At 41.8% G+C, this 248385-nt stretch overlaps 7 protein-coding genes and 2 pseudogenes across 25 annotated transcripts in view; 6 read left to right on the forward strand and 3 right to left on the reverse strand.

Annotated features, from left to right (window-relative positions):
• The first annotated feature begins 31168 nt into the window (after positions 1-31168).
• Positions 31169-75559, forward strand: LOC110494094 (sodium- and chloride-dependent GABA transporter 2). 3 transcript variants are annotated; one of them, XM_036950134.2, is made up of 15 exons: positions 31169-31352; positions 56762-56970; positions 63161-63295; positions 64399-64539; positions 64910-65000; positions 65142-65274; positions 65387-65521; positions 65895-65998; positions 67563-67687; positions 67880-67992; positions 68165-68302; positions 68637-68739; positions 70471-70571; positions 73689-73859; positions 74523-75559. In XM_036950134.2, exons 1-15 carry the CDS (start codon positions 31273-31275, stop codon positions 74682-74684), a joined length of 1941 nt encoding a protein of 646 aa, XP_036806029.2. In that variant the 5' UTR covers positions 31169-31272; the 3' UTR covers positions 74685-75559. The 3 variants fall into 3 exon arrangements, with proteins under 3 accessions (XP_036806029.2, XP_090061582.1, XP_090061583.1); XM_090205456.1 differs by lacking the exon at positions 63161-63295; XM_090205457.1 differs by lacking the exon at positions 31169-31352 and having other exon boundaries at positions 63226-63295.
• A 20084-nt stretch (positions 75560-95643) lies between these two features.
• LOC110494095 (sodium- and chloride-dependent GABA transporter 2) lies at positions 95644-123412 on the forward strand. 13 transcript variants are annotated; one of them, XM_090205461.1, is made up of 16 exons: positions 95687-95893; positions 100068-100180; positions 108470-108678; positions 113073-113207; positions 114414-114554; positions 114920-115010; positions 115151-115283; positions 115396-115530; positions 115894-115997; positions 116152-116276; positions 116476-116588; positions 116764-116901; positions 117236-117338; positions 119423-119523; positions 121624-121794; positions 122459-123412. In XM_090205461.1, exons 3-16 carry the CDS (start codon positions 108474-108476, stop codon positions 122618-122620), a joined length of 1857 nt encoding a protein of 618 aa, XP_090061587.1. In that variant the 5' UTR covers positions 95687-95893; positions 100068-100180; positions 108470-108473; the 3' UTR covers positions 122621-123412. The 13 variants fall into 13 exon arrangements, with proteins under 13 accessions (XP_036806030.2, XP_036806034.2, XP_090061590.1 ...); XM_090205458.1 differs by having other exon boundaries at positions 95701-95893; positions 108522-108678; XM_090205465.1 differs by having other exon boundaries at positions 95714-95893; positions 108522-108678; positions 113138-113207.
• A 4921-nt stretch (positions 123413-128333) lies between these two features.
• On the reverse strand, positions 128334-152141 carry LOC110494097 (peptidyl-prolyl cis-trans isomerase FKBP5). Its single transcript, XM_021568816.3, has 11 exons — positions 151707-152141; positions 139238-139370; positions 138069-138213; positions 137660-137802; positions 137264-137378; positions 135959-136115; positions 132065-132155; positions 131731-131814; positions 131072-131257; positions 130482-130721; positions 128334-129750 (listed from the first exon to the last, which is right to left on the reverse strand). The coding sequence occupies exons 2-11, from the start codon at positions 139340-139342 to the stop codon at positions 129637-129639; spliced, it is 1380 nt and encodes a 459-aa protein (XP_021424491.1). The 5' UTR covers positions 139343-139370; positions 151707-152141; the 3' UTR covers positions 128334-129636.
• A 22943-nt stretch (positions 152142-175084) lies between these two features.
• Positions 175085-183278, forward strand: LOC110494100 (serine/arginine-rich splicing factor 3). 2 transcript variants are annotated; one of them, XM_021568821.3, is made up of 7 exons: positions 175085-175198; positions 175643-175696; positions 175924-176134; positions 176267-176413; positions 178096-178134; positions 180640-180726; positions 182806-183278. In XM_021568821.3, exons 2-7 carry the CDS (start codon positions 175690-175692, stop codon positions 182831-182833), a joined length of 519 nt encoding a protein of 172 aa, XP_021424496.1. In that variant the 5' UTR covers positions 175085-175198; positions 175643-175689; the 3' UTR covers positions 182834-183278. The 2 variants fall into 2 exon arrangements, 1 of the variants encoding a protein (XP_021424496.1); XR_016487922.1 differs by having other exon boundaries at positions 175145-175198; positions 176944-178134.
• A 384-nt stretch (positions 183279-183662) lies between these two features.
• LOC110494098 (uncharacterized) lies at positions 183663-196579 on the forward strand. Of its 3 annotated transcripts, none has more exons than XM_090205468.1 (9): positions 183663-184077; positions 184786-188443; positions 191870-192020; positions 192210-192344; positions 192480-192561; positions 192731-192845; positions 192984-193088; positions 193277-193353; positions 193493-196579. In XM_090205468.1, exons 2-9 carry the CDS (start codon positions 184838-184840, stop codon positions 193584-193586), a joined length of 4365 nt encoding a protein of 1454 aa, XP_090061594.1. In that variant the 5' UTR covers positions 183663-184077; positions 184786-184837; the 3' UTR covers positions 193587-196579. The 3 variants fall into 3 exon arrangements, with proteins under 3 accessions (XP_090061594.1, XP_090061595.1, XP_021424492.3); XM_090205469.1 differs by having other exon boundaries at positions 183768-184077; positions 184830-188443; XM_021568817.3 differs by having other exon boundaries at positions 184050-184292.
• LOC110494099 (ectonucleoside triphosphate diphosphohydrolase 8) lies at positions 193660-205011 on the reverse strand. Of its 2 annotated transcripts, none has more exons than XM_021568819.3 (10): positions 204867-205011; positions 203827-203983; positions 202482-202599; positions 201778-201928; positions 200993-201152; positions 196634-196864; positions 195823-196089; positions 195101-195211; positions 194713-194844; positions 193660-194337 (listed from the first exon to the last, which is right to left on the reverse strand). In XM_021568819.3, the coding sequence occupies exons 1-10, from the start codon at positions 204872-204874 to the stop codon at positions 194128-194130; spliced, it is 1545 nt and encodes a 514-aa protein (XP_021424494.2). In that variant the 5' UTR covers positions 204875-205011; the 3' UTR covers positions 193660-194127. The 2 variants fall into 2 exon arrangements, with proteins under 2 accessions (XP_021424494.2, XP_021424495.2); XM_021568820.3 differs by having other exon boundaries at positions 204741-204974.
• Positions 205012-224298: 19287 nt separating this feature from the next.
• On the forward strand, positions 224299-227891 carry LOC110493213 (pseudouridylate synthase TRUB2, mitochondrial-like; annotated as a pseudogene).
• Positions 227892-228334: 443 nt separating this feature from the next.
• Positions 228335-229826, forward strand: LOC110493214 (haloacid dehalogenase-like hydrolase domain-containing protein 3; annotated as a pseudogene).
• Positions 229827-240909: 11083 nt separating this feature from the next.
• LOC110494101 (protransforming growth factor alpha-like) overlaps positions 240910-248385 on the reverse strand; it is a 17665-nt gene continuing 10189 nt past the window's right edge. Inside the window, exons 5-6 of the mRNA XM_021568822.3 lie at positions 248155-248264; positions 240910-246730 (exon numbers count right to left, since the gene is read on the reverse strand). Of these exons, the coding sequence (XP_021424497.3) occupies positions 246723-246730; positions 248155-248264 (118 nt within the window). The 3' untranslated portion in view covers positions 240910-246722. The remainder of the gene's footprint in view (positions 246731-248154; positions 248265-248385) is intronic.

Genomic DNA, 248385 nt, shown 5'->3' on the forward strand with positions numbered 1-248385 from the left:
GTGATAATAGTGTTTCAAGATTTTGATGTATTTTTGTTGTTCTCATGATCATTTTACACAATTCTCCAGCTGCACATGACGTATTACAGTAGTATTTGACATTGAGGTCCAGTGATTGTGTCACTCCACATGTCAGGCTATCACCCTTAGTGCTTCAGCAAGTTGTAATACTAGTTCTAACAGAGATGTTAGACTCTGCTTCTCCACTGAGTTTAAAGACTAGGGGCTCTATTCAATCTGTAAATCTGAAGCGTTACAGATTCTGCGATAGAAATGTGAAGGTAATTTCCGATTGGACCAACATATACAGTGTTTACGGTGAATGCAGACTCCACTAAAGCAGGAACATTGCCTTTTAAATCTCAATCACTCTGCAAAGATGAATTTATGCAACACAGATTGAATTGAGCCCTGGGTCATTCAGGTTTTCTGGACAAAGAATTAGAATTAGAATTAATGAATTCACACAACATATCTCTCAGAATCTCCATTGAGAATGCCTTTTAGTCCTGGGTTAGGCTTAATCTGTGTCTGGGAAACTGGCCCATTATTTCCTGAAATTTCAAAGAGTAGCCAATCCAGGGAGAGACTGACAAAGTATAATGCCAAAGTCATCTTAACATAAACAAGCATTTGAAAGGGTCCCTTGTTGCCCTGTTATGTTATTGCATTACAGTAAATAAAGAAGAACAGAACAAAACTGATATCCATCAGATAATTCCTGGGCTTCAATACCTCTTTTGCCAATTGGCCTGGACCCTTTGCTGCCGACACGGAGCCCCGCCGATCCATCACTACTGATCTGCCGATGTAACCGTCCGGGGGGGTTTAAATAGGCTCTCCCATTGCGACGTCCCCTTGAGGCACATCTGCTAGCCTGCAGCTAGCCCTGGCCTGCTTGCTGTCTGAATCGCCGTGCCACCAGCTCGCCTATCTACTCATTGGACCCTATGATCACTTGACTACACATGCCTCTTCATAACGTCAATATGCCTTGTCAATTGCTGTTTTGGTGATTATTTTTTGTCTTATTTCACTGTAGAGCCTCCAGCCCTGCTCAATATGCCTTAGCTAACCTTTATGTTCCACCCCCCACACATGCAGTGACCTCACCTGGCTTAAATGGTGCCTCTAGAGACAAAACCTCACTCATCGTCACTCAATGCCTAGGTTTAACTCCAACGTATTCACATCCTACCATAACTTTGTCTGTACATTATGCCTTGAATCTACTCTTACAAACCCAGAAACCTGCTCCTTTTACTCTCTGTTCCGAAAGCACTAGACAGCCAGTTCTTTCAGCCTTTAGCTGCACTCTTATCCTACTCCTCCTTTGTTCCTCTGGTGATGTAGAGGTTAACTCAGGCCCTGCAGCCCCCAGCATCACTCCAATTCCCCAGGTGCTCTCATTTGTTGACTTCTGTACCCGTAAAAGCATTGGTTTCATGCATGTTAACATTAGAAGCCTCCTCCCTAAGATTGTTTTATTCACTGCTTTAGCACACTCCGCCAACCCGGATGTCCTAGCCGTGTCTGAATCCTGGCTTAGGAAGGCCACCAAAAATCCAGAAATGTCCATCTCTAACTATAAAAATTTCTGACAAGATTGAACTGCCAAAGGGGGCGGAGTTGAAATCTACTGCAGAGATAGCTTGCAGTGTTCTGTCATACTATCCAGATAATTCAAGCTTCTAATTTAAACATCCACCTTTCCAGAAACAAGTCACTCACTGTTGCCGCTTGCTATAAACCCCCTTCAGCCCCCAGCTATGCCCAGGAGACCATATGTGAATTGATCGCCCCACATCTATCTTCAGAGTTCGCACTGTTAGGTGACCTAAACTGGGACATGCTTAATGCAACCGCTGTGTCTGATTTCAAAAAAACTTTACGGAATAAGCAAACCATGCAATAATCTGAGATGGCGCTCAGAAGAAATAGTCACAATAGCCGCCATTTTGGCGTCAACATAAACAAGAAATTACACGATAAATATTCCCTTACCTTTGATGATCTTCATCAGAAAGCACTTCAGGAGTCCCAGGTCCATAATAAATGTTTGTTTTCGATAATGTCCGTTATTTATGTCCAAATATTTATGTCCAAATACCTCCGTTTGTTAGCGCGTTTGGTATACATATCCAAAACGCTCATTCTGGTCAGCGTTACGTCAGACAAAAACTTCAAAAAGTTACATTACAGGTCGAAGAAACATTTCAAACTATGTACAGAATCAATCATTAGGATGTTTTTTAAATATAGCTTCAATAAAGTTCCAACCAGAGTATTCCTTTGTGTCTTGATGAGCAATGGAACGCAAGTGGATACCATGAGGAATGCGCGTGATCAGAAAATGACTGACTGCCAGTCACCTGATAGATTCTGCTCTCATTCAGTCCCACAACACAGTAGAAGTGTCATTCAAATTTCTATAGATGGTTGACATCTAGTGGAATCCCTAGGAAGTGCAACATCATTAATATCTCAAAGGAATTTCATTGGGAACTGTGGTGAATACATACGAAGCTCAGATTTCTCACTTCCTGTTTTGATTTCTGTTATACTCACAGACATCATTCAAACAGTTTTAGAAAAGTTGGAGTGTTTTCTATGCATATATTAGCAAATGAGACTGAGGAGTAGGCCGTTTACTTTGGACAACTTATTCATCCAAGCTACTCAATACTGCCCCCCAGACCGTTTTGGTCTAGAGTGTCTCACCCTTTGAAGAGGGGGATGACCGAGGCAGCTTTCCAATCTTTGGGGATCTCAGACGATACGAAAGAGAGGTTGAATAGACTAGTAATAGGGGTTGCAACCATTTCGGCAGATTATTTTAGAGATGGTTGTGGACAGGTGTCTTTTATACTGATAACAAGTTCAAACAGGTTCCATTAATACAGGTAACGAGTGGAGGACAGAGGAGCCTCTTAAAGAAGAAGTCTGTGGTCTGTGAGAGCCAGAAATCTTGCTTGTTTGTAGGTGACCAAATAATTATTTTCCACCATAATTTGCAAATAAATTCATTAAAAATCCTACAATGTGATTTTCTGGATTTTTTTTTCTCATTTTGTCTGTCATAGTTGAAGTGTACCTATGATGAAAATTACAGGCCTCTCTCATCTTTTTAAGTGGGAGAACTTGCACAATTGGTGGCTGACTAAATACTTTTTTGCCCCACTGTACATGTATCTTATACCGTTTTAAAGGTAGTCTTGTTGTTAATCCGACCACAGTGTTCGATTTCAAATAGGCTTTACAGTGAAAGCACCAAAAACGATTATGTTAGGTGACCACCAAACCACAATAAAAACAGTCATTTTCCCAGCCAAAGAGGGAGTCACAAAAAGCACAAATAGAGATAAAATGAATCACTAACCTTTGATGATCTTCATCAGATGACACTCATAGGACTTCATGTTACACAATGTATGTTTAGTTTGATAAAGTTTATATTTATCAAAATATGAGTTTACATTGGCGCGTTACATTCACTAGTTCCAAAAACATTCAGTGATTTTGCATAGCCACATCATTCAACATAAATACTCATCATAAATGTAGATAATAATACAAGTTATACACATGGAATTATAGATATACCTCTCCTTACTCTGTTGAAGAGCACGCACTTAGTTTTACTAGCATTTAAAAGTGGTTGGAGGCCACAGAAAGAGTGTTGTATGGCGTTGAAGCTCGTTTGGAGGTTTGTTAGCACAGTGTCCAAAGAAGGGCCAGATGTATACAGAATGGTGTCGTCTGCGTAGAGGTGGATCAGAGAATCACCAGCAACAAGAGCAACATCATTGATATATACAGAGAAAAGAGTCGGCCATAGAATTGAACCCTGTGGCACTACAATAGAGACTGCCAGAGGTCCGGACAACAGGCCCCCCCGATTTGACACACTGAACTCTATCTGTAAAGTAGTTGGTGTACCTGGCGAGGCAGTCATTTGAGAAGCCAAGGCTATTGAGTCTGCCGAAAAGAATGTGGTGATTGACAAAGTCGAAAACCTTGGCCAGGTTGATGCACAGTACTGTCTTTTTTGAATGTGGGTAATGATATCGTTTAGGACCTTGAGCATGACTGAGGTGCACCCATGACCAGCTCGGAAACCATATTGCATAGTGGAGAAGGTACGGTGAGATTTGAAATGGTGATATGTTTATTACTGCCCACACCTTCCCGCACGACTAGCATCACTACTCTGGACGGTTCTGACTTAGAATATGCGGACAACAACAAATACCTAGGTGTCTGGTTAGACTGTAGACTCTCCTTCCAGACTCACATTAAGCATCTCCAATCCAAAGTTAAATCGGCTTCCTATTTCACAACAAAGCCTCCTTCACTCATGCCGCCAAACATACCCTCGTAAAACTGACTATCCTACCGATCCTTGACTTCGGCAATATCATTTACAAAATAGCCAACACTCTACTCAGCAAACTGGATGTAGTCTATCACAGTGCCATCCGTTTTATCACCGAAGACCCAAAGACAGTACTACACACCATTGCGATCAGCATGCTCTCGTTGGCTGTCCCTCAGCAGATATCAGTCGCCAAACCCACTGGCTCCAGGTCATCTATATGTATTTGCTAGGTAAAGCCACGCATTATCTCAGATCACTGGTCACCATAGCCTAAACCCACCCGTAGCCAGCACTCCAGAAGGTAAATTGCACTGGTCAACCCCAAAGCCAAAACTTCCTTTGGCTGCCTTTCCTTCCAGTTATCTGCTGCCACTGACTGGAACGAATTGCAAAAATCTCTGAAACTAGAGTCTTATATCTCCCTCTCTAACTTTAAGCATCAGCTGTCAGAGCAGCTTACCGATAACTGTACCTGTACACAGCCATTCTGTAAATAGCACACCCGACTACCTCATCCTCATATTATTACTTACCCTCTTGCTCTTTTGCACCCCAGTATCTCTACTTGCAAATTATCATCTGCACATCTATTACTCCAGTATTAATGCTAAATTGTAATTATTTTCGCCTCCGTGGCCTATTTATTGCCTACCTTCCTACTCTTCTACATTTGCAAACCTTGTACATTGATTTTTCTATTGTGTTATTGACTGTACGTTTGTTTATGTGTAACTCTGTGTTGTTGTTTTTGTCGTACGGCTTTGCTTTATCTTGGCCAGGTTGCAGTTGTAAATGAGAACTTGTTCTCAACTGGCCTACCTGGTTAAACAAAGGTAAAATAAAATAAATGAATAAATGAATGAATGCTCCTTGCTATTCAAATACGAGGAAGCTTGACAAGTTTGTCGTTGTGTGTAAGGTGAGACAGATTGCCTATATGCCTATATGTGCCAGTTATCGGGTCGTACAACATGCCTACAGTATGTGGTACTATGAGATCTCTCAGTGTGACTGTGATGAGTGACAAGTTGTACTTTGTAATACTGCCTTCTGCATTCATATGTTAAATGATAATGACATTTGGACCCTATTTAAATTTGACATTTCAGGCCAGAAGAGAAGAGAACTGAGAGCTTAGTGCCTGAGTATAACAACAATTTTTTTCTGCTTGAAGATATACATATATATTACCTCCACCAGAGTACTTATGAGTTGTGCAGTAAAAAATAGTAAGTTACAAGTTACAACAGGAGAAATACGACTTGTAGTGAATATGTAAGACAACGAAGCCTACAACAGCAACACACTATCTCATCAACTGAAATGGTGTCTGACGTCACTTTTATTTCCATAGATAGGCTGTGATAGGAGAAAACTGAGGAAGATCAACAATATTGCCTAGATAAATAAAGGTTCAACAAAATACAATCAACAACATTGTAGTTACTCCACAAAACTAACCAAATTACAGAGTGAAAATAACGCAGTCTGTACTGAACAAAAATATTCCAAAAAAATAAGGTACTAATATAAAACTGCAAAAAAATCTGGCAAAGAAATTAACTATATATCATGAATACAAAGCGATACGTTTGGGGCAAATCCAACGCAACACATCACTGAGTACCACTCTTCATATTTTCAAGCTTAGTGGTGGCTGCATCGTGTTATGTGTATGCTTGTCATCAACAAGGATTAAGGAGTTTTTTAGGATAAAAAAAATGGAAAGAGCTAAGCACAGACAAAGTCCTAGAAGAAAACCGGGTTCAGTCTGCTTTCCATCAGACACTGGGAGACAAATCCACCTTTCAGCAGGACAATAACCTAAAATGCAAGGCCAAATACAGTGCCTTCAGAAAAAAATCATACCCCTTGACTTATTCCACATTTTGTTGTATTACAGTCTGAATTCAAGATGGAGTAAAAAAAAAAAAATCATCATCTCACCCATCTACACACAAAACCACATAACGAGAAAGTGATAAAAAAAAATATTGGGAAGTGTTTGAAAATATATTGAAAATGAAATACACATATCTCATTTACATGAGTGGTCACACCCATGTTAGAGTCAATACATGTTAGAATCACCTTTGGCAGCGATTACAGCTGTGAGTCTTTCTTGGTAACTCTAAGAGCTTTGCACACCTGGATTGTACAATATTTTACCATCATTATTTTTTTAATTATTCAAGCTGATTTAAGCTGTTTGTGCCCAGTGGGTGCCTTGGCATAATTCCAATACTTCCAAAGTGTACAGCAAATGAGGGCATTATTATGAAAATAAACGGTGAATGATGTTTTTCTTTTCTGTTTTAATACGCGCTCATGTACACATAGTTTCAGGAGGGGTCTGATTTATAACGCAAACCATGCGTATGTACACTGCATTTGGAAAGTATTCAGAGCCTTTCCCATGTTCCACATTTTGTTAAGCTACAGCTTTATTCTAAAATTGATTAAATGTTAAAAAATCTTCATCAATCTACACACAATACCCCATAATGATGAAGCAAACACAGGTATTTAGACATTTTTGCAAATGTATTAAACATTAAAGGGGGGACTGTACACCAAATGTTGTCTGTTCGTTGTATGTACTCAGGAAAACTCATAGCTGCAAAATCCAAACATGAGAAAGTAGCATTGTAATCCAAAGAAATGTTATGATTTAAATTGGTATTACAGACATAAACTCAAAGTTTCTGACTGGAGCCTTTGTCAAGAATGTGCTGGTTGAGGGTGACATATAGGGCCAGACAATTAGCCATAATTGTCACACCCTGACCTTAGAGTGCCTTTTTATTTCTCTATTTGGTTAGGTCAGGGTGTGATTTATGTGGGCATTCTAGTTTTCTATTTCTATGTTTCCCAATCAGAGCCAGCTGTCTATCGTTGTCTCTGATTGGGACTCATACTTAGGCCGCCTGTTTTCCAGCCTAGTTTGTGGGATCTTGCTTTTGCACAGTTACTAGGTTGCCTGCAGAATAATACATTTGTTTATTCTTTTGTTGGTGTTCATCTTAATAAAGAAAGATGTACGCTTACCACGCTGCGCCTTGGTCTCCTTCTAACAACGAGCTTAACAGAAGTTCCCACCACAAACGGACCAAGCAGCGTGTCCAGGAGGAGAGGACATGACGGAAACCCGAGAGGCAGCCCCCAATTTTTTTGGGGGGGGGGGGCAGATGACGTGGGCGTTGGTGCTGAGGGGTGAGTCCGAGACAGAGGAGGAGATCTTGGACCGTTTGAGCGAGGAGTGGTTGGCAGTGGAAAGGGACGAAAGAGTTTGGAGGGGTTGGAGGCTAGAGCAAAACAGTCGCTTTGAGGAGCGTGTGACCCTTCTGACACCATGCTTTGCGGTTACACGTACTGTGTCTCCGGTACGCATCCACAGCCCAGTGCGTCCTGTGCTACTGCCCCACAGTTGCCAGGCTAGGGTGAGCATCCAGTCAGGACGCGTTGTGCCAAATCTACGCTTCAGACCTCCAGTGCGCCTCCTCGGCCCAGGATATCCTGCACCGGCTCTGCACACTGTGTCCCTGATGCGCCTTCACAGCCCAGTACATCCTGTGCCAGCGCCCCACAGTTGCCAGGCTAGAGTGAGCATCCAGCCAGGACGGGTTGTGCCAGCTCTGCGCTCCAGACCTCCGGTGCGGCTCCACGGCTCCGGACTGGGGACCGTCGCTTCGTGCCATGGATCATCACTGGAGGCTTCGGGCCATGGATCATCACTAGAGGCTTCGGGCCATGGATCATCACTGGAGGCTTCATGCCATGGATCATCACTGGAGGCTTCGTGCCATGGATAATCACTGTAGGCTTCGGGCCATGGATCACCACTGGAGGCTTCGTGCCCTGGAACATCACTGATGGCTTCGTGCCATGGATCATCACTAGAGGCTTCGGGCCATGGATCACCACTGGAGGCCGGGCGCGTAGAGCTGGCACAACGCGTCCTGGCTGGATGCTCACCCTAGCCCGGCAACTGCGGGGCGCTGGCACAGGACGCACTGGGCTGTGAAGGCGCACCGGAGACACAGAGCCGGCGCAGGATATCCTGCAGAGCCAGCGCAGGATATCCTGGGTCGAAGAGATGCGCCGGAGACCAGGAGCGCTGAGCCGGCACAATCTGTCCTGGCTGAATGCCCACTCTAGCACCTCGCTGCCTCCGCCTGTTTCCATTGGAGGCGATCCCTTCCGGCCAGGATCTCCTCCCACCTCCAGGTCCTTTGCCGTCCAGGATGTCCTCCCATGTCCACTCCTCCTGGCCACGCTGCTTGGTCCGTGGTGGTGGGATCTTCTGGTACGTCCGTCGTTGGAATGAGACCAAGGTGCAGCGTGGTAAACAACAAAATACAAAACAAACGTAAAGTTCTGCAGGCTTCACAGCAACTATGCAAAACCATGCAACAAACAAAGACAAGATCCCACAACCTAATGGTGGGAAAAAAGGCTACCTAAGTATGATCCCCAATCAGAGACAACGATAGACAGCTGCCTCTGATTGGGAACCACACTGCCAAAAACAAAGAAACAGAAAACCTAGACTTTCTCACCCGAGTCACACCCTGACCTAACCAAACATGGAGAATAAGGATATCTAAGGTCAGGGCGTGACACCATGTTTGTATGTAAAATCTCCTCCTCCTCCTATACTTTTTCCAACCTACACTGTGAATGTTTAAATTATGTTTTCAATATAGACAAGAATAATACAATAATTTGTGTGTTATTAGTTTAAGCACACTATGTTTGTCTATTGTTGTGACTTAGATGAAGATCAGATCAAATTTAATGACCAATTTATGCAGAAATCCAGGTAATTCCAAAGGGTTGACTTACTTTTTCTTGCCACTGTACAAGGTCAAAATAGGTACCATTTGAATTTGCCTCTAACACCCTGGGATGAGACTAGTGTATAAGAATTGTGAAACTATGAAGACTATTGTGTCTCTCTCTGGTGTGTCTCACAGGTGTGACAAAAACTGTTACAAGTGTGTGGAAGAATTATGTACACAAACAGTAAATGTGCCTTGCTAGATAAAATGTGCTGGCAGAACGTTTTCTCTTGCCTGCAAAAACGTCCCCTGTGCACATAATTATTTGGAGGTTGGATTGAAGAAATGGTAGAGTATCTGGAAAGTGTGATGATCTACATATTGTAGGTCATTTGGATGCCTTCGTGTTGTGACTAACAGGGAAGTGAATCTATTTATAGGGACTGTGTCTACCTGTGCCTTTTGAACAGTGGAACCAGCTTTGTGGCTGGTTTTGCGATCTTCTCTGTGCTGGGCTTCATGGCTTATGAACAAGGGACAGACATCTCAACCGTGGCCAAATCAGGTAAGTGTTGCAGCAGTGAGATACGAATGAATGAATGAATTAATAAAATAAACCTTAAAAAATGTGCAAACAAACAAATTAACATACCCTTGTAAGTTCTGCTTTGTTACAAGACAGGTGTCTTAGCATTTCAGGGATCTAACTATTCCCTCTGCCGCTGAGAGTTCAGTAATGAGTTTACCTGTATTGCTGCATACAGGTCCTGGCCTGGCATTCATCGCCTACCCTCGTGCCGTGGCCATGATGCCATTACCCCAGCTTTGGGCCATCTTCTTCATCATGATAATCCTACTGGGTTTAGACAGTGAGGTGTGTTAGAGTGGCCCTGAAGGTCTACGGAATATTTTCTTTGCAAAGGATATTTACATAACCTACAATAGATGCTGCAATCATCACTAAACTTTTGGATGTGAAACTGTGAATGAGTAGCTAGTATTTAAAAGAACAGAGTTTCCACTGAACTTCCCCATCATCTCTCCTTCAGTTTGTAGCTCTGGAAACTTTGGTGACAGCTATCTCAGACATGTATCCCTCCATCTTCCTGGTTGGCCATCGGCGTAAAATCCTTCTCCTCATCATCAGTGTGGGTAGCTTCTTCATTGGCCTGGTCATGGTCACAGAGGTGGGAGGTCATTTGAAGTCATCATTCTATAAGGATATAGGATATAAAATATGGAATTTTAAGGCCATCGTTATTAGATAAATCATGACAATAACCAGATATATGATCGATAATGTACCTCCCAAGTGATCTGTTTCCACATATCCCTGTGTTTCAACATACCTCCTCATTCCGCAGAAATGTTGGTAGCTGTTGGATAACTAATCATGCAGATGACTCTGCTTCTCTTCGTTATAATACAGTCAGTGTGTATCAGCTGGGTTTATGGTGAGTTAGCCCGGCCTACTCCCCTCCCAGTGTCGCTTAGGGCCCGCAACTACTTTTGTTCAATGTCAGTCGTGGTCTCAACTTACTGTTAGTTAATATAATATATATATATATATATATATATATATATATTTTAGTAGAATACACAATGTGAAATTTTGAAATGTGGAAGTGCACCCACAGTTTTCCTCTTGTTATGTCAGTCACTGAAAGTCACCCAATTAGTCCATGTCAGCTACCATGTTATAGTTGGCTTGGTAAGTTAGTCTAGCCAGCTATCTAATCCTTGTATTATATTACAAACATTTATGAAGGCATTTTCATGTAAGTTATTATTAAGTGTTACCACTATCATTGTAGCTTTTATGAAAACATAATAGTAAAATTAGTGCTACCAGGAATCCTTGGGATGTCCCTACCTTAAACCCTAACCTTAACCTTAACACCTACCCTTACCCTAACCCTTACCTTAACTATTTTAAACGTCAACTTCAATGGAGTAGGATCATCCCAAGGATCCCTGATAACAAGGAATAAAAGATCATGCATGGCCCCATTCCATCAATCCCAGATAATCAATCACAGAAACCCTAATTGCAGGTCAGCTTCCCTCAGGATGTTTCTGTTCAAGGTGTTTATGATGTTTTCCAAGCTGTTCCTCTAGCAGGCATTGCCACGTTGGACATTGATGTGAAACGACACCTCGTTACTTTGGGATTATCAGGTTCTGACATGTTGTTCAAAAATGAGTTATTCACATCGAGTTGCTCTTTAGGTGGTCCTTTACGTGTCAAATTTACAAACACCTTTTTTCTTGGTGCTTTAAGGTTCTATATGCAATCCAATCACACAATGTTGGGTTGTCAATATAAATAATTGTACATAAGGTGATATACTTGAAAACAGGAGGACATCACAAATCAGTTATGAGATCTGGTACTTAAAAGTACTCATTATCTCAAAACTATACATTTTGCAGATAGAACTTCATAGTCCTGAGTCCTTGATGAATGTTCAAACCACAGGTTCTGGTTGTAACATGTCCGCTGGGAGTCAGGAAGCAAGTTTAAGGAGTGAATTTAATAACTAAATGAACATAGAAGAAAACAAGAAAGACGGGTAGCGTACAGACATGAACACTGGAACAGAAACAATAACACCTGGGGAAGGAACAGATTGACAGATGTAGGGAAGGTAATCAAATCACATGTTATTTGTTACATGCGCCGAATCCAACAGTTGTAGTAGACCTTTCAGTGAAATGCTTACTTACAAGCCCTTCACCAACAATGCTTTAAAAAGTTATGGGAAAAAAATACAAATAAGTGTTAAGTAAAAAATAGAAAATTAAAGTAACAACTAATTTAACAGCAGCAGCTAAAGAGCAAGCGAGGCTATATACAAGGGGCACCGGTACAGAGTCAATGTGCGGGGACATCGTTTAGTCAAGGTAACTGAGGTAATATGTACATGTAGGTAGAGTTAAAGTGACTATGCATAGATTATAAACAGAGCAACAGCAGCGTTGCTAGGTCTAGGTAGCCCTTTGATTAGCTGTTTAGGAGTCATGAAGGTGATGAATTCCAGGTGACAGGTGTGTGTAATAAGGAGCAGCCTGATGACCTAGAGAGCCGGACAGGGAGTATATGTGACAGTACCCCCTCCCTGACGCATGACTTTAGCCGCAGGACGCCGACCAGAGGGACGATCCCAGTGACCAGGAGCGGACCGGTCCCCTCTGCTGAGTCTTGGGAACCTGGGTGAGAGACTGGGTGATGCGCGGGAACTAGGAGAGCCAGCTAAGGCATGGAATCCTAACAAGCCGGCCAATGACCCAGACCCGACATAAAAAAAACTAAAGACACTGATGCTCCCCTTTGGTGAGGTATTATTCTGTAGCGTGTAGGCTGGGACTCGAGAAGCATGTTCCCGAAATGAACAAAACAAGAAACACAGGTAGCATACAAATCAAATCAAAGACCAGGAAGCAATAATACAGACATAAACTGGAACAGAAACACTAATGCCTGGGGAATAAACCAAAAGAAGTGATAGATATAGGGAAGGTAATCAGGAAGGTGATGAAGTCCAGGTGAGTCTGATGAGGCGCTAGTGCGTGTAATGATGGTGATGGGTGTGTGTAATAATGAGCGTCGGAGAGAGAGTACATGTGACACTGATCCTCTTTTTATATTACTTAGACTTTTTCAGAAGAATATCCATAAAATAAGCTCTTATTTTCTAAACAAAGAAATACAGGTACCTTAGACCAGTGTTTCCTAAACTCGGTCCTGGGGCCCACCCCTGGGTGCATATTTAGTTCTTTGCCATAGCACTACACAACTGAATCAAATAATAAAAGCTTGATGTTGGTGATTTGAATCAGCTGTGGGGGGCACAGAACCGGGTTTGGGAAACCCTAGTTAGAGCTGTTGTCCAGGTTTCCTAATCTGGTGGTTTGAGAATGTTTACCTGGGTATTTGACAGACCAACTGGGTATTTGACAGACCAACTGTGTATTTGACAGACCAACTGTGTATTTGACAGACCAACTGGGTATTTGACAGACCAACTGGGTATTTGACAGACCAACTGGGTATTTGACAGACCAACTGGGTATTTGACAGACCAACTGGGTATTTGACAGACCAACTGGGTATTTGACAGACCAACCTTTAAACCCTTTTATTGACTGCTGTGATTTTGAGTCCCTGTTGATATGTTTACTCCACAGGTGCAGACCGTCTGTACGATAATATAGAAGACATGATCGGTTATCGACCATTACCCATCATTAAGTACTGTTTGAAGTATGTCACTCCAGTCATTTGCACTGTAAGTTCATTCTTTACACCCCACCCTCAACAGCTAATTTTTTAAAATTATTTTTCCCATTGTAGTTATAGTAAACATGACATTGATGTCACAGTAATACAAGTGATTTACAGAAAACCTAAATGTTTAGTTGGCAATACAGAGAAATATAAATGGATTCCTATGTGTAACCTATGTAAAGTAGATAATCCCAACTTTATGTTCATTATAAATGCTTCTATAAAAACAAAGAGTTGCACACTCTATGTATAAACTCACTGTAATTTATTGGGTAAACCACCAACGTTTCGACATCATTGTTCCTTCTTCAGGGTAATGTCATGAATGCTTGATCCAGGTTATGCAGACAAAACAGTGCAATTTGTGCAAACTAATGACTAGAGAGGGGTGTGTCTTAGTTATGATTTTTAATTAGAATGAATTGAGTGAAACTTTTAAAAAGACAATGAGAGAATATAGTAGATGTCATCGTGTGATTTATGCAACATGATAGTGCAGCTGTTCCTTTGAAGGAAAGCAAATGTTTGCAATAAAAATGTCCTGGTGATTGATGTGATGTGATTGATTTTGAACTGTTGAATGTGTTAGAACATTTGAAACAGTTGGGAATTTCTGTGGTGAATGGGGTTGAAAAGTTTTAATGTGTCAAAAAGTGATTGATGAGCTATTTTTAGTGTCTGTGTTTATGCATTTTTGTGTTCATTCTGTCCGGATGTTCTCACGCTATCGAGTGATTGCTTATATTACATGATATTGCAGCTGTTCCTTTGAAGTAAAGCGAGTGTTTGCAATAAAAATGTCCTGGTGATTGATTTGTTGTGACCTTGTTGAAATGCTGAATGTGTTTGAACATTTCTAACATTTGGGAACTTGTGTAATTAATAACCAGGGTGGCTATAGAGTGGGCAAAAGTTCAACACTCAGGAGTCAATGTCACGTCTTTTGTATTTTTCGTAGCCTGAGACAGGGAGAGAGAGGATCTATTACATAAAGTTTTCACAGACGCACACTATGTAACACATTATATGAATCATTCCCTAATAATTGGATGTCATTGCCTTTCATAACTGTTGCAATACAAAACATTGAAACACTGTTAAATATTTGTTACTTTGGTATACATTGATGGAAATGTTATACACTGCTCAAAAAAATAAAGGGAACACTTAAACAACACAATGTAACTCCAAGTCAATCACACTTCTGTGAAATCAAACTGTCCACTTAGGAAGAAACACTGATTGACAATAAATTTCACATGCTGTTGTGCAAATGGAATAGACAACAGGTGTAAATTATAGGCAATTAGCAAGACACCCCCAATAAAGGAGTGGTTCTGCAGGTGGTGACCACAGACCACTTCTCAGTTCCTATGCTTCCTGGCTGATGTTTTGGTCACTTTTGAATGCTGGCGGTGCTTTCACTCTAGTGGTAGCATGAGACGGAGTCTACAACCCACACAAGTGGCTCAGGTAGTGCAGCTCATCCAGGGTGGCACATCAATGCGAGCTGTGGCAAGAAGGTGTGCTGTGTCTGTCAGCGTAGTGTCCAGAGCATGGAGGCGCTACCAGGAGACAGGCCAGTACATCAGGAGATGTGGAGGAGGCCGTAGGAGGGCAACAACCCAGCTGCAAGACCGCTACCTCCGCCTTTGTGCAAGGAGGAGCAGGAGGAGCACTGCCAGAGCACTGCAAAATGACCTCCAGCAGGCCACAAATGTGCATGTGTCTGCTCAAATGGTCAGAAACAGACTCCATGAGGGTGGTAAAGAGGGCCCGACGTCCACAGGTGGGGGTTGTGCTTACAGCCCAACACTGTGCAGGACGTTTGGCATTTGCCAGAGAACACCAATATTGCCAAATTCGCCACTGGCGCCCTGTGCTCTTCACAGATGAAAGCAGGTTCACACTGAGCACATGTGACAGACGTGACAGAGTCTGGAGATGCCGTGGGAAACGTTCTGCTGCCTGCAACATCCTCCAGCCTGACCGGTTTGGCGGTGGGTCAGTCATGGTGTGGGGTGGCATTTCTTTGGGGGGCCGCACAGCCCTCCATGTGCTCGCCAGAGGTAGCCTGACTGCCATTAGGCACCGAGATGAGATCCTCAGACCCCTTTTGAGACCATATGCTGGTGCGGTTGGCCCTGGGTTCCTCCTAATGCAAGACAATGCTAGACCTCATGTGGCTGGAGTGTGTCAGCAGTTCCTGCAAGAGGAAGGCATTGATGCTATGGACTGGCCCGCCCGTTCCCCAGACCTGAATCCAATTGAGCACATCTGGGACATCATGTCTCGCTCCATCCACCACAGACTGTCCAGGAGATGCTTTAGTCCAGGTCTTGGAGGAGATCCCTCAGGAGACCATCCGCCACCTCATCAGGAGCATGCCCAGGCGTTGTAGGGAGGTCATACAGGCACGTGTAGGCCACAGACACTACTGAGCCTCATTTTGACTTGTTTTAAGGACATTACATCAAAGTTGGATCAGCCTGTAGTGTGGTTTTCCACTTTAATTTTGAGTGTGACTCCAAATCCAGACCTCCATGGGTTGATAAATTTGATTTCCATTGATAATATCTCTGTGATTTTGTTGTCAGCACATTCAACTATGTAAAGAAAAAAGTATTTAATAAGAATATTTCATTCATTCAGATCTAGGATGTGTTATTTTAGTGTTCCCTTTATTTTTTTGAGCAGTGTATATTAAGAGAGAGAGAGAGCGATATTACACAATTAAATAATAGATCATCACTCACACACACATACATGGCTTGATAGTTGTTCGTAGTTTTTGATCATAGTTTCTCATAGTTTCTCATTATCGTTTCTAGTCATAGTTTGAACATAGCTGGCCAAAGTTTCTAATTATTGTTTCTATTCTGAGAGGTTTTGATATAATAAGAGGGTCAAATAGAACATAAGAGGGCAGATGTTATTGTCTACACACAGTATGAATAAAAACAATAGCTACTGCTCAATGGATAAATAGCCTTCATTTTTAATACATTCATTCTTAAATTATATATATATATATATATATATATATATATATATATATATATATATATATATATATATATATATATATATATATATAAAACTTCCTGAAGACAGAACATCTAAAGATAATCCAGGAATCCTTTCTTCCTCATGTAACTTTTTGAAGGTGAGTTGAATATTCAATGTAATGTTTGTATATATATATATATATATATATATATATATATATATATATATATATATATATATATATATATATATATGTAGAGATGTTTGGACACTATAGGGGCCTCCTAGGCCTTGTTCTGGATACATGTTTATAAAGATAGGTTGGTATAAGATATCTGCTCCATTTGTGGGGCCCATGTTGACAAGATGTTGGGTAATCACTGGAGGGGAATATTGACCAACTGAGCATCTCAGTGTACCTCTCAATAAACACAATAGGTGTGTTGTTACATTTCAGTCTTCTGTGAAGTATTTAAAGTGTCATAAAATGTCAACTATATCTGACCTGTTACTGTTGTCTCGTGTGTGATGTGTATACTTTTGTTTCACAGTAGATTTGTTTAAGACCACCAAGAAACACCCCAAGCCCACTGCAGTAAAATAATACTAAGGGGGTAAAATTGATCTGTTTAGGTCATCATTAAAATTGGCCCATCTTTAAAACAAATAATACAATAACCCTTTCAAAGAGGAGGGTGTGATTAACAGAGACATACAACTTACATTCCATCCTTGGACACCCCAGACATCCTTGGACATTCCCAACGGACATCCTCTGGGAAAAAAAACAACAGTTGTTTGCGGGGACCCTTATGTACATATAGTAGTAACCTAATGTGTAAGGGCCAACCTGTTGACTATTTACATATGGATTTGATGAGAACTCTTTTTTAAAAGGTTAAAGGTTAGACAGGTTTTAAAAAGCATTGGTTCAAATAGACATACTTACACGTTCGCACCAACGGTGTGAGAGACAGAGGTCCGGAGGCCCCTGATGGCCCAACTGTTTGGGGGGGACATCCTCGGAGGCCCCCGGAGAGTTGTTTTCAAGGACATACACACGCTCTCTCACACAGACACACACACACACACACACACACACACACACACACACACACACACACACACACACACACACACACACATCCCTTGTGTAGAGATAGAGAGAAACAGATCGGGGAGACAGACAGAGAGATTTCATTCAATGAAGGTAAATACAATTTTAAACCCCTTTATTTAATTCAAAATCTTTAGTACCAACCTTAAAACATATTACTATTATTAAAAAGTGTACTATGAAACTATAACCATAATGTTTTTTTTATTAAATAAAAGTCTATACACATCCTCCATATTATTATTGAAAGATTAGTGGAATCTGTGTGGGTAGCTGGACAGGTAGGATGACTGACAGTGAAGGTGAACGTGTCAGGTGACAGAGGAATGGATGAGACTGAGGCAGGAATTCCTTTAACCATAAAGTGGTATATTTACTGAGTAGTCTGTGGTGGATTCATGGACGCACAGAACTTCTGCATCAGATGGAGTTAAGGAAGAGAAAGCAGCGAGATCAGGCAATGGCAATTTCCTCCTTTTATGGAGTTGAGATCTGTCGGACATTTCCACCTGACCTAATTAAAGCGCCCCTGGCCCAGCTGAGTAAATGGCAATGAATTAAAGGATTATTCCACCAACTCCATGGGCCTTTTCTACAATTATTAAACTGTAATACCCATTAAATGTTTACATGTATAATCATTATTTTGTATTTTTCGTATTTTTTTTTGTAGGAAAGCTTTTTAAATGTTTTTGATCCTTTTCAGGGATCTCTCTCTCTCTCTCTGTACCTCTCTCTGCTTGTAATCTACCTACCAATGCAGCCTGGATCCTGAACACACACACACACAAACACGCACACAGACATAGGGCCAGAGGAAGAGCTGTCATTCATTGACGGTAAATACAATTTTCTTTTTAAAGTCCTTTTATTTTTCCTTCTAAACTTTAGTACATAAATTTAAACATATTGCAATTATTAAAAGTTTACTATACAATATCAAAATATGCCAGAATGTTATTTTTTGTATTATTATTTTTTATTTTTTACTAAGCCTGTATATAAATCGTACATATTATTTCACAATAGTACACCAATAAGTGTTCATATGTATAAATACACTTGGTGGAAAGACTGTTTTTAAAATGTATTTTGTTCATGAAAATAAGGTTTGCTCAGGGATTCTCTCTCTCTCTCTCCCTCTCTCTCTCTCTCTCTCTCTCTCTCTCTCTCTCTCTCGCTCTCTCACTCTCTGCATGTAACCCGACACCAGGCCTCAGACACACACACACACACACCTCTTAGAGGAGAGATTTCATTCATTGAATGTAAAGAAAAATGGTTTTAACTTTATTTTATTCTAAATCTTTATTCCTTTCTTAGAGAAAAAGAAGCCCTTGGGAATGGCCAATTCTAACCCAACACCCCCATGAGTCTTCAAATCCCCTTATTCAAGCTGTGAGCACCTCAGACAATGTCTCTTCCACCCTGGATCTTCAGGGCCTTACAGGTTTTGAATGTTTTCTTTTCCATGATAGATCAACCTTCTTGCCGTTACCCAAGTTATGTATTGAGGAACAGGAGGGCCCATATTCGTAAATGTTCACGATGGTGAAAAAACTGCTATGCTTCTTTCATGATATCAAGCACTTTAAAATAATCTCCCCACCTGAAGCTAAAGTTGACCTATGTGCTTGCTTTTGAAGATAAATACTAACTAAGAAATTTGGTGGCATTTGAGCTATTGAATTTGGCACTACCTAAAATTGTCACTTTTGAGTCTGGACTATATGCGACTGAAGAGATTCTCATGGCTTTCAAATCACCTCGCCCGCAGATGTCCTCTCACAATGAAAAGCCAGGCAGGGATGTTCCACCCAGGGCCTGTTCGATCTGACAGAGAGCAAGTCTTATCTTAAGTCATTCTCTCAAGTGAAATGTAGGAGAAAATGGCTTAAGATGGTTTTGTCATTGTGTCCCAGACATGAAGGACACAAAACACCTAGAATCGGTCTAGGGTACATGTTTTCTATAGTTTATCTGTGTTACACATGACACAGGACTAGTCTAACCCTTTCTTATACTCAGACAAACGTACCCCGGAAATTACTTATTCATATACAAGGGGCTCACAAGCTAACTCCATAAATTCACTACAAAAATTCCCAAATGTCTAAACTTTTCAAACTCAGGCCTCCCCCTCACACTACATAAAATCCCAACTGTTTCAAATGTTCAGACACATTCAACAGTTCAACAAGGTCACTATACATTATCACCAGGACATTTTTATTGCAAACATTTGCTTAACTTCAAAGGAACAGCTGCGCTATCATGTTACATAAACACTCACTCGATAGCGTGAGAACATCCGGGCAGGATGACCATAAAAGGGTATAAACACATGACACTAAAAATAGCTCATCAATCACTTTTTGACACATTCCATCTAATATATTCTCTCTACAGATCACAGCATATTGAATATATTAAACATTGTTATCATTAGCACTAGCATAGGATTAATATTAACATACATTACTGTTTAATTTAACTTCACATATACAGTAGCACTGAAAAGTTTGAACACACCTACTCATTCAAGTGTTTGGAATAACACAAATGGAATCATGTAGTTCTCTCAACCAGCTTCGTGAGGATCGCTTTTGCGAGCGATGGACTGTCATTTCTCTTTGCTTATTTGAGCTGTTCTTGAAATCTTATGGACTTGGTCTTTAACCAAATAGGGCTATCTTCTGTATACTACCCCTACTTGTCACAACACAACTGATTGGCTCAAACGCATTAATTCCAAATATTAATGTTTAAAAAGGCACACCTGTTAATTGAAATGCATTCCAGGTGACTACCTCGTGAAACTGGTTTAGAGAATGCCAAGAGTATGCAAAGCTGTCATCAAGGCAACTGTCATCTAATTTTTTCTTTGATTTGGTTGGGTTTCATAATCCGACATACAGTAGTTTTTTTCTACTACTATGTAATTTTTTAAGACTTTGAAGTATGACATTTGTGAAAATATATCAATGGTTAATGCGAAGGGATTGTATATATAAACTCAGCAAAAAACGAAATATCCTCTCACTCTCAAATGCGTTTATTTTCAGCAAACTTAACATGTGTAAATATTTGTATGAACATAACAAGATTCAACAACTGAGACATAAACTGAATAAGTTCCACAGACATGTGACTAACAGAAATGGAATAATGTGTCCCTGAACAAAGGGGGGGTAAAAATCAAAAGTAACAGTCAGTATCTGGTGTGTCCACCAGCTGCATTAAGTCCTGCAGTACATCTCCTCCTCATGGACTGCACCAGACTTACCAGTTCATGCTGTGAGATGTTACCCCACTCTTCCACCAAGGCACCTGCAAGTTCCAGGACATTTCTGGAGGAAATGGCCCTAGCCTTCACCCTCCGATCCAATAGGTCACAGACGTGCTCAATGGAATTGAGATCCGTGCTCTTCGCTGGCCATGGAAGAACTGACATTCCTGTCTTGCAGGAAATCACGTACAGAATGAGCAGTATGGCTGGAGGCATTGTCATGTTGGAGGGTCATGTCAGGATGAGCCTGCAGGAAGGGTTCCAAATGAGAGCGGAGGATGCCTGCAATGACAGCAAGCTCAGTCCAATGATGCTGTGACACAACTCCCCAGACCATGACGGACCCTCCAGCTCCAAATCGATCCCGCTCCAGAGTACAGGCCTCGGTGTAACGCTCATTCCTTCGACGATAACCGCGAATCCGACCAGCACCCCTGGTGAGACAAAACCGCGACTGGTCAGTGAAGAGCACTTTTTGCCAGTCCTGTCTGCTCCAGCAACGGTGGGTTTGAGTTGACTTTCAGTTGACCAAGGCCAGTGAGCATTGCTACATGGTGGATGTGCTCCACGCCATGTACATGGACAAGACCAAACATGTCTACCTGACATTCTGGAAATCAATCCTGTCCGACATACAAGTTGTAGTGAAGTCAGCTGAGGGAGAGCAAACAGATCCTGTCCAGCTTTTGGACAATCTGGTACACCTCTTAAAATTAATGTGCAGCCTAGTAGTCAACCCTATGGCAAAAATTGATGGACATCTCAGTCCATCACCATGCCTTGGGTACCTTTTCGAGAGCACGGTGTCCAACTCAGTCTTGCGCCAGAGGACAAAAAGGTTCATCGTAGACAGTGCATCAACTACATTGTTGCTTTAAGCAAGGGGCTGCAAGCAAGGCTCCCAGACGCCTTGCGAAACATGGCCTTGTTCAGTGTTAAGGAAAAGCTAAAGTACAATAAAGGCACCCCTGAAATTATTAAAGTAGCTGAGCTACTGGGGTACTAATCGCAAACAATTGATCAAATTGTTTCCAAATGGAGAAACTCCAAATGAAAATACAGTCGAGTTTTGGAGGGAAGTGAATAACTACACAGACTCTTCCAGGTCAAATCCATTTGAAGAACTGTGCAAAGCTGCACTCGCTGCCATCTCCTTGCCACACTCAAATGCGGAGGTTGAACGGCTGTTCAGCCAACTGAGTGTGGTTAAGTCAAAGTTAAGAAATAGAATGTCACTACACACTCAACTACGTACTCCTGGTGCGGTACGGACTGAAGCTGGCTGGTGATACCTGTTACCAGCATAAACTACCAAGTGAAGTTCTGCAGCAGTTTGGCACCACAGCAACATACAACTTTTAGGCCACTCCATCCTCTTCTGCTGGTTCCAGCTCCATGACAATGCAGTTGGACAGTGTAGATGAAGAGGATTTCCTTGCCAATCTTCGATTCATCATGTTTACAGTACATATGCAAGGAGTGGACTTTCCGGAACTGGCGGAGACACACAGCTGATGGGGGCAGTGTGTACTGCAGTGTGCGTGAGAAAAGTGGCAATACCTGGAGGACAGCATTGAGCAGCTAGACAGCCAAGCATCACAACAACCTGGAGAGATCTGGAGAGAGATGCATGGTGCACACATCATTATTTAGTTAAGTTGCTTGTTCAAAAAGATAGCATATATATATATACCTTGTTATTAGCTTGTACCTATAATTGTTGATCAGTTAGGTTGCATGTTAATTAACTACCAATACACTGCTTAAAAGTATAATTGTTAATAATGTGTAGGTTTACTAGTTAAAAAGAAAATAAATCAAATGTAATTGTTCAATAGTTTGTAATGTGTAATTGTTCAATATTTCAATGTGTTGTGTTTAAAAATTAAAATATCTGATCATATAAAATGTGTTGTGTTTATATTACTTTTAAAAAAGAAAATATGTGATAATAAACTAACAAATGTCAAATCAGATTTATCACCGAGATGGCCAGTCAATTTGAGTAATGTTATTGTGTATTCTACGTAATGAAGCAGTTTTATGTTATTACGTAATGACCTCATCACTTATTGACATCACAACATAATTTAGCAACAAATCAACCTGCCTCTAGCAACATCCCCTGAAAATTAGTTGGCAACACTGCTCAAATGGCCCTTTGTCTTTGGCTGCATGACTAAGTTACTCAAAACAAGAGAGGAAAAACACTGGCTTTATCACTCATCATCAATGAAGCCATTTAATCTCTCTGGGATAGGTGGGACGCAATCGTCTCACTTTGCCAATAGCCGGGGAAAATGCAGAGCGCCATATTCAAATAAAATACTATAAAAATCAAACTTTCATTAAATCACACATGTAAGATAGCAAATTAAAGCTACACTCGTGAATCCAGCCAACATGTCAGATTTCAAAAAGGCTTTTCGGCGAAAGCATAAGAAGCTATTATCTGATGAAGGCACGACAGTAAACAATGAGAGAGTTGCATATTTCAACTCTGCAGGCGCGACACAAAACGCAGAAATAAAATATAAATTATGCCTTACCTTTGACGAGCTTCTTTTGTTGGCACTCCAATATGTCCCATAAACATCACAAATGGTCCTTTTATTAGATTAATTCCGTCCATATATATCCAAAATGTCCATTTATTTGGCGCGTTTGATCCAGAAAAACACTGGTTCCAACTTGACCAACGTCACCACAAAATATCTCAAAAGTTACCTGTAAACTTTGCCAAAAGATTTCAAACTACTTTTGTAATACAACTTTAGGTATTTTTAAATGTAAATGATCGATAAAATTGAAGATGGGATGATCTGTGTTCAATACAGGAAGAAAACAAACTCAAGCATGCTTTCTTGTCTTGCACAACTATCAAACAGTACACATAACGTGACACTTCTTCAAGATGGCCTATAGCATTTGCCAAGGACAGCTGTTGCTTAAATTCAACCCAGAATTCAACTAAAAATAGAAAAATCAATAGGCCTAGGGTTTCAAGCTGTGGTTAGAATGTAATGATAGTTAGTGATATTGAATTGTGTTTGATTGTCAGCGCAACCAAAGATCAACATTTGAAGAGATTTTGCCTTTTGCCCCAGCACCTTAAAATCAAGTCACATTTTATTAGTCACATGCTCCGAATACAACAGGTGAAATGCTCACTTACGAGCCCCTAACCAACCCCTAACCAACAATGCAATTAAATATATATATATGAATAACAATAAGAAATAAAAGTAACTAGTTGTCAGATCTCTCCAACCAGCTCAAAAAATAACAGGACACACTACAGCAGTAGCCACGAAACCCCACTCAGACACAGTCCAGGGAAAAACCACCTGTTAAACATGAACTAATGAAAACGAAACCCAAACTCACTGACAGTCACATGAAAACAATCCCGCACAAAACCCCAAAGGAAATGTCGAGATAAACACCCCCCTAATTAACCCAAATGAAACCAGATGAAACACAAAACAGACATAACTAAAAGAAAAGGAAAAAAGGATCGGTGGCAGCTAGTAGACCATCGACGACGACCGCCGAGCACCACCCGAACAGGGAGAGGAGCCACCTTTGGTGGAAGTTGTGACACTAGTAATTAAAGAGCAGCAGTAAAATAACAATAGCGAGACTATATACTGGAGGGAGCAGGTACAGAGTCAATGTGTGGGGGCACCGGTTAGTCGAGGTAATTGAGGTAATATGTACATGTAGATAGAGTTATTAAAGTGACTATGCATAGATGATAACATCAGAGAGTAGCAGCGGTGTAAAAAGGGACGGGGGCAATGTGAATAGTCTGGGTAGCCATTTGAGTCTTATGGCTTATGGATTGTGGGAAGCCTCTTGGACCTGGACTTGGCACTCTGGAACCGCTTGCCGTGCGGTAGCAGAGAGAAAAGTCTATGACAAGGGTGGCTGGAGTCTTTGACAATTTTTAGGGCCTTCCCCTGACACCGCCTGTTATAGAGGTCCTGGATGGCAGGAAGCTTGGCCCCAGTGATGTGCTGGGCCGTACGCAATACCCTCTGTAGTGCCTTGCTGTCGGAGGCCAAGCAGTTGCCATACCAGGCAGTGATGCAACCTGTCATGATGCTCTCGATGGTGCAGCTGTAGAACCTTTTGAGGATCTGAGGACCCATGACAAATCTTTTCAGTCTCCTGAGGGGGAAAAGGTTTTGTTGTGAACTCTTCACGACTGTCTTTTTGTGCTTGGACCATGTTAGTTTGTTGGTGACGTGGACACCAAGGAACTTGAAGCTCGCAACCTGCTCCACTACAGCCACTTCGATGAGAATGGGGGAGTGCTCCGTCCTCTTTTTCCAGTCCACAATCATCTCCTTTGTCTTGATCACGTTGAGGGAGAGGTTGTTGTCCTGGAACCACACGGTCATGTCTCTGACCTCCTCCTATAGGCTGTCTCGTCGTTGTCAGGGATTAGGCCTACCACTGTTGTGTCATTGGCAAACTTAATGATGGTGTTGGTGTCGTGCCTGGCTGTGCAGTCATGAGTGAACAGGGAGTACAGGAAGGGACTGAGCACGAACCCATGAGAGGCCCCTGTGTTAAGAATCAGCGTTGTGGATGTGTTGTTACCTACCCTTATCACCTGGGGGCGGCCCATCAGGAAATCCAGTTGCAGAGGGAGGTGTTTAGTCCCAGGGTCTCTAGCTTATTGTCGAGCTTTGACAGCACTATGGTGTTGAACGCTGAGCTGTAGTCAATGAACAGCATTCTCATATACAGTTGAAGGTGGAAGTTTACACACACCTTAGCCAAATACATTAAAACTCCGTTTTTTACAATTCCTGACATTTAATCCTAGTAAAACATCCCTGTTTTAGGTCAGTTAGAATCAATACTTTATTTTAAGAATGTGAAATGTCAGAATAATAGTAGAGAGAATGGTTTATTTCAGCTTTTATTTCTTTCATCACATTCCCAGTTGGTCAGAAGTCTACATACACTCAATTAGTATTTGGTAGCATTGCCTTTAAATGATTTAACTTGGGTCAACCGTTTTGGGTAGCCTTCCACAAGCTTCCCACAATAAGTTGGGTGAATTTAGGCCCATTCCTCCTGACAGAGCTGGTGTATTATTTGACAATGCTGGTCATTTATGAACATTTGAACATCGTGGCCATGTTCTTTTATAATATCCACCCGGCACAGCCAGAAGCGGACTGGCCAGCCCTCATAGCCTGGTTCCTCTCTAGGTTTCTTCCTAGGTTTTGGCCTTTCTAGGGAGTTTTTCCTAGCCACCATGCTTCTACACCTGCATTGCTTGCTGTTTGGGGTCTTAGGCTGGGTTTCTGTACAGCACTTTGAGATATCAGCTGATGTACGAAGGGTTATATAAATACATTTGGTTTGATTTGATTTGTGAGTCAGGTTTGTAGGCCTCCTTGCTCGCACATGCTTTTTCAGTTCTGCAAACAAATTTTCGATGAGATTGAGGTCATGGCTTTGTGATGGCCACTCCAATACCTTGACCTTGTTGTCCTTAAGCCATTTTGCCAGAACTTTGGAAGTATGCTTGGGGTCATTGTCCATTTTGAAGACCCATTTGCGCCAAAGCTTTAACTTCCTGACTGATGTCTTGAGATTTTGCTTCAATATATCCACATAATTTCCATCCCTCATGATGCCATCTGTTTTGTGAAGGGCACCAGTCCCTCCTGCAGCAAAGCACCCCCACAACATGATGCTGCGACCCCCGTGCTTCAAATTTGAGATGGTGTTTTTCAGCTTACAAGCCTCCCCCTTTTTCCTCCAAACATAATGATGGTCATTATGGCCAAACAGTTCTATTTTTGTTTCATCAGAACAGAGGAAAATTCTCCAAAAAGTACGATCTTTGTCCCCATTGTCACGAACCGGCTCAAAGCCCGTAATAAAGGGAGACAACGTGGAGATAAGGAGTAACAAAATATATATTTATTAACTAAAGCAACTAAGGAAAATATACAATGGTGTGTGTAATCAGTAGTGTAAGTGAGTGTTTTGCATGCATGAATGTGATAATGCAGGGTGTTGAAAGGTGCCAAAGCAAACAAACAAAAGGCCACCAAGAACCACAACACAATCTACAAAGGTGTCTGCATGGAGAGAGTCTCCTCCATGAATGTGGAAGAGGTCTATTTATCCTGGGAGACACCGGGCCCAGGTGTTTCCCATGAAGCTGACGACCCTCTCAACTCCGCCCACCGGCATCCTAATAAGGAAACAAGAACAAAGACAGAATACGGCAGACAGAGTGGGAGGGTCGTCACACCATGTGCAGTTGCAAACTGTAGTCTGGCTATTTTATGGCGGGTTTGGAGCAGTGGCTTCTTCCTTGCTGAGCGGCCTTTCAGGTTATGTCGATATTGGACTCGTTTTAATGTGGATATAGAAACTTTTGTACCTGTTTCCTCCAGCATCTTCACAGGGTCCTTTGCTGTTGTTCTGGGATTGATTTGCATTTTTCACACCAAAGTACGTTCATCTCTAGGAGACAGAACGCATCTCCTTCCTGAGCGGTATGACGGCTGCATGGTCCCATGGTGTTTATACTTGCGTACTATTGTTTGTACAGATGAACGTGGTACCTTCAGGCATTTGAAAATTGCTCCCAAGGATGAAACAGACTTGTGGAGGTCTACCATTTTTTTTCTGAGATCTTGGCTGATTTCTTTTGATTTTCCCATGATGTCAAGCAAAGAGGCACTGAGTTTGAAGGTAGGCCTTGAAATACATCCACTGGTACACCTGCAATTGACTCAAATTATGTCAATTAGCCTATCAGAAGATTCTAAAGCCATGACATCAATTTCTGGAATTTTCCAAGCTGTTTAAAGGCACAGTCAACTTAGTGTATGTACATTTCTGACCCACTGTAATTGTGATACAGTGAATGATAAGTGAAATAATCTGTCTGTAAACAATTGTTGGAAAAATTACCTGTGTCATGCACAAAGTAGATGTCCTAACCGACATGCCAAAGCTATAGTTTGTTAACAAGGAATTTGTGGAGTGGTTGAAAAAGGAGATTTAATGACTCCAACCTAAGTGTATGTAAACTTCCGACTTCAATTGAAGGTGTTCCTTCTGTCCAGGTGGGAAAGGGCAGTGTGGAATGCAGTAGAGATTGCATCATCCGTCGATCTGTTAGGGCGGTATGCAAATTGGAGTGGGTTTAGGGTTTCTGGGATAAAGGTGTTGATGTGAGCCATGACCAGCCTTTCAAAGCACTTCATGGCTACAGACATGAGTGCTATGGGTCGGAAGTAATTTAGGTAGGTTACCTTAATGTTCCTGGGAACAGGGACTATGGTGGTCTGCTTAAAACATGTTGGTATTACAGACTCAGACAGGGAGAGGCTGAAAATGTCAGTGAAGACACTTGCCAGTTGGTCAGAGCATGCTCACAGTACACGTCCTGGTAATCCGTCTGGCCCTGCGGCCTTGTGAATGTTGCCCTTTTCGAAGGTCTACTCACATTGGCTGCGTAGAGCATGATCACACACTTTTCTGGAACAGCTGGTGCTCTCATGCATGTTTCAGTGTTATTTGTTTCGAAGCGAGCTTAGACGTGTCACTGGGCAGCTCTCGGCTTTGCTTTCCTTTGTAGTCTGTAATGGTTTGAAAGCCCTGCCACATCCGACGAGCATCAGAGCCAGTGTAGTACAATTCGATCTTAGTCCTGTATTGATGCATTGCCTGTTTGATTGTTCGTCGGTGGGCATAGCAGGATTTCTTATAAGCTTCTGGGTTAGAGTCCCGCTCCTTGAAAGCAACAGTCTAGTCTTTAGCTCAGTGCGGATGTTGCCTGTAATCTATGGCTTCTGGTTGGGGTATGTACGTAGGGTCACCGCGGGGACGACGTCATTGATGCAGTTATTGATGAAGCCAATGCCTGATGTGGAGTACTCCTCAATGCCATCGAAAGAATCCCGGAACATATTCCAGTCTGTGCTTGCAAAACAGTCCAGTAGCTTAGCATCTGCTTCACCTGACCACTTTGTTATTGATCGAGTTACTGGTGCTTCCTGCTTTATTCATTTTTGCTTATAATCAGGAATCAGTAGGATAGAATTATGGTCAGATTTTCCAAATGGAGGGTGAGGGAGAGCTTTGTATTTATCTCTGTCTGTGGAGTAAAGGTGGTCCAGAGTTGCACATTTAACATGCTGATAGAAATTCAGTAAGACAGATTTAAGTTTCCCTGCATTAAAGTCCCCGGCCACTAGGAGCGCCACCACTGGGTGAGCATATTCCTGTTTGCTTATGGCGGAATACAGCTCATTCAGTGCGGTCTTAGTGCCAGCATCGGTCTGTGGTGGTATGTACACAGCTATGAAAAATACAGATGAAAACTCTCTAGCTAGATAATTTGGTTTACAGCTTATTATTAGATACTCTATCCCAGGTGAGCAAAACCTCAAGACTTCCTTAGATATCGTGCACCAGCTGTTATTTACAAAAATACACAGTCCGCCACCTCTTGTCTTACGAGACGCCGCTGTCCTGTCCTGCTGATACAGTGTATAACCAGGCAGCTGTATGTTGATAATGTCGTCGTTCAGCCACGACTCTGTGAAGAATATGATATTACAGTTTTGAATGTCCAATTGGTAGTTTAATCTTTGGTGTACATCTTCGATTTTATTTTCCAAAGATTGCACGTTTGCTAGCAGAAAGCAAGGCAGTGGGGGTTTATTCGATCGCCTACGAATTTTCAGAAGGCAGTCCGACCTCCGTCCCTTTTTTCTTCGCCTCCTCTTCACACAAATGACGGGGATCTGGAACTGTTCCCGGGAAAGCAGTATGTCATTCACGACGGGCTCGTCAGACTCATTAAAGGAAAAAAAGTATTGTGCCAGTTCGTGATGAGTAATCGATGTTCTGATGGCTAGAAGTTATTTTTGGTCAAAAGAGACAGTAGCAGCAACATTATGTACAAAATAAAAACGAAACAAACAAAAAAACACAATTGGTTATGAACATGTAAAACGTCAGCCTTTTTCTTCGGCGCCATCTTACGATCACTAACTATTCACCAATCAGCTCTGGGTGTGTGGTAGATTCTGCCTATTAAATACCATTTTGGTTAGACAATGCTAATAATTAGAGGTAGAAACTGTTGCAAACATTTGCACCAACATTGGGCACTGGCACCTAAAATGACAAACTGAAGGCAAACAAGACGAAGCCAATTGACATGAAATGCATTCCATGAAGCATTCCTCTCATATCAAACAAAAGAAGGGACAATGTTTAGAACATTTTCAAATGTAATTGTATAAAATATAATTCATTTGATATAATTATAGTTATAATTCAAATGTGGCCTATAGTGTCCAGTAGCCAGGGGCGGACTGGCCATCATTAGCCCAGTGGGCCTGTCTAACTTGGGTTTTTTGCTCAAAATAATCACTATCTGGCTAACAATGGGGGACTTGAGAACAAAAATGGGCCGGTGTGGGGGCCACAAGGAAAAAAAAGTATTGATGTGTTTAAAATGCCAGGGCCAATTTCTGGTCACAGTCCACCCATACCCATAGACCACTACAGTCTTACATTCTGCCATCATTCAAATGGCACTGACTGCATGACAAGTGCTTGAAACTATTGCCATCTACAGTACAGCTACTTGTAGGTAAATGACTTACTTTCAAGGGGACAAAAACAATCACCACTCACTCACCAAGGAACTCAGAACCACCTGTAGTGACATTGCATGAACAGTTGGTGGTACTAACGCACTACAACTGTGACATGGATATGGTAAAGTCATGTTATTGGAACTACATGCATTGATTATACTATTGTTATAATAATAATACTATTATTATGGTATCAGAGGTGTCACGCACCTAATTATTGAAGGGCCATTGATGGCCAAATTCAATATATTTTTAATTTGACAATATCTTACATTTTTACATTTTGATAATTTATCAGACGCTCTTCTCCAGAGACACTTACAGTCAGCTCATTCAACTAAAGGTTGCTAGATATGACAGTATTTGTCAAAACCAGTTATTACAAAGTCAGTGCTAGTAGAAAAAGACACCTGTTAGTACAAGAAAACTAGTATAACAGTAAGGTGATCGTTTTTCTAATAGGGGGTAGGGGTTTTAGGGGGATAACAGTGAAGGATCCTGAATTTTTATGTTTATAAGTAACTAACATCACTTTTATATCACAGTCTTACATAACGTTTTGTGTGTTGACACAATTGAGTGATCTCTAACCTTTGGCCAGAAACGTGAAATGTAGATCATTTATCAACACTTAGAATAAAGGAGCATCTTTCTCAGGTTTGTCTTTTCAGAGTGCTCTGCCATACAGTAAGTCCACATAGGCAATTATAGCACAACATTCACGTAATAAAAATACGAGAAAAACATTGTGATGAATGAAGTTGAGAGGCGTTCAGAGGAAATTTCAGAGGAAATTCTTGAAGAATGCTCAGCTACAAAGCATGGAGAATGGTGAGCACTACAGATTTCATTATTTTCTTTGAGCTAGATGTTTTGGTAACACTTTATATTACAGTGCCTTTATTACAGTGGAATTATTCCTGTAAGTACAGTGCAACAGTATTGTAATTACTCATTATTATACTGTACTTACACTGTAATGTAAAATGCAACAGATTTTCTTTACGTGACCCTCACCTAAAGGTCACTGGATGTGTGTACACGACTTTAAGATAATTACTGTGTCATTAACATGTTATTTCTTAGTAAATGGCTGGTAATTTATGTGCTGTAAAATATAGTTTGGACACACCTACCTACTCATTCAATGGTTTTTCTTTATTTTTACTATTTTCTACATTGTAGAATAATAGTGAAGACATCAAAACTATGAAATAGCACATATGGAATCACACTATGGGCCTTAAAGAGGCCTTGACAGAATGCTTTTATTTAAATCATATTTCATTGGCTGAAGTTTTAGATTCCATCCACAGTCATTAGGCACAGTCCATCAAACTAGCAATTGTTGATCATGCTGATATGTTGAAATACTGCATAATATACAGCATATTTTAGACTGTTGAAATCAGTGGACTTTGGTGTGAGGCAATAAAAAAATACATCTGTCAAACTAGATGTAACATTATCACTCTCCATTACATTTCAATAGTTTTGCAAGAACTGTACATTAAATGTATTATGCCCCCTTTTCCTATTAATTTAAGTGCTCGTGTTCTGTCACTTCTCTATCCTCTATCCATTGTAAAGTCATAATGCAGAGAGTTTATTTGTTCACATTACACAAATCCATGCCCCTTCAGCATTCACATTTGGTGCGATAGGTGTGGTGGATAGTGATTAGAGTGTTGGGCTAGTAACTGAAATGTTTCTGGATCGAATCCTCAAGCTAAGAAGGTAAAAATCTGTCATTCTGAACAAGGCAGTTAACCCACTGTTCCCTGGTAGGCCGTCATTGTAAATAAAAATTTGTTCGTAACTGACTTGCCTAGCAGCGTAATAGTCAAAACTAACTGTCGCCAACTCTTAGCTATGATGTGGGCTTGCCCCAAGGGAAAGGGGGATACCTAGTGTTAGGGTTGCGTCAATTCGAATCTGGTATCAGAACAAGTTATGACACTGAGTCACCGATTGTATACTATGTACTTTTATTAGCTAAGCAATAAATGGTAAATGCAATTTTCATATATACGGGTTCGCTGTAATACCACGCAGGGCAGAACAGAGAACTAGCCAGCACACTAATATTATCTTCTAAAATACTCTGACAGAAGTAGTTCCTCTTCTGAGCTGGCCTGTCAGAGTAGAGACTGGACGTGGTTTAAACTCACTCAGCCTATCGTTGGCGCACAGGCTGGTCCCAGGCCCCGGGCGCTCCAGTTGATAGATGTAACTGTTGCTGTGTAGAATATCTATGCGCTTATACCCTAGATACCGTTATCACACATCTGGTTCCTGTTATTGCTAAGTTTAAGTTCTAACAAAAGACAGTCTGTTTGCTACACTACGTTCTGTATGTGTCCCCCACAACTTATGATAACAGCCTATACCCAAGGTTAGCCATTGCCTTTCCGCTAATGTTACTTCTAACACACACAAACACCCTCATGATAGGCCAAGCATATTTTCAACCCTCACAATCCCCCCACCCCCCCTATTGGGTGTGAATAAAAAATTAAGCAATGAATCATATAAAAGCTACAAAGTTTAAAATACCTTCATGTCCTCCATTCGATCCCACTATGTACTAGATAGGCTACCAGCCACCTAGGAACTTAAAACGCTAATTTCAAAAGAGAACAACAGCTCATTTAAAAACAGAATAAAAGGGTGCTACATTTGAGTCCCCCTTTTGACACCCCCTAGGGTGTCACTCCTTATCTTTTATTTTAGGGGTCACAACATAGTAACATGTTAATAGCATTTCATGAAAATAATAAGTTTATCATTCATTCATTTTTTTTTACAGAAACAGAAAAAATCAACAACTGATATATGCTTTTCAACTCCCCCTTTTGACACCTACAATGGTGTCATACTCAGAATACAAAGGTTAAAAGAAACACACATTTATTGTATAAAGAATAAAAACCCTCTTTTCCACCCTGCTACACCTAACTGGTACTGCCCTCCCCTGAACAGCACCCAATGGCTATTTCATATGGAAATGGAGAGGAGTAGCAGGTGCAGTGGCCATGTTGCTGTTCTACTCCATTCCATTTGAATAAAAAAATTGAAAATATAATCTGACATGGAAAATATATATATCTGACATGGAAAATATATATATATATATATATATATATATATATATATATACACATACACACACACAAACAAAACACACATTTCATTGCAAATAAAAAAATGTATACAGTATATATTTTTTTTGCAAAAAAAAATGCTGCGCGTAACAAGCCTCACAGCAACTCCTCTGATCGTCAAGGCGAGAATGGAGTTCGTTACGCGTGCAATTACAAACAAGGAATGGTGGTCCAACCTAAAACCATTACATACTGGCGTTTACCTCAGCTCATTGGCTATCTACCCAGCTAGATTTCAAGAAGATCAGTGGTCATTGGGCAGAAATACAGTCCATCAATGAAGCCTCGCTAAAATGATTGGTGCGCAAGGTAGTCATTGCTCGTTGTCTTCAAATCATTTCACTTCGGTCAATACTCCCCGCAAAAAAAACACAGACGTTTGGCTGTGTTGCAAACATCCAGAGGAATGCACTGAAACCAACCATGACTAGATAAACGATGGTTTACCGTGTGTAATTACGTTGAATGCGCCGTAAAAAAATTGATAGAGATGGAATTCACGGCACAAACGGGTTACAAAATGTTTCAATTTAAGCTATAAAAATTGATTTTATCAAAGAAAACGGCACTTCATTTGATCACTGGGATCCTCAGGAAGAGAAATAAGAGGAAGATATCAGAATGTAAGTCATAATTTTACCTTCAGATGTGAATGTGTAAAAACTGTCATGGCGGAAAATGTTTCTGTTGTTGATTGCTCTTCTCAAACAAAAGCAGTGGAATTTGTTCTCTGTAATAGCTATTTTAAATTGGAAAACGTAGGTTGATTACCAAGATTCCAATCTTTTGAAGGGTGTAGACACTTGCATTTTCAAGAATGTTTAACGTTACGATGTTGTACTTTTAGTTGTCACTCTGAAATTTCCCCTGATGTTGATCCCTGTACAGGGATCGCAGCCATAATTAAGGGAAAATTTTGACATTCGCCATATGGTTAGTGAGACCGACCACATTGCAAATGTACAGTCCCTTACTAGACGTTCGAAAACGTTTGTAAAATTCGCGGACGGCGTCGAGCCGTGTGGCAGGGCCGGATCTTCCGGGAAGTCATCAAACGAACTCTCTCGGACATTCGGTTTCCGTTTTATAAAATAATCAAATTTTGGTCATTTTTCCGCTGTCCCGGTAAATCCCACAAGAGGGAATATGCAATCATATTGCAAATGTACAAAACATCACGAATCACGACGTGGCTTTATCTCCTAAACGGAAAATATTTTGAAGCTGAAACTTGGTGAGCATAGGTTTGGCATAATGGGCAGTTGGCCCCGAACAAGATGGCGTCTAGGCCTCAATGGTTTTTGAGTTATGGCCATTTTTCTGGGATTAAAGGTCCAAAATGAAAATAGACCAATAATTTTTCCGCTTCACGTCAAAGTCAAGGAGCCTCCGGTGTCAATAAAAAAAGAACCAGCCATTTCTCTATCGTCATTTAAGAGAAATCGTACAATGTCAAATTGGTGAAGTTTTTTTTTTAAAAACAGTTACAGATCCAGTTGCAGCGTGTTCATACAAATCTTTTTAAAGTGTGCTTCGGAGCACTGCGAGATTTCTGTGATTTTCTGTGATTTTCTGAAATAACACACACTCACTAAACGCTCCGTAAATAAGTCAGTTCTTAACATAAAGATTTAAAACTCAAAATTCTATAATTGCCTACCCCAAGGAGGATAGGTGTTCACTTTCAGATTCCTGTGTAAACCGGAAGTGCCTTAAAATGGTGTCATATGTGCTGTTTCCAAGGGTTAAAAAGGTCAGATCTTATCAGAGTCCTGGGTTCGCGCCCAGGCTCTGTCGTAACCGGCCGCGACCGGGAGGTCCGTGGGGCGACGCACAATTGGCCTAGCGTCGCCCGGGTTAGGGAGGGCTTGGTCGGTAGGGGTGTCCTTGTCTCATCGCGCACCAGAGACTCCTGTGGCGGGCTGGGCGCAGTGTACGCTAGCCAAGGTGGCCAGGTGCACGGTGTTTCCTCCGGCGCATTGGTGCGGCTGGCTTCCGGGTTGGATGTGCGCTGTGTTAAAGAAGCAGCGGCTTGGTTATTTGTGTATCGGAGGACGCATGACTTTCAACCTTCGTCTCTCCCGAGCCCGTACGGGAGTTGTAGCGATGAGACAAGGTAGTAGCTACTACAACAATTGGATACTACGAAATTGGGGAGAAAAAGGGGTAAAATTTTTAAAAAAATTAAAACATTTAAAAAAAATTAAAAAAAAAGGTCAGATCTTTTCAAAACTTCATATGTGTGATTAGGCAACCCCCATGAACTGTAAGTCAGTCATTTCTCCCACAAAAGTTCAAAGAAAAACTAAATCACACATACACACAGCTTGGAAGGAGGGACGTATTGGTGTGCATAGAGACAGACAGTGCCTGCAATAGTTAGCTTTGTTCGAGCTAAAAAGAACCGTCAGACCTAGAGTTCTGAAACTTTAGAAACCCGTTCTATAGACCTCAGGTCGATAGTGCGTGGTGAGTTACTTGGCTCTAGATGGTTCTCGGACCGAGAAACAGCCTCGTACATTTGCAATGACTTCAATTCATTTTGACCATTACGAAAATGATGACATTTGGAAAAGTCTCCGAGACGCAAGACTAGGTGCAATGAAACCGGCTCGGCCCATAGAGACGGACCCCAATGTTTCTGTCTGATAGCTCATTCAAGGACCCCGTAGCAAGGCATGGAAAAAAGTGGATTGCATGTGCATTTGCAATATGATTCAACAGTGAAAAAAACATCACCAAATGGACATGATGAAATCAACACAACGAGCGATGGAAAGGAACAACTATCACTGCCCGGCCATCCTGTGTTCATCAGGCCAGTCAATTTTGCATTTCTGCAGTATTTTTGAGCATGTCAAATATGCAATGGTACATGGCAAATGGACATAACATCCTGATTTGGCATTTTGAAATCTTTCATATTGCATTTGGACATTTCTTATGGCATTTGGCCAAAAAAAAGTGACTTCTGACTTTGACTTTTGAATTCCTATGAAATCATATTGCAAATGGACAAAACATATGCCTTATGCACAAGTAAAAAAATATATATATTGATAATAAAATATGACTAAAGTATGTTGATACAGTTCTTATACGTTTGTAATTGACACAAAATTCGAAAGAATTTCGAAAAACGGTCCAGAAAGCACTTTTTTAAGGGTGTGTGTGAAGTTCTCAAAATATCTGCTATTTTTGACTTTTGACTTCCAATGGAATCATATTGCAAATGGACAAAACATATGCCTTATGCGCAAGTAAAAAAATAAATAATAATAATGATAATAAAATTGGACAAAAGTATATTCATACAGTTCTTGCACATGTGTAATTGACAAAAAAATTGAAAGAATTTCGAAAAATGGTCCAGAAACGAAAAACGCTCTCTCTGCCATGAGAGGTGACTGTATAGTCCACAAGGTCTGCCATGAGAGGGTCTGCCATGAGAGGTATAGTTATGGCTGGGGGGCAGTATTGAGTAGCTTGGATGAATAAGTTGCCCAAAATAAACGGCCTGCTCCTCAGTCTCAGTTGCTAATATATGCATATTATTATTATTATTGGATAGAAAACACTCTAAGGTTTCTAAAACTGTTTGAATGATGTCTGTGAGTATAACAGAACTCATATGGCAGGCAAAATCCTGAGGAGAAATCAAAACAGGAAGTGAGAAATCTGAGCTTCGTATATATTCACCACAGTTCCCAATGAAATCCTCTTGATTTATTTTATATTATATATATATATATATTAATTATGTTGCACTACCTAGGGGTTCCACTAGATGTCAACCATCTATAGAAATTTGAATGAGACTTCTACTGTGTTGTGGGACTGAATGAGAGCAGACTCTATCAAGTGAATGGCAGTCAGCCATTTTCTGATCACTTGCATTCCTCATGGTATCCACTTGCGTTCCATTGCTCATCAAGACACAAAGGAATTCTCCAATTGGAACTTTATTGAAGATATATGTTAACCTTTCTGATCTCCCCATCCCGGATCCGGGATCGTGAATACAGACTCAAGCTCATTACCATAACGCAACGTTAACTATTCATGAAAATCGCAAATGAAATGAAATAAATATGCTAGCTCTCAAGCTTAGCCTTTTGTTAACAACACTGTCATCTCAGATTTTCTAAATATGCTTCTCAACCATTGCAAAACAAGCATTTGTGTAACAGTATTGATGGCTAACGTAGCATTTAGCGTAGCATTTAGCATTAGCATTCAGCTGGCAACATTTACACAAAAAAACAGAAAAGCATTCAAATAAAATCATTTACCTTTGAAGAACTTCACATGTTTTCAATGAGGAGACTCTCAGATAGCAAATGTTCAGTTTTTCCTGAAAGATTATTTGTTTAGGACAAATCGCTCCGTTTTCTGCGTCACGTTTAGCTATGAAAAAACCCCTGTATCCAGGATTGTGTAAATCTATCAGCAAGCTCATTAGCATAACACAACGTTAACTATTCATGAAAATCGCAATGCAGATTCTGAAACTTCAGAGTGTTTTCTTTACAAAACTGTCAAGAATATGCATAGTCGAGCATCTTTTCGTGACAAAATATCGCGCTTAAAACGGGAACGTTTTTTATCCAAAAATGAAATAGCGCCCCTAGAGATGCAACTGGTTAAAAACATCCTAATGATTGATTCTGTACATAGTTTCAAATGTTTCTTCGACCTGTAATATAACTTTTTGAAGTTTTTGTCCGACGGAACGCTGACCAGAATGAGCGTTTGGATATGTATACCAAATGTGCTAACAAACAGAGGTATTTGGACATAAATAACGGACATTATCGAACAAAACAAACATTTATTGTGGACCTGGGATTCCCGGAGTGCTTTCTGATGAAGATCATCAAAGGTAAGGGAATGTTTATCATGTAATTTCTTGTTTATGTTGACGCCAACATGGAGGCTATTGTGACTATTTCTTCTGAGCGCCGTCTCAGATTATTGCATGGTTTGCTTACTCCGTAAAGTTTTTTTGAAATCAGACACAGCGGTTGCATTAAGGAGAGGTATATCTATAATTCCATGTGTATAACTTGTATTATCATCTACATTTATGATGAGTATTTCTGTTGAATGATGTGGCTATGCAAAATCCCTGGATGTTTTTGGAACTAGTGAATGTAACGCGCCAATGTAAACTCATGTTTTGATAAATATGAACTTTATCAAACAAAACATACATGAATTGTGTAACATGAAGTCCTATGAGTGTCATCTGATGAAGATCATCAAAGGTTAGTGATTCAATTTATCTCTCTTTGTGCTTTTTGGGACTCCTCTTTGGCTGGGAAAATGGCTGTTTTTATTGTGGTTTGGTGGTCACCTAACATAATAGTTTGTGGTGCTTTCGCCGTAAAAGCCTATTTGAAATCGGACTCTGTGGTGGGATTAACAACAAGACTACTTTTAAAACGATATAGGATACTTGTATGTTTGAGGACTTTTAATTATAAGATTTTTGATGTTTTGAATTTGGCGGCCCTGCACTTTCACTTGCTGTTGTCATATCGTCCCGTTAACGGGATTGCAGCCATAAGACGTTCTTAAAACCTGTTAAGGATATGGCAGACATATGCCCCCTTTGGAGAGATTGGGTACCCCTAGTAAACTGAAAAAAAAATCTGTCAAAAATTGCTAATATATGCAAATAAAAAATATTATTGGATAGAAAACACTCTAAAGATTCTAAAACCGTTGGAATTATGTCTGTAAGTATAGCAGAACTCACAGGGCAGGCATTCTTCCAAACTAGTTTTTGTGGCCATGAAAGTTGGAGCAACTTTGATGTCATGGCCCCCACCCTTCCCAACCAGTTATGATTCTGGGGAGACTTTCTATCTCTTCCGCTAGATGTCCTCTTTCAGTAGAGCTTTGAATCGTTCAAATCCCGCGAGAATTGACCCTATGGGAGTGAAATTAGTGCGTGCCACGAGAAAATAGGCTGTGCGTAGGGGCGCGAATTGGTCCCAGCCATTCCTTTGTTCCAGCACTCAAGAGAAGGGCAGACGATGGCCGATTGAATTGAAGTTTGTTTTGCGTGTCTAAAACATCATAAAGCTTGCTTCTGCACTTAGTTTGACCTGTTTAGTCGACATATAATATGTAATTTTGAAGTTTTGATGCGCAACTTTTCCGGACCAGAGGACCAGAGGTGCATTTCAGCTGATGTTATTAGCAGTAGCTAATACAAAGACGCAAGACTTGAAACCAAACGATGTATTGGGTAAGTATGAAGCCTTCCAGAACATTCTGAACGAAGACCATCGAAGGTAAGGGAATATTTATGCTTAAATCTGTGTTTCTGTTGACTCCAACATTACGTAGAAATGTAGCTTGGAACTGAGCGCCGTCTCAGCATATTGAATAGTGTGCGATTTCTGTAACGTTAAAAATAAATCTAACAAAGCGGTTGCATAAAGAAGCAGTGTATCTTTCTAACTATATGTAGAACATGTATATTTAGTCAAAGTTTATGATGTCTATTTACGTTATCTTGCCGCGCTACCTAGATTTCCTGCGGGCATTTTTGAGTAATTTCTGAACGTGAACTCACTGTAAATGGACATTTATGGATATAAATGGCATATTATTGAAAAAAAAAAAATGTACTGTGTAACATGTCATATTACTGTCATCTGATGAAGATTTTCAAAAGGTTAGTGAGCGATTTATTTTTTAATCCTGCGTTTGTTGATTGCATGTTTTGGCTATTCAAATGAGCTGTGTCTGGTGGTGGTTTTACATATATATGTGCTATGTTTTCGCCGTAAAACATTTTAGAAATCTGACTTGCTGGCTAGATGAACAAGGTGTTTATCTTTCATTTGAGCTATTGGACTTGTTAATGTGTGGAGGTTAAATATTTGTAAGAATATTTTTGCGTTCCATGCGCCGCCGTTTCAGCTGAACGTGGGAGGGTTGATTCCCAATTGGGAACCAATATCGTAGACAGGTTAAGGAGAAGCACCTTTAGTCAATCTGCTTTCTCTGTGAGAGCTTCCCATATCTGGAATAGCCTACCATCAGACACACACACAACTGTACCACCTATAACAAAAAAACATGAAGACAAAAAGGAATCCCTAGCTGTGTATTGTCGCTTTCCATGTTGTCTGTAGCTGGTGAAGTGTGGATACACTTTGTTTATTTTATGTATTTTGTTTTGTTGCTTTTTGCATGCTGCTTGTTCTATGTTTACGTGTGCTCACTGCTCATTAATTGTCTGTATTGTTATTGTAATTGTTTTTAATAACCTGCCCAGGAACTGCAGTTGAAAATTCTCCAGCTGGCTAAAACTGACACTTTTCCTGAAATGGTGATTCATGTGCACTTGTCACGGTCGTCATATGGAGGAGACCAAGGCGCAGCGTCGTAAGCGTACATACTTCTTTATTAAAGAAAGAACACCGAACAAAACTAACCAAAACAACAAAACGAACCGTGAAGCAAATATGAGTAGTGCAGACAGGCAACTAAACATAGAATAAGAACCCACAAATACCCTAGACAAAATGGCTACCTAAATATGGTCCCCAATCCGAGACAATGATAAACAGCTGCCTCTGATTGGGAACCAATTCAGGCCACCATAGACATACAAATACCTAGACTCACAAAAACCCCATGGTATACAAAAACATACACACTCTAGTCACACCCTGATCTAACCAAAATAGTAAAGAAAACAAAGATAACTAAGTTTAGGGCGTGAAAGTTATTTAAATACGATTCCATTCTCAATATGTTATTCCAGCAGACCATTTAGGCAACAAACAACGTATTACATCGAAATCGCCTCTCTTTTTATATTGAATAAATTAGCTTTTCAATTTGAACTAAGCAAGCTGTTAAAATGTTCAGTTTATATCTTAATCAAACACTGGTGGAAGTATCTGTCCAGACAAAACATGCCAATACTTGAATTACAATCAGAAACCCCTTTTTTTGTCAATATCATAGACCCAGTGCTATTGAAATGACAAATAAATCCTGCAAATAACTCAATTGCAATGGTTTGTAGTCTTAAAATCTGACACATAATAACGACACATTTCGCAGAAAATAGTCGTAATTAATGGTCCAAGCTTTCTCCGCAGAGATTCTCACAAGCGCAAAAGGAATAGATTTGCAGTCAATGAGTTAAATCGACATTCATTGACTCGGAAACAGATCTTGTGCTTTCCAATCAATTCAGATTATGTGTAAGGGGTGCGTACTGGCGGCAGAGAAGTCAGACGCAGGAGAGCAAAAACTGTTTCCAACAGCTCAGTTTAATAATAAAAACCCACCGGAAACCAGAACAATCAATAAATGGGTACAACACCCGACGCACACCAGACATAACATGCATAAGCACTTACAATAAACAATACTGGACAAGGACATGGGGGGGGAGCAGAGGGTTAAATACACAACATGTAATTGATGGAATTGAAACCAGGTGTGTGGGAAGACAAGACAAAACAAATGGAAAATGAAAGGTGGATTTGCTCTAACTTTATGGAAAAAGGTTTATTCAATAAATATAGCAACTCCTCTCATACTGGGAAGGAAATAAAAAAAAACAATTTTCAGGCCTCAAGGGCAGTTTTATTTCAAATGTAGTACCCGAAAGGAGAAAATCCAATAAGCGTTTTATAGTTACATCGTTAGGGTAAATTAATCAAAAGTGGACACACTCCAATCAGTTTCTGAGACAATTGTCCAGACTTAAATTTAACTTTTAATTTTTTCCGTTATTTTACCAGGTAAGTTGACTGAGAACACATTCTCATTTACAGCAACAACCTGGGGAATAGTTACAGGGGATGAATGAGCCAATTGTAAACTGGGGATTATTAGGTGACCGTGATGGTTTTTTGAGGGCCAGATTGGGAATTTAGCCAGGACACCGAGGTTAACACCCCTACTCTTACGATAAGTGCCATGGGATCTTTAATGACCTCAGAGATTCAGGACACCCGTTTAACTTCCCATCCGAAAGACGGCACCCTACACAGGGCAGTGTCCCCAATCACTGCCCTGGGGCATTAGGATGTTTTTTAGACCAAAGGAAAGAGTGCCTCCTACTAGCCCTCCAACACCACTTCCATCAGCATCTGGTCTCCCATCCAGGGACTGACCAGGACCAACCCTGCTTTGATTCAGAAGTAAGCCAGCAGTGGTATGCAGGGTGGTATGCTGCTGGCAAATAATAATAATGCTTAAAGCTAGCGTCCCTCCTGGCCAACATCCAGTGAAATTGCAGAGCGCCAAATTCAAAAACAGAAATACTTATTGTGCTGCCATCCTGTTAGAAGGTAACAGATTATTTTATTACAATGGTTAATAAGGCTAGGCAGAATACTGCCCCCTTTGGAGGAATTGCGTGCCCATAGTAAACTGAAAAAAAATCTGTCAAAAATTGCTAATATATGCATATAATTATTATTGGATAGAAAACACTCTAAAGCTTCTAAAACCGTTGGAATTATGTCTGTAAGTATAGCAGAACTCACAGGGCAGGCATTCTTCCAAACTAGTTTTGTGGTCATGAAAGTTGGGGCAACTTTGACGTGATCGCCCCCACCCTTCCCAACCAGCTATGGATCTGGGAACACTTTCTATGTCTTCCACTAGATGTCCTCATTCAGTAGAGCGTTTAATCGTTCAAATCCCGCGAGTTTTGGCCCTATGGGAGTGAATTGAGTGAGTGCCGCGAGAAAATACCTGTGCGTTAGGGCGCGAATTGGTCCCATCCATTCCTTTGTTCCAGCACTCCGGAGGAGAACTAACAATGACCGGTTGAATTGAAAATTGTTTTGTACGTTTAGAACATCCTAAAGCTTGATTCTGCACTTAGTTTGACCTGTTTAGTCGACATATAATATGTAATTTTGAAGTTTTGATGCGCAAATTTTCCGGACCAGAGGACATTTTAGGTGCATTTCAGCTGATATTGTTAGCAGATGCTAATACAAAGACACAAGACTTGAAACCAAACAATGTTTTGGGTAAGTATGAACCCTTCCAGTACATTCTGAACGAAGACCATCAAAGGTAAGGGAATATTTATGCTGAAATTGTGTGTTTCTGTTGACTCCAACATAGCGGAGAAATATTGCTTATATCTGAGCGCCGTCTCAGAATATTGAATAGTGAGCGATTTCTGTAACGTTAAAAATAAATGTAACAAAGCGATTGCATTAAAACCTGTTATGGATGATGCAAATTTTCGCAGCTTTTTGTTAAAAATCGCGCAACATTTCAAAGTCCTGCTACTCATGCCAGGAATATAGTATATGCATATGATAAGTATGTGTGGATAGAAAACACTCTGAAGTTTCTAAAACTGGTTAAATCGGGTCTGTGGCTATAACAGAACGTGTTTAGGAGTAAAAATCCCTGGTAAAACTGTTTACCAAAAACAAAATATTCGTCCGCCATTCAATGTGTTGTTAAAGGCGACCTAAAATAAATGAGGATCCCCTGTAAACGCCTACAGCTTCCACACGATGTCGCCATTGCTGTCATTTTCAGATGAATTTATCCATTGTTACAACACAAATAGACCCCTCCTTTCTTGAGGCGCACCACAGTATGTTGTGAAACTGAAAAAATGGACGATGATTTCCAGACTTGCTGCTATCGAATACAGATCGCCCCGTGATCAATTTGATACATCATTAACGTTTATTAATACCTAAAGTTGGTTTAGAAAAGTCGTTTGAAGTGATTTGTAAAAGTTTATAGGCGACTTTTGTAATTTTAAAAAGTGACGTTGCGTCTTGTAAATGGACTTTTCTCAGCATCAGACTGGTCTTCAGCAAATGACATTTTGGGTATACAATGACGGATTTAATTGGGAAAAAGACCCAATTGTGATGTTTATGGGACATATAGGAGTGCCAACAAAGAAGCTCGTCCAAGGTAATGAATGTTTTATATTTTATTTCTGCGTTTTGGGTAGCGCCGGCTGTCGTGCTGGTATTTTGGGTGGTGCATGCTATCAGATAATAGCTTCTCATGCTTTCGCCGAAAAGCATTTTACAAATCTGACTTGGTGGCTAGATTCACAACGAGTGTAGCTTTAATTCAGTACCTTGCATGTGTATTTTTATGAAAGTTTGAGTTTTATCGAGTACTTTACTCAAGTACTATAGGTGGCGCTCTGAAATTTCCGCTGAGCTATCCCTGTGCAGGGACCACCTCCATAAGAAGTTTTTAAGAAGCAGTGTATCTTTCTAACTATATGTAGAACATGTATATTTAGTCAAAGTTTATGATGTCTATTTACGTTATCTTGCGGCGCTACCTATATTTTCTGCGGACATTTTTGAGTATTTTCTAAACATGAATTCAATGTAAATGGACATTTATGGATATACATGGCATATTATTGAAAAAAAAAATGTACTGTGTAACATGTCCTATTACTGTCATCTGATGAAGATTTTCAAAAGGTTAGTGAATGATTTATTTTTTAATCCTGCTTTTATAATTTTATATTTTCTGGGACAAAATGGCTACTTCTTGTCTTCGTTTCGGTGGTGGTCTAATATAAATATGTGGTGTGTTTTCGCCGTAAAACATTTAAAAAATCTGACATGCTGGGTAGATGAACAAGGTGTTTATCTTTCATTTGAGGTATTGGACTTGTTAATGTGTGGAGGTTAAATATTTCTAAGAATATTTTTGCGTTCCATGCGCCACGTTCCAGCTGAACGTGGGAGGGGTCGTTCCCAAAAGGGAACCCTAACCCGTCATCAGGTTAAAATGTATTTTCATTGTGTTCAATGGTGTTATTTGCCACCTGGGCTTTCTGGTACTTTCTGGTACTTAGACTGTACGCAAACAGGAAGTAGAGAATTGTTCCGCACGCATAGAAGCAGCTAAAAACAACGCTACGGTGCAGGTCTTTCAGTGTAGTTATTTCTTGTCACGCTTCAGCCTTGGAAAATATTTGTTTGTATGTTCGATTCAAGCATTTAGCTAGTGATGATAATCTTGTTATTGATAGAGTTGCTTACATATCAATGTTGGTTGCATTTACTTACACAAATTGCAATGCCTTTCATGTATGTCGTTAGCTGTATTACTTTGCTCGTGCGTCATGCAAACGAATTGTAAAATATACAATACTGTAGTTTTGTTACTGTTTCTAGTGTCATATGCTTTGTTATTCTACATAGATGGTTGTACATTATTAGAGTAATGAAAGGAGTTAGCCAATTACCATATTAGTAACAATTAGCTATGTGGTTTGGCATCATGCCAGATGCATGGTACCTTAGCACGTGCTTTGTATTTATGCAACTTCAAATGTATAATGTACAGCTACAGTATATTGGTGTGAATTGAATACTAAAGTATATTCTTTTCTGTATTTTGCAGTTTCACAACATAAACGTTTTCAATATATTCATTCAAGAAAAGTCACGCCTTGGGAGTTTTATTGAAGACTTAGTTGTTAGCTATCTGTCTAGTTTTGCATGGGAACGCAACTGAAGTGCAGAATACTCATCATAAAAATTCCTAAAACATACAAGTGTAATATATGGACTTAAAGATAAACTTCTTGTTAATCCAACCGCTGTGCCAGATTTCAAAAAGGCTTTACTGCGAAAGCATACCATGCGATTATCTGAGAACAGTGCCCAGCAGACAAATTATTACAAACAGTAACCAGCCAAGCAGAGTAACAAAAGTCAGAAATAGCGATAAAATGTATCACTTACCTTTGATGATCTTTGGATGGTTGCACTCATGAGACTCCATGTTACAAAATAAATGTTAATTTTGTTCGATAAAGTCCAGGTTTATGTCCAAAAACCTTTTGTTCACGCGTGTTGTTCAGTAATCGATTGGCAAAAAGCAGATAGATGAAAAATCAAAAAAGTACCATAAAAGTTTGTAGAAACATGTCAATCGATTTTTATAATCAATCCTGAGTTTGTTTTTGTCATAAATAATCGGCATATTTCAACCGGACGATAGCTTCGTCAATAGAAAAGAAAAACAAGAAAGGCACGCGCCCGGTCACGCTGGACTCATGTCTGAAAATGTCCACTGTCCTCTCATTGAAAGTGCTGCATCTCCCTAATTTTTCAGAGTAATAGCTAGAAAAAATGCCTAAAGACTGGCCACATGTAGTGGAAGCGATGGGGATTGTGAACTGCGTCATAAGTCTTTGTATGGTGGATAGGCTTTCAATGGAAAAACAGGCATTTCAAAATAAAAGCATTTCCTGGATGGATTTTCCTCAGGTTTTCGCCTGCCATATCAGTTCTGTTATACTCACAGACGAGTGTTTTCTATCCAAATCTACCAATTATATGCATATACTATACTGGGCACACTTCATCAAAAAATCAGAATGCTGCCCCCTATCCTAATGAAGTTAAAACCTCTTGAGGATAGGGAGACGCTAGCGTCTCAACTGGCTAATTGCCTGGGGAAATGCAGAGCGCCAGATTCAAATAAAATGCTATAAAATTCAAACTTTCATTAAATCACACATGTAAGATACTCAATTAAAGCTACACTCGTTGTGAATCCAGCATGTCAGATTTTTAAAATGCTTTTCGACAAAAGCTTTTTATTATCTGATAGCATGCACCCATCTGAACCAGTAATAAACAAAAGAGCTAGCGTAGCAGGTGCTACACAAAACGCTGAAATAAAATATAAAATATGCATTACCTTTGACGAGCTTCTTTTGTTGGCACTCCAATATGTCCCATAAACATCACAATTGGTCCTTTTTCGATTAATTCCGTCCATGTATACCCAAAATGTCCATTTATAAAGCACGTTTGATCCAGAAAAAAATAGCTTACCAAAACACAACGTCAATACAAAACATTTCAAAAGTTGCTTATAAACTTTGCCAATACAACTTTAGGTATTTTTAAACATTAATAATCGATCAAATTGTAGACGGGGCAATCAGTATTCAATACAGGAAGACAACAAACCAATGCTACTTTTCAAGTCTTGCGCACTCTCAACAGTGTTACCCAGTTCCTAGATGGCCGTACTTCCAGGATGTGCTTCTTCTTCGTTGCACAAATTATTAACCTAGGGGGCAGCATTTCACTTTTGGATAAATAGCGTGCCCAATTTCAACTTCCTGCTACTCATGCCAGGAATATATGATATGCATATGATTAGTAGGTGTGGATAGAAAACACTCTGAGGTTTCTAAAACTGTTTCAATCATATCTGTCACTGTAACATAACTTATGCAGCAGGCAAAACTCTGAGGACAAACTGTTCAGATTTTTTATTTTTTTTTGCCTCTAACCGTTCCCTCTGTTGTCTAAGCCAAGGGATATTTGCTAGAGACCATTTTACAGTTCGTACGCCTTCCACTGGATGTCACCAGTCTTTGGAATTTGGTTGAGGTTAAAGGGACCAACTCAAAACCTACGTACGTCTACGTATGGGTTGTTTCAGTTGCATTTCATTATATTCACAGTATTACTTTATCAAATCTCCAGTAATTGATTATACACACATACAATTCATCATATTTTCATATCGTCACAGAATCCATATAAAGTGTAAGAATTTCTTAGGTACTTACATCAACCATTCCATTTGCATTTTCAAGGACTCTCCACAGCTATGTTGCAATTCTTCAGCTACATATGGACGGTACCAAAATAAATGATCTAATGACTCTGCCTTCACGCAGCAAAATCTGCAGAGCTGGGAAATTTGTATCCCCTATATATATATATATATATATATATATATATATATATGTAACATTTTATTGGTTGCAAGAAGCTCTCCAAACATACTCCCAACTTTTGTTTCGCGGACAATGACCGGTCTGTCATGGAATCCTCAACGGTTATCTAACCCCCAGAAACCACGGGAAAGTCTAGCCTCCCAGAAACAATAGACTTGCTGCTAACATCCCGCTCTCAATGGCACCCAGAGATATTCTATGATGGGCAGTAATGGACAGAACCCCAAAATAACATTATATCAACTCTGACTACCAAATTTCAATCATCATATTATGCAAATGTCTAAATCTTATTTAGACAATTATTATTATCTTATTTACACAAACTCTCATATCACATTCACACAATGCTATTCCCAAACATGCTTAATCAATTAGAGTTTAACCTGCAGGAATATTTTCTCATTTCTATCTCATGGTTAGTTACTATGATTATGTAACTCATACATTTAAATCTTTCAATAGTTCTAAAATGGGGTACAGGTTTAAAACAATACTGGTGCACCTTACTATCTTATACTATATCATAAATGGTCTTACCTAGTTCACACAGATTCTAGTTTTCATCCAGGTCACATAGATTCTGGATGTTTTAACATTAAATGGCCAAAACTAGTTCACACAGATACTAGATGTTTAACGCTAAATGACCAAACCCAGGGCATTCCTGGTTAGCACATTTAAAATAATTGGAATTCACCACTTCTGAGGGTCACTTAGACGGTCACACAGACACTTTTCAGAATGAGGTCCTTCTTCCAATAGGGTTTCACAAGGTACCGTGCTTCACACAGATCCCACAGTCACCCTGGCCCATCACTCCTACAGACCGCACCAATCCCCTCTGTGATCAATTCAGTGTCAGGACGGCTCTAGGTCGCCCGCAACTGACCAATGATAGATGTCTTTGAGTCGACTAACTCTCAGATCATACTCCACTGACTCGGCCCTGTTTACGCCTCCAAGGTGCCCCCCTCACACAGGAATACACACTCAGAGCCTACGTAACAGAGGCTTGTCTTAAAAACTCACTCTGCATGTTTCGCTCACCTCTTTCTTTTTTAAAACTAAGTTCGGGACGTGGTATCCACTCGGCTCGCTGCCTCTCAGATCAAAAGTGGGTCAATCTGCTTTGTTCCCAAAGTTTGGTCTCCCTGAGAGCCCAAGTTTGAGGGATCCCTGGTGCACCATTTACACAGGTCATCAGGAGCGGTCACCAAGTGAAGATTCACATCCCATCCTCGTCGCCAAATGTGGTGGTTCATTTATTTACTATCAAATGAGAAGAAAAAAACTTATCACACAAGTCCAAGTTATACTTATACTAAATCTTTATTGACTTATTAATAAGGGAGCAAGTCAATACAACACACAAAGTGAATCAATTGAGTGATCTACAATAATGATAGCTGGTCGATGAATCACCCTCAGATGATTAGTTGAGAGCCCTGAGACAAAGTTACAAAGGTTTTATAGCCAAGTTAAACATTTGTATAAAATATACTTGTAATTCACAGCAGACAGTACTGTAGCTGGTCGTATGTAGCTGTTCATATGTAACTGGTCATATGTAGCAGGTCATATGTAGCAGGTCATATGTAGCAGGTCATATGTAGCTGGTCATATGTAGCTGGTCATATATAACTGTTCATATGTAGCTGGTCATATGTAACTGTTCATATGTAGCTGGTCATATGTAACTGTTCATATGTAGCTGGTCATATGTAGCAGGTCATATGTAACTGTTTATATGTAGCTGGTCATATGTAACTGTTTATATGTAGCTGGTCATGTGTCACAGCTGTACATTTCAATGAAACATGGTGAAGCCCCAAAATTGCCCTCGCTAGAAGCGTGTGTTTCAGACATAAGGAAGTGGATGGCTGCAAACTTTCTACTTTTAAACTCGGACAAAACAGATATGCTTGTTCTAGGTCCCAAGAAACAAAGATCTTCTGTTGAATCTGACAATTAATCTTAATGGTTGTACAGTCGTCTCAAATAAAACTGTGAAGGACCTCGGCGTTACTCTGGACCCTGATCTCTCTTTTGAAGAACATATCAATACCATTTCAAGGACAGCTTTTTTCCATCTACGTAACATTGCAAAAATCTGAAACTTTCTGTCCAAAAATGATGCAGAAAAATTAATCCATGCTTTTGTCACTTCTAGGTTAGACTACTGCAATGCTCTACTTTCCGGCTACCCGGATAAAGCACTAAATAAACTTCAGTTAGTGCTAAATACGGCTGCTAGAATCCTGACTAGAACCAAAAAATTTGATCATATTATCAAATCAAATCAAATTTTTATTTGTCACATACACATGGTTAGCAGATGTTAATGCGAGTGTAGCGAAACGCTTGTGCTTCTAGTTCCAACAATGCAGTAATAACAAGTAATCTAACTAACAATTCCAAAACTACTGTCTTGTACACAGTGTAAGGGGATAAAGAATATGTACATAAGGATATATGAATGAGTGATGGTACAGAGCAGCATAGGCAAGATACAGTAGATGGTATCGAGTACAGTATGTACAAATGAGATGAGTATGTAAACAAAGTGGCATAGTTTAAAGTGGCTAGTGATACATGTATTACATAAGGATACAGTCGATGATATAGAGTACAGTATATACGTATGCATATGAGATGAATAATGTAGGGTAAGTAACATTATATAAGGTAGCATTGTTTAAAGTGGCTAGTGATATATTTACATCATTTCCCATCAATTCCCATTATTAAAGTGGCTGGAGTTGAGTCAGTGTCAGTGTGTTGGCAGCAGCCACTCAGTGTTAGTGGTGGCTGTTTAACAGTCTGATGGCCTTGAGATAGAAGCTGTTTTTCAGTCTCTCGGTCCCAGCTTTGATGCACCTGTACTGACCTCGCCTTCTGGATGATAGCGGGGTGAACAGGCAGTGGCTCGGGTGGTTGATGTCCTTGATGATCTTTATGGCCTTCCTGTGACATCGGGTGGTGTAGGTGTCCTGGAGGGCAGGTAGTTTGCCCCCGGTGATGCGTTGTGCGGACCTCACTACCCTCTGGAGAGCCTTACGGTTGAGGGCGGTGCAGTTGCCATACCAGGCGGTGATACAGCCCGCCAGGATGCTCTCGATTGTGCATCTGTAGAAGTTTGTGAGTGCTTTTGGTGACAAGCCGAATTTCTTCAGCCTCCTGAGGTTGAAGAGGCGCTGCTGCGCCTTCTTCACGATGCTGTCTGTGTGAGTGGACCAATTCAGTTTGTCTGTGATGTGTATGCCGAGGAACTTAAAACTTGCTACCCTCTCCACTACTGTTCCATCGATGTGGATAGGGGGGTGTTCCCTCTGCTGTTTCCTGAAGTCCACAATCATCTCCTTAGTTTTGTTGACGTTGAGTGTGAGGTTATTTTCCTGACACCACACTCCGAGGGCCCTCACCTCCTCCCTGTAGGCCGTCTCGTCGTTGTTGGTAATCAAGCCTACCACTGTTGTGTCGTCCGCAAACTTGATGATTGAGTTGGAGGCGTGCGTGGCCACGCAGTCGTGGGTGAACAGGGAGTACAGGAGAGGGCTCAGAACGCACCCTTGTGGGGCCCCAGTGTTGAGGATCAGCGGGGAGGAGATGTTGTTGCCTACCCTCACCACCTGGGGGCGGCCCGTCAGGAAGTCCAGTACCCAGTTGCACAGGGCAGGGTCGAGACCCAGGGTCTCGAGCTTGATGACGAGCTTGGAGGGTACTATGGTGTTGAATGCCGAGCTGTAGTCGATGAACAGCATTCTCACATAGGTATTCCTCTTGTCCAGATGGGTTAGGGCAGTGTGCAGTGTGGTTGAGATTGCATCGTCTGTGGACCTATTTGGGCGGTAAGCAAATTGGAGTGGGTCTAGGGTGTCAGGTAGGGTGGAGGTGATATGGTCCTTGACTAGTCTCTCAAAGCACTTCATGATGACGGATGTGAGTGCTACGGGGCGGTAGTCGTTTAGCTCAGTTACCTTAGCTTTCTTGGGAACAGGAACAATGGTGGCCCTCTTGAAGCATGTGGGAACAGCAGACTGGTATAGGGATTGATTGAATATGTCCGTAAACACACCGGCCAGCTGGTCTGCGCATGCTCTGAGGGCGCGGCTGGGGATGCCGTCTGGGCCTGCAGCCTTGCGAGGGTTAACACGTTTAAATGTCTTACTCACCTCGGCTGCAGTGAAGGAAAGGCCGCATGTTTTCGTTGCAGGCCGTGTCAGTGGCACTGTATTGTCCTCAAAGCGGGCAAAAAAGTTATTTAGTCTGCCTGGGAGCAAGACATCCTGGTCCGTGACTGGGCTGGATTTCTTCCTGTAGTCCGTGATTGACTGTAGACCCTGCCACATGCCTCTTGTGTCTGAGCCGTTGAATTGAGATTCTACTTTGTCTCTGTACTGGCGCTTAGCTTGTTTGATAGCCTTGCGGAGGGAATAGCTGCACTGTTTGTATTCGGTCATGTTACCAGACACCTTGCCCTGATTAAAAGCAGTGGTTCGCGCTTTCAGTTTCACACGAATGCTGCCATCAATCCACTGTTTCTGGTTAGGGAATGTTTTAATCGTTGCTATGGGAACGACATCTTCAACGCACGTTCTAATGAACTCGCACACCGAATCAGCGTATTCGTCAATGTTGTTATCTGACGCAATACGAAACATCTCCCAGTCCACGTGATGGAAGCAGTCTTGGAGTGTGGAGTCAGCTTGGTCGGACCAGCGTTGGACAGACCTCAGCGTGGGAGCCTCTTGTTTTAGTTTCTGTCTGTAGGCAGGGATCAACAAAATGGAGTCGTGGTCAGCTTTTCCGAAAGGGGGGCGGGGCAGGGCCTTATATGCGTCGCGGAAGTTAGAGTAACAATGATCCAAGGTCTTTCCTCCCCTGGTTGCGCAATCGATATGCTGATAAAATTTGGGGAGTCTTGTTTTCAGATTAGCCTTGTTAAAATCCCCAGCTACAATGAATGCAGCCTCCGGATAAATCGTTTCCAGTTTGCAGAGAGTTAAATAAAGTTCGTTCAGAGCCATCGATGTGTCTGCTTGGGGGGGGATATATACGGCTGTGATTATAATCGAAGAGAATTCTCTTGGTAGATAATGCGGTCTACATTTGATTGTGAGGAATTCTAAATCAGGTGAACAGAAGGATTTGAGTTCCTGTATGTTTCTTTCATCACACCATGTCACGTTGGCCATGAGGCATACGCCCCCGCCCCTCTTCTTACCAGAAAGATGTTTGTTTCTGTCAGCGCGATGTGTGGAGAAACCCGTTGGCTGCACCGCTTCGGATAGAGATATTACTCCAGTGCTAGCCTCCCTACACTGGCTTACTGTCAAAGCAAGGGCTGATTTCAAGGTTTTACTGCTAACCTACAAAGCATTACATGGGCTTGCTCCTACCTATCTCTCTGATTTGGCCCTGCCGTACATACCTACACGTACGCTACGGTCACAAGATGCAGGCCTCCTAATTGTCCCTAGAATTTCTAAGCAAACAGCTGGAGGCAGGGCTTTCTCCTATGGAGCTCCATTTTTATGGAATGGTCTGCCTACCCATGTCAGAGACGCAAACTCGGTCTCAACATTTAAGCCTTTACTGAAGACTCATCTCTTCAGTGGGTCATATGATTGAGTGTAGTCTGGCCCAGGAGTGGGAAGGTGAATGGAAAGGCTCTGGAGCAACGAACCGCCCTTGCTGTCTCTGCCTGGCCGGTTCCCCTCTTTCCACTGCGATTCTCTGCCTCTAACCCTATTACAGGGGCTGAGTCACTGGCTTACTGGGGCTATCTCATACCGTCTCTGGTAGGGGTGCGTCACCTGAGTGGGTTGAGTCACTGATGTGGTCATCCTGACTCTCTTTCTCTCTTTCTTTCTCTCTCTCGGAGGACCTGAGCCCTAGGACCATGCCTCAGGACTACCTGACATGATGACTCCTTGCTGTCCCCAGTCCACCTGGCCGTGCTGCTGCTCCAGTTTCAACTGTTCTGGCTTATTATTATTGGACCATGCTGGTCATGTATGAACATTTGAACATCTTGGCCATGTTCTGTTATAATCTCCACCCGGCACAGCCAGAAGAGGACTGGCCACCCCACATAGCCTGGTTCCTCTCTAGGTTTCTTCCTAGGTTTTGGCCTTTCTAGGGAGTTTTTCCTAGCCACCGTGCTTCTACACCTGCATTGCTTGCTGTTTGGGGTTTTAGGCTGGGTTTCTGTACAGCACTTTGAGATATCAGCTGATGTACGAAGGTCTATATAAATACATTTGATTTGATTTAGTCTTGCTGTTCATATGTAGCTGGTCATATGTAGCTGGTCATGTGTAGCAGGTCATATGTAGCTTGACACATGTAACTGTTTATATGTAGCTGGTCACATGTACTGTAGCTGGTCATATGTAGCTGTTCATATGTAACTGGTCAAATGTAGCTGGTCATATGGAGCTGGTCATATGTAGCTGGTCATATGTAGCTGTTCATATGTACAGTGCCTTGCGAAAGTATTCGGCCCCCTTGAACTTTGCGACCTTTTGCCACATTTCAGGCTTCAAACAGAAATATATACAACTGTATTTTTTTATGAAGAATCAACAACAAGTGGGACACAATCATGAAGTGGAACGACATTTATTGGATATTTCAAACTTTTTTAACAAATCAAAAACTGAAAAATTGTGCGTGCAAAATTATTCAGCCCCTTTCAGTGCAGCAAACTCTCTCCAGAAGTTCAGTGAGGATCTCTGAATGATCCAATGTTGACCTAAATGACTAATGATGATAAATACAATCCACCTGTGTGTAATCAAGTCTCCGTATAAATGCACCTGCACTGTGATAGTCTCAGAGGTCCTTTAAAAGCTCAGAGAGCATCATGAAGAACAAGGAACACACCAGGCAGGTCCGAGATACTGTTGTGAAGAAGTTTAAAGCCGGATTTGGATACAAAAAGATTTCCCAAGCTTTAAACATCCCAAGGAGCACTGTGCAAGCGATAATATTGAAATGGAAGGAGTATCAGACCACTGCAAATCTACCAAGACCTGGCCGTCCCTCTAAACTTTCAGCTCATACAAGGAGAAGACTGATCAGAGATGCAGCCAAGAGGCCCATGATCACTCTGGATGAACTGCAGAGATCTACAGCTGAGGTGGGAGACTCTGTCCATAGGACAACAATCAGTCGTATATTGCACAAATCTGGCCTTTATGGAAGAGTGGCAAGAAGAAAGCCATTTCTTAAAGATATCCAGAAAAAGTGTTGTTTAAAGTTTGCCACAAACCACCTGGGAGACACACCAAACATGTGGAAGAAGGTGCTCTGGTCAGATGAAACCAAAATTGAACTTTTTGGCAACAATGCAAAACGTTATGTTTGGCGTAAAAGCAACACAGCTGAACACACCATCCCCACTGTCAAACATGGTGGTGGCAGCATCATGGTTTGGGCCTGCTTTTCTTCAGCAGGGACAGGGAAGATGGTTAAAATTGATGGGAAGATGGATGGAGCCAAATACAGGACCATTCTGGAAGAAAACCTGATGGAGTCTGCAAAAGACCTGAGACTGGGACGGAGATTTGTCTTCCAACAAGACAATGATCCAAAACATAAAGCAAAATCTACAATGGAATGGTTCAAAAATAAACATATCCAGGTGTTAGAATGGCCAAGTCAAAGTCCAGACCTGAATCCAATCGAGAATCTGTGGAAAGAACTGAAAACTGCTGTTCACAAATGCTCTCCATCCAACCTCACTGAGCTCGAGCAGTTTTGCAAGGAGGAATGGGAAAAAATGTCAGTCTCTCGATGTGCAAAACTGATAGAGACATACCCCAAGCGACTTACAGCTGTAATCGCAGCAAAAGGTGGCGCTACAAAGTATTAACTTAAGGGGGCTGAATAATTTTGCACGCCCAATTTTTCAGTTTTTGATTTGTTAAAAAAGTTAGAAATATCCAATAAATGTCGTTCCACTTCATGATTGTGTCCCACTTGTTGTTGATTCTTCACAAAAAATACAGTTTTATATCTTTATGTTTGAAGCCTGAAATGTGGCAAAAGGTCGCAAAGTTCAAGGGGGCCGAATACTTTCGCAAGGCACTGTAACTGGTCATATGTACTGTAGCTGGTCATATGTAGCTGTTCATATGTAACTGGTCAAATGGAGCTGGTCATATGTAGCTGTTCTCATGTAGCAGGTCATACAGTATGTAGATGTTAGCTGTGTGTCCTGTCTTCATAACACACAGACTATGTTAGATTAACGTGTGTTCACCGCATAAAAACAACTTTGTCTTTGTCTTCCTCAGTGTTATGGAAAAGCATAATGATCCCAATTTGAGGTTCAATACGCTTTCCCAGCAGGAGATGGGTCTGGTCCATCCTGTCCCTGTGCCAAGCACCCAGACCAGGGGTCAGTGGTCAAGCAAGCTGGAGTTCCTCCTGGCTGTGGCCGGACAGATCATAGGCTTGGGGAATGTATGGAGGTTCCCATATCTGTGCTACAAAAATGGAGGAGGTGAGTCTCACATCACATCTTTACATGGTCACATATTTAAACACACATTAAATGTATGGCAAGGTGAGCCTTTGTCTTTTACATTATCAATGCAAAAGAGCTAGTCACTTCATTTAACTTCATTGTGGTGGAGACAGTACAGAGTTGTTCTTTTCATATCTTAGGCTAATATTGAAATCACACAATTACAAGACGGTAATGGAATAATCATTAAGAGATGTGTAATCATGGCCTGATATAAACATATCAGTGGTTGCTATAATATTGTAGGAATATTTACACACTAGGGCTAGATGCTATCAGGCGGGCACAATCATAAAAACAACAGCGCCTGCCTGTGTGCCCAAAAGGATCCAAACCCTTCTAGGTGCTTCCAGAATCTCTATACTGATATGCACATCACTACTGTACAACGTTTTGTTGCGCTCTGATAGAAATATGCTATGAAGTACAAACATGCCTCTCTGACATGTAGAATTAGGAATCACAATGACTCTTCATGGCCTTTCTATCTGCAATGTTCGATGATGTTAGGCGACTGAGCGTTTCCCAGCAACCCCATGATAATATCCCTAACATTTACATGACAAATGGACGCACAACACTTCAGGTGGTAGCTAAGTCCGTCAGCTACACAAACACATACTTGCATTCCTGTGGTTAAACTCAAATATACTTTTTTTTTTTTTTTTTAAGTACAATCTTTATGAATTATATCATAAATAGGACTGGTGGAGTTATGTCACACATGCAGCTAACACAGACATGTGGAAATATCTGCTCTACCTAAAATTATAACCAAGTAATTGCAGCATTTCCTCAAAAATGGAAAAGGCAAGTGGAAGGGGCATAAAGTAAGGAACTTGTTTGTCGGCCCTGCCTTAAAGACCAAAATTGGTTAAAGAACATTGTGATAAATAAAAATATATACCAGTTTTATTTAAGAACCAAAACATTGACAGCTGTGCCATAAAAATTGCAAAATAGTTGGGAAGAGATTTTTGATGCACTGATTCCATGGCACATGGTTTATGAATTGACACAAAAAGCGACACCGGATTCAAAACTATGAATTGTTCAATTTAAATTAATTTGCTAAATTCTTGCAACCAATAGAATGTTATATATATGGGATACAATTTTCCCAGCTCTGCAGATTTTGCTGCGTGAAGGCAGAGTCATTAGATCATTTATTTTGGTACCGTCCATATGTAGCTGAAGAATTGCAACATTTACCTTGAGCTAATGCTGCAGATTGCAATACTAGGTGATTTAAAAAGTCAGTCCATTGATCAATGAAATAATTATTATTTTAGCAAAAATGTTTATCTTTCATTTATAATCTGTAGAAACTATGAGAATAGAAAGGTTCAGTACTTTTGTGAAGCATCTGTCACGCCCTGACCTTAGAGAGCCGTTTTATTTCTCTTTTTGGTTAGGTCAGGGTGTGATGTGGAGTGGGCATTCTATATTTTGTTTTCTATGTTTATTTATTTCAATGTTTTGGCCGGGTATGGTTCTCAATCAGGGACAGCTGTCTATCGTTGTCTCTGATTGGGAATCATACTTAGGTATCCCTTTTTCCCTCCTTTCAGTGTGGGTAGTTGACTTTTGTTAGTGGCACAATAGTCCTGTAAGCTTCACGGTTCTTTCTTTCTTTCTTTCTTTCTTTCTTTCTTTCTTGGCGACATTTTAAATAAAAAGGAAAATGTACGCTCACCACGCTGCGCTTTGGTCCACTTCTTCCGACGGCCGTGACAGCATCACAGTACAGTTGAAAAATATATGGCAAATAGAAATCCAATGTGGATGGTGTTAAGAGATAGATAGGAGGGGTTGAATGGAGCTGAAGGGTGGGAATAATAGCAACAAGATAACAAATGTAAAACATATGGGGTCTGTAAAATGTATATAGGTTCAGAACCGTTGTGAAATAGCACAGTTATAAATACAGTGGGGAGAACAAGTATCTGATACACTGCCGATTTTGCAGGTTTCCCTACTTACAAAGCATGTAGAGGTCTGTAATTTTTATCATAGGTACACTTCAACTGTGAGAGACGGAATCTAAAACACAAATCCAGAAAATCACATTGTATGATTTTTAAGTAATTAATTTGCATTTTATTGCATGACATAAGTATTTGATCACCCACCAACCAGTAAGAATTCCGGCTCTCACAGACCTGTTCGTTTTTCTTTAAGAACCCCTCCTGTTGTCCACTCATTACCTGTATTAACTGCACCTGTTTGAACTCATTACCTGTATAAAAGACACCTGTCCACACACTCAATCAAACAGACTCCAACCTCTCCACAATGGACAAGACCAGAGAGCTGTGTAAGGACATCAGGGATAAAATTGTAGACCTGCACAAGGCTGGTTGGGCTACAGGACAATAGGCAAGCAGCTTGGTGAGAAGGCAACAACTGTTGGCGCAATTATTAGAAAATGGAAGAAGTTCAAGATGACGGTCAATCACCCTCGGTCTGGGGTTCCATGCAAGATCTCACCTCGTGGGACATCAATGATCATGAGGAAGGTGAGGGATCAGCCCAGAACTACACGAGAGGATCTGGTCAATGACCTGAAGAGAGCTGGGACCACAGTCTCAAAGAAAACCATTAGTAACACACTACGCCGTCATGGATTAAAATCCTGCAGCGCACGCAAGGTCCCCCTACTCAAGCCAGCGCATGTCCAGGCCTGTCTGAAGTTTGCCAATGACCATCTGGATGATCCAGAGGAGTAATGGGAGACGGTCATGTGGTCTGATGAGACAAAATTAGAGCTTTTTGGTCTAATCTCCACTCGCCGTGTTTGGAGGAAGAAGAAGGATGAGTACAACCCCAAGAACACCATCCCAACCGTGAAGCATGGAGGTGGAAACATCATTCTTTGGGGATGCTTTTCTGAAAATGGGACAGGACGACTGCACCGTATTGAGGGAGGATGGATAGGGCCATGTATCGTGAGATCTTGGCAAACAACCTCCTTCCCTCAGTAAGAACATTGAAGATGGGTCGTGGCTGGGTCTTCCAGCATGACAACGACCCGAAACACACAGCTAGGGCAACTAAGGAGTGGCTCCGTAAGAAGCATCTCAAGGTCCTGGAATGGCCTAGCCAGTCTCCAGACCTGAACCCAATAGAAAATCTTTGGAGGGAGCTGAAAGTCAGTATTGCCCAGCGACAGCCCCGAAACCTGAAGGATCTGGTCTGTATGGAGGAGTGGGCCAAAATCCCTGCTGCAGTGTGTGCAAACCTGATCAAGAACAACAGGAATCGTATGATCTCTGTAATTGCAAACAAAGGTTTCTGTACCAAATATTAAGTTCTGCTTTTCTGATGTATCAAATACTTATGTCATGCAATAAAATGCTAATTAATTACTTAAAAATCATACAATGTTATTTTCTGGATTTTTGTTTTAGATTCCGTCTCTCACAATTGAAGTGTACCTATGATAAAAAATTACAGACCTCTACATGCTTTGTAAGTAGGAAAACCTGCAAAATCAGCAATGTATCAAATACTTGTTCTCCCCACTGTATATGGCAAATATAAACATCAGAAATAGAGGAAGGCCAGGACAACAAAAAAAGTATAACTACTGTAAATTACTTTGTGTCTGTAAAATGTATATAGTATGTATAAGCTAGAAGTAGAAGCCTAAGTTTGATTATTTATTAGTTTACTGAAATTGGGGGAGGGGTGGTAGGGTTTGCGGGGAATAATATATACAGTGGGGCAAAAAAGTATTTAGTCAGCCACCAATTGTGCAAGTTCTCCCACTTAAAAAGATGAGAGAGGACTGTAAGTTTCATCATAGGTACACTTCAACTATGCTAGACAAAATGAGGGAACAAAATCCAGAAAATCACATTGTAGGATTTTTTTATGAATTTATTTGCAAATTATGGTGGAAAATAAGTATTTGGTCACCTACAAACAAGCAAGATTTCTGGGTCTCACAGACCTGTAACTTCGTCTTTAAGAGGCTCCTCTGTCCTCCACTCGTTACCTGTATTAATGGCACTTGTTTGAACTTGTTATCAGTATAAAAGACACCTGTCCACAACCTCAAACAGTCACACTCCAAACTCCACTATCGCCAAGACCAAAGAGCTGTCAAAAGACACCAGAAACAAAATTGTAGACCTGCACCAGACTGGGAAGACTGAATCTGCAATAGGTAAGCAGCTTGGTTTGAAGAAATCAACTGTGGGAGCAATTATTAGGAAATGGAAGACATACAAGACCACTGATAATCTTCCTCGATCTGGGGCTCCACGCAAGATCTCACCCCGTGGGGTCAAAATGATCACAAGAACCACACGGGGGGACCCCAGAACCACACGGGGGGACCTAGTGAATGGGACCAAAGTAACAAAGCCGACCATCAGCAAGGGCATTGAAGATGAAACGTGGCTGGGTCTTTCAGCATGACAATGATCCCAAACACACCGCCCGGGCAACGAAGGAGTGGCTTCGTAAGATGCATTTCAAGGTCCTGGAGTGGCCTAGCCAGTCTCCAGATCTCAACCCCATAGAAAATCTTTGGAGGGAGGTCCGTGAAAGTCCGTGTTGCCCAGCAACAGCTCCAAAACATCACTGCTCTAGAGGAGATCAGCATGGAGGAATGGGCCAAAATAACAGCAACAGTGTGTAAAAACCTTATGAAGACTTACAGAAAACGTTTGACCTCTGTCATTGCCAACAAAGGGTATATAACAAAGTATTGAGATAAACTTTTGTTATTGACCAAATACTTATTTTCCACCATAATTTGAAAATAAATTCATTAAAAATCCTACAATGTGATTTTCTGGATTTTTTTTCCTCATTTTGTCTGTCATAGTTGAAGTGTACCTATGATGAAAATTACAGGCCTCTCATCTTTTGAAGTGGGAGAATTTGCACAATATGTGGCTGACTAAATACTTTTTTGCCCCACTGTATATATATACACATATATTTTTTTTCACCTTTATTTATCCAGGTAGGTCAGTTGAGAACAAGTTCTAATTTATAACTGCGACCTGGCCAAGAGAAAGTAAAGTGGTGTGACACAAACAACAACACAGAATTACACATGGAATAAACAAGCGTACAGTCAATAACACAATAGGGAAAAAAAGTATATTTACAGTGTATCGCTGAAGTCGAGGATCGGTAGGATGTTCAGTTGTACGAGAGTATGTTTGGCAGCATGAGTGAATGCTTTGTTGCGATATAGGAAGCCGATTCTAGATTTAATTTTGGATTGGAGATGCTTAATGTGAGTCTGGAAGGAGAGTTTACAGTCTATCCAGACACCTGGGTATTTGTATTTGTCCACGTATTCTAAGTCAGAGCAGTCCAGAGTAGTGATGCTGGGTGGGCGGGCAGGTGCGGGCAGTGATCGATTGAATAGCATGCATTTAGTTTTACTTGCATTTAAGAGCAGTTGGAGGCCACGGAAGGAGAGTTGTAGGGATTTGAAGCTTGTCTGGAGGTTAGTTAAAACACAGTGTCCAAAGAGGGGCCAGAAGTATACAGAATGGTGTAATCTGAGTAGAGGTGGATCAGAGAATAACCAGCAGCAAGGGCAACATCATTGATGTATACAGAGAAGAGAGTCGGCCCATGAATTGAAACCTGTGACACCCACATAGAGACTGCCCGAGGTCCGGACAATAGGCCTTTCCTAAATGACACACTGAAATCTATCAGAGAAGTAGTTGGTTAACCAGGCGAGGCAATCATTTAAAAAACCAAGGCTGTCGAATCTGCCAATACGAATGTGGTGATTGACAGAGTCGAAAGCCTTGGCCAGGTCGATGAATACGGCTGCACAGTAATGTCTCTTAGCGATGGTGGTTATGATGTCGTTTACCACCTTGAGCGTGGCTGAGGTGCACCCATGACCAGCTCTGAAACCAGTTGCATAGTGGAGAAGGTACGGTGGGATTCGAAATGGTCGGTAATCTGTTGGTTAACTTGGCTTTCGAAGACTTTAGAAAGACAGGGTAGGACAGATATTGGTCTGTAGCTGTTTGGATCTAGAGTGTCACCCCCTTTGAAGAGGGGGATGACCGCGTCAGCTTTCCAATCTTTGGGAATCTCAGACGATACGAAAGAGGTTGAACAGGCTAGTAATATGGGCTGCAACAATTTCGGCAGTGATTTAACTTGTGTTGTTCGTAAGGGGTGTTCTTCATCCCTTATGTGCTCTTTCTGTTCACCTGTGGCATTCCACTCTTTCTCCTGGAGACCTCCTTGGGCCAGTACACCACGCAGGGCAGCATCACCTGCTGGAGGAAGATCTGTCCCTTGTTTGAAGGTAAATATCAGGTCTCATTTATAAAGGGTCATTGAATAAGACTGCCGATCTAGAATCAAGTAGCCTCTGTCCGTATAAGCTTAGTCATTATGATCTAAAAGACTAATCTGATTCTAGATCAGCCATCCTACTGGTATGCTTTATGAATGCGGCCATGGGGCCTTGTTGTACGTATTGCATCCATATTAGGGATTCAATTGTCAGTGTTTGTCTGACCATTGAGAGCATTTACTTCCTACGGTGGATGCCATCTTGGGGAAAGAGACATGAAAGCCTGATAGCTAGAAGGAAGAAAGGCTAAAGCCTTCAGTAAAAAATAGATAACATTCAGAGGCACTGCAGGACAAACGTTGTCTGTTTGTTGTATTTGTACTCAAGAAAACTGAGAAAGTAGTATTGCAATCCAAAGCAATGTCAATATGATTTTAATTGATATTCAGCACGTAAACTCAAGGTTTCTGTCTGGAGCCTTTGTCAAGAATGTGCTGGTTGAGGGTGACATATACGGCCAGACAATTAGCCATAATAGGTACAGTATACGCACAGTACAAGCAGTCTTTTCCTTCTGTAAATTATATTGCACTATTGTATTTGTAAAAGTCAATCCACCATGATTTTAATCACATTGCTTCACCAGTTTGAAACAATATAAGGATACATTTTAGATTGCTTGGTTGGGAATGACTGGTCTGTTTCTAACCTGATTCAACATGATTCAAGACATTTCACTCAAGTTATTGGATGAAGCTTGGATTAAACATCAACAGTATACCACAGGCTCACACCAATTCATGAGCTATTACATGATAGAGTCTTTAATGTGACATGACACGTGCATTCAGGGAACTTGTCTTGTGTTCAAACATTCACAAATGTCTGTCTTGTTGGAATGGCACCATAACTTATTAATCAGAGCTGGTGACTTTGAAAGGAGTCTAATCCACATCAAAAAGAAACACAGTTCAATGTTTTTTATGGTTTTAGGTTGAGAATGTGATTGGATATAACATATGTCGCATCTATTTCTTAGAAGAAGCCTTTTTTTTACATTTAAATCTCCATGTTTGTCTATAAAATCTCCTCCTCCTCATCTTCCTCCTCAGGACTGGGTTATGGTAGTCAGGTGGTGGTTCTATATTCCAGCATCTATTACATCATCATTCTAGCCTGGGCCTTCTTCTACCTGTTCTCCTCATTCAGCTCTGAGCTCCCCTGGGCCAGTTGTAGAAACAGCTGGAACACAGGTATGTATATCAGTGTAGCCTGAGTGCCAGTCTGCTTGTGATGTCATACCAACTGCCTGTCATTCATTGTCATAGCAAACCTGTTTGGATTGACAAGGACATCAATAGAGGTGGCATTGCATAGAACACAAACCGATCTGGGACCAGTTTAACTTCAGTGTGTAGACATGTTGATGTTGACATACCTTTGTCATGCCCAAATTATAGATAGTATCTTAAATTGTTGGACACCACTGGGATATCCACTGAGATATTCAGTTTTTGACAAGTGAGTTGATTAATGTTTTCTTTTTGTAAATGTCTCCTTATCCAGGAAAGATTCAGAGAGTTCTGAGACATGCTTGTTATTGTGTAATTTCCTCCTAACCAGCAACCTGCATGGAGTTTGACAGAAGAGTAGTGGGACATCTAAATTGGACAGTAGCAGGAAACGCAACATCGCCAGTGAGAGAGTTCTGGGAGTGAGTACACAAAATCATTCCAATTTATCAACTCCTTATTAAGTCCTTACAGATGGAAATCATGGCTATGTTCCTTTTTGAAGGCGTTGAGAGAATGGTGAAAAGCAAGAGGTGGGATTGTAACTGAAAATATGATTTCAGAAGGAGAGTTTTGAGACTCACAGACAGTCCAAACATGCTAGGCAGTGTTCGCTGGGAGCTGGCTCTGTGTCTTCTACTGTCATGGATTCTCTGTTACTTCTGTGTCTGGAAAGGAGTGAAGTCTACTGGGAAGGTAAAGTGGGATCTCTGCCATTCAACCTGATGACACCATGAATACTGTAGAGTTGTTAAGATGAGCCATAGACTGAGGGAATGTAATGCTGGTCTGGTCCCCCTCCCCTCAGGTGGTCTACTTCACTGCCACCTTCCCCTATCTGATGCTGGTGGTGTTGCTGGTCCGTGGACTCACACTGCCGGGGGCAATAGATGGTATCAAGTTCTACCTTTACCCAGATCCAGCCCGCCTCACTGACCCACAGGTAGGAACACACTTCACTGTATAATTTGTGTCCAGGTGTAACAAAAACTATCAGTACATACTGTAGTGATTCGTGGGGGATAAATGGTAACGTCTCTGTCGGTGTTTGAACCCTGGTCAAAATGACCGAGGGCAGCAACCATTACCACTGGCACAAGAAATGTAACTCCCTTGGTGCAACAGTTTGTGGTTTTAAGAGCATCAGATTTGTTACAATATCAATACCTGATAAAAACAAATGCATTTCCTGTTGACCTCTACAAGGTCAAAATAGGTACCATTTGAATTCACCTCTAATACCCTGGGATGAGACTAGTATATCGGAATTGTGAAACTATGAAGACTATTGTGTCTCTCTCTGGTGTGTCTCACAGGTGTGGATGGATGCTGGAACACAAATCTTCTTTTCCTATGCTATCTGCCTCGGCCGTCTGACTGCTCTTGGCAGCTACAACAAATATGACAACAACTGTTACAAGTGAGTGGAGGAATGGAATGTATGATGGGCTATGGAGAACCTACCTCAGAACAGTAACATACAATACATGGACTTTGGGACAATATGTTTTGTCAGTCAAAATGGGGGTAATGACGATAGATGGAACATGAAAACGAGTGTCGTTTTTGTTATGTTATGAAAAGTTAACTTACAACGTTATAAAGGAAACATTGTAACTTGAAGAGTTTTCATAATATGTACCTGATGTTTACATACTGTACGTTATGTGGAAAATGTCCAGATGAAATAGAATGTTTTTGTAAAGGTGAAATGGGAAGTTAGTTGTCTAAATTGGATCTGAGTAAAATCGAGAACTTGCCTCGTAACTAGCGACGCCCAGAGAACTTGCCATAAGGCGGAAACGCCCCTTTCTGACCCGAGGATATTAAACATGTGAGTTAAGAATTTACATAGCAGACTAGGTGACCAGGGTCATGGTACAGTGGTCGCAAACACAAAATGCAACACGAGGTCGAAGAAGACGAAGGAAGCTCTTAATCTATGCTACAGATAAGTAGCTGTGTCTAAGAGGGTGAATGCAAGCAGGACCAACTGGTTATTCTCTCCAATGAATCGTGTGTCTACACTGCTTTCATTCCCACACCGGAACCACCTATACGCTAATTAGTCGTCTTCAGGAGACCCCTTTTCAGAACAAGAGCGAGGAAACAGACCACTAAGACAAAGGACACTTACATCGTGTGGACAATCAGAGACTTACACCCGGTAACATCAGAGGAGAAGGAGGAACTCGGTCCACGAGGAGCTACCCCACCAGAGACCTTCGACGCATAATTACATCATTATAATCTAAACATATAACCATAAGAGCAGCAGTTCGGGGCAAGGTTAGGGCTAAATTTAGCATAGTTTACAAATGTTCGCAAATGTGCCTTTTACTTGTGCATTCTCTCTTTTTAAATCCCCATTTTGTGTAACACGTGCCATACTGTGTTGACCCGCTAGCGACCTGTTTCAGTGTACTAAGTTCTAATCAATAGCCTAGACTGTGTGCTTGTGTATCTTATATTATCATTTAGCTTGTTAGTAAAGAAATAATCAACTCAATTGGTGCGGTACAGACTTATTTAGTGGGACTCGGGTTTGTGCAGATTCACAGATTATGCGATATTCAGGACGAGACTGTGGAGGAAATTAATGAATTAGCGACTTTTGTAAAAATCAATATACTGACATTCTTTGAGTTAATTTGGGAAATGGAACCTCAATAAAACCAAACTTTCCCATGGTGCCCAGGTTGCTGTCTTAATAATTACCTGATTAATTTAATCACGTAATTATAAACAGTTAATCATTTGATGAACAGCAGTCATCACATTAATCAATACAACATCACGACACTAGATAAAATGTGCTGGCAGAACGTTTTCTCTTGCCTGCAAAAACGTCCCCTGTGCACATAATTCTTTGGAGGCTGGGTTGAAGAAATGGTAGAGTACCTGGAAAGTTTAATGATCTACATATTGTAGATAATTTGGATGCCTTTGTGTTGTGACTAACAGGGAAGTGAATCTCTTTTTAGGGACTGTGTGTACCTGTGCCTTTTGAACAGTGGAACCAGCTTTGTGGCCGGTTTTGCGATCTTCTCTGTTCTGGGCTTCATGGCTTATGAACAAGGGACAGACATCTCAACAGTGGCCGAATCAGGTAAGTGTTGCAGCAGTGAGATATGAATGAATGAATTCATGAAAAAACAACTTAATGCACAAACAAACAAATTAAAATACTCTTGTAAATTCTGGTTTGTTACAAGGCAGGTGTCTAAGCATTTCAGGGATCTAACTATTCCCTCTGCCCCTGAGAGTTCAGAAATGAGTTTACCTGTATTGCTGCATACAGGTCCTGGCCTGGCATTCATCGCCTACCCTCGTGCCGTGGCCATGATGCCATTACCACAGCTTTGGGCCATCTTCTTCTTCATCATGATAATCCTCCTGGGTTTAGACAGTGAGGTGTGTTAGTGTGGCCCTGAAGGTCTACGAAATATTTTCTTTGCGAAGGATATTTACATAACCTACAATAGATGCTACAATCATCACTAAACTAATGGATGTGAAACTGTGAATGAGTAGCTAGTATTTCAAAGAAGAGAGTTTCCACTGAACCCCATCATCTCTCCTTCAGTTTGTAGGTCTGGAGGCATTGATGACAGCCATCTCAGACATGTATCCCTCTTTGTTCCTGGTTGGCCATCGGCGTAAAGTCCTCCTCCTCATCATCAGTGTGGGTAGCTTCTTCATCGGCCTGGTCATGGTCACAGAGGTGAGAGGTCTTTTGAAGTCATCATTCTATAAGGATATAGGATATAAAATATAGAATTTAAATGCCATCATTATTAGATCAATCATGACAGTAACGAGATATGATCAAAAATGCACCTCCCAAGTGATCTGTTTCAACATATCCCTGTATTTCAACAAACCTCCTCGTTCCGCAGAATTGTTGGTTGATTTATTCCGTAAGCGATTGGGCTGCTGGACACACCTACGATCATTGTCTGAGTGTTTTGTAGACTCTGGAGGTAGATTATAGTCTTATTGTTGTGCTCAGTAAGACTGTACCTTACACTTTCTGTCTACCCCTCCTCTATTTGCAGGGAGGCCTGTATATCTTCCAGCTGTTTGATTACTATGCATGCAGTGGGATGACTCTGCTTCTCTTCGCTATACTACAGTCAGTGTGTATCAGCTGGGTTTATGGTGAGATAGCCCGGCCTACTCCCAGTGCCGTTTCTAAGTATAAGTTCCCATTTATGGCCCTCAACCACTTTTGTTCAATGTCAGTCAGGGTCTCAAATTACTGTTAGTTAAGATTGTGTATTCTACTATGTGACATTTTGAAATGTGGTAGTGCATCCGCAGTCTTCCTCTTGTTATGTCAGTCACTGACAGTCACCCAATTAGCCCATGTCATCTACCCTGTTAAAGTTGGCGAGGTAAGTTAGTCTAGCCAGCTATCTAAACCTTGTATTATATTACAAACGTTTATTGAGGCATTTTCATGTAAGTTATTATTAACTGTTACCACTATCATTGTAGGTGTTATGAAAAGACAAGAGTAAAATATGGTCAGTGCTATCAGGGATCCTTGGGACGTCCCTACCTTAAACCCTAACCTTAACACCTACCCTTACCTTAACCATTTTAAATGTCAACTGCAATTGAGTCGGAACATCCCAAGGATCCCTGATAACAAGGAGCTGTAAAATTGCCTGCATGGCCCCATTCCATCAATCCCAGATAATCAATCACATCAGGATGTTTCTGTTTAAGGAGTTTTTGGCGTTTTCCAAGTTGTTCCTCTAGCAGACATTGCCACTTTGGACATTGATGTGAAACTACATCTCGTTACCTTGGGATTATCAGGTTCTGACATGTTGTTCAAAAATGAGTTATTCACATGGCGTTGCTCTTTAGGTGGTCCTTTACGTGTGAGATAAGTAGTATTTTTGAAAAAGTTAATTTACAATGAAAGAAAATGAAAAATAGGAAGTTCTATCTACACAAACACCTTTTAACTTGGTGGTATAAGGTTCTATATGTAATCCAATCACAATGCTATGTTGTCAATATAATTGTACATAAGGTGATATACATGAAAACAGGAGGACATCACAAAACAGTTCTTAGATCTGTGACTTGAAACATTTTCATTATCTCAAAACGATTAATTTTGCACGTAGAACCTTAGTTCTTGAGGATTCACATCACAGGTTCTGGTTGTAACATGTACGCTGGGAGTCGGGAAGCAAGTTCAGGGAGTGAATTTAATAACTCTAACATCGAACATATCAAAAAAATATAGGTAGCGTACAGACATGAACACCGGAACAGAAACAATAACACCTGGGGAAGGAACCAAAGGGAGTGACAGATATAGGGATGATTTATCAGGAAGGTGATGAAATGCATGTGAGTCTGATGAGGTGCTGGTGCGCGTAACTGAAGTGACAGGTGTGCATAATGATGAGCGGCCTTGGTGACCTAGAGAGCCGGAGAGAGAGTACACTTGACACTGGTCCTCTTTTTATATTAATTAGATTTCTTTTTCACCAGTTTTTCAGAAGAATGGCCATAACGTAAGCTCTTATTTTCTAAACAAAAAATACAGGTACCTTAGACCAGTGTTTCCTAAACTCGGTCCTGGGGCCCACCCCTGGGTGCATATTTAGTTCTTTGTCATAGCACTACACAACTGAATCAAATAATAAAAGCTTGATGATGAGTTAGTTATGAGTTAATCAGCTGTGGGGGGCACAGGACCGGGTTTGGGAAACCCTAGTTAGAGCGGTTGTCCAGGTTTCCTCATCTGAACCTGTCTGTCACTTGGTGGTTTGAGAATGTTTACCTGGGTATTTGACAGACCAACTGACCAAACACTTTTATTGACTGCTGTTATTTTGAGTCCCTGTTGATATGTTTACTCCACAGGTGCAGACCGTCTGTACGATAATATAGAGGACATGATCGGTTATCGACCATTACCCATCATTAAGTACTGTTTGAAGTATGTCACTCCAGTCATCTGCACTGTAAGTTACACACCACTGTCAACAGCTAATTTGTTATTTTTCCAATTATAGTTATAGTAAACATGACATTGATGTCACAGTAATACAAGTGATTTACAGAAAGCCAAATGTTAAGATGACAATACAGAGAAATATAAATGGATGCCGATGTGTAACCTATGTAAAGTAGAAAATCCCAACTTTATGTTCATTATAAATGCTTCTATAAAAACAAAGAGAGTCGCACACTCTATGTATAAACTCACTGTAATTTATTGGGTAAACCACCAACGTTTCGACATCATTGTTCCTTCTTCAGGGTAATGTCATGAATGCCTGAACCAGGTTATGTAGACAAAACAGTGCAATTAGTGCAACTAATGACAATAGTGAGGGGTGTGTCATAATTACTAGGTTGATTAGGAGTGAAACTATTAGGAGACAATAGTTTACTACATATTTAATATATTAGGCTTGTGTTACCATTAGCACAAGCATAGGATTAACATTAACATACATGACTGTTTAATTTAATTTAACATATTCAGTTGCACTCAAAAGTTGGAACACATCTCATCATTCACTACTACTACTACCACTATTACTGTTTTCTACATTGTAGAATAATAGTGAAGATATCACAACTATGAAATAACACATATGGAATCATGTAGTAACCAAAAAAGTGTTAACTAATCAAATACATTTTTGACATTAGATTCTTCAAAGTAGCCACCCTTTGCCTTGATGACAGCTTTGCAAACTCTAGGCTTTCTCTCAACCAGCTTCATGAGGAATGCTCATCCAAGCCCCCCTCCACCCCCCACCATCACACCTCCTCCTCCATGCTTCACGATGGGAACCCCACATGCTGAGATCATCCATTCCCCTACTCTTCATCTCACAAATACATGGAAGTTGGAACCAAAAATCTCAAATTTGAACTCATCAGACCAAAAGATAGATTGCCACTGGTCTAATGTCAATTGCTCATGTTTCTTGGCCCAATAAAGACTCTTCTTCTTATTGATGTCCTTTAGTAGTGGTTCCTTTGCAGCAATTTGACCATGAAGGCCTGATTCACGCAGTCTCCTCTGAACAATTGATGTTGAGATGTATCTGTTAACTTCTTATGGTATAGGGGACGGTTGCGTCCCACTTTGGCAAAAAACAGGGAAAATGCAGTGCGGCAAATTCAAAAAATGATATAAAAATCTAACTTTCATTAAATCACACATGTAAGATACTCAATTTAAGCTACACTCGTTGTGAATCCAGCCAACATGTCAGATTTTTAAAAGGCTTTTCGGCGAAAGCATAAGAAGCTATTATCTGATGACAGCACAACAGTAAACAAAGAGAGTAGCATATTTCAACCCTGCAGGCGCTACACAAAACATAGAAGTAAAATATAAAACATGCCTTACCATTGACGAGCTTCTTTTTTTGGCACTCCAATATGTCCTATAAACATCACAAATGGTCCTTTTGTTCGATTAATTCCGTCCATATATATCCAAATGTCCATTTATTTGACGCGTTTGATCCAGAAAAAAACAGCTTCTTAAAAACGCAACGTCACAACAAAATATTTCAAAATTTGCCTATAAAATTTGCCAAAATCTTTCAAACTACTTTTGTAATACAACTTTAGGTATTTTTAAACGTTAATAATTGATCAAATTGTAGACGGGTCTGTGTTCAATACAGGAAGACAACAAACCAACGCTACTTTTCACGTCTTGCGCACTCTCAACAGTGTTCCCGAGTTCCTAGATGGCCTACTTCTTCATTGCACAAATGAATAACCTCAACCAAATTCCAAAGACTGGTGACATCCAGTGGAAGCGGTAGGAACTGAAAACAGGTTCCTAAGAAATATAATTTGCCAATGAGAAACCAGTGAACAGACAGAGACCAAAAATAAACCATTCTGAACAGTTAGTCCTCGGGGTTTTGCATGCTACATAAGTTCTGTTATACTCACAGACATGATTCAAACAGTTTTAGAAACTTCAGTGTTTTCTATCAAAATCTACTAATAATATGCATATCTTATATTCCTGGCATGAGTAGCAAAGTTGAAAATGGGCACACTATTTATCCAAAAGTGAAAATGCTGCCCCCTATACCTTAAGTTAATTGAACTCTAATTGAATTGAATTTGCATTTTTTGTGGATGCAATCTGAGGTGCAGTTAACTAATGAACTTGTCATCTGCAGTAGAGGTAACTCTGGGTCTTCCTTTCCTGTGGCGGTCCTCATGAGAGCCAGATTCATCATTGCCCTTGATGTTTTTTGCAACTACACTCGAAACACTTGAAATGTTCCTCATTGTCTTACCTTCATGACTTGAAGTAATGATGGGCTGTCATTTCTCTTTGCTTATTTGAGCTATTCTTGCAATCTTATGGACTTGGTCTATTACCAAATAGGGCTATCTTCTGTATACCACCCCCACCTTGTCACAACACAACTGATTGGCTCAAATGCATTAATTCCACATATTAACTTTTAACAAGGCGCACCTGTTAATTGAAATGCATTCCAGGTGACTACCTCATGAAACTGGTTGAGAGAATGCCAAGAGTGTGCAAAGCTGCCATCAAGGCAAATGGTGAATAATTTAAAGAACCTCAAATATAAAATATATTTTGATTTAACACTTTTTTGGTTACTACATTATTCCATGTATGTTATTTCATGGTTTTGATGTTTTCACTATTATTCTACAATGTAGACAATAGTAAAAATAAATTAAAAAACTTGAATGATTAAGTGTGTCCAAACTTTTGACTAGTAATGTGTATTTAATTGTTTCCAATTTCATAAAATGTTTGTTACATGTAATCTTTTGTTTCAACTATAATGCCTGATACGCATCATGAACAGGGGGAACATATTGGGTGTGCTCCAGCTCATGCTTTTTATTAGACCATTATAAATGTTTCACCAGAAGCCTGACCTAAACGTACTGGAGAAACTATAACCTTGTTCTAAACCTTATCTTGTTCATCTCTGTCCTCACTCAACCCTCACTGTTACCCTAATATGTTATAATTAGTACAATGCTATCAGAAAATACGTTGTGTTCTTTAATGTTTATTTTACAACCTCCATCCATATCTTTTGTTCTAGGCTACATTTCTTTTCTCCTTGATAAAGTTTACTCCACTGAAGTTCAACAACACATTTCAGTATCCTTGGTGGGGTTCCGCCGTTGGCTGGTGGTTCACTCTCTCCTCCACCCTCATGGTTCCTCTATGGATGGTTTACATCGTGAGCGTCACTCCTGGTACACTACGACAGGTAAATAGGGACATCATTTATTATGTTTCTATAGAGTTTCACATTGCTTGACTTGGGCAGGAGCTCTCCGGAGCTGAGTACCGGCACCTAAAATGTTTAACAGCTTGAGCTCCTGTTCCTTTTTTACAATATTATCTCAAAAGTATTGTGGAGCTCCTGCACCTAAATGTAAACAGTACCGGCACCAAACATGAGTACCGGCAACTGTCTCAGCCCAAGTCAAGCACTGGAGTTTCAAAACAGAAAAGCATCTCAGTGGTCCAAAAGCAACAAAAAACAATCAATATATCATAGATAGCATAGCTATAGCTAGTTACGTAGGTTGGCGATAGAGGCTAAGTCTTTGAGTACATTCTCCAAAGATGGAGCAATGGTCATGAGAGGCCATGGTTAATTTCTCACTATCAATTCCAAACTTCAGATCTTTTAAAAGTTGGCAGGTACCATTTGTGTTGTTACCGCTAGTTATGTCTCTATTTCTACAATGATCAGATCCATTACCAAAACCCAATTTACTCCCCAATACACACTGATGATGTTGTTTCTTCTACCAACTAAGAAAGAGGAAAAACAATCAACGTTCTGCAAACATCACCAGTTATTTTATGTCTCATTCCTTTGGTGGTCTCTCTTTGAAATGCTCCTCTGTCTCTTATTCCTCAGAGACTGTCCATCCTCACCAAGCCATCAGAGGATCTCCCCATGACCAATGCCCAGAATCATTCCCTCCTGGCCAAGCAGTCAGAGCAGGACAGACCCCTGGGGGACACGGAGATACCAGCCTGGGGCCACAACCTCCTAGACAGAGACACGGGCCTCCTGTAGAGACACTGGCCCCCTCTCTCAGCTACCATCCCTATAGGACTAGAGATAAGCAGGTCCAGCCAGTCACTCAAGGTCCTGACATAAACAATACAAATACTTCCTGTTGTGTAACAGAGACAAATGTGACCCTTTGCTTGGTCTGAGAGGCTTAGAAAAGTATAGTACAGAACATAATCCACCCCATGCCTTTTTCTTGGGAGGGAGATGTGGGTGTTTCCAAAACACACACTATTTCCTGTATGTAGCGCTGATGAGATGTAGAAGCACTGGTTCTGGGAAGTCTTGGTGTGAAAAAAGAGGTGTGGTCATTCTGTTTGACCCAGAAAACTCTACCTATAATTAATAGAATTACAGGTCAATCTTGCTGTCTCATGTCAGAATGCAGAGAAAGCATCTGAAGTGAGATATTGCGTAAGGTCCGGAAGAATTAACCAGGTCATGGCAGACTTTCGTCTTGGCAGAGTAATGGAGGAAACAAAAACATGACATTAGTACTTTTGGTCCCAGTTGGTTAACTGAGTCTGTATAAACAAGTGAACAAACAAATATTTTTTTTAAGATACATTTTATCTTATATTTGGGTGGGTTTAAAATTCCGACATACAGCAGTTTTTCTACTACTATGTAATTACTTAAGACTTTGTGAAGTATGACATTTGTGAAAATATATCGATGGTTAACGAAAAGGGATTGTGTAGATGCTGCCGCGATGCCGGTCAGTTTGATCGCGTAAAACTAATTGCAGAGAATCTTTGATAAAAACTAAAAGTCTTAATTTAATGATAGTAAAGACACGACAATGCATATATAGTAGAAACACTGTAAAATACTGTGATAGTATTTGATGCCAATATCAATAAACTCATCAAACCTTGTGCCATGATTTATATCTTATTTTTCCACCCTTATTCTTTGGAGTACGTTAAATTAAAAGTGTAATTCGCTGTAATTCTGAGGTAATTGAACAGAGACATTGTCATTCCACTGAATGTAAATACTTTTTCCCCACAGGGTACAGACTGTGTTCCATAGCCGAGCTGAAGACAAATACAGGAACAATGCCCTTCTATGAGTTACTGATAAGACCAGTAGGTAACAGCAGTGATCATTAACTGCCAGTTCAGGCTAAACCAACACAGAGCACACCCCACCTGCAATTGTGTCTAGGGCAAATTTAGCCTGATTTGAAAAATTTGTACTCGTAGCTTTAGACAGTTGTTTGTACAATATCTCTGTTCATCCTTTAATGACTTATTATGGGCTGTATTACAGTGCACTAATTTCTCTGACTGCTGACCAAAGGTGGCAGCTCCAGCTCTACTATCCCTGATGACAGTTTGTGTTTCTTCATTCATAGATACCATTACAACCCTCAGTGTAGCAGGTTAGGGTGATAATAGAGTTTCAAGGTTTTGATATTTTATTGTTGTTCTCGTTATCATTTTACACAATTCCCCAGCTGCACATGATGTATTCCACTAGTATTTCACATTGTGGTCCAGTAATTGGTTGTGTCACTCCACATGTCAGGCAATCATCTGGAGTGCTTCAGCAAGTTGTAATAGCTGTAATACTAGACAAGTTTATCGTTGTATGTAAGGTAAGACAGAATGCCTATTAAAAGTGTGCCAGTTATCAGGTCGTACAACATGCCTACAGTATGTAGTACGATGAGATCTCTCATTGTGACTGTGATGAGTGACAAGTTGTATTTTGTCTTATTGCCTTCTGCATTCATATGTCAAATTATAAAATGACACTTGGACCCTTTCTGTATTTGACATTTCGGGCCAGAAGGAAAGAGAGCTGAGAGCTTAGTGCCTGAGTATAACAAGCCTTATTTCTGGTTGAAGATATTTTACATTACCTCCACCTGAGAACTTATGGGTTCTGCAGTAAAAAATAGCACACGAGTTACAACAGGTAAAATATGACTTGAAATTAATATATAATACATCTAAGCCTTCATCAGCGACACACTATCTCATCAACTGAAATGGTGTCTGGCTTCACTTTTATTTCCATAGATAGGAGACAACTGAGGATGGATCAACAACATTGCCTAGCTAAATAAAGGTTACACTAAGAGCATAACATTTCTGCACCGTAATTTTCTAATTTTTGTCTAACCAATACCCAAACGGAGATGAAGTGAAAATAAAAATCTCATTGATTTATCAAGACCGGTCCCGATGCCTGCCTCAGAGCAACGCGAAACGATGTTAAAATAGCTGTAGGCTTTTGCTTCAATATGCTCTTTAAATAAATAAGACCTACACCATTTTCAATAGCACATTACTCAACACTAGTGAGACTCATTTCATCTATGGTAGGCCTACAGTATATCGAAAAATATTGTTTTCAATGACGTGACTCTCCCCCACTAATTACATTTAGAGGATTGGAGAACTCTAAATGAATATCTAAGGGTCATTTTCCATTAGGATCTGTGATTATATCTGAGAATATCTAAGTGGCTTTTACAGTATATAATTCTAAATTAATTAATAATAATCAATTTGTTTAAAACTAACAATATTTTGGAGATTTCGTTTTTATTTGACCTAGAGTGAGCGAGAAAAAGGCAGTTCTTGAACATAGGGTGAGACATTCTCACTAATTTGTAAATAAAGTCAGTTTGATATTTAGAAAAATGTATTTCTGGAGAAACATAACTTGATTATTTAGCAGACATCACTTGCTTATATTCAGACAACACATATCTTAAGAATATAATGGAAAGTGTTTGTTTCTCCATGCTTATATATTTTTGGGTCCCTCTAAGTCCCGCGGTGTAAGCTCACAACTTTTAGAGGAGGAACCACTGTAGATGCGCTCGGGAGGACAATTCCGGGTGCGGGTTCCCTCTCTCGACCATGGCGGATGTCCACATCTACTTCCCAAACCACTGGCCCTACGACTTGGGAGGATGGGATTATGGGTACCCTCTGGACAGGAACCTCTGCCGAATCGTAGATACGGGACAAGGCATCGGTCTTGATGTTCTTAGAACCTGGGCGATAGGTTAGTGAGAAGTCGAACCTGGTGAAGAAAAGTGCCCACCTAGATTGGTGTGGTTTCAGTCTCCTTGCTGTCCATATGTACTCTTGGTTCCGATGGTTGGTGAGTATGACGAATGGTTCCTTGGCGCCCTCCAGCTAGTGTCTAAATTTCTCTAATGCCAACTTCACCGCCAGGAGCTTCCGATCGCTGACATCGTAATTCCTCTCTGTGGAGGACAGTTTCTTGGAGAAAAAAAGCACAAGGATACAATCTCAATGGGTTACCCTGTCTTTGTGACAAGACTTCCCCCATGCCCACCTCAGATGCGTCTACCTCAACCGCAAAAGGTAGAGCTAGATCTGGGTGTTTTAGCAAGGGGACAGAGGTGAAACGCCCCTTGAGGAGACGAAAGGCCTCGTCAGCTGCTGGAGACCAAACCAACCTATGAGGCCAACCCTTGAGCTGAGAGGGGCGGCGACGGCACGGAAGTTCCTGATGAAGCGGCGGTAGAAGTTGGCAAACCCCAAAAACAGTTGTATCCCCTTGATTTGTGGTTGGGACTGGCCATGACCTTACCGCATCTACCTTCTTGTCCTTCATCTTCAATCCCTTCGGGCTGATTTGATAACCCAAGAAGGAGACCGCCTTGGCGAACAGGTGATTGGCTAAGAGGCATTCCAGGACTGCTCGAACGTAGGTGATGTGATCTTCCAGGTTGGTCGAGAAGAACAGGATGTCATCGATGTACACAATCATGTCCCTGAACACCTCGTTGATGAATTCCTGGAACACTGACGGAGCATTGACATCATGCTGAACACTGTCCTCCACTCATCCCCACCCGGATGCGGATGAGATTGTTGGCACTCCGCAGGACCAGTTTGTTGAAGAACTGGGCCCAACAGAGCTGCTCGATGGCTGACGGCACCAACAGGAGTACCGATACATTGTGGTGATGTCATTGAGTCCTCGTAATCAATAGATGGGCATAATCCTCCCTCCTTCTTGGCCACGAAGAAGAAACCAGCCGATTTAGGAGACATGGAAGTGAGGATGAAACCCTGTTGGAGGGCCTCTTGAATGTAATCCTCCATGGCCTGGGTCTCAGCTAGATGCGTCTGCGCGGAGGTGTAGCACGGGAAAACACGTCGATGGCACAGTCCCAGGGGCAATGAGGAGGGAGACAGGTAGCGCAGGTTTTGGAGAATATCTCCCTTCTGTCCTGGTATTTTGGGCTGAAGGGCAACCACAGGACTCTCAACCAAAGTGGCACCACAGGGGACAGGGAAGCAGGTCTTCCGGCATTCAGGTGACCAGTCTGTGATTATCATATTCAACCATGAGATGGTAGGGTCATGGCGTTGGAGCCAAGGGAGGCCAAGGATGATGTTGTGAACTGGTGCACTGGTGATGAAGAAGGGGATGTTCTCCTGGTGATTGGACTCCACAGTGAGGGTGAGTGGTTGAGTGATGTATGTGATGGTTCCAGATCCTAATGGCCGACAGTCGAGGCCCTGAACTGGAAAAGGACAGCAGAGCAGGTAGATGGTAATGTTGAGGGAGGAGGCAAGGGTCTGATCCATAAAAGAGGGAGAGAAGTAATGAGAATTCCGACGCTCCCAGAGAAGGTTATCCAGATGGATGGCTATCACAATGAGTGCGTCCAGGGTGAGGTTGCCGTCACGACAGGCCAGTTCCTTCTGGACCTCCTCACACAGACCTCTTCTAAATAGTGTGCGAAGCACCGGCTCACTCCATCCACTGGAAGCTGAGCACATACTCAGCAGCCGTCTGATCCCCTTGCTGTAGCTGAAGTATATGCTCACCTCTCTCTCTAACCCTCCACGGGATGATCAAAAATGCATTTAAACAGAGCCATGAACCACTCATAAGAATCTAGCTCCTCCTCTCCTCTCTCCCAGATGGCCGTAGCCCATTCCAATGCCCGCCCGGTCAGCAGAGAAATAACCGTGGCAACCTTAGACCTCTCGGTGGTGGGGGCTCCCATCAGGTGTGAAAAATAGATGGCTCACTGAAGAAGGAAGCCACTGCCTTTGGATGGTGTACCGTTGTATTTCTTCGGGAGGGATAGACGGGCATCGCTGACCTGAGTGGGTTGCTGAATGGGCCGTTGCGCTGGCTCGCAGTGTAGACTGGCTCTAGAGTATCCTCCGCTGCTGGGCTGCAACATCTTTCAGGGGTGTTCGAGATGCTGCAGACTGTGGAGAATCTCTTTCATGGCCTTCCCCAGTTGAGCCAGCTGGTCATTGTGTTGACGTAGAAGGTACCCTTGCTCGTCGACCGTCTGAGAGATATCTGATTTTCCTGCTGCTTCCATAGTTTGAGTTGGTACTCTGTAATAATTGAGCTGTGAGTCGGGAAGTAGGTGCAGGTGAAACGTTTAATAAAACATCAAAACCAGGAACGAAACAATTCCATAAGGCTACACGCCGGTACATACGAATGATACCAAATTAATCCTACAGACGAAGAACCATATATGTGACATTTAAAAAAAAATGAGTTAAATATACATGAAAAATCATTATTGGACACCATTTTTCTATAGTGAACCGGTTTCACAAGCTTTCCACGCGCTAATTAACAATAATTTTAAATTTAAAGATAGGCTCTCGTGGAATAACCGTTTATGTGCACCACTCAGAATGGACGGACAAGCGCACAACCTTTCTGTTGCTGATGAAAATCGCAGAAATGTGGGAAAGAAACGTAAAACAAAACTAAAAGAATGGAAAGACAGGCAAAGGAAGATCTTACGGGATGCGGGAAAACCCTATACAAATCGTAAGGGTCAAGAATAAACTGGGAAAAGCTGTCCAAAAGAGGTATGTGGAAGAACCGTATATCAAACAATCAAGCTAGCTAGCTATAGAGTACAGTAACTAACATGTATGTTCTGGGTTGTCTAATTTGTAACTATAGAGAAAACATATTAGCTAAAGTTCGTTTGCTACTAACTCATACATTATCGTTACAAATGTTATTGCTAGATTATAGAAGAAACATAGCTAGCTACTTTTTCTCTGTCCACCGGATGATTCGACATGGCTACAGTAGCTAGCTAGTTACAATGTATCCTGCAGGGAAGAGCGTGTTCCACGACGTGCAGAAAGGATTGTGGAAAGTTGACTGATGAACGCAAGCTGCATCTGTTCAACAGGTTCTATACTGTCCCATACGAGAAACAACAAGCGTTGATTCTCTCCGGCTTAGAACAGGTTAGAAATAAGACAAAACGCCTATTATTATAATAGCTTTATTGAACACTTGCATAGTTTAACTTTGACAGTAATGATACGTACATTAACGTTAACTCTAAAAGTGCTGTGTTACACAATGGTGCAATACAAACTCATTCTGTGTATAGATTGGGAGTGTGTGAAAGATGGAGGTCCTGATCAAGCAATATCCTGAATGTGCTACAGTATATTAAATTCTGAATTCATCATTGTCAATTTTTATTGCAGCTTGAGGTGAAACGGAGACGTAAACCTGAGGATACAAAGGACAACAAACGACGGAAACAAACCTTCAAATACCATGTACAGCAAGCAGGCCAGAGAATGAATGTGTGCAAGGTCAATTTCATGTCTGTGTTCCAGCTAACCAACAGCCGTCTTCAGGCAAGTGAAAATATGAATTAATGTCTATATGAATATCAATTACAAACATATTGTATTCTCTGTACAGATGCTGACAGATGCTGTGGGCAGAATAACAACTGGCGGATGCTCAATCTGATGTCGATGCTCGTCTCTATGGGTTACTTTACCCAAGTTGAGCAGAAGTTCATGGTCTCTGGTCATTCTTTTCTTCCTTGTGATCGATCTTTTGCCACCATCGAGAAGAGGCGCAAGGTGTCAGTCCTTCATACACCTGATGATGTTTCAAAGATGATACTTGAAGCACAACCAGCAAAACCATTCAACGTGATGAGGATGCAATGTGAAGACTTCAGGCACCTCCCAGATTCTGTCCTCAAGCGACCAGCTGGACTACAGATCACCTCAGTGAGGTGGTTAAAAGTCACAGGTATTGCACAGAGAATAGTTTACTAACATCCCATCAACATGCAACATGTTGTTCTAACAATAAAATATCCTAATGCTTGACTGTGAAAGTTGTTATTGATGTCAGGAACTTAAAATGTTTCTGTTCTAATTTCAGTTGAGGATCCTTGGAATCTGTACGCCAAACAGAGCCACAGTCTATTTGAGGGATGGAAGTCGTGGCTGATCTCCAAACCAAAACAAGGAGCTACACCTCAACCTCCCTATTTTGCAAGCCACTACCCTAGAGCATATGAGAGTCCTCTGCCCATCAAAAAAAACAAGTACCAAGATCTGATGACCATGCTCAACTACTTGCCAGCTGCTGCACGCTCTTTTTATGAATCACTGCAAAGTGAATAATTTGTTGTTAAACCAAGCTACATAATTAAATGTTTTTTCTGTGAGTTTATGATCCCCTGAACCTGTATACTGTAGTATGTTGAATCTGAATACATTTCAGAAGACATGTCACCCCTATTGTAGGAAATGAAATGTATCGTAGGTGTTTTCTATGTGAATCAATTTGTGTATGATTTGAACCAGCACAATATATTGAATTCATTTAATTTGTTTCTAGTGTAGAAAATGTTATGTACAATGTGTTCTGTTGATAATTATTTTGTGTGATCATTTGAACCTTTTTTAATCTGAATGAATTAAAAACAAATAAGTCATCACATACAGTATGTGAGTATTCATTTGATCTTGATTCCCTTTTTTTATTCATTACAATATACACTATCTCTCTGTCACCACATTTAGCATTAACTCTAAGCAGTTAATACTTATTTACTGCTGTCACCTCAGTGCAGAAGGACATTTCTTGCCTTTAGCATGGGTTTAACGCAATTCACAACTTAATTGCTGATCATAGTGTTAAACACAAAGAGAATGGTTTTCTGAACGTTTTGTAATATTGACCTTCGGGACCTGCATAATGGACATGCATATTGGCACATCACATTTATCCCTATTTGATATTTACAAGTTGTGCTTGTTTTGATTGAATTAATTTAATTGTATTCTATTTTGGTAGTTCTATGGTATGTTCACATTGAGGGCTTCATTTTAAATGAGACTAAGATTTCATGACTCAACTTTTAAGAAAAGTCATCATTGCTAAAGTTGATAGACCACCTTTAAATGAACCTCCATACAAATGAATTAACTGCATATTGCATTTAAGTTATTTACATGAAGGGCATATGTACTTGAAAGTACTTAAAACATCATATCAGGTGTTAAAAAAGGACATCTTACAAGAGTCATGCAAAATGTCACATATACTGTTCTTCCACAAACTGAAATAATCACTGGAGATATACTGTTCTTCCACAAACTGAAATCATCACTGGAGATATACTGTTCTTCCACATTCTAAAAATTAAAACGGCAATAAAAAAAGTATTATTTGAAATAACAAAAAAATATAAATTGTTGTTGGAAGATATGGGTATGGTGAATTATTTCTCAACCATAAAACACCTAATGTGGTACACACAATTAATAATATAAAAATAACTGATTATCTTAAAATGGAAAAATTGTCACATATATGGTTCTTCGTCTGTAGGGTTCAAATGGTGAGTGACCATAAAAGACTGACATATAAAGGGTAGGAAATGATGAAGGTTGTCACGACTTCCGCCAAAGTTGGTCCCTCTCCTTGTTCGGGCGGCGGTCGACGTCACCGGTTTTCTAGCCGCCACCGATCAACTTTTCATTTTCCATTTGTCTTGTCTTCATTGTATACACCTGGTTTCCATTCCCAAAATTATATGCTCCTTATTTAACCCTCTGGTTCTCCCATGGTTTTGTGTGTGTTTGTTTGTTGGTCTATATTTGTGAGCTTGATTATTTTCCTTCTTGGAATATTTGTTGTTTTGAGTAAAGTTACGTGAATTACTCATCTCTGTGTCCTGTGCCTGACTCCGCCTTACCTGCTATGCCTAGACGCCTTACAAAGGTAATGAATACCAGGTGTGAATCATAAGGATTAACAGGTGTGCGTAATGACGATAGCCAGGTGTGCGTAGTGATGAATCCCAGGACCGGTGGTTAGTATTCCGGCAACATCGTACGCCAGAGGGGTGGTGCAGGTGAAGATGTGACAACAACATTGTAGTTACTCCACAATATTAACCAAATTACACAGTGAAAAGTATGAAGTCTGTAAAAATATTCCAAAACATGCATCCGGTTTGCAATAAGGCACTAAAGTAAAATTGCAAAGAATGTGGCAAAGAAATCAAATCAAATCAAATTTTATTAGTCACATGCACTGAATACAACAGGTGAAATGCTTACTTACGAGCCCCTAACCAACAATGCAGTAAAAAAAAAAAATAATACAAATACAAATAAGAATAAGAAATAAAAGTAACAAGTAATTGAAGAGCAGCAGTGAAATAACAATTTCTGGTCACAGTCCACCCATACCCGTAGACCACTACAGTCTTACATTCTGACATCATTCAAATGGTACTGACTGCATGACAAGTGCTTGAAACTAGTGCGCTATTGCCACCTACAGTACAACTACTTGTAGGTAAATGACTTACTTTCACTGGGACAAAAACGATCACCACTCACTCACCAAGGAACTCAGAACCACCTGTAGTAACATTGCATGAACAGTTGGTGGTACTAACGCACTACAACTGTGACATGGATATGGTTGTGGTAAAGTCATATTGATTGAATATACATACATTGATTGTACTTTTGTAATAATAATAATAATAATAATAATAAGATGATTATTATGGTACCAGAGGTGTCACGCACCAAATTATTGAAGGGCCATTGATGGCCAAATTCAATATAATTGAATTGAACAATATCTTAAATTTGTACATGTTGATAATTTTGCAGATGCTCTTCTCCAGAGCCACTTACAGTCAGCTCTAAAGGTTGCTAGATATGACAGTATTTGTCAAAACTAGTCATTACAAAGTCAGTGCTAGTAGAAAAAGACACCTGTCAGTACAAGAAAACAAGTATAACAGTAAGGTGATTGTTTGTCTATTAGGGGATAGGGGTTGTAGGGGGATAACAGTGAAGGAGCCTAAATGGGTCTGTTTCTAAGTAACTAACATCACCTTTATATCACAATTACAGATAACTTTTTGTGTGTTGACACAGTTTTGTGATCTCTAACCTTTGGCCAAAATCGTGAACTGGAGATAATTTATTAACATTTATAAACACCTTTCTCAGTTTTGTTTTTTCAGAGCGCTGTGCCATAGAGTAGGTCCAATCCTCGTAGTCTTATCGGCAGACTCAACAGCCTTGGTTTCTCTAATGACTGCCTCGCCTGGTTCACAAACCTCCAAACGAGCTTCAATGCCATACAACACTTCTTCCGCGGCCTCCAACTGCTCTTAAATGCTAGTAAATCGAAATGCATGCTCTTCAACCGATTGCTGCCTGCGCCCGCCCGCCTGACTAGCATCACTACTCTGAACAGCTCTGACTTAGAATATGTGGACAACTATAAATATCTAGATTTCTGGCTAGACTGTAAACTCCTTCTAGACTCATATTAAGTATCTCCAATCCAATATTAAATCTAGAATTGGCATCCTATTTCGCAACAAAGCCTCCTTCACTCATGCTGCCAAACATACCCTCGTAAAACTGACTGTCCTACCGATCCTTGACTTCGGCGATGTAATTTACAAAATAGCCTCCAACACTACTCAGCAAACTGGATGCAGTCTATCACAGTGCCATCCGTTTTGTCACCAAAGCCCCATATACTACCCACCACTGTGACCTGTATGCTCTCGTTGGCTGGTCCTCGCTACATATTCGTCGCCAAACCCACTGGCTCCAGGTCATCTATAAGTCTTTGCTAGGTAAAGCTCCGCCTTATCTCAGCTAACTGGTAACCATAGCAACACCCACCCGTAGCACGCTCTCCAGCAGGTATATTTCACTGGTCATCCCAAAAAGCCAACACCCCCTGGCCGCCTTTCCTTCCAGTTCTCTGATGCCAATGACTGGAACGAATTGCAAAAATCACTGAAGTTGGAGACATATATCTCCCTCATTAAGCATCAGCTGTCAGAGCAGCTTACCGATTGCTGCAGCTGTACACAGCCCATGTCACGCCCTGGTCTTAGTATTTTGTGTTTTCTTTATTATTTTGGTCAGGCCAGGGTGTGACATGGGTTAATTATGTGGTGTGTTTTGTCTTGTTTTTTTTTTGTAGGTATGGGATTGTGGTATAGTGGGGTTATCTAGAAATGTCTATGGTTGCCTGAAGTGGTTCTCAATCAGAGGCAGGTGTTTATCGTTGTCTCTGATTGGGAACCATATTTAGGCAGCCATATTATTTGAGTGTTTTGTGGGTGATTGTTCCTGTCTTAGTGTTTGTTTGCGCCAGATAAGGCTGTTTAGGTTTTCACGTTACGTTTATTGTTTTTGTGTTGTTCGTGTTTATCTTTAATTAAAGATTTAGCATTTTGGTCCTCCTCTCCTTCACCGGAAGAAAACCGTAACAGAATCACCCACCAAAACAGGACCAAGCAGCGTGGTGACAGGCAGCAGGAGCAGCGCAAAGAGGAATGGACATGGGAGGACGAATTGGATGGTAAAGGACCCTGGGCTCAGCCAGGATAATATCACCGCCCCAAAGAAGAGCTGGAGGCGGCGAAGGCGGAGAGGCGCTGGTATGAGGAGGCAGCACGGCAACGCGGATGGAAGCCCGAGAGTCAGCCCCAAAAATGTATTGGGGGGAGGCACAGGGAGAGTGTGGCAGAGTCAGGAATCAGACCTGAGCCAACTCCCCCTGTTTATCGTAAGGAGCCAAGGAGGAAACCAGAACCAGAGCCGGTGTTGGAGGTGAGCGAAGCTGAGACTGTGAAGGAGTTAACTTCTTGCTAGTGTATGTGCTTGTTGCACTACGTTACTTCACGTATCGTTATTTGTTTATTGTTTTTGTTAAGAAGTTTCACTTTTAATGGGGAAATTGGAGGAGAGTTATGAGGGAGTTGCTGTGTTGGTGCATGAGGTACGGAATTCGTCCGACGGAGCGTGTTGGGGATTTGATGGCACCTGGGTCAGCTCTCCATACTCGTCCTGAGGTACGTGTTAGTCGGCTGGTGAAGATTGTGCCAGCCTCACGCACCAGGCCTCCTGTGCACCTCCCTAGCCTTGCACGTCCTGTGCCTGCTCAGCGCTACAGTGCACATTGCAGTGCTAACCGTGGCGGGCGTGGTACTGGTCAGGCACCGTATTATGCGGTGGAACGCACGGTGTCCCCAGTACGCGTGCTACATCTCAGCTCCTCACATCTGCCGGGCTAGGGTGAAGATCCAGCCAGGGCGGTTGGTGCCAGCCCTGCTCTCAAGATCTCCAGTACGCCTTCACGGTCCGGTCCATCCTGTGCCACCTGCACACACCAGCCCTCCGGTGGCAGCTCCCCGCAACAGGCTTCCTGTGCGTGTCCTCGGCCCAGTACCACCAGTGCCAGCACCACGCACCACACCTCCAGTGTGCTTCGCCTGTCCAGCGCTGCCAGAGTCTTCCTCCTCTCCAGCGCTGCCAGAGTCTTCCTCCTCTCCAGCGCTGCCAGAGCCTTTCTCCTCTCCAGCGCTGCCGGAGTCTCCTGCTTGTCCAGCGCTGCCGGAGCCTTCCTCCTCTACAGCGCTGTCGGAGTCTCCCGCTTGTTCAGCGCTGTCGGAGTCTCCCGCCTGTCCAGCGCTGTCGGAGCCTTCCTCCTCTCCAGCGCTGCCGGAGTCTCCCGCCTGTTTAGCGCTGCCAGAGCCTTCCTCCTCTACAGCGCTGCTGGAGTCTCCTGCCTGTTCAGCGCTGCCAGAGCTGCCAGTCTGCAAGGAGCAGCCAGAGCTGCCAGTCTGCAAGGAGCAGCCAGAGCTGCCAGTCTGCAAGGAGCTGCCAGTCTGCAAGGAGCTGCCAGAGCTGCCAGTCTGCAAGGAGCTGCCAGAGCTGCCAGTCTGCAAGGAGCTGCCAGAGCCGACAGTCTGCAAGGAGCTGCCAGAGCTGCCAGTCTGCAAGGAACTGCCAGAGCCGCCAGTCTGCAAGGAGCTGCCAGAGCCGCCAGTCTGCAAGGAGCTGCCAGAGCCGACAGTCTGCAAGGAGCTGCCAGAGCCGACAGTCTGCAAGGAGCTGCCAGAGCCACCAGTCTGCAAGGAGCTGCCAGAGCCGCCAGTCAGCAAGGAGCTGCCAGAGCCGCCAGTCTGCAAGGAGCTGCAAGAGCCGCCAGTCTGCAAGATGCCGCCAGAGCCGCCAGTCTGCAAAATGCCGCCAGAGCCGCCAGTCTGCAAGATGCCGCCAGAGCCGCCAGTCAGCATGGAGCAGCCAGAGCCGCCAGTCAGCATGGAGCAGCCAGAGCCGCCAGTCAGCATGGAACAGCCAGAGCCGCCAGTCTGCCAGGATCCGTCAGATCCGCCATTCAGCCAAGATCCGCCATTCAGCCAGGATCCGCCATTCAGCCAGGATCCGCCAGTCAGCCAGGATCTGCCAGAACTGCCAGTTAGCCAGGATCTGCCAGAGCCACCAGTCAGCCAGGATCTGCCAGAACCACCAAGTAGCCAGGATCTGCCAGTGCCATTAACCTGCCTGAGCTTCCTCTCTGTACTGAGCTTCTTCTCCGTGCTGAGCTTCCTCTCAGGCCCGAGCTTCCTCTCAGTCCCGAGCTACCCCTCAGTCCCGAGCTACACCTCAGTCCCGAGCTACCCCTCAGTCCCGAGCTACCCCTGTCCCGAGCTGCCCCTCAGTCCAGTGGGGTCCTTGGTTAGGGTTACTAAGCCAAGGTCGGCAGCGAGGGTTGCCAATCTAAGGACGCGATGCATGCGGACTAAGACTTTGTTGGAGTGGGGTCCACGTCCCGCGCCGGAGCCGCCACCGTGGACAGACGCCCACCCGGACCCTCCCCTATTGGTTTAGGTGTGCGGCCGGGTGTCCGCACCTTGGGGGGGGGGGGTTCTGTCACGCCCTGGTCTTAGTATTTTGTGTTTTCTTTATTATTTTGGTCAGGCCAGGGTGTGACATGGGTTAATTATGTTGTGTGTTTTGTCGGTTTTGTAGGTTTTGGGATTGTGGTATAGTGGGGTTATCTAGAAAAGTCTATGGTTGCCTGAAGTGGTTCTCAATCAGAGGCAGGTGTTTATCGTTGTCTCTGATTGGGAACCATATTTAGGCAGCCATATTATTTGAGTGTTTTGTGGGTGATTGTTCCTGTCTTAGTGTTTGTTTGCACCAGATAAGGCTGTTTAGGTTTTCACGTTACATTTATTGTTTTTGTATTGTTCGTGTTTATCTTTGATTAAAGATGTATCGAAATAACCAGGCTGCATTTTGGTCCTCCTCTCCTTCACCGGAAGAAAGCCATAACAGCCCATCTGTAAATAGCCCATCCAACCAACTACCTACCTCATCCCTATATATTTTTTTGTTTTCTACTCTTTTGCACACCAGTATTTCTACTTGCACATCCTCATCTGCACATCTATCACTCCAGTGAAAATGGCTAAATTGTAATTACTTTGCCATTATGGCCTATTTATTGCCTTACCTCCTTAATTCATTTGCACACACTATATACAGATTTATCTATTGTGTTATTGACTGTACGTTTGTTTATCCCATGTGTAACTCTGTGTTGTTTTTGTCGCACTGCTTTGCTTTATCTTGGCCAGGTCGCAGATGTAAATGAGAACTTGTTCTCAACTACCTGGTTAAATAAAGGTGAAACACACAAATATGTTTTAAAAAAAAGGTATTTATTACACAACATTCAAATAATACAAATACAAGAAAAACATTGTGATGAACGAAGTTGAGAGGCGTTCAGAGGAAATTCTTGAAGAATACGGCTCAGCTACAAAGCATGGAGAATGGTGAGCACTACAGATTTCATTATTTTCTTTGAGCTAGATGTTTTGGTAACACTTTATATTACAGTGCCTTTATTACAGTGGAATTATTCCTGTAAGTACAGTGCAACAGTATTGTAATTACTCATTATTATACTGTACTTACACTGTAATGTAAAATGCAACAGATTTTCTTGACGTGACCCTCACCTGAAAGTCACTGGATGTGTGTACACTACTTTAACATAATTACTGTGTCATGTGGAAGGACCACCAGAGGGCAGGCTGGGCTCATGGATAGTAGCCCAACAAGGCATGGGAGACAAGGTAACCAGAGGCAATTAAGCACAGCTGACGGTACTAATGACATACTCTCCTTCCCCTATAAGAGAGAGAATGGAACCAGCAGAGAGGGGGGGAAACTATCTCTGGAAGATGGCCACCGAGAGAGAGGAGCTATCCAGGAAGAACCACTAAGACGGTGACAAGCCCGTGACTTTTTGTTGTAGATTAAAGATAATCCTATTATGTTCTTGTTTCATCTGGAGAAGAAGATGTATGTTTTTCCTTGGAAGATTTTCATTGATTATGTTGGAGTGTTTGTGTTGACCCAATGCCCTCAATAGAGAACTGTGTTCAATCAAGAAAACTTACTCCTGACTCGTTTATTCCACCTTCCCGCTTTAGAGTGACGCCCAATTACTTGGTCCGCTCACATTGGTGGAGGATGCGGGCACTAGGTGGACGAGTGACACAGGGATAAGTGAGTAAATCAAGATTCTTCCAGTAGACCCGGAGGAACCATTCAAGAACGATGGATAACGCCCTACTACAACAATTGATCACGGCACAGCAGACAACCATAGAACTCCTGCAACAACAGCTGAGCCGACGAGAAGAACCTAGAGTTAAGCCAAGAGTGGCTGCTCACGCCATCTTACCTCGTCTCTCCAAGGAGGATGATATTGAGGCCTTTCTCATGACCTTCGAAAGGACGGCCACCTTGGAAGAGTGGCCGCCCACAGAATGGGCGAGCGCATTAGCCCCTCTTTTGACCGGGGTGGCTCAGGAAGCCTATTTTGACCTGGATTCCCGCGAAGCTGCGGACTATGGGCGACTAAAAACCGAGATCCTGTCCCGGTACCAACTGACTGCCAGAGATAGGGCTGTAAAATTCCATCAATGGACCTATACAGCTGATCAACCCGTCCGTGCCCAGATCTTCGCATTAATACGACTGACGAAACAGTGGCTAGAACCTGGAAAGGGAGTAGGACATGTGATAGAGACTCTCGTAGTGGACAAGATATTGAGAGAATTACCCAGTGACTTAAAAAAGGTTGTGGGCCAAGCCAACCCGTTGTCAGCCGACGACATAGCCCAGGCGGTAGAAACATATCGGTCTACAGGGGAGTTGTTAAAAAGTGACAAGGAGGAACGGAAGGAGTCTTCCAATCCCGTACCACGACTCATCCCGGCGCGCCCGCCGCCGACACGTCCAAACCCCCCCCGGAGGTGGGAGAAGTCAGCCACCACACAGCAGGGTCGGTGTTATAAATGTCAGTCTCCCAACCATTATGCCCCACAATGTCCTAGCAAGGATGAGCCCATGGTCACGGAGTCATCACTGCCTATCCCCACACAACCCGTTTTGAGGGGGCAGGATCAACACTGTTGGTTAACAGAGATAGCCCCAGCCTCAGAGATTCCGGTGCGAGTCGAAGGACAAGATGTGGTAGCTATTCTCGACTCGGGAAGTATGGTTACGTTAGTAGAGGAGCGGATGGTGACCTCCGCAGCACTGCTACCAGACAAAGTAGCCGTATCCTGTATCCATGGAGACACCCACTATTACCCCACTGTGAATCTGCCTATTCTCACTCCAAAAGGAAGGTGTACAGTCAGGGCAGGGAAAGTGCCCCAGCTGAAGGTGCCATTATTGATCGGGAGAGACTGTCCCCTATATAAGGAGCTTCGGCAGATGACGTTATGTACGGGAAGAAGGGGGACAGGAAAGAAGAGAAAATCCAAGCCCGAGGTAGTAGTCCTACAAGGAGATGTAGCCGCGTCCTCGTCCTCTGCAGCAGAGGAAGAAATAGCGACCCAACGTTTACGACAGATATTCCAGGAAACCACCGATGAAGACACATGTGAAGGGTTATACACAACGCAGGAAGAAAGGAGCAACCAGGCGCTAAGGGATATATTTGAAGCTCCATCCGAGGAGGGAACCTGGAAGGGATTCTCCTCGGTCACCCCTGATGGGGATGTGGAACATCCTCCACATCCCTCTACCGAGGTCGACCTGCCCCAGGAATTAAAGGGACAGTTCGGCACCTCGCAGCATAGAGACCCAGACCTAAGAGAGGCCATGAGGAAGGTGAAGGTGATCGACGGGAGGAACGTCGACGGATCAGGTGAGCCCCCTCTTCCTTACTATGCAATCAGGCGGGGTCTCTTATACTGGGTCGTACGACGAAGGGGGGAAAACCAGGAATTACTAATGGTGCCTAGGCCATACAGGGATACAGTTCTACAGTTAGCCCATTCCCACGTCCTAGGAGGACACCTGGCACGAGACAAGACTATTGACAGAATCATGCAGAGATTCTATTGGCCCCGGGTCACCCGGGATGTGGCCAGGTATTGTAGGACGTGTGATCAATGTCAACGTACAGCCCCACGGCCACACCTACGTAACCCTTTGATTCCTCTCCCCATCATAGAGACTCCCTTTGAACGCATAGCTATGGACCTCGTAGGACCCCTCCCAAAATCCGCCAGAGGACACGAGTACATCCTAGTGGTTATAGATTACGCTACCAAGTTCCCGGAGGCCATACCCCTGCGTAACATGTCGTCAAAGGGAATTGCCAAGGAGTTATTCCTGATGTTCTCTCGTGTGGGCCTCCCCAAGACTATCTTAACCGATCAAGGAACCCCGTTCATGTCCCGGTTGATGAAGGACTTGTGTCGGTTATATCAGGTTCAACAGATACGTACAAGCATATTCCACCCTCAAACAGACGGGTTGTGTGAACGCTTGAACAAAACGATTAAAAGCATGTTGAGAAGAGTGGTGTCCCGAGACGGGAAAAACTGGGACATGCTTCTCCCACACTTAATGTTTGCCCTGCGAGAAGTACCCCAGGCATCCACTGGATTCTCTCCGTTTGAATTGCTCTATGGCAGACCCTGTCGAGGAATCCTCGACTTAGCCAAGGAGACCTGGGAGACCCAACCATGCCCCTTTCGATCCACAATAGAGCACGTTACCCTGATGAGAGACCGCCTGTCAGCAGTGTGGCCCATAGTCAAGGAGCATATGGAGAAGGCCCAAAGGACCCAAGGCCGGGCCTATGATAAGTCTGCGACCCCCCGTGAGTTCACCGTGGGAGAGAAAGTGATGGTGCTTGTGCCCACGGCCGAACATCGCTTGCTGGCGCAGTGGAGGGGGCCCTACGAGGTAATGAAAAGGGTCTCACCGGTCAATTACCTCATCAAGCAACCTGACAGGAGGAAGAAGGTCCAACTCTATCACATAAACCTGCTGAAGACGTACCATGGACGAGAGGAGGAGGTGGCTTTGATGGCCCTGGAGGGCAAAGGAAAAGAGGAGGCTCTGCCACAGGTGCGCCGTGGCCAAACTCTCCTACCGGAGCAGTCAAGACAGCTAGACAAGCTGATTATGAACTTCGGTCGAATATTCTCTCCATTCCCAGGACAAACAGATGTCCTGTTCCACCATATCCACACTGAACCCGGCAAGAAGGTGCATATCCGCCCTTACAGGATTCCTGAGGCTCGCCGAGTCATCGCTAAGAAAGAGGTGAGGGAAATGCTGAGGATGGGCGTGATCGAGCCCTCGACGAGTGAGTGGTCCAGTCCCATAGTCCTGGTCCCCAAATCCGATGGTAGTATGAGACTCTGCAACGACTTTAGGGGCGTGAATGCCATCTCTACATTCGATGCGTATCCCATGCCCCGCGTGGATGAACTCTTGGAGCGCTTAGGAAAGGCCAAGTTCATCACTACCCTGGATTTGACGAAGGGATATTGGCAAGTGCTGGTGGCTCCGGAGGATCGCCCAAAGACTGCCTTCGCCACCCCAGAGGGGCTTTTCCAGTATGTGAGGATGCCCTTCGGACTGCACGGTGCCGCTGCAACTTTCCAACGCCTCATGGATGCCATTCTACGGCCCCATCAAGAGTATGCAGCGGCGTACATAGACGATGTGGTCATCCACAGCGAGGACTGGGATAGTCACCTCCTGCGATTACGGGCGGTGCTCGTAAGTTTGGAAGCCACAGGGTTGACAGCCAATCCAAATAAATGCTGCCTGGGCCTGTCCGAAGCGGAATACCTGGGGTACACCGTGGGGAATGGGAAAATACGCCCACAGGCAGAGAAGACAAGGGCCATTCGTGACTGGCCTCGACCCCGGACCAAGCGAGACGTTCGGGCCTTCTTAGGGATAACAGGATATTATCGACGTTTTATCCCGGGATATGCAACCATTGCCAACCCCCTCACAAACCTCATCAGGAAAAACCTGCCAAACCAGGTAGAGTGGAAAGACGAGACGGAAGAGGCCTTTCAATTGCTCAAAGATGGCCTGTGTTCTGATCCCGTTCTACAGGCTCCGGACTTCTCACAAGAGTTCATTGTGCAGGTCGACGCCTCGGATACAGGGCTCGGGGCCGTACTAGCTCAGGGTAAAGGTGAAGAAGAGAAGCCGATTCTCTTCATTAGTAGGAAGCTCAGCGATCGGGAACAGAGGTATGCGACCGTAGAGAAAGAGGCCTTAGCCATCAAGTGGGCCCTCGATTATCTCCGGTACTACCTACTGGGTCGGAGGTTTGCATTAGTTACTGACCATGCGCCCCTCACGTGGATGGCTGGTAAGAGAAACAATAACAACAGAATAGCCAGATGGTTTTTGTCTTTACAACCGTTCTCTTTCCATGTCATCCACAGGGCCGGATCGAGGAACGGGAATGCAGACGCGCTGTCCCGACGCGACCAAGACGGTGCGTCTGGCGCCCGACCCTCCGGTTCAGTCCTGGGGGGGAAGGTATGTGGAAGGACCACCAGAGGGCAGGCTGGGCTCATGGATAGTAGCCCAACAAGGCATGGGAGACAAGGTAACCAGAGGCAATTAAGCACAGCTGACGGTACTAATGACATACTCTCCTTCCCCTATAAGAGAGAGAATGGAACCAGCAGAGAGGGGGGGAAACTATCTCTGGAAGATGGCCACCGAGAGAGAGGAGCTATCCAGGAAGAACCACTAAGACGGTGACAAGCCCGTGACTTTTTGTTGTAGATTAAAGATAATCCTATTATGTTCTTGTTTCATCTGGAGAAGAAGATGTATGTTTTTCCTTGGAAGATTTTCATTGATTATGTTGGAGTGTTTGTGTTGACCCAATGCCCTCAATAGAGAACTGTGTTCAATCAAGAAAACTTACTCCTGACTCGTTTATTCCACCTTCCCGCTTTAGAGTGACGCCCAATTACTTGGTCCGCTCACAGTCATTAACATGTTATTTCTTAGTAAATGGCTGGTCATTTATGTGCTGTAAAATATAGTGTTCCCACTATGGCCAGAATGCACTTTTGACAGAATGCACTTGTTAATATCATATTTCATTGGCTGAAGTTTTAGATTCCATCCACAGTCATTAGGCACAGTCCATACAACTAGCAATTGATGATCATGCTGATATGTTGAAATACTACATAATGTACAGCATATTTTAGACTGATTAAATCAGTGGACTTTGGTATGAGGTAATACAAAATATATATATCTGTCAAACTAGATGTAACATTATCACTCTCCATTACATTTCAAAAGTTTTGTAAGAACTGTACATTAAATGTATTTTGCCCCCTTTTCCTATTAATTTAAGCGTTCAAGTTCTGTCCCTCCTCTCCTCTATCCATTGTAAAGTTATAATGCCGAGTTCATTTGTTCACATTCCACACATCCATGCCCCTGCAGCATTCAAAAGAAGCCTGCCTGCTACTGCCGCTTTCACAGAGCAAATCCCCTCCTCTTCCTTGCAATGAAGGAGCCAGTGTTACCTCGACTCAATAGCTCCGCCTCACACACACACACACCAAACTATCCACATGGGTTCACTCATGGTTAGTTCTGGGAAGGGCATTTGACAGGGAGAAACACAGGGTCTAGGTTTGCTTCCAATGAAAGGGACCAGAACAAGTATTCCTTAATGGAGAAGTAGACTACTACAACAGACTTCAGAACTACAACTTCATCCTTAAGGTACTCTCTCTCTCTCGCTCGTTCTAGTCTCTTCCATGTCTATCAGGAAACCTTTTATTTAGACTGTTTATCACTGTTTGTATTTGAAATCTAGCAGACTTGGCAGGCGGGGGCTGTGATAACACCTAGACATATCCTTGGTTGTATAGAGAGACAGAGACAGACATGAGGCTTCAGTCAGTGGTACTGTAGCTTTCTCTCTTTCTCTTTCTCTCTAGCTCTCTCTCCCTCTCTCTATCTGCAGTCAGTAGCACTTGTTGCAGGCGCTGAATGTAGGCCAAAGGTTACAGACTGGAGGCTCAGCAGTGCTAGTGAGAGCAGCAGTGTCTTCCTGTTTTGTGTAACTATACAGGCATGTCTAATAAATGTAGAAGTCCTCTTTTCGCATTCTTTCGATTTGAAAGCAGAATTACTGGATGTTGAGGTAGATATTATTTTCACAATTCAAGCTACAAACCTTAAGAGAAAAAAATAAACACTACAGTATGCTAAAATATTAAACAGAGACGACTCAGACATGAACAATATAATTTCATTTTAAAGCCCTTTTTACATCAGCAGATGTCTGAAACTTGCCTGAAACCCCAAACAGCAAGCAATGCAGATGTAGAAGCACGGTGGCTAGGAAAAACTCCCTAGAAAGGCATGAACCTAGGAAGAAACCTAGACAGGAACCAGGCTCTGAGGGGAGGCTAGTCCTTTTCTGGCTGTGCCGGGTGGAGATTACAAGAGTACATGGCCATTAAGGCCAGAGGGTTCTTCAAGATGTTCAACCATTCATAGATGACCAGCAGGGTCAAATAATAATCACAGTGGTTGTAGAGGATGCAACCTATTAACTAAATGTCAGTTGGTTTTTCATAGCCAAGCATTCAGAGTTCGAGACAGCAGTTGCGGTAGAGAGAGAGAGAGAGAGAGCGGAGGGGAGAAGGAGAGAGAGGGCCGAAAACAGCAGGTCCAGGACACGGTATCACATCCGGTTAACAGGTCAGGGTTCAATAGCCACAGACAAAACAGCAGAAACTGGATCAACAGCACAACCAGGTGGACTGGGGATGAGGACAGCAAGGAGTCATCAGGTCAAGCGAAGACTGGGGTTAGCCTGATGTCCCAAACTACCCAATAATCCCTTCCATGTAGCCTAACTCTCACACTCACACACACAAACCTGCACACTCACACACACACACATATAATCAAACATGTTTTTTTCATGTATACTGAGTATATCATGTACAATTATAATTAATATGCTTTGTTTAACTGATTGAACAAACTTTTTTTTGTACTTATATTAGTGGTGGGGTTTTCATATAAAGTGCCTTAGGAAAGTATTCAGACCCCATTACTTTTTCCACATTTTGTTAGTTTGCAGCCTCATTCTAAAAGCGATTAAATAGTTTTTTCCCCTCATCGATCTACACACAATACCCCATAATGAGAAAGCAAAAACAGGTTTTTAGAAATGTTTGTTCATTTATTAAAAATAAAAACAACTGAAATATCACACTTACAAAATAATTCAGACCCTTTGCTCAGTACTTTCCTGAAGCAACTTTGGCAGCCATTATAGCCTTGAGTATTCTTGGGTATGATGCTGCAGGCTTGGCACACCTGTTTGGCTACCATCTTCTCTGCTGCACAGATGTTCGATAGGTTCAAGTCCGGGCTCTGGCTGGGCCACTCAAGGACATTCAGAGACATGTCCCGAAGCCACTCCTGCGTTGTTTTGGTTGTGTGTTTTGGGTCGCTGTCCGAAGGTGAACTTTCACTCCAGTTTGTGGTCTTGAGCGCTCTGTAACAGTTTTTCATAAAGGATCCCTCTATACTTTGCTCCGTTCATTTTTTTCTCAATCCTGACTAGTCTCCCCGCCCCCGCCGCTGTAAAACACCCCCACTGCATGATTCTGCCCCCACCATGCTTCACCGTAGGTATGGTGCCAGGTTCCCTCTAGATGTGACGCTTGGCATTCAAGCCAAAGAGGTAAATCTTCAAATCAAATCACATTTTATTGGTCACATACACATGGTTAGCGGATGTTAATGCGAGTGTAGTGAAATGCTTGTGCTTCTAGTTCCAACCATGAAGTAATATCTAACAAGTAATCTAACAATTTCACAACAACTACCTTATACACACAAGTGTAAAGGAATGAATAAGAATATGTACATTACATATAAATATATGGGTGAGCGATGGCCGAACTGCATAGACAAGATGCAGTAGATGGTATAGAGTACAGCATATACATATGAGATGAGCAATGTAGGGTATGTAAACATTATATAAAGTGGCATTGTTAAAAGTGACTAGTGATACATTTATTCCATCCAATTTTTTATTGTTAAAGTGTTTAGAGATTTGAGTCAGTATGTTGGCAGCAGCCTCTCAATGTTAGTGATGGCTGTTTAACAGTCTGCTGGCCTTGAGATAGAAGCTGTTTTTCAGTCTCTCAGTCCCAGTTTTGATGTCCCTGTACTGACCTCGCCTTCTGGATTATAGCAGGGTGAACAGGAAGTGGCTCGGGTGGTTGTTGTCCTTGATGATCTTTTTAGCCTTCCTGTGACATTGGGTGGTGTAGGTGTCCTGGTGGGCAGGTAGTTTTCCCCCGGTGATGCGTTGTGCAGACCTCACTACCCTCTGGAGAGCCTTGCGGTTGTGGGCGGAGCAGTTGCCGTACCAGATGGTGATACAGCCCGACAGGATGCTTTTCAGTGACAAGCCAAATTTCTTCAGCCTCCTGATGTTGAAGAGGCACTGTTGCGGCTTCTTCACCATGCTGTCTGTGTGAGTGGATGTGTTGGTGGATGCCGTGATGTGTAGGAACTTAGAACTTTCCACCTTCTCCACGACTGTCCCATCGATGTGGATAGGGGGTGCGCCCTCTGCTGTTTCCTGAAGTCCACGATCATCTCCTTTGTTTTGTGGACGTTGAGTGTGAGGATATTTTCCTGACACCACACTCCGAGGGCACTCACCTCCTCCCTGTAGGCCGTCTCGTCGTTGTTGGTAATCAAGCTTACCACTGTAGTGTCGTCTGGAAACTTGATGATTGAGTTGGATTAATATGCTTTGAAGACCACTGATTATCACCCTCGGTCTGGGGCTCCACGCAAGATCTCACCCCGTGGGGTCAAAATGATCACAAGAATGGTGAGCAAAAATCCCAGAACCACACGGGGGGACCTAGAGAATGACCTGCAGAGAGATGGGACCAAAGTAACAAAGCCGACCATCAGTAACACACTACGCCGCCAGGGACTCAAATCCTGCAGTGCCAGATGTGTCCCCCTGCTTAAGCCAGTACATGTCCAGGCCCGTCTTAAGTTTGATAGAGAGCATTTGGATGATCCAGAAGAAGATTGAGAGAATGTCATATGGTCAGATGAAACCAAAATAGAACTTTTTGGTAAAAACTCAACTCGTCGTGTTTGGAGGACAAACAATGATGAGTTGCATCCAAAGATCACCATACCTATCATGCTTTGGGGCTGTTTTTCTGCAAAGGGACCAGGATGACTGATCCGTGTAAAGGAAAGAATGAATGGGGCATGTATCGTGAGATTTTGAGTGAAAACCTCCTTCCATCAGCAAGGGCATTGAAGATGAAACGTGGCTGGGTCTTTCAGCATGACAATGATCCAAAACACACTGCCCGGGCAACGAAGGAGTGGCTTCGTAAGAAGCATTTCAAGGTCCTGGAGTGGCCTAGCCTGTCTCCAGATCTCAACCCCATAGAAAATCTTTGGAGGGAGTTGAAAGTCCGTGTTGCCCAGCAACAGCCTTAAAACATCACTGCTCTAGAGGAGATCTGCATGGAGGAATGGGCCAAAAACCAGCAACAGTGTGTGAAAACGTTTGACCTCTGTCATTGCCAACAAAGGGTATATTACAAAGTATTGAGATAAACTTTTGTTATTGACCAAATACTTATTTTCCACCATAATTTGCAAATAAATTCATCAGAAATCCTACAATGTGATTTTCTGGAATTTTTGAAGTGAAGTGTACCTATGATGAAAATTACAGGCCTCTCTCATCTTTTTAAGTGGGAGAACTTGCACAATTGATGGCTGACTAAATACTTTTTTGCCCCACTGTATATAGGTGTGTGCCTTTCTATATAAGGCACTTCATGTCCAAATCATGCCCAATCAATTGAATTTACCACAGGTGGACTCCAATCAAGTTGTAGAAACATCTCAAGGATGATCAATGGAAACAGGATGCACCGGAGCTCAATTTCGAGTCTCATAGCAAAGGGTCCGAATTCTTATGTAAATAAGGTATTTCTGTTTTAATAATTTAGCAAAACTGTTTAAAAACCTGTTTTCGCTTTGTCATTATGGGGTATTGGGCTTCCAACCTCACCTGCACATTGTTTTTATCATGTTTTATGTGTACTGTTTTGTCTTTCACTTCTTTTTTTGGTGCGAATAATTAAAACCTAAAACCTAAAGGCCAGGTAGTCCTAAGTCATGCTCCTAGGGCTCAGATCCTCAGAGAGAAAGAGAGAAAAAGAGAGAGAGAGAGAGGGAGAGAAAGAGAAAGAGATGGGAGAATTAGAGGGAGCGTACTTAAGTTCACACAGGATACTAGATAAGACAGGAAAATTTCACCAGATAGGACAGACTGACCCTAGCCCCCCGGCACATTTTTTAAATTTAAATTTACATTTTATTTAACTAGGCAAGTCAGTTAAGAACAAAATTCTTATTTACAATGAAAGCGGGTTAACTGCAGAATAACAGATTTTCAACCTTGTCAGCTCAGGGATTTGATTTAGCAACCTTTTTATTACTGGCCCAACACCCTTACCACTAGGATACCTGCTGCCAGGCTATTCCATCAAACCCCCGGTGAAGGCTAACCAGGTAGGATACAACCCCACCTACTTTGCCAAAGCACAGCCTACCCTTAGACAAAGCCGAGTATAGCCCAAAAAACGGACTAATTAATTTGATATTTAGCTGTAGTAACACTCCATATTTATCTTATTGTTCCCATAAATCGTTACATGTCTTCTCTATCGACTCTGTCATCCATTTAAAAAAGGGTGTACTGTATTGAACCAAGCAATATTATACTATCGAAGATATACTGTCAGTACCTACTCTTAGTATCACAAACTGTGCCCTGGCTCTGCAGGTTGACTACTGGGTGTCTAGTTGTGTCACAGTAGTGTCCTCCACTGATGCATACCCAGGAAGTTCCTCATACTTTAAATAGTGAAGGTAAAGGTAGAACACATTGCCCTAGCAACAGACCTTGCACTTGTGCTTCTTATAACTGTATAAGTACAGGGTGTTCATTTTCAGAAATCAACATAATAGTAGCAGCAGCTGCAGCACATATTTTCCATTGTATGTGTCCTACTCCCACAGGGATAGTAGGCAAGGGCACAAAGGCAACATTGATGACAGGATTACGCTAGTCCCACCAAGCTGTGCTGATCCCCTCCTACTCTAATGCAACAAGGCTGGTACAACACTGTGGAATTTGAACATTCATACACATTGCCAAGCAGTGAGATGCTGCCCTGGCTCCTCACAATACCAGATTCAATTGGAATCTCACCTCTTTGTGTGGCCAATGCCAAAACGTCTGCTGGTATTGGCTATTCCCAGATAATCAGGCTTCTCCCGACACTCAGGCTACTTCTAGAATAGACCCTAGTATGGATCAGTGTATGGGAACCGTGACTTTTCTCAGGATCATTAAAGAATAAAAATCGATGTGTCTTCATACTGTCACGTGTAGCTCAGTTGGTTGAGCATGGTGCTTGCAATGCCAGGGTTAAGGGGTCAACTAACCAGTCCAAAAATGTATTCACTTACGTAAGTTGCTTTGGACAAGAGTGTCTGCTAAATTACATAAACTGTAAAAAATAATACATGAAGCACAATACAGTAGTTAATTCCACTGTTATATGTCAATGTTGCTTATTTTGCCTTCAGAACAGTACATTTTAACATTTTAACAGCTAATTTCCTTTGGAGGGGGGGGGGGGGGTTATGCACATCCAAAGTAATAACAGGAGCTGGACAAAAGAAAGAATGGGGCCATGTATCTTGAGATACATTATCATTATTGAATAATAGGGGCTCAGCTCCCCTCCTTGTTTGGGCGGCGTTCGGTGGTCGACGTCACCGGCCTTCTAGCCATCGCCGCTCCATTTTTCATTGTTCCATTTGTTTTGTCTTGTTCCCCGCACACCTGGTTTACATTCCCTAATCAACTGCATATGTATATCCCTCTGTTCCCCCCATGTCTTTGTGTGGGATTGTTTTGTTACATGTTTTGTATTGACACGCCTAGCTGGTTTTTCCCCGGGTACTATGTTTTAACCCGGAGTATGTTTATTGTTAAACATTTTTTCTTGTTTGTGACTTTGTCGCGCTTTGCACTTTTGCCTTTGGCTGGAGGTTTGTTGGACACTGTTGCGTCCGTGTCACGAACCTCGCCGAGGATGGTGCCTCTTCCTGTTCGGGCGGTGCTCGGCGGTCGTCGTCGCCGGCCTATTAGCTGCCATCGATTCCCTTTCCGTTTGTTTTGGGTTATTGGTTAATTGGGTACACCTGTTTTGTATTAGGATTTGTTTGTAGGGTATTTAGGGGCACTAGGCCCGCTGGGTATTTGTGCGGGCTTGTTTTTGTTACTCTGTGTTTTGATGGTGTGATTTTTTCTTGTATTTATTCTCCGGACTGTTTAGTCCTGTTGTTTTGGACTGGCAACTTATTTTACGCCCTGTGTGTTGGCGTGACTGTTTTTGTTGCGCTGGGGAATAAATCTGAAGAAACGACTGAACCCTGCTCTCTGCGCCTGATTCCAACCACCACACCTAGTAGATCGTAACAGAAGCCCGCACCTATGAAATGGAGTCAGCAGGAGCAGCGACCACTCCTCTCCCCACTATGGAGGAGCGCGTTCATCACCACACAGCTGTCCTCCATCGGATTGGTACCGCGATGGACCAGATGATGGAGAGGATGGAACGATGGGAGAGGAGTGGTCTCCCGACGTCTACCCCAGCTCCCCCACTGCCGACACCACCTACTCCACCTACGTCGTCCTCTGGGTCCGGCGCACTACGTCTCTCCCCCCCGAGGGAGTACGATGGAGCGGCTGCTGGGTGCAGGGGATTTTTGCTCCAGCTGGAGCTCTACCTGGCTACCGTGCGTCCGGCTCCCTCGGGTGAGGAGAGTGTGAGCCTCCTCGTCTCCTGTTTAACGGGCAGGGCCCTGGATTGGGCTAACGCAGTCTGGAACAGTCCAGACTCGGCTCGGGACAACTACCTGGAGTTCACCCGCCGTTTCCGAGCAGTGTTCGATCATCCACCAGAGGGTAAAGCGGCGGGTGAGCGACTGTTCCACCTCAGACAGGAGACGAGGAGCGCGCAGGACTTCGCGTTGGAGTTTAGGACCCTAGCTGCTGGTGCTGGGTGGAATGACAGGGCCCTGATGGACCATTACCGGTGTAGTCTCCGGGAGGACGTCCGCCGGGAGCTGGCTTGCAGGGACACAACTCTCTCCCTGGATGAACTAATAGACATGTCTATTCGATTGGACAACCTGCTAGCTGCCCGCGGGCGTTCAGAAGGGGTCCTGTTAATTCCACCTTCCAGCTCTCCCACTCCCACTCCGATGGAGTTGGGAGGAGCTGCATCTAGGGGGATCAGAGGGGGCTCCTCCTGCTCCTATTGTGGACGGAGAGGACACACTTCGGACCGGTGTTGGAGGAGTCCTTCTGGGAGTCGAGATGGTCGGCAGAACGCTCCTCGGCCACCCCAGGTGAGTAAGCACCAAACTCACCCAGAGCTCCCTGTTGGTCACATGTTTTTGTTAATTTTTTTCCCTGCATTTTTCCCCTCTCTTCAGCATAAGGCGCTAGTTGATTCAGGCGCAGCTGTGAGTTTTATGGATCGTGGACTCGCCCGTAAATTGGGTATTCCGTTAGTGCAGATAGACCCACCTGTCCCCGTGCACTCCTTAGATAGCCGACCGCTAGGGTCAGGGCTGGTCAGGGAGGCCACGATTCCGCTGGACATGGTAACGCAGGGGAATCATAGGGAGAGGATCAGTTTCTACCTTATTGATTCACCTGGGTTTCCGGTGGTGTTGGGGGTTCCCTGGCTGGCTATTCACAATCCCCTTATTTCCTGGAAACAGGGGGCTCTTAAGGGGTGGTCAGACGAGTGTTCAGAGAGGTGTATAGGAGTTTCCATCGGTGCCACGACGGTGGAGAGTCCAGACCAGGTTTCCACCGTGCGCATTCCCCCAGAATATGCCGATTTGGCTATCGCTTTTAGTAAGAAGAAGGCGACCAAATTACCACCCCATCGACGGTGGGATTGCGTGATAAACCTCCTGGAGAACGCTGCACTTCCCCGGAGTCATGTGTACCCACTGTCACAGGAGGAGACGCTGGCTATGGAAACATATGTCACGGAAGCTCTGAGACAGGGGTACATTCGGCCCTCCATGTCACCCGTCTCCTCAAGTTTTTTTTTGTGAGGAAAAAGGAGGGAGGTCTGCGTCCGTGCATTGATTATCGAGGTCTCAATTCGATCACAGTGGGTTTTAGTTATCCGCTACCTCTCATCGCTACGGCGGTGGAATCATTCCACGGAGCGCGTTTCTTCACAAAACTGGACCTCAGGAGCGCGTATAATCTGGTGCGTATTCGGGGAGGAGACGAGTGGAAAACAGCGTTTAGTACCACATCAGGCCACTATGAGTACCTCGTCATGCCGTATGGGTTGAAAAATGCTCCAGCCGTCTTTCAATCCTTTGTAGATGAGATTCTCAGGGACTTGCACGGGCAGGGTGTGGTAGTCTATATTGATGACATCTTGATTTATTCTGCCACACGCGCCGCGCATGTTTCCCTGGTGCGCAAGGTTCTTGGGCGACTGCTGGAGCATGACCTATACGTCAAGGCTGAGAAATGTGTGTTCTCCAAACCAGCCGTTTCCTTCTTGGGTTATCGCATTTCCAGCTCGGGGATGAAGATGGAGTGTGACCGCGTTAACGCCGTGCGTAATTGGCCGACTCCGACCACGGTAAAGGAGGTGCAGCGGTTTTTAGGGTTTGCCAATTACTACCGGAGGTTTATCCGGGGTTTTGGCCAAGTAGCGGCGCCCATTACCTCACTGCTGAAGGGGGGGCCGGTGCGTTTGCGGTGGTCAGCAGAGGCTGATGGAGCCTTCAACCAGTTGAAGGCACTGTTCACTGGGGCTCCCGTGTTGGCGCATCCGGACCCTTCGTTAGCATTCATAGTGGAGGTGGATGCGTCCGAGGCTGGGGTTGGAGCCGTGCTGTCTCAGCGCTCGGGCACGCCACCGAAGCTCCGTCCCTGCGCTTTCTTTTCTAAGAAGCTGGGTCCGGCAGAGCGGAACTATGATGTGGGGGACCGGGAGTTACTAGCTATGGTAAAGGCCCTGAAGGTGTGGAGACACTGGCTAGAGGGGGCTAAACACCCTTTTCTCATCTGGACTGATCACCGTAATCTGGAGTATATTCGAGCAGCGAGGAGACTGAATCCGCGTCAGGCTAGGTGGGCCATGTTCTTTACACGTTTTAGATTTACGATCTCTTACAGACCAGGTTCCCTCAACACTAAGGCCGACGCGCTGTCCCGTCTCTATGACACCGAGGACCGGTCTATCGAACCCACTCCCATCCTCCCAGCTTCTCGGCTGGTGGCCCCAGTGGTATGGGAGGTGGACGCGGACATCGAGCGGGCGTTGAGGGTTGAACCTGCGCCTGCACAGTGTCCGACTGGTAGAAGTTACGTACCGCTTGGTGTCCGTGATAAGTTGATTCGGTGGGCTCACACACTACCGTCTGCGGGTCATCCGGGGATCGATAGGACAGTGCGGGGTCTTAGAGGGAAATACTGGTGGCCCACCTTAGCTAGGGATGTGAGGCTCTATGTATCTTCCTGTTCGGTATGCGCCCAGAGTAAGGCTCCTAGGCACCTTCCTAGAGGGAAGTTACAGCCCCTCCCGGTTCCACAACGGCCATGGTCCCATCTCTCGGTAGATTTCCTTACTGATCTTCCCCCATCTCAGGGGAACACTACCGTTTTGGTCGTTGTGGATCGGTTCTCTAAGTCCTGCCGTCTCCTCCCATTGCCTGGTCTCCCTACGGCCCTACAGACTGCAGAGGCTCTTTTTACCCACGTCTTCCGGCACTATGGGGTCCCAGAGGATATCGTCTCCGATCGGGGTCCCCAGTTCACATCTCGGGTTTGGAAGGCGTTTATGGAGCGTCTGGGGATCTCGGTCAGCCTTACCTCTGGTTATCACCCCGAAAGTAATGGGCAGGTGGAGAGAGTAAACCAGGAAGTGGGCAGGTTTCTGAGGTCGTATTGCCAGGACCGGCCAGGAGAATGGGCGAGGTACGTCCCATGGGCAGAGTTAGCCCAGAATTCTCTTCGGCATTCGTCCACGAATATGTCGCCATTCGAATGTGTACTGGGCTACCAGCCGGTTCTGGCTCCATGGCATCAGAGTCAGACCGAGGCTCCTGCGGTGGAGGAGTGGGTACAGCGCTCTAGAGAGACCTGGCGGGCAGTCCAGGATTCTCTCAGGCAGGCCAGTGAACGGCAGAAGAGAGACGCTGACCGCCACCGCAGTGAGGCCCCGGTGTTCGCACCAGGGGACAGGGTCTGGCTCTCGACCCGAAACCTGCCCCTCCGCCTGCCCTGCCGGAAGCTGGGGCCGCAGTGTGTGGGGCCATTTAAAGTCCTGAGGAGGATAAACGAGGTGTGTTATAGATTGCAACTTCCCTCTTATTATCGTATTAACCCCTCGTTTCATGTGTCTCTCCTCAGGCCGGTGGTAGCTGGTCCCCTACAAGACGGTGAGGTACCGGAGGTCCCTCCACCCCCTCTGGACATCGAGGGGTCCCCGGCGTACACAGTACGAGCTATTCTGGACTCGAGACGCCGGGTGAGGGGCCTGCAGTACCTCGTGGACTGGGAGGGGTACGGTCCGGAGGAGAGGTGCTGGGTACCGGGGAGGGACATTTTAGATCCTTCCCTCTTGAGGGATTTCCATCGCCTCCACCCGGATCGCCCTGCGCCTCGTCCTCCGGGTCGTCCTCGAGGCCGGGGTCGGCGCGCTGCAGGGGCCGCGCGTCAGGGGGGGGGGGTACTGTCACGAACCTCGCCGAGGATGGTGCCTCTTCCTGTTCGGGCGGTGCTCGGCGGTCGTCGTCGCCGGCCTATTAGCTGCCATCGATTCCCTTTCCGTTTGTTTTGGGTTATTGGTTAATTGGGTACACCTGTTTTGTATTAGGATTTGTTTGTAGGGTATTTAGGGGCACTAGGCCCGCTGGGTATTTGTGCGGGCTTGTTTTTGTTACTCTGTGTTTTGATGGTGTGATTTTTTCTTGTATTTATTCTCCGGACTGTTTAGTCCTGTTGTTTTGGACTGGCAACTTATTTTACGCCCTGTGTGTTGGCGTGACTGTTTTTGTTGCGCTGGGGAATAAATCTGAAGAAACGACGGAACCCTGCTCTCTGCGCCTGATTCCAACCACCACACCTAGTAGATCGTAACAGTCCGTCTGTTGTTTGCTTCTGCCGAATAAAGTGTGCGCCTGATCACAACTCTCTACTCTCCTGCACCTGACTTCCACACCAGTAGCACATACGCTGACACATGTTTTGCTGCACTGGACCTTCCCTTTTTGCCCCTTTTTTTCTTGACAGGTCATATGAAGCTGTTCATATGTACATTCATATTTTAGCAAACACTCTTATCCATTGCAACTTACAGGAGCAATTAGGGATAAGTGCCTTGCTCAAGGGCACATTGACACATTTTTCACCAGGTCTGTTGGGGGATTCAACTCAGAGACATTCGGTTACTGGCCCAACACTCTTAACCACTAGGCTATCCAATCAATCAATCAATCAAATGTAATTACATCAGCAGATGTCACAAAGTGCTATACAGAAACCCTGCATAAAACCCCAAACAGCAACCAATGCAGATCTATCCAAAGCATGGAAGAAAGGGGCTCATGTTTTGATGTCCTGGAACTTTTATTTTCCTTGACAGGTCATATGTACTGTAGATGTTCATATGTAGCTGTTAATATGTAGCTAGTCATATGTACCGTAGCTGTTCATATGTAGCTAGTCATATGTACCGTAGCTGTTCATATGTAGCTAGTCATATGTAGCTGTTCATATGTTGCTAGTCATATGTAGCTGTTCATATGTAGCTAGTCATATGTACCGTAACTGTTCATATGTAGCTAGTCATATGTAGCTGTTCATATGTAGCTGGTCATATGTAGCTGGTCATATGTACCGTAGCTGTTCATATGTAGCTGTTCATATGTAGCTGGTCATATGTAGCATTCATATCTAGCTGGTCATATGTAGCTGGTCATATGTAGCTGTTCATATGTAGCTGGTCAAATATAGCTGTTCTCATGTAGCAGGTCATGCAGTATGTATCTGTTAGCTGTGTGTCCTTATACTGTCTTCATAGCACACAGACTATGTTAGATAAACGTGTGTTCACCACATAAAACCAACTTTGTCTTTGTCTTCCTCAGTGTTATGGAAAAGCATAATGATCCCAATTTGAGGTGCAATATGCTTTCCCAGCAGGAGATGGGTCTGGTCCATCCTTTCCCTGTGCCAAGCACCCAGACCAGGGGTCAGTGGTCAAGCAAGCTGGAGTTCCTCCTGGCTGTGGCCGGACAGATCATAGGCTTGGGGAATGTATGGAGGTTCCCATATCTGTGCTACAAAAATGGAGGAGGTGAGTCTCACATCACATCTTTACATGGTCATACAATTAAACTCACATTAAATATATGGCAAGGTGAGCCTTTGTCTTTTACATTATCAATGCAAAAGAGCTAGTCACGTCATTTAACTTCATTGTGGTGGAGACAATACAGAGTTGTCCTTTTCATATCTTAGGCTAATATTGAAATCACACAATTACAAGACGGTAATGGAATAATCATTAAGAGATGTGTAATCATGGCCTGATATAATATTTTAGGGATATTTACACACTAGGGCTAGATGTTATCTGGCTGGCACACTCATAAAAACAACAGTGCATGCCTTGGTACACAAAAGGCACGAAAACCTTCTAGGTGCTTCCAGAATCTCAATACTGATATGCACATCACTAATGTACAACATTTTGTTACACTCTGATAGAAATATGCTATGGAGGAAACGTGCCTCTCTGACATGTAGAATTAGGAATCATGTCGACTCAATTCATGGCCTTTCTATCTGCAATGTTCAATGATGTTAGGCTACTGAACGTGTCCCAGATACCCCATGAGAATATAACCTAACATTTACATTCCAAATGGACGCACAACACTTCGGGTGGTAGCTAAGTCCGTCAGCCACACAAATAAATACTTGAGTTCTTGTGGTTAAACTCAAATATACTAGTTGATAAAAAAAAACATACTTTTTCCATAACATAAAAAAAGTATCATCTTTGTAAGTTATATCATTAATATGGCTGGTGGAGTTATGTCACACATGCAGCTAACACAGACATACTGTATGCAAATGTCTGCTCTACCCAAAATTACAGCCATGTGATTGCAGCATTGCCTAAAAAATGGAAGTGGCAAGTGGAAGGGGAACCAGTAAGGAACTTGTCTGTCGGCCCTACATAAAAGGCCAAAATTGGTTAAATAAAATTGTGATCAATTAAAATATATACCAGTTTCATTTAAGGATCACAAAATTGACAACTGTGCCTTATAAATTGCAAAATATTTGAAGAGATTTTCGATATACCGATTCCATGGCACATGGTTTATGAAATGACACGCAAAATGACACCGGATTCAAAACTTCTAATTTCTCAATTTAAATTATTATTCAAAATTCTTGCAACGAATAGAATGTTATATATATACATATATATATACAGTGCCTTGCAAAAGTATTCGGCCCCCTTGAACTTTGCGACCTTTTGCCACATTTCAGGCTTCAAACATAAAGATATAAAACTATATTTTTTTGTGAAGAATCAACAACAAGTGGGACACAATCATGAAGTGGAACGACATTTATTGGATATTTCAAACTTTTTTAACAAATCAAAAACTGAAAAATTGGGCGTGCAAAATTATTCAGCCCCTTTAAGTTAATACTTTGTAGCGCCACCTTTTGCTGCGATTACAGCTGTAAGTCGCTTGGGGTATGTCTCTATCAGTTTTGCACATCGAGAGACTGAAATTTTTTCCCATTCCTCCTTGCAAAACAGCTCGAGCTCAGTGAGGTTGGATGGAGAGCATTTGTGAACAGCAGTTTTCAGTTCTTTCCACAGATTCTCGATTGGATTCAGGTCTGGACTTTGACTTGGCCATTCTAACACCTGGATATGTTTATTTTTGAACCATTCCATTGTAGATTTTGCTTTATGTTTTGGATCATTGTCTTGTTGGAAGACAAATCTCCGTCCCAGTCTCAGGTCTTTTGCAGACTCCATCAGGTTTTCTTCCAGAATGGTCCTGTATTTGGCTCCATCCATCTTCCCATCAATTTTAACCATCTTCCCTGTCCCTGCTGAAGAAAAGCAGGCCCAAACCATGATGCTGCCACCACCATGTTTGACAGTGGGGATGGTGTGTTCAGCTGTGTTGCTTTTACGCCAAACATAACGTTTTGCATTGTTGCCAAAAAGTTCAATTTTGGTTTCATCTGACCAGAGCACCTTCTTCCACATGTTTGGTGTGTCTCCCAGGTGGCTTGTGGCAAACTTTAAACAACACTTTTTATGGATATCTTTAAGAAATGGCTTTCTTCTTGCCACTCTTCCATAAAGGCCAGATTTGTGCAATATACGACTGATTGTTGTCCTATGGACAGAGTCTCCCACCTCAGCTGTAGATCTCTGCAGTTCATGCAAAGTGATCATGGGCCTCTTGGCTGCATCTCTGATCAGTCTTCTCCTTGTATGAGCTGAAAGTTTAGAGGGACTGCCAGGTCTTGGTAGATTTGCAGTGGTCTGAAACTCCTTCCATTTCAAGATTATCGCTTGCACAGTGCTCCTTGGGATGTTTAAAGCTTGGGAAATCTTTTTGTATCCAAATCCGGCTTTAAACTTCTTCACAACAGTATATCGGACCTGCCTGGTGTGTTCCTTGTTCTTCATGATGCTCTCTGCGCTTTTAACGGACCTCTGAGACTATCACAGTGCAGGTGCATTTATACGGAGACTTGATTACACACAGGTGTATTGTATTTATCATCATTAGTCATTTAGGTCAACATTGGATCATTCAGAGATCCTCACTGAATTTCTGGAGAGAGTTTGCTGCACTGAAAGTAAAGGGGCTGAATAATTTTGCACGCCCAATTTTTCAGTTTTTGATTTGTTAAAAAAGTTTGAAATATCCAATAAATGTCGTTCCACTTCATGATTGTGTCCCACTTGTTGTTGATTCTTCACAAAAAAATACAGTTTTATATCTTTATGTTTGAAGCCTGAAATGTGGCAAAAGGTCGCAAAGTTCAAGGGGGCCGAATACTTTCGCAAGGCACTGTATATATATATATATATATATATATATATATATATATATATATATATATATATATATATATATATATATGGGGGATGCAATCTTCCCAACTCTGCAGATTTTGCTGCGAAGAGGCAGTCATTAGATAATTTATTTTGGTACTGTCCATATGTAGCTCTTTTTTGGTCACATGTCCAAGAATGGCAGAATAAATGCAACATTTACCTAGATCTAACGCTGCAGATAACAATACCTGGTGATTTGAAGTCATAGTCAATCAATCAATAATTTTAGCAAAAAATGTTATCTTTAATTTACGATCTGTCGAAACTATGAGAATAGAAAGGTTCAGTACTTTGTGAAGCGTCACAGAACAGTTGAAAAATATATGGCAAATAGAAATCCAATATGGACGGTGTTAAGAGATAGATGGGAGGGGTTGAATGGAGCTGAAGGTTGGGAATAATAACAACAAGATAACAAATGTAAAACATATGGGGTCTGTAAAATGTATATAGGGTCAGAACTTTTGTGAAATAGCACAGTTACAAATGTATGGCAAATATAAACATCAGAAATAGAGGAAGGTGGTCCTCCCGGGTGGTGCAGTGGTTAAGGGCGCTGTACTGCAGCGCCAGCTGTGTCATCAGAGACTCTGGGTTCGCGCCCAGGCTCTGTCGTAACCGGCCGCGACCGGGAGGTCCATGGGGCGACGCACAATCGGCCTAGAGTCCGGGTTAGGGTGGGCTTGGCTGGTAGGGATATCCTTGTCTTATTGCGCACTAGTGACTCCTGTGGCAAGTCGGGTGCAGTGGGCGCTAACCAAGGTTGCCAGGTGCACAGTGTTTCCTCCGACACATTGGTGCGGCTGGCTTCCGGGTTGGATGCGCGCTGTGTTAAGAAGCAGTGCGACTTGGTTGGTTTTTGTATCGAAGGACGCATGTCCCGAGCCGGTACGGGAGTTGTAGCGATGAGACAAGATAGTAGCTACTAAAACAATTGAGGGTAAAATCGAAACAAAAGAAGGCCAGGACTAAAAACAAACAATTGTAAATTAGATTGTGTCTGTAAAATGTATATAGCATGTATAAGCTGGAAGTAGAAGCCTAAGTGTTATTATTTATTGGTTTTGTCCAATTAGGGGAGGGTTGGTAGGGTTTGTTGGGAATAATAAAGGAAAATATATTCTAAAAAGATTATATGAATGGGTATTTATATGTATATATTTTTATTTTATTTAACTAGGCAGGTCAGTTAAGACAGATGACAGATTTGTACCTTGTCAGCTCGGGGATTCAAACTTGCAACCTTTCGATTACTATTCCAACGCTCTAACCACTAGGCCACCCTGCCGCCCCAAAACCATTTATATAAATACCCCAAAAATATATGGGGGATTAGAAATGATACAGACAATTACATCGTAGGAAGCTGCTCCACCATCTAAAATATCTATGTAAATACTTGTGTTCTCTTCTCTGGACGGTATAAATGCACTGAAGTGAGGGGGGGGGGAGTTGAGGTGGTTGAGATGGCTTCTGTGAAAAATGTTAATCTTGTGAAACCATAATCACGTGAAGTGAAACATTAAGTTATGGTCTTGGGCCATATGTTTAATTGTGGTTTAACTTGTGTTGTTCGTAAGGGGTGTTCTTCATCCCTTATGTGCTCTTTCTGTTCACCTGTGGCATTCCACTCTTTCTCCTGGAGACCTCCTTGGGCCAGTACACCACACAGGGCAGCATCACCTGCTGGAGGAAGATCTGCCCCTTGTTTGAAGGTAAATATCAGGGCTCATATTTATAAAGCGTCATTGAGTAAGACTGCTGATCTAGAATCAGTTCCTCTCTGTCATATAAGCTTAGTCATCATGATCTAAAAGGCTAATCTGATCCTAGATCAGCCATCCTACTGGTATGCTTTATGAATGCGGCCATAGGGTGTTGTTGTACGTATTGCATCCATATTAGGAATTCAATTGTCAGTGCTTGTCTGACCATTGATAGCAATTACTTCCTAAGAAGGATGCCATCTTGGTGAAATAGACATGAAAGCCTGATAGCTGGAAGGAAGAAAGGCTATAGCCTTCAGAAAAGTAAAGATATGATAGTACTGTAAACTGTGCCAAAAGAAAATATAACATTTAGAGTGACTGCAGACCAAACTTTGTCTGTTTATTGTATTTGTGCTCGGGAAAACTCCTAGCTGCAATATCAAAACTTCAGAAAGTAGCACTGTAATCCAAAGCAATGTCAATATGATTTGAATTGGTATTCAGCACATAGACTCAAGGTTTCTGTCTGGAGCCTTTGTCAAGAATGTGCTGGTTGAGGGTGACATATAGGGCAAGACAATTAGCCATAATAGGTACAGTACATGCACAGTACATGCAGGCTTTTCCTTCTGTAAATGATATTGCACTATTGTATTTGTAAAAGTCAATCCACCATGATTTTAATCACATTGCTTTACCAGTTTGAAACAATATCAGGAAACATTTTTAGATTGCTTGGAAAATGATTGGTCTGTTTCTGGCCTGATTTTAAAATTAAATGAAAAAGGGATTACAGTAACAATACATTTAATTCAAGTTATTGGATGAAGCTTGGATTAATCAACAGTATTACACAAGTATCACAATGTGATTCATGAGCTATTACATGATAGAGTAAGTGGCAGTCCTTAATGTGACATGACACGTGCATTCAGGACACTTGTCTTGTGTTCAAACATTCACAAATGTCTGTCTTGTTGGAATGGCACCATAATTTATTAATCAGAGCTGGTGACTTTGAAAGGAGTCTAATCCACATCAAAAAGAAACACAGTTCAATGTTTATTGTGGTTTTAGGTTGAGAATGTGATTGGATATGACATATGTTGCATCTATTTCTTAGAAGAAGCCTTTTTTTTTACATTTACACCTCCATGTTTGTCTGTAAAATCTTCTCCTCCTTCTCCTCCTCCTCCTCATCTTCCTCCTCAGGACTGGGTTATGGTAGTCAGGTGGTAGTTCTATATTCCAGCATCTATTACATCATCATTCTAGCCTGGGCCTTCTTCTACCTCTTCTCCTCATTCAGCTCTGAGCTCCCCTGGGCCAGTTGTAGAAACAGCTGGAACACAGGTATGTATATCAGTGTAGCCTGAGTGCCAGTCTGCTTGTGCTGTCATACCAACTGCCTGTCATTCATTGTCATAGCAAACCTGTTTGGATTGACAAGGACAGCAATGGAGTTGGTGTTGCATAGAACACAAACAGATCTGGGACCAGTTTAACTTCAGTGTGTAGACATGTTGACGTTGACATACCTTTGTCATGCCTAAATGATAGATAGTATCTTACATTTATGGACACTACTTCAAACTGAGATATTCCGATTTTGACAAGTGGGTGGATTAATGTTTTATTTTTGTAAATATCTCCTTATCCAGGAAAGATTCAGAGAGTTCTGAGACATGCTTGTTATTGTGTAATTTCCTCCTAACCAGCAACCTGCATGGAGTTTGACAGAAGAGTAGTGGGACATCTAAATTGGACAGTAGCAGGGAATGCAACATCGCCAGTGAGAGAGTTCTGGGAGTGAGTACACAAAATCATTCCAATTTATCAACTCCTTATTAAGTCCTTACAGATGGAAATCATGACTATGTGCCTTAGGAGGCGCTGAGAGAATGGTGAAAAGTAAGTGGTGAGATTGTAACTCAAAATATTATTTTCAGGAGAAGAGTTTTGAATCTCACAGACAGTCCAAACAAGCTAGGCAGTATTCGCTGGGAGCTGGCTCTGTGTCTTCTACTGTCATGGATTCTCTGTTACTTCTGTGTCTGGAAAGGAGTGAAGTCTACTGGGAAGGTAAAGTAGGATCTCTGCCATTCAACCTGATGACACCATGAATACTGTAGAGTTGTTAAGATGAGCTATAGACTGAGGGAATGTAATGCTGGTCTGGTCCCCCTCCCCTCAGGTGGTCTACTTCACTGCCACCTTCCCCTATCTGATGCTGGTGGTGTTGCTGGTCCGTGGACTCACACTGCCGGGGGCAATAGATGGTATCAAGTTCTACCTCTACCCAGACCCAGCCCGCCTCACTGACCCACAGGTGTAACAGAAACTATCAGTACATAATGTAGTGATTGTTGGGGATAGATGGTAACGTCACTGTCGGTGTTTGAGCGTAGTCAACATGACCGAGGGCAGCAACCATTACCACTGACCCAAGAAACGTAACTCCCTTGGTGCAACAGTTTGTGGTTTTAAGAGCATCAGATTTGTTACAACATCAATACCTCATAAAAAAATAACTCTGAATTTCAAAGCAAATATATTTTCTGTTGACTTATTACAGCTACAAGGTCAAAATAAGTACCATTTTAATTAACCTCTAATACCCTGGGATGAGACTAGTATATCAGAATTGTGAAACTATGAAGACTATTGTGTCTCTCTCTGGTGTGTTTCACAGGTGTGGATGGATGCTGGAACACAAATCTTCTATTCCTATGCTATCTGCATCGGCTGTCTGACTGCTCTTGGCAGCTACAACAAGTATGACAACAACTGTTACAAGTGAGTGGAAGAATTAAGTGCATAAACAGTAAATGTGCCTTGCTAGATAAAATGTGCAGGCATAACGTTTTCTGGAAAGTTTGTTGATCTCCACATTGTAGGTCATTTGGATGCCTTCGTGTTGTGACTAACAGGGAAGTGAATCTCTTTTTAGGGACTGTGTCTACCTGTGCCTTTTGAACAGTGGAACCAGCTTTGTGGCCGGTTTTGCGATCTTCTCTGTTCTGGGCTTCATGGCTTATGAACAAGGGACAGACATCTCAACAGTGGCCGAATCAGGTAAGTGTTGCAGCAGTGAGATACGAATGAATGAATTAATTAATAAAATAAACCTTAAAAAATGCGCAAACAAACAAATTAACATACCCTTGTAAGTTCTGCTTTGTTACAAGACAGGTGTCTTAGCATTTCAGGGATCTAACTATTCCCTCTGCCGCTGAGAGTTCAGTAATGAGTTTACCTGTATTACTGCATACAGGTCCTGGCCTGGCATTCATCGCCTACCCTCGTGCCGTGGCCATGATGCCATTACCACAGCTTTGGGCCATCTTCTTCTTCATCATGATAATCCTACTGGGTTTAGACAGTGAGGTGTGTTAGTGTGGTTCTGAAGGCCTACAAAATATTTCCTTAGTGAAGGATAATTACATAACCTACAATAGATTCTGCAATCATCACTAAACTTTTGGATGTGAAACTGTGAATGAGTAGCTAGTATTTAAAAGAAGAGAGTTTCCACTGAACTTCCCCATCATTTCTCCTTCAGTTTGTAGGTCTGGAGGCTTTGATAACAGCTATCTCAGACATGTATCCCTCCTTCTTCCTGGTTGGCCATCGGCGTAAAATCCTCCTCATCATCATCAGTGTGGGTAGCTTCTTCATCGGCCTGGTCATGGTCACAGAGGTGAGAGGTCATTTGAAGGCATCATTATATAGGATATAAATTATATATTTTCAAGGCCATCGTTATTAGATCAATCATGACAGTAACCAGATACATGATGGATAATGCACCTCCCAAATGATCTGTTTCAACATATCCCTGTGTTTCAACATACCATACTCGTTCTGCAGAATTGTTGGTAGATTCCACTTCATCCATAAGCGATTGGGCTGCTGGACACACCTACGATCATTGTCTGAGTGTTTTGTAGACTCTGGAGGTAGATTATAGTCTTATTGTTGTGCTCAGTAAGACTGCACCTTACACTTTCTTTCTACCCCTCCTCTATTTGCAGGGAGGCCTGTATATCTTCCAGCTGTTTGATTACTATGCATGCAGTGGGATGACTCTGCTTCTCTTCGCTATACTACAGTCAGTGTGTATCAGCTGGGTTTATGGTGAGATAGCCCGGCCTACTCCCAGTGCCGTTTCTAAGTATAAGTTCCCATTTATGGCCCTCAACCACTTTTGTTCAATGTCAGTCAGGGTCTCAACTTACTGTTAGTTAAGATTATGTATTCTACTATGTGACATTTTGAAATGTGGTAGTGCATCCGCAGTCTTCCTCTTGTTATGTCAGTCACTGACAGTCACCCAATTAGCCCATGTCAGCTACCCTGTCAAAGTTGGCGAGGTAAGTTAGTCTAGCCAGCTATCTAAACCTTGTATTATATTACAAACGTTTATTGAGGCATTTTCATGTAAGTTATTATTAGGTGTTACCACTACTTACCACTGTCATTGTAGGTCTTATGAAAACATAATAGTAAAATATGATCATTGGGACATCCCTACCTTGAACCCTAACCTTAACCCCTTCCTTACCTTAACCCTTACCTTAACCATTTTAAATGTCAACTTCAATGGAGTAGGATCATCCCAACGATCCCTGATAACAAGGAATAAAAGATCCTGCATGGCCCCATTCCATCAATCCCAGATAATCAATCACAGAAACCCTAATTGCAGGTCAGCTTCCCTCAGGATGTTTCTGTTCAAGTGTTTTATGGTGTTTTCCAAGTTGTTCCTCTAGCAGACATTGCCACTTTGGACATTGATGTGAAACGACACCTCGTTACCTTGGGATTATCAGGTTCTGACATGTTGTTCAAAAATGAGTTATTCACATAGAGTTGCTCTTTAGGTGGTCCTTTACGTGTGAGATGAGTCAGGTTTTTGAAAAAGTACATTTACAATGAAAGAAATGAAAAATCGGAAAGTTCTATCTATGCAGACACCTTTTAACTTGGTGCTTTAAGGTTTAACACCTGGAGCGGGTGGAGACAATCACAAGGACAGGTGAAAGATCAGAGTGTGACACAGTGAAATGCTTACTTACAAGCCCTTAACCAACAATGCTTTAAGAAAATAAATACAAATAAGTGTTCATTAAAAAATTGATTAATAAAAATAGAAAATAGAAGTAACCAATAATTAAACAGCAGCAGTAAAATATCAAGCAAGGCTATATACAGGGGCAACGGTTTTGTGTCAATGTGCGGAGGCACCGGTTAGTCGAGGTAATTGAGGTAATATGTACATGTAGGTAGAGTTAAAGTGGCTATGCATAGATTATAAACAGATAGTCACAGCAGCGTAAAAGAGGGGTCTGGGTAGCCCTTCAATTAGCTGTTCAGGAGTCAGGAAGGTGATGAAGTCCAGGTGACAAGTGTGTGTAATAATGAGTAGCCTGGTGACCTAGAGCGCCGAGTATATGTGACTCCCTGACGCACGGCTTCAGCTGCAGGACACTGACCAAAAGGACGATCTCGGTGACCAAGAGCGGACCGGTCGTCTCTGCTGAGGCGCGGGAACCTGTCGAGCTGGAAGAGGAGTGGGAACCCTACAAGCCGGAAGAGGCGTGGATCTCTGATGAGCCGGAAGAGGGCGGGAACCTGACGAGCCGGAAGAGTCGCGGGAACCTGACGAGCCGGAAGAGGCGCGGGAACATGACGAGCCGGAAGAGGTGCAGGAACCTGACGACCTGAATGATGCGCGGGAACACTGGAACAGAAACACTAATGCCTGGGGAAGAAACCAAAAGAAGTGACAGATATAGGGAAAGTAATCAGGAAGGTGATGAAGTCCAGGTGAGTCTGATGAGGTGCTGGCACGCGTAACGATGGTGACGGGTGTGCGTAATGATGAGCAGCTTGGAGACCTAGAGCACCGGAGAGGGAGTATACGTGACACCGTCCTCTTTTTATATTAATTTGATTGAATCAAATAATAAAAGCTTGATGTTGAGTTGGTGATTTGAATCAGCTGTGGGGGGCACAGGACCGAGTTTGGGGAACCCTGGTTAGAGCTGTTGTCCAGGTTTCCTAATCTGCAAATTGTTTGAACCTGTCTGTCACTTGGTGGTTTGAGAATGTTTACCTGGGTATTTGACAGACCAACTGTGTATTTGACAGACCAACTGACCAAACACTTTTATTGACTGCTGTTATTTTGAGTCCCTGTTGATATGTTTACTCCACAGGTGCAGACCGTCTGTACGATAATATAGAGGACATGATCGGTTATCGACCATTACCCATCATTAAGTACTGTTTGAAGTATGGCACTCCAGTCATTTGCACTGTAAGTTTTATTTATTTACACCACACTGTCAACAGCAAATGAATGTTCTTTTTCCAATTATAGTTATGGTAAACATGACGTTGATGTCACAGTAATACAAGTGATTTACAGAATGCCAAATGTTAAGATGACAATACAGAGAAATATAAATCAAATGGATTCCGATGTGTAACCTATGTAAAGTAGAAAATCCCAACTTTATGTTCATTATAAATGCTTCTATAAAAACAAAGAGAGTTGCACACTCTATGTATAATCTCACTGTAATTTATTGGGTAAACCACCAACGTTTCGACATCATTGTGCCTTCTTCAGGGTAATGTCATGAATGCCTGAACCAGGTTATGTAGACAAAACAGTGCAATTTGTGCAACTAATGACCATAGTGAGGGGTGTGTCATAATTACTAGGTTGATTAGGAGTGAAACTATTAGGAGACAATAGTTTACTACATATTTAATATATTAGGCTTGTGTTATCATTAGCACTAGCATAGGATTAACATCAACATACATAACTGTTTAATTTAATTTCACATATTCAGTAGCACTCAAAAGTTGGAACACACCTACTCATTCAAGGGTTTTTCTTTCTTTTTACTATTTTCTACATTGTAGAATAATAGTGAAGATATCACAACTATGAAATAACACATGCGGAATCATGTGGTAACCAAAAAAGTGTTAACTAATCAAAATATATTTTTGATCTTAGATTCTTCAAAGTTGCCACCATTTGCCTTGATGACAGCTTTGCACACTCTAGGCATTCTCTCAACCCCCCCCCCACACACACACACACACACCATCTCACCTACTCCATGCTTCATGGTGGGAACCACACATGCGGAGATCATCAATTCACCTATTCTGCATCTCACAAAGACATAGCGGTAGGAACCAATAATCTCAAATTTGGACTCATCAGACTAAAGAACAGATTTCCACTGGTCTAATGTCTATTGCTTGTGTTTCTTGGCCCAATCAAGTCTCTTCTTCATATTGGTGTCCTTTAGTAGGTGAAACAATTTGACCATGAAGGCCTGATTCAAGCAGTCTCCTCTGAACAGTTGATGTTGAGCTGTGTCTGTTAATTGAACTCTGTGAAGCATTTATTTGGGCTGCAATCTGAGGTGCAGTTAAATCTAATGAACTTGTCCTCTGCAGCAGAGGTAACTCTAGGTCTTCCTTTCCTGTGGCGGTCCTCATGAGAGCCAGTTTCATCATAGCGCTTGATGTTTTTTGCAACTGCATTCAAAGAAACTTTCAAAGTTCTTGAAATGTTTTGCATTATCTTGCCTTCATGTCTTGAAGTAATGATGGACTGTCATTTCTCTTTGCTTATTTGAGCTGTTCTTGCAATCTTATGGACTTGGTCTTTTACTAAATAGGGCTATCTTCTGTATACCCCCCTTACCTTGTCACAACACAACTGATTGGTTCAAACGCATTAATTCCACATGTTAACTTTTAACAAGGCACACATGTTAGTTCAAATGCATTCCCGGTGACTACCTCATAAAGCTGGTTGAGAGAATGCCAAGAGCTTGCAAAGCTGTCATCAAGGCAAAGGGTGAATAATTTAAATAACCTCAAATATAAAATATATTTTGATATGTTTAACACTTTTTTGGTTACTAGATGATTCATTATATATCTTATTTCACAGTTTTGATGTTTTCACTATTATTCTACAATGTAGACAATAGTAAAAAATAAAGAAAAAACCTTGAATGACTAGGTTTGTCCAAACTTATTACTAGTAATGTGTCTTTAATTGTTTCCAATTTCATAAAATGTTTGTTACATGTAATCTTTTGTTTCAACTATAATGCATGATAAGCATCATCAACAGGGGGAACATATTGGGTGTGCACCAGCTCATGCTTTTTATTAGACCATTATAAATGCTCCACCAGGAGCCTGACCAAAATGTACTGGAGAAACCATAACCTTGTTCTTAACCTTATCTTGTTCATCTCTGTCCTCACTCAACCCTCACTGTTACCCTAATATGTTATAATTAGTACAATGCTATCAGAAAATACATTGTGTTCTTTAATGTTTATTATACAACATCCATCCATATCTTTTGTTCTAGGCTACATTTATTTTCTCCTTGATAAAGTTTACTCCGCTGAAGTTCAACAACACCTTTCAGTATCCTTGGTGGGGTTCCGCCATTGGCTGGTGGTTCACTCTCTCCTCCACCCTCATGGTTCCTCTATGGATGGTTTACATCGTGAGCGTCACTCCTGGTACACTGCGACAGGTAAATAGGGACATCATTTATTATGTTTCTGTAGAGTTTCACATTGCTTGACTTGGGCAGGAGCTCTCCGGAGCTGAGTACCGGCACCTAAAATGTTGAGCTTGAGCTCCTGTTCCTCTTATAGAATATTATTTCAAAAGTTTTGTGGAGCTCCTGCACCTAAATGTAAACAGTACCGGCACCAAACATGAGTACCGGCAACTGTCTCAGCCCAAGTCAAGCACTGGAGTTTCAAAACAGAAAAGCATCTCAAAGTGGTCCAAAAGCAACAAAAAACAAGCAATATATCATAGGTAGCCTAGCTATAGCTAGTTACGTAGGTTGGCGATAGAGGCTAAGTCTTTGAGTACATTCTCCAAAGATGGAGCAATGGTCATGAGAGGCCATGGTTAATTTTTCACTATCAATTCCAAACTTCAGATCTTTTAAAAGTTGGCAGGTACCATTTGTGTTGTTATCGCTAGTTATGTCTCTATTTCTACAATGATCAGATCCATTACCCCAAACCCCATTTACTCCCCAATACACACTGATGATGTTGTTTCTTCTACCAACTAAGAGGGAAAACAATCAACGTTCTGCAAACATCGCCAGTTATTTTATGTCTCAGTCCTTTGGTGGTCTCTCTTTGAAATGCTCCTCTGTCCTTTCTCTTATTCCTCAGAGACTGTCCATCCTCACCACTCCGTCAGAGGATCTCCCCATGACCAAAGCTCAGAAGAATTCCCTCCTGGCCAAGCAGTCAGATCACGACAGACCCCTGGGGGACACGGAGATACCAGCCTGGGGCCACAACCTCCTAGACAGAGACACTGGCCCCCTGTAGAGACACTGGCCCCCTCTCTCAGCTACCATCCCTATAGGACTAGAGATAAGCAGGTCCAGCCAGTCACTCAAGGTCCTGACATAAACAATACAAATACTTCCTGTTGTGTAACAGAGACAAATGTGACCCTTTGCTTGGTCTGAGTGGCTTAGTACAGAACATAATCCACCCCATGCCTTTTTCTTGGGAGGGAGATGTGGGCAAGTGTTTCCAAAACACACACTATTTCCTGCATGTAGCGCTGATGAGACATAGAAGCACTGGTTCTGGAAAGTGAAAAGAGAGATGCGGTCATTCTGTTTGGTCCAGAAAACCCTACCTAGAATGATTAGAATTACAGGTCAATCTTTCTGTCTCGTGACAGAATGCAGAGAAAGCATCTGAAGTGAGATATTGAGTAAGGTCCGGCACAAAATATGGACCTTTGAAGTTGTCCTTTAACCAGGACTGTGGTCATGGCAGAGTAATGGATTAATGGATCAAACACGTGTCACACATCATGGTGGAAACAAAACATGACGGTCATGCTATTGGTCCTGGGGGTCTGTATACACAAGTGAACAAACTATTTTTTTTAAAGATACATTTTATCTTTGATTTGGGTGGGTTTAATAATCCAACATTGTTTTTTTCTACTTCTATGTAATTTCTTAAGACTTTGTGAAGTATGACATTTGTGAAAATATATCGATGGTAAATTATAAGGGATTGTGTAGATGCATATATAGTAGAAACACTATAAAATACTGTGATAGGATTTGATGCCAATATCAATAAACTCATCAAACCTTGTGCCATGATTTAAATCTTATTTTTCCACCCTTATTCTTTGGAGTACTTTAAATGAAAAGTGTAATTCGCTGCAGAAATCTCTTCCGATATTCAGACCTAATATTCATCTGAGACCTGGGCCTGTATTCATAAAGCGTCCTAGAGTAGAAGTGATGATCTAGGATCATAGCAAAGGCTAAACTGAACCTAGATAAGCACTACTACTCTGAGGTAAAACAGAGACATTGTCATTCACGGACTGTAAATACGTTTTCCCTACAGGGCACAGAGTGTTCGATAGCCGAACTGAAGACGAACACAGGAACAATGCCCTTCTATGAGTTACAGATAAGACCAGTAGTTAACAGCAGTTATCATTAACTGCCAGTTCAGGCTAAACCAACACAGAGCACACCCCACCTGCATTTGTGGTGAATTTACCCTGATATGAAAAATAAATACTAGTAGCTTTAGACAGTTATTTGTACAATATCTATATTCATCCTTTAATGACTTATTATGGTCTGTATTACAGTGTACAAATGGCTCTGATAATTGCTGACAAAAGGAGCAGAACCAGCTCTACTATCCCTGATGACAGTTTGTGTTTTATCATTCATAGATACCATTATGACCCTCAATGTAGCGGGTTAGGGTGATAATAGTGTTTCAAGATTTTTATGTATTTTTGTTGTTCTCGTGATCATTTTACACAAGTTCCCAGCTGCACATGATGTATTCCACCAGTATTTCACATTGTGGTCCAGTAATTGGTTGTGTCATTCCACATGTCAGGCAATCATCTGGTGTGCTTCAGCAACTTGTAATAGTAGTTCTAACAGAGATGTTAGACTCTGGTTCTAAACTCCACTGAGTTTAAAGACTAGGGGCTCTATTCAATCTGTAAAGCTGAAGTGTTACAGATTCTGCGAGAGAAATGTAAAGGTAATTTCCGATTGGACTGACACATACAGTCGTGGCCAAAAGTTTTGAGAATGACAAAAATATTAAATTTCACAAATTCCGCTGCCTCAGTTTGTATGATGGCAATTTGTATACAGTATACTCCAGAATGTTATGAAGAGTGATCAGATTAATTGCAATTAATTGCAAAGTCCCTCTTTGCCATGCAAATGAACTGAATCCCAAAAAACTTTTCCACTGCATTTCAGCTTTGCCACAAAAGGACCAGCTGACATCATGTCAGTGATTATCTTGTTAACACAGGTGTTGAGTGTTGACGAGGACAAGGCTGGAGATCACTCTGTCATGCTGATTGAGTTCGAATAACAGACTGGAAGCTTCAAAAGGAGGGTGGTGCTTGGAATCATTGATCTTCCTCTGTCAACCATGGTTACCTGCAAGGAGACACGTGCCATCATCATTGCTTTGCACAAAAAGGGCTATTGCTGACAGTAAGATTGCACCTAAATCAACCATTTATCGGATCATCAAGAACTTCAAGAAGAGAGGTTCAATTGTTGTGAAGAAGGCTTCAGGGCGCCTAAGAAAGTCCAGCAAGCGCCAGGACCGTCTCCTAAAGTTGATTCAGCTGTGGGATCGGGGCACCACCAGTACAGAGCTTGCTCAGGAATGGCAGCAGGCAGGTGTGAGTGCATCTGTACGCACAGTGAGGTGAAGACATTTGGAGGATGGCCTGGTGTCAAGAAGGGCAGCAAAGAAGCCACTTCTCTCCAGGAAAAACATCAGGGACAGACTGATATTCTGCAAATGGTATAGGGTTTTGAACTGCTGAGGACTGGGGTAAAGTCATTTTCTCTGATGAATCCCCTTTCTGATTGTTTGGGGCATCCGGAAAAAAGCTTGTCCGGAGAAGACAAGGTGAGCGCTACATCAGTCCTGTGCTTGTCCGGAGAAGACAAGGTGAGCGCTACATCAGTCCTGTGCCATGCCAACAGTAAAACATCCTGAGACCATTCATGTGTGGGGTTGCTTCTCAGCCAAGGGAGTGGGCTCACTTACAATTTTGCCTAAGAACACAGCCATGAATAAAGAATGGTACCAACACATCCTCCGAGAGCAACTTCTCCCAACCATCCAGGAACAGTTTGGTGATGAGCAATGCCTTTTCCAGCATGATGGAGCACCTTGCCATAAGGCAAAAGTGATAACTAAGTGGCTCGGGGAACAAAACATCAATATTTTGGGCCCAGGAAACTCCCCAGACCTTAATCCCATTGTGAACTTGTGGTCAATCCTCAAGATGCGGGTGGACAAACAAAACCCACAAATTCTGACATACTCCAAGCATTGATTATGCAAGAATGGGCTGCCATCAGTCAGGATGTGGCCCAGAAGTTAATTGACAGCAAGCCAGGACAGATTGCAGAGGTCTTGAAAAAGAAGGGTCAACACTGCAAATATTGACTCTTTGCATCAACTTCATGTAATTGTCAATAAAATCCTTTGACACTTATAAAATGCTTGTAATTATACTTCAGTATTCCATCTGACAAAAATATCTAAAGACACTGAAGCAGAAAACTTTGTAGAAATTTACATTTGTGACATTCTCAAAACTTTTGGCCACGACTGTACGGCGTTTACAGTGTATATCTCCACTAAAGCGAGAACATTGCCTTTAAATCTCAATCACACTGTAAAGATGAATTTCTGCGATGCAGATTGAAAAGAGCCCTAGGTCTTTCAGGGTCTCAGGGGAAGAAGTTGAATGGTAATTAATGAATTCACACAACATATCTCTCAGAATCTCCATTGAGAATGCCTTTTAGTCCTGGGATAGGCTTATTCTGTGTCTGGGAAACTGGCCCATTATTTCCTACCTTTTTAATACTGATTTGAAATTTCAAAGAGTAGTCAATCCAGGGAGAGACTGACAAGACATAATGCCGAAGTCATCTTAACATAAACAAGCATTTGAAAGGGTCCCTTGTTGCCCTGTTCTGTTATTGCATTACAGTAAATAAAGAAGAACAGAACAGCACTGACATTGTGTGCTCCTTGCAAACTCCTTGCTCCCTGAAAATTGTCAAAGACTCCAGCCACCCTTGTCAAAGACTGTTCTCTCTGGTACCACACGGCAAGCGGTACCGGAGCGCCAAGCCTAGGTCCAAGAGGCTTCTAAACAGCTTCTACCCCCAAGCCAATTAGACTCCTGAACATCTAGTCAAATGGCTACCCAGACTATTCACATTCACATCACATTAACTCTACCTACTACCTCAACTGACTCTGTACCGGTTATTCTTTACTGCTCCTCTTTAATTACTTGTTACTTTTATCTCTTATTCTTATCCATGTTTTTTTTAACTGCACTGTCGGTTAGGGGCTCGTAAGTAAGCATTTCACTGTAAGGTCTAAACCTGTTGTATTAGGCGCATGTGACTAATAAAATTTGATTTGAGTTCAAATATGAGGAAGCTTGACAAGTTTGTCGTTGTGTGTAAGGTAAGAAAGAATGCCTATTAAAAGTGTGCCAGTTATCAGGTCGTACAACATGCCTACAGTATGTGGTACTATGAGAGCTCTCAGTGTGACTGTGATGGGTGACAAGTTGTATTTTGTCCTATTTCCTTCAGCATTCATATGTTAAATTATAAAATATGACACTTGGACCCTTTTTGTATTTGGCATTTCAGGCCAGAAGGGAAGAGAGCTGAGAGCTTAGTGCCTGAGTATAACAAGCCTTATTTCTGGTTGAAGATATTTTACATTACCTCCACCTGAGAAATTATGGGGTCTGCAGTAAAAAAAATTATACACGAGTTACAACAGGTAAAATGTGACTTGTAGTGAATATATAATACATCTAAGCCCACAACAGCGACACACTATCTCATCAACTGAAATGGTGTCTTCTGACTTCGCTTTTATTTCCATAGATACACTTTGTGTCCTACCTACAGTAAGTCCCCCTTGTTTGACACCTCAAGTAATATAGGTTTTTGTTCCACAACAACATATTGCTAAAGAGCAACACTGGACTCATGATATTACCTAACAGATACAACATTTGGTTTAAAACTGAGTAAAAAAAAATACAATTTCAAGTTCTCTTGGCAGGCAATTGATATGGGGGCTTTTTGACTAGGGTTTTCTTTGTTCCTTTTTAAGTTATGTTATCTTCAAATATTTACACACAGAAGGACATCATCTTGATCCTCTGACTGAACACCATGGAGATCCAGTCACTCGTTTCACTAATGTCCCGTGGTAGACAAAGAACACTTATCACTAACAGTACAGTTGGGGTAGGGGGCAGGTCAAACTGTAAGTGTAATCTCTAATGCCTGAATTTGCAAATTTACCAGAGATAGAGTGAATACTTAATCAGTGGATGATACACAGTTTCAATAGCATCTGTGTCATGTTAATAACACTTACAGCAGGCTTCTGTACAGTGCGTGATATATAGTATTATTACACTATTAAGACTCCGTTACGCTAAGTGTAGTCCAATAACATTCATAGTTGGCTCCCCTAGAAAACAGTACAAATTGAAGGAAAGCCATTTGTATCCAAAGCATTGGTGAACAAATATTATGGATATCATTAGCATAGAAACTCTTGATAAGGTTTTTATGCTCTGATATCTAATCCTGGCAACACTACACTTAACTCCTTACCCTGTGGCATTAATGTAGGTATTGGTAACTACCCTCCAATTACAAAAAAAACATATATTTTTAACTAGGCAAGTCAGATAAGAACAAATTCTTATTTTACAATGACAGCCTACCGCGGCAAAACCCTCCCCTAAACCGGACGACGCTGGGCCAATTGTGGGCCGCCCGATCATGGCCGGTTGTGATACCGCCCAGGATCGAACCCGGGTGTGTAGTGATGCCTCTGTCACTGCAATGCAGTGCCTTAGACCACCGCACCACTTGTGAGCCTTCAAAAACAGTGTTGGGTACAGACAGACATTTTTAATAAAAATAAAAAAGCATACGCACAAGGATTCAATGGTTTATTTTTATAGTGAGAGTTTAAGCCTGCCTTTTTTTTTGTAATATCAGTAAGACACCCAAGGGCCTGATGTCCAACGAATGCAAAAGCAAATGTCCAAAAATATAAAGCCCAGATTTTATCCAAATCATTGAGTGTTACTTTTCCTAAAAAGACAACATCGGTGGTTTTACAATCTTTGCTGAAGATTGAAGTGAATCATTGTCCATCATTTAACACTCTTTTAGTAGAGGGAAATAAGTGTACTAAAAGGTAAGACAGTACAGTCACCCATTCCAGAACTGGGGAGGAAGAGAACTACACAACTAGAATCTATATGCTCCAATTATCATCAGTCACATAACCCAAATTCTAACAGCGTAGATGGAAAAAAGCATTTGTCCAGGAGAGAATGAAATGTTTAAGTCAGAGAGGACTGGACAGCAGCTTGGAAAGCTGAGACTTAAAGCTTCATTAATGGACTTTCTTTGATTTTGGACTTCCCGGACAGTCAAAGAGAGTAGCAAACACATAACAGTATGTAGCATCTGCAGCATGCAATGGTCCATGAGTCTGTACTTGTTAATTCTCTATGTTCAAGAGTAAAGAGTGGGAGGTTCTTCAGCCAAAATGTCTGTGCAAATGTACTGCATGACTCATTGTCTAAACATAACTAGTCTTTTGGGACTGTGGGTGTCATGGCAACTAGGTGACGATGATCCCAGCTGTTTTGTCTGTTATAGTGGCTCAGTGTCGCACCACTGTTCCACATGGTGAAGTTAAATATATATTAGGATTCCAATTGTGAGTTTAAGCACAAGGTGTAAGGCAACCCCAGACAGCCCAACCAATAGATCAAAACAACCAAAATACAATGACACCTGTTGTTCATCTGTATGTGCAAAATGGGAAAATGCAATGCCAAGCAAAATTATATTATATTGTATTATCTTATGTGATTCATTTTGATTTGATTATCAACATAATGCAGTCTGTGGATCTGAGTTAAATTGAGGTGTGCATTTGGAGGAATTGCACAACGCATGAGGTTGAGGACAAGACCTGGACAGGATTCCATGTTATAGACTGAAGGAAGGATTGCTGTTTGGCTTGGAGCCTTCCCCACTCACGCCCTCTGTCTGTCATGCTGGGTACAGCACACATAGTGGAGGGGTAGGTAGGGGATGATGAGATCAGAGTGGACGGGTGTGGTCCAGCCCCGTCCAGTCCCTGCCTCAGACCCCTGGTCTCTGTGTGGGTAGCGAGGGGAGACCTGCCCCCCTGGCTTTGCCCTCCTCCAGATCTCCTCTGGTGCATCAGGGACAGTCCTGGCCATGGTCCTGACTCCTGCGTCGTCTCTTAATGGCCACTTGATGGTTCTCGTTCATCACTCCACTGTCCTCCCCCCTCCTCCTCTTTCCCTTCCCTGCCTGTTCGAGCACACAGATACAAAGGAGAGAGACTTGAGTAAAGAATGTTTGTGGAAGTCATGTGTAGATTTCTTCCATTGTGCTAAAATAAATAACTTGTCCTACATTTGGTTTTGGAATATGAATTAGTATAATATAAATGTTTTTGTTAATGAAGACACAACTTGATAATAGATTATGGAGTAAAAAGGAAGCATCAATGAGTGGTCCTTTGTAGCTCATTTGCTAGAGCATGGTTCTTGCCACGCCAGGATAGTGGGTTTGATTCCCAGGACCACTCATACATTAAAAAAAAACAATTATGCATGAGTCACTTGGATAAAAGTGTCTGCTAAATGGCATATATTATAATGAGAGAATTTGATAACAAAAATTCAAATAGATTTGCTACTCAATAATACCACTAGGTGTCAGCCTAGTACCAGTAAGCATGAATCTCTAAACCATGAACAATGGACTACAATAGGTCAGCAGCACAGCAGAGATTATTAAAATAGATAAACGTGTGATATCACATGTATCCACTTACTCAAACAGAACAGTGAACCAGGTCAGATTGTACAACTGATTACACATCCAGGCTGCATCCCAAATGGCACCATATCCCCTATATAGTGCACAACTTTTGACCAGGGCCTATAGGGCTCTGTTTAAAAGTAGTACACTATATTGGGAATAGGTTGCCATTTGGGATGGAACCCATCCAGACTGTGAAAGACGTTGATACAGACCTTGACGTCACGCTCAGCGAACTTCTGGAACATGTTGGCATAGATCTTCTTGTCCTTTTCGTGGTGTTCCCGGATATTGCGTTGACAGATGGATACTTGATCGCGTGCCGCCCGGTTGGAGGGGTTGACCTGCAGCACCAGTTTAAAGTCAGACATGGCCAGGCTGAACTCGTTACGGAAGAGACGAGCCTTCCCACGCCGGTACAGAGCCTTCTCATTCTTCTCATCCAGCTCTATCACCTGGGACATAACACACATAGATACTATATTTGTAACTATATTTGTAACATTAAGGTGTACCTACAGGGATTTATAAAGGGCGTTTATAAGTTTGAGTTAGTTTATAAAGCTGCTTAGAAAAAGTTACAGAATGGTTGAAAAGGTGGGATTGTTATTTTAATGCTTGCCAAATAGATTAATACATGTATACAACCCCAGTGACCCAGAGCAAAAAGTCATAGACAAACACAACTGTATGCTATTCCATGAACAGGTGTTAGCTGCATGCTCTGTGTGGCTTCAGTATGGTATACGTGTATATGTTTGTGGGGTTTCTCATGCGTGGTGCCAGGTATGCAATGAGAGTGTACCTTGTTGCAGTTCTCCACAACCAGTGCGTACTCTCTCAGCTTCAGGTAGCACATAGCCAGGTTGAGCTGGGCAGCCAGTAGGAAGTCCTGGAGCTTCTGCTGCTCCTCCTTGCCCACACCAAACTCCATCTCCAGCCACGACACAACGCGCTGGTACTGGACCACTGCCTGAAGGTAACGCCCCGCCTACATCCAGGGACAACACATGGGCTACGTTTAGCAGGTCTCTCATACAAACAAGATTTTAGACAACATTTTCATAGTTCAAAAGCAATGTACAAAGTACAAAGAAACTGTGAACCTAATTATAATCTCACAGTTGTGATTTTGAAGCTTTTCTTCAACAATGTGCGCTATGAGGTGTCGATTATTCAACTAGACTTTAGTAATCTGAGCAATGTATAAAAAGTCACCTCTTCATAATGCACGTTGTTGAAGAACATTTTCTAATTAAATCACTCTTCCAGGTTATAATGTCGCTATTTGACTAAATAAATTGTTAAATAAATGAAAAATGTCCTTGTGAACTTGTTTGCAGGGTTCAAGTTCTGCAAGTTCACAGGGTTTGGTTCAAGTTAATGAAATATTCACACACAGATGCATCCAATAGCCATGAGATTTGTGTCTATTTTCTGAAAGACAGAGATGGCCCACTATACCTTGAAATATTGGGTCCCTTTCTGTTTGGCTGTAGCAGACAATTTCAGTTTCTCCTTCTGATCCAACTCCCAGGATTCTTTGGCCTTGGAAAGGAAACATATTGTTATGTTTCAGAAGAGGAGATTTGAGGATGACTTTCATTGAGATGATGTCTGTTTCTTCCCATTATTTTCTCCAGGGTCACTCTGCCATCATGCAATATCTAACTGAGACCCTCATTGTCTAAACTCCACCAGCTCAAATCAAATCAATCTGTTGGTATCTTCCAGGGACACTAACAGGATACTTGAACACATTGTTGTTACCTTATCTAATCCAGCAAGTATAACTCACCTTTTGAAAGTTGTTTAGAGTCACTTCATACACCAGGTCTGAGTTTGGTCCAATCTTATACTGTGCTCTACCCTCTTTCCCAAAACCATACCTACAAAAAACAAGACAGAGAGTATTGTATGGCTGACTAGTCCTGACATACACCTGTTCCATGAAAGGCAAACATAAAGTCAAGATTTTTGTATAGTGATGCTTGTTTAAAGCAGCAATCAGCTAAAACAATAACAAAGCATTCTCCCTGACCCTGTTTTGGTAAAAAGCTGAGTGATGGGGCTGGAGAAATGTAACCATACTCAAATTCATAGATATGGATGCAAGGTCTTACCATCCATGATATCAAAATTATAGTTTTAACCATGTTTTGAGGCAATGTTTGTTTACAAACATTGGAGTTCTCTTGGGGTACAACAGTTGAACTAAGCTCATGCGGTATTTATAAGTTATATTCTTCAAGAACCAATGGGTATATATCAATATCAATCATTTATAAGTCCAGAAATGTATGTAGAAACTTCAGATTGACCCCTTAAAGTCACTTTTCCAGATTTCTATTAAATATTACCCATAACTAATTACAATATGAGTGAAATAGTTTTCCTTCCAAAAAATATTTTCTATGTTGCAATGGTGTGGGCATATACTGGTCATTCAAAATAATTAATGTGAGTAGACCACTGATTGGCTAGCTCTTCCTTCTCAGGATGATGACATCATTCTCTATGAGGAACTAGCAGACATTTTTCTGTTTGATATATAAGTTTGAGGTGGGGTTTTGGATGTCTTTTTTTAGATATATTTTTTATCTTGCCGAAAAATACGAGTATAGGATGAGTCAACAACATTACTTGGGTATGAGCGTATCTACCTCGTGTTGCAACAGGGACACTTCAGCAATAGGTAATGATGTAAGTTTGATACCGGAGTTTCGAGGTATGTGTTGAAATCGACAGTGTCATTGTGCAAAATGGTACTCAGCATCATCTGGATATGTATGCAACAAAAGTTCAACATTCACCTTCTGCTACCATTTCTGTGAAGCCGTTAACATATACAGTTTGACTCATTTGTTCAATAAATCCAACAGAACGCACTGCAACTGCCTCTGCAACGCAATGCTGCAAGGCAAATGCAGTGTTCCATTGGAAATGAATGTACTTCTTGTGTACCAAAATGCAAAAACACTATTGGTGTGAGTGAGGCGAAAGCAGCAAAATTTGAAGCAGTGTGCCAATGCGTGTATCAATGACATCCGAAGCTTTGTCTGCTCATGTGATTGGCGAGATCCCACTTGATTTCACAATGATTCCGAATGCTTTCTTTGATTCCAAGCTGCCTTCAAACACTGACCTCTACTGGACACAGTACTTACAAATTTGGGATTTTGTATAAAAAGTTTCACCTGACCGGTCGATCACACCGACAGCGTCATTGCATTTTGGTACACCAGAAGTACATTCATTTCCAACGGAACACTGCATTTGCCTTGCAGCATTGCGTTGCAGAGGCAGTTGCAGTGCGTTCTGTGTGGTGCATATGTTGGATTTATCGAACGTATGTGTCAAACTGTATTCGTTAACGGCTTGACAGAAATGGCATCAGAAGGTGAATGTTGAACTTTTGTTGCACACATATCCAGATGATACTGCCTACCATTTAGCCCAACAACACTGTTGGTGTGATCAAGGTCTTGGCGGATAGAGTAGGGAACAATCAGGGATGTGAGGGTGAGATCGACTCCTGATGAAGGCAAAATTGAAACCACACTTTCTGCACTGTTGTTCAAATAATTGTATTTAGTTTTAATTGTAATTATATTTAGTATGGTATAAGCTTCTGTCTTAAGCATCCTAATTAAAGCCATAAATTATTTTTATTTTTTTACACTGCTCAAAAAAAATAAAGGGAAAACTAAAATAACACATCCTAGATCTGAATGAATTAAATATTCTTATGAAATACTTTTTTCTTTACATAGTTGAATGTGCTGACAACAAAATCACACAAAAATTATCGATGGAAATCAAATTTATCAACCCATAGAGGTCTGGATTTGGAGTCACACTCAAAATTAAAGTGGAAAACACCCTACAGGCTGATCCAACTTTGATGTAATGTCCTTAAAACAAGTCAAAATGAGGCTCAGTAGTGTGTGTGGCCTCCACGTGCCTGTATGACCTCCCTACAACACCTGGGCATGCTCCTGATGAGGTGGCGGATGGTCTCCTGAGGGATCTCCTCCCAGACCTGGACTAAAGCATCCAACAACTCCTGGACAGTCTGTGGTGCAAAGTGGCGTTGGTGGATGAAGCGAGACATGATGTCAAAGATGTGCTCAATTGGATTCAGGTCTGGGGAACGGGCGGGCCAGTCCATAGCATCAATGCCTTCCTCTTGCAGGAACTGCTGACACACTCCAGCCACATGAGGTCTAGCATTGTCTTACATTAGGAGGATCCCAGGGCCAACCGCACCAGCATATGGTCTCACAAGGGGTCTGAGGATCTCATCTCGGTACCTAATGGCAGTCAGGCTACCTCTGGCGAGCACATGGAAGGCTGTGCGGCCCCCCAAAGAAATGCCATCCCACACCATGACTTACCCACCGCCAAACCGGTCATGCTGGAGGATGTTGCAGGCAGCAGAATGTTCTCCACGGCGTCTCCAGACTCTGTCACGTCTGTCACATGTGCTCAGTGTGAACCTGCTTTCATCTGTGAAGAGCAGAGGGCACCAGTGGCAAATTTGCCAATCTTGGTGTTCTCTGGCAAATGCCAAACATTCTGTGTTGGGCTGTAAGCACAACCCCCACCTGTGGACGTCGGGCCCTCATACCACCCTCATGGAGTCTGTTTCTGGCCGTTTGAGCAGACACTTGCACATTTGTTGCCTGCTGGAGATCATTTTGAAGGGCTCTGGGAGTGCTCCTCCTGCTCCTCCTTGCACAAAGGCGGAGGTAGCGGTCCTGCTGCTTGGTTGTTGCCCTCCTACGGCCTCCTCCACATCTCCTGATGTACTGGCCTGTCTCCTGGTAGCGCCTCCATGCTCTGGACACTACGCTGACAGACACAGCAAACCTTCTTGCCACAGCTCGCATTGATGTCCCATCCTGGATGAGCTGCACTACCTGAGCCACTTGTATGGGTTGTAGACTCCGTCTCATGCTACCACTAGAGTGAAAGCACCGCCAGCATTCAAAAGTGACCAAAACATCAGCCAGGAAGCATAGGAACTGAGAAGTGGTCTGCGGTCACCACCTGCAGAACCACTCCTTTATTGGGGGTGTCTTGCTAATTGCCTATAATTTCCACCTGTTGTCTATTCCATTTGCACAACAGCATGTGAAATGTATTGTCAATCAGTGTTGCTTCCTAAGTGGACAGTTTGATTTCACAGAAGTGTGATTGACTTGGAGTTACATTGTGTTGTTTAAGTGTTCCCTTTATTTTTTTTTAGCAGTGTATATATGTATTACACTTGAAGGCAAAAAAGGGAAGCAGGAATTCCAAATTTAGGCTACTGATGCCAAAAATGTACTACTGCGCCACAGAGTTTTGATAAAACCAGTGGAGAACGAAAAGTCTATCTGATAATCACACGCTGCTATTTATTGTTGACCAGCAGATGTCACTAATGTGCATTGTGAACAAATATTGAAGCTACGAGTAATTAACCGCTTTTTGGAACAATTTGGTAAAAGTGCCAAAGCCTTCAGAAATCCTTGTTTTCCCATCACTAGCGATAAGGAGTAGAATAGAGTCATCACTAGCGATAGGGAGTAGAGTAGAGTAGAGTCACCACTAGCGATAGAGAGTAGAGTAGAGTAGAGTAGAGTAGAGTAGAGTAGAGTAGAGTAGAGTAGAGTAGAGTAGAGTAGAGTAGAGTAGAAGCTCTTACTTGGGTTTTAAGTAGAGCATGCAGCATTCTCCTTTCTGCATCTTCTCCATGGCCCTGTCTACACCCAGAGGAACGCCCATGTCCTCTGACTCGCCCACCACGAAGTGCACATCCCTGGAGTCAAACAGACGCTCTTCACAGCGACCCTCCAGGTGTACTGTGGGATACAGGAGGAAATTGGAAAATAAGATAATTTTTTTGAACGGTAAATATTAATATTATTATATTTTACAAAGCCTTTGTACTGTTCAGATAGCATAATATGGTTTAGATTGTTCAACATGTTTAGTTTGAGTGTTCAAAATGTTTTTTTTTGTCTTGTTTGAGACTGTACAAAAAACATTTTGATCACAATAAATCTGTTCACAGTCACTAGCTAGGTTTCCATTCAATTGGCGACAGATTTTCATGTGACTATCCCCAAAATCTGAATAAATACAATATGCACATTTTCCCATCAGATATGTGTTTCCTTCTAATTGACTTGTTGCGGATAAACGGTTGTCGGTGATGACGTAGTGCACATAAAAATAACTTTGGTGATTAAATTCCCATGTACTGAATAAAAAATACAAGTTAAATGGGTTTCCATCACATTTTCAACTATGGTTTTGTCACCAAATAAATTGCGGTTATGTAGCGAATATGCCCACTCTGGTCTTGGCACGTGTGCTCTACCCAAAAAGCCTGCAGATATACAGTGTGGGTAGGCTATCCAACATGGTGACGTTATTATGGACAAAATAGCGAGATTATTTTTATTTGTCAAACAGCAGCCAAGCCTCGATCATCATGTCACCAGAATAAGACCCTCAATATTTATTGTATAGGAGCCTCTATTGGAAAGGAGCATCAAGCTTATCACCGTGCACTTTCACCACCCTGTGACGTTCATCAGAACTTATTTCATCTGTAGCCTGATAAATTAAACTGTATGCTTTCCCGAGTTGTAGTGAGAGGACCACATAGCGTATCATTGCTTGACTCCAAGTTTACTTTGTGATATGATTGTTATAATAATACCACCATTTCTCGCATAATGTATTTTACCGACACAAAAAGAGCTCACTGTGTCTAGGGTAATTTGCTTTGTTGACATTTGGAAAGTCTTTTGCTGTTTCAATCAGGCCTGTCGTAAAAAAAAATATATCCAACATGCACTTTACTCAAATAAAAAGGTTGGATGGAAACCTGGTTAATGTGAGACAAAGCCTTTGTACCAAAAACAATTAACATATTGATCACCAAGATCACAGTCAATTAGATCACAGTGAATGTGATAGAGAGAGAGCATGTCCACCTTACCGTGGACTGTTGATCCGTCGTTGGGGTTATTATAGCCCTCCCCTTTGACCTTTATCCTCCTTGTGATGCCGCCGTCGTCCGTCAGCACCTCGCCTTGGAAGCTCAGCAGCTCCACCTACAGGAAGTGAAGAAACGCGTGAGGACAGAATAAAATGTCACGTCACATCCATGTGTTGCCATAGCAACAGTAGCAGCAGTGGCACACTTTTAAACAACGGTAACCGAAAGATTCCATAGTGATGAAAATGATGACAGAGACAGTGTTATGTGTGCTGTTCACAATGCCGAGAGAGAATCTAGAACAATGCACAGTCAGAATATAAAGGGGAAACCTGTTACGTGCAGAGGAAGGCCTATATACCATCATCCCCTTGGTAACCACTAAGCTTTACCTACCTCAAACTGTAACATGGCGTTGGGAGGTATTTTGGGCGGGCATCCAGCTGACCCATAGGCATATGCTGGTTTACAGAGGAGCATGCACACCTCTCCTCTCTGCATAGAGGACACACCGATATCCAAGCCCTTAATCACCTGACCTGTGGAGTGATACAAAATTAGAGACATGACAAACAGATGTAGGCTACATAAGCAGTGACATATGGGCGTTACATACGGCGGATGAGTTAGATGAGTTCTTTCTTCCATACATACAGATGTCAAAAATGTAAGTATAATATAGAAGCTATATGTACAATATGTACATCTGTATGTCCTGATGACAGTTCTTCTTCAGCTGAAAAAGGTATCTGAGATGTTTAGAAACGAGTACCTCAGTAAGAGGCCGTCTCAGACTCGGACATACCCTTTCCCAGACTGAAGGTGAAGGGTTTTTTGCGTTCCATACTGGAGTCAAACTTCTTCCCATTGATTAGTTTGCCAGTGTAGTGTACTGCTACCTTGTCCCCAATCATGGGTCTGTCCCCATCCTCTCCCTGGTTTTTCACCACCTGTATAAAGAACAAATGTCAGCCCTGAGATAATCTCAACTCAGCATGCTAGTACTTGTTTCTCTAGCTAGACAGTGATGATGGTTTCTTCGTGTCACATACTTCTTTTTCATGTACCCCTATTATTATTTTTCATCCTAACAGTTAGGCATTTCTTGCAGTGCTCCGTTTTAGAGGTAACACCGAGGATGTGCTCAATACAAATGAACACTCTTGATTCTGGTGGCAGAATTATGAAGGATGCCTTTCTCTGAAGTCTCTCTGGTTACTGTGACAGGGAAGACTTTGTGTGTGTGCTTGTAATAAGTTGAGCTGCACTCCTGTATGCAGCTTGGTCTCATAGACTAGATGTAACATAGTAAAAGTAAATCTGAAACACTAAAATTAGTAGGATATGTTACGTTTGGTATGGTTACAGGCAAAAACGAAAGGAGGTGGTTGGTTGGGGTGGATGAGAAGGTGGATGAGAAGGTGTATAACGGTGAATGTTTAGCAACCCAAAGGCTGCGTGTTGGAATCTCATCACGGACAACTTTAGCATTTTATCTAATTAGCAACTTTTCAAATACTTGCTACTTTTAAGCTACTTTGCAACTACTTAGCATGATAACTAACCCTAACCTTAATCTTTTAACCTAACTCTTAACCTTAACCCAAACCTTAATCCTAACCCTTAACCCTAACCCCTAACCTAGCCATCTTAGCCTGCTAGATAACGTTAGTTTTAGCCACCTAATCACCTTCAGCAAATTGGAATTTGCAACATATATTTGAAAATTCATAACATATTGTACGTTTTGCAAATTCATAACATATAGTATGCTTCGCAAATTCGTAACATATCGTAAGAAATGGATAATGCACATCCACGAATTAATACATACCATACGAAATGTAACATGTACTAAAGGGAGGGTCTCGGTTTACATACAGAATAATACGAAATGCTCTGAGACCAGGTTGCTGTATGTCAAGACAGAGTTTGTCCCTTACAGAGGAGGTTGGGAATGAGGTTGAAGCCTACCTTGAGAACTCCCTCGTCTCTGCTAGGAGTGACGTCGATGCCCTTGGCAGCAAAGACCACAGCAGGAGACTGGTCATCCATGGACTGGTCCTTATCGGTGGTCATATCTGCATCTGGGCATGCCACTCTAACCCTGCACAAAAGAGTCACACACACATGGTTTATAACTGGGATGCGCACCAACGTAATAACAGACTCACAAAATCCCACCAACACATAAATACCCCTTAAAAAAGGCCTTCCAGAACCACCTGAATGTCAATTAAACTGTAATCAATTATACGCATATGCTTTAAGTAGGTAAATGTGTTAGCTATGCTATATCTCTGACATTCTGTGAGTGAGGGAATTACATTTCTAACCTCTCAACTCTGTTTCTTCTTCATTCTGATAACATGCATGAGCTGACGCAGTGTATGTAGAGGTGCTGACTAACAGAGAGTAAACTCTGTGCCGTTACTTATTTTGAGACTTGCAGCACAGTACATTTTTGGGAGACGGTTGAAGAGCCAAACAAGCTTTCTGATGATGAGCTACAGAAATAATATCCTCATATGCCTCAACGACCAACCTTCTCCCAGCCCACAGTACATTATGCTAACTCTGGGAATTTGCTACCATCATACTAATGTCAAGACTCCAGTAAACATGCTGGTTCATAGCAGTATACTAAGCCCACATTCACTTTTGACAATGTCGAAGGTTTCATTTCAACCAAAACTGCAATGTGGTAACCTATTTAAGCAGTAGCTTGTTTTTTCCCATGGTCAAATTTTTTAAAAGTATTTCTTCTTCATTCTGAAAAAAACTGGGCCGTGAAATATGAGATCTGATGGTGCAACAGTGCCGCCACTCTTTGTGAGACCATCGTTGTTGGGTACTGTTGAATAGCTTTCTGGTGATGAGCACATTATAATATTATCCTGATGTCTTCCTTTAGCAGCCTTTATCTCGCAAACCACAGTACATCATTTAAACACATTTGAATTCATACCATAATACTAGTGTCATGTGTGCAGTGGATGTAGGTCTGACCTAACTAACTGTAATACAAAATTCTCACATTTCGTAACTGAAAATGCCACACACGATGTGTCACAAACACAAATGGCTTTTTTCTCTAGGACGCCCACAGGTCTCACAAGACTCTTCTGAAGGTCCAAGGTACCAGTTTAAAAAATGTATGAAAGTATACAGTACCAGTCAAAAGGTTGGACACACCTACTCATTCAAGGGTTTTTCTTTATTGTTACTATGTTCTACATTGTAAAACTATGAAATAACACATATGGAATCACAAATTTAAATATATCTTATATTTACGATTCTTCAAAGTAGCCACCCTTTGCCTTGATGACAGCTTTGCACACTCTTGGCATTCTTCTTGGCATTCTCTCAACCCCCATCCTCCCCGTTCCAGAAGAAGACGTGTATGTGCACAAATGGCAGTAGTTTGTAAATAAAGTCACCTGGATCTGTTCAAGTTATGTACCTCCTCCTCTGAAAGCAATGTCTAAGTTACAAATTCCAACAAATATTTAATGAATGGGTGACAATTTGCATGACAACCAACTAAGAATTAGTTGAAAAGCCAGTAGCAATCTTAATGAATATTCTGTTACCACCACCTGTTGCATCTTATCACAAGTTAAGATAAGATAAAAATGTACTTTATCCAGTCCGGGAAATTAGCTTAGGGCCTGGTACCATGCCTTAGGACATGAGAAAATTGTCGTAGTCACAATCAGCCATGACGGTATGTGTCTGCTATCTAAAGAACGCTGAGGTATTAAAAGTGTGTTATAGAAATCTCAGGTCCTCCATATGCTGTCTTGCTATCATATTTGCCATTTTAACCTTTACCATGTCAATGTTGATTTTGGAACGTCTTTATCTGTTTTTATCTTTAGCCTGGCTGTGAACTATGGACTAACTTTTAAGATATAACGTTGACGCTATTACAGTTTTTCTCAATTGCTGAAACACAATTTCTCAAACCTTGCTCCATTTCCTGAAAACAGTAAACACAAAACCTCATCTTCAAGCACTATTTACATAACCTCTGACTCCTCTTGCAAAATTAAACATTCACCTCAAAACAGTTTTACCTGTGTTCAAAATCAAACACTGCTCTCAAATCATAAACAAAGTGATCAAAATGATATACACTCTCAAGCAGTCAGTAAACAATACACCGAAAAATAGAAAACACATTGTTCAAAACATACAATTCTCAGGGAGAAGTACATTTTTAATCTAAAAAAATATTCATATTTTTACGTCATTGTCTTTTGGTGAACATGTTCTATCATAGTAGCTCAAAATTGATCAGGAATTACTACTCTGCTTTGCTCTTTGCAATTTTGTTTTTATTCTTCCTCCTCCTTGTACCCCTATTTTTACAGTACTGTACCCTGCATCTCACAAACTTGTCCTTTGTCTCTGTGATACTGTAATTCTTGTTCTTTGTTGATATGAACCTGCAACCAGTCAAAATCTATTGAGCAGTCAGTACTGTTAATAAATGGAAAGCACAATGTTCAGGGCCATACAATTTGTCCATTGTACAGTATACAGCCTACAATGCACTGTACTACAGTATCTAGTCTCAGACTTTCTCCTTCCCACCTTCAACAACCTGTTTGCTCTCTGAACTGGTTTATATTGGTTGTGTCACATCATTTGAAACAGGTTAAATACATTTTGAGTGGTTGTGTTCAATCAATGATATGTGTTCTCTATTTGTATTTGATTGTTGCCACTCGTGTTTACCAGTATGGATGACATGTGCATTAGAGTGCAGAATGTGTTTTGAGAATGAGAATGTGTTTAGAGTTTTGCTGAAAAGTCGAAGTGAGATCTGCAAATTGTGTTTTACCATGTGAAATGGTTTAAGGTATTGACAACAGACTGCATAATTAGCTAAATGAGTCCAGGCAACTGAGAACTTTGTTCAGCCAATGGGTTTTAGTGTTTTAGCAATTGAGAAAAACTGTAAGCTTCAGTGTTTTCTGTGACGTTGGGTATTATGCCCTATTGACCCATTTTACTGTAAATAAATTATCAATACATTGTTTATTTAATACAATTATCGAGTCATTGAATATTGATTCATCTGTTCTGACATATGATGACATTTTATGGGGATAGACAATCTTATGTTGAATAAAATTGTCAAAATGTGAAAACTATGAAGGGATCTAATATCAGATGGTGTCGGCTATTTAAAATCAAGGCAGAAACATTTTCTTAAAAATGTCTTCAATTGAAGCGGACTGAGGAACACGATGAAACATGCACAGTAGAATCACTGTAACACTTAATTCTGCACAGTTTGTAATGTCATCGTTTCACCATACCTCAGAAAACAGAACAAAACATTTAAAAACATGATGCTAGCCCAACACTTATCTAAAATATCTAACAGCTAATTGAACAACTTGCACCATACTGTTAAACAAACGTGAAACAGATTTAAACCATCAACATAACCTTGATGCTTAGCTAATTCATTCATTCAACTTTGTTGCTGTTGACTTCTCTTGCTCAATGAATACAAATAGCCCATTGTAAGCTAACAAATCAAACATCCCAAGTGGACTTTGAGTCTTTCAATGTCATTACAGCATGCCATGACACCCACCATCCCACTGTTCTGAAATTGTTTCTGTAGTTAGAAACAGGTACGCTTGGCATTCCTAAAACACTATTTTGTAGAAATTACATTGTATATCTGAGAAATTATGCTAATTGTTGCACCCAAATTTCCCATTTTAATTTATAGGATTCAGATAATATTCAATAAATATAGTACCTATCATCCGATTTGGACCAAACCTCTTCCTACCAATAAGTAAAGGTGTCCACATTCATCCCAGCCGAAACAGTTCGGAAGAGTTTGTGCATATATTATGATGACATTTTGCAACGTTTTTGTTCGTTTTTTTGGGCAGTTCGGGCACATTATTTTCAGGAGGCAAGCCAAAGTTCGGAGCCAAAGTCACGCCTCGTTGTTGGTGATTGGTGAACAGTAGGGATTCTTCAATAATGTCTTTGTTGTCAAATTGTTTCATTGAGAAACACTGCACCAAACATCTTAGATAGATGTAAAATTGCACGACTAAGATCTCCCTGGCAAAAACATCCAAATGAATGACAGATTTCTTGAGTTATCGTAGATTCATTCTGACTGTTTTGAGGAAGTGTATACTGGCTATGCCCTCTCAAAATGGACAAACAGTACTATTGCCGTTTTTCTCATTTTTCAAGCGAAGGTCTTTTAAGGGAGTATGCAAGCACACTCGTTCAGTTCGGCTAGAAGAGTTTGGCTAGGCGCCAGCCGTACTGAAGCATGCTGACGCCTTAAGACATAAGGAATCCCCAAAAATGGTCAAAAACCTGCCACTGACTTGCTGGTTACTTTTGTTTGGCTCATGATGAAAACACATTTTGTGTGTCATCCTCACAAATCAAGCCAGTCCTCCATGAAAGAAAATCAGTCTGTCCTTCTTTTACGCTTAATCTTTATCCAGGAAACGGGCCCTTTGTCAGTGGTTTATTCCCTTCATAAAAGGTCTATATTAATTACTGTTAGACCATTCCTGGTGAACAAGCAAACCATTAGGCTACAGCAGTTCTACTAGTTTCATTGTTATGGTCTCTAATGGGCTTCAATGGTGAAAGTCCCAAACACACAATGTATACTGTTTTGCAATTGTAATGGTATTGGGTTGCATTGAGTTTAAGGGTAAATGTCACTTTCACAATACATATAAATCTGTTTCCTGATAATTTTATTGAAAACAAAGTCATGCAATTACTTATTTGAGTAGGGTTGTCACAACATTTTAGTCCCTAGCCCATTTCTACATCAAAGGTTTTATGCTTGTAGGTAAAGTGTTCAAATAAGAATTGCATAGGGATAGCCCTCTCAGAGAGCGACCACTTGTTGGACTATTCAAGGAGAGTTGGGTTGAAGCTACTATAAGGACACACTGAATTGCTTTCATGGAGGACTGGCTTGAATTGTGAAGATGACGCACACAATTCATTTTCATAATGAGCTAAATCTATTGGTTTTCTACCCAAAGCTGCAAATGAAATTGTGAAATTGTGTGTAAACACAAGAGACCAGCAAAATGAATAGAGTGTGGCTGTAGAGCCAGAATAGTAGCACCTAGTGGTCAAAACCTGGTACTTTCACACTATATTTATTGAATTTTATCTGAATATTATCTGTCCAATTTGGGTGCAATCAATTAGCTTAATTTCTCAGTTCAAGTTATATTTCAACAAAATAATGTTTCAGGAATGCCATTGTATCTGTTAATAACTACATAAACGATTTCAGAACAATCTGAGATGGTGGGTGTCAAAGTCCTTCTTTCTTGTGCTTTTTGAGGTGGAACAACCCCTTTGTCATATAGGAAATAACAGCACATAATTGGCTGACTATGAGTGGCCCTCCACAGACATCCACAGTGAAGTCACACACACAGCTGATACCAATTCTCTCCCTACACTTTCCACTTGGCCCTAACCAATTATGTATATAAACCCTGGATTGCCGATGCAATGTATTGGCAACAGAGAGTCTTTGAAGCCACTGGTCGGCCATTTTGGTACTCTCCAGAAGTAGTCCTCCATAGGAATGAATGGAATTCTACAGTATTTAAATTCAATGTTTTAGTGACAAAATTACATGTATTTAAGTGTAGTGGCGAGAGAAACAGTACTTTCAAAAAATTATACTTTAAAGTGGCAATCAGCAGTAAAAACAATAACAAAACACCCTCCCCACCCCTGTTTTGGTGAAAAGCTGAGGGACGGAGCTGGAGAAATGTAACCACTCTCAAATTCATAGACAGAGCTATGGATGCAAGGTCTGACTATCCATGAAATTAAAATGATAGTTTTAACCATATTTTGAGGCTATATAGTGTTTGTTTACATTTACTTTATTACATTGAAGAAAAATAATTATATGTTGGTTTCTCATGGGGTTTGACAGCTCATGGAAAAAAAAGCTATATTTTTCAAGAATCAATTAATTGCTAAGTAAAAAAAATGGATATGGTATAATGCCTTCCTTTACTTTTTCCACATTGTGTACAGCCTGAATTAAAAATGTATTTAATTGAGATTTTGTGTGACACAACACCCCATAATGTCAAAGTGGAATTTTGTTTGTAGAACATTTTTGAAATTAATAAAAAATGAAAAGCTGAAATGTCTTGAGTTGTGTGTCGATTGGTGAGAGAAAAAAAAATCTATTTAATCAATTTTGAAATAAGGCTGTAAATGAACTAATTTGGAAGGTGTATGTATGCTTTCTGAAGGCACTGTAACTTCCTCTTTAAGGGCAAATGTTTTATATATATATATATATAGGTGTGCTCCGCACATTGGCTAACCGGGCTATCTGCATTGTGTCCCACCCGCCACCAGCCAACCCCTCTTTTCCGCTACTGCTACTCTCTGTTCATCATATATGCATAGTCACTTTAACCATATCTACATGTACGTACTACCTCAATCAGCCTGACTAACCGGTGTCTGTATGTAGCCTCGTTACTTTTATAGCCTCACTACTGTTTATAGCCTGTCTTTTTACTGTTGTTTTATTTCTTTACCTACCTATTGTTCACCTAATAACTATTTTGAACTATTGGTTAGAGCCTGTAAGTAAGTATTTCACTGTAAGGTGTAAGGTGTTGTATTCGGCGCACATGACAAATAAACTTTGATTTGATTTGATATATATATTCATGCTTAATTTATATAATCTAATTAAAAGAATGCATGAAGGTGTATGTAATAGAATAAATGTGGCAAGTGTAGACGATAATAAATGCTTTTCTATAGCTTCCAAAATAATTTTTACAATGGTGGGTGAGTGCCAAGATGGAGGCAGGGTAGCTTCAAAACAGCGCCCCCTGTCAGTCATAGTGGGGGGTTTTTTCATTATTATTTCACCTTTATTTAACCAGGTAAGCTAGTTGAGAACAAGTTCTCATTTGCAACTGCGACCTGGCCAAATAAAGCATAGCAGTTCGACACATACAATATTTGTAGATGTAGCAGCTGACACAGTTGATCTGTTGGCCCCCTAGATACCAAGTGAGCTGCTTCACTGCTGGTCTAGACAATCCATGCCAAACATGATAAACTAAATTAATTGGCTTACTATTAATCATTGTGCTCAGTCTTCCCTCCATACATCTATTCCACCACTCTACCCCTTCATCGCCTCCCCTGACACATCTCTGCGTCTTTCTTTACCCCTCGCTCTCACATTTCACGTTTCGTTCAACTTCATCTCTTCCTCTTTCCGATGGAGAGTACCTAACTGGGTACTGGTGCTATTGTTCATAACATACAGAAGTGCCTGTGGGCGCGCAAACACAAACACTCTATCTCTCTCATACACACACACATACTCTCTCACTCCATCTCTCTCATACAACCCCATATACTCTCTCACTCCATCTCTCTCATACACCCACACATACTCTCTCACTCTCTCTCATACACACACATATTCACCCTCTCTCGCTCACACACACACGCACGCACGCACACGCACACACGCACACACACACACACACACACACACACACACACACAAACAGATTTGATGCTTAATTTAGGTCTACAGTAAAAACAGGTTTTTAGAAATGTTTGCAAAAGTATTAAAAATAAAAAACAGAAATGGCTTATTTACACAAGAATTTAGACCCTTTGCTATGAGATTCGAAATTGAGAAATTGATCATCCTTGAGATGTTTATACAACTTGAATGGAGTCCACCTGTGGTAAATTCAATTTGTTGGCCATGATTTGGAAAGGCACACACCTGTCTATATAAGGTCTCACAGTTGACAGGGCATGTCAGAGCAAAAACCAAGCCATGAGGTCGAAGGAATTGTCCGTAGAGCTACAAGACAGGATTGTGTCGAGGCACAGATCTGGGGAAGGGTAGCAAAACATCTCTACAGCATTGAAAGTCCCCAAGAACATAGTGGCCTCCATCATTCTTAAATGGAAGAAGTTTGGAACCACCAAGACTCTTCCTAGAACTGGCCACCAGGCCAAACTGAGAAATCTGGGGAGCAGGCCCTTGGTCATGGAAGTAACCAAGAACTCGATGGTCACTCTGACAGAGCTCCAGAGTTCCTCTGTGGAGATGGGAGAACCTTCCAGAAGGACAACCATCTCTGCAGCACTCCACCAATCAGGCCTTTAAGGTAGAGTGGCCAGATGGAAGCCACTCCTCAGTAAAAGTCACATGACAGCCCTCTTGGTTGCCAAAAAGGCACCTAAAGGACTCTCAGACCATGAGAAGCAAGATTTTCTGGTCTGATGAAACCAAGATTGAAGTATTTAGCCTGAATGCCAAGTGTCACGTCTGGAGGAAACCTGGCATCATCCCTACAGTGAAGCATGGTGGTGGCAGCATCATCATGTTATGGATATGTTTTTCAGCGGCATGGACTGAGAGACTAGTCAGGATTGAGAAAGATGAACAGAGAAAAGTACAGAGAGATCCTGCTCCACAGTGCTCAGGACCTCAGACTGGTGCGAAGGTTCACCTTCCAACAGGACAACAACCCTAAGCACACAGCCAAGACAACGCAGGAGTTGCTTCCTGACAAGTGGCCAGCCAGAGCCCGGACTTGAACCCGATCCAACATCTCTGGAGAGACCTGAAAATAGCTGTGCAGCGGCGCTCCCCATCCAACCTGACAGAGCTTGAAAGGATATGCAGAGAAGAATGGGAGAAACTCCCCAAATAAAGGTGTGCCAAGCTTGTAGTGCCATACCCAAGAAGAAAAGAGGATGTAGTCGCTGCCAAAGGTGCTTCAGCAAAGTACTGAGTAAAGGGTCTGAATACTTATGTAAATGTGATATTTAAATTTTTTATTTGTAATAAATTTGCAAACATCATTATAGGCTATTGTGTGTAGATTGATTAGGGGGGAAAACAATTGAATCCATTTTAGAATAAGGATATAAAGTAAGAAAATGTGGAAAAGTCAAGGGATTGGAACACTTTCCGAATGGACTGTATGTAAGAATTGTTCTCACATACGTCAAAATGATATAAGTAGCGTGTAATCACTTGCCATTGTTAACGGAAACATCAATAACCATAGTAATAAAGCTTAAAATGATCATTCTTTTCTGGGACTGGGGCATTTCTTAATATGGAATGGACATCACTTCTAAGAAAAGTTGGAACGGAACATCATGTTCTAGGAGCTGTAACGTTATAGCTTTCACATTGACAGGGCCAAATGTATTAACACACACACACACACACACACATACACACCAATAACATGTAAGAATAATGAGTTGATTTAATGATCTAGTAAAATAATTATGAATATAAACCTAAAATATGAGTGGCTCTGTGTGGGGGAATGAATGTATCCCAGTGTGTCGGTCTGTCTGACTCTGTCCACCTCTGTGTCTGTGTCTGCCTCTGTCCATCTCTGTCTGTGTTCATTTGCGCAGTAGTGTATGTGCGTGTGTATGTGTGTGTCCATCTGGGGTGTGTATGTGTCTGTCTATGTGTGTGTGTCTGCGCAGTGTGTTTGTAAGACTGTGTGTGTGTGTGTGTGTCTGCGCAGAGTGTATGTGTGTGTGTGTGTGTGTGTGTAGAGTGTGTGGGGGGGAACACGATGTTCCTTCTGTTCTGAGTTCCTGGCACAATCTGATGGTGTTCACCAATCTGAAACCTACTCAGTCAGAACACAGCATCTGCTTCGGATGGCAATACCCAAGTAGGCTCCCCTCAACACAAATAGAGACTAACGCACATTACATCATTTTTTAATTGTGGAAATGCTAGGACTGACGCAGATTTTTTTTTTATAATTGATTTAAATTATTGCTGAAATGTCCAATCTGACTTTGGAGGGGGGAAAGTCAGAATTCTAAATATTAGAAGTACTCTGTAAAAAAACATTTGAACACAGGCTATGGTACTCTAATAACTGAATGTGTAATGTAACTGTTAGTAATTATGTACCACAGTATTAAATCCAATCACCAGTCATTCAGAATGCTTGTGCATGTGTCTTTAACTTCATCTTTATGATGAGGAAATGTAAACCATCTGGGTATAGAATTATCCATATAAGTTACAGCTGTGGTAGAGCCAGCAGCGCGTCTCTTAGTCAGAGGGAGCGTGGAACTCAGAGACCCTGTGGAGAAATACAGGGACGGAACACAACAAAGCCGAGAACATTCAGTCCTGAGAGCTCCAGCAGCACAGTCACTTCACAGATACACATTGTGCCTCAAAGCACTTTATCACAAGTCAATGCTTCACGCTAATCCACATATAAAGAGCAGCGCCAGATAAACTGGACACACTGTCTGGCTGTCCTGGGTGACAAAGACTGACGTGGTAACAGAGTGGGATACTGTCTGAAAGAACAGGACATTGTCTACAAGAACAGGACATTTTCTGTCATAGTGGATATTGTCTAACATAGGCTAAGTAGACATTGTCGGTCCTGGGGAGAGGGACACTGTCTGCCATGGTTCAAAGAAGGAGTTATGTGAAAAATATTCATGAAATATTGTAGGACAAATGAAGTTGACAAGAAAAAAGCCCATTTACTATTAAAACAAAATTAATTGGAAATATAGCCCTCGTCGGGGTGTTCTACGGAAGTGCTTGGCCCTTTAGAAAGCTTTTCCTAGCGGTTTTAGTTTAATTTCTCTGATTTAATACGACACAATAAGAAGAGTGTTGGTTTTAATTATACACACTTATTTTACAAGTCAACTTCCATTGTCCTCCAAGACTTGCTGAAATTTACACATTTCTAATTTGATATTTTATTAAGCACCTTGGTTGGAAAGAAAGCTAGGTAGCAGCAGAGTACCCTTTCATCTAGAAGCAGGGAATGGGGTCTGATATGTAATGACATGGGCATTATATGACCCGAGGTAAGAGGTATCTGTGCTGCTAAGTCAATACTGTCTGGACTCGTTTCATTCAGGGCGATCACTGGATGCCATTTCTTGGAAATGCTCTCTTTTTCTCTCTGACTCTCTCTCTCCAACGCTCTCTCTCTCTGATTTATTTCCACAGGGTCACGTCGTCACATCTATCCGTACCATACCACTCTTGGCCCCATAATCATAGAGCGTCTAAGAGTAGAAGTGCTGATAAAGGATTAGTTTACCCTTAATAATGAATACAATTAAATGGACAGGTTGGTGGGACCTAATCCTAGATCAGTACTCACACTCTGAGATTTTATGAATATGGGCCAAGTCCTCAATCTGACTGCCAGCTTTTACCACCATAAAATACTGAAGACGTGTACCCAATGCCATGTACTCTACCACAGAACCAACCTACCTGCCCCCACAACATTGGCAGATAGATAGGAAGGCTAAAATGCAGTAAACCATTATGTGGCCAAGCAGACCTTGGGAGGAAACCTTGGTCTGATAATACTGAGGGTACTGTATGTCCACGTAAACCCCCACACATAACAAGCCTTGAACATGTGCTGCAATAAACGCCTTGGTTGCCTTCCAACATGCAACCTGTAATTGTATATACATGTATTGTGGCGCAAAGAAAATGGCAGATACATGTATTTCTAACAATGTTCTAGTTCATATCTCTTCTGCTCAGTCTTCCAGTTAATAGCTAGACTGAAACAAGAAATGTATAAAATCATGTTTGTTTTTTTTCCCAAAGGAGAGTCACACCTATATGCTATGATTCATTCACTGCATCGCCAATGGTTCTGGAGATACATGTTGAGTAAATGTAACATAAACATTAATTGCAATTTCTTAATTGCCTGTAATAAGAAGACATGGGGCTACATTTTCATTTTAGGTCAATTTGATTTACCTTTAATGAAATTGAAAATATGAATTGAGAGTAAGACATTAGATACATTATTCACAGTGTGTGTGTGTGTGTGTGTGTGTGTGTGTGTGTGTGTGTGTGTGTGCGTGCGTGTGTGTGCGTGCACCTCTTTGTGTTTCTGACTGTGTGTGCATGTGTGTAAGAGAGAAAGAACCGAAAATTATAAAGAGCTATCCTTTATAATAGCATTTGATTAAAACCTTCATTGGATGTAAATTCAATCCACTCTTATTAAAAAACAATGACAAGCGATAAGTAGAGGAATAGAAGTGAGCATGATATCCACATGTATCTGGAAAATAAGCCTAGAACACATCTTAATAGAGTTGAACACTGATTCTAAATAAGACAAACATGCTGAATCATAAGTATATAAAATTTAAACTTTTAGGTATTTTATTATCTATTTATTCTGAGGCACCTGAATGTTTAACCGGGTACAATTGGAAACAATGTAACTCGATTTCTACTCGGTCATGCTGTTTAAAATATACCCAATAAATCAAGCCAATTACACTTTTTCGATAAAATAATAAGAAATAGGCTAAAGCTGTAACTTACCTATTTATAATTTTTATTTTCTCTTCTTCTGTTGCTCGTGTGCTATAACTTCAGCCGGTGTATCACTATACTGGTTCTGCAACGCACGTAAGCACGGTGATTTCAAACCCGCCCTCTCATAACCAACCAGGGTACTTAATGTTCTGTTTTTTACAGTCGAAACCCCCCGGCACTAGTGACGACCAACACGCGAGTTTGAGCCACATGGAGAAGAGAATTGAAATGACACTGTGAAGAAGGTGGAGGGAACTGGGGGTTGGGGGGGGCATTTAGTGTACAAATTAAGGGCAGGTCTTGGAAAGTGGCCACAAAGTAACACAATGTTCCGGCTGTACTGTAGCTGCGCTCTGGTGAGGACACAGTGTTCTAGTAGACACCCTGACCCTTTAACCAGTTCTGTGCCGAGCGCCGCCGCAGCTCGCGCAGCTCAGCACTGCTACCCTGAACAGTCTGTACAGCAGCAGTGTACTCATGGACTGTCCTCGATTACGAACGGAACATTTCACAGATTTCAGAATGGTTCCATGCTTTATTGGAGGACAGATAGGATAGGTGCGCCATCTGGATTGGAATAATTTTTCAAGCGCGCGACATACTGGCTGCCGAGGTTATTAATGGGATGTGGAAATAAATGTAATTCAATTTGTTATGTAGGCTAAATTAAAACTCAGTGATTTAGATTTTTCCTTTAGAATAATATTTACATGATCATTTACACATCTCGATCACCATAACAACTAACAGGCTATTAGGAGTGTTGATTGCCAGCAACAATTAATTAGGTTAATCAAGCACATGAGACATTTTATATAAGATTCAACAGATTGAAGAGTGATTTGTGAGGTTTCTTGCCTACCGTTGTTGTTTAACAAAGCAGAATCCAGTCACTGATTTAGACCGAATAGAAGTGGCCTCTGTGCAGAACCATCTTTTTGAACTAATACAAATAAAATATACCAACATATAAATCATATGAACAATATTTAACGTTTTTAGTTTACCTTAGTGCTCTAATCATATAGTTCTATTGTTTTTTTCATTAACCTAGATAGGCAGTTTTACCAAGTGTGGTGAAGCCTAATGCAGTAGTTCTCAAACCTCTTCTCGGTGATCCCATAGCATTCCAAGTTTTGACATATTCAAAGCTAGCACACCTTATTCAACTACTCATCAAGCCCTTTAGGTACATCAGATGAGATAGTTCAGGGCTACAACAATGTTGTGAAATGTCTGGGGGTACCTGAGGAGAGTTTTGAGAACCACTGGCCAAATACATAATGCACTACATGACCAAAAGTATGTGGAGACCTGCTTGTCAAACATCTCATTCCAAAATCATGGGCATTAAAATGGAGTTAGTCCCCCCTTTGCTGCTATAAAAGCTTCCACTCTTCTGGGAAGGCTTTCCACTAGATACTGAAACATTGCTGCGGGGACTTGCTTCCATTCAGCCACAAGAACATTAGTGAGGTCGGGCACTGATGTTGGGTGATTAGGCCTGGCTCACATTCCAATTAATTCCAAAGCTGTTTGATTGGGTTGATGCCAGGGCTCTGTGCAGGCCAGTCAGGTTCTTCCACACCAATCTCGTCAAACTATTTCTGTATGGACCTTGCTTTGGGCATGGGGGCATTGACATGCTGAAACAGGAAAGTGTTGCCACAAAGTTGGAAGCACAGAATTGTATAGAAATCAATGTATAATGTAGCATTAAGATTTCCATTCACTGGAACTAAGGAGCCTAGCCCGTGTAACAGTACAAATTTAGACCGTCCCCTCGCCCCCTCGCCCATACCCTGCACACATCAACAGTCACCCTCGAAGCATCGTTACCCATCGCTCCATAAAAGCCGCGGCCCTTGCAGAGCAAGGGGAACTACTACTTCAAGGTCTCAGAGCAAGTGACGTCACTGATTGAAACGCTATTTAGCGCCCACGCTAACTAAGCTAGCCGTTTCACATCCGTTACACTCACCCCCCTTTTGACCTTCCTCCTCTTTTTTCGCAGCAACCAGTAATCCGGGTCAACAGCATCAGTGTAACAGTATAATTTTTTAAACCGTCCCCTCGCCCATACCCGGGCGCGAACTAGGGACCTTCTGCACACATCAACAGGCACCCTCGAAGCATCGTTACCCATCGCTCCACAAAAGCCGCGGCCCTTGCAGAGCAAGGGGAACTACTACTTCAAGGTCTCAGAGCAAGTGACGTCACTGATTGAAACGCTATTTAGCGCCCACGCTAACTAAGCTAGCCGTTTCACATCCGTTACACCCGAACCATGAGAAACAGCCCTGACCATTATTCCTCCTCCACCAAACTTTACAGTCGGCACTATGCATTCAGACAGGTAGCGTTCTCCTGGCATCCGCCAAAACCAGATTCTTCTATCAAACTGCCAGATGGTGAAGTGTGATTCATCACTCCAGCGAACGCATTACCACTGATCAAGAGGCGGCAAGCTTTACACCCCTCCAGCCGACACTTGGCATTGTCTATGGTGATCTTAGGCATGTGTGCGGTTGCTCGGCCATGGAAACCTCTTTCACGAAGCTCCCAACGAATAGTTATTGCGCTGACGTTGCTTCCAAAGGCAGTCTGGAGTGTTGCAACTGAAGACAGATGATTTTTACGCACTACGCGCTTGTGTGGCCTACCACTTCGCGACTGAGCCGTTGTTGCTCCTAGACGTTTCCACTTCCCAATAACAGCACTTACAGTTGACCGGGGCAGCTGTAGCAGGGCAGAAATTTGATGAACTGACTTGTTCGAAAGGTGGCATCCTATGATGATGCCACGTGGAAAGTCACTCAGCATGGGCCATTCTACAGCCAATTTTCTATGGAGATTACATGGCTGTGTGCTCAATTTTATACACTTGTCAGCAATGGGTGTAGTTGAAATAGCCAAATCCACTCATTTGAAAGTGTGTCCACATACTTTTGGTGATGCAGTTATAGGCCAGGGATCATCAACTAGATTCAGCAGCAGGCAATTTTTTTCAGGGGGCCGGAACACAATTACAAATCATTTGACTGCAAACGGACTGTAAGAATCCCAACCAGATATAATACGTGTTTTACTAAAACATAATAATTTCAAACCTTACTTACACTTGTTTACAATCACGTGTCTCTCTATTATGCGTGGAAATACTTGGGAACAGATATCTCAAATAAAAATCATTTGGAGTTGATCTCCAGGTGTTTTTACAGTATTTTATGTCCAACAATAAAAAGTACAAATAAAAAATATGTTGTTATTTTTTTTGCTCAGAAAATATGTGGGGCCAAATAAAACCACCTACGGGCTCCACTACAGCCCTATTGATGTTAATGGGGGCCTGTTCGGCCCGCCTTTTCCTGTAGTCCACGATCAGCTCGTTTGTCTTACTCACATTGAGGGAGAGGTTGTTGTCCTTGCACAACACTGCCAGTTCTCTGACCTCCTCCCTGTAGGCTGTCTCATCGTTGTCGGTGATCACTGTTGTGTCGTCAGCAAACTTAATGATGGTGTTGGAGTCGTGTTCGGCCACGCAGTCATGGGTGAAGAGGGAGTACAGGAGGGGACTAAGTACACACCCGTGAAGGGCCTCAGTGTTGAGGATCATCTTGGTAGGAGGGTTGTTGCCTACCCTTACCACCCGGGGGCGGCCCGTTAAGGGAGTCCAGGATCCAGTTGTAGAGGGAGAAGTTTAGTCCCAGGGTCCTTAGCTTAGTGATGAGCTTCGTGGGCACTATGGTGTTGATCACTAAGCTGTTGTCAATGAACAGCATTCTCACATAGGTGTTCCTTTTGTCCAGGTGGGAAAGGGCAGTGTGGAGTGAGATTGAGATTGCGTCATCTGTGGATCTGGGCAGCTTGCGTCTGGGTTTCCCTTTGTGTCCATAATAGTTTTCAAGCCCTGCCACATCCGACGAGCATCAGAGCCACTGTAGTAGGATTCAATCTGACTCCTGTATTGACGCTTTGCTTGTTTGATGGTCCATCTGAGGGCAGAGCAGGATTTCTTATAGGTGTCTGGATTAGTGTCCCGCTCCTTGAAAGCGGCAGCTCGAGCCTTTAGCTCGATGCGGATGTTACCTTGTTGGCTTCTGGTTGGGATATGTACAGTCACTGTGGGGACGATGTCGTCAATGCACTTATTGATGAAGCCAGTGACTGAGGTGGTATACTCCTCAATGGCATTGGATGAATCCCGGAACATATTCCAGTCTGTGCTAGCAAAACAGTCCTGTAGCGTAGTATCCGCATCATCTGACCACTTCCGTATTGAGCAAGTCACTGGTACATCCTGCTTTAGTTTTTGCTTGTAAGCAGGAATCAGGAGGATAGCATTATGGTCAGATTTGCCAAATGGAGGGCAGGGGAGAGATTTGTATGCATCTCTGTGTATGGAGTAAAGGTGGTCTAGAGTTTTTTTCACCTCTGGTTGCACATGTGACATGCTGGTAAAAATTTGGTAAAACAGATTTAAGTTTGCCTGCATTAAAGTCCCTGGCCACTAGGAGCACTGCTTCTGAGTGAGCATTTTCTTGTTTGGTTATGGCATTATAGAGTTGGTTGAGTGTGGTCTTAGTGCCAGCATCGGTTTGTGGTGGTAAATGGATGGCTACGAATAATATAGATGAGAAGTCTCTTGGTAGATAGTGTGGTCTACAGCTTATCATAAGGTACTCTACCTCAGGCGAGAAATACCTCAAGACTTCTTTAATATTAGACATCGCGCACCAGCTGTTATTGACAAAAAGACACACCCCCACCCCTCGTCTTACCAGACGTAGCTTCCCTGTTCTGCCGGTGCATTGAAAATCACTCCAGCTCTATATTATCCATGTTGTCGTTCTGCCACGACTCGGTGAAATGTAAGATATTACAGTTCTTAATGTCCCGTTAGTAGGATAATCGTAATAATAGGTCATCAATTTTATTTTCCAATGATTGCATGTTAGCAAGTAGAATTGATGGCAGTGGGAGCTTACTCGCTCGCCTAAGGATTCTCAAAAGGCAGCCTGATCTGCGTCCTCTTTTCCTCTGTCTTTTCTTCAAACAAATGACGGGGATCTGGGCCTGTTCCCGGGAGAGCAGTATATCTTTATCATCGGACTCGTTAAAGGAAAAAAGATGAGCGACCCAGGGATGTGTGTACTTTGGGGACCTTCAACAGAATGTGACTGACAGAAAGGGTGTTGTATGTGGAGAATGAGGGCTGCAGTAGATATCTCAGATAGGGGGGAGTGAGGCCTAAGAGGGTTTTATAAATTAACATCAACCAGTTTGTCTTGCGACGGGAATACAGAGATGACCAGTTTACAGAGGAGTATAGAGTGCAGTGATGTGTCCTATATAGATTTGGTGGCAAATCTGATGGCCGAATGGTAAAGAACATCTAGCCGCTCAAGAACACCCTTACCTGCCGATCTATAAATTGTGTCTCCGTAATCTAGCATGGGTAGGATGGTCATCTGAATCAGGGTTAGTTTGGCATATGGGGTGAAAGAGGAGTGATCACGATAAAGGAAACCAAGTCTAGATTTTATATGTGCTGAGAGATATGCCATGAGAGAAGGACAGTGCACCGTCTAGCCATACTCCCAAGTAATTGTATGAGGTGACTACATTAAGCTCTAAACCCTCAGAGGTAGTTATCACACCTGTGGGGAGAGGGGCATTATTCTTACCAAACCACATTACCTTTTGTTTTGGAGGTGTTCAGAACAAGGTTAAGGGTAGAGAAAGCTTGTTGGACACTAAGAAAGCATTTTTATTGTAGAGCGTTTAACACAAAATCCGGGGAGGGGCCAGCTGAGTATAAGACTGTATCATCTGCATATAAATTAATGAGAGAGCTTCCTACTGCTTGAGCTATATTGTTGATGTTAATTGAGAAGAGCATGGGGCCTAGGATCGAGCCTTGGGGTACTCCCTTGGTGACAGGCAGTGGCTGAGACAGCAGATATTCTAACTTTATACACTGCACTCTTTGAGAGAGGTAGTTAGCAAACCAGGACAAAGACGACACCAATACTTCTTAGCCGGCCCACAAGAATAGAATGGTCTACCGTATCAAAAGCTTTGACCAAGTCAATAAAAATAGCAGCACAACATTGCTTAGAATGAAGTGCAATTGTGACGTCATTGAGGACCTTTAAGGTTGCAGTGACACATTCATACCCTGAGCAGAAACCAGAGAGAGTGCATACCAGAGAGAATAATATAGACGTCAAGAAAGCCAGTCAGTTGATTATTGACACGTTTTTCCATCACTTTTGATAAACAAGGCAAAATAGAAATAGGCCTATAACAGTTAGGATCAACTTAATCTTCCCCTTTAAATAAAGGACAAACCGTGGCTGCCTTCCAAGCAATGGGAACCGCACCAGAAAAGAGAGACAGGTTTAAAAGGTCAGAGATAGGCTTGGCAATGATAGGGGCAGCAACCTTAAAGAAGAAAGGGTAGACCCTATCTGACCCAGATGTTTTTTTGGGGCGGTCAAGTTTCAGAAGATCCTTTAGCACCTCAGACCCGGTCACTGCCTGCAGGGAGAAACTTTGTAGCAGGGCAGGGGAAAAAGAGGGAGACGCGTCGGTGCTAGTCGCATTAGAAGGGGTATTTGATGAGGAAATGTTGGACGGGCAAGGAGCTCTGAAGCAAGCTTCCAGAAAATTGGAACGGAAATGGCGCCACACCAAACTGGAAGTCTTCCGACTAGCTTTGAAAGACAGTACTGTGCAGTACCGAAGAGCCCTTACTGCTGCTCGATCATCCTATTTTTCTAACTTTTAATTGAGGAAAATAAGAACAATCCGAAATTCCTTTTTGATACTGTCGCAAAGCTAACTAAAGAGCAGCATTCCCCAAGAGAGGATGACTTTCACTTTAGCAGTGATAAATTCATGAACTTCTTTGAGGAAAAGATTATGATTATTAGAAAGAAAATTACGGACTCCTCTTTAAATCTGTGTATTCCTTCAAAGCTCAGTTGTCCTGAGTCTGCACAACTCTGCCAGGACCTAGGATCAAGAGAGATGCTCAAGTGTTTTAGTACTATATCTCTTGACACAATGATGAAAATAATCATGGCCTCTAAACCTTCAAGCTGCATACTGAACCCTATTCCAACTAAACTACTGAAAGAGCTGCTTCCTGTGCTTGGCCCTCCTATGTTGAACATAATAAACAACTCTCTATCCACCGGATGTGTACCAAACTCACTAAAAGTGGCAGTAATAAAACCTCTCTTGAAAAAGCCAAACCTTGACCCAGAAAATATAAAAAACTATCGGCCTATATGGGAATCTTCCATTCCTCTCAAGAATTTTAGAAAAGGCTGTTGCGCAGCAACTCACTGCCTTCCTGAAGACAAACAATGTATACGAAATGCTTCAGTCTGGTTTTAGACCCCATCATAGCACTGAGACGGCACTTGTGAATGTGGTAAATGACATTTTAATGGCATCGGACCTAGGCTCTGCATCTGTCCTCGTGCTCCTAGACCTTAGTGCTGCTTTTGATACCATCGATCACCACATTCTTTTGGAGAGATTGGAAACCCAAATTGGTCTACACGGACAAGTTCTGGCTTGGTTTACATCTTATCTGTCCGAAAGATATCAGTTTGTCTCTGTGAATGGTTTGTCCTCTGACAAATCAACTGTAAATTTCGGTGTTCCTCAAGGTTCCGTTTTAGGACCACTATTGTTTTCACTATATATTTTACCTCTTGGGGATGTTATTCGAAAACATAATGTTAACTTTCACTGCTATGCGGATGACACACAGCTGTACATTTCAATGAAACATGGTGAAGCCCCAAAATTGCCCTTGCTAGAAGCATGTGTTTCAGACATAAGGAAGTGGATGGCTGCAAACGTTCTACTTTTAAACTCGGACAAAACAGAGATGCTTGTTCTAGGTCCCAAGAAACAAAGAGATCTTCTGTTGAATCTGACAATTAATCTTAATGGTTGTACAGTCGTCTCAAATAAAACTGTGAAGGACCTCGGCGTTACTCTGGACCCTGATCTCTCTTTTGAAGAACATATCAAGACCATTTCAAGGACAGCTTTTTTCCATCTACGTAACATTGCAAAAATCAGAAACTTTCTGTCCAAAAATGATGCAGAAAAATTAATCCATGCTTTTGTCACTTCTAGGTTAGACTACTGCAATGCTCTACTTTCCGGCTACCCGGATAAAGCACCAAATAAACTTCAGTTAGTGCTAAATACGGCTGCTAGAATCCTGACTAGAACCAAAAAATGTGATCATATTACTCCAGTGCTAGCCTCTCTACACTGGCTTCCTGTCAAAGCAAGGGCTGATTAAAAGGTTTTACTGCTAACCTACAAAGCATTACATGGGCTTGCTCCTACCTATCTTTCTGATTTGGTCCTGCTGTACATACCTACACGTACGCTACGGTCACAAGATGCAGGCCTCCTAATTGTCCCTAGAATTTCTAAGCAAACAGCTGGAGGCAGGGCTTTCTCCTATAGAGCTCCATTTTTATGGAACGGTCTGCCTACCCATGTCAGAGACGCAAACTCGGTCTCAACCTTTAAGTCTTTACTGAAGACTCATCTCTTCAGTGGGTCATATGATTGAGTGTAGTCTGGCCCAGGAGTGGGAAGGTGAACGGAAAGGCTCTGGAGCAACGAACAGCCCTTGCTGTCTCTGCCTGGCCGGTTCCCCTCTTTCCACTGGGATTCTCTGCCTCTAACCCTATTACAGGGGCTGAGTCACTGGCTTACTGGGGCTCTCTCATGCCACCTGAGTGGGTTGATTCACTGATGTGGTCATCCTGTCTGGGTTGGCGCCCCCCCCCCCCCCCCCTTGGGTTGTGCCGTGGCGGAGGTCTTTGTGGGCTATACTCAGCCTTGTCTCAGGATGGTAAGCTGCAGTAGTTCATGTGTCGGGGGGGCTAGGGTCAGTTTGTTATATCTGGAGTACTTCTCCTGTCCTATTCGGTGTCCTGTGTGAATCTAAGTGTGCGTTCTCTAATTCTCTCCTTCTCTCTTTCTTTCTCTCTCTCGGAGGACCTGAGCCCTAGGACCATGCCCCAGGACTACCTGACATGATGACTCCTTGCTGTCCCCAGTACACCTGGCCGTGCTGCTGCTCCAGTTTCAACTGACCTGAGCCCTAGGACCATGCCCCAGGACTACCTGACATGATGACTCCTTGCTGTCCCCAGTCCACCTGACCGTGCTGCTGCTCCAGTTTCAACTGTTCTGCCTTATTATTATTCGACCATGCTGGTCATTTATGAACATTTGAACATCTTGGCCATGTTCTGTTATAATCTCCACCCGGCACAGCCAGAAGAGGACTGGCCACCCCACATAGCCTGGTTCCTCTCTAGGTTTCTTCCTAAGTTTTGGCCTTTCTAGGGAGTTTTTCCTAGCCACCGTGCTTCTACACCTGCATTGCTTGCTGTTTGGGGTTTTAGGCTGGGTTTCTGTACAGCACTTTGAGATATCAGCTGATGTACGAAGGGCTATATAAATACATTTGATTTGATTTGATTTGATTTGAAGGAGGCATAGCTGAGTCAAATAGGAATCCTGACTTATTGAAGTGGTGATTAAAGAGCTCAGCCATGTGCTTCTTGTCAGTAACAACCACATCATCAACATTAAGGGACGTGGGCAGCTGTGAAGAGGAGAGTTTGTTCTCCAGGTCATTTAACCATTTTCCAGGACTTCTTCAGGTTAGACCCACAGAGAGAGAACTACTCCTGTTATTAACATACTGTATATTTAGCCTTTATATTTAACATACATTTAGGCCTAGGTTTACATGTATTAGGCCTAGGCCATAACCTAAACATATGTGATGGGCTTATCTTGAGTAGCTTTAAAACATTTATCAAATGTTGCCCAAATGACCTCTTCAGGATCAGACCCCTTTTTCAATTTTCGCCTAAAATGACATTCTTAAATCTAACTGCTTGTAGCTCAGGACCTGAGGCAAGGATATGCATATTGTTGATACCATTTGAAAGGAAACACTTTGAAGTTTGTAGAAATGTGAAACTAACGTAGGAGAATATGACACTAGATCTGGTAAAAGATAATACAAACAAAGAAACATGCATTTTCTATTTTTTTGGTTCCATCATCTTTGAAATGCAAGAGAAAGGCCATATATTGAGATAGGACTTTAGGTGTAATTTAGATGTTGTCCACAGCAGTGTGTGTGCAAAGTTTCAGTCTGATCCAGTGAAGAATTACATCACTACACAATATTTTGTGTGGCGCCAGAGACAGCAGTGGGGTCAAACTGTAGAACCCAGTTCCTACATTTGAATGTAAAAATGGATTTTATCAGACAAAACTATGGTACATTTTATCTGGGACCCTCAGGATGACAAATCAGAGCAATATTACTGCTATTACTATTTACCTTCAGAGGTGAATGTATCAAACCAGTTGCTGTGATAAAAGTGTTTTGGTGTTGTGCACTATCCTCAAACAATAGCATGGTATTTTTATGCTGTAATAGCCACTGTAAATTGGACACTGCAGTTAATTTAACATGAATTTAAGCTTTCTGCTGTATAAAACATGTCTATGTCCCAGAAAGTTCTAGTCACATTCCCGCACATTAAGCAACAACTATCCCGGTTTAGGGACACCAGTCCCATAGAGGTTAATTTCTATGTAGTATTTTTCTCATGTTTAATCTAAGTATAGTTTTAAATATCTGTCTATATATACATATAGATACACATCCAGTCAAACATTTGGACACACCTACTCATTCAAGGGTTTTTCTTTGCTCATTTGAGTTGTTCTTGCCATAATATGGACTTGGTATTTTACCAAATAGGGCTATCTTCTGTATACCACCCCTAATTTGTCACAACACAACTGATTGGCTCAAACGCATTAAGAAGGAAAGAAATTCCACAAATTAAAGTTTAACAAGGCACACCTCTTAATTGATATGCATTCTAGGTGACTACCTCATGAAACTGGTTGAGAGAATGCCAAGAGTATGCAAAGATGTAATCAAGACAAAGGGTGGCAACTTTGAAGAATCTCAAATATAAAATATATTTTGATTTGTTTAACACTTTTTTGGTTACTACATGATTCCATATGTGTTATTTCATAGTTTTGATGTCTTCACTATTATTCTACAATGTATAAAATAGTAAAAATAAAGAAAAACCCTTCAATGAGTAGGTGTGTCCAAACTTTTGACTGGTACTGTATACACAGAGCCTTCAGAACATATTCACATCCCTTTACTTTTTCCACATTTAGTTGTGTTACAGCCTGAATTTAAAATTGATTAAATTGAGATGTTCTGTCACTGGCCCACACACAATACCCCATAATGTCAAAGATGTTTACAGATGAATAAAAAAGGAAAAGCTGAAATGTCTTGCATCAATAAATATTCAACCACTTTTTTATGGCAAGCCTAAATAAGTTCAGGAGTAAACATTTGCTTAACAACTCACATAATAAGTTGCATGGACTCACTCTGTGTGCAATAATAGGATTTAACATATATGTTATTTAGCAGACGCTTTTATCCAAAGCAATTTCCAATCATGCATGCATATTGGTGGTCCCGGAAATCAAACTTACATTCCTGGCATTGCAAGCACCATGCTCTACCAACTGAGCCATACATGACCACATGATGGTTTAATGACTACCTCCTCTCTCTATCACACACATACAATTATTTGTAAGGTCCCTCAGTCGAGCAGTGAATTTCAAACACAGATTCAACCACAAAGACCAAGGAGGGTTTCCAGTGCCTCGCAAAAAAGGGCACCTATTGGTATATGGGTAAAAAAATAAAAATGGAATATTCCTTTGAGCATGGTGAAGTTATTAATTACACTTTGGATGGATTATCAATACACCCAGTCAATAGAAAGACACTCAGTTGCCGAAGAGGAAGGAAACCGCTCAGGGATTTCACCATAAGGCCAACGTTGACTTTAAAATAAGTTACAGAGTTTAATGGCTGTGATGGGAGAAAACTGAAGATGGATCAACAACATTACAGTTACTCCACAATACTAACCTAATTGACTGAGTGAAAATAAGGAAGCTTGTACAGAAAACAAATATTCCAAAACAGGAACTAAAGTAAAACTGCAAAAAATGTGGCAAAGCAATTTACTTTTTGTACTGAATACAAAGTGGTATGTTTGGTGTAAATCCAATACAACACATTACTGAGTACCACTTTCCATATTTTCAAGAATATGGGTGGCTGCATCATGTTATGGGTTTGCTTGAAGACAGTGAATGTTCCTGAGTGGCAGAGTTACAGTTTTGACTTATTAAATCTACTTGAAAATCTATGACAAGACTTGAAAATGGTTGTCAAGCAATGATCAACAACCAATTTGACAGAGCGTGAAGAATTTTAAAAGAATAATGTGCAAATGTTGCACAATCCAGGTGTGGAAAGCTCTTAGAGATTTACCCAGAAAGACTCACTGCTGTAATCACTGCCAAAGGTGCTTCTACAAATGATTGACTCAGGGGTGTGAATACTTATGTAAATAAGATATTTATGTATTTAATTTTAAATTAATTTGCTACATGTTCTAAAAACATGTTTTCACTTTGTCATTATGGAGTATTGTGTGTAGATGATTGAGCGAAAAAAATTGACAAAAAGTGGAATGAGTTAAGGGGTATACTGTATATATGTTGTATAGGTGAATCACAGCCCTTTTGAATGTTTACCAATTATGAATGCCCTGTTAAATCTATTTATTTCAGATCCTGATAGGTCTTTGTTTTAATTTGCCTAAATAATGGTAAGCAGGACTCGAGGGGTTAACAAAGTATCAGCCTAATATATAAAAAAAAAAGAGAATCAATCACTGTGTTGCTCAAGCATTATAACAACATGTTAAGGCCAATGTTTTATAAACTAATGTCTAAAAGATATATCCCATCACATCATATTTTAGGAGAACCCACAAAATAAAGTAGTCCATTACCAGAGAAACCACCAAGGCATTTTTAGAAGTGAAATCTGTAGGCTATTTTAAGAACTACAGACCTGTTACTCAACTGTACCTGACATAATATATTTGTAGCTGGTTTATACTGTTTGTAATTCATGTGAGTAAGTTACAGTATATATATATCTATCATGTCATGTTTCCCCTAATTTAACATTAGACTACTCATTTCAGGTGGTATTTAAATGTATATTTTACCTACATTTCGTAATTTGTGAGTCTTTGGGAGTAATGATGATCTATAGGCCATGGTGGACTATAACAATATGGGTCCGTCAGTTCTGCCCGTCTAGCAATATTTAGTGTGCCAAAATCAGCTTGGTTTCTCAGCGACATAGGAAGTTGAGGATGTGTATTCCAGTTGCTACAAACCACAGACACAGTTCTTTGTTTGCCTCTGGGCAGTCTGTGAACAGGAATGTTACCAATGTTGCCAATTGACATCAGCCGTTATTGAAAAAGAAAATGGCACCTCACTATACTATACATTGATATGGCTATAGTTAAAATAACATGCCTGCATGCTTTCAAGAAACATTTGCACAACTTCCTCTGGGATTGGTTTGATGTCACTTGAGAGGGAAATTCTTGCATGAGATCATGCTATAAGGCCTCCCCCCTCTGTCATAGCCTAAGGTCAATGATCTGCTACTCTGCTGCTCAAAGTCTAGCCTGCATTCACATCGCTTCCCATATCAGATTCAATCACTGTCCTGGGAATTGTAGAACATACTTAACACACAGCAATTGACAAGAGCTATGTTTTGTTTCACTTTGTAACCATTGTCCAGTTAATTACATTATATTGTAATTTAAATGTAGTTAGTTACTCTGTTACTAATGTTAATAGGGTTTGGTTTTGTTTCCTTAATACACCATTCAGTGGGGGGGGGGGGGTTGTTTTAATTCTAGACTGAGAAGTAGCGGGGATGGTGATCAAAAATGTCTGTCAGACTAAAAGCCTGGTCTGGCAGAGAGCCACGAGTTATTGGATGGAACATTATGTTCTTGTTAATTATAACAGTGACATAGCACAGGTGGAAATGACTAGGCTGACCAAACCCACAGGGATGTAACCAACACTGTGTACTCTGTGGGGAAGGAGTTCTCATACAAGAATATATAATGCAATAACCTATTGCGTTAGGTTCAGATTAACTTGCTTATTTGATACTTCATGTGTGGCATTATTACATCCTCAGTCATGACTCATTGCTTAACCCATTTGAAGTTGTCATCACTTTTGTGATTACTAAAAGCAGCTAGGACAGAGTGCTACTCAATATAATTGGTTTACATTGTATCACTAAGCTACATGTTATTCTGTAATTAGTGCATTGAGGTTTCTGGAAATGACAAGTATGGTATCGTGCATTAGCTATGACTATGAATCATAATCCTCTGGCACTATTCCTATTACCCCATCCATCACAGTCAATGTCACTTAATGGTCATATTCTGTTGCTCTACTAGAAAAATTCATAAGGACTTACATTTTGAATAAGTAATTTGTGTCTATTTCACAATAAGCTGTGATCATGTGTTGACTGGTCTAGGTAAGATGCATAGACAATCAGGAAAGTCTACTTCTGTACTTCGTTTGTTTTATATCCCCCAGCTAAAAGCAGTCAAGCCAATGGATAGTCAGTCCAATGAAGTAAGTTCTTTATTGGTCCTGTCCGGGTTCTGTTTTAGCTATGCAATGCCTACTGCTGGTTTGGTTACCCAGTTGGAATGAAACTACGCCTATACACAAATGTTGACATTGCACATTGCTCACCAGAATTCATTCCAAAAAAAGAACTGTGATGCTCAGATAGTTTTTTGGGGGGGGGGGGTTGGTTGAAAAAAGTTTTTCCCAACACAGCAGAAATGTATTTTTGAGTATGTGAAATTGCGAATCTACATGTATTTATACAACAGTTATTACAATGAGCTCATTTAACTTTAGTTGTCCATTCAATGTACACTACATTACCAAATGTATGTGGACACCTGCTCATCGAACATCTCCTTACAAAAAAATGCGCATCAATGTGGAGTTGATCCCCCCTTTGCTGCTATAACAGCCTCCACTCTTCTGGGAAGGCTTTCCACTAGATGTTGAAACATTGCTGCGGGGACTTGCTTCCATTCAGCCACAAGAGCATTAGTGAGGTCGGGCACTGATGTTGGGTGATTAGGCCCGGCTCACATTCCAATTAATTCCAAAGCTGTTTGATTGGGTTGATGCTAAGGCTCTGTGCAGGCCAGTCAAGTTCTTCCACACCAAACTCAACAAACCATTTCTTTATGGACCTTTCTTTGTGCACAGGGGCATTGTCATGCTGAAACAGGAAAGGGCCTTCTCAAAACTGTTGCCACAAAGTTGGAAGCACGTTATTATCTAAAATGTCATTGTATGCTGTAGAGTTAAGATTTCCCTTCACTTAACTAAGGGGACTAGCCCGAACCATGAAAACAGCCCCAGATCACTATTTTTCAACCACCAAACTTTACAGTTCGCATTATTCATTGGTGCAGGTAGTGTTTTCCTGGCATCCGCCAAACCCAGATCAGTCCGTCGGACTGCCAGATGGCAGATGAAGAGTGATTCATCACTCCAGAGAACACATTTCCACTGCTCCAGAATCCAATGGCGATGAGCTTTACACCACTCCAGCCGACGCTTGGCATTTCGCATGGTGATCTTAGGCTTGTGTGTGGCTGCTCGGCCATGGAAACCCATTTTATGGTGCTCCTGACGTCTTGTGCTGACATTGCTTCCAAAGGCAGTTGGGAACTCAGTAGTGAGTTTTGCAACTTGAGGACAGACGATTTTTACCCGCTACGCGCTTCTGCACTCGGTGGTCCCATTCTGTGAGCTTGTTTGACCTACCACTTGGCAGCTGAGCCGTTGTTGCTCCTAGACATTTCCACTTCACAACAACAGCACTTACAGTTGAACAGGGCAGCTCTAGCAGGGCAGAAATTTGACAAACTGACTTGTTGGAAAGGTGGCATCCTATGACGGTGCCACATTGAAAGTCACTTCAGTAAGGCCATTCTACTGCCAATGTTTGTCTATGAAGATTGTATGGCTGTGTTCCTCGATTTTATACACCTGTTAGCAATGGGTGCATCTGAAATAGCCAAATCCACTAATTTGAAAGGTTGTCCACATACATTTGTATATATAGTGTATGTTTGTGTTGACATTTTAAGGAATTCTTGTTATTATGGTATTCTTGCTGAACTATTCCTTTGTTATCGTCAGCAACAACTGATGTTTAGAAAATAATATAGCCTACGTATTCTTCTCCAGAATTCAATGCCAATATTATAAGAAAGAGTGTGTGTGTGTGTGTGTGTGTGTGTGTGTGTGTGTGTGTGTGTGTGTGTGTGTGTGTGTGTGTGTGTGTGTGTGTGTGTGTGTGTGTGTGTGTGTGTGTGTGTGTGTGCGTGTGTGCGTGTGTGTGTGTGTGTGTGTGTGTGTGTGTGTGTGTGAGAGAGAGAGTGTGTGAGAGTACAGTAACTGTAAGCACAAGGACGGGTTCATGCAAGGATACCAAGTCATCAGGAAGTGAAACAGAACAGAATGTGCTGTACTAATCTGATTGAAAAACACTGTGCCCTGAGTGGTCGGAAAAAAAAAAAATGTTTTATTTCAGCAGGCTAAAAGAGAATACTGTGTCACAGGGGAAGAAGAGAAACAACAATAACAAAACACAAAAGTTTAACCACAGACACAGTGTGTTGGCCCATAGGTGAGAGAAAAGCTGCCTAGTACACTCAAACATGATCACAGAATGAAAATAAAGCTGAGCAACATCATGCTCTTTGTTTGTTGAAGAGCCATCTGTGATACAGAACCTCATCAGTTTAATTTCCTGTCCTAATCCTTTTTAGCTGTGGACTTTTGGCCTACAAAGGTCAGAGGGGGTGATAGCTGAGGAACATGGAAGTTGTCTGGCTGAACCGTACTGCACTCTAATTCATACATTCCGTTAGATATTGTGTCAGAGCTTAGAACTGTAGGCCAGAGTCAATGTCTAAGCCCTGTTTTTTGAATGAATAGGTCAAGGCCAAGCACAGTGTGGTATAAATAGGGTAGATGGAAGGAGCTGGCTGTAGGAGGAGGATGAGTGAAAATAAGGAGATTTTATTTGTACCTTTATTTAACTAGGCAAGTCAGTTAAGAACAAATTCTTATTTTCAATGACGGCCTAGGAACAGTGGGTTAACTGCCTGTTTAGGGGCAGAATGACAGATTTGTACCTTGTCAGCTTAGGGGTTTGAACTTGCAACCTTCCGGTTACTAGTCGAAAGCTCTAACCACAAGGCTACCCTGCCGCCCTGCCATAATATGTTAATTGCATTTGGAAAGTATTCAGACCCCTTGACTTTTTCCACATTTTGTTACGTTACAGAATTACTCTAAAATATAGTTTTTTAAAAAGATGTATCATCAATCTACACACAATACCCCATGACAAAGAAAAAACATTGTTACCTTATTTAGTACATAAGTATTCAGTCCCTTTGCTATGAGTCTCGAAATTCAACTCAGGTGGATCCTGTTTCCATAGATCATCCTTGAGATGTTTCTACAACTTTATTGGAGTCCACCTGTGGTAAATTTAATTGATTGGACAGGATTTGGAAAGGCACACACCTGCCTATATAAGATCCCACAGTTGACAGTGCATGTCAGAGCAAAAACATAGCCATGAGGTCGAAGGAATTGTCCGTAGAGCTCCGAGACAGGATTGTGTCGAGGCACAGATCTGGGGAAGGGTACCAAAACATTTCTGCAGCATTGAAGGTCCCCAAGAACACAGTGGCCTCCATCATTCTTAAATGGAAGAGGTTTGGAACCACCAAGACTCTCCCTAGAGCTGGCCGCCAGGCCAAACTGAGCAATCCGGGAAGCAGGGCCTTGGTCTGGGAGATGCTGTGGGGATGTTTTTCAGTGGCAGGGACTGGGAGATTCATTAGGATGGAGCCAAATGTATTTTTTTTATTTTTTATTTAACCTTTATTTAGGGAATGTACAGAGAGATCATTGATGAAAACCTGCTCCAGAGCACTAAGGACCTCAGACTGGGGGCAAAGGTTAACCTTCCAACAGGACAATGACCCTAAGCACGCAGCCAAGACAACGCAGGAGTGGCTTCCGGACAAGTCACTGAATGTCCTTGAGTGGCCCAGCCAGAGCCCAGACTTGAAACCGATCCAACATCTCTGGAGAGACCTGAAAATAGCTATGCAGCAACGTTCCCCATCCAACCTGACAGAGCTTGAGAGGATCTGCAGAGAAGAATGTGAGAAAGTCCCCAAATACAGGTGTACCAAGCTTGTAGTGGCATACCCAAGAAGACTCGAGGATGTAATCACTGGCAAAGGTGCTTCAACAAAGTACTGGGTAAAGGGTCTGAATACTTGTGTCAACGTGATATTTCCATTTTTTTTATTTGCAATACATTTGCAAAAATGTTTTTGCTTTGTCATTATGGGGTATTGAGTGTAAATTGATGAGGATTTTTTTTAACATCCATTTTAGTATTAGGCTGTAACGTAACAAAATGTGGAAAAAGTCAAGGGGTCTGAATACTTTCCAAAAGCACTATAGATATTGATTTTAGAACCTACCTATCCACCACTGGTTAGCACTTTATGCTACACTGTAAAAATGAAGTGTTTTGTAACACTAAAACTAGTGGCAACTGAGCTGCATACCTTAAAGGAGATGAAACCTTAACTTTGCTAAAGTATTGAAACACATGGTTGTGAGGGCATTGTGACAGATTTCAGGTGTACTGAAACATTCATCCTGAGGTGTTCTGAAACATGTCATGGTGTGTTGTAACATCACATAAGAGTTGTGCAACACCTTGCCAAAAGCTGGGAACCCTGACCCAGAAAAGGTTGAAAACACTGGTGTTTGGATTCCTGTGTTGTGCAGAATTAGATCCCTTCTCTTTTGGTGTTGTTTCCCCCGCTCTAAAGCTTGAAAACACTGATGGTGTTTCGAATTCCGTCTAGTGTATAATTAAATCCCTTCTTCTGGAGTTTTCAAATACTGTAAATGAGAGTATCTCATCTTATTGTGTATTCCCTGCTCTTATAAACTCCTCATCAGTAATTCCAAAAGGTCATATGGACAGCATTATGTTCAAACAAAGGATCCAATAATTTTGTTGTTGTGAAAATACAAAATACTACGTTTGTCCAAGATAATAATTAATGAGTACAAAATTACTTTTTCAAATGGTTTATCTTTTATTATCAAATTATCAAATGACAAAACATTAAAAGGTCTTATACATTTTTAGATTGATAAAGACAGTTCAAAGATCTGTAAGGCATTTATCATATTCTTTAAGATCAACAGAAATGTGGCATTATATTTCACGTTCATGGAAAAAAAGCAGGCAATGACTAATGTTAGAAGTAGCACTCATACAAAACTTGTAAAAAAAACTTCATCCCAGGGCTCAATACGACCCACCAGTCATCCATTTTGCTAATGACCTGACCTGAGTCTTTATATTCTGATAGTACACAGCATGGAAGATTGCTTAGATCTATTGAATAACAGACAGAACAGTTGCGCCGTGACTGGGAGACCCATGGGGCGGCGCACAATTTGGCCCAGCATCATCCGGGTTAGGGCAGGGATGTCCTTATCCCATCGCGCACTAGCGACTCCTGTGGCGGGCCAGGCACAGTGCATGCTAACACGGTCGCCAGGTGTACAGTGTTTCCTCTGACACATTGGTGCGGCTGGCTTCCGGGTTAAGTGGGCATTGTGTCAAGAAGCAGTGCGGCTTGGTTGGGTTGTGTTTCGGAGGACGCACGGCTCTCGACCCTCGCCTCTCCTGAGTCCGTACAGGAGTTGCAGCGATGAGACAAGACTGTAACTACCAATTGGCTACCACAAAATTGGGGAGAAGAAGGGGTTTCAAAAATAAACAATAAAGCCTACTCATCTCAAGTCTGAATCGGGACCAATGTGATCAGTGTAACGATGGTGGTTCTGCACAATGGTTTACTCCTGAAGACTGGCAGTGTTTTGACAAGCAACAGACCTGGGATCACATCCACCTTCTCACATGAATACCAGTTACCTTATACATGTTGCCTCTGCTATAATTTACATAGCCCTAAACATTTTGATTGTACATTATTTATAATCTCACAAAGTTGCCTGGCAACAGCAGGTCTATAATTAGTGCCAAAGTCTACCATAGGAAAATTATTAATTTCCCATTTTCTTCTTTAATGTTACCAGAAAATTGAATTTATATTTATAATCAATATTTATGCTGTAAACCCTTCGCAATTTAGAAACGTTTGATTATATGAGAGACACAGTCTGCCAAAACATTTTGTGTTTGGATGCTACCTTTTACATGCACGGAAACACAAAAAGGTGTTTTCACAACACTATTCAGATTGAAGAACCACTTTGGGTGGCGCAGAATACTTCCAATCTGTTTTGAAATACATTCAGTGTATTATAACACTTACATTGGTTTTACATTCAAACACACTCCAAACACCAGATCTCAGCTTAGGTGCATTACTTTTCATGGTTTTACTACACAGTGATGGTGTTTTGAGTCTTTCTATTTTAACAGTGTAGGTCTACCAGGGTGTTTGAAGTTTCAAGTTTTTATTGTCACGTGCACAAGTACAATGCCTTTCTTGCTTGCTCTTTCCCAACAATGCAGTAATCAATATCAGTGGTACTATAAAAAATACATCCAAAGTCAAGTAGAACAAAAACACACGAGAAAAAAAAAGTGCCAATACCATATTTATAATGTGCAGGGATACTGGAGTGGTAGGTTTAGATATGTATAGGGGTAAGCTGACTAAGCATTAGGATACTGTATATGATAAACAGAGTAGCAGCAGAGTATATGATGATTGTATGTGAGTGTGTGTGCATGTGTGTAGAGTCAGTATGAATGTGTGTGCGTGTTATGTGTGTGTGAGCAAATTAAGTGTGTGTGTGTGAGTGTGTTGGAGTGTCAGTACGAGTGAGTCTAATTGAGTGTGTAGCGTGTGCATAGAGACAGTGCAAAAAAACTACTTTTTTTATAGAAGGATAAGTGCAGATTGTCTGTGTAGCCATTTTGTTGGCTATTTAACAGTCTTATGGCTTGGGTATACAAGCTGTTCAAGAACATGTTGGTGTCAGACTTCGCGCTCCGGTTCCGCTTGCCATGCAGAAACAGAGAGAGTCTTCAACAAATTTCTGGGCCTGATATAGAGGCCCTGGATGGCAGGGAGCTCGGCCCAAGTGATGTACTGGGCTGTCTGCACCACCCCCTGTAGCGCCATGCAATTGAGGGCAATGCAGTTGCCATACCAAGCAGTGATGCAGCCAGTCAAAATGCTCTCAATGGTGCAGCTGTAGAACTCTTTTCAACCTCTTGAGGGGAAGATGTTGGGCCTTCTTCGCGAATGTTTGCGTGTGTGTGGACCATTTTATGTCCTTAGTGATTTGGACACCGAGGAACATGAAGCGCTTGATCCACTCCTCTGCAGTCCTGTCGATGGACAGTGGTCCACAATCAGCTCCTTGGTCTGAGGGAGAGGTTGTTGTCCACAGTCCACCACAGCGCCAGGTCACTGACATCCTCAGTGCCATCGTCACCGGTGATCAGGCCTACCACAGTTGCGTCGTCAGCAAACTTGAAGATGGTGTTGGAGTCGTGCATGGCCACGCAGTCGTGGGTGAACAGAGAGTGCAGGACGGGACTAAGCACATACCCCTGTGGGGCCCCTGTGTTGAGGGTCAGCATGGCAGAGATGATGCTGCCTACCCTCACCACCTGGGGTTCGCCCGTCAGGAAGTCCAGGATCCAGTTGCAGAGGGAGGTGTTCAGTCCAGGGTCCCAAGCTTGTTGATGTGTTGAACACTAAGCTGTCAATGAACAGCATTCTCAAATAGGTATTCCTCTTATCTAGGTGGGTGAGGGCAGAGTAGTGTGCATTTGAGATTGTGTCAGCTATGGATCTGTTGGGGTGGTATGCAAATTGTAATGGGTCTAGCGTGTCTGGGATGATGGAGTTGATGTGTGCCATAACCCGCCTTTCAATGCAAATCTAATCAAATTCATTTTTATTGGTCACATACACATATTTAGAAGATGTTACTGTGGGTGTAGCGAAATGCTTGTAAAAGTTGCTTAGGAGTTAGAAGCAGAGCTGCCATATCTGTCGGCTCCATCTTACTTGATGATTACAGATGTGAGTGCTACAGGGCAGTAGTCATTGTGGCAGGTGGCCTTAGGAAGGATGGTGGTCATCTTGAAACATGTGGGGATTACAGGCTGGGACAAGGAAAGGATGCAAATGACCGTGAATATGCCTGCCAGCTGTTCTGCACCTGCTCTGAGAATGCGCCCTGGAATTCCGTCCAGCCCGCAGCGTTATGAGTGTTGACCTGATTAAAAACCTTAGTCACGTCGGCCTCAGAGAGCAAGATCACGCAGTCCCCTGGGTCAGCGGGGTCGCTCATGCACAGCTAGGTGTTGTTTTTGTCAAAGCGTACATAAAATGCATTGAGTTCGTCTGGTAGAGAGGCATTGTTGGGCAGATCATGGCTGGGTCTTCCTTAGTAATCTATAATGGACTGTAGCCCCTGCCACAATCAGCAGGCGTCAGAGCCTGCTTAATAGGATTCCACCTTGTTCCTATATTGTCCCTTTACTTGTTTGATGGCTCTGCAGACGTCGTAGCAGGACTTCTTGTTCGTGTCCTCAGCTGTAACTTCAGGGTTGGCTACGATAACCCTGTGAGTGGTAGCCCTGTCCTTTAGTTTAGCGCTAAATCCTAAATTTTAATCCAGGGCTTTTTGATTGGGGAAGCAGCGAATCTTCACTGTGGGGATAATGTCTGCAATGTATTTGGTAATGAAGCCGGTGACACGGAGGTGGTTAGCGATGTTCTATCTAATACCACACCCCCTTGGGCCTTATTGATTAATTATAGACTTGGTGGTTTGAGTCCTGAATGCTGATTGCCTGGCAACGTTGGTAAACAATTTATTATAGCAATAAGGCACCTCGGGGGTTTGTGATATATGGACAATATACCATGGCTAAGGACTGTACCCAGGCACTCCGCGTTGCGTGGTACAAAAGAACAGCCCTTAGCCGTGACACAGTATATTGGCCATATACCACACCTCCTCTTGCCGTTTTGCTTAATTATACACCATGCTGGATAAACTATATATTACGTACCCTGCATTGTATGCTTAAGAATAACCATTGTATAAATAAATACATGTTATTTAGGTATCTGGTCTCGACACCGCTCTTTTTTTAAAAGAAAAACACACTTGGTCAGGTAGTCATAATACTCCACTCCAGTAGAGGGCGATAGGCCACTGGTAAAGCACTTTACTGACCCCGCGCGATGTCGAGATTATTTATTTCATTTCAACGCCATTTTCCAACACCGTGTGGAGACTACTGCTCGCAGGTAAGAATCGTCTGAGCGTGTTGGGAGACTTTGGCGCAGATATAACGAGTACAATTGTGATTAATGGATGTGGGAATGAAAACCGTTTACGATTTAAAAACATCATGCACTGTAAAATTGTTTTGCTTTAGTCGAATAGTTCGATTGAACCGTCAACAAAAGCCAGCATCTTGCTAAGCTAACCGCAATGCTCATCCACGGCTAATATTAGCTAATGGAAGCTAACAATGAGCAGCACTGCCAGATTAATACAATACATGTTTTTCCAGTCTAATTTATGAATGCATTTATCCATGCATTTACTTAAAGCTGTAACTAACTAGCGATCGTATTAAGTTACATTTTAACAATCGCGTTGTTGGTAGCTAGCTAAGCACGTTAAATTGCTAGCTAACAATATAGTTGACTAATCAATGCTAATCAAGTCTCCCTCCTTTCTTCCAGATTTATATATTTTGTCAACCCTTCAACGGAAACAAGTATCCTTCGAGATGGGAGGTAATTACCTAACGTGATATGCACCCAACCTCTTTTCCGGTCTCGTTTCTTTTATGTAAAAAAAATATTTAAAAAATAGTTTGGTTAGGGGCGTTTGGCCAGTTAACACAGCGTTGTCACAAATTTGATGGAAGTGATGTGAATTGTAGAATTCTAATGAATGTAATTGTGAATGACTGGATGTAGTACTTGTGGTATCTTATTTTCCTCTTTCCTTTCACTCTTAGAACCTGCTCATCTCAGAGATTGTCCTCTTGATTGTAAGGTATATGTTGGGAACTTGGGCAACAGTGGAAACAAGACTGAGTTGGAGAGGGCGTTTGGGTATTATGGCCCCCTGCGTAGTGTGTGGGTGGCGAGGAACCCCCCAGGCTTTGCCTTTGTCGAGTTTGAGGACCCCAGAGATGCAACTGATGCTGTGAGAGAATTGGATGGGAGGTAAGCCACTACTTAAATACATTATTGTCCACCAAGAATGGGAAATTCAGTTCATTACTTGAGCAAAACAGTCAGTCATATGCTGTATTCCAGTCTAACTAGTATGCTTCTGCAATTACTTTATGTGAACAGGACTCTGTCTGGCTGCAGAGTGAGAGTTGAGTTGTCCAATGGTGAGAAACGCTCGAGGAGCCGCGGACCTCCACCCTCCTGGAGCCGTCGCCCTGGACGTGATGACTACAGCAGCAGGCGCCGTGGGAGCCCGCCTGTCAGACGCCGGTATGATACATCACCTTTCACCTAGATTTATTATCACTTATCTTTAACATGTAGGCCAACACGTGTTTATAACCTACCTACCTTGCCAGTCAACCCCACACCCTCCCTTCCATCCCTTCCAACTGTATCATATGTCCTATCATTTCAATTTAGTGGGCTGGATTTGGCAGGTAGACACAAACACCTGCACTGTCTGTAGGTTGGTTAGTGCTGTGATACATTATACAATTTTTTACTATGGACACAATCAGAGCTGGGAAAGGATCATTTACTCATCTGAGGGATTGGGTCCCTTTTTCAGGTCAAAATTTAGGTGATTTCAAAAGGTTTAATTCAGGCATCATTTGTTGATCTGGGCAATACATTTAAGGTAAATTCTTTAAGATAAACATTTATCACCCATCAAATTTCGGAAGAAGGGGGCACTTGTTTGATCATTTAATTGCTATCTGGATGTCAGTTTTGTTTCATTTTCTCAGTTTCGTTTTTTTGCCTTCGATCTATATTAATAAAAATGAACCCCGTTGCAGAGTCATCACCATGCCTCTTCTCACCACCCTCTGAGACAGTCAGTCAACTAGTCCTCTTACAGCATCATGTGACCACTGACCAGCGCCAGCACTGTGCCCCACCCAATCAGCTTCGCTGGTGCCGTGTCACATGACCCAGGCATGGCCAGTCGTCATGTTCCGCTCCAGCCTATTGGTTCCTGAGCATGCAGCTCTCAGCTTCCTCCTCCTCCTCCAACCTTAACCCAATCGTCAGCGTCGCAGCCCACCTCACAATTCTGACCAGTCAGCGATTTAACTACTTTCCCCAATTATCAACACAACTACCTACAAGCAGCACAGCAGGCCCCGGCTAACCACACAAAGACAGGGAAAATCTACAACTACTGTACCCCCTCCAGCCAACCAACTCCATAACTCCAACATTTGCAACATGTGGCAAATCCTCTCTGCAAATTCTACCTCCCTCGCCATCAGTCTGACTTCCTTGCGTCATTTCTATCTTGTGTCCAAACCCCCAAAAATAGTAAGTTGCTTTTCTCCTGCTTTTTGTAGTGTCATGCTTACCACAGGTTTGGTTTAACAGCTGCTTGACAATATGCAATTGGCAGTCATAGAAAGTGTGGCTTGAATTTAGTTTCAAACAACTTGTGAGTACAATTATTATCATTTAGAATCTCCCTCTCATAGATTACAAATAAAGCTTTTGTCCTTAAACTCAAAAGTTGTGGGGTCTTGGAGCTGTCCTGGTTAGCATTAACTGTGTATTACCATTTATGAGGACCAATATTGGTAGTGATTTAAGAAATGTGCCCTTTGTTTGTACAACAAACAGTACAGGTATGTAGCTTTTAAGTCTGCATACTTGTATTTTATAGCTTCTAATTCATTGTCTCACTTTGTTTATATGCTTGTGTTCATTTAAACTTCCCCGGTCTCCTGAGTTTATAAGAGGTCTCATTTTGACCTCAGTTGGTTGTCCAGGCATTCTGTCCTCTAGCAGGGGTGCAGAGGATCCCCTGATCTGTTCCGTCTGCAGAAAGAGGAAGGCTGTGTGTGGTATTGTGTAATGATTGGAATGATGCTTCTTCAGGAATAAGGAATGTCATGTTTGACAGGTGTTATTGATGCAATAATACCCAGTATTAAAACAGTTTTTCCTTCTCCGTCCAGCTCTCCTAGGAGGAGGAGCTTCAGCCGCAGTCGCAGCAGGTGAGCGTAAATGCCTCTACTACATTCTCCATAGTGTTCCTCTTTGCCCAGCCTCCACACCTTAACCTGTCTGGGATATGTGGGACGGTAGCGTCCAACCTCGCCAACAGCCAGTGAAAGTGCAGGGCACCAAATTCAAAACAACAGAAATCTCATAATTAAAATTCCTCAAGCATACAAGTATTTTACACAATTTAAATATAAAATTCTCGTTAATCCAGCCACAGTGTCTGATTTCAAAAAGGCTTTACAGCGAAAGCACCACAAATGATTGTTAGGTCACCACCAACTCACAGAAAAACACAGCCATTTTCCAGCCAAAGAGAGGAGTCACAAATAGAGAGAAAATAATCACTAACCTTTGATCTTCATCAGATGACACTCATAGGACTTCATGTTACACAATACATGTATGTTTTGTGCATATTTATATAAAAAAATATAATTTTACATTACGTTCAGTAGTTCTAAAACATGCAGTGATTTTGCAGAGAGCCACATCAATTTACAGACATATTCATCATAAATGTTGATGAAAATACAAGTGTTACATGTGGAATTAGAGATATAGTTCTCCTTAATGCAACTGCTGTGTCAGATTTCAAGAACTTTATGGAAAAAGCAAACCATGCAATAATCTGAGTACAGCGTTCAGATGACAAAGCAGCCAAAAAGATATCCGCCATATTGTGTAGTCAACATTAGTCAGAAATAGCATTATCAATATTCACTTACCTTTAATGATCTTTATCAGAATGCACTTCCAGGAATCCCAGTTCCACAATAAATGTTTGATAAAGTATATAATTTATGTCCAAATAGCTTCTTTTGTTAGGGCGTTTGGTAAACAAATCCAAACGCACGTGCAGGTCCAGTCGGACGAAAAGTTCAAAAAGTTCCGTTACAGCCCTTAGAAACTTGTCAAAATAAGTATAGAATCAATCTTTAGGATGTTTTTATCATACATTTTCAATAACCGGAGAATTCCTATGTCTGTAGAAAAGCAATGGAATGAGAGCTAACTCTCCCGTGGCACTCCTGTGGCACTCTGCCGGTCACCTGGCCAATCCCCTCTCATTCGCCCCCACCTCACAGTAGAAGCCTCAAACAAAGTTCTAAAGACTGTTGACATCTAGTGGAAGCCTTAGGAAGTGCAATATGACCCCATTTACACTGTATATTGGAATGGCAAAGAGCTGAAACTACAAGCCTCAGATTTCCCACTTCCTGGTTGGATTTTTCTCAGGTTTTCACCTGCCATATGAGTTCTGTTATACTCACAGACATAATTCAAACAATTTTAGAAACGTCAGTGTTTTCTCTCCAATACTACTAATAATATGCATATATTAGCATCTGGGACAGAGTAGCAGGCAGTTTACTCTGGGCACCTTATTCATCCAAGCTACTCAATACTGCCCCCCTGTCACCAAGAAGTTAAAAGATTTGTGGTAGCTATCTAACTAGTAGGGATGTAAAGATTCACCAATCTGCATCGGTCCATGATTTTAAAATACAAGTTCATATTACATTATTTCCACCTTCTGAAAATACCTCATCTTTTGTGACTGACCACTAACGCATCCTCTACTTTAGTGGCAAACTGCATGTAACTCTTGCCAGTCATTGATCTACAAGTCATTTTGCATGCCGAACAACCCCAGGCAATATCAGTAGCCTAGTCAAACTGCACTGTGCCCAGCTTTACGTGCTGACCAACATGACTTAGTTTAGTCTGCCTGTTCCTGATCGTGCACATCTGCTCGGCACCTTCAGCATTCAAATGCTAAAATGGCTTGCGTGATATTAGGCTTTATTAGTTGAGTGAGAACCTGTGCAATTTGCTAGGTTGTTGTCTCTGCAAATGTTAAGTGTTTATTCCAGTAAAACACCATTTATCTGGCTATACCTGCTGAACAGGGCTTACTATAGATTTGATTTTGGTTGTTAAAGTTCACCATTAGCAATAGTTTGGGTTAAAAACATTTTTACATCATAATGTTAAGTTCCCTATTTAGGGGACTTTGAGCGGTGCTGGGCGTTTTGGTGTACAAAGCGCTTTATGAATGTTGTAGGGTCCCGTGTCTTATAGTGCAAGAAAGCCCCATCTCTCCACTCCTGCTCTACCAGCAGGGCTGTGTCAGGTTTCAGATGCTACATTTGCTGAGTGACTTGTCACATTTCTGAGCCTATCTAGACTAAGGAATTATTTCCTGTCTAATAGTGTTGCACAGTATACCGGTTATATCACAAACCCAAAACAACATGGTACTTATGATACCAACATTTGTTACTCCATATGTTACTCCAAAAATGTTCGGCCCTCCCAATCTAAAGAACCCACTGTCGCCTGTTATAAAATGTTTATACATGGCTCTGACGTGGTCAATACTAATCGATGCTCTATAGCTTAAAGTGACCACTGTTCAAATGTAATATTTCTGACCGTGTGAATACATGTGAGTACATCGGGAAACGCACTCTAATTGACTTGTTCTTCTCTAGGTCTCCGTCACGAGACAGAAGAAGAGATAGGTCTATCTCCAGAGACAGGAACCATAAACCTTCAAGATCCTTCTCAAGGTCCCGGAGGTAAGTGTGCGTTCATGACGTTAAATGGCGTCTGTTTCTTGTCTTTGTTTATCCACGGGCGTCTTCCTATATGGACAGGTGCAGTGGGGTTATTGACACCCTTGATGAAGATGCACAAAAATGGCTATAAAATAATTTTGATGCGCTACGCTCTAAAATTGTTGTAAATTATATTAATACAATTGCACGTAAATAGATTTTGTTTAACAAGTAATAAAAAAAGTTGTCAATTATCGACACCCCTGTTTTAATTTCCTTTCAATACCTCACCTAGTGAGGATGATGCCACTGAGCCTTTTTCAGAAATGTTTTATGAGTTGGTTAACACGTTAGAAGGAATCTTAGACCGTTCCTACATACAGAGTCCTTCCAGCGCCTTTGTCTGCTCTTATGGGCTGCAGTCTGCAATTCAAACTACAGGTTTTCAATGGGTTTCAAGTCTGGAGACTGAGATGGCCATTCAAGAGCTTTGTGAACTTTACCCAGTACCAGGACATTTTAGCCAAAAACCCAATCTGTTTGAATAAAATGATCTATATGCACTGAGCTTGGCCACGCGGTGTACAAACATAATAAAACCGTGAGTGCCTGTGACTGGCGAACGTCACAGGCACTCACAGGTAGCACAGTGTTGTCCGGGCTGAAGCTGCAACATAATTAGAGCACGTTCGTTTCTTGTTTCTGACTGAAAAGTGCTGTTACCCAAATAGCTAATTTGTTTAGGAAAAATATTCCATATTCCTTTAACCCTTGCTCTCTTTACGTGAAACATGTATGCATTGCATGCACGTCACCAATAGGGCCTCGCCTATAGCATATCATCACATCAATAAATTAGTTATAACAAAGTCCGAACACCGCAACAGCAAAATGGACGCGGGGGGGAAACTAGAAACGCAAATGTTTACTGGTTGCTCAGGAGGGAAAAAGGAAGTTGAGGTATGACAAACATTTGACTTAATTGTAGAAACTACTGGAAATCAAGAAAAATGAGGGTGTAGGAGCAAGTGCTGCGTGTGTATTGTTTGCCAAACAGGTGCTGTTAGATTAATCTATTTCCAAAGACCATTTGGAACCGTGTAAACAACATTAAGTAAATGATAAATGTTCCAGTCTGTTCGAACAAGAAAATAAAATGTAAAAAATTATATATATATATAATATTTTAAAGCCTTTATTACAGCAGCGACTAAAAACAGTTGCATGAATTGCGGTTTATTTATTGTTTAGGCTAATTATCCAAAGCTCCCTTTTTATTTAATTTTAAAGCAAATGCTTGATGGCATACGAGCCATTCATGCTTTGAAATGTGATGAAATTAACGAATAATGATTGCTATGAAATATAGGCCTATGTAAGTTACGGTATTAAGACTAAACAGGAAGCGCTCTTAGACCTACAACACCATGGTGGTTATACAGGGCCACGACTATAAGAAGCCTGCTAACAGTTAGGCTACTGATTATGGACCTAATTAAGTTGGTATCTTCTGTAATCAGTTTTCTTAGACAATTAAGGGCTGTTTCCTCGTCTTTTTACTCCGCTGCTGCCTCCGCCGCATTGTTGGGTGGCAGGTAGCCTAGTGGTTAGCGCATTGGACTTGTAACCGAAAGGTTGCAAGATCAAATACCCGAGCTGTCAAGGTTAAAAAAAATTAATAAAAAATTGTCGTTCTGCCCCTGAACAAGGCAGTTAACCCACTGTTCCTAGGCTGTCATTGAAAATAAGAATTTGTTCTTAACTGACTTGCCTAGGTAAATAAAGGTAAAGTAAAAAATTGTTCACCAATATGCTGGTTAACCTCGCTGTTATGCACATAGCAACAAAAAAATCTATTTGACTGCTCGCCTACAGAAATCTCGGTCGACCAACAGTTTTTGACCAAGCAATCGCGAAGTCGACTAAATTGGGTCAGCCCTAGTATGCACAATACTGGACGTCCATCAGTCATTACGCAGTCATTTTTGCTCGTCTTTATCAAGGGTGTCAATAATTTCGGACCCCACTGTATTTGGAGGGCTGTGGACATTGGATTGTAGTGCAAGTTATTATTGTTTCTGATCCTTGTTTTTCCCCCAGCCGCTCTAGGACCACGGAGAGAAAGTGAGTGACAGTCTGAAGTCCAACCCTGAGGATGTCTCTTGTATTGAATCAGGTTTTGGATGAGTGCGTTTCATTTTTAAATAATCTTTTAGATTTGTTTTTTCTTTCTTCCTTTTTATGAAGTGAAACGGCCGTGTCTATCCATCTTTGAAACAATTCCGTCTTTGCAAACTGTATCATTCACAAATTACTGTCTTTATTTTACCAAATGTGTCCTGTTTTAATTTGTTTAAATTTACATGCCGCATTGTCAAATTAGTTAAAGGATTGATTTAGAAAAATGTTTTCAGTCCACTTGGCAATTATTTCCCCCATAAATTCTGAAGTAGAATTCATACAGGAAGTAGCTGTCACACTGCATGTTGAGTAGAATGTGGTAACTCAACTACTTTGTATTTGTTTCTGTTAAACTGTTTGAAGTGATTGAATTAAACATTTGGTAACAGGTTTCCCTGGGTATAACTTTTTGGATTGTTTTGAGTTATGTTTAATTTACTTTTGATTGTGGCTCACTGAATGCTAGATTCTTGGATGGGAGATGGAGCGATTGATGTGTAAATCAAAGCTTAGTCATTCAATTGTTCTTAAGATGGAAATTTGTGACTCGGGATGAAAATCTGAGTCACAGATTGAAAGATTTGGGTAGCTCCGTCTGCATTGCAAATGTATGTCTTTTCAATTTATTCTAAGTTGGATAACTTGCAATCCCTTAAATCATAGTGAAATAGGGCTGGGAAACAATGACCACTGCTAATTCAGAGCTGTATTTGGTTAAACAAAATCTGACTGATAATCCCTTTCACCCATCCAGGATTTACTGTAATCATAACGGCAGTTTAACCATGAAGGGTAATAGGCCCGTGTGTGATGATGTGTAAATACATCACTATTGGTTGGTAACTGTAAGAAATTGTGTTTTTTTTTTTAAACTTCGCCATAACGTATTCACAGTGAAGTTCTCATGACCAGAACTGCCTCAAAGCTATTAGTTTAGCAGTTTCAGGAAGGATCCTTTTTGCTCAAGGATGTTTGCGCAGTTCAGTTTGTTTCGACATAAGAGCTAGTCTCAATTACACAGGAAGTCTTTGGTCACAGTTGCTGAAATCGGAAACGGTTTCAACAGAAGAGTTAAACCTGGCATGCTATACTAGCTAGGACTTGACATCATACAGTGTTTTTTTGGAGACGTTTTTAAAGGATTTCCTGAACTTCTCATCTGAAGGTAGAAGTCACAAGTGGATTCTGGAGGTGAGTGCATAAAGTATTGTGGTTGTTGGTGGAAGGCGTATGTCAGGTTAATTTGCATTGGAAGATTTCAAAAGAATAGGTATTACACTAATGACTACAATTCTTGTAAATACATTTGTGATGACATGGTTTCAGCAATGAAAACACCAGCATCTACATTTACTCATGTCTGCAAATCTCCACCTTTTTAAAAAGGACATTTGAATTTGAGAATTGTGAGTAGTCACTTTCATCTGCATTTTAAAAATCTTTTCTTATTAGTGTAACTTAAAACCAGATCCTAGGCGATAAGCCGGAGCAGTTGAAAGTCGTGAGGCAATGCGGATGTCTAGAGGGACTGTTCTGTGTGACACTCTGGGGTGTTGTTGACACTGGAAACAGGAAATTATTCATCATACAGTTTTAAAATGGGGGGTAGTTGCAAACCTATTGTTTGCATAACTTACATGTAATTGATAACCCCGCTGTGATTATTAGCTGGTGCATTTAATGTAAATGTGTATTCGCCTTAGCTTTTGTGATCTTGGCTTTGAGTTAAATAATTTTTCAGATAACATTTGTGTGTTAGTTATGCATTATTTACATAACTGGGAGTGTCGGCTTAAACATCTTAGTGCCTAAACATTTGTGGTGCCTTCACAATAAGTTACTTGTATTGTGTAAAAGATGCAAAGAGCATATCATAACTGGAAGCCTTTTTAATTCCAGCAAGATTTAAGGATTAACAACCTACCATCTGTGTGGTGATATAGGAAGAACCATGTCTGACAAGAAATCAAGAAAAGTGAAAATGGGGTCGTCACGAAGACGCCCTCGGAATCAAGATGAAAATGAGACTAAGAACGATGAGTCCGAAATGTCGTCAGCTCAAAGGAAAGGAGTTGGGGCTGATTCGGTTCCGTTAACCATACAAACAGACCTTTTCTCATCGACGGGCTTATATTCAATAACACCACAATTCATGGAAGATGTTAATCCATCACTAAATGACCTCGCAGAGTCACAGCTGTCTCAACCTGGAAACCCATATCTGCTACAATCACCTGACACTGCAGGGAAGAGGAAGAAAATGGGGTCTACTCGTAGGAATAAAGGCAACCGAGAAGAGACAGACTTTGGTGAGAAACAACATGACGAAACTGGAGACACCGAAACATCCTTAGAACTTCAGGCATCCGTTGTGGTTGAGTCCCACAGCAACACTCAAGGGCTCCTGGGACCAAACAAAATTGAAATGGACACTGAGAGCAGAAGTCAACGTGAGTTTATTTTGTTTGCTTCTAACACACCCGACGAATCAGATGACAAATGTAAAGAGGAAGTTGGTGAGGATACTGAACCTAGTAGTGAAGCTGTGGCTAGTTATCGGAGTGAATTGCTTCAAGATACTCCTGGAACCGACTCACTCCCCCATCTGTCTCTTGACCTTGCATTGCAAGCTGTTCAAGGATTCGCTGCTGAACCCATAGCAGAGGACTGGAAGAAACCGGAAGAGGGGAGGCAGGAAAGTGAGCATGCTGAGGCAGAGTCATCCACATTAAACATTGCTAGGCATTCATCAGATCAATTCCTTGAGTCAGACGCTTCAACCATCACAGAAGATTTTGAGTCATTCAGTAACACAATAGTCCTCCAAAGTGGAGAAGGTGAAGAGAAACTTCAACCTGATCTAAATGAGTCCAAAGTCCAAGATATTAACTCTATTGGACCAGGCAATCGGGAAGCATTGCACCAAAGAGATGAAGCAGAGGACTTTGTTGATCTGATAGTTGAAGAAAATATAGTACTGGCATATAGACCTCATTTTAGACAACTAGACAATGTAGAAAGCTATCAACCTGAGCGAAGTGAGGATATTACCTCCTTTTTAAAATCGACCCCCTCGGATAGCTCTTTCGGTCACGACGAACGTGCTCACACAGGATCCAGCTTTCCAGGGAGAAGAAGAAAGATGGGTTCCACTCGCAGGGTGGAAGAACATGGAGAGAGTAAGATACGTAAATATCGGTATCTTTATGGTGAGGGTGAAGAGGCCATCGTGGGAAAAGAACAAGTGTGTGGCATCGACGAGACAGAGTGTGAAATGTCTATGGAGCCTAAAGGCAGCGCCAGTGGAGATGAGAAGGAAGGCGAGCAGATGGGAAAGGGGAATTTCCAAACAGAGGAAGACACAGAAAACATAGAAGCGATAGGAGAGCAGTTAGAGTGGGACATGGGAACAGTGGAAGGATTCGGTGTTAAAACACTGGAAAAGCCACTGATGTTATTGGAACCGGAGCATAGAGCAGATGATGAGAAAGGAGAGGATGTTCTGATTGAACCAACCCCTTTTGACCATGTCATCTATTCATTTGGTATTGATGATCAATTGTATAACAAAGACAACAGAGCTACTGTATTTATAGAAACTGGCCACATAGAAACTGAGAGCAACAGTGAAGCTAGCATGGCTCACATAGTTGACCCATTGTTCCAGTTCAATACTGAAGGCCTCCAATCAGAAGACCCTTTTCTCAGCGAGGAGGAAGTTGGTGATTATACGTTGCTTGGGAATGATTCTGAAGTGAGTGACTGCAGCCAAATAATATATAAGCATGCTCTTACAATAGAGTCCGATGACACCTTGAGCACTGGTCCCAATATCTCTCCTAGTCAACTCATCCATACTCCATGTGTGGAAATCACTAACCCCTTTCTCATTCTCAACCCACTATTACTGCAGAGTATTCAAGGGAATGCGGAGGATGCAAACACTGACTCCAATACCACAAGCGGACTGGACACATCAGTCATTTTACTCAGCGAAGGGGAAGTTAGTGATCACGTGCTGCTTGTAAAGGAAGTGGGTGTTGGCAGCCAAATTACGAATGATGGCGCAACTCTCACAACAGAGCCCCTCCAAACAGATGAGCTTTTGAGCACTGATCCTAATATCTCTGCTAGTCAACTCGTCCATGCTTCATACTCAGATGAAAGCACCAACTCCTTTCTCAAACCACCCTTACTGCAGAGTGTTCAGGACCAAGGTGATGATGCAGCAAACGCAGACTCCAATCAGAGTTCCTCTCCAAGCAGGAGGAGAAAGATGGGGTCGACTCGCAGGCATCCTGCACAAAGAGAAGGGGGCACAGAGGAAAAACAAGAAGAAATAAAAAAAACTGAGGTGATAGAAGACAAGGGAGAGGACATGGAGTTTGAAATGTTGATGGAATCAAAGGATGGAGCTGGTAAAGAGAAGAACAAAGGAGAAAAAAGAGATGAGAAAGTCCTGACTGACCTCAGCTTTTCTGTCAGTACTTTAAATCAAAAGGGACGAATGGATGGTAACCAAATAGAAAGTAAGAGACAGTCAATCGTAAATGATGAATCCATGGCAACACAACTCATTCTTCAAAGTGAATCTGAGTTGACTGATAGTAGCCAAACTCTTCACAACCCTGATTTTCCCACTGTAGAGTCCTACCTGACCAATGACACACTGAACTCAAATCCTAATGTCTCTGGTTTGCAACACGAAGAAACATCATTGGAGGTAACACTCTGTGAATCAAGAGAGAACACGGACTCCCCTCCAGATCCCCCCTCACTGCAGAGTTTTCTTGGTCCGAAAGAAACGGCAGGCGCCCCACGGAGAAAAAGGAAGATGGGTTCCACTCGCAGGGCTCCTCGAGATAGACAAGGAGAGGAGAGAACCGAGGGAAAGGAGGATGAGAAAGAAAAAGACACAGAGGTTCTAGAAGATGTAGGAGCAGTCATGATAGCAGTAGAAATTGAGTCTAGCATAGAAAAGAATGAGCTTGAGGAACTTTTAGAAAAGGTGTCAGTGGGGCAGGTGACAGAGACCATAGTAGAAGGAGAATCTGCCGTAGAAAAGTCTGAATTTGTAGAACATAAAGTTAGAGAGGCGGGGGAGATAGAAGTGAAAATAGCCGCTGAGACCGAAAGCAACCAAACTTCCTGTGGTTTAGCAGCCCAAGAGTCAGGTGATATGGTTTGTATAGATTCTCATAGCCTCACCCAAACTGCTTACATGGAACGTCTTTCAACACCAAGCCCAAGTCTTCCTTCGAAATTATCTCTCTCTCTGAGTTCCCAATCTCACAAGGATGTTAATCAATCCAAAGCTACAGGGAAGAGAAGAAAGATGGGCTCTACCCGTCGGACACCAGGTGGACTCCACTCAGAGGAAGAAAAGCAGGAGACCGGAGAAAAGGTAACGGGGGAAGAGGTTAGAGAGGAAGCCATTGGAGATCCGGACGTCAATGTTATTTCGGAACGATTTCAAGAGGAGTGCAGGGTTAAAGCTGTCAGTCTGGAGGACCAACAGGAGAGGAAGAGCACAGAGAAGGAGACAATATTCATAGAGGTACTGTGGCATTCCTTACAAATGATTCTCATTCTTGAAAAATGTTATAATAAAGAACAGTGGGTTAACTGCCTGGTTCAGGGGCAGAATGACAGATTTTTACCTTGTCAGCTCGGGGATTCGATCCAGCAACGTTTCGGTTACTGGCTCAACACTCTAAACGCTAGGCTACCTGCCGCCCCAGAAAGAAGAACTTGTTTCAACTTCTACGTTTTGTCTTTTTTTTTTAATATACTTGGAAATTGTTCATAGGCTGTAAGTCTGACCTCGGCCCTAACCTTTCAAAATGCAGTGCCTTCAGAAAGCAATCATACCCCTTGACTTTTTCCACGTTACAGCCTGAATTAAAAATGGATTAAATATGTATTTTTTTCCTCCCCCATCTACATGCAAGACCCCATAATGACAGTGAAAACATGGTTTAGGATTTTTTGCACATTTTTTGGAAAATAAAATGCAGAAATATCTACATAAGTATTCACACCCCTGAGTCAATACATTTTAGAATTACCTTTGGCAATGATTACAGCTGTGATTGTTTCTGGTTACTGACCAGACCGCTCGCAGGACTTGCAGCACGCCAAGCCTCACAAATTTAACCAAGTTCTATGTTAGCGTCTGGCTACGCAGATTAGCACGAGCAGTGTGGTGATTGAATAACAGCGCACACGTTGCAAAATAAATGTACACGTTATTCAATCACCGCACCCACACTGCTCGTGCGTAGCCAGGCGCTAATATAGAACTTGGTTCTATTTGTGAGGCTTGACACGCTGCCAGACCTGCCTCTCCCATCTCCTCATTGATTTTTAGGAGCATTTACCCACCTGGGTGATTGAAATATGAATTGAGGTCCAGTTGGTGGTGGTAATGCACCTTAAAGTTTGTCAACAAATGTCCCCAAATGAATATAGTTGGTTCAGAGTTCATTTTGATATTTCAACCTGCGTGTCCTGATTGCATTTGGTGTGGGTGGACAAATCAACATGTGCGCGATGGCACACGCAGACGTTCTGGTCAGCATAAGCTTTGCTCACCTGGATTGTACAATATTTGCACATTATTCTTTTTTAAATTCTTCATGCTCTGTCAAGTTGGTTGTTGATCGTTGCAAGACAGCCATTTTCAAGTCTTGCCATTAGAATTTCAAGACAATTTAAGTCAACTTTAACTACGCCACTCAGTAACATTTTAAATGTCGTCTTGGTCAGAAACTCCAGTGTATGTTTGGCCTTGTGCCAATAACACAGGAGTGGAAGAAACAGGAAGAGAGGAGGCAGGAAAGTGAGCATGCTGAGGTGGTGTCCTTCACATTTCCCAGCTCTGGGCATTTGTCAGATCATTTCTTTGAGTCAGATGCTTCGACCATCACAGAGGATTTTGAGTCATTCAATAACACAATAGAAACTTCAACCTGCTCTGTTTTAAATTCAGGGTGTAACGCAACAAAACCTGGAAACAGTCAAAGGGTGTGAATACATTCTGAAGGCACGTACAGTGGGGCAAAAAAGTATTTAGTCAGCCACCAATTGTGCAAGTTCTCCCACTTAAAAAGATGAGGCCTGTAATTGTCATCATAGGTACACTTCAACTATGACAGACAAAATGAGGGACAAAAATCCAGAAAATCACATTGTAGGATTTTTAATGAATTTATTTGCAAATGATGGTGGAAAATAAGTATTTGGTCAATAACAAAGTTTATCTCAATACTTTTATATACCCTTTGTTGGCAATGACAGAAGTCAAATGTTTTCTGTAAGTCTTCACACACTGTTGCTGGTATTTTGGCCCATTCCTCCATGCAGATCTCTAGAGCAGTGATGTTTTGGGGATGTTGCTGGGCAACACGGACTTTCAACTCCCTCCAAAGATTTTCTATGGGGTTGAGATCTGGAGACTGGCTAGGCCACTCCAGGACCTTGAAATGCTTCTTACGAAGCCACTCCTTCATTGCCTGTGTGTTTGGGATCATTGTCATGCTGAAAGACCCAGCCACGTTTCATCTTCAATGCCCTTGCTGATGGAAGGAGGTTTTCACTCAATCTCACGATACATGGCCCCATTCATTCTTTCCTTTACACGGATCAGTCGTCCTGGTCCCTTTGCAGAAAAACAGCCCCAAAGCATGATGTTTCCACCCCCATGCTTCACAGTAGGTATGGTGTTCTTTGGATGCAACTCTGCATTCTTTGTCCTCCAAACACGACGAGTTGAGTTTTTACCAAAAAGTTATATTTTGGTTGTCATATGGTCAGATGAATTCTCCCAATCTTCTTCTGGACCATCCAAATGCTCTCTAGCAAATCAAATGTATTTATATAGCCCTTCGTACATCAGCTGATATCTCAAAGTGCTGTACAGAAACCCAGCCTAAATCCCCAAACAGCAAGCAATGCAGGTGTAGAAGCACGGTGGCTAGGAAAAACTCCCTAGAAAGGCCAAAACCTAGGAAGAAACCTAGAGAGGAACCAGCAAACTTCAGACAGGCCTGGACATGTACTGGCTTAAGCGGGGGGGACACGTCTGGCACTGCAGGATTTGAGTCCCTGGTGGCGTAGTGTGTTACTGATGGTAGGCTTTGTTACTCTGGTCCCAGCTCTCTGCAGGTCATTCACTAGGTCCCCCCGTGTGGTTCTTGTGATCATTTTGACCCCACGGGGTGAGATCTTGCGTGGAGCCCCAGATTGAGGGAGATTATCAGTAGTTTTGTATGTCTTTCATTTCCTAATAATTGCTCCCACAGTTGATTTCTTCAAACCAAGCTGCTTACCTATTGCAGATTCAGTCTTCCCAGTCTGGTGCAGGTCTACAATTTTGTTTCTGGTGTCCTTTGACAGGTCTTTGGTCTTGGCCATAGTGGAGTTTGGAGTGTGACTGTTTGAGGTTGTGGACAGGTGTCTTTTATACTGATAACAAGTTCAAACAGGTGCCATTAATACAGGTAATGAGTGGAGGACAGAGGAGCCTCTTAAAGAAGAAGTTACAGGTCTGTGAGAGCCAGAAATCTTGCTTGTTTGTAGGTGACCAAATACTTATTTTCCACCATAATTTGCAAATGAATTCATTAAAAATCCTACAATGTGATTTTCTGGATTTTTTTTTTCTCATTTTGTCTGTCATAGTTGAAGTGTACGTATGATGACAATTACAGGCCTCATCTGTTTAACATAGTGGGGCAAAAAACTATTATTCACCAATTGTGCAAGTTCTCCCACTTAAAAAAGTGGGAGAACTTGCACAATTGGTGAATAATACTTTTTTGCCCCACTATGTTAAACATCAAATTTTTTACATTTAAATGTTTTACGAACCGTGTATACCAGATAGTATGTAGAATATTGAACACACAACAGTATCACACATTTCACGTTGAAGAGATTAGCATATCCTTTTATTTTTGAGAACTTTTTCTATTTGTCTAAGGTTGTTCCCTCAAGTGCTGCTTTGAGTGGAGGAGGGTCTGAACAAGTGGCTGCAGCTCCACAGCCAGGCCATGGGAATAAAAGAGGTCAAGAAAAGGCAGAGCGTGTGGAGAAGAGCCCGGTCACCAGAGAGAAGAAGAAACAGCCATCTGGTAAGAATAGAATTGCAGCAGTGAGGGGGGTACACGGGGTATAAGGTTAGTCTTGAGTAAGTAAATCGACCTAGAATTAATTTGCTGGAGATGCGTTGTTGAGGCCCTTTGCTCCGCTTGACTTTGAGTGAGATCAGAGAAGTGATAGTGACTGTAATAGACCAGTCTCTCTGATCCCCTTGCCTCCAGGTACCTTAGGAAGCAATGGCTCTCGATCAAACCCCTACAACGTGGTGATGGTTGGAAACAGCAGTGTGGGCAAAACGTCCTTCATGAAGCGCTTCCAAAGTGGCGAGTTCTGTATGGACCACTATGCTACCATTGGTGAGTATCATTATCCTATTTGTATGTTTGGCACCATGCCCTTCCATGTCGTGTGAAGAAACAAGCACCATGGTACAATGTTACTGTGCTGCTCATTCGTCTGGATTCCTGTTTGTTTGTTTCTGTTCCGAGCAGGTATTGATACCTGTATACAGCCTGTGACAGTGGATGGCAGCCCAGTGACTTTACAGTTATGGGACACTGCAGGTCAAGAAAGGTGACACTAGCCCTAAGTTCATCACAGTTGGTTGTTGTACATCATGCATTAGATACAGAATCTGTTCCTCTGTTCTTATTTGAACCCATCGTGTGTGTTTTATTTGTCAGTATATAATTACATTCATATTAGACTATTGTAACATATTATTATTTACTGTCTTCCCCAGGTATCACAGTATCACCAGGCAGGTGTTCCACAGAGCCCAGGGTCTAGTGCTGATGTATGACATCACTTCCTCTCAGAGCTTCTGTGACATCCGCTACTGGGTCAACTGCGTTCAGGTAGGGGGCATTTAAATCATGCCTTTCATTTTTAGAAGCACATGAACAACTATGTAACAACACAAACAATTGTTTTGCAGGATTCACTGTTTTTTCCATTGGTATCCATTGTGCTGTCATTAACTTTGTATTTTGTAGGAAGGGGCCCCAGATGACGTCATCGTTATACTTCTTGGGAACAAGGCCGATTGTGCTGATCTAGAACGAGAGGTTCACACTCGTGAAGGGGAAAACCTGGCAACGGTATGTTACTGTAACTTGAACAGCCAGAATTTGGGCAACTGGGCTGTAGGATTAATATGTGGTAAGGGATGTGTTCTAAATGGGTATTTTACAGTTTTGTAGCTGGTGCTGAAATTGAGGTGTGTACCAAAACAGGATTTAAATAATTCATCATAAGTACAATACTATTATTGATGTCACTCTTACAGGGGTACGGAATGCTCTTCATGGAGTGTAGTGCTGCCACAGGTGACAATGTGACTCTGTCTATGGAAACGCTGGCAAGGTAAGACATGCAGACTGGTGTTTAATGTGGAAGCTGTTGTTGGTATGCGTAGTGTGGATTTGGCTGTTGTCCTCTTTTGCTTGTGGAAAGTGACTCTCTGTGAATAGTCGAGCATTGATTTGGTGTGTGTTGCTTCAAGGACGCTAAAGCAGTTGGGAGAGGAGACGCGACAAGAAGAGGGAAGCTTGGTGTTGCAGAAAGAACCCCCTAAGAAGAAATCAGGCTGCTGCTGATCAAGGTGGAGAAGATTGTGAGATGTACCAATCTGCAGCACAGTCGCGCACACACACATTTGTGCCTCATACGCCCTTATGATTGTATTTTATTTCTAAATGTAATATATCAAATGCATTGAACAAATCATGTAGTAATAGTGATGTGACACTTGAAATGATCCTCCCTTTGGTACTTCCTTCAATTACTGTTTATGGGGGGAAAATATATAAAATCATTGCGGTATTTCGTTCATACCAACACTATTCATTTATATTAGGTAGTATATATATTATAGTATATAATATATTATAGTTGTAGGGTTTCTATTTGCATGAAAAATATCAAGCTATGCAGCTTATAAATGCCTAATAAATTAATAATGCATTCAACAGCCTCCATAATTAGTCATATTGACAGAAAATATGACTATTTAACTATTACTGGGAGTTCCAGGAGCTGCCACACTCTTCCGATCCGTTCTGATCTTATTGATCGCTGCTGTTACATCACATTGCATCTCATCATCGGTGACTAGAAGACTGAGACGTTCATCGATTGTCATTTGTTGCCTCGTCCGTCCTGTGGGCTCCAGAGACACAGTAGGACCAGGACAATCAGGCTGAGGAACACGGCAAACACAATGAAGAAGACCTCCGCTGCCCACTGGCTGTGCTGCACACCCGTCACCACCAGGGGGAGCTCTGAGGGGATCAGGTTGGTCAGGTTCAACATGTAGCCCAGCGTCCAGCCAATGTCTGTGTCTGCCACCTGATAGACACCGATGATGTGTATATATAAACATATACTGTATCACAAGAGGTTGGTGCCACCTTCATTTGGGGAGGATGGGCTCGTGGTAATGGCTGGGGTGGAATAGGTGGAATGGTATTGATGCCATTCTAGTTACTCCGTTCCAGCCATTATTTTTGAGCTGTCCTCCCCCCAGCAGCCTCCACTGTCCTGTGTGTATGTATGTATGTATGATGCACACAGCTTCATTAGGGCAGCACATCTATTAATATTGACTGCTGCACAAAAATACTGAGTTTATTCTGTGGTATAATTTCATTAATTTTATGTCCTGAAGTTAAATCTTTCAATAGGATGTTGACGTTCTTACATATGCTGTATAGTTCAACACACCTGTCTCTGGAAGTATATGTTTCCCCAGGTCTGGTTGAACTTGTAGCCGTCTAGTAGTACTGTCATTATGTAGTTGGCTGAGGCACAGTAATCACGAAGGTACTTGTCTTTTACAGTGTACTCTTTCTTGAGCTGCCAAAAAAGTTATTACGCACGTTGTAGCAACATTGGGAATTAGATCATTACGAGGTAAAGTTTGTAGGCTATTGTGGATTGATATCTGTGCTAAAAAAGAATGACATGTTATGGATGCTTATACTCAATGTTCATTCTCAATCACCTGTTTAGCATGTTATTGAGTATGATTTGAGGAATCTGTGTACTGCTATATAATTTTAAGGAAGTGTACTGGCAATGTGAAAGGTCAGTAGAGGTCTCTATATCTCACCGAGCTCCAGGTCCTTTTGCAGAAAGTGTCTATAGTGGTGGTAGCCTGAGACAGAGAGGACTGAGGTGCCAGACCAAGGAAGTCAAAGGTGTAATAGTATGCTGAGAAAGCCTGGGGAAAGGAAACAGAATGATGGTGACGATACACACTGAGTGTACAAAACATTAGGATCTCCTTCCTAATAATGAGTTGCACCCCCTTTTGCCCTCAAAACAGTGTCAATTCGTCAGGGCGTGGACTCAACAAGGTGCCGAAAGCATTCCACAGTGCTCCAATGGTTCCCACAGTTGTCAAGTTGGCTGGATGTCCTTTGGGCGATAGACTATTCTTGATACACACGGTAAACAACCCAGCAGAGTTGCAGTTCTTGACACAGTCAAACCGGTGCGCCTGGTACGTACTAGCATACCCCTTTTTTCTTAAATGTTTTTTTGTGTTGCCTATTCACCCTCTGAATGGCACACATACACAGTTGTCTTAAATCCTTCTTTAAGCTGTCTCTTCCCCTGTACTGATTTGAAGTGGATTTAACAAGTGACATCTATAAGGGATCATAGCTTTCACCTGGATTCACCTAGTCTGTAATGGAAAGTGCAGGCCTTCCTAATATTTTGTACACTGTATATGCTGTTAGACATCTTTCAAATACTTGGAGTGTTCGATTGAGCCTGCCTGGAGTGCCAGTTGAGTGGGGTTTGCATAGATATGGGATGAATACTCACAAAGAAGTTTCCACTGACAGGGGGCTGGTAGACCCCGTTGAAGCCACAGTCAGGGGCCAGGGAGCAGGCAGACAGGTTTGTGATGTTCTTTATCTGGTTGAGACACTGAAGTGGCTCACTGGTCCCTGTGAAGGTGACCACTGAGGCTGGGTCAAAGGTCACGGGTCTGGCCACGCAGGGGGAGTCATAGAGGTCACCCAGAGTCAGGGTTAGGTTGTCACCCAGGTGGTAGCAGGGGTGGTTGACTGGGCGGGTAGACCCACTCATCTGGTAGAGGAGGAAGTTTGCTTGAATCGTACAAGAACTTACCTAAGGAAGCCATGAAATACTTCTGACCCAGAGACACATTCAGTCAAACTGCTTTAGGGCAGTTCTTCACTGAATTGACTGAAATAAATGTATGCTGTGTCTTAAAGAAGGCCTGGGTGAGGCCGAAATGTCACATACTGTATATCCCAAATAATTGTATTATAATAATTCAATAAAGTTGGGATCTATATTTCAAAGGTATGCCAAACATCCTTTTCCCAAATGACCGTTCTTTGGATTTCATTTCAGGAAGATCCAAAACATATCTTTGTTTGTTCAGTATCTTTCTTTAGAACACTTGCTTTTTCTTCCTGAAAACTGGTTTTATACAATATCTACATGTATGGGGAGTTTACCTGGGATTAATACCAGCATTTTGCTACACCTGCAATAACATCTGCTAAGCATGTGTATGTGACCAATAAAACGTGATTTGATTTACCTGCAACCATTCTGCAATTCATTCAAGTTTCATCGAACTGGTGACCAGACAGCTACTTACCTTGAGAAGATGAACCTGTAGCTGCCTCATGGTCTGCTCCTTGCCATAGCACAGGTAGCTGTGTGTGTACACCTCATATTGGTAACCATAGAGCTTGGGTCCCAGGGTGGAGGCAGGATCCCGTACAGGCTGGCTGGGAGTAAAGGCTATCTGGGTGGAAGAGCCTCCCATATCCAGGGCGCCCCAGATCTTCCTTCCTTTAGGACGCACCCATCCTCCCTCAAAGCCGTGCTGCTTAGGAGAAGTACAAATACTGTATGTTAGCAATAGTTTTAAACTGCATACCTGCAATTCACCAATGTAACAGGTTATTAGGGGTAACAAATGGTACTCCTTCGGTATATCCACAAACATCTGTTAATTTTGCCTAAACAAGCTTGATAACATTGTCTGAGGAGACCAAGCCTCTGTAGTTGGAATACTTCAGTCAAGGTTAACACTTTGACTCAACCTCACAGATGGAGAAGCCACTGCCCAAGGAATGGTTTGAGGGTCGACTGTGGGCGGGTCGTCCCCGGGCCGCCCCCTCCTACCACATGTTTTTCATTTGCAGAGGCATTCCAGACAGACAAGTGATGGGCAGCGCAGGGTTTGTATATAGCTGTGGGTTTGCCTGGGCATGTTCAGTACAAAAACGTTTTGGAACATTGCAGATAGGAATGCCATGAATAGAAATTCCATAATTCCTTAGAATCGGAGGCATGTTTTGTTCTACATTATTTATTTCTGTACATTGGCCAATGTCCTTCTGCTGAACGCTAACCACAATAACAATTTGCCACAATGGAATTTGCGGTTCGCCTTTAAAATAAGTATTTCATTGAAAGTGATGCAAACGGACTCAAATAGTGGAATCATGCCATATTTGAACTAGAATAATGCTCAACAAAGTTGGAATGTTGTTACATAATTTTAAATTAAATACAGTAATTAGTTTGACAACAAACAGAAAAAATTGTTGAAACCACACTGGATGTATTGGGGTGGGGTTTTGTAGTGTGTATTTTTAAATACTGTATTCTCAACATCTCATTCTAATATTTCTACTACTATTGTATTTTAGTTGCACTGTTTATACACACTGCATATTTATTTATGTACTGGATTATTGACATAGCTCACTATCTACAATATGAATGACTGCAATGCCCTGATATCCAATGTTTCAGTACCCCTCCCTCCCTCAGAATCATATAAACTCAGCAAAAAAAATGTCCTCTCACTGTCAACAGTGTTTATTTTCAGCAAACTTAACATGTGTAAATATTTGTAAGAACATAACACGATTCATCAACTGAGACAAACTGAACAAGTTCCACAGACATGTGACTAACAGAAATGGAATCATGTGTCCCTGAACAAAGGGGGGATCAAAATAAAAGTAACAGTCAGTATCTGGTGTGGCCACCAGCTGCATTAAGTACTTTGCCAGTTCTTGCTGTGAGATGTTACCCCATTCTTCCACCAAGCAAGTTCCCTGACATTTCTGGGGGGAATGGCCCTAGCCCTTACCCTCCGATCCAACAAGTTCCAGAAGTGCTCAATGGGATTGAGATCTGGGCTCTTCGCTGGCCTTTGCAGAACACTGACATTCCTGTCTTGCAGGAAATCACGCACGAACGAGCAGTATGGTTGGTGGCATTGTCATGCTGGAGAGTCATGTCAGGATGAGCCTGCAGGAAGGGTACCACATGAGGGAGGAGGATGTCTTCCCTGTAACACACAGCGTTGCCTGCAATGACAACAAGCTCCGTCCGATGATGCTGTAACACACCGCCTCCAGACCATGACGGACCCTCCACCTCCAAATTGATACCGCTCCAGAGTACAGGCCTCAGTGTAACGCTCATTCCTTCGACGATAAACGTGAATCCGACCATCACCCCCGGTGAGACACAAACGCAACTCGTCTGCAAAGAGCACTTTTTGCCAGTCCTGTCTGGTCCAGCGACGGTGGATTTGTGCCCATGTGCAACGTTGTTGCCGGTGATGTCTGGTAAGGACCTGCCCTCAGTCCAGCCTCTCTCAGCCTATTGCGGACAGTTTGAGCACTGATGGAGGGATTGTGCGTTCCTGGTGTAACTCTGGCAGTTGTTGTTGCCATCCAGTACCTGTCCCGCAGGTGTGATGTTCGGATGTACCAATCCTGTGGAGGTGTTACACGTGGTCTGCCACTGCAAGGACGATTAGCTGTCCGTCCTGTCTCCCTGTAGCTCTGTCTTAGGCGTCCCACAGTACGGACATTGCAATTCATTGCCCTGGCCACATCTGCAGTCCTCATGCCTCCTTGCAGCATGCCTAAGGCACGTTCACAGAGATGAGCAGGGACCCTGGGCATCTTTCTTTTGGTGTTTTTCAGATTCAGTAGAAAGGCCTCTTTAGTGTCCTAAGTTTTCATAACTTAGACCTTATTTGCCTACCGTCTGTAAGCTGTTAGTGTCTTAACGACTGTCCCACAGGTGCATGTTCATTAATTGTTTATGGTTAATTGAACAAGCATGGGAAACAGTATTTAAACCCTTTACAATGAAGATCTGTGAAGTGATTTGGATTTTTACAAATTATCTTTGAAAGACAGTGTCCTGAAAAAGGGCCGTTTCTTTTTTTGCTGAGATTAGGTTCAGTTCAGTCGTCCTTTCTTCTGACTGAAGGAAACCTAATGATTGGCACTCCCCATCATCACACAGTGCTACAATGATGGGTTGTTTTCGATTCCTTAAGAAGTATACAGTATCTTGTTTAAATTCATCTGGTGTAGATGTACAGATTGCATTTGGATTACTGTTACAGTGCTATTTGGGTTAATTGGATTAATAATTCCGCCATTTCTTAATTCAAAAAGTAAAAAGAAAGAAATTGTTTTTTTTTATAGCTAGGTATTACTGAACTGCTGGAGCTAGGAACACAAGCATTTCACTGCACCTGCAATAACATCTATACATCTGTGTACACGACCAGTAAACTTTGATTTGATTTAGACTGCACAATTGCATTGGGGGCATACTTATATTCACTGTACAGTCTTACCCTGTTTCATGGATGCACAATCCATAGGTATCATGCTTCTCAGTGACACCCACTATGTAGAGTTTACACAAATATTAGCATCTTAGCTCTTATTGTCCACAGCCGAACCTGTCCCGTTCTGTGTGCCGCAACGAGGGGTACTTGCATAGATGGCCCTTTGTGTGTGTAACCTATTCTCAGTGGTGGAAAAGTACCCAATTGTCATACCTTTTAATAGAAAATGACTTGAGTGAAAGTCACCTAGTACAATACTACTTGGGTAAAAGTCTAAAAGTATTTGTTTTTAAATGTAAATCAGTATCAAAAGTCAATTTAATTGAAAAAAGATATACTTAAAAGCTCTTAAGGATCCATCCCTTTTTATTCAATTTTTGCCTAAAATTACAGCCAACTCTATCAGCCTAAATCTCAGGCCCTGAAGCAAGCATATGCATATTCTTGGTGCCATGTGAAAGGAAACACTTAAGTTTGTGGGAATGTAGGAGAATGTAACATGAGATCTGGTAAAAGATAATACAAAGGAAAAAAAACAACATTATTTTGTATTTTTTTGTACTTTTGAAATGCAAGAGAAAGGCCGTAATGTATTATTCCAGCCCAAGTGCAATTTAGATTTAGCAATGTATGTGCAAAGTTTGTGCCTAATTTGTTTATGAATAACGTTTCATGTTCAAAATTGTGCACTCTCCTCAAATAATAGCATGGTATTGTTTAACTGTAATGGCTACTGTAAATTGGACAGTGCAGTTAGATTAACAAGAATTTAAGCTTTCTGCCAATATCATATGTCTATGTCCTGGGAAATGTTCTTGTTACTTACAACCTCATGCTAATCGCATTAGCCTATGTTAGCTCAACTGTCCCATGGAAGGGACACCAATCCCAAAGATGTTTTAAGTATCAAAAGTACAAGTATAAATAATTTCAAATTGCTTATATTAAGCAAACCAGAAAAAACGAATTTCTTGTTTTTAAAAATTGCGGATAGCCAGGGGCACACAGCATAATTTACAAACAAAGTATTGATGTTTAGTGAGTCCTCCAGATCTGAGGCAGCAGGGATGACCAGGGATGTTCTCTTGATAAGCGCATGAATTGGGCCATTTTCCTGTCCTGCTAAGCATTCAAAATGTAATGAGTACTTTTGGGTGTCAGGGAAAATGTATGGCGTAAAAAGTGCATAATTTTCTTTAGGAATGTAGGTAAGTGAAAGTTTTCAAAAATATAAAGAGTAAAGTACAGACCCAAAAAAACAACTTAAATAAAAATACTTTATTAAAGTACTACTTAAGTACTTTACACCACTGCCTATTCTATAGGCCCTATACACACCTTAATGAAGCCCTCTTGTAGATAGTTGGTGGTGATCCATCCGTAAGCCCCTTCCTCCATCCCAGAGAGAATCCGTGCTCCCCGAAAGTCAAAAGGATACCCCTGGATCACCTTGGTTACTTGCTCCAAAACCTGATCAGACTGGGTCTGATTCTGTAGCCTGAGGAGAGGACAATATTCAGTCACTCTTGCAGGACAATGGAAGTCAATTTCAGAAATGCTTCTTTATTATAAAAAAACAAGTTTTTCAGCCTGGAAGAGCACACCGTACTCAGTCATACTGTACAGGAGGTTAAATAGTCACCACATAGATAAGTGTGATGTTTTCCTCAACCTGGTCTTAGAGCATTTCATATTATTCTGTAAATCCAAGAGACTATTTAGTGCCATATGTTAAGCTTCAGGGTGGTTGGTCGGGGTGGTGGATGGGTGGGTGTATAACTTGAACATCTACCAACCCTGGATAGCAATCCAAAGGTTGAGTTCAAATCTCATCTGACAACTTTAGCATTTTAGCAACATTTCAACTAAACTTTTTTGCTGCTTTGCGACTACTTAGCATGTTAGCTAACACTTCTCCTAACCTTAACCCTTTTAGCTAACCCTTCACCTAACCCTAACCTTTACCCTTTTAGCTAACCATTCACCTAACCCTAACCTTTACCCTTTACCCTTTTAGCTAAGCCAGGTTGGTTTCCCAGTGCATTTATTCATAAAGTCTGATTATTGGGATGTGGTAAATGGAAATGATTACATCAAGATAAAATGGTGCAGTCTTGACTTACTGCAAGAGTCGCATGCCAGCGGTAGCACCAAGGTACACAGGAGTTTCCCTCAGCTGGTTGGCAGGGATGACTGCCAGTGTACTGTCCAGGCACTTCCTCAGACTGAGCCCTGCAGCAGGGGGATCCCGGGCATAGCTAGAGATGCCAGATCCTATGGAAGAGCAAGGGATAGGGGTGTGAGACACTAAAGGCATACACTGTGCCTTTTGATATGACAACCATTTTAAGTGATAAATTATGATTTGTCTTGGCCTTGAGATCAAGCTGCCATCAAAATAGGTATAAGATGGCTATGGGGCTTATTGCAACTTCTAAAGTACTGTTCCCCAGGCGCCGAAGTCATGGATGTCGATTATGGCTGCCCCCCGCACCTCTCTGATTCAGAGGGGTTGGGTTAAATACGGAAGACACATTTCAGTTGAATGCATTCAGTTGTGCAACTGACTAGGTATCCTCCTTTCCTTTCCCTTTCTAGGGGCGAATCCTAACTATTCTTCCATTGACATCAACTATTATTGCCAAATTCTCTAGAAATCCCAGATGAGTAACTCCAGGTTGGGGGGGTCACTGGAATTGTGCAACACTAACGTGTTGACACATGACAAAGTGAAAATTTGAGTTATGTGTAAGTTAGGATTTACCCCTAAGAATGAGTCAAATAATAGAGTAGTAATAATGGTTCACAGACAGCCCTTGGCACTGACCATCAACATCACAGACCAGCATCTGTGACACCACCCCAGTGTTGTTTTCTTTGTTTCCAGGCCAACGGTACATGTAGAGAGAAGTGTGTGTGGATCCAGCGTCAAACACCATCCCGTACTGAAGGACACACAGACAGAGAAGTCAAATACCATTCCATATTGGGGAATCCTGTGTGTATGGGAGAGCCTGTGTGTTTGATACAGAGAGGGATACATACAGGGAGAGAGCTAAACTAAGATTAACATTGTCCTTACTGGGAGAATAAAAAAATAAAACATTTTTGAGTTCAGACTGTTAGTGATGATAGGAATTGTATTTGTACACTCCCCTTTTGCTGTTGAAAACCATCCCATATTGGAAGCTTTACAGGGGCCCTGTCTTATCCCAGGAGATACACTACCGTTCAAAAGTTTGGGGTCACTTAGAAATGTCCTTGTTTTTTAAAGAAAAGCATATTTTTTATGGAATATCTACATAGATGTACAGAGGCCCATTATCAGCAACCATTACTCCTGTGTTCTAATGGCACATTGTGTTAGCTAATCACATTTTATCATTTTAAAAGGCTAATTGATCATTAAACTGTCGTCCTGATTAAAGAAGCAATAAGACCGGCCTTCTTTAGACTAGTTGAGTTTCTGGAGCATCAGCATTTGTGTGTTCGATTACAGGCTCAAAATGACCAGAAACAAAGAGCTTTCTTCTGAAACTCATCAGTCTATTCTTGTTCTGAAAAATGAAGGCTATTCCATGCGAGCATGGCCAAGAAACTGAAGATCTGGTACAGCTCCATTTACTAATCCCTTCACAGAACAGCGCAAACTGGCTGTAACCAGAATATAAAGAGTGGTGGGAGCCCCCGGTGCACAACTGAGCAAGAGCACAAGTACATTAGTGTCTAGTTTTAGAAACAGATGCCACACAAGTCCTCAACTGGCAGCTTCATTAAATAGTACCAGCAAAACACCAGTCTCAACATCAACAGTGAAGAGGTGACTCCGCGTTGCTGGCCTTCTAGACATTTCAAAGACAAAGACATTTCTAAGTGACCCCAAACTTTTGAACGGTAAATGTATGTACTTTATAAAATAACATTGAAATCTGAGATATGATGAAAGCAATGTGATATGCAGAAGGGACAAGGATGGAATTGTGGAGGGGAAAATGTTGGAATGGAATTCCCAAAGTTAAAGGATTTCGACATGTAAAACTTTTTAAGGTGAATTCTGGAATTTTACATGGGTGATTTCCCGTAGTGAATTTCCATCAATTCTGCCCCTGATAAGGGTTGTGAAGTAAATTACAGCAGTCACATCACAGATAACAGTTGTAATTTCTCATCACCTGCATGCGTTGGGGGAGATCCACTGAGTGGTGCTGAACTAATGTGAGGATTAGAGCGATGACGGCCATGCTTCCCATCACTACCACCACCGCAGCCATTGCTGCCTGTTTCGCCATTGACATCTTCATTCCAAACACACCTGCAAACCAACTCTCCCTGACACACGCACACACAACAAAGCAAATTACACGTTGGTGTTCTTTTTATTGCCACCAATGCGGAAGATAACATCCATTTCACCATTGACATCTTCGAACACACCTGTAAGCCCGCTCTCCCTGACACACACACACACAGAGAGCCAATGTCACCCTAATAGACAATTTGTTTAGAACCAATCAACCTTTGATTATCAAAAACAAATTACCCTGGAGTTGTTTCATGCCATCAATGTGAACATTGTAGAGTTAATGTATTTCTTCATTAATAGACAAGATGGATACATAGTGAATCCTAAAAACATCCATATCTAATCTTACGTATCTGCTTTGTCTTATCTGATTCTCATCAGAGGGTCACGGACATATGTGTTACCACAGGAATTGTGAGTCTATCTTCTTTATGCTACGTGTCTCCTCTGCCCCTGTATCCTCTTCTACAAGGGGTAAAGAAATGACCGAGGCTGCCGCACAATATCTTACCTTAAAATGCTGTCTGCACGTGCAAACCTCATATCACATACAGTATTTGTCTTGGTTTACTGCATATTGCTTTTATAGATATAGAGGTTTAAATGATGCCTTGCATACTGAACAGATAATGCAGCCTTTAATATAATCATGAAAGACAAATAGGAGCAGTGACTGACCAGTAGTCAACCATTAACAGAGAAAACTATTAAAACAAGCGATGACGATAGATGTTTTCCACGTAATCCTCCACGGTTCAACATGGTCAAAACAACTGGACTTACCGACAAGGAAGTTTCTTCTCTGTGATCTCTACTCCCTGACCCCAAGGTCAAACTAGAGCCATATGCGTTATCTTAGAAATGATCTGAATTGACTAAATGTTCAGTCTGGTAAGATCTTACACTGACCAGAGCATAGGCGTTCCACCTTTCTCTTGTGCTCTCCCTCACACACTCTCTCTCCCATTCACTTGCTCTCTCTCTTTCTCTCTGTTTCCGTCTCTCTCACCTCCCCTTAATAAACTCACATTCTCCCTCCTCCTCCCAAGATCTGATGTAAAGTTGAATGTGTCATCTTTATTCCTCACGTGGTAGGCTGAACTGTAATGTTAAAGCTCACAAATGATATTACATTGATCATGTGGACTTTTGAAGTGTGTGATGTCTCATGTTTGGCCACTCAACACGTAATTGAAATGACATTTGCATACAAAGTTGCAAAGTTGGTTGGCCCTCTTTGATGTCGCTGTAAGTTGATACATTGCTATGTTTTCATTTATAAAGCCCATTTACAAAAGTCCCACTGTACCATCATTACTAAACTTTAGACATACTTTATGAGCTAGCACAACCAGTCACAGGGATGGCTAACTCTGAAAATTCCTTTGGTCTCTACTGAGTTAGGTACAGTAGAACAATCTTCAACACTTTGTGTTTTGGTGTGTGTTTTGGTGCCTCGAGGGCAATTCAGAAAGCTGATTGAGGACCTTATTATGGATGACTGTTTGTTTCTTATGACCGTGTTTTTCTTTCTTTCTGCTTGCATTTTGTATTTTGATATCTGTATTTTATGTCATTTCTGTAATTCAAGGCTCATCTGTAAAATAGATCTTCAATAAAATAAATACAGGGAAGGAGAGTGGTTCCAAAAACGCTATCTTATCTTCACTATCCCACTGAAACCAGACCAGACACTAACTAAATTCAATTTGTACCTTTTATAAATACACACACAATATTTGTATGTAACTTTAAATAGACAAAATGAAGTTCCATAGTTTGTGCAGTTACTCAAAAGGGTGGGGTTCCATGGGAAAGTTATGATATTTCCAAATATTTAATGTTTCATCACATAATATTATTTGTCAATGGCGTGATTGTTGATAGTGTGCATTGCATGTTTTGTTTCAGAAGTGAGTGTAACAAATGAAACATGTCTTTCTGAGCCAAGGACATTGACAGCCTTCATGGATCACACAACAAACTGTGATAGAAGAAGCACAGACAGCACACTGTTGTGTGCTATGACAGAATGAGTTATTTGTAGCCACTAGCTCCTGTACACTGATAATACTTATATAAGTATTATTCAAGGATGTACTCTAAGACATATATACTTGTACTGAGAATGCCGTGGGTGATACATTTTTTAAACCTGAGCCCAAATATGATGTGTCACTGACAGGGCCCTTCAGTCCCCATACCAATGTTAAAATGTGTCATTCAATTTACATTGATAAACACTCCTATACTGTAAGTGGTATAGAGATATACACTATCGAAAACAAAAGTATGTGGACAACCCTTCAAATTAGTGGATTTGGCTATGTCACCAACACCCGTTGCCGACAAGTGTATAAAATCGAGCACACAGCCATGCAATCTCCATAGACAAACCTTGGCAGAAAAATGGCCTTGCTGAAGAGCTCAGTGACTTTCACCATGGCAGTCATAGGATGCCACATTTCCAACAAGTCAGTTCGTCAGATTTCTGCCCTGCAAGAGCTTCCCCGGTCAACTGTAAGTGCTGTTATTGTGAAGTGGAAACATTTAGGAGCAACAACAGCTCAGCCGCAAAGTGGTAAGCCACACAGGCTCACAGAATAGGACCGCCGAGTACTGAAGCGTGTGGTACGTAAAAATCGTCTTTCCTTGGTTACAGCACTCACTACTGAGTTCCAAACTGCCCTTGGAAGCAACGTCAGCACAAAAACTGTTCATTGGGAGCTTCATGAAATGGGTTTCCATGGTCGAGCAGCCGCACACAAGCTTAAGATCACCCTTCACAATGCCAAGCGTCGGCTGGAGTGGTGTAAAGCTCGCCACCATTGGACTCTGGAGCTGTAGAAATGCGTTCTCTGTAGTGATGAATCACGCTTCACCATCTGGCAGTCCAACGGATGAATCTGGGTCTGGCAGATGCCAGTTGAACGCTACCTGCCTGAATGCATAGTGCCAACTGTAAAGTTTGGTGGAGGAGGAATAATGTTCTGGGGCTGTTTTTCATGGTTCGGGTTAGGCCCCTTAGTTCCAGTGAATGGAAATCTTAATGCTACAGCATACAACATTCTAGACGATTCTGTGCTTCCAACTTTGTGGCAACAGTTTGGGGAATGCCCTTTCCGGTTTCAGCACGACAATGTCTCTGTGCACAAAGCGAGGTCCATACAGAAATGGTTTGTCAATATCGGTTTGGAGGAACTTGACCTGCATGCACAGAGCCCTGACATCAACCCCCATCGAACACCTTTGGGATGAATTGGAATGCTGAATTTGAGCCAGGCCTAATCACCCAACATCAGTGCTCGACCTCACTAATGCTCTTGTGGCTGAATGGAAGCAAGTCCCCGCAGCAATGTTCCAACATCTAGTGGAAAGCCTTCCCAGAAGAGTGGAGACTGTTATAGTAGTAAAGGGGGGACAAACTCTGTATTAATGCCCATGATATTGGAATGAGATGTTCAACGAGCATGTCCACATACTTTTGGTTATGTAGTGTATCAATGTTAGATAACTTCCTCTAGCAGTTGCTGCATTTTTCCACATCTCCATGGCAATGACCCTCTGGACTCCGAGCACCTGTGTGAGCAACCTCTCATATGTCTTTTCTCCACACTCACTATGGCACCATGACTAGTTCCCTACAAAGGCTTACCTCTGTCCTGCGCCTCCCACACAAAGACTGCAGCCCGTCACAGTCAATTATGAATTTACGTTCTGCATTGATAACGGTTGGGTGTGAATAAAAAACGACCAATAATTACAGATCTGTCTCTGTTTACAGAATACCGGTGCTTCATTCAATTGTTCAGAATCACAAAAACATGGTAATTGCACAAGCATACACACAGGCATTCATGCACATGTACACACACACACACACACACACACACACACACACACACACACACACACACACACACACACACACACACACACACACACACACACACACACACACACACACACACACACACATGGAGCGATCGATTACACATCTTTTTTGTTGTTGTGATTCCTTTTTTTCATTAGATAACCATTGAAATACTTAACTACTTGCAGTTATTCTTTATCAATCACCAACTCTCAGGACATTACCTGAAGCTGCATGGAACATGACCACTAAAGTTCCACAGAACTAGGGTTGGGAAAGTTACCAGATTTTTGCAACCTTCCATGACAGAACTTTTACTAGGCTACTGATAGCTAGTGACGTCGACTCCAAAATAATGAATTCCATTCTACCACTGAAGTTCCACAGAATATTACAAGATTCATGACGATAGACCAACACAACTGAAGTAGGCTAGAGCGATTGTTTCCCTCTTCCCTTTGAGGAAAGCATTGAGCAACGCTTCCAGTCTTTGCTTCCACGGAAGCTCAATGGGACATGGTTTTGCTGAACCGAAGAAAAAAGAGAAATTGCCATGTCCACGTGCATCCCATGTTCATCAGGTTGACCAGACATTCTGTTTAACATGAATAAAGACACAAGCATACTGTTTGATATTTGTGGATACAATGTCACATGTAGCACTGGGTAGGCTTATGTCTCTGTATCATCTTAATAGTTTTGTACTAACTATTCATTGATTGATTCGTGTGTTTCATTCGTGATAGCTCTAATAGAAAACTGCTTTACTTGGGTTTAGGTTGCAATAAATACTCCAGCACGTTTAGGTGGTGGGCCATAGCAAGCTATCTGATTTAGCTTCTGAGATGGTGGCTCTCTGTCGAGGTAGGAGCTGGTTTTAACACGTTGTGTGTATTTATTTCTTCAGAGTACATTTCTGTCTGTTGGCAATGTCAATTGTTGCCATTTTTGTCTTAAATACTTACTTTTATGTTCGCGAGCTGGACATGCAAAAACCCGCCAAGTACTGACCAGTAACGCAATCAAAAGTCGTGTACTATCCATGGTACTATCTCTGCTGATCACCTCTGCCAATTTTGTTATCCATACTTACGGTAGTAGAAAGCTGGTTCCAGCTCGAGAGAGAGATCTCCGTCCGACAAACTGCTGCCAGGTAAAGTATTTTTTTGTAATCTATCTATTTAGTTATAGAAAAGTTCTAGTTTACAGCTTGCATTGATGGTACATATAGCTATCTATTTAGTTATATTTAGTTCTATAACTATTTAGTTATATTTACCGTCAATGCAAGCTGTAAAATGACCCTCAACATACTGTAGATAGCTGCAACCTTAGTAATGTAGCTAGCTTGCTGGTTAGCTAGCAAGCTACAACAAGTAGATATACTGCTAGCCAGCAGGAGCAGATGGCTTTAATCACTAGCTAGCGTGTCATTCCTGGACAAGGAGGGTTTTAGTTATTTGTTTATTCCAAGTAATAGTTTAAGACTACAAAAATCTATAGGACAAGTAGTGTAAAGGTAACACAGTCATCAAGGCAGGACCCACTAATGTATTTTATCCTGACAAATAAGAGGTGCCACATTTGTCCCTGTCCATAGCTGGAGTAGGATGATCACGGAGCACCCTGCCTCAGACTGTCAGGATGTTCATTTCCGTGCATACAAGCTACATTCCTTCGCTGTGATGATTTATTTGATTCATTCTTGTCCCTCACTTTTGTCTCACAGGGTCTATTCAGCTCTCCTGTGTCCTGCTCCCAGAGATCAACCAAGTGTTATTCGCCAAGCATGAGCTGATTCCCTCCCCTGTGAGGAGAACCATCCTACTGCAGTTTGGACTAGCCCTGCTGTCTCTATTTAGACATTGGGACCACATGCTGCATGTCTTTGCCTGTTGTCTTTCTTTGTGGGTTTTGGATTTTGTCTTATACAGTATAGTGCATTTTAGTGTTGAAGAACACCTACTACAGATACACATGCTTGTTTGAGCATCTTTATTCACTATTGTCTCTCACTTTTGTCTCCCATTATCTATTCACCAAGAAGTCCTGCAGTTTGAATCAGCCCTGACACCACTATTTAGACATTGAGACCACATGTGCATTTGCCTGTTGTCTTTTCTTTGAGAGTTTTGCCTCACACAATCTAGTGCATTTTAGAGTCGATTAACACCAACTGCAGATATACGTGCTTGTTTGAGCAGCTTGAAGACTAAATTCAATGTATAATCAGTTTACAAGTGACCAACATATGATTTTACTATTGTAACATTCTATTGTCCCCGTCAGGAGCCCAGGCTTTTGCCATAGACGGTAGAGTTCTCGTCTCTGGACCACAACAAGCTTTAGAATGCATTCTGATAAGGCAATTGTCTCTCTACATCGGTCAGCTACATTGTTGACCAGGATGGGAACCTTTCGATATGCCTATGAGGGGCTTGGCACACAAATGGGGGAATACTGAAGCATGTGTTGATGATAGTTCTACTGTCTACATCACAGGCCCAGGTTTTTGGCATAGACGGTAAAAGCTCTAATTTATGAACTGCAACGTTGTAAGATTGTTCCCTCCACGGAACTTGATATACATTGATTTGTAGGCTACACTACAGTGCCTTGCGAAAGTATTCGGCCCCCTTGAACTGTGCGACCTTTTGCCACATTTCAGGCTTCAAACATAAAGATATAAAACTGTATTTTTTTGTGAAGAATCAACAACAAGTGGGACACAATCATGAAGACATTTATTGGATATTTCAAACTTTTTTAACAAATCAAAAACTGAAAAATTGGGCGTGCAAAATTATTCAGCCCCCTTAAGTTAATACTTTGTAGCGCCACCTTTTGCTGCGATTACAGCTGTAAGTCGCTTGGGGTATGTCTCTATCAGTTTTGCACATCGAGAGACTGAATTTTTTTTCCCATTCCTCCTTGCAAAACAGCTCGAGCTCAGTGAGGTTGGAAGGAGAGCATTTGTGAACAGCAGTTTTCAGTTCTTTCCACAGATTCTCGATTGGATTCAGGTCTGGACTTTGACTTGGCCATTCTAACACCTGGATATGTTTATTTTTGAACCATTCCATTGTAGATTTTGCTTTATGTTTTGGATCATTGTCTTGTTGGAAGACAAATCTCCGTCCCAGTCTCAGGTCTTTTGCAGACTCTATCAGGTTTTCTTCCAGAATGGTCCTGTATTTGGCTCCATCCATCTTCCCATCAATTTTAACCATCTTCCCTGTCCCTGCTGAAGAAAAGCAGGCCCAAACCATGATGCTGCCACCACCATGTTTGACAGTGGGGATGGTGTGTTCAGCTGTGTTGCTTTTACGCCAAACATAACGTTTTGCATTGTTGCCAAAACGTTCAATTTTGGTTTCATCTGACCAGAGCACCTTCTTCCACATGTTTGGTGTGTCTCCCAGGTGGCTTGTGGCAAACTATAAACTGCACTTTTTATGGATATCTTTAAGAAATGGCTTTCTTCTTGCCACTCTTCCATAAAGGCCAGATTTGTGCAATATACAACTGATTGTTGTCCTATGGACAGAGTCTCCCACCTCAGCTGTAGATCTCTGCAGTTCATCCAGAGTGATCATGGGCCTCTTGGCTGCATCTCTGATCAGTCTTCTCCTTGTATGAGCTGAAAGTTTAGAGGGACGGCCAGGTCTTGGTAAATTTGCAGTGGTCGGATACTCCTTCCATTTCAATATTATCGCTTGCACAGTGCTCCTTGGGATGTTTAAAGCTTGGGAAATCTCTTTGTATCCAAATCCAGCTTTAAACTTCTTCACAACAGTATCTTGGACCTGCCTGGTGTGTTCCTTGTTCTTCATGATGCTCTCTGCGCTTTTAACGGACCTCTGAGACTATCACAGTGCAGGTGCATTTATACGGAGACTTGATTACACACAGGTGGATTGGATTTATCATCATTAGTCATTTAGGTCAACATTGGATCATTCAGAGATCCTCACTGAACTTCTGGAGAGAGTTTGCTGCACTGAAAGTAAAGGGGCTGAATAATTTTGCACGCCCAATTTTTCAGTTTTTGATTTGTTAAAAAAGTTTGAAATATCCAATAAATGTCGTTCCACTTCATGATTGTGTCCCACTTGTTGTTGATTCTTCACAAAAAAAGACAGTTTTATATCTTTATGTTTGAAGCCTGAAATGTGGCAAAAGGTCGCAAAGTTCAAGGGGGCCGAATACTTTCGCAAGGCACTGTATATTTAGATACTTCAAATACTGCCTGAGACACGTGTAGAAAAAAAAGACTGCCTGAGATAGACACCTTTGCTATGTGTTGCCGTACTCAACAAATGGTGAAACACCGTTAGAGATAGTGTTCTTTGCTCAAATACACATGCATGGATTGTACATTATGCAAAACATGCTAAGCCAATCTTTGTATTCAGTCTTTTAGTATACTATAAATATGCTGTCATCACACTTCAATACACTTATTAACAGTGTACTTTAAATTCATAGTTTTTTTAGGTCTTTCACTATACTATAAATATACTATAATCAACCTTCAACACACTTAATAGCAGTGTGCTTTAAAATAACACTTTTTCGGTCTTTTAGTATACTATAGATTTGCGATCAACATTCAACACATTTATTAAAAGTGTACTTTAAATGTATAGTTTTTCAGTATTTTAGTATACTATACATATACTATCATCAACATTTAACACACTTGTTAAAAGTGTACTTAAATTAATTGTTTTTCAGTCTTTCAGTATACAAAAAATATACTATCATCACCCTTCAATACATTTATTAAACGTGTACTTTAAATTCATTGTTTTCCTGTCTAAGTATCCTTACGTTCATTATCATTAAACTTAAACACACATTAAAATTATACTTCAATTTCAAATGCTTTAATTGTAATTTAGTATTGTCATTCAAAATACGCATGGAGTTGTTTTATAGTTCAATTATTTCTACAGTAGCACTCAAAAGTTTGGACACACCTACTCATTCAAGGGTTTTTATTTTATTTTTTTACTATTTTCTACATTGTAGAATAATAGTGAAGACATCAAAACCATGAAATAACACATATGGAATCATGTAGTAACTGAAAAAGTGTTAAACAAATCAAAATATGTTTTATATTTGAGATTCTTCAAAGTAGCCACCTTTTGCCTTGATGACAGCTCTTGGCATTCTCTAAGCAAGCTTCATGACTACATGATTCCATGTGTTATTTCATAGTTTTGATGTCTTCACTATTATTCTACAATGTAGAAAACAGTAAAAAATAAAGAAAAAACCTTGGATGAGTAGGTGTGTCCAAACTTTTGACTGGTACTGTTTATTTTTTTTATGAAACTCTGTGAGTGATTAAGTATACATACCCCTTGGATTTTTACACAATTTATTGTGTTACAAAGTGGGGTTAAAATGTATTTCATTGTAATTTCAAACAATGTCAACAATTTATTCAAAATACTATAATGTCAGAGTGGAATCATTTTTTATTTTTGGGGGATCAATAAAAAGTAGATAATGGGCTAATAGTGGACTAAAGCTCATAGAGGCTTACCCAAGAATACTAACCTCTGTAATCACTGCCAAATGTGTTTCTAACATGTATTGACTGAGAGAGCTGAATACGTACTACACTACCATTCAAACGTTTGGGGTCACTTAGAAATGTCCTTGTTTTTGAAAGAAAAGCAAATTTTTTGTCCATTAAAATAACATCAATTTAATCAGTAAATGACTACTGTAGCTGGAAACAGTTGATTTTTTTTATGGAATATCTACAGAGGCCCATTATCAGCAACCATCACTCCTGTGTTCCAATGGCACGTTGTGTTAGCTAATCAAATTTGTATCATTTTAAAAGGCTAATTGATCATTAGAAAACCCCTTTGAAATTATGTTAGCACAGCTGAAAACTGTTGTTCTGACTAAAGAAGCAATAAAACTGGCCTTCTTTAGACTAGTTGAGCATCTGGAGCATCAGCATTTGTGGGTTTGATTACAGGCTCAAAATGGCCAGAAACAAAGAGCTTTCTTCTGAAACTCGTCAGTCTATTCTTGTTCTGAGAAATGAAGGCTATTCCATGCGAGCAATTACCAAGAAACTGAAGATCTCGTACAACGCTGTGTACTACAGAACAGAAGAGAACAGTACAGAACAGCGCAAATTGTTTCTAGCCAGAAAGAGGAGTGTGAGTCCCCAGTGCACAACTGAGCAAGAGGACAAGTACATTAGAGTGCTCAACTGGCAGCTTCATTAAATAGTACGAGAAAAACACCAGTCTCAACGTCAACAGTGAAGAGGCGACTCCACGATGCTGGCCTTCTAGGCAGAGTTCCTCTGTCCAGTATCTGTGTTATTTTTCCCATCTTAATCTTTTTATTGGCCAGTCTGAGATATGGCCTTTTCTTTGCAACTCTGCCTAGAAGGCCAACATCCCATAGTCGCCTCTTCACTGTTGACGGTGAGACTGGTGTTTTGCGGGTACTATTTTTTCCAACCTACGTTGTGAATGTTTAAATGATATATTCGACAAGAAAAATACAATAATTTGTGTGTTATTAGTTTAAGCACACTGTGTTTGTCTATTGTTGTGACTAAGATGAATATCATATCAGATCAAATTGTATGTCTAATTTATGCAGAAATCCAGGTAATTCCAAAGGGTTCACATACTTTTTCTTGCCACTGTACATAAATTGTACTTAAGGTGTTTTCAAAGTATATTTATTTAGCTCTTTATCAAATATACTAAGAATATACTTCAGTACAAAAAAAGTGTCCCCATTTATATAATTTAAAATGTATTTAATATACTTAAATGCTTATAGAATATAAATGAAATATTTACCACAGACTTACTTAAATATATTAATAAAGTATGATTTAAGTATATTAAAATATACGTATTTTTTACCTGAGATGTCTCATAATAGAATAATAAATGGATTGGCAAGATTTTGGCACCATCAACTTTTAGAAGGTTGGTAGGAAAGTTGATCATTTAAACCACCTAAATATACTCACACTCACTGAACATTTAGTATTTGAAACTCAAACATTTATTTCCCAATCGCTTTTTCTACGATCTTACAGGCTCTTTATCATTCTCCATACTTTATTATCCAACACATCCAAGATTATGCATGCCCTCCATGGTATTGGGAAGCTGCTTTTTGAGAAAGTAATCAAAAGTTTAGAAATCAAACTCTGGTTATCTTATTGCAGAGCACATTGTACAACTGTTTATAGAAAATATTGTATTGCAAGATATGCTGTATGTGTAGGCTATGCCATATGTATTGGCTAATATGCATACGCAGTGGTCGTTTTTAAAGGTCCCGCACAGTCATTCTATTTTCTAAGTACAAATAGCCTTTGAATGACCAAAACATCACCCATAATATTTGCACGCTATATTATAGGGGATTTTTACCATTTCATCTTTAATTATCAGGAAGCCTGAAAGAACAGGCTGAGTGGGTGGGGAGCTTATATTCATCAGCTCGCCTTAACTGACAGCTCTTTGAAATGCCCTTGTGGTCATTGCAGGTAACACGGTAACCAATGGGACAAGTCATTGATGATAAGGTAAACAATGGGTCTGATGTCATTCCAACCTGGACTCAGGAGTAACATAGTAAATGTAAATCCGGGACACTCCAATTAGTATGACATGTTACATTTCGTATGGTATATATTCATTTGTGGATGTCAATCATCCATTTCGTACAATATGTTATGAATTGCAATTCGTACAGTATGTTAAGAATTTGTCAAACGTATATAGTTACAAAACAATAGCAATGCAATTGTGTCTTGCTGCTGTTTGTCTTATATCCAACAGTCCATGGTCGACCATGAGAGAATTTTGCAGAGAAAATGGGTTGAGGCATACTATTTAGGCTTGGAATGACCCACCCGGTGTCATCGTAAACATAGTAAATCAGGGACATAGTAAACGTAAATCCAGGACATCTAAATTAGTATGATATGTTAAGTTTGATATGGTTACATAAAACAGAAGGTTACGTAAGGCAACAGAAGTATGATGATTGTTTGGTGGTGGATGGGTAGGTGTGTAATGCGAATGTCTAGCAACCCAAAGGTTGTTTGTTGAAATCTCATCATGAGCAATTTTAGCAATATAGCTCATTTGTAACAACTTACTACATTTTAGCTACTTTGTGACTACTTAGCATGTTAGCTACCCCTTCCATTAAACCTACCCCTTTAACCTAACTCCTATCCTTAAACCTAACCTTAATCCCTAAACCTAACCCCTAGCCTAGCTAATGTTAGCATTAGTAAACATAGCCACTTATTTAACATTAGCCACAACAATTAGGAAATCGTAACATATACTATGTTATTTTTATTGTATATGTTTTATTTTTTTATCTCTACTGAGATAGCTCTGTAATGAAAAGCTTTACAGATTAAATGTGTTATTATTACTTAAGGGAATGTAAATGAAAACAGCCTACAATAGGAGGAGGAGTTCCGGCGCCGACAGAGATGGCCGCCTCGCTTCGCGTTCCTAGGAAACTATGCAGTTTTTTGTTTTTTTACGTGTTATTTCTTACATTAGTACCCCAGGTCATCTTAGGTTTCATTACATACAGTCGAGAAGAACTACTGAATATAAGATCAGCGTCAACTCACCATCAGTACGACCAAGAATATGTTTTCCGCGACGCGGATCCTGTGTTCTGCCTTACAAACAGGACAACGGAGTGGATCCTATGCAGCGACCCAAAAAAACGACTCCGAAAGAGAGGGAAACGAGGCGGTCTTCTGGTCAGACTCCGGAGACGGGCACACCGTGCACCACTCCCTAGCATTCTTCTTGCCAATGTCCAGTCTCTTGACAACAAGGTTGATGAAATCCGAGCAAGGGTAGCATTCCAGAGGGACATCAGAGACTGTAACGTCCTTTGCTTCACTGAAACATGGCCCACTGGAGAGACTCTATCCGAAGCGGTGCAGCCAACGGGTTTCTCCACGCATCGCGCTGACAGAAACAAACATCTTTCTGGTAAGAAGAGGGGCGGGGGCGTATGCCTCATGGCCAACGTGACATGGTGTGATGAAAGAAACATACAGGAACTCAAATCCTTCTGTTCACCTGATTTAGAATTCCTCACAATCAAATGTAGACCGCATTAGAGAATTCTCTTCGATTATAATCACAGCCGTATATATCCCCCCCCCCCCCCCCAAGCAGACACATCGATGGCTCTGAACGAACTTTATTTAACTCTCTGAAAACTGGAAACGATTTATCCGGAGGCTGCATTCATTGTAGCTGGGGATTTTAACAAGGCTAATCTGAAAACAAGACTCCCTAAATTTTATCAGCATATCGATTGCGCAACCAGGGGTGGAAAGACCTTGGATCATTGTTACTCTAACTTCCGCGACGCATATAAGGCCCTGCCCCGCCCCCCTTTCGGAAAAGTTGACCACGACTCCATTTTGTTGATCCCTGCCTACAGACAGAAACTAAAACAAGAGGCTCCCACGCTGAGGTCTCGTATTGCGTCAGATAACAACATTGACGAATACGCTGATTCGGTGTGCGAGTTCATTAGAACGTGCGTTGAAGATGTCGTTCCCATAGCAACGATTAAAACATTCCCTAACCAGAAACCGTGGATTGATGGCAGCATTCATGTGAAACTGAAAGCGCGAACCACTGCTTTTAATCAGGGCAAGGTGTCTGGTAACATGACCGAATACAAACATTGCAGCTATTCCCTCCGCAAGGCTATCAAACAAGCTAAGCGCCAGTACAGAGACAAAGTAGAATCTCAATTCAACGGCTCAGACACAAGAGGCATGTGGCAGGGTCTACAGTCAATCACGGACTACAGGAAGAAATCCAGCCCAGTCACGGACCAGGATGTCTTGCTCCCAGGCAGACTAAATAACTTTTTTGCCCGCTTTGAGGACAAGACAGTGCCACTGACACGGCCTGCAACGAAAACATGCGGTCTCTCCTTCACTGCAGCCGAGGTGAGTAAGACATTTAAACGTGTTAACCCTCGCAGGGCTGCAGGCCCAGACGGCATCCCCAGCCGCGCCCTCAGAGCATGCGCAGACCAGCTGGCCGGTGTGTTTACGGACATATTCAATCAATCCCTATACCAGTCTGCTGTTTCCACATGCTTCAAGAGCGTGCTAACTGAGCTAAACGACTACCGCCCCGTAGCACTCACATCCGTCATCATGAAGTGCTTTGAGAGACTAGTCAAGGACCATATCACCTCCACCCTACCTGACACCCTAGACCCACTCCAATTTGCTTACCGCCCAAATAGGTCCACAGACGATGCAATCTCAACCACACTGCACACTGCCCTAACCCATCTGGACAAGAGGAATACCTATGTGAGAATGCTGTTCATCGACTACAGCTCGGCATTCAACACCATAGTACCCTCCAAGCTCGTCATCAAGCTCGAGACCCTGGGTCTCGACCCCGCCCTGTGCAACTGGGTACTGGACTTCCTGATGGGCGCCCCCAGGTGGTGAGGGTAGGCAACAACATCTCCTCCCCGCTGATCCTCAACACTGGGGCCCCACAAGGGTGCGTTCTGAGCCCTCTCCTGTACTCCCTGTTCACCCACGACTGCGTGGCCACGCACGCCTCCAACTCAATCATCAAGTTTGCGGACGACACAACAGTGGTAGGCTTGATTACCAACAACAACGAGACGGCCTACAGGGAGGAGGTGAGGGCCCTCGGAGTGTGGTGTCAGGAAAATAACCTCACACTCAACGTCAACAAAACTAAGGAGATGATTGTGGACTTCAGGAAACAGCAGAGGGAACACCCCCCTATCCACATCGATGGAACAGTAGTGGACAGGGTAGCAAGTTTTAAGTTCCTCGGCATACACATCACAGACAAACTGAATTGGTCCACTCACACAGACAGCATCGTGAAGAAGGCGCAGCAGCGCCTCTTCAACCTCAGGAGGCTGAAGAAATTCGGCTTGTCACCAAAAGCACTCACAAACTTCTACAGATGCACAATCGAGAGCATCCTGGCGGGCTGTATCACCGCCTGGTATGGCAAACTGCACCGCCCTCAACCGTAAGGCTCTCCAGAGGGTAGTGAGGTCTGCACAACGCATCACCGGGGGCAAACTACCTGCCCTCCAGGACACCTACACCACCCGATGTCACAGGAAGGCCATAAAGATCATCAAGGACATCAACCACCCGAGCCACTGCCTGTTCACCCCGCTATCATCCAGAAGGCGAGGTCAGTACAGGTGCATCAGCTGGGACCGAGAGACTGAAAAACAGCTTCTATCTCAAGGCCATCAGACTGTTAAACAGCCACCACTAACACTGAGTGGCTGCTGCCAACACACTGACACTGACTCAACTCCAGCCACTTTAATAATGGGAATTGATGGGAAATGATGTAAATATATCACTAGCCACTTTAAACAATGCTACCTTATATAATGTTACTTACCCTACATTATTCATCTCATATGCATACGTATATACTGTACTCTATATCATCGACTGTATCCTTATGTAATACATGTATCACTAGCCACTTTAAACTATGCCACTTTGTTTACATACTCATCTCATTTGTACATACTGTACTCGATACCATCTACTGTATCTTGTCTATGCTGCTCTGTACCATCACTCATTCATATATCCTTATGTACATATTCTTTATCCCCTTACACTGTGTACAAGACAGTAGTTTTGGAATTGTTAGTTAGATTACTTGTTATTACTGCATTGTCAGAACTAGAAGCACAAGCATTTCGCTACACTCGCATTAACATCTGCTAACCATGTGTATGTGACAAATAAAATTTGATTTGATTTGATTTGATAAGTGTCTGGACAATTTCTTGGTGCCTCTTCGTTATCATTATAAATGACAATACGTTCAGAATTGTACTGTATGTATTGATCAGACATTTATTTTATCATTTACAATAGGCCAGCAAAGCCAAAATACTGATCAACATGAATACTCAAGAGAAATAATGGTGAGACACACAGGAGGCTGCTGAGGACAGCTCATAATAATGGCTGGAATGGAATGAATGGAATGGTATCAAACACATGGAAACCATGTGTTGGATGTATTTGATGCTATTCCACTTATTCCTCTCCAGTAATTACCACGAGCCTGTCCTCCCCAATTAAGGTACCACCAACCTTCTGTGGCGAGACATCTTTTTTTTTTTTTTTTAAGAATTAGAGCCATAAGCTCTAATTAATGTAGGGCCTGGCCGCCCTACAGGGTGCAGTACTCATTGATTTGTACAATTTGTAACACTCATCTTCTATCGGAATGCTAGATAAACAACAATACAAAGTAACAAACTGTGATGTCATATCCCGTAAAAGTGAATTACTTAGGTTTTAGGGAATGCAACCAACTACAGAGATTGATGGGAGGGGAGCGGGAGAGGAGGGGGACCCATGTACCCCACTTCAATCAAGCAGGATTCAGTCGTCCACTTGGCTTCAGTCACCCTCAAGATTGAAGCGGGAAACAAATCCAGATGTGGCCTCCTTCTTGTCAGGCCTCTCACACTGAGCAGACAGGGGTCCTGGGATGGTCAGCTTGCACAGCTTCCCCACATACGACGTTGGATCAAGGGTGACCTCGTTGAAGAGGTGATCAAGGAGCCTGTCTGCGTAGCCTGCAATGTTTTTGAAAAGGGAAATGTTTGTTAAATGGGTAGTGAATTTAATTTCCTTTAATTTACTGTACTGATTATGATGCTATCAATTCGATGATGTAGGGATCTCATTCTACAATGTGTTTTCTGGTGTTTTTTAAGAACTCAATATGGAATATGCAATATTTAGTTGTGTACTTTTTTGTGAAACTCAATTGATGCAGATTTGAAATGATTAACTATGACAGTATGTTGGGTCTGTCTTCACAGTCTTCACAGCATATTCCTTCTTCTTTGCCTTGGGAAAGCTGATTTTGTATCACTGCACTCTTGCTGCAGTGGTTGCCTAGGAAGCTGTGCAGACAGAGATGTTGAATTTTCTAAAATGTCAATCATTACAGCTTGATGATAGTGGAAAGACAAAAGGAGATGGAAAGTGAAATAATCCCCCTTCGTTCTTCTGAAAATAGTATAAGGTTAATTTTACACTATTACTTCCAGTCACAACAGTGTCCTTTTGCCTGTATGCTGGTAAATAGCTTGCCCTGTGGGGGAAAATTATATGACATACAGTGACATAGACTCTGAATGACCTTAAATGATAAATCCCATATTGGTCTTTCACAGTCAGGCCAACCGAAGCTGTACTGTGCAAGTAGTCTAACGTTAGCTCCCTACGGAGCAGCAAGAGGATCTGCCCCTCCCTACCTTCAGACTCTGCTCAAACCCAGCAAAGAAGCCACTTCTCTCCAGGAAAAACACAAGGGACAGACTGATATTCTGCAAATGGTACAGGGATTGGACTGCTGAGGACTGGGATAGTCATTTTCTCTGATGAATCCCCTTTCCGATTGTTTGGGGCATCCGGAAAAAGCTTGTCCGGAGAAGACAAGGTGAGCGCTACCATCAGTCCTGTGTCATGCCAACAGTAAAGCATCCTGAGCACCCAACCATCCAGGAACAGTTTGGTGACGAACAATGCCTTTTCCAGCATGATGGAGCACCTTGCCATAAGGCAAAAGTGATAACTAAGTGGCTCAGGGAACAAAACATCGATATTTTGGGTCCATGGCCAGGAAACTCCCCAGACCTTAATCCCATTGAGAACTTGTGGTCTATCCTCAAGAGGCGGGTTGACAAACAAAAACTCACAAATTCTGACAAACTCCAAGCATTGATTATGCAAGAATTGGCTGCTATCAGTCAGGATGTGGCCCAGAAGTTAATTGACAGCATGCCAGGGCGGATTGCAGAGATCTTGAAAAAGAAGGGTCAAAACTGCAAATATTGACTCTTTGCATCAACTTCATGTAATTGTCAATAAAATCCTTTGACACTTATGAAATGCTTGTAATTTAACTTCAATATTCCATTGTAACATCTGACAAAAATATCTAAAGACACTGAAGCAGCAAACTTTGTGGAAATGAATATTTGTGTCATTCTCAAATCTTTTGGCCATGACTGTAGTATTGTCAGCCAGCTGGCTTATAATAATTTCTTTACCAGCTATGGAAATACCTTGTGCAGAACTATTATTTAAATAATTTTTAAGAAGTTGGGTGATCAATAAAAACAGGTACGGAGAGATAGGACAACCTTGCCTAATTCCACTCTTTAACTCAAATCTAGGTGAGGTGCCATATTTAAATTTTATAGAGCTGTTACCATTTGTATAGTCTTAATAGCCTTACAGGAAAAAAAACAAAGCCGAGTCTCTCAAGGGAGTGGAAGATGAACTGATGCTCTTCTGTGTCAAATGCTTTATAAAAATCTAAAAATAATATGAGCTATCCTCGATTATTAGGTCTCAAGTATGTCTAATACTACTCTGATATTGTTAGAAATATGTATTTTCCTCATAAAGCCAGACTGTGTTTCATCAATGATTGCATCCAGGACTTCTTTAATTATTTTTGCAAGTAGTAAGGCTAATATCTTATAGTCATTATTAAGAAGACAAATTGGATGCCAGTTATTGATGAGCAGCACTTATTTTTAGGCTTAGGTATCAGTGTTATTAACCCCTGACTAATTTTAGTAAGGGGAACATTGTTTTTAATACTCTCTAAAAAAAACTTCAAATAGGATGGTGTCACACCCTGACCATAGTTTGCTTTGTATGTTTCTATGTTTTGTTTGGTCAGGGTGTGATCTGAGTGGGCATTCTATGTTGTGTGTCTAGTTTGTCTATTTCTATGTTTGGCCTGATGTGATTCTCAATCAGAGGCAGGTGTTAGTCATTGTCTCTGATTGGGAACCATATTTAGGTAGCCTGTTTTGTGTTGGGTTTTGTGGGTGGTTGTTTCCTGTCTTTGTTGCACCAGATAGGGCTGTTTTGGTTTTTCCACGTTTATTGTTTTGTATTATGTTCATGTTTAGTTTTCTTATTAAAAAACATGAACTTCAACCACGTTGCATTTTGGTCCGCCTCTCCTTCCCAGGAGGAAAGCCGTTACAGATGGGAGCTACTTGTTCAGAAAATAATTTGTAAAATTCTGATGTAATTGCACCTCCCGGTCGCGGCTGGCTGCGACAGAGCCTGGGCTCAAACCCAGAGTCCCTGGTGGCACAGCTAGCACTGCGATGCAGTGCCATAGACCACTGCACCACCCGGGAGGCCCTATAATCTCTTCAACTTTGATGGGTTCATCACACTGTTTAGATTCTATATCATAACGCTTTGGATATAAATATAACGCTTTGAATATAACGCTTTGGAACATTAGCTTGGATAAAATATACATCTTACCAATAAGTATTCTACATTTATAACTAGTGTTCTTATCAGACCACTTCTTAACCGCCTCATGTGCTGTAGCTTCTTTTCGATCTCAATTTTTCTTAGCACAATTCGTTCCACGTATATAGATCCCCGGTACTTTACCACCTGACTAGCCCTTGATCATGACTCTCAGTTCCATTACATTACACACAAGAGTCAGTGGAAGAAGGCGTCTTCTGTACAGGGGAGTTTTGTTAAGAGCCCGATGCTCAGTCTGAACACGCATCGTTTACAGTATGGTTTTGGAAGCATAAGAACTTTAACTGTCATATCTGTGCATAAATCATTTTCAAAAAACAAAATAAAATAAAATAACAAAATATTAAATTGATACACCTTGTTAGTGTTCCCACAGCCATATCTCCATGTTGAGCCAATGCCACAGAAAATTGAGACAAGATATTATGTGTGTAGCAAATCTGAGTAGGTTGATGTCTATGATATTGGATGTGATGTAGTGAGAGTGTGTACGATGTCTGTATAAGAGTAAGACTATAACGTGTGATGTCCAAATAAATAATAACTCAATTTGCACGGTCGAGGGTCTATGTGTGTAACATGTAGTGCGTTTAGCCTTAATATTCATGATGATAATTGTAATACATATCATATCACCATCATAGTTGCATCATAATTACCTTTAAAATAATTTGAAAAACACATCAGCATTTCCATAGCAATTGACGTTTGCATTACGTTTGCATAGACCTTGCATTACTCTAGAGACGGCTTCACTACAGTACAAATGTATTCCGTACAATATGTTATTATTCCCCAATGCCCCTATTTTGATATCTTCCCTTTGCTTGTTGTAAACATATATAAACTTGAAGACAAATACTGTACATAAAAAAAGATAGACAAACAATAAACACATTAAATTATAAAACAGTTCTCGACAATAGAGGGAGAGAAGAGAAGAGAAAAGAGAGAAAGTGAGAGAAGAGAGCGAGATCAGGTGTGTGTGTATGTATAAGTCCGTATGTGTAAGCAAGCATGTCATTTAGTACGTTTGTTCATTTCCACTTCATAATGTTCAGACATTTTTACAGTTCCCATACCTTTTTTTGTAACCTGAAGTCCCTTGGGCCTCCATTACTGCACTGATGAAGTTTTCACTTTTCATGTGACGTTTGAGGCTGTAAATCATCATGACATCTGTTTCTCCTCAGTTGTTGGCTTTGACTGATCTCTACAGATCTCATGTCACTAGAGTAAGCATTCCTCTCTATTTATGTTACATGTAAAAGAGTATGCAGTTAATTGGAGGTGGAAAATCCATATGGCATTGTTGTGATACAATGCTGAGATTGCCATGATGCATTTTATTTTTACTTTTAATTTATTCACGATTATACATTGGAGGGTGAATTCGGGATGGCCACAGACAATTTCTCTCACACAAGCCGCCTCATAGAGAGAAGCACATATGAAAGTTACAGCGCTTTCTTTTTTTGTCTTCCACCTTACTGAAAGAAATACTGAATCTATAAACACCTTATCTTGACTGCATTGCAACCCTTGACGTGCCTTCCAGAACACATCACATGGCCAGCTGGAGAAAGTCCTGGCCATGATCCAGTGATCCAATCAGAAGGCCTTGCTCATGTATGTCCATCATTGTAGAAGGAATTTGATTCCTCTGTTTTAATTCCCAATTAAAATTAAACACTCTGTCAATTCATAAGAATTTGTAAGACCCTTATCTTATAGGAATGGACAGAGCCCGGTCTTAAAAGTCAAGTAACAGCCTTTATTCAAGAGAGTACTGCCACAATACAGGTTACCACGGGTTATAAACTGAAAATGATGTCATTAGTTCTAACACTACCCCGTGCCATCTCCGTTCCAGTACCAAGGCTGTGTCTCAAGCCTTCCCACATCCGACTCCCTACCAATTTAATATAATTTACGAGTCAAGGTTTTCTTGTGTAGATAAGCATTCTAGCCAGTCTGATTCATTTGTACCAAGGAACAGACCGTCATTGTTACTAAACTCTTGACCACATTCACACACATTATTTTCAGTACTGGGATCAGATAAGAAAATTCATACATATACAGTAACATTTAGTATTCTGATTAGTACATATACAGTAACATAATAGTATTCTGATTAGTACATCCTGATTGAAATGTATACATAATTAGTCATTATAGATAAAAATTCCCTTAACAACCATTCATTCTAGTTCTGTGGTCCACCTCTTATCCCTCTCTGTCCATCTACTCACTGAGCCACGGCATTTAGCAATTAGAGCATTGCCATAGAAAGTTTACAGACCCTTTGGCTTTTTCCACATTTTGTTACGTTACAGCCTTATTCTAAAATGTATGGAAAATTAAATAAAAAAATCAGCAATCTACACACACTACCCCATTGTGACAACGCGAAAACAGGGGTTTAGACATTTTTGCAAATGTAGTCAAAATTAGAAGCAGAAATACCTTTTTACATAAGTATTCAGACCCTTTGCTACGAGACTCGAAATTAAGCTCAGGCATATCCTGTTTCCATTGATCATCCTTGAGATGTTTCTGTAACTTGATTGGAGTCCACCTGTGCTGAATTCAATTGATCGGATATGATTTGGAAAGGCACGCACTTGTCTATATAAGGTCCCACTATTGACAGTGCATGTCAGAGCAAAAACCAAGCCATGAGGTCGAAGGAATTGTCCTTGGAGCTCCTAGACAGGATTGTGTCGGGGCACAGATCTGGGGAAGGGTACCTAAACATTTCTCCAGCATTGAAGATCCCCAAGAACACAATGGCCTCCATCATTGTCCTTCTGGAAGGTTCTCCCATTTTCACAGAGGAACTCTGGCGCTCTGTCAGCATGACCATCGGGTTCTTGGTCACCTCCATGACCAAGGCCCTTCTTCCCCAGTTGCTCAGTTTGGCCGGGAGGCCAGCTCTAGGAAGAGTCTTGGTGGTTCCAAACTTCTTCTATTTGAGAACCATCTCTTCAGCACTCCACCAATCAAGCCTTTATGGTAGTGGCCAGACAGAAGCCACTCCTCAGTAAAAGGCAAATGACAGCCTGCTTGGAATTTGCCAAAAAACACCTAAAGACCCTCAGACCATGTGAAATGAGATTCTCTGGTCTGATGAAACCAAGATGTAACTTTTTGGCCTTGAATGCCAAGCATCACGTCTGGAGGAAACCTGGCACCATCCCTACGATGAAGCATGGTGGTGGCAGAATCATGCTGTGGGGATGTTTTTCAGACGCAGGGACTGAGAGACTAGACAAGATGGAGGCAAAAATAAACAGAGCAAAGTACAGAGAGATCCTTGAAAAAGAAAACTGTTCCAGAGCTCCCAGAACCTCAGACTGAGGTGAAGGTTCACCTTCCAACAGGACAATGACCCTAAGCACATAGCCAAAAGAACTTTGGGACAAGTCTCTGAATGTCCTTGAGTGGCTCAGCCAGAGCCCGTACTTGAACCCAATGTAACATTTCTGGAGAGACCTGAAAATAGCTGTGCAGCAACACTCCCGATCCAACCAGACAGAGGTTGAGAGGACCTGCATGAAGAATGGGAGATTCTCCCCAAATAAAGGTGTGCCGAGCTTGTATCGTCATACCCAAGAAATGCGAGGCTGTAATCGCTGCCAAAGGTGCTACAACAAAGTACTGTGTAAAGGGTCTGAATACTTATGTAAATGTATAATAAAAAATAAAAATATTAGCAAAAATGTCTAAACCTGTTTTTGCTTTGTCATTATGGGGTATTGTGTGTAGATTGAGGGGGGGGACTATTTTAATACATTTTATAATAAGGCTGTAATCTCTCAAAATGTGGATTAAGTCAAGGGGTCTGAATACTTCCCGAAGGCACAGTTGTCTGTGCCAGCTCAAGCTTATTTGTAATTTTGCTATACCTAGTGTGCAGAGCAGTGTAGGATAACTGTGTTTGTTCTGGCAGGTACTCTAAGGTGGACATGAACACCCAGGAGGCCTATGAGCTGGCTGCGAAGGGGAAACTCTGTCCCTATTATGACAGGCCTGCGTTTATTACACTTCCAACCACCCCACTATACCTTGGGTAAGTATTTCACCTGTACTGTACAATACCCTCCTGGATAGACACTTGCTCACACACATGGCTACAGAGCAACACTCATACATGCAATAGGACTTGGCACATGTCCCTTTTTAACTGATAAACTGCAACAGTCACCTTAATGTTGCATTCGATATGTATTAGATATTCTGTAATAGTTTGCTAATTCCATTTTTCACATTACATTAATCAGAGGTGCAGTGTTTGAATGAAACCCAACGATATCTGTGCAGAATCGTGCATGAGGTGAGCTTGTAGCTCCGCAGCACGACTGTATGTAAAGCATTACGCCGCACGCGTGACGGACCCTTCACCGTACAGCCCGCTTTGACCCGCCAACACTGGACTGCCCCTGATGTTACACAGGCCATCCAACAGTCCAGGAAGGCTAGCAAATCCTAGAGCACACAGCCAGGGGAGGATTCAGAAACAGCCAGGCAAAGACAGGAAATAGAGGAAGAAGCAGCAGTCACTGGTGATTCCCACCGGTTACACTTGGTATTGACCTCAAAAGCATTTGGCTCTTGATGTCCTTGGGATTAGATATCCTTGAATAGACTGGTTTTAGTCAATCAATGCAGATGTGGAAAGACAGCTATTTTTCAAGTGCAATGTCTGCTTTTTTTCTGAAATGTGTGACCTCTTTATGTTTGTGTATCAATGTGTTTATTCATCTTATAAATGAAATAATATTCCAACTGTGATGATATATGATATCAAAATACACTATACCAGAATGATCTACACTACTTCCAAGTTAACACTAGATGGCAGCACAAGACTAATTTGATTAGCCACATTTCAGAAATCATGTTTTAGCAATCTGTGTAATTTTGCAACAACACTTCGGATTATAAAACATTTATGTAAAGGATTAACACACAAAAACAATACATTCATTATAGTAATGCATTCTCAAATGGAACCCTTCCTTAGCAAGAGATTCCGTGCTCATATTTTAGTTGCAGCACATGACCGCCGTCAGTAAGGCCCGTGCTATCAAGGATCTCCCCGTGTGCACAAATTTGTTAATATCCCTGTTGGTGAGCATTTCTCCTTTGCCAAGATAATCCCCTGGCAGGTGTGGCATATCAAGAAGTTGATAAAACAGTATGATCATTACACAGGTGCACCTTGTGCTGGAGACAATATAAGGCCACTTTAAAATGTGCAGTTTTGTCACACAACACAGATGTCTCAAGTTTTGAGGGAGTGTGTAATTGGCTCGCTGACTGCAGGAATGTCCACCAGAGCTATTGCAAGAGAATTTAATGTTAATTTCTCTACCATAAACTACCTCCAAACGTCGTTTTAGAGAATTTGGCAGTACGAGGCAGTACAAGGCCTTAACCAACAATGCAGTTTGAAGAAAAATAATTTTTCAAGTATTTACTAAAATAAACTGAAGTAAAAAATAAAGAAAAAATATAGAAAACAGAAAAATAACATAATTAAAGAGCAACAATAAAAGATCAGTAGCCAGGCTATATACAGGGTGTACAGTTACAGAGTCAATGTGCGGAGGCACAGCTTAGTCGAGGTAATTGAGGTAATATGTACATGTAGGTAGAGGGTGGACATTTGATGAGCAGAGCATTTTTGTGCTTAATTTGGCATCGTTTATCGATGGGGGTGGTCCAGGACACCATTTCCCAGTGTTGAGTACCCCTACTGGACACACTGGCACCCAACCTGTGTCACAGCTTCTGCAGCTCCTGATAACTGGGAGGTGAAAGGATTATAATAACTGTACTTTCATTCGGAAATAGTTTATCAGCTTTACAATACGTTGCATAATTCATGTGACATCTCCAAAAATATTCTGTGACATAATTTGCGCAAAATGATCACGTATACCTGCATGCATTTGACATGTTCTATTCTAAACCATTCTCAATATCTTACTATTGAACACCTGATTGGCATGGTTTTGTCCATACTCAGGGAAGACCCTGGAGAGCATCTCCTCCCTGGGTCTGAAGCAGGGTTTGATGTCCAAATTCGACAATCGTCTGGAGGGGATTCTAAGAGGCTGTGGCCTGCTGTTTCACTTCAGCTTCCTGTTCACCTCAGAGGAGGCCCGGTATAGCCAAACCTGACCCAGCCATCTTCCGCCAGACACTAGAGAAAAGTGGTGTGCCAGCCGCCAGCGTAGCTCACATTGGGGACCACTATGTCTATGACTACCTGACCTCTCAGTCGCTATGCCTCCATGGGTACTTGCTGGGCAGGCAGGGCAGGGTTAGATACCCTGATGCACCCCACAGCATCGATAAAGACCCCGTAGGCGCTAACTGCACGTTTCCAGAAAGACATGGACTAAATGTTATTTATTACCCAAGTAAACTCAGGCCGGGATTCAAACAAACCACACCAACATCGTCCTGCACTTGACTTTTAAAGGTAATTTTGTTTCAATCCCAGTTCGATTTTCAGAGTTGATTTACTAGTTTTTATTTAGTTTCAGTTTGATAAAAATGTTTCTATTTCATTTTTTTATTATTTAGTTTCAGGTTTAGTGTTAGGCACAGAAAGTAGCCTATGCGTGGGAGGCTAGGAGCCATTTCTGTGTTGTAGGCATGTAGTTTGTGTCACGTCCTGACCATAGAGAGCCTTTGTTTTCTATGATGAAGCCCGGCACCATCTGTGGCAGCTCTACGCCCCAAGTCTTTAGTACGCCTTCACAGCCCAGTACGTTCTGTGCCAACTCCTCGTACTCACCGTGCGAAGTGTGTTAAAGTTCCGGTATAATTGATGCCGGCTATACACACCAGGTCTTCAGTGCGCCTTCACAGCCCAGTACGTCCTGTGCCAGCTCCCTGCACTTGCCCAGTACGTCCTGTGCCAGCTCCACTAACCAGGCCTCCAGTGCACCTCCCCAGTCCGGAACGTCCTGTGCCTGCTCCCCGCACTCGCCCTGAAGTGTGTGTCACCAGTCCGGTACCACTTGTGCCGGCCCCACGCATCAGGCCTCCAGTGCGCCTCCCCAGTCCAGAGCTTCAGGCGATGGTACCCGGTCCAGAGCTTCAGGCGACGTACCCGGTCCAGAGCTTCCTGTGACGGTGCACAGGCCGGAACATCCTGCGACGGTCCACGGTCCGGAACCTCCAGCTCCAGGGCAGGAGCCTCCAGTGCGTCTTCGTTCTTGCTTTATTGTTTTGTGTGTTTCACTAAATAAAGACGTGGAACCCAGATCACGCTGCAAGTTGGTCCGAGTATGCTTCAAACAATCGTGACAGTTTGCTAGTTTGGGATGTCACTTCCTGCCACTGGGGAAGAAGTAATACATATGGTGATGGGCCAGGACATAGGTTTGGTTAGATTTAAATTATAAATCAATCCTATTGTGACTTGGATTTAAAAGAATAAGCACCTAGACTGGTGCAAGAAATAGGTTGGAAGGAAACTCTTGCCCATGTTTACACCAATCCAATGTTTTTTAACTTCAGTAGTAGATGTAAGAAGAATAAAGTATCTTTACCTTTATCTGACAGAAAGAGGAAAAACCTACAAATGAAGTCATGGCACATCTGGCATGTTATGCTTATGTATCACTGATTAACCCCTTCAATATAGGTTTAATAAAAACAGCCGCAACAACAACCATATAACAGTTCCCAGCCAGCCAGATTGTGTGTGTGTGTTCTGGTTTATCTTATAGAAGATGGCGTTACAGAAAGGGGGTCTTTCAGTTTCTCTGTTTTCTCTCTAAGAACACTTGGGAAGCAGGGGAAGAAACCAGATCTAGTGCCACAAAGCGCAGCTTTGGATCAAATCAAATGGTTAAAGGCTTGTAAAGTAAGCGTTTCACGGTAAGATCTACACTTGTTGTATTTGGCGCATGTGACAAAGTTTGATTTGATTTGATCAACAGCCTTGCCTGCCAGAACTGGAGGTGACTCTGTAAACATGCCACCCTTTACCTATTCCAGGTATTTCCTCACCTCACACGGAGCACTTAATGCTCTCTGCCAGGTTGACCCTCTGGCTGGACAGTGACCTCAGACACAATCTTCAATGTGAGGAAGCTATATTTCTGAAGCACTGTGGTCGAGATGCTTGCTGCATTCATCCTCCTGGCATCTTTCTGCGGTCCTGCTGCTCCACGGCTGTACTCCCTGATTTACTGAAGTACAAAAGACTCTGCTTCCCTCATCAGTGGCTCCATCTCTGTTGAGCGAGGTACCAGAGACACACTTGGGTCCATCAGCCAAGCTGCATGTGAGAAGTGCTCACACAGTGACTTCAGGAGGACCTGTGTCAACTGTTTTGTCAAGTGTGCCTCAAGTTTGAGAAGGCACGGCACCACATCAGACAGCGACTGTCAGTTTGAAGGTGGTCAGTGTGAATTTTGAATGGCTCCAGCAACGTCACAAGCTGCTCTAGCTTGGCCCAGCCAAGTTCTGTGCTCGCCCTCAGATTTCTTCCCTGTTAGCTAGTGATAGCTAGTGATAGTGATTCACTAACTAGGCCTCTTTGAAACATCGCCATCTACTGGCAGCATTAGAAAAAAAGCTTAAATCCCCAGAAATGTAGGGAAAAAACTCTAACTAATCATAATCTATGTGGGTTTTTATTTTATGAGTTCGTTTTGCAGCAAAAGGTAATAGTTTCAGTATAGTTTTAGTTTTCCAAATGTTTTTTGTTTTTATTTTTATTTCACTTTACAAAATTGATTTTAAAATTGTAGTTTTTATTTTAGTTTCAGTTTTTGTTTTCTATAATAACGTTGCTTACTATCAATGTTAGTGAAACCAGCCACAAAATTATTAACATATGACCACTTTTAGATTGTCTAAAAATGGACTCTCCCCTCCGTATGTATTTGGACAGTGAAGCAAAACTTTTAGAGCCACTAATGTGGCTCTAAACACCAGCATTTTGGATTTGAGATTAAATGTTTTACATGAGGTGGCAGTAAGGTACAGGGGGGTAAATTGAGCCAAAGGGGTAAATTGAGCCATCCTTGTTTCTAGGAAACAATACAAAATGTTTATAATTTGACCAAAAAATCTGAATTTCTCGGAGTCTGGAAGGAAGAAATCACATGGAAAGTGTGATAAGCAAGTTAGGTCCAAAAACAAATTTTCACCAAGTTATATAAATGTATTGCATTAGAGGTTCCATGATGCTTGTATCTAAACCAAAGTAGATACTTTTAAGATTGTTCTATACATTGAACAATTGGGGTCTCTATAAGCTTCAATATAAGGTCCTAAACCTAACATGAAAGTGCATCATTGTAGCTTTATGGGCTAAATATAGTCAAAATGTTCACCTTGGGGTAAGTTGAGCCAATGGCAAATGTAAGTGTTTTCTTCCCAGGTGTAATGCAAGGCATTATCACTGTGATATGAGTTAAGAACAGGGCCTGGTCTATGTTAACAGTGTTAATAAAAACGTACAAACTGTTTGTTATATGTTAAGCCTGTGCTAAGAGATGGTTAATATGATTAAAATACAAAAAAGCTACTGTGATTGTGTTGAATTGTGTTTGGGAAATAAAGATAGACATGGTTTTTAAAAGGTGGTAATATTTTTTTCAGTACAGAAATTTGTAGGAGGTTTAGCTTACCATCAACTTAACCCGGAGTAAGCATACCCATAACATGATGCAGCCACCAGTATGGTTGAAAATATGAAGAGTGGTACTCAGTAATGTGTTCTATTAGATTTGCCCCAAACATAAACCTTTGTATTCACTATTATTGCACACAGAGTGAGTCCATTCAACGTATGTGACTTGTTAGGCAAAGTTTTACTCCTGAACTTATTTAGGCTTGCCATAACAAAGTGGTTGAATACTTATTGACTCAAGACATTTCAGCTTTTCATTTTTAATTAATTTGTAGAACATTAGAAAAAAATACATTTCACTGTAACATTATGGGTTATTGTGTGTTGGCCAGGCTGTAACACAACAAAATGTGGAAAAAGTCAACAAGTGTGAATAATTTCTGAAGGCACTAAATGTCTAGGGCTCCCGAGTGGCACAGCGATCTAAGGCACTGCATCTCAGTGCACGAGGCATCACTACAGTCCCCGGTTCGATTCCAGGTTGTATCACATCCGGCCATGATTGGGAGTCCCATAATTGGCGCACAATTGGCCCAGCGTCACCGGGGTAGGCCTTCATTGTAAATAAGAATCTGCTCTTGCCTGGTTAAATAAAAAAAGACAAACAACAATGATTGCAAACTTAAACAAACCATACACCTTGTTAATAGAGGTCCTTGTGAATCGAGGGGTATGGTTTATTTAACTTTGCAATTATTGTTTTTTGGTGAATGATGACTGGAGTAATTTTCTTTCTACGTGAGTAGATAAGATGCTGATAATGCCATGATTAAGAAAAACAATGCATCATGAATAAAGTTACAAAACATGCTAACCTCTCACCAATACCAGTAACAAGGGAAGAGTGGGGGGGTTTGTTATGATATATTTCCCTATTTCTCACTTTTTATCATTCACAATTAATTCATGATTATGCATAACAATGGTATCTTCCACATGAATTTAGACATGTTCAAAAACATTCTATTCTTACTAACAATAAAAGTGACTCCGAAAGGCCACACTACATTATTCACCACTCACTTCCTATTGGGCAAAACATAATCTGAAACACAACCAAAACAAGCTGTGAATGCATCCAAAATGTTTGTAAAGTCACAAGCGTTATGTAGTCAATGTGTGCTAGGAATATGGGACCAAATACTAAACATTTTACTACTTTAATACACTATAAGTGAATTTGTCCAAATACTTAAGTATTTTACATTTGAAGTCATGACTTCTAAACTGTAAAACAGACATGTATTTTTTGTTATCAAATAAAAAATGACATTCTGTAGTGTCGCCTCAAATGAAACATTTGATCTCAAACCCAACATGCTGGAGCATAGAAACCAATTAAAATGTTTAGCTTCACTGTCCAAATACATTCTGAATCATTTATCTAACATATTCCGAATACACTTTCTGTCAAGTTGTTGTGACAGCCTCCAATAAATGGATTATGTTCAATAAATACAAATGTCTGTCCTGCAGCCAGTCCTGCTTTCATCTACCACCGACGATATTTCATCATAGTCGACCTCCTTTGTTAGGGCTCTGCAGCGGCAAATTGGCATACTTCAGCTCATATCACGTGTATCATCAATCATATATCCCAACTGCATTATGGAAAATAAGAACAGTCACCATCATGCTTACAGGCTTGGCTACAGCCCATGTGTCACACATGGGATGGATCAGAACTTACAAAACAGGCAAACCCCCTAAACCCTCTAATTCAATGCCATGGACATGCTCCTTATCATTCCAATGCAGACTTGAAATCCAACCACAAAATGTGTGCCTGCAGTGTGTGTTAATTGGCATGTAAGTGTGCCAAACTGCCAGACGAGAGGAGGGAGGAGTTCGACGTTATGACATTGTAAGAGGGATTGGATCATCACACAGCCCACTGGAGCACATGCATTATCATGAATCTGCTGTGAACCACAGTACCATCATTGGTCAACGCTTACTGGGAAAGGAGTTAGTCTGTGGACTGGAATCCCTTCTCCCAGATTAGATTGCGTGAGATTCTTCCCTATACACTGAGCTTACAAAACACTAAGAACGCTTTCCTAATATTGAGTTGCACCCCCCCTTTTGCCCTCAGAACAGGCTCAATTCGTTGGGGCATAGACTCTAAATGGACACCGATGCTTCCCACAGTTGTGTCAAGTTAGCTGGATGTCCTTTGGGTGGTGGACATTAACCGGTCTCCTCCCCTTCACCGATTGAAGTGGATTTAACAAGTGACATCAATAAGGGATCATAGCTTTCACCTGGATTCACCTCGTCAGTCTATGTCATGGAAAGAGCAGGTGTCATTAATGTTCTGTACACTCAGCGTGTACTGCGTCAATGGAAGAGTTAAGCTGTTACTGCGAGAACAGTAGATCCATTTTTTTTTATTTTTACAAAGAATATCCCATTAAAGACCATCTATGTTTATGTTGAGTGCAGATGTCATTGGGTGTTTTATTTAATGATGATTGTGTTTGAGCACAATCAACCAAGATGTCTGAGGGGGAGAGAGAGAGCATGGGCCCAGGAGGCTGGGAAGCCAGGTGGGGAAGTAGGAGCTTGATCACTTAACCCTAATACCCAAATACTCTTACTTCTAGCCTAGCCATCTGCTCCGAGGCAGATAATGGGAATGTTGGGTTAGGATCAGAAAGGAGAGGACAGGGGAGCAAGCCAAAAATGAGAGAGGAGGGGGTCCAAAGTATGACAATTGAAATCAGACTGTCCCGAGGGGTATACTACGATGCAAGCTAGTTCTACTCTGGGTTTTCTAATGCTAGCCAGCTTGTAGTTAGCTTCACATTCCAGCTTAGGCTTTATCTATATTAAAACAGTGAATATTGCTAGTCCGCCTGCCGTTAACTCTAGCAGGCTTGAAACTGCACATGCATGTCGCACGCCAAACTCTTCACTGAGACAATGCTGAAACATCAATCAATGGTCGAGTGAGTGTCACATTTCCATTTGTGCCGAAATCAAAATGAAAGAAAAGTTGTCATGCAAATTCCGCAGGCTTATGGTGTGAAATAGGTTTGTAGGAGGGCTGTCTTTATTTGATCAGTTTATTGCAATCTTTGGTGTGCTATTGTAGGGTTGCCCAGCCCCCGAAGTGACTCATCAACACTATATGCAAAATCATTTGTCTTCTCAGGAATTCAGCATTCTCGACTATGCAGAGATGTTGGGATTTAGAGAGGGACCGACCGTCTCGAGTCTACTTGCAGCATAAGGTAGATTAGGAGCTTTCTCCTAAAATGTAGGATGTTGATTATGTGACGATGATTTGTTAATTATTTCTTCCCTTGCAACTCAATCATTTCTACATCAATTTGTGATGGAGATGTAGGTTACTTTTGAGAATGTGCTTTTTTATGTATACAGACTGCTAGACAAAAGGAACTGCCACCTGTTACTCACATAATATTTGCGAAGTGCATATGGCTAAGTCTATCTGTATGTATAGATGTGCGTGTGCTATGAGTCAAGTCATTGCCTTGTGTCTAACAACATGGCCGTAGAACCCATAATGTCATTATGTCTATATACAGTGTTGTAACGATGTGCAAATAGTTAAAGTACAAAAGGGAAAATAAATAAACATGAGTTGTATTTACATTGGTGTTTGTTCTTTACTGGTTGCCTTTTACTTGTGGCAACAGGTTACAAATATTTCTGCTGTGATGGCACACTATGGTATTTCACACAGTAGATATGGGAGTTTATCAAAATTGGGTTGGTTTTCAAATTATTTGTGGATCTGTGTAATCTGAGGGAAATATGCGTCTCTAATATGGTCATACATTTGGCAGGAGGTTAGGAAGTGCAGCTCAGTTTCCACGTCATTTTGTGGTCCTCTCCTCTCGAGAGCCAGGTCTGCCTAAGACAGACTTTCTCAATAGCAAGGCTATGCTCACCGAGTCTGTACATAGTCAAAGCTTTCCTTAAGTTTGGGTCAGTCACAGTGGTCAGGTAATCTGCCAGTGTATACGCTCTGTTTGAGGCCAGATAGCATTCTAGTTTGCTCTGTTTTTTTTGTTAATTCTTTCCAATGTGTCAAGTAGTTATCTTTTAATTTTCTCATTATTTGGTTGGGTCTAATTGTGTTCTTTTTCTCCCTCTCACTCTCCGATCATGCCTAGACTAATGCTTTGTAATGCTTTTTACTGTAGCTTAAGCGTATGCCTTTTATGCGAATCCATTCATTTAAACATTTTAATAAAATATTTTCTTAGTTCTTTCTAGACCTTTCTACTACTGTAACTCAACTATAGTCTCTTGCATATTGCTAAATAATCTTTATGGAGTCAGATAATTCATTTAATAGACTGTCAACATATTAATTTAATTGTCTTATGTGTCGCAGGTGAGGTATATATACACACACACACCCACACACACCGTGCCAAACTACAGTATACCTTGCCAAAACTATAGTTTGCCAACAAGAAATTGTGGAGTGGTTGAAAAACAGGTTTTAATGACTCCCACCTAAGTGTATTTTAAATTCCGACACACACACACACACACACACACACACATATACATTTCCACAGTTGAAGTTGGAAGTTTACATACACTTAGGTTGGTTTCAACCACTCCACAAATGTATTGTTAACAAACCATAGTTTTTGGCAAGACGGTTAGGAATGTTCTTTGTGCATGACACAAGTAAACAGCACAAACGGGCTCTAACCAGAATAGAAAGAGGAGTGGGGGCCCCGGAGCACAACTGAGCAAGAGGACAAGTACATTAGAGTGTCTACGAGATTTGCCTAGAAGGCCAGCATCCTGGAGTCACCTCTTCACTGTTGACATTGAGACAGGTGTTTTGTGTGTACTATTTAATGACGCTGCCATTTGAGGACTTGTGAGGCGTCTGTTTCTCAAACTAAACACTAATGTACTTGTCCTCTTGCTCAGTTTTGCACCGGGGCCTCCCACTCCTCTTTCTATTCTGGTTACAGCCAGTTTGCACTGTTCTGTGAAGGGAGTAGTACACAGCGTTGTATAAGATGTTCAGTTTCTTGGCAATTTCCTCGCACGGAATAGCCTTCATTTTTCAGAACAAGAACAGACTGAAGAGTTTCAGAAGAAAGTTATTTGTTTCTGGCCATTATTTGAACCTGTAATCAAACCCACAAATGCTAATGCTCCAGATACTCAACTAGTCTAAAGAAGGACAGTTGTATTGCTTCTTTAATAAGCACAACAGTTTTCAGCTGTGCTAATATAATTGCAAAAGGGTGTTCTAATGATCAATTCCACCATCGCTGGACCAGACAGGACTGGCAAAAAATGCTCTTCACTGATGAGTCGCAGTTTTCTCTCACCAGGGGTGATGGTCGGATTTGCGTTTATGGTCGAAGGAATGAGCGTTACACTGAGGCCTGTACTGTGGAGCGGGATTGATTTGGAGGTGGAGGGCCTGTCATGGTCTGGGGCGGTGTGTCACAGCATTATCGGTCTGAGCTTGTTGTCATTGCAGGCAATCTCAATGCTGTGCGTTACAGGGAAGACATCCTCCTCCCTCATGTGGTACCCTTCCAGGTACCCTTCCCCCCAGAAATGTCCGGGAACTTGCAGGTACCTTGGTGGAAGAGTGGGGTAACATCTCACAGCAATTACTGGCAAATCTGGTGCAGTCCATGAGGAGGAGATGCACTGCGGTACTTAATGCAGCTGGTAGCCACACCAGATACTGACTGTTACTTTTGATTATGACCCCCCTTTGTTCAGGGACACATTATTCCATTTCTGTTAGTCACAGATCTGTGGAACTTGTTCAGTTTATGTCTCAGTTGTTGAATCTTATGTTCATACAAATATTCACACGTTCATTTTGCTGAAAATAAATGCAGTTGAAAGTGAGATGACATTTATTTTTTTAGTTTATATATGTCGGCTGGATTTACCGTTTATGACCTGGACTGTTTGGACCAACACTACCGAGAACCCGATTCATGTACTGAACCCTGCTATCCTTGACCCCGGCTACGGCCTGGGTGGACCAGGATGGAGAAACCAACACAGGTACTGTTCAAAATAACTCTCATTCTGAGGTGATTTTGGTGACGGTCTCCCACTTCATTTGTGACAAACTCTCCTAACCTGAAGAGGTTTGTCACAATACATACATACACACTTTTTTTTATCCCCGTCCCCGCAGGAGGCCTTCTGCCTTTTGGTCAGCCATCATTGTAAATAAGAATTTGTTGATTGACTTGCCTAGTTAAATCAAGGTTAAATAAATACAAAGAAATTAAAATAAATTAACTTGGCTGTAGTGGAGCAGGTTGAGAGCTTAAGGTTCCTTGGTGTCCACATCACCAACAAACTATCATGGTCCAAACACACCAAGACAACACCTATTCCCCCTCAGGAGACTGAAAAGATTTGGCATGGGTCCTCAGATCCTCAAAAAGGTTCTGCACCATCGAGAGCATCCTGCTCGGCCTCCGACCTCAAGGCACTACAGAGAGTCGTGCGTACGGCCCAGTACATCATTCGGGTCAAGCTTCCTGCCATCCAGGACCTCTATACCAGGCGGTGTCAGAGGAAGGCCCAAAGATTTACCAAGGACTCCAGCCACCCTTGTCATAGAATGTTCTCTCTGCTACCGCACGGCAAGCAGTACCGGAGCACCAAGTCTAGGTCAAAAGGGCTTCTTAACAGCTTCTACTCCCCCCCAAGCCATAAGGCTCTTGAACAGTTAATCAAATAGCTACCCGCACTATTCGCAATGTCCCCACCCCCCCATTTTTACACTGCTGCTACTCTGTTTATTGTCCATGCATAGTCACTTTACCTCTACCTACATGTATACATTACCTCAACTAACCGGCTGCCCCGCATATTGACTCTGTACCGGAGCCCCCTGTATATAGCCTCGCTACTGTTATATTATTGTTGCTCCTTAATTATTTTATATATTTCTATTTATTTTTCTCTTAAAACTGCATTGTTGGTTGATGGCTTGTAAGTAAGCATTTCACTGTAAGGTCTACACCTGTTGTATTCGGAGCATAACATTCTGTTTGATTTGAGGGTCAGTTCGAAACAGACAAAGGGAGAAGGTGGGGCTGAGAGAGGCTCCAAAGGGTTGGGGAAAACTCCCCCTTATAGCACCCTAACAGGTGAGTTAGAGCTTCTCCTTTTCCCCTCTCCGATCATCCATCACGCAGTAAGTCTTTTGTGTATCTTTAGGGAGGGATGCCACCAGAAGAGCTTAATTCAAAAGCTGGCTTTGGTAGCTTAGGCAGAGGGCTCCACACAAATCCAATTGTTAACATAATGGGATTGGGAAAGAAAAACGCAGCACATGGAGGGAGAAAAAGAAAGGGTATAGCAAAATGTAGATACGAGAGGAGGAGGAAGAGGTCAAGCAAAAACATCTGCAACGGGAAAGGAGAACAACATGGTGATGGATGGAATCAACTTCACGTCACCTACACTCATGCACTGAACAAAGTACACACGTATTTTGTTCTGCCCCGTGTTGGGAAATATACGCTCACTTAAAGGGGACAAGCAAACAAACAAATATCTGTGAAAGTAAAACCTTTGCTTCCCTCAGCTAAAAAAAAAGCACTCTAGACCGAGGCTCTTTGTTCAGTTGTGCCTGAGATTTGCGGTTTAGTTTTTTTGTTTGCATTCATTCTACCTCTAAAATATTCAGTAGAAGGAAAAAATAGATGGGCAGAGAGCTCTGAATAAAGAGTGTAACTGGTCTGTTAGAGGAGAGGTGGAAGAAGTGAGTGAAAAGGGCAGGCACGCAATGGAGGAAATATCTTTGAGGAGAGAGAAAGTCAACTGGGGAACAAAAAGTGGGTCAGAATGAATGGTATAAGAGTACACTGCTTTCCTAACGATCAGCTTACTTCTCCTTCTTGGCCATTTGTCCTTTGTTAGCGAGTAGGAGTCCTAAGATGTTACTGGGCAACAGAAAACAGCAGGGAGACAGCCACCTTTGCAGATTTCAGTCTTCATTGAAAAAGAAATAAACATCCATACAAGTCAAGGACATTACATCATCATACAACTGGTTAGTTCACACGAGAATATCCAGAAACGTTGTACTGTTGATGAAGATCCAAAAAGTTTATATTTGACAAGGTAAAGTAGTATTTGACATTGTCAATACTACTGTTATGTGCTGTACAGTCCATTATCCTTATTCTCTTCAAAATAAAAAGTGTACATGGATTACACACTACATGACCAAAAGTGTGTGGAGACCTGCTCGTCGAACATCCCATTCCAAAATCACGGGCATTAATATGGAGTTGATCCCCCCTTTGCTGCTATAACAGCCTCCAGTCTTCTGGGAAGGCTTTCCACTACATGTTGAAACATTGCTGAAGGGACTTGCTGAAGGGACTTGCTTCCATTCAGCCACAAGAGCTTTAGGGAGGTCGGGCACTGATGTTGGGCGATTAGGCATGGCTCGCAGTCTGCGTTCCAATTCATCTCAAAGGTGTTCGATGGGTTGAGGTCAGGGCTCTGTGCAGGCCAGTCAAGTTCTTCCACACCGATCTCAACAAACCATTTCTGTATGGACCTCGCTTTCTGCAAGGGGGCATCGTCATGCTGAAACAGGAAAGGGTCATATCCAAACTGTTGCCACAAAGTTAGAAGCACAGTATTGTCTAGAATGTCAGTGTATGGTGTAACGTTAAGTTCCCCCTTCACTGGAACTAAAGGGCCTAGCCTGTGACCATGAAAAACAGCCCCAGACCATTATTCTTCTGCCACCAAACTTTACAGTTGCCACTATGCATTCAGATATGTAGCGTTCTCCTGTCATCCGCCAAACCCGGATTTGTCTGTTGGACTGCCAGATGGTGAAGTGTGATTCATCACTCCAGAAAACATGTTTCCTCTGCTCCAGAGTCCAATGGCGGCGAGCTCCAGCCAACGCTTGACATTGCTCATGGTGATATTAGGTTTGTGTGCGGCTGCTCGGCCATGGAAACCCATTTCATGAATTTCCCGACTAACAGTTCTTGTGCTGAAGTTGCGTCCAGAGGCAGTTTGGAACTCGGCAGTGAATGTTGCAACCGAAGACAAGCACTCAGCGGTTTCATTCTGCGAGCTTGTGTGGCCTACCACTTCACGACTGAGCCGTTGTTGCTCCTAGACGCTTCCACTTCACAATAACAGTACTTACAGTGGACTGGGGCAGCTCTAGAAGGGCAGAAATTTGATGAACTGACGTGTTGGAAAGGTGGCATCCTTTGACTGTGTCACATTGAAAGTCACTGAGCTCTTCAGTAAAGCCATTCTACTGGCAATGATTGTTATGTAGATTGCATGGCTGTGTCCGCAACAAGTGTGCCTGAAATATCTGAATCCACTCATTTGAAGGGGTGTCCACATACTTTTGGCCCTGTAGTGTATTTAATTTGTATAGTTTACAACTTTACATTGTTCAGTAGGTGTGTTGTCCATGCTTACCTACATGACCATCAACTTTCACTGTATACACAGATATTGTTGCTTGAAATCTCATTTTCAGTTCATAACCAGATGTTGTTAACAGAAAAACATGAGTAATATCTGGGACACAAACTGTTGTATTGAGGCTTCTAAACAAAATATTCACAATTCAATGGAAAAAGAGTTCGCCCCTGTCTCAATCATACATTTTATTTCACCCCCTCTAACTTTCCCTCCTTATTCGATTCTCTTTTAGCATCTCTTGCACATTTTTCATGCACCTGAAAGTTCAAAATATTTATCTACTGATAAAAATGTGGTTTCTGACTGCTTTCATTTAATCAAATAGAATTTTGTAGGCTTATGGAATAATAAGCATAGCCAAAATGTCTGAATTGAATACACACATTTACAAATAAATATAGAGCTGGTCTCCAACCCTACTTACTTTCCCTCAAAGTATTTGTATTTCAGCAATTCACAATTATTTTGCATGTTTATTTTTTTCCCCAGAACTGTACAAAATCGCCATTCAGATGCTTCAGCTCTCTATTCCCATCATATGTTCTCTCCTCTTAAAACCACAATTTACCGTTGTAAAACAACACATTCTAGCTAAGAGCTCTGTTTGTGCATATTTGTGGGGTGAAATAATATAAGAACGGTGTTGTCATATTTGTTTCATATCTAGAAACAGTGTATTTTGTGTATGCACGCAGAGGTGGATGTGCCCTATAGCATGTGTCTTTGCATGTGTAACTGAGCTCTATCAGACATGTAAGATCTTCAGGTGCATTTGGCATCTTTCACAAGTGAAGGGACTGCAACTTAAGTGCAGGAGTGTGCTTCGAAGGAGTGAGCAAACTTGCTATGTAGTGTACCCCCAGGAAAACATTACTATACAATGAAGTGTATGTCTAGAAAAAGTCGCGAGAAGAATCGCATGCATACAATGTTCTCAGTAACATATATGCAGTGTTGAGATGTTAAAATGCAATATAGTACTTTAAGTAGATAGATCAACATGTACTTTACACTGTGTGGAAACTATATTAGTAGTTCTATAACTTTGTTAGTGTCAAGAAAAAAATCTCTGTTGATCTCATGAACAAATTAACTGTTTGTTTGTCTGTCTGTCGGAGTGAGCAAGGTGAGCCGCACGCGCTCTACCAAAGACAAACTACTTACTAACTCAGGTTTGATTACTAGTTTCTCCTTTCATAGGTGGAGCTGCTTTCCTTTGCTAGTCTGAGCTATATATGAGCTGCTTAATTAGCCATATACAGTGCATTCATAAAGTATTCAAACTCCTTGACTTTTTCCACATTTTGTTACATTCCAGCCCTATTCTAAAATGTGTAAAAAAATATATATAAAAATGTCTCAGTCTACACACAATATCCCATAATGACAAATCAAATACAGGTTCTTGGAAATAGCCATTTACATAAGTATTCAGACCCTTTTCTATGAGACTCAAAATTGTGCTCAGGTGCATCCTGTTTCCATTGATCATTCTTGAGGTGTTTCTACAACTTGGAGTCCACCTGTGGTAAATTCAATTGATTGGACATGATTTGGAAAGGTACACACCTGTCTATATGAGGTCCCACAGTTGACAGTGCATGTCAGAACAAAAACCAAGCCATGAGGTCGAAGGAATTGTCCTTGGAGCTCCTAGACAGGAGTGTGTCGAGGCACAGATCTGGGGAAGGGTGCCAAAACATTTCTGCAGCATTGAAGATCCCCCAAGAACACAGTGGCCTCCATAATTATTTAATGGAAGAAGCTTGGAACTACCAAGACTCTTCCTAGAGCTGGCTGCCCGGTCAAACTGAGCAATCAGGGGAGAAGGGCCTTGGTGAAGGAGGTGACCAAGAACCCGATGGTCACTCTGACTGAGCTCCAGAGTTCCTCTGTGGAGATGGGAGAATCTTGCAGAAGGACAACCATCTTTGCCTACTCCACCAATCAGGCCTTTATGGTAGAGTGGCCAGACGGAAGCCACTCCTCAGTAAAAAGGCACAACGGCCCGCTTGGAGTTTGCAAAAAGGCACCTAAAAGGACTCTCAGACCATTAGAAACAAGATTCTCTGGTCTGATGAAACCAAGATTGAACTCTTTGGCCTGAATGCCAAGCGTCACGTCTGAAGTAAACCTGGCGCCATCCCTACGGTAAATCATGGTGGTTGCAGCATCATGCTGTGGGGATGTTTTTCATTGGCAGGGACTGGGAGACTAGTCAGGATCAAGGGAAAGATGAACGAAGTATAGAAAGATTCTTGATGAAAACCTGCTGCAGAGGGCTCAGGACCTCAGACTGGGGGGCGAAGATTCACCTTCCAACAGGAACGACCCTAAGCACACAGCCAAGACAACGCAGGTGTGGCTTCGGGAAAAGTCTCAATGTCCTTGAGTGGCCCAGCCAGAGCCCGGACTTGAACCCGATCTAACATCTCTGGAGAGACCTGAAAATAGCTGTGCAACGACGCTCCCCATCCATCCTGACAGTTCTTGAGAGGATCTGCAGAGAAGAATGGGAGAAACTCCCCAAATAAAGGTGTGCCAAGCTAGTACCCAACAAGACTTGAGGCTGTAATCGCTGCCAAAGGTGCTTCAACAAAGTACTAAGTAAAGGGTCTGAATACTTATGTAAATTTCATATTTCAGTTGTTTATTTGTAATAAATTATTGAACATTTCTTAAAGCCTGTTTTTGCTTTGTCATTATGGGGTATTGTGTGTAGAAAAACAATTTAATGAATTTTAGAATAAGGCTGTAACATAACAGAATTTAGAAAAAGTCAAGGGTTCTGAATACTCTCCGAATGCATTGTAAGCCAAATATCTGTACATATTTCCAATATTTTCATTCAAAATCTTTCTCTCAGGCTGCCAGTTTTGGTTATACACCACATGTCGGCTACACAGACCCATAGAGATGTATAGAGGGCACACTTGTCACTAGACGGAAGAGATCAATGGCAAAGACCAGATGTGCACCCTCTATACATTTCTATGGACAGCAGCTGTCATGATTTCTCGAAACAGACTTTCTCCGCCTGTTCGAGAACTAAATGAAGAAACGAGTCGAGATCGGATCATGGAAACACGCGCCCGATAGAGATGTTGATTCTGAAAGTAACGCACGAGTTTGACAAAATCATAATATTACCCAGTTTGAAAAAGTAACATTACTTAACTCCATTACTCATAAAATAATCGGATTACCTTGCATGTTACTTTTGTAACGCATTACCCCAACACTGCATGCATGTGCATAAAACAAGTTTTAGAACACAACAAAGTCTGTGCATCACTCACTTAGAAACCTAAATGTAATGCAGGTTTTGTGCAGGAATGGACAGAAACAACAAACTACATCTGAGGTGCAATGGAATTGCAAGACTCGTGTCAGGAATACTAATTTATGGTGGTATATTACTTGATTTACAAGTTACTAAGGACTATAGGTTGGCAATGCTTTGGATGCGTCACAGTCCTCTTAAAATCTACTCTTTTGCATGTATTTCATCTAAACATAATCTCTCCCATTACTATGTCCAAGTCCCACCATTGGTCCTTAATCCACAGTGGGGTTGAAAAGATATTGCTACTGGGACTCTCCCATTTTTGTCAGGTGAGGCATGTCAATATCCCTTGTCGAAAAACAGAAACTCAAACACTCTTGCTCCACCTTAAAAATCTCTGTGTGCTTTAAATTTGGATAATTATATATTGTGTTTAGCTTGTGTAGATTTTTAAAAGTGAGAAAAAAAGAGAGAGAATTTTGAGTTCCTCTGATTTCAAGTGAATTGAACAAAGTTATCCCTCAAATCCAAATCTGAAATAAATAGTTGCTCTCCTGCTCCAAAATCCTCAGAGGACTGCAAGTATTTTGTCTAGTTATGTCCAGCATGGGCTGTATGTTCCCGACCATGCCCGTGGCATCATTATTATCATTATGTCACACTGAGGGGATCTCCTCACGTCAGGTTCCAGAGAGATCTTCCGGAGAGTTCCGTGTTTCTGAGAGGTCAGTTTCCCTCTCTTCTCTCCATGCATTTCAACAGTAGTGAGATCACAGTATTCCAAGTGTGCTGAGGTTCTGTAAATCCTGGTCTGTGGAGAATATGACATCAAATATGACATTCAACTTCCCTTGGTCTGGTAAGAAAGATACCCCTTTCAGTTTTGTGAGGATGTTATTAGCCAGGGTGTCTGATGCCATCTTGTGTGTAGTCCATAGAAGTCCCAGCAGGCATTAGGGTTGAATGGACAGATGGGAAGAGAAGGCAGCCCATCGTGAAAATCCCTGGCGTTCCAAGCAGCGTTTTCTCTCTCAAACCACTGAGGGGAAATGATAAGATAAAAAAAAGGTTTCAGAAAATAAGGAAATGAAATCAACCCATTTTGTAGAAACTTCCATGATGACAATGTGGTATGGAGACTTGGAAGTCAAGCACAAAGTCACTCTACATTCTACTCAATGCACATAAGGTTTGGGGATGATTCCATGACAATTGTCTGATCCCTCTTTTTAAACGAGAGATCAGTTTCCAGCAATTGTATGTATAACCTCAGATCAGGACTACAAAAAACACACTATCCTACAAAACAGAGCCTATAGTCTAGACCATCTAAAATAGGATCGACAACAAAACACAGCCCCAGTGGTACCTTCTGAATAAGGGACGTGATCTGACAGAGGACAAAGTAGAAACAGAAAATGTCATTCAATTAAAATCAGAAAAGTACCTAATAATCTCAAATGTGTTTCAGAAGAAGTCCAAATTTCTACAAGATATATGAAACTTACACGAGGGGGCAGACGTTAAGGAAATACTGGTCCTGGGTTTGCATAAGCATCGGATAGACCCATAGCATGCAACTGCTGGTTAAGAGAGAACACTGTATTTACTGAGTCTTTCAAGCATCTAACTACCGTATCTATTGAGGAAAGTAGTTTATCATTTGATTAACATTGCGGTCTGGGTGTGATCATGTTATTAGTGTGTACTTCACAAAAAGCACGAGCCAAGAGCATTCAAAGTTCATTTAGGGTGAGGTCGAGTACAATAGTAAGCATATCTTTGAAACGATTCACTGTAACTAATAGATCTATAGAGAATCCTGTTCTGATATGGTCAAGACTGTATTTTGCTCTCTTTATGATCTCAGTGTAGTGTTCTCATAACCCTTTAGAAGAGCTAGAGCGGCTCCCCAAGTGAGATCTACATGTCAATGGATGTTAAGGACAGGAAACATCAATTAGCGACAACAGTGTCAGCAACACCTCAATGGTTCCTATACATTAGGTCTGACAGCATGAGCCTCTAATAACGTCACGTTCAAACCAGATGGGTCCTAAATGCACAGCGAAAAGCTTCAGTATGCTTCAGCAGCTAGGACACAGTAGGCCATTAAACCTACCTTAAGGGCTCATAGCTACCTTCTCCTGTCGATTACAAAAATACCCCTTACCGATCATCATAATTAGAACCCCTGGGGTGTATCCTTTGTACCGTTTCTGTTGCAAAACGTTTTGCGACAGAAACAGTTTACTCCAAACAGAAAAAGTTTTGCAACAAAAATGAGAGTTTCTGTTGGACAAATTCAGGTAGGTCCCTACCATTTGGTTCCACTTGCTTCCTTTTGGTTTCCCTTGCAAGATGTAATGAATACAACCCTGTGGTTTCCAATTTCAAACTTGATGAGAGTTTGGAATGTGAAACATAGACAAACTAGGCAAAAGTCAAAAAGGAAGTCTGTACCACTTTCAGAGTGACAGCAGGGACCTCGGCCCTTCAGCCTACTGTCTTGTTTCTCTGGGGCACAGTGGAGTCTGTGCCTCCGCCCCAAACCGTCCCGCCTCCACCAGCAACTGGGAGAGAGGACATGTTTCAATTACAGATGATTTCGGGTGAACACATTCATTAACCTTTATAAATACTATCAGTATAAGTGCAGGGTTTAATCTTACTTTATGAACAAAAATCATGGTA

This window comes from Oncorhynchus mykiss, chromosome 17 (assembly GCF_057628025.1).
Source record: "Oncorhynchus mykiss isolate SJ-2025 chromosome 17, ASM5762802v1, whole genome shotgun sequence".
Taxonomy (NCBI): Eukaryota; Metazoa; Chordata; class Actinopteri; order Salmoniformes; family Salmonidae; genus Oncorhynchus; species Oncorhynchus mykiss.

What these genes read in the sequence shown, in the direction of transcription:
- LOC110494094 (XM_036950134.2), top strand. Translation starts at nt 31,273, where the DNA reads ATGAATGAAGTTGAGAGGCGTTCAGAGGAAATTTCAGAGGAAATTCTT. An exon ending in GATCTGTCCCTTGTTTGAAG is followed by an intron (nt 63,296 to 64,398) that starts GTAAATATCAGG and finishes CTTCCTCCTCAG; the next exon opens with GACTGGGTTATGGTAGTCAG. An exon ending in CTCAACAGTGGCCGAATCAG is followed by an intron (nt 67,688 to 67,879) that starts GTAAGTGTTGCA and finishes TGCTGCATACAG; the next exon opens with GTCCTGGCCTGGCATTCATC.
- LOC110494095 (XM_090205458.1), top strand. Translation starts at nt 100,103, where the DNA reads ATGATCAATGGAAACAGGATGCACCGGAGCTCAATTTCGAGTCTCATA. An exon ending in CGAATTCTTATGTAAATAAG is followed by an intron (nt 100,181 to 108,521) that starts GTATTTCTGTTT and finishes ATGCTTTCCCAG; the next exon opens with CAGGAGATGGGTCTGGTCCA. An exon ending in GCACTCCAGTCATTTGCACT is followed by an intron (nt 119,524 to 121,623) that starts GTAAGTTTTATT and finishes CTTTTGTTCTAG; the next exon opens with GCTACATTTATTTTCTCCTT.
- LOC110494097 (XM_021568816.3), bottom strand. Translation starts at nt 139,342, where the DNA reads ATGACCACCGATAAGGACCAGTCCATGGATGACCAGTCTCCTGCTGTG. An exon ending in GAGACGAGGGAGTTCTCAAG is followed by an intron (nt 138,214 to 139,237) that starts GTAGGCTTCAAC and finishes TTCTTTATACAG; the next exon opens with GTGGTGAAAAACCAGGGAGA. An exon ending in CACCTTCAGTCTGGGAAAGG is followed by an intron (nt 137,803 to 138,068) that starts GTATGTCCGAGT and finishes ATCACTCCACAG; the next exon opens with GTCAGGTGATTAAGGGCTTG.
- LOC110494100 (XM_021568821.3), top strand. An exon ending in GTGAGAGAATTGGATGGGAG is followed by an intron (nt 176,135 to 176,266) that starts GTAAGCCACTAC and finishes TTATGTGAACAG; the next exon opens with GACTCTGTCTGGCTGCAGAG. An exon ending in TTCAGCCGCAGTCGCAGCAG is followed by an intron (nt 178,135 to 180,639) that starts GTGAGCGTAAAT and finishes GTTCTTCTCTAG; the next exon opens with GTCTCCGTCACGAGACAGAA.
- LOC110494098 (XM_090205468.1), top strand. Translation starts at nt 184,838, where the DNA reads ATGTCTGACAAGAAATCAAGAAAAGTGAAAATGGGGTCGTCACGAAGA. An exon ending in GAAGAAGAAACAGCCATCTG is followed by an intron (nt 192,021 to 192,209) that starts GTAAGAATAGAA and finishes CCTTGCCTCCAG; the next exon opens with GTACCTTAGGAAGCAATGGC. An exon ending in ACTGGGTCAACTGCGTTCAG is followed by an intron (nt 192,846 to 192,983) that starts GTAGGGGGCATT and finishes TGTATTTTGTAG; the next exon opens with GAAGGGGCCCCAGATGACGT.
- LOC110494099 (XM_021568819.3), bottom strand. An exon ending in ATCTCCCCCAACGCATGCAG is followed by an intron (nt 202,600 to 203,826) that starts GTGATGAGAAAT and finishes TGTGTCCTTCAG; the next exon opens with TACGGGATGGTGTTTGACGC. An exon ending in GCAAAAGGACCTGGAGCTCG is followed by an intron (nt 194,845 to 195,100) that starts GTGAGATATAGA and finishes CTTTTTTGGCAG; the next exon opens with CTCAAGAAAGAGTACACTGT.